Source organism: Vipera berus, assembly GCF_964194415.1.
Source record: "Vipera berus genome assembly, chromosome: 8".
NCBI classification, from domain to species: Eukaryota; Metazoa; Chordata; class Lepidosauria; order Squamata; family Viperidae; genus Vipera; species Vipera berus.
This window is the reverse complement of record NC_138211.1, coordinates 4,759,172-5,046,116: the sequence shown is the minus strand read 5'-3', so window position 1 is coordinate 5,046,116 and position 286,945 is coordinate 4,759,172. Positions and strand designations below refer to the sequence as shown.

The 286,945-nt window shown below is 44.4% G+C and overlaps 7 protein-coding genes across 10 annotated transcripts; 4 read left to right on the top strand and 3 right to left on the bottom strand.

Annotated features, from left to right (window-relative positions):
• Positions 1-57,565: 57,565 nt before the first annotated feature.
• JAM3 (junctional adhesion molecule 3) lies at positions 57,566-71,360 on the top strand. Its single transcript, XM_081333645.1, has 8 exons — positions 57,566-57,633; positions 57,807-57,920; positions 58,490-58,642; positions 60,739-60,941; positions 62,321-62,420; positions 62,926-63,055; positions 64,956-65,010; positions 66,392-71,360. The coding sequence occupies exons 2-8, from the start codon at positions 57,914-57,916 to the stop codon at positions 66,425-66,427; spliced, it is 684 nt and encodes a 227-aa protein (XP_081189771.1). The 5' UTR covers positions 57,566-57,633; positions 57,807-57,913; the 3' UTR covers positions 66,428-71,360.
• Positions 71,361-73,782: 2,422 nt separating this feature from the next.
• On the bottom strand, positions 73,783-113,777 carry NCAPD3 (non-SMC condensin II complex subunit D3; the record flags this gene model as incomplete). The annotated part of the gene is made up of 35 exons (XM_081333367.1): positions 73,783-74,838; positions 75,700-75,760; positions 75,861-75,929; positions 77,099-77,176; positions 78,016-78,143; positions 78,466-78,617; positions 79,716-79,892; positions 80,696-80,806; positions 81,069-81,268; positions 83,293-83,426; positions 84,659-84,796; positions 86,933-87,012; positions 87,360-87,598; positions 88,974-89,081; positions 89,176-89,290; positions 89,757-89,864; positions 90,492-90,607; positions 90,902-90,999; positions 91,359-91,550; positions 94,490-94,710; positions 95,546-95,680; positions 97,536-97,609; positions 98,150-98,233; positions 98,681-98,743; positions 99,640-99,892; positions 100,388-100,513; positions 101,118-101,190; positions 102,054-102,184; positions 103,920-104,007; positions 104,188-104,249; positions 105,640-105,807; positions 107,148-107,320; positions 108,145-108,307; positions 109,667-109,821; positions 113,714-113,777. The coding sequence occupies 35 exons, from the start codon at positions 113,775-113,777 to the stop codon at positions 74,730-74,732; spliced, it is 4,446 nt and encodes a 1,481-aa protein (XP_081189493.1). The 3' UTR covers positions 73,783-74,729.
• A 313-nt stretch (positions 113,778-114,090) lies between these two features.
• VPS26B (VPS26 retromer complex component B) lies at positions 114,091-133,388 on the top strand. Of its 4 annotated transcripts, none has more exons than XR_014027251.1 (7): positions 114,091-115,101; positions 118,655-118,811; positions 120,233-120,397; positions 120,924-121,099; positions 121,972-122,114; positions 122,864-123,434; positions 132,950-133,388. XR_014027251.1 is itself a non-coding variant. In XM_081333938.1 (6 exons), exons 1-6 carry the CDS (start codon positions 114,879-114,881, stop codon positions 123,008-123,010), a joined length of 1,011 nt encoding a protein of 336 aa, XP_081190064.1. In that variant the 5' UTR covers positions 114,091-114,878; the 3' UTR covers positions 123,011-125,863. The 4 variants fall into 4 exon arrangements, 1 of the variants encoding a protein (XP_081190064.1); XR_014027252.1 differs by lacking the exon at positions 132,950-133,388 and adding an exon at positions 123,887-125,863; XR_014027253.1 differs by lacking the exon at positions 132,950-133,388 and having other exon boundaries at positions 122,864-123,096; positions 123,329-123,355.
• Positions 129,698-135,297, bottom strand: THYN1 (thymocyte nuclear protein 1). Its single transcript, XM_081333939.1, has 8 exons — positions 135,230-135,297; positions 134,219-134,293; positions 133,448-133,644; positions 132,668-132,736; positions 131,858-131,950; positions 131,065-131,160; positions 130,399-130,549; positions 129,698-129,892 (listed from the first exon to the last, which is right to left on the bottom strand). The coding sequence occupies exons 2-8, from the start codon at positions 134,259-134,261 to the stop codon at positions 129,861-129,863; spliced, it is 681 nt and encodes a 226-aa protein (XP_081190065.1). The 5' UTR covers positions 134,262-134,293; positions 135,230-135,297; the 3' UTR covers positions 129,698-129,860.
• Positions 135,298-135,496: 199 nt separating this feature from the next.
• On the top strand, positions 135,497-145,675 carry ACAD8 (acyl-CoA dehydrogenase family member 8). Its single transcript, XM_081333752.1, has 11 exons — positions 135,497-135,650; positions 136,683-136,783; positions 137,839-138,008; positions 138,693-138,802; positions 139,095-139,171; positions 140,734-140,871; positions 140,957-141,092; positions 141,172-141,269; positions 141,768-141,920; positions 143,123-143,225; positions 144,863-145,675. The coding sequence occupies exons 1-11, from the start codon at positions 135,500-135,502 to the stop codon at positions 144,913-144,915; spliced, it is 1,290 nt and encodes a 429-aa protein (XP_081189878.1). The 5' UTR covers positions 135,497-135,499; the 3' UTR covers positions 144,916-145,675.
• Positions 145,676-147,881: 2,206 nt separating this feature from the next.
• Positions 147,882-186,323, top strand: GLB1L2 (galactosidase beta 1 like 2). Its single transcript, XM_081334089.1, has 19 exons — positions 147,882-148,015; positions 155,598-155,795; positions 156,699-156,767; positions 157,536-157,631; positions 162,668-162,776; positions 163,258-163,350; positions 165,878-165,959; positions 169,141-169,205; positions 170,352-170,436; positions 172,393-172,530; positions 174,022-174,102; positions 175,087-175,190; positions 176,947-177,093; positions 177,891-177,962; positions 178,702-178,780; positions 180,076-180,163; positions 183,082-183,196; positions 184,582-184,698; positions 185,521-186,323. Exons 1-19 carry the CDS (start codon positions 147,933-147,935, stop codon positions 185,605-185,607), a joined length of 1,908 nt encoding a protein of 635 aa, XP_081190215.1. The 5' UTR covers positions 147,882-147,932; the 3' UTR covers positions 185,608-186,323.
• Positions 186,324-190,999: 4,676 nt separating this feature from the next.
• On the bottom strand, positions 191,000-207,576 carry B3GAT1 (beta-1,3-glucuronyltransferase 1; the record flags this gene model as incomplete). Its single annotated transcript, XM_081333793.1, has 4 exons — positions 191,000-191,086; positions 195,529-195,825; positions 201,594-202,102; positions 207,390-207,576. The coding sequence occupies 4 exons, from the start codon at positions 207,574-207,576 to the stop codon at positions 191,000-191,002; spliced, it is 1,080 nt and encodes a 359-aa protein (XP_081189919.1).
• Positions 207,577-286,945: the final 79,369 nt, after the last annotated feature.

Here is a 286,945-nt window from a genome sequence, read left to right as displayed (position 1 = left end):
TTGCCTTTGCTCTTCCTGAGCGGAAGAAGAATAACAAAAACAGAGTCTGCGGCTCACACTGGTCTAGTAGGACTCTCATCCCAAAAAAGCAGAAATAGGTGTCATTGGGTAGCACTATCCTAGATTGATGGTGTTTCTTCACTAGTTCTGTTAGCCTCCTTGCAAAATCCAGCCACAACATAGAAAGATAAGACACAACCCTCAGAGATAGCTAGTGCCCGAGAGCAGAAGTAAAGCAAATAACTCCAGGTAGCATCTCAAGGAATCCAACAGACAAAGGCTGAGCAACAGGAGGAAAAATAGTTGACCATTCTTTTGTGTTCCACCCTTCAAAGGGTCTACGTAGTGTTAGATTCTTCTTCTTGTGTCATCTCCGTTATCGGACGTTGGCGATCATGGTGGCGTTCCTATTTTTATCAGCAGCCGCACAAAAAAGTGGAGTATGCCGTATTTTTCTGGGTGTCGCATCACATGTCCGAAATATTCTAACTTTTTGTAACATCTAATGAAGCTTCCCTTGCAAATGTTCCCATGTTTCTCAACTTCTTGAGTTTGAAACTTCAGATGAGTCCATTTCAAGAAGTTGCTTGCTTTCTATTTGGGTATTAAGAGGGATCCATTGGCTCTGCTTGGTCTTCAGAGGATTCTTTCAGAAGATCTAGGGGCAGCAAATATCAGCATTTCTTCCTCTTTCTGTGGCCACAATGGAAAAAAGATGTTGAGACTCTGGAAAGTGTGCAGAGAAGAGCAACAAAAATGATTAGGGGTCTGGAGGCTAAAACATACGATGAACAGTTACAGAAATTGGGTACGTCTAGTCTAATGAAAAGAAGGATTAGGGGTGACATGAGAGCACTGTCCCAATGTTTGAGGGGCTCCTACAAGGACAAGGAGGTCAAACTATTCTCCAAAGCACCAAAAGGAGGCAGGACAAGAAACAATGGTTGGAAATTAAACAAGGAGAGAAGCAGCCTAGAACTAAGGAGAAATTTCCTAACGGTGGGAGCAATCAACCAATGGAACAGCTTGCCTTCAGAAGTTGTGGGTGCTCCAGCACTGGAGGCTTTCAAAAAGAGACTGGACAACCATTTGTCTGAAGTGATACAGGGTCTCCTTCTCGAGGAGGGGGGGTTGGACTAGAAGACCTTCAAGGTCCCTTCCAACTCTATTATTCTATGTTCTGTATTGTATGCTTCTTCTCTTCTGGTGTCATTCTGAAGCAGTCAAGCAGATGTTCTGCAATTCACCCATGATTCAAAAGTGTGGAATATTTTGAGAGTTGGTTTTTACACATCTGAACATGAAAGTCACGCCCGATTCTGAATTGCAACAAGAGCTGGTATTGTGGAGTTACAGCAGACAGGCTGTTCCAGTGTTCCCAACCTAATGCATGTCCTATGAAAATCTCGGTTTGCAGAGATATATCTGTAAGCTTGCATAGGTAAATATATTGTGTGCTGATATGCAGCCAGCTTTGGCCATAGATGAAAGTATTCCAAGAACGGGTTAATCTGCATCCCGCTCAATATATGTAGCTTTATTAATTTTATAAGTACATGAAGGCATGCATGAGGCTCCACTCGGTCTACAAATGTGCATCTTTGCACATCCTAGTTTGTGTGTGACAAAACAAAGGGAAAGTTGGCTCAGGTCAATCTTCTGCAAGCATAGATTACTGGGAATCAGCCAGCTTGTGAAAACACTTTTGTCGACCGGGTGCCATGGAAACACCATTCCTATAAAAATACTCTATAGCACTTGCTTTAAAAAGTAACTAATTGAGGCGCGAAGGGTTGACATCACTTGGAATTTATTCCCCATGAGCTGCTGACGAGGACAGAGAGAGCTTCTGGGTAATTAGAAGTGGCACTGGATTGCTTAAGAGATGTTGACAAGCTACATTTTTTGGTAAGGAAGAAAAAAGTGGGATTGAGCTGGTTCTCATCCCTGTGTGTCTGAAAGGATGAGGGGTTGTAAAATCCCACCATTGCCTCACCTTCACTCATTCATGGTTAACCTTGCAGTCCCCTCTCCTCCCCGCCCCCACATCTTTATGTTTGAAGCCTACCTCCATGGTTAACATTTAAGATGGAAGCTTCCTTGGAGAAGACAACCATTACAATTTTTTTGAAGACCACCCCATGGTTGACATCTAAGATGGGAGCTTTCTTGGAAAGACAACCATTTCAACTGTTTTTGTTTTTTTCTACTGTATTGCTAAACTACACACACTGAAGATACAATTTATATTATGGCTGCCAAGTGGTTCAATTAAACAGCTAACCATATCTGGGCAAACTGAAAATATGTTCTTGATTGGCAGTTTTGCAAGTTTGAGTGTCTTTGGTAATGCAAAAATATTCACCTGATCATTTTCTCTTCCTCCCTACTAACTGGTGGGCTCTCAGCTATTCTAAAAATAATGTCTTTGATTTCAGCTTATCAAGTTATGTGCATCCAGCCCTTCTGGTCTTTGCGCCATGCTTTAGGAATTAGGGTGCTGTGTTTTATTCAATAAAACACAATGAGATGCGGGAACTCATGCATAGAACCCATTGGTCCAAGTAGCCCATTATCAGTAACAGCTGTCCAAGATTTTGGGCAGCCTTGCTGAAGAATGCCAGGAACTGACCCTGAACCTCATTGATTGTGAAGTAGAGACTTTACTCTTGAGCTATAACTATTCCCCATCTGTTAAAAAAAGGAAGCTGCTTTTTGCAAAATCAGCCAATTATTGACTGGACTTTCAGGGTGTCTACCTGTTCTTACAAGATAGATAGACCCAGTTACATTAACGAAGACTGCACCATTGGAATAGCTGAAGGACTGGTTAGATCATCATGGATAAAAAAAATTATCCTGTGGTTGCTAGGAGTCAACAATGACTTGATGGTACATTGTGTCCTCCTCCTCCTCCTCCTCCTCCTCCTCCTCCTCCTCCTCCTCCTCCTCCTCCTCCTCCTCCTCCTCGAGCAGGCATGTCAAACTCGCGATGTCACGTGACGTCGCGCGACGTATTGGAACTTTTTCCCATTGCCGAAAATGGAATGGGCGCAGTTTCTCCGTGACGCTCTGGCCCATGGGCCGGCAGTTTGACACCCCTTTTCTAGAGCAAGTTGTCTATGGTGATTCTCCATCATCCAGGTCATGGTTGTCCCTAAAGGTGCTCTTCCAAAAGGCAACTGCACTTTCTTGGATTTGTGGCAAAACTCTTTACAGGTGCCAGCGTGCCACACAACCCACCCTCACCCACTGCCATGCTCTGCAAGATCTGGCTGTGTTGTGCTTGAGCGAGGGAGATTGCATGAGTAATGCAGCCCGAGCTGAGCTTCCTTCCCATTCTTCCTTTTCACCTTTTACTCCCTTGGCATCAAAAATGCTGCACTGTCTCCAGTCAGTCAACTGGGAAGAGGAGGGTGACTGTTTGTCTCGTGCTCTCTCGCCCACACAGCAGATGGCAGCCTCTCACTTTTGGGAGATGTACACACACACAAACACACACACACACACACACACACACACAAGCACACACATATACATGCACATTCTGTTATTTTTACACCTTGTCTTCCTCCGATCCCAGCATGTAAAGATAACAGCTTGGGCTGAATATCAGCCAGAGATGAAGAAAAATGTTAATTCACCACCTGAGAAAGATACAAGAAGGATTCACACATCCCGATCCTCCTGCACAATCGTTGGATCCCAGGAATATCTCTTGATTTCGCAGGAGGATTGGGGGTGGGTGCTGGCTTTTGGAGGTGGGTGGGAGAAAGAATGTGGACCTCCAGCATGGGGAGGTGCTGCAGTGTGATACAGCTAGTCCTCGAATTACAACCACTTGTTTATTGACCATTGGATGTTACAACAGCACTGAAAAAAGCAGCTTATACTTGTCCTCGGACTTGTGGCCGTTGCAGCACCTCCACAATCACATGCTCAAAATTTGGACTCTTGGCAACTGGCAGGTATTCACAAGGATCAGACCATCCTGAGATCATGCTGTCACCATTTGCAACCTTCCCTGCCACTTTCCAAGTCAATTCGCACATCACCATGTGATTTGCTTAACAATCTTGGCCAAAAAGGTCATAAAGTCTGGTTTCACTAACTTAACAACCACCTTGCTTAGTAACTGAAATTCAAGTCTTAATTGTGAATATAAGCCGAGGACTATCTCTATTGAAAACCTCCAGTGATGGAGGCAAGTTGTTCCACTGATTAATTGTTCTCACTGTCAGGAAATTTCTCCTTAATTCTAGGTTAGTTTTCTCTTTGACAAGCTTCCATCCATTACTTCTTGTCCTGCCTTCAGGTGCTTTGGAGACGAGCTTGAACCTCTCTTCTTTGTGTTATCCCCTTAGATATTGGAAGTTAACTGTTCTAACTGTCAGGAAACTTCTCTTTTGTTCTAGGTTGGTTCTCTCCTTGATTAGTTTCCATCCATTGCTTCTTGTCCTACCTTCAGGTGCTTTGGAGAATTAGGTTGACCCCTTCTTCTTTGTGACAAAATCTTAAATATTGGAAGACTTCTATCATATCACCCCAGTCCTCTTTGTTAGACTAGGCATACCTAGTTCCCATTTGTCATATGGTTTAGCCTCCAGACCCCTGATCATCTTTGGTGCTCTTATCTGCACTCTTTCTACAATCTCAACATGTTGATGTCATCAAGGAATCTACTAACAGACTAGGCATTCCAATGGGAGAGGCTGTTCTTTCCTCCTTGTTTGATACTGGAGACTTGCACGGAATGCAAAAAAAGGCAATGACCCCATTGTCCTACAGCTGGTGGAGAAGTTCCACCTATCAGAAACAGCACTTGCAACATCTGTATCACGCCCTACTGTGTGTGGACCATAGCAGACCACATCTGTTTTCCAGCCAGCCTTCAACTGCGCAATGTTCTGGAAAGACTCCAGAAAAAAACCTGAATCAAGAGGGAGCAGGGGAGCAGAACTGGTTCAAGGGCAGCCTAACCGGGAAGAACTACTAGCATTTCTCAAACCCTGCAAAAGTCCCAGAAGCATAGCAGGAATTCTCTCCAATGGCGCCTAATAGGATCATTAGCATGTCTGAAAAAGAGGAATGGTGCCTGAGTCGCAATGCACAATGTCAGGATATTTTCACGCTTGGCAGACAAGGCAGCTGAGCAATTGTGGTGATTAGCTGCAAACGCCTGGCCATACCATGGGAACGTGGAACAGAGGAAGATTTCTGTCGCATTACACAATAGTTCTTCGTGCAAAGCTGCCTTAGAACTGAAGCCTAGACTGAGGGCTGAGTAGCCCAGTAGTACCGGCTTCCTGTTAGGATATATCACTAAAATCATTTGGATATACAACTGCAACTAAGCCCAAAATTGCTAAGCTGCAGATGTAAACTGCTAAGATAGTTGTTAAGCAGGTTTTCCCCCATCTTATGCCCTTTTATCGCCACAGCTGTTAAGTGAATCACTGCAGTTGTTAAATTAGCAACACGGTCATTAAGGGAATCCAGCTTCCCCATTGATTTTGCTTGTCAGAAGGTCACAGAAGGGGATCAGGTGACCCCGGGACACTGCGACCGTCATAAATACGAGTCAGTTGCCAAGCATCTGAATTTTGCTCACGTGACCGTGGGGATGCTGCAACGGTCGGCTTGTACTCCTACGGTCCTGCATTTTTTCTAAAAAAAAAAAAAATCCCTTAGAAGTGCTAATTGGCAGTGATGAGTCTACGGAGGGAAGGCTATCACACAAGCAGTGCTGATTAAGAGTTTGTAGGCTTCTTGGATCGACTCATCGGGAGCGAAGTCAAGAAGAGGTTTCAGCTGTGAGAAAACCAAGTGGGTAACCAGAAAAGTTTGTCCAAAAAAAAAAAGGTTTGTCATTTTGTGCTTCGATGCGAACAGGCAAAACACAGTGGGCCAAAAGCAGAACTTTGTGGCTGTGTCCTCCATAGGAGTGGCCAAGGGTCGGACACCACCGAATGGCTGATGATAACAACATGTCAATAATAATAATAATAATAATAATAATAATAATAATAATAATAATAATAATAATAATAATAATAATAATAATAATAATAATAAAGTTGGAAGGGACCATGGAGGTCATTTAGTCCAACCCCCTGCTCAGAAACCCTATACCATTTCAGACAAATGGCTGTCCAGTCTCTTCTTAAAAACTTCCAGTGTTGGAGAACCCACAACTTCTGGAGGCAAGCTGTTCCACTGATTAATTGTTCCCACTTAATTCCAGGTTGCTTCTCTCCTTGATTAGTTTCCATCCATTGCTCCTTGTCCTGCCTTCAGGCGCTTTGGAGAATCATTTGACTCCCTCTTCTTTGGGGCAGCCCCTGAGATATTGAACGACAGCTATCATGTCCCCCCTCGCCCTTCTCTTCATTAAAATAGACATACCCAATTCCAGGAACCAACTGTTTTAGCCTCCAGTCCCCTAATCATCACTGTTGCTCTTCTCTATACTCTTTCTATGTTACAGGTAAGGGTGAGGAACCTCTAGTTGAGCAGTTGTTGAGTTGCAATCCCTCTGAGACATGACCATTAGCCATGCTGGCTGAAGCTGATGGCGGTGGACCACAAAGGATAGCTACTCCTGCAGTCATTTGTGGCAGAAAGGGAAGCAGACGTAAGTGTGAAAAATGGTCATAGGTTTCTTTTTTCAGCATCATTGTAACTTTGAATGGTCAGTAGATGAAGTGTTGTAGGTAAAGGACTACTAGCAATGCAGGGGATGAAGCTCCAGAAATGGGTATGCTTTGCCACAAGTCCAGATAATACAGTCACATCCAAACAAGGGTTCCGGATTCACAAAGGAAGTTTATTTTGCTATTTCTTTTGCAGATGATAGTAGAATTCTGGAATGTTGTACTTTGTAGTTTCAACTAAGGGGACATCTTCCTTCTTTCTTTTAATCCAGGGGTGTCCAACCTTGGCAACTTGAAGTCCTCTGGACTTTAATTCCCAGAAGTCAGCTATTAAAAAGAGAACCACAGAGACCACCCTGAGTGCCTTCAAAAAAAAAAGTGCCAGGATTTCAGTATTTTTTATTAATCGGGACTAGGATACAAACTGTAAGAGGATGAATGACATACATAGTTGGAAGAGAAATTGGACTGAAAAATTAGCACAATGGCAATGGGAGCTGACAAATGCAATTAATTAAAAAAAATAGCATTTTGCCAAAAATATCTTCACTGTCTTTATGCTTTTCTCATTCAGTTTTAAGAAATAGCTGTCAAAAATGGCTTTTCATTGTAGTAAAATACTCGTGTACTGACAGACCCCCAAACCAAGAATCTTGGTGAGTCTTCCAAGCTGAGTTTTTTTTTAAAAAAAATTGTTTCACACCCATAGATAAAATCTTGCCAGACTGAGGACTCTAATATCTGTAACCACAGTAGACTCTGGAAACTATTGAGGAGCTGTCCTCCTCCCCTTCTTTCTCTTGCGGATAGTATCGGGGCTAAATTGCCTCTTACTCCTCTGGAATAAACCCCCACCCCCACCCTCCCATCTGGGAATCCAACTCTTCACTATATGTGTGGACCTCAACTCCCAGAATTCCTTGGCCACCATGGGTCGGGCTCAAAACTGAGAATGACGTGTAGTGATTTGTCCAAGCCGAGGTCTTTATTGTTTTCACACCTATAGACAATACCTGGCCAGACTGAGGACTCCCATGATATAATCTGTGAACTATTAAGGAGCGGCTGTCTTCACCCTCTTTCTCTCACACATAATATCTGGGGTGAGTTATTTATTTATTTATTTATTAATGGGATTTATATCCCGCCCTATCTCCCGAAGGACTCAGGGCGGCTAACAACAAAACATATAATAAGTACAGAAATTAAGATAAAAATAAAATTAAAATCATCTGTGCAATAAATTAAAATTAAAAACTAAAAATAAATTAATAAGCAGGCATATACATAGAATGAAGGCTACTGCTAAGCTTGTAAGCCGCCCTGAGTCTTCGGAGAAGGGCGGGATATAAATGGAATTAAAATAAATAAATAAATAAATAAATAAATAAAAATTGTAAATATAATTACGGTAAAATGCCTGTCAGTCCAGGTCAGCCTGGTGGAATAGGAGTGTTTTGAGGCCGCGGCGAAAGGATTGGAGATTTTGGGCCATCCGAAGCTCAAGGGGGAGCTGATTCCTCTTACTCTTCTGGAACACCCCCCCTTCCTCCTGGGGGAGCCCCCTCCTCCCTACATCGCATCACATGTACTGCATTCCTCCATTGGTTACTAAACTGTCCCATTTCATTTGAACAATATGTTGAGTCTTAAATTATGCAGATAAGCAGAATTCACTCAGAACGTGACAATGTACATTAAACCCGCACACATCAAGTAATCAAAGTAAAAACAAATTCATCTTAGCATGCTCTGTAAATATCATGCCTCATTAACCAGGGACCTCATTAAGCATGTGGCAAAAAGACAGATAACGGTCTTTCAAAGGAGACTATTGTAGTAAAATACTCAGAGGTCGGTTTTTTAAAACAGATATTAAATGGGAGGCAGCCATCAGCAAAGCTGTGGATTTGAGGTGGAAAAGATATATGGCATTCAGAGATGGAGCTAACTCCAATTTATGGCCGCCACCTCAAGATCATCTGGCTTTTTAGAGGTCACATCTAGTAGCCCTACTCTAGATTAATGTCTTACATCTGGGCTTTGCAACTGCCCTGACATCCACCCATTCAAATACTGTGGAGTTTCACCAGATCAATCATAAAATTAACCCAGCCCCTTTTTAGCCCAGCAGGCTAGCTAGACCGGTTGGGTTTGCTTAACTGTCGAGTAATCTGCAATTGACTGGAATTATATCACTGATTAAACCACAAACTAAGGACGGCAGATCATAACTATTGGGCTTATGGGATACGACAAAGCCAAACTGAATCAAACATTCTGCACTTAATATGTTGGATGAACCAAGACAAATGCATCAGTTTTGGAAAATGGTAAGCCAGTTTGTGGAATGGAGCAGGGGGGAAAAACGTTTTGGAGGAAATCAGCGTGGTTTGCATTTCCAAATTCCAGGCGTTACACTGCTTAGCTCTCCATATGCTGCCCAGGGGCAAGTTTAGTCAATGGACTGCCATATCAGTGCAATTAATAAATAAATGAAACGAAACTTCTTACAGGTAACATTTTTGAGCAGCCTAGAGTCTACTAAACTTGGATCTATGTCAGGGGTGTCCAACCTTGGCAACTTTTAGCCTTGTAGACTTTAACACCCAGAATTCCCCAGCCAGCAAAGGGAATTCTGGGAGTTGAAGTCCACAGGTCTTAAAGTTGCCAAGGTTGGACACCCTCGGTCTTCAGCAAAGAGAGGTCCTCTACTCCCTCTATAAAAATGTTATTTGGATAAGTGGAAGTCAGTCCAGGAACAGAGAGAGGAAAAAGTGATAATTAAGATTCAATAGTAGTTTATGTTCAGGGTAAGGAGTAAATCTGGTTTTCTGGGGTTTCCTTCTGATTTCAAATAGGGTTTGGTTAGTCTGTGATTCTCTACAGGGTGGGAACCCAGAAAATTCCCCACCCCAAAAAACCAAGGTCATGGTTAAAATTAATGGAAGTTGGTATATTGTGAGAATGCATTCCCTGGATTTTTTATCTACCCTGGTTAAACAAACTGCCTGAGTACAACACACTCAGCCATAAACTAATTTCCTGGACAGATACCAGCAAGTAGAAAAGCACATTTCAGAGTATTATGTTCTGTGACGTCTGTGTTCAACTTTTGTCTATTGCTTTGTAGGATCATGTTCCATGATGGCAGCCTCAGAACAGAATGACTGGCGACGTTGGTCAAATTCAAAAGGACTTTTGTTCCCGTTCATGCCTTCTTCGGGGAAGAAAGTTTCAATTCTATGAAAATGAGAAGAACCTGCTGGCTTTCTGTAAGGTTACAAAGACCTGGTTTTGTTACTGAATCTCCACGGATTACATTCAATGTTCTTGATTAGTTTTTTTTATCTTGGCTGTTGGGTATGATCTTTATTATTTTGTTTAGCTCATTTTTTTATTCATTGGTAGACAGCCATAATAATAATAATAATAATAATAAATAATAATAATAATAATAATAATAATAATAATAATAATAATAATAATAATAATAATAATAATAGAAACACCATTGGCACTGACAAATTCACCATTAGTTAATTGCAAAAGGCGGCCTTACTAGGAACTGCTTCCATCCTGCAACGATATCTGTAATACTATCAAACATCCACATCTGCCTATCCTGGGACCTTGGTAAAGCCTTGATAGGTAGACAAAAATGCCAAATCCAGTCTGAACATCTGGCTGACTGTGCGATGATTAATAATAATAATAATAATAATAATAATAATAATAATAATAATAATAATAATAATAATAATAATAATAATAAAAGAAAGAGACTGAGGGACTAATTCTGGCTGCACAAGACCAAGCCTTAAAGACAAATGAATACAAAGTCAAAATTGAGAAGACAGCAACAGACAGTAACTGTTGCCTATGCAAAGAAGCTGAAGAAACAGTGGACCACCTGGTAAGCTGCTGCAAGAAGATCGCACAGACTGACTACAAGCAGCGGCATGACAAAGTAGCAACAATGGGGCATTGGAAGATCTGCAAGAAATATCATTTGCCTGCAAGCAAGAACTGGTGGGATCACTGACCTCCCTTTTCTCTGGGGCAGCCCCTGAGATATTGGAAGACTGGTCTGCCACCCTTAGTCCTTCTTTTCATTGAACTACACATAGCAATTCCAGCAATCATTCTTTATATGTTGTATCCTCCAGTCCCCTACTGTAATTTGAGATGAGCAGCTGTACAAATTGAAGGATTGAATGAATGCCCCCACCCTCTCTTTTTTGGCTATCTGTATTGCCTATCCTGTTTTTTTTTTCCTATCCAGGCACAGTGAAGTCTCAAGGCTGTAGATTAGACAAATAAAATAAAACAAAATCCTGAAAAAAACAGACAGCGGCAAACCGTTTCTGTATTGGTGCCAACCCTCCCCCCCCCACACACACACACATAGATGGGTGTTTCCATGAAATGGCCAGGATTCAAGGTCAACAAGCAAGTCTTCTTGCTGCAAAGAAAGACTCTAAAGTAGGAATTCCTGCTTGCCTGTTAGCTCAACACGAAATAAAATAATAACACAAAGGGGGGGGGAGAAAGGAAAGAAAGGGTGGGGGGTGAGTGAGAAATGGAAGAGGCCTAGTGAAAGAGACAGATGGACAGAAATGAGAACATAAGTTAACTGTGAGGAATCAGATAAGCAGCAGCAGGCATGGAACAGACAGCCATGCATATGTTCCAGTGTAGACAGCTCTTGGGTGTAACCATCATCTCTGTCATTCTTTCTAAGCCCTTATAGACCCCATCTTGGGAGAATTCCCTAGACAGAACTGACTTTGCAACCAGCTTCTACCATCATTTCTTAAGGGTTTCAGGGGTTTGCTGGCCTCCTCCCCCTTTTCCTCTGCGCAGGTCCAAACAACATCGAGAAATTCCTGTCCCACGGCACACGAAGCCAGGATTTATTTAACCACAGGGAATAGAACAAAACAATTGGCTGGGCTTGCAAGACATGGCAGACTACAATATGAGGTAAACTGCATTGGGGTTGATTTCTCTATCTTGGTAGAACAACCAGCCTTAAAATTGACAATGAAGCTATCAAGGTGAAGGGCAACATCTACGGTTTAGAATAAACCATCATTTAGAATCAGTAAAGAAACCGTTAAAAAAATACACTACAGACTAGCACTTGATAGAACAGCCATGAAGGCCTTGGAAGGGATATTCAAATGCTGTGGTGCACCTATAGCTACAGAAAGGTGTTCTGTACCAGCCTACTACCAGCCCTGCAGTAAAGGCAGGGACAACCCCTTTACAAAAAGGCAAGAGGCTGGAACTAAGCCTGCCAAATTTATTGACACTAAACAGAGCAAAACAAAAACACGAACCATGAAACAGGAGCTATTCAAATGGTTGCCTTCAGCAAACCAGCCCTCCCACACATTCCCCTTTTAAACAGTTCAAGGCGTGGCTTCTCTCTGCCTCCTTCCGAGGTGACCCATTGCCTTCCTCTGTTTACTCCTGATTGACTGCCTCCTGCGTTGGGCGTCCTTGAACAGGGCCAGCTGTGGGTCATCTTCATCCACGCTGTCAGGCTCACACAGCTGGGTCTCCACCAGGTGGGAGGGGCCTGGCTGGGGGCTCTGCGGAGCCTCAAAGCCATCATCAGCAAGTTCTTCAACACCCCCCTCCTCCTCCTCCTCTGAGTCATCCGACCCAACTGCCGAACCCACAGGCTGACCCTGAATCACAACAAAAGGTGCAAGGGATGGTACGCTCTGTGACCTTTGATGGAAGCAAAAGCTGAGCTTTAAAGAAGTAAAAATAAGAAGAGTATTGACGTTTTTGAACTCTGGTGTTGGAGAAGACTCCTGAGAATTGCATAGACAACCAAGAAAACAAACAAATGGATCATCCAACATATCAACCCAGAGTTCTCACTTGAGGTCCAAATAGCCAGACTCAAATGATTCCTATTTCAGACATATTTCACAAATATGGAAAAGGCTGTAGTGTTGGGAAAGTTGGAAGGGAAGAGGACTGCAAAGAAGACAAATCCTTCTGTTTGCCACCATTCAGTCAGAAGTGCAGAAGCTTCTTGGATGAAAAGTGAAACATCTTCAAGATAAGCCTTGGTGGAGCAGTGGGCTAATGCCTCCTTAAGTAACACCAGCTGCCTGCAATTAGTGCAGGTTCGAGTCCCACCAGGCTCAAGGTTGACTCAGCCTTCCATCCTTCCGAGGTAGGTAAAATGAGGACCCAGATTGTTGGGGGCAATTAAGCTGACTTTGTAATAATGCTGCTTGGGGTGTGTGTGTGAAAGCCCTAATAAGCAGGCATATACATAGAATGAAGGCTACTGCTAAGCTTGTAAGCCGCCCTGAGTCTTCGGAGAAGGGCGGGATATAAATGGAATTAAAATAAATAAAATAAATAAAAATAAAGAAAGGCCAGCTGCCTTTTGAAAAGCACCTTTGGGACAAACATGACCTGGATGACTGAGAATCTCCACAAACAATGTCAGGTATAACAAGACGACTGAGGCACTGTTTCATGCATCACACATGTATGGAATGGGACAGGGCTTCAGTCAGGCCTGCAATTGTAATTTGATGACCCCAGCAGACAGCCTTAAAGTACTGGAACTATTGTAACTTTGTCCCGCTCATTTCAATAAATCTCGCTAAAGGAAACTCTGAGAATTGTGCTTAGAAGGAACCTCTTTTAATTTTAGGCACTTGCCAAGTATCCGACATAAAAAAAAATGGCTTCAGAAGACGGGAACGAAGCCCTAAATTATTGCTAATTACTTAGGCTATAAAAACAAGTGAAAAAAGTTGGCAACAGCGTTACACCACCTTCAGCATGCTATTTTGCTTAGCTGAGTGTAACAAGGAATCTACGGACCTGCCTAATTGGAATAATCAATACAGCTTTCACATTTTAATAAGGGACAACATTTGTTCCTTCTGGATTCTCTCCACGAGCAATTCTTTAAGAGAGGCATAAAGTATATACTATTCTACCAGCCAAAGTACTGTACTGATCTACAAGTTCCGCTGTTAAGATTTAAAATGGAAGCAGCACAGTCAAGTTTGCTTGACCTGACTAGGCAACTTTAACCCTTGTGGAAAGGTGCTTCTCTAACCAGAAACGGTGGACCTGTGCTTTCCACATTTCTTTTGACTCAAGCAGTAAAGAAGTGAGTAAAAACCTCTTTGATAGGAGTTTGACATTATTGTAAAAAGGGAATATTTTAATTACTGACGCTAATTTTGTGAATAATGCAATCAGGAGCTCACTAAACAGTGCTTCTGATCAACTTCCATTTCCAAAGCCTATTGCCTTACAGCAGCGTTTTTCAAACTTAGCATCTTTATGAGGTACGGACTTCAACTCCCAGAATTCCTAGAGTTCCTCAGCCAGAATTCTGGGAATTGAAGTCCACACATCTTAAAGTTGCCGATTTTGGAAAGTCGGCCCTAGAGCAACCAAGAAGGGGAAAAAATAATATTTTCCTATTTCTTTCTCTGTGTCTCTCATCCTCCTTTATCATTCTATTACAACCTGACACTTGTGAGAGGTGAAAAATGGATGGGAAGAAGTGACTGTATTAAACTTTGCTTTCACAGGTAGTTCCTTGACTTACCGCATTTAGTGGCTGTTCACAGTTACAACAGTACTGAAAAAAGTGACTTGTGACCGTTTTTCACACTTACAACCATTGCAACATCCCCCACGGTCACGTGATCAAATTTCAGACGCTTGGCCACTGACTTGCTCTTATGACGGTTGCTGCATCCCGAGGTCACGTGATCCCCTTTTGTAACCTCCTGACAAGCAAAGTCAATGGGGAAAGCCAGATTCACTTAACAACCGTGTTACTAACTTAATAACTCCCAGTGATTCACTTGACAACTGTGGCCAGAAAGGTCATCAAATGGGGTAAAGCTCACTTAACAAACGTCTTACTTAGTGTTGTGATTCAGGGTCAGCCTGTGGGTTCGGCAGTTGGGTCGGATGACTCAGATGAGGGGGAGGAGGGGGGTGTTGAAGAACTTGCTGATGATGGCTTTGAGGCTCCGCAGAGCCCCCAGCCAGGCCCCTCTCACCTGGTGGAGACCCAGCTGTGTGAGCCTGACAGCGTGGATGAAGATGACCCACAGCTGGCCCTGTTCAAGGACGCCCGACGCAGGAGGCAGTCAAGTAGGAGTAAACAGAGGAAGGCAATGGGGCTTCTCAGAAGGAGGGAGAGAGAAGCCACGCCCTGAACTCTTTATAAAGGACTTGTGTGGGAGGGCTGGTTTGTTTTTGTAATAAATTTGGCAGACGTATTCCAGCCTCTTGCCATCTGTAAAGGGGTTGCCTTTTCTGCAAGGCCGGTAGCAGGCTGGTACAGAACACTTAGCAGCAGAAGTGTTAGGCTCAGTTGTGGTCATAAGTCAAGGACTACCTGGTTCGTCTGCTATTTTACTTTGAGCAATGTTGTGCTTGTGCTACCTTGGTGGTTTAATTAGGTTCAATTTTAGACTCTGGGTGATGTTTGTTATTTTTTGAACAGAGACCCCACGCTCCATAAATCTGACTTCCAAGGATCAACAGCACTGTACATTTAATAAGTAAATAAAATTTATAATAATGGTTTCAGAGCCAGGCTTTCTCAATGGTTGAGAATATGCTTTCCGGAGGAGGTGCAGGGTGTGAAATTTTAAAAGAATGGAGGAGTCAGTTTTGCGGCTAAAAAAGAATGTTGGAGGATGCGGATGCTAAAAATACCCTCTCGCCTTTTAAAAATGAGGGTGTGTTTTGATCTGTGTCAGCAGAGGGCAAGGCAGTCTGCCTATATCTGGGAAGCCGCTGAGGGCTCCACTCCTTCTTGCTAACATTTGGAACAGAAAAACAACAACAACAGGCAGTCCTCAATTTACAGCAGTTCATTTAGTGACTGTTCAAACTGTTAGAACAGCACTGAAAAAAGGTGACTTATGACCTGTTTTTCACACTTAGAACCCTTGCAGCGTCCCTCATGGTCACGTGATCAAAAATTCAGCCGCTTGGCCACTGACTCGTATTTATGACCTTTGCAATGTCTCAGGTGTGTGTGTGTGTGGTGTGTGTGTGTGGTGTGTGGTGTGTGTGTGTGAGACGTGTTCCCCTTCCAACAAGCCAAGTCAAATGGGAGAAGCCGGATTCGCTGAACAAACTGTGCTACTAACTTAAAAACTGCAGTGATCCGCTTAGCAAGTGTGGCGAGAAAAGTTAAAAAATGGGGCAAAACTCATTAAACAAATGGTCTCACTTAACAACAGGAATCTGAAGCTCAATTGTGGTTGTAAGTCGAGGACTATCTGTATCCATGTTTAAGGAAATTTCTTCAGGATTTTTGTGCACTAGAATCAACGGCATATGTCAATTGGATATGTGTGTGTGTGTGTGTGTGTGTGTATGCATATATGTATATGTGTATGTATATATATGTGTGTGTGTGTGTGTATGTGTATGCGTATATGTGTATGTATATATATGTGTGTGTGTATGCATATTAATATGCATATATGTATAGCTATAGCTATATCTCTATTCTCTCTCTCTCTCTATATATATATAAATATATATATATGAAAGGGACGCAGTGGCTCATGTTAGGACGCTGAGCTTGTCGATCAGAAGGTCAGCAGTTTGGCGGGTCGAATCCCGAGTGCCGCGTAACAGAGTGAGCGCCTGTTACTCGTCCCAGCTTCTGCCAACCTAGCAGTTCGAAAGCACGTAAAAATGCAAGTAGAAAAATAGGGACCACAATGGTGGGAAGGTAACAGCGTTTCATGCGCCTTTGGCGTCTAGTCATGCCGGCCACATGACCACGGAGATGTCCTCGGACAAACGCTGGCTCTTCGGCTTTGAAACGGAGATGAGCACCGGCCCCTAGAGTCGGAAACGACTAGCACGCATGTGCGGGGGAACCTTTACCTTTTATTTATACACACACACACACACACACACCTATATATATATATATAGTCACCAAGGTTACTATTATCTACTCTGAAGTTAGGATTGTCTCCATCTCTTGCTGTCTGAAATCCTCTGAAAGTGTTGATGGTAAGATTTGAATTCTGGATCGTTTGCACGTAAGAAGGCATGGATTCTACCTTGAAGCTAAGAAAGAGTTCTTCTCAGAAACATTTCTGAAGGCACCTTATAAATGGCCATCCTTTCAGAGACATAGTACAGTAAGATCTTTGGGGATCATAATGATTTACTATTTTATTGTACGATAAAATTTAACAGAGTAATGAAGTTGGAAGGGAACTTGGAGGTCTTCTAGTCCTACCCTCTGTTCAAGCCGGAAACCCTGTGCCATTACAGATAAGTGGCAATCCAATCTCTTCTTGAAAGCCTCCAGTGATGGAGCAGCCACAACTTCTGGAGGCAAGCTGTTCCCCTGGTTACTTGTTCTCACTGTTAGGAAGTTTCTCCTTAGCTCTAGGTTGCTTCTCTCCTTGAATAGTTTCCATCTGTTGCTTCTTGTCCTGCCTTCTGCTGCTTTGGAAAATACGTTGACCCCACCCTCTTCTTTGTGGCAGCCCCTCAAATATTAGAAGACTGCTATCATGTCACCCCTCTCATTACTTCTTTTCATTAAACTAGACATATCCAATTCCTGCAACCATTCTTCATGTGTTTTCTTTCATTTCATCAGAAAGAGTCTGCATTGTTAAATGCAAAAAAAAAAAAAATTAAAAGCTTTACTTTTTGGTGAATGGAGGAAAAAGAAGAAAATCTTTTAACAGTTCATCCTTCCTCTGCCAGCAATGAAATATGGACCTCTGTTAAGCCTGGGGAGAAGGCCATCGCCCTTGCCAGACTCCAGAAGGGAGACTCAAAATTAATCTGCAAGTTGCCAATTTTGTAAGGCTCCTACAGGTTGAACAGCTGTAGGAAGTTTCTCTCCTCCCTTCGAACGTTCGGTGGTTTTCTAACATTTCTCCACCAGAAGATGAAAACTCACCAAAATTTGATTCCCAGGAGAATCTGTGCAAAGCATGGGGTTCCCCACCCACCCACCCCAGGAAAGGAAGAAAAAGAATGACAGCTGTGCTTCTGCGTTTCGCCTGGAATAAAAGTGGGTGAGAGAGAGGGGAGGAATCACACCACCTGCAAATGCATCACCTAACAGGTGGCCTGCTCAGATTTCGGAGGGTGAGCTGGCAAAGTTGCCGAGCCAAACCTACGCTCCATTTGAAGAGTAACTTTCTTATGCCGCAATACGGAGATCTTGTGCTCATTGCCATACTCAGCCAGAATAATAAGCAGGGGGAATGAAGGGAGCAGAGGAGACGGGAAGAGGGAATCGAGGATCAGATTCACAGGAAGCATTTCTCCTGCGTGGACTGCAGCTATTGGAAATCTGACCTTCAACGTCTTCAAAGAAAAACAAGAATCCTGGGAAATGCTTGGACCCGCATTAATTGCAATGGGTGGGTGCATGGGTCTCTCTCTCTCTCTCTCTCTCTCTCTCTCTCTCTCTCTCTCTCTCTCTCTGTGTGTGTGTGTGTGTGTGTGTGTGTATGGATGGATGGATGGATGGATGGATGGATGGATGATGGATGGATGGATGGATGGATGGATGGATGATGGATGGATGGATGGATGGATGGATGGATGGGTGGATGGATGGATAGATGGATGGATGATGGATGGATGGATGGATGGATGGATGGATGGATGGATGGATGATGGATGGATGGATGATGGATGGATGGATGGATGGATGGATGGATGGATGGATGATGGATGGATGGATGGATGGATGGATGGATGGGTGGATGGATGGATAGATGGATGGATGATGGATGGATGGATGGATGGATGGATGGATACGATACGATACGATACGATACAATAATCTTTATTGTCATTGTCCCATACAGAACAACGAAATTGAAAAATTCCACATCAACCCCACAAAACCCAACAAAAAACAACAAAATACATATCAACATACCACCCACCCCACATATACACATTTAACCCCTAGAAACACTCTAACACTCTAAAAACTAAATACAGAAGTTCTCTCAGAAACTGCATTCTGCTGCATTCAAAGCCAAAACCGCTTTTGGATAAAAACTATTTCTCAAGCGGCTGGTCCTGGTCTTTATGACCTATGCCTCCTTGTAGAAGGCAGAAGCTGAAAGAGATCATTTCCGGGGTGCGTGCAATCCTGCACAATCTCCACAGCTTTCTTATAACACCTGGAGGCATAGATTTGATCTAAAGTAGGAAGAGTACACCCAATTATTCTCTCCGCAGTCTTTACGACCCTGGGCAGCGTTGTTGTTTCCCTGACTGTACAACTCCCAAACCACACACACATACCATAGGTTAACACGCTCTCTATGGTACAGTGGTAGAATTCCAACAACAGGTCCTTTGAGAGATTATGGAGCATTACCCAAGCTCAACTGTACAAAGAAGGAGAAGGAGAGCTTAATGTCTATGGAGATTCTCAGTCATCCAGATCATGGTTGTCCCAAAGGTGCCTTTCAAAAGGCCACTGGACTTTCTTGTTTTTCTTTGAAGATGTTTCATTTCTCATCCAAGAACGTCATCAGAGCTGAAGAAGCTTCTTGGATGAGAAGTGAAACGTCTTCAAAGAAAAACCAGGAAGCCCAGTTGCCTCTTGAAAAAGCACCCTTGGGAGAAGGAGATTTTGCATTCCTAATGCTGAGCACCTTCCAAGAGGGATCTAACACTTCCCGGTAGAAAATGCCAATTGTCAAATTGACTTCCTGCCTTTTCACCAAAACCTGTAGGTAGCATATAAAGCACTTTTTCCTCCCATTTTTCCCCAGAACAACAGTCCTGTGAGGAAGGTAGGTCCAGGAAAGATCTGGACCAATGTCTGGTCCAATGCCACCCAGCAAGCTTCTATGGCGAGGCTGAACTTGAACCACCATCTCCTTGATCTTCTTCCAACACCTTCACCCCTCCACACAGTGACTTTCCCTTTCCTCCTAGCAGATTTTCTTATTCTCTCCTGCCAATCTATAGAGTCAAGCCACTGGGCTGGCTGCCATTGATCGTTTGCCAGATTTTCATTGAAAGAACATCGGTGGCGAATTGCAGGGATAGGCAGCTGCATCTCCGATTACTTTCAGCACAGACAAGTAGGAGCCACACTGAATGGGGACCTCTTGTAAGCCATGACACCATGAAAGACCCATAGAAAAAAAAAACAGGTCAGGCTGGGACACGAGGATGAAGGACCAGAAGTAGAGCAGGAGACTTGGCAGTGGTTCAACGGGTTACCCAAACAGCACTGCCAAAGGCTGATGGTTCAAAATGCTGCTTCTCTCTGATTAAAAGTAAGCGTTTGAACCCTGAGTAGCAAAGGGAAAAGTCAGGGAAAACTCAGCTATGCTGTCTGTTGGTTTGGATTGATCCCACATGGGGGATGAAAATACGATTGGCTAGATTAGGGGTCTAAAGTTGTCAGACTTGGCAACTTTAAGAATTGTGGACTACAGCTCTCAGAATTCCCCAACCAGCCATGCTGAAGTCCACAAGTTTGGACTGTTTGGAGAGCCCTGGGCTAGATGTGGGCTCTGTGGCTTGTCCACCCAAAGGCTTAACCAGTTCAGTGGCTTATTCACACAACAGGCTAAATTAGGATAGAGGAACCATCTCGCCCTGTCTCACTCGTTCTGGCAGAAAGGGCCTATTGCAGACCCCACCAGCCAAGGAATTTCAGCTGGCAAAGTCAAGAAGCAGATCTTTTTCTTTTCATTCAAGAAGCTTCTTCAGTGAAAAGTGAACCAAAGAAGCTTCTTCAGTGAACAAGAAATATTTTCAAGGAAAAAAGCAACAACAAGAAAGTCCAGTTGACTTTTGGAAAAGCACCTTTGGGACAACCATGACTTGGATGATGGAGAATCTCCATAGACGTCTTGTCTGAATCCAGCTCCTGCATTGTATGAACACATACAGTTGGATGCTCCATTTGCTAAGTCATGGATGAATAAACCATGACTTAGTCTGTTACACTAACCCAGTGGTTCAGATTTTTCAGTCTACACAAGCATGATCAATGGTCTTTGACTTCACCCATTGCACTAAGCTATAATTCAATTGTGATATGTTAACTAAATCACAGCTACCTAAATTCAAACGAATGTATCCCATAAACTGGGTAGGGAAATCACAAAAATCCACATAACATTCTAAAGTCTTAAACTACATTATGGGTTAGTAGCCTGTTGAATGAACCAGCCACAACTGTCAGAATCAGGCTGACATTTCCAGCACTTTCTAGAAAAGTGAACATCGGACAGTCTGAATGCAAAGCAAGTGCTTTTTTTTTTCGGAGTTGTGGGTCAAAACTGAAATTCACTGCACTGAGGGTTAAGATGCAACAGGCTTCCAGATGGTTCGTGGAGGTCTCCCAAGATATCTTGAAACAAACAAACAAACAAATCAACCATTAATCATCTTCTGGAGCATTGCTACAACCTTTGGATCCTCCACTCCCTCCCACTGCTACCCCCAAACCATCCCTTGGGAATGGAAGGGGTCAAGCCCCCTCTCCTTGGATCTTCCTGGGCCAGGAGAAGCAGAGCAGGGCTCGGAGTGCAAAGCTCCCCGCTTCTCCAACTCAGCAGCTGGCCTGTTAGTGCCCTCTTTGGCAAAGCATTTCTCCCAGCTGCTGAGCTAAGATGGGAGGGCTGCGCATCTCCGGAGCAATGGAAAGCTGCCAGAGAAACAGCAGACAATGGTGAGCAGTGTCAAGAATGAGCTTCCTCAGCCAAGCACTTGCTGTGGCTTTTTATCAAGCTTATAAATAGATGAGCTGGTCGTGGCTTTTATTGACTGCAAAGAAGAAACCTCAAGCTCTTTCAATGGAGCCAGTTCAGAGGCACACACAGCCACGTGGCTCCCTTCAGCCTTGTCCTTCTTGTCCCTAATAGTTCTGGGACCAAGCCCCAATTCTTCCAGGAAAGACAATGTCTTGTTCTCCCAACGAACTGGTCACCTTTTCTCTGGAACGTCAGGATTTCCAACTCATTGAGAGCTGCGGTCTCCATTCCTGATATTTTAAGGTTCTTATATTACCTAAATATTAGGCGGTGTCACGCTTGACTTCAGACTCTGCTTGGAATCTGCTCAGAAGTACTCTTTGACCTTTGAATTACAGGGTTGGTTTCTCTCTGGCTTGCTGAATACCCCAAACTGATTGAGGAAACCATGGTTTGTATATCATAAAGGCTGGGTTCACACACAACATGCAAAGTCAAACGTTATGATGTGAGATACTGTGTCAATTCAGCATCTCTCCTTCCTTCCTTCCTTCCTTCCTTCCTTCCTTCCTTCCTTCCTTCCTTCCTTCCTTCCTTCCCTTCCTTTCCTCCCCTCCCCTTCCTCTTCCTCTTCCCCTTCCTTTCCCTCATTCCCTGACTAGATGTTCACAACCCCCAAAACAGGCTCTTCTGGACTTCTGAACATCTTGTCCAAAGATAGTAGGACTTGGGGCATTGATGCCATTATCCTACCTTATTAACTTACCCTGGCTAGATAAGCAGAGAAGAATCAGAATTTAGGGAATGCCTTAAAAGGAGGTGCAGCTTGGCACATGTCCAAACACCCACATTTCTATGGAGTGAAACCAGCCAACTGGTCCTCGGTGCTGTCACAGGAACCAGTTCATGCAATGACTTTCATTTCCCTTCTTCCCATTACTGAGGGCCGCAGTGCCTCCTTCCATCTGCACTCCTCGCCATCAACGAAAGATTGAAGAAAATGGGATTGATTAAGAGATGCTTAGGAAGTGGGAAGCGGGGGGGGGACTGAAAACTCCTTGCAAGGTCTGATGCTCCTGTCCTGAATCCCTATTTGCAGGAGAAATACAGCTTACTACTAGCCAATCGATTGCAGTTAATACCGTTGGAATTCTTAGCGAATTGAATGGATAGAGAAGTAGGAAAGGCAGAAAGTGGAGTGGATTCTAAATGAATTGGATGCTGTGGCTTGGATTGCCATGAATCTCTGAAAGCTTTCTGATGTCTGGTTGGTCAGTCAGTTTTGCTTCGTGCCAGCAGAAGCTTCAAGTCAGATGGGTCCAGATTGGTCAGAATTCTTGTTCTCGTTACCAAAACCGGGGCTGCAAAAATGCATCACATAAACGTAACGTACTATTATGCCTTACAAAGCAGCATCTGAAGCTTTCATTATTCTTCATGAATTTATTAAAAACTAATGTTGGTTTTCTGGTTGGCTTGTGGTTTAGCCATCTTGGGCAAATTTGGCCAGCTCTCAGGCTTAACACTTAATCGGTGAAATGGCTTACCTTCAGAAGTTGTGGGTGCTCCAACACTGGAGAGTTTTAAGAAGAAACTGGGCAAACATTTGTCTGAAAGCGTATAGGGTTTCCTGCTAGGGCTGGAGTAGAAAACCTTCGAGATCCCTTCCAACTCTGTCATTCTGTTAAGAGATCTACATTGCAAAGATCAAGCTAATCCAGCAAAGGGTTCTGAGAAGTCATCCTCTAGTGCTGTCTAATCATAGTTTTGCTTAGTGACCCCTTTGCTTGACCAAGTCACCCGTCCCAATTTTTGTGGCAAAACAAAGATGACCTGTACAGCAAAAAGCCTGTTGAGTTTTAAAAGTTGTGAAAAACCTCAATGAACAGCAACATCCAGTTCAGGAGAGTTTGTGTTTAAGATATTCAAGCCAGTTTCGGATAGGAGGAGAGAACGGTCGTGTGCATGTTTGTGCCTTTGTGTGCGCTTAACATCACTTGACATTTTTCGTGATCCCTTTCTAGAGATTACAAGTTATGTAATAGCCTTCCCCGTCAGAAGAAAGGTAGGGAGATATGTAGGAAGGTGAAGATGAACAAGTGAAGAAGAAGGCGGTTCTCAGGGGATAAAAATAAGTAGCTTTGTTGCTTGAATAATAGTGGGTTATGGGGAAATCTGGCTGGTCCTAAAGTAGCACGGGGAGAAATGGTTTGTTTGTTTGTTTGTTTGTTTGTTTCAATTGTTTCATTTGCTAATGGCTCAATTCCAACCCATGAATATTTGCTATTCTCAGGCAAAGATTGTGACATGATTCCACCTTCAGATCCTGCCCCCTAGCAAGTCAATAGCTGCATTTATGCAATCTGGAAAAGAATAATAACAGCAACATTAATAGAACAATCGTGGCAAAAAAAGCAAAGATACTACCAATAGTAATTGGTGCCTTGGGTGCAATCCCCAAACAACCAGAGCACCACTTGAGAAAGCATCCTTGGCATTGACAAGCCAAGCATGGGTCAATTGCAAAAGGCAGCCTTGCTTGGAACAGCTGACATCCTGAGATGGTACTTTTTAACACAACATCTGCCTGTCTCAAGTCCTCGGGAAGACTCAATAGATGCACAGAAAAGCCAAATCCAGTCTAAGCATCTGGCTGACTGATCTTTATGGGGGAAAATAGAGTTGTTGTTTTTTTTAAAAAAAATCCCATCCCAAAAGATTAATCCACAGTTTTTGTTAAGGATAAGCAAAGGATAGAGAAACATGTGAAGAATTGTCCATTGCTTCCCTGCATGTCAGCTCTTTGAGGTAAATCAAGTTAACAAATAGGCAGCTTTCTCAAATCAGGCTCTCCCAGGGTGAAAAAATCTGGCTTTTTAATCCTCTGGGAAAAATCCAGGGAATTCCTTCTTGACATTCCCCTTCCCAAATTTTTGAACCTGTGCTCCTTCGAGAGATGCCTTCACCTTTTGGAGATTACATTTGCATACCGAGGAGGCAGCCAACTCACCCCAAGGTGGAGGTGGAGGAATGTGACTCAGGCAGGATTATAAGGAAGATCAGAGGCAGGGACAAAACACGAGAGCCTAATGGCTGCAGCAGCCTGAGACAGGAGGGGGTGAGCAGATGTAAAAAGAAAGAAAGAAAGAACTGCTCTTGCCTTCCTCCTTTCCTAGAGCCTAGTCATCGCACACCAGCTGGAGATGGTGGGAAGGCAGCCCCTTTCTTCCAACTCCTCCAAAAAATGGTGACTCACCCCAAAAAAGGGAAAAAAAAGTTTGCAGTGAGATCTCAGAAGCTAGATAAACTTCACAGGGAAGGAAGGAAGAAGGTGGGGGGGGGAGGAGGGAAAAGAAGGGAGGAGGGAGGGAGGGGGTGGGAGGAGGAGGAGGGGAAGAAGAAGAAGAGGAAGAATTATTATTATCGACCATCGCGCAGTCAGCCAGATGTTCAGATTGAGTTTGGCATTTTTGTCTACCTATCGAGTCCTTACCAAGGACCGGGGATAGGCAGATGTGGATGTTTGATGGTATTACAGATCTCGTCCCAGGATGGAAGCACTTCCTAGTAAGGCCGCCTTTGGCAATTGACTGATGGCGAATTTGTCAATGCCGATGATGGTCTTCAAGTGGTGCTCCAGTTGTTTTGGGATGGCAACCGAGGCACCTATTGCTTTTGGTACGACCCTTGCTTGCCTTTGCCACAGTCTTTCTATTTCTATTTGTAGGTCTTTGTATTTTGTTATCTTCTCCAGTTCTTTCTCATCTATTCTGCTTTTAGTGCCATGTCCACTATCCAGACTTTTTTTGTCTTTCTTATTGACAATTGTTAAGTCCGGGGTGTTATGTGGCAGGTGCTTGTCTGTTTGAATTCTGAAGTCCCAGAGCAGTTTAACTTTATTATTTTCTATGACTTTCTCTTATATTATGATCCCACCAGTTCTTGCTTACAGGCAAATGATATTTCTTGCAGATCTTCCAATGCCCCATTGTTACTGACTATTATTATGATTATGATTATGGTTGCTATCATTGTTGTTATTATTATTATCGTTGTTGTTCTTGTTACTATTGTTCTTGTTCTTGTTATTTATTATTATTCAGGTTGAGAAAGGGAAAAAGAACAACAGAGTATTATCTTGGGGGTGGAATTGGGAAAAAAACCCGACCTGACAGCTCTTTGCTTGTATGCCAGGACTGCTGCACTGCTCTTATCCAGGCCCAGTTTGGCTTCAAATGTTCTTCTCCCTCTCCGTAATTCCTTTCCGGTCTTACATGCTCCTTTTCCGCATTCCCATCCCTTTGAAATCCTAATTAGTAGCAAACACACATGTCAATGCAACGCAACACACACACACACACACACAAACATGCAGACACATATTTTTCTGCTTCTTCTCGGGACAAAGGAGACCTGCCATTCCCCCCCCACCACCACAGCCCCATTTTCACGCAGGCACCCCGGTTCTTCCAAGACACTCCCAAAGAGACGGAAAAAGAGGGATGCCTGCAAGGCTACAAGGCTTACTTGCAGGGAATCTGCCTGCTTCAGCCTCTCTCTCCCCCGCCCCCCCCCCGCCAGCTCTCCCCCCCTCCCCAGGTTTCAACCAATGGCAGAAGCAAGGATGACGTCATGTCTCCTCCCTCCAGAAGGAGTTTTCCGCACTGTTCTGGATCAAACCTGCCTGGCACTGGAGCAGTTTTGCTCCTGTCTTCCTTCTGGTCAGCCCACCGTTGCTTTTTTAGCACTTCTCCCAAGGCCAAAAACCTGGGCAAGACTACACTTGCCTGAGCCAAGGTTTTGAGGCACAGGGAGTCCTCGGGTTACAACCGTTGCCTGAGTCAAGGGCTTGAGGCACAGGGAGTCCTCGGGTTACGACCGTTGCCTGAGTCAAGAGCTTGAGGCACAGGGAGTCCTCGGGTTACGACTGTTGCCTGAGCAAAGGCTTGAGGCACAGGGAGTCCTTGGGTTACGACCGTTGCCTGAGCAAAGGCTTGAGGCACAGGGAGTCCTCGGGTTACGACCGTTGCCTGAGCAAAGGCTTGAGGCACAGGGAGTCCTTGGGTTATGACCGTTGCCTGAGCCAAGGGTTTGAGGTACAGGGAGTCAATCTAGAGACAGATATAGAGCCACAAATAAATGGGTTTCTTCTTGCAAACTTGACAAGTGATCTCTCTCTCCCTCTCTCTCTCCCTCCCTCTCCCTCCCTCTCTTTCTCTCTCTCTCTCCCTTCCTCCCTCCCTCTCTCCCCCTCTCTCCCTCTCCTTCTCTCTCTCTCTCTCTCTCTCTCTCCCAAAACTACCAAACTCAACAACAGAATAACAGAAAAACAGAGTTTTTCTTCTAGTCCAGCCCCCTGTTCAGGCAGGAGACTACACCATTTCAGAAGAAGTGGTTGTCTGAACTCTTCTTAATGATGCAGCCCCCACAAAGACAGAATAAAACTGCTGAGGAACACTTGAGCAATCTAAGAGCATCACACACCTGCCTTTGGGGCTCACCAGCACACTTTCTCCTCCATGTCACAACCGGATGTCCCCCAGGCCTGCATTCCTCTAACCCCTTCAAGTCTGGGCTCTCAACCCCTAAAATTCAGCCGCAGCAAAATCATTTACCAACAGATTCCCACAATGTGAAATCTTGGTCAAGCAACACTTTAACCTGTAAGACGACTTGCTTAGCCTTGGTTCTCTGCATTGCTGGGCCCAGGCTTCGCAAGCCATAAACCACGATGCATGCATTACATTAGCATGCTGGCTTAATTTAGCCCCTTGCAGCTTATCCACTAAATCACCATTAAAGCCCATAGTGGCTTTCTCGGTTTTGCCTTGTCCTTTCCTGCAGGCGGTGAGAGCAACCGAGCACGGCATCTTTTGCACGAAAACATACAGTTTCGCTGAATTTCCTAGCATTAGTAGGTTGGGATTTTCTCACGGTTCACTGCAAATAACTCTAATGAACTGTAAGTCTCTGTCTTTCGAAAACACAGCCTAGGAGCTCTAGCAAAGCCATGCTGCAGCATTAATGCACATTGCATTGCCTCTCCTGGAGCTGCATCTTGGAGGGGAAGGGAGGAGAGAACATAAATTCAGTTCCTGGCTGGCTGTCTATTTCCTATCCCCTTCCCTCAGTGAGCGAAATAGTGTTGCTCCGGTATGTAAAAAGAGGGGATTTCAATGGGTGCTGGAAGGTGGATTTTGACGGTGTTGAGATCTCAGGCCCATTAACGCTGGCAAGGCAAATCTCTAGTGCAGGGGTCTTCAAACTTGGTCCTTTTATGACTTGTGGACTTCAACTCCCAGAATTCCTCAGCCAGGCACGGGTGGAAGCTGAAGTCCACAGGTCACAAAAGGGCCAAGTTTGAAGACCCCTGACTTAGAACATCACCCGTCAATAGCCAGAGCAAGTCCCAGACCTATAGCTTCACTGACCCCAATCAACACAATTACTTCAGATGATATCCATGGATTAAACAAACTCCACCCACGCAGCAATTAGTTACTTCCAGTTGCAGTGCTTATTTAGAACACACCGATTATAAAAGCAAGCAAGCTCGACACAGGGAAAATAAAAGGAAGAGTTAGGAGGCATCATCGTGTGCCTGGCTGAGGAATTCTGGGACTTGAAGTCCACAAGTCATAAAAGGGCCGGGTTTGAAGGCCCCTGATGTAAAAGCTTTTAGATGAGGGTTCCCCTGACGTGTGGACTTCAACTCCCAGAATTCTGGGAATCGAAGACTTTATAACATGAGTTCTTTGGTCAAATGGGACTTGAACTTGGGTTTCTCTAGGCCAGGGGGTCTTCAAACTAGGCCCTTTCATGACTTGTGGACTTCAACTCCCAGAATTCCTCAGCCAGGCAGTTTGAAGACCCCTGCTCTAGTGCATAACATGAGAGCAAACCCCAGCCCATATGAGCACTGATGAGCACTGCCAAAAAAGCCAACACAGTCTTAGGCTGTGTTAACAGGTGACTAGAATCAAGGGAAAAAGAAAGTTCATGTCCAAATCATCGGAGAAGAATGCCCTTGGTAGTCTTCATAGCCATCTTCTGATCAAATTAGCTTTCTGTCTTAGGCTGCTTTTGGGGGGTGGGGTGGGAATTGAAACCTCAAAATCTATTTGGACTGGTTCCCGTGGCCGTCAGGCTGTTTTGATGTATGTAGTGATACACACACAAACAAACTGATTTACTGATGCAACTAATAAACATGATCTCCCCCTACTGGTTGAACTCCATCGCAGCTTGTTTCGCCAAGCCAGGATATTGGAAAGTCAAGTCTTTTGACTGAGCTAGAAAACAGGTGAAAAGATGGTCAGAGAGATTCAGTGGCTTTTGCAAGGTGCTTCCAGTTAATAGAGCTATAATGTCAGTTTCTACTCCAGAGCATGATGTCAACACTCTGGGTTGATTCAATGGCTTCCAGTCGGATGTGTTGCTCCAGATCACTTGGATAGTTTAATTGGAAAATGTGGTTCAGAGAGCTAATTTGCCTTTGCACTATATCTTCAGTATTTGTACAGCTCTTACATATTTTGATTTTTGCCCCAAACAGATCTCAAATAGATAATTATCACATTATGATCTCTCTCTCTCTCTCTCTCTCTCTCTCTCTCTCTCTCTCTCTCTCTCTCTCTCTCTCTCTCTCTCTCTGTGTGTGTGTGTGTGTCTGTCTGTCTGTCTGTCTATCTATCTATCTATCTATCTATCTATCTATCTATCTATCTATCTATCTATCTATCTATCTATCTATCTATCTATCTTATCTACCTATCTTTCTCTTTCTATCTCAGTCTGTCTGTCTGTCTCTCTACCTATCACCTCCCTATCCAATTTATATAGCCACTCATCTCAAATAAGTTACCCAGGAAAGGGGAGGCGAACAATCATAAAATGATTAAAAATGGTTACAGTATAGCATAAAATTAAATAAATATGGCAACAGAAAAAATATGTCATCACAGATGTCAATATAGCCAGGAAACAGAGCCATTCACATACTTGCGGTCCCTGGTCTGGGTACAAAGTTGATTCCTTAGATCAGGGGTCCCCAACCCTCAGTCCGTGGACCAGTACCGGGCCACAGCATGCCAGCAACCGCTCCGCACAAACAAGCAAAGCCCCATCTGCGAGATGCAGGCAGCACACAAACCCGCCCCCCCCGGTCCACGGAAAAACCTCTCTCCACGGAACCGGTCCCTGGTGCCCAAAAGGTGGGGGACCCCTGCCTTAGGCAACTGAACTGCACCCAGAAGGAGCCTTGGAGATATTTCCAACCCAGACTGTCTAACTCGTGCAGATCTCTGCCTGAAAAAAGGGGTTGTTCAGAAGATCTGGTTCCAAAACATTTTGGATGCAGGACAACTGATATACCAAGCATGATTAATAATACAAGCACGTATACCCAGGATATGGTTACAATAGGAACAATTCTCTGGCCCAGCTTGATTGCGGAGCAAATTCTAGCAGAAGGAGGTCACTAATCCTGGGCCACATTTCAGTGCTGGGGAAAAAAAAATCTGGTATAAGAAATAAAAGGTAAAGGTAAAGGTTCTCCCGGATATGCGTGCTAGTCGTTTCCGACTCTAGGGGCCGGGGCTCATCTCCGTTTCAAAGCCGAAGAGCCAGCGCTTGTCTGAGGACGTCTCCGTGGTCATGTGGCCGGCATGACTAGACGCCAAAGGCGCACGGAACGCTGTTATCTTCCCACCGGAGTGGTCCCTATTTTTCTACTTGCATTTTTACATGCTTTCGAACTGCTAGGTTGGCAGAAGCTGGGACGAGTAACAGGCGCTCACTTTGCTACGCGGCACTTGGGATTCGACCCGCCAAACTGCCGATCTTCTGATCGACAAGCTCAGCGTCCTAAAAAAGACCCCAAAAAGGCAATGCATGGTTAGTTGTCTATTAAAGAGAAGATGAGCATAGCTTCGAGCTTTAGCTTCAGATGTGTGGCTTAGATCTCCTGGGCCAGCCAAGTCCTCTTCAAGCTGCCTAGGTGCTATTGCCTTGCTAAGAATTGGAGAGTGAATTAATGAAAACTGGGAAGACGTTTTCCTCATAGTAACAACCGTGTTACTAACTGAACAACTGCAGCGACCCACTTAACAACCCTGGCAAGGAAAGTCGTAACATGGGGCAAAGCTCACTTAGCAATTTTCTCACTTAGCAACATAAACTTTGGGCTCAATTGTGGCCATAACTGTAACGTTAGTCAGCAGAGATGGTTGCAAGCTTTCCTGGCATCTATCCACCAAACAAGTAGAGCTGCACCGTCTTCTTCTGGTCACCATCCAGTAAAGCACCAAGTTGGGGTAAAAGCAGTTTTTTGGGAAAGTGTGTTGGTGGAATCATTGTTGAGCAGGAAATAGATTAAGGTATTAAAGAGGAGAAGAAATCAGAAGCTGGACTGCAGGTACAGTAGATAGATATTGTAAGGATATGGCATACTCACTGAGAAATTGATCATTGATGTTAGCTTGATCTTCAGGACAGTCTTTCCCAACCTTGGGTCCTCTGAAAATGTGTGGACGCCAATTTCCAGAATTCGTAGCTTATCTGGGGTAGATCAGAAAGGCTACGCCAGGAGATCCAATCCACTGGTAGAGCAAAGAGATTGTAGAACAGACCTGGGCATTTTGCAACCCATGGGCCACATCCAGCCCTGTCCAGCCCTCCATAATAGTCTCTGTTTCTCATGTGACCTTTTGGGGAAAATTAATTGCCCATCCCCGTTCTAAAACATGGCCAGAGAGGAGATCCATCATGGCCAAAGGAGGGCAAGAGAAAGTAATTTTTCAGTTGATGGAGAACCATCCCAGGCTGCTGCTCTTACGGGTTTGACAATGACACAGTGATAAACACAGAAGGAATCGGAGTTGACAAGGGAAGAAAGGGATGCCGCAATTAAGCTGAATGAAGCTGTCACTTAAAACATCACTCAGGGGCGGATGGAGGGTGATGGACACCACCCCTCGTACTGATCGAGGTGGTAATTTGCTTCTGTCTCTGAAGAGGGGAAGGAGAACGGTCTACCTGCTGACACAACAGCAGCTCTTTCTTTTGCCTCTCTCCCACCCGTCGCAGCCTTATTACGGAAAGATACAATAGCAGGAGCTCTTTGGATCTCTGCTGAAGATTGAAAAAAAGGCTGGGGCTTGAACAGGGGGCCTTGCACTGGGGAGAAGCACAGGTTCAGCCGGCGAGATGGAGGTCATGGCTGTCTCTGGGTAAAAATGTGCCAAGGGATCTTGAATGTGCAGCCTGCATAGGGAATACAGCTAGGAGGAGAACCTGCCTTTTTCTTTCTTTCTTTCTTTCTTTCTTTCTTTCTTTCTTTCTTTCTTTCTTTCTTTCTTTCTTTCTTTCTTTCTTTCTTTCTTTCTTTCTTTCTTTCTTTCTCTTTCTTTCTTTCTTTCTCTCTCTCTTTCTTTCTCTCTCTTTCTTTCTTTCTTTCTTTCTTTCTTTCTTTCTCTCTTTCTTTCTCTTTCTTTCTTTCTTTCTTTCTTTCTTTCTTTCTTTCTTTCTTTCTCTTTCTTTCTTTCTTTCTTTCTTTCTTTCTTTCTTTCTTTCTTTCTTTCCTTCCTTCCTTCCTCTCTTTCTTTCTTATCCCAAGTTTATTATTTTTATAAATAACTCAAGAAAGCCAGCATACCGAATACTCCTTCCTCCTCCCATGTTCCCCACAACAACATCCCTGTGAGGTCAACTGAGCTGAGAGAGACAGGCTGGCCCAAAGTCACCCAGCTGGATTTCTTGTCTAAGGTGGGACTAGAACTCACTGTCTCCTGGTGACTGGCCCAAAGTCACCCGTCCGTCTTTCATGCCTAAGGAGGGTCTAGAACTCACCATCTCCTGGTGATTGGCCCAAAGTTATCCAGTCAGTTTTCTTGCTAATGCTTGGAGAATCCAAATGATACATATAGGGACTTTGGAGATTTGGGGAATGTCTCTCCATGACTGATAGCTGCTAAAGATAGACAAAGGCTTCTGTACAAACATTTGCCAATTTAATCATGGTCCTTTATAAACCGGCCCAAATTTTCAGGAGGGAGCTAAATGGCAATACAAATATCCGAGGTGCATTTATGAGAAGAGATCTGTCAGTCTTTTCAGGCTGCAAGTCCCATTCAGGAAGGCAACAAAAGGAACTGGGGTCATCTTGGGACTCTGCACATTTCTGAAGCCATTTAGTTTACCTGGGCAGAGCACACAGAAAGATGATTAATCCAGGAATGCGCGTAGAAGTCTCGCTGCTGGTGGCTGAAAATATTACATTTCAGTTTCTCCAGCAGAAAGCTACGCAGAGAGTCCTCAGCGTACGACCACGTTTGGGATCAGAATTTCTGTGGCTAAGCAAGGCAGCTGTTAAGTGAGTCACACCCAATATTAGGACCTTTTTGGCATGGTCGTTAAGCAAGTCACAACAATTGTTAAGCCAACATTTGGCCGTTAATCTGGCTTCCCCTGTTGATTTTGCTTGTTGGAAGCCGGATGGGAAAGCAGCAAATGGTGATCACGTGACCCAGGAACACTGGAAACCTCACAAACACATAGTGCTGTCTAATCCACTGGATTTTCATCACATAACAACAATGGTTGTAAGTGCAAGGTGTACCTGTATGGCCATGAAGGTACGGGATGCAGCTAAGCAACTTTTGCTGATCTTGGAAAAAGGAAGCAGAGACAGACAAGAGAGATAGAAATCATATCTAAACGCACTCGGATTAGTGCTTTAAGAGATGCTTTTAATACCTGGCTGGTCATGCCTCCGTTGGCACGAAGGAAGGAAGGAGCGTCACTGCTCTGGAGCAGCACATGAATGACAAGAGAGTGAGCTGACCACATGGGGGAGCATTAAGGCTGACAAATAGGCCGCAATGGACTAAGAAGGTTGAGATGTCTCATTAAGACTGGGATCTGCTCACAGAGTCATACAATTGTGGAGCTGGAGGGAACACAAAGGTCCTCTGTGGGAATAAATTAAACTAGTTTCTGAAGAGTCTGTCCAGCATCTTCTTAAAACCTTCACAGCTTAAGAACCCACTTCTGGAAACTCCATGAGTTCTGAGGAGGGGGGTGGTACTTGGTGCTCTCTGAGTTTGGTTGTTTTCATGCAGATTGTTTCATTACCCAAACTAGGTAAGATCATCAGTGATATAATGCTATTGCCATCTAGCACTGATGATGTAACCTAGTTTGGTTAATGAAACACCTACAAGAAAACAACCAAGCTCAGAGAGCGCCAAGGACCACCCCCCCAGACCTCCTACTACCACTTCTCCTCCCCTTCTCCTTCTCCTCCACTACACAAACCTCACTCCCTTTTAGCATTGATGAGGTTACCTACTTGGGTAATGAAACATCTGCAAGAAAACAAGCAAGCTCAGAGAGCACCAAGGACCCCACAGTCCTCCTCCTCCTCCTCCTCCTCCTCCTCCTCCTCCCTCCTTCTCTTCCTCTACACAAACCCATCTCCCTTTTTGCACTGATGACGTTACCTACATCTGCAAGAAAACAGTCAAGCTCAGAGAACACCAAGAACACCTCATTTCAATCCTGAGCTACAAATATTTTCATTTATTGGTACCATGAATGATTTCACTGTTGAATAGAACTTACATTATGTAGATTTTCCTAATATTCAAACAAAATCTAGGTAGCTGCAACTTGTATCCATTTGTGCTCCCTTTATAGTCGCTTTGGCGTAACGACAGTGGTCAGTATCTTGCTTCTAGGCTTAGATGTTAAATTTCACCTTCTGTGCAATTTAGAAATAAAAGCAAGCCTGCAAATTGTTGATCCTTTGAAAGTTCAGAGACTTTGGATCAGACTGTGTCTTCGACGGTCTGATTTTAAGATGCTCTAATGTTCTGGTTTTAATGTTTCTGACATTTTACACTTTTTAATTCTCTGCTGCTACAGTGTTTTTCGGAACTGGTTATAACGGAAAGCAAAGAGGAAATTTAGCAATACAGGTATAGTCCTTGACTTACAACAGTTCAGTTCATTTAGTGACCATTCAAAGATACGACGGCGCTGGAAAAAGTGACTTAGGACCGTTTCTCACACTTCCAACCGTTGCAGCATCCCCATAGTCACATGATCAAAATTCAGACATTTGGCTATTGACTCATATTTATGACGGCCGCAGTGTCCCGGGATCGCGTGATCACCTTTTGCGATGTGACAAGCAAAGTCAATGGGGAAGCCAGATATCACTTAACAGCTGTGTTATTCACTTCACAACTGTGGCAAGAAAGGTCGTAAAATGGGGCAAAATTCACTTATCAACCGTCTCGCTTAGCAACAGAAATTTAGGGCTCCGTTGTGGTCGAGGAGCACCTGTAAACCCATCCACAAACCAAACCTAAGCTGAATCTCCAACTCATGGAAGAGGCCGGAAAAACCACGTTTCCCATCTGCTAGATGGCAAGACCTAAAATTCACATCCAGCTTGATGATAGGTAGTGTAGTCCAACATATTTGCTCCCTAGAAAGTTTCTCTTTTCAGTTGTTTAAAGGAAATCTATGATCCTTGTACTTCTTTTCTTGCTTACAGTAGCTGAGGGATGCGTTGAAAGAGCCATTTCTTCCTGGGATTTTAACGAGATGCATCCTACTAAACAATATTTGCTCGGATGATTCAGGCAGCTTAAGATCTTTGTAATGAAATGAAGATAAACAAAATTTAAAAAAATGAGTTATGTGTACCACTTAATCTTGGGCCTCTCATCACTACTTCAGATTCTAATTTCAGCCATGAAGTAGCCTTCAAGAGGCCTTGTTGAAAGACACAGGATTTTTATTTTATTTTTTTAATCTCAGCCTGACCTTAGGTCAGACTGCCTGGAAAGCCGTTTTCTTATCAAAGCACAGCATGTTAAAAAATAATAATAATAATAATGAAGAAATGGCTAGGGAATTTTGCATGCGGGGTGTGTGTGTGTGTGTGTGTGTTTGCTTCCTGGTAAGATCAAGAAATTAAACCCAACCTGTCTTTTTCCTTCACTGAACAGAACGTAACAGCTGATAGTTCATCCACCGCTTTCATTGGTGCTATCTTTCAGTTTTATCACGTTTGGGATGAAATATATTGGAAAATAATGCCAAGAATTTTAAGCCTGAGGGATGGATGGGTGGGTGGGAAGAAGCATTTTCTTATTGACCCCATTAGTCTACCAAGATCAAATAACTCATTACGCAGGCAGTCTTATCTTATTCTCCTGATGGATTACAAGATGCAGAATTCCCAATTATTATGGCCGCTGGGGTGACGGTTCCTACAGAGTCTGTGACAGATTGGGAAAGACCGGTGAAGAGACACCTCAGACAATTACTAAAGCATCTTTCATCCAGATAACTTCAGCTACTTTTAGTCCTTTATTGTAGAAATGAGAATATCGATAAGCAAAGACAGATAGAAAACGGCGTTTATCTTGTTGTCTCAATAAAATTCAGCAGTGTAGCATGCGCAAACAAAATGTAGCAAGCTTTTCCTACAGCACAGGTAGTCCTCGACTTACAACAGTTCATTTAGTGACTAAAGTTACAACGGCATTGAAAAAAGTGACTTATGACCATTTTTCACACTTATGACCTTTGCAGCAGCCCCACGATCACGGGATCAAAATTTAGATGCTTGGCAATTGGTTCATACGTGTGACCGTTCCTGTGCCCCAAGGTCATGTGATCCCCTTTTGCGACCTTTTGACAAGCAAAGTCAATGGGGAAGCCGGACTCACTTAACAATTGTGTTACAATTGTGTTACTAACTTGTTCTGAAGTTTACCAGGAACTCTTCAAAAACATCTGTCTGACAATATAATCAATAAGTGAGAGGCTTCCCTTTCGTTTCCCTTTTATTCATGTTTTTGTAGCGTAGATTTATTTGAGCAGTGACAGAACCCAGGAATGTTGTTAGTGAAAATTCTCAGCTATTACTGTTAGATCTTACTCATGTAAACATCCAAATCTAATGTGTTTATTTTGCACTGCTTTGAGTACAGCTTGTGTATCTATCAGACTCCCACATATCCTGGTTTGCAACTGTAAGCCGTCTTGTAAGGCAACTGGATCTTAGGATCTTGTCTCTTGAGTTAACTCAGCGCTCTTAACCTTTGACTTCTGTTTACAGTCCCTAACTTCCCACCATTGATAAATAATCAAGAGTATCCATTTAAGGAGCTGCTGCTTTACATTTAAGTATCACACAACTCCCCCACACAGTCTTTATGTATTTTTAGAACAATGGCAAAGAACTATTTTCAACCTGAGGACTACACTTGTTTATATAATCCCTTTTGAAAGCTACATGTCAATGAAATGCAGCTGTAGCATCAAGTCACCCCAGACCCTTTCTCCAGTGGACTCAGACCACTTTTGAAACGTATGTTATTTATTGATTAGATTGTTGTCCTGCCTTTATTACTTTTTAAATAACTCAAGGCAGCAAACAACCTTCCTTCTCCCATTTTCCTCACAACAACAACCTTGTGAGGTGGGTTAGGCTGAGAGAGTGACTGAGTCAGCTTTCATGCCTAAGGTGGGACTGTCTCCTGGTGGGAAGAGGAGGAGGAGAAGGAGGAAAAGGGCTGTGGTATCTTTAGTGCTCTCTAAGCTGGATGGTTTTCTTGCAGATGTTTCACGACCCAGCTAGGTAAACTTTCAGTTCTAAGGAGGCAGTGGGACAGAAAGCAAATCCCACGTCCTCCAGCACTGATGATGTCCCCTAGCTGGGTCGTGAAACGTCTGCAGGAAATCCACCAAGCTCAGAGAGCACCAAGGTTCTCAACAGTGCAACCCTGAGCTTCAAATAAATATGCTTTTTGTCATGGTTCCAATTAATGAGGCAGTTCAAACAACATTCAGGCATTGTTTTATCTAAAACGTCTATAATAATGAAAGGAAGCATCGACACTCATGGATTGATGCCAGAATCTGAATTCTCCTTCCCTTGACCCCCCCACATCATACAGAATTTCCCTCCCTTATCTACACCTCATGAATCACATTTACCAATTAATTCAACACACAAAGTTTCACTTCCCTTCTGAAGCGGCTCCCTTATCTTGTCAAAACATCCGGGTTGCATTCCACCCGCGCTTTAGTGATTCAAAACCCAACAGTTAAAGCAAAAAGCTGCCTCTTATATTGTCAGTGCAAAAACATGTCAATGTTTGCAGCATTGACACTTTTTTATTAGTAGGAAGCTTGAAGCCAATTATTGTAGGGAAGGGGTGGAACTAGGATGAGATCCCAAACAGAACAGGTACCCCGGCCGGGCCATTCCCTTAATTAATTAGAGGATGAGGGGAGGGAGGGAGGGAGGAAGGGGATCCAGCGCAACTTAAAGCTCAATTAATTAATCAATTAATCAATCAATTGAGCTTTAAGATTCCGCGCCGTCCTCCCGCCCTCCTTCCCCGCATCCTCTCCCGGCGGTTCCGTCCCCGCCGCGCGGCCGGGGATGCGGTTGCCGCGGCAACGGAGCCCAGCATCTCGGGTCGCCTAGCAACCGGCGCTCTCCGGCTTCCTCCCGCCTGCTCCGCGCCCTCCCTCTCTCCTCCCACCCGGCGCTGGGATCAAGCCAGGCGGGGAATGCGCAAGCTCGGCCCCGGCGGAGACGGACGCCCGAAGTCCATCGGCATCATGGCGCTTTGGCGGCCGGCGCTGCTCCTCCTCCTCCTCCTGCTCCGTGAGTCTCGCCCGGTTGTGTGTGTGTGTGTGTGTGTATGGGGGGGTGATGGTTTCCGGGGATCCCGCGATCGAGGGAAGGAGGCGAGCCGGATCCGAAGGAAAACCCGGGCGGGGTTTTTCTTTACAAGGCGGGGATTAGAAAACTGGGGAGGGGTGGGGGTGTAAATCGTTCTTTCCCGGTCGTAAGAGCCCCTTCCCCGGGTCCTTATTGTTTCCAGCATCCGCGAGTTGCAAAGTTAGGCGACGCGTGTCTTTTTTTTGGGGGGGGCTGTCTTTGGGGAGTTTCCTCCCTCCCCATCATCCTTGGGCAGAGAGAGTTCCTGAAACAATAGGCCGTCGGCGTGCTTTCCAAGGGATGGAGGGAGGGTCTGTGTTTGTGTGTGTTTGTGTCTGTGTCTGTGTGGTGGTGGTGAGGTTGTGTGCCTTACAAGGGGGAGGAAAACTTTTCTACAGTCCAGCGTCTGGGGCAAAGGGAAAAGGAACGTGGCTGCTGTGGGGGGGGGGGGGTTGAAAAAAAAAGTTTTTGCTCTTTTCAAGACCTAAACAAAAGATTGTTGAGTTGGTGGATTGTGGGATTCAACAAAACAAAGGCTCTTAATACGAGAATACTGCTGGCTGCCTGGCTCAGAAGTATCTCCTAAGTAGCTGCCAGATACGCACACCCTCCTCCCTAGTTGTTAAACTACACCGTTTGGACGATGTCCCCGTGAGCTTCTCCTGAGTTGGTACAAAATGTACATTTTTGTGCCGGAAGGGAGGGAGGAAGGCCCTTTTCTGCTTCCTGTTCAGTTGTTTTTATTGATTATGGATTTCGTGGAGTTGTAACATAATTTGGAGGCATCTTCCTCCCCACCAGTTTATTCCCCTTTTCTGTAACTTGGGCTGTGGAGGAACCCGTGAAAAGATTTCCCTCCTCGCTGTTATTCTTTTTCTACCCTTCCTCTCCTGTCTGTCTTTGCCAAGAATCCCAAAATTGTTTCTGAGTGGTATCCTTGGATGTTTATAACAGCAGCCTCAGGAAGCCCAGTTAAGGGGCAGTAACTGGCCCCAAATCGCCCATTTTTGTGTGTGTGTGGCCGCTACAAGCTGGCACAGGCTGTTATTAGGCTGGTGCAGGTAATCCTCGACTTACAACTGTTCATTTAGTGACTGTTCAAAGTTACGACGACACGGGGGGAAAACGACACGTTCATTTTTCACACTTGCGACCTCTGTAGCATCCCCGTACTCATGGGATCAAAATTCAGATGCTTGGCAACTGGTTCGCATTTATGACGTTTGGCAGCGTGATCCCCTTTTTTGCGGCCTTCTGACAAGCAAAGTCCATGGGGAAGCTAGTTTCACTTAACAACCGGGGTTGCTCACTTATCAATTGCAGTGATTCACTTAACAACTGTGGCAAGAAAGGTCACAAAATGGGCCAAAACTCACTTAGCAAATGTATCAGTTAATCACAGAAATTTTGGGGCCAATTGTGGCCGTAAATTGAGGACTACCTGTGCATTTTAAGTAGGTAAAAGTAAAAAAAAAATGAGGTCGTAATGTTATGCTGTTTTACTGCTCTAAAAAGAATAGGAAGTCAATGCTTCTCTTTCTCCCCCCACCCCACTTTGTCCTACACCTCTTTCTTTCCTCTTTCCCCTCCCCCATTCTCACACTGTTTTCATTTTCATTTGTATTTATTCTTCAACAAGTCTCATAAAAAAAGTATCAGTTATTTTTATTTTTATTTTTAAATAAGAACAGCTGGCACACGGAATGCTTTACTCAAAAACTATTTTGGGGAGTCGAATAAAGCAAAGCCAGAAAAAAAAATAAACAACGGAGTGGAAACTTTACTTTGAACTTAGCCACCCCTTCCTCCATCTGTACACCATTTAGAATGTGCTCATATTTAACACTTGGATGACACAAAGAAGTGTAATATTTGTGCGGACTGTATCCCCCCCACCCTCCCGTGGTTTGCGCTCTTTGGAGACAATCTTTGCTCCTGTCCGTTAAAAAACATTGATTTCCCAGTTCCCCCATCTTCTAAGCGTTTCTGTGCTTATCTTGAGGAGGAGAGATTTAGGAATGTGCAGCTTGGTCAGCTCAATGTAGCTGATATTGGATCCTTTTTCACTTGGCAACAGAGAGATTCATTGTTCTGAGGGCCCCATGCAAATGCTTGCAGCTTTAATTGCAAAAACATTTGCTAATTCCATTCGGGAATGAGTTAGGACTTGCTTGGCTTTTTGGCTATTAATAAAAGGCCGAAAAGGGCAGCCTGCGTGGGTTTTGCTCTATACGGAGTGTTCAGCTAACAGACACACTTCCTACTTCAGAGGATAGATGCCCCAGGGTAAATATAACAAGTAGATTAGAATAAGGCTGTGATTTGGAATTTGCCAGTTCTTATTGAGAAAATGAGCTCCTCAAGGAAATGGCACAAACTTCCCCTTTCAGGGACCACACACCTTTTTTTAACTTTCCTTGCAAAATATACAGATAATTGTGTTACTCTCTGATCACAGTTTCATACAGCTTCCTGCTAACATGATGATTTGGGGGAAATGGGAGATGACTTTTATTTATTTACTTACATGTTTATTCAGTTTTGTGGCCGTCCGATTTCAACAGGGACGCTGAACGGCTGTCTCTAAAAAAAAATGGCACCAAGAAGCGATCCTCTAATACCCACTGATGAAATATTGAAATATTGATTCCAGTTCTTGATTCTTCCTGCTAATCCTGATTTGCCAGGCTATCCTAAGATACACCCAAAGCATCGCCTGAGTCAGAGAGCAAGGGTGTGTGATTGCAAAAATCTCATGGACTAGGCTAGGGAAATGTTCTTTACCCCCTCCCCCCCCCTTCTTCTTCTTTTTTAATTCCTCCAGCACACCAATTGTTAGAACAATTTCCGGTCCAGAGGATTTAAAAACCATCCAGTTTTGAGCTTGAATTGCACACTTTTCCCAACCGACGCATCAAATCTATTTTGTCAGTACGGATTCTTGCCCACTTTTAATTTCTTCCTTTGCAAAATTTGCAGTGGTGTTTTTAAGCACTATTTTATTTTATTTTTTATTTTAATTCCATTTATATCCTGCCCTTCTCCGAAGACTCAGGGCGGCTTACAAGCTTAGCACTACACCATCAACCCCCCCCCACACACACTTGGTGTCTGGGACTTAAAGCCCTCACTGGTAAGAAATCTTATTGACCCCTCCAGCTTCAGGGCAGTTCTTGAATACACAGTTTTGCGATATGTGTGGGATTTCTTCCCAGAGACCTTAGTCTGGCCCAACACAACAGGGCCTGGTTTAGGCATCAGGTTAAAATTTTTGCTAATCTCCCAGGTCTTTGATGACAAGTCATAAAGATCTTGCTTATTAATTTCACGGCTGCCGCTTGTCTGCTGTTATTATTGGCTTAGAGTTTTATGTGATATTTTAGGCTGCTCAAACACCCAGTCTGGCGATAAGGCAAGGCATCTATAGTGGTTTTTTTTAAAACAGAGCAAATGTGTTTGGATGTGATCGGGGGAGAGATGAAGAGGAAAGAGGAAAGCTTTGGTACAAGCAATTAAAAATTAATTGAGGCTTGTTTATCCCGGTTTTTCTCTCCTACCAGGCCCCCAAAAGCGTTTTATGGTAATAAAGTCAATGGGATGTAACGTCTGACAACTCTTGTATTCCGATAAAACAGCAGAAAAACAAGACCAATGCAAGAATCGGTTTCAGGCACGACAAAACCGCTTTTGACTTGGCGAGTTCAGAGGAAATAATTCTTAAATCAACCGATTGTAAAATAAATAAATAAAAAATAAATAAATAAAGATGGGACTCACCCTGCAGTCTTGTTGCGATGAAAAAAATGAGATCAAAAGTGGATAAAAAAAATGAAAGGAACTGAGTTAATTATCAGAAGCGACTTGCTGAAAATTATCTCTGATTTTCAGTCTCCCCTCTCTTAAAAGTTTTAGCCATTTGTGATTATTGCTAGAGGTGTAGTTTGCAATCCTAATTCGAGCAGGCTTTTTGGTTCAGGTGAATAAAGCCCCTTCTGAATAAATGCATGTTATGTTTTTCTGATTGTCCAATTTTTCCTGACTTTTTTGCACCTTTTTATGACTGCATTTTTTTTATTATGACTTTTTTTCCTGTGGTTTTTTTTTTTCATTTTACGAATCACCCCGGGTCACTGGGTCACTTTATGCCAATTTAATAAAGGAATAAATAATTTATTTAGGGAAATTTATCTGGCCTTGGAAGCCAAGCGGGGTCAAATCTATTTAGTTAAGGGATATGGGAACCACTAGGAGGAATTCCTGGGATGTAGGCAAGCAAAGAACATCCCAGAAAAAGCTGAAGGGAACTGCTTTTGTTGTGTTGCCAAGATAGCTACATGAATAAATAAATCTACGGGGTCACCAGGCATCTTTTTACCTTAAAAGTTTTTTTTTGTTTTTTGTTTACCTTTCTCCTCCCTGGTCAAATCCAACGATGCACCCTTTTCAAGATGAGATTAAGTTCTTGAGAACTTCACCTGCTCCTCCAGATTCCGTGTGGGTTGCATCCTCCTCAAATAGCTGAGAGTTTTGGGATTCTCTGAAGACCCAAATAGATTTTGTGCCCACAAAAGCCTTTTTGTAACATTCTGATCAGAATATCTCTAGACAATCCCCTCTTTTTACAGTGATCCAGCTGTCTCTCAAGGAAGCAAGTGGTCCAAACCAGCTGTCCACGCTTGTGGTCCCTTTGCTTTTTCTGGCCTGGTGGATTTTGGCCTGCTGGGCTCCTAAATTGGAAAGGGGAACGTGAAGGGCAGGAATACGATGAAGTGCCAAAAGCTGCATCATTGTTGGATGGTAAAAAGGCCCATGTTTAGTCCAAATTGGTTACTTGGAAGTGTTGCTTTAAATCCTAGAGTCATAAACAGCCTAAGTTTGGCACGTTGTAAGAGTTGATTTTTCCCTTGTTCCCCCCCCCCCCGTCTTCTCCCCCGCCTTCTAGTGCTGGCCAAGAATGTGTGATACTAGCAAGCTCTCCCTAGACATGTTCTACAAGCCGTTTTGTTTATGATGTCGATGGCTTTGAGTTCATGGAGAATGGCATGGACGCTTGTGCCAAGTCTTTGCTTGTGCACAAAGAAGCAAAGTCAAAAGAGCCATCCTTGAACTCGGCTCTCTGCGATGGTGTCTTTTCTATCTATCCCTCCCCAGATTAATGGTGGGCTTTGCGGATCCAGATCACAATTGTACACCCTCCTGACAATCCCACATGGCTGCTGATGTCAACGATAGAATAAAGTTTGGGGTGGTGCAGAAGCTTGGCCTGTGAATTTCCGAAGTTCTGAAGAAATTTCTCCTAAGTTTTCCTCCAATTGTCCCAGATGATGATGTGGGGCCTGTCTAAGTCTCTCTCCTCCCTATCCCACCAGCTCCTTGCAAACTCTGCCCCGTCCTTCCTCCGCTGCCCTCCCAGTCCAATCCAGTCCAGTCTAGCCCAATTCTGTTTGGTTCTCCCCATCATGCGAGCAAATGGGTGGTTTGACTCAGCTGAGGGCTGCCAGATTTATTTCCAAATAAACCTACCATTCCTTTCCGAAATAGGGTCAAATGTCTGGAAAAAACTCTGCTCATCTATGGAGATTCTCCGTCATCCCGGTCCTGGTTGTCCCGAAGATGCTTTTTCAGAGGACTTTCTTGTTTTTCTTTGAAGACGTTTTGCATCTCATCCAAGAAGCTTCCTCAGCTTCTTCAGGAGCAGAGCTTGAAGAAGCTTCTTGGATGAGAAGCGTGAAAAGTCTTCAAAGCAAAACCAGAAAGTCCAGTTGCCTTGTGGAAAAGCGTCGTTGGGACTCTGCTCTGCTCCTGGGCTTGGTCTTGAGTCTGCAGCTTGGTATGGATTGGTTTAGGGTCACCCTTCGGTCAGTTTGGCCCTCTGCTTGACCAGATCCAAATCGAAGACTTTTCCGAGGTTGTGTTCCGAGCAACTTTCTACAAATGCATAAGGAGCTCCACTTGGGAATTGTTTCTCCATTTGGTAACTTGTGGAAAAGCTGGACTACACTGACCATCCTCCCCACCCAGCAATCGTAGCGGCTGGAAGGTCATGGAGATTTTGGTCCACTCTTTTTGGAAGGCACCAACTGAGGACGGTGTTGGCTTTTCTCTTTTGCAAAAGGATGACAAGAGAGCTGGGCTTTATCAGGGAAAAAGGGAATGTTTTTTTTTCTAGCTTTTCCTGATTTTGTCCTCTCTGGGTTTCAGCGCCAGGTTCTTATCATTAACTCTGTGGCTGCCTGGGGACCAAGTTAGTGAGTCACTGCGGTGTGTGTTTCAGAGGTTCCTGCAATATTTTCCAAGTGTGTGTATATTGTGTTAACGCGGGGCACCGTGCAGTTTCTCTGCAATCAATGCTGTGTCCTGTAAACTGATAAGGAACAACAGGAAACCCTTTACATTAGTTTCTGTTTGAAACAAAAGGAAAACAATCCAGGGCTATTCACCTTCCCCTTGAGCAATTGTCCCTAAGTTGCTAAATTCTCTGCAAGACAGTTTGGGAGAAAACAACAAGAACAATAATGGGAGCTTATGACAACTGGAGTTAGGAGAAAGTTGTGCTAAGTTTTGCTTCCTAGCAAAAGCTGTGTCTCCTCTTGGCATCCTTTGTCATCATTCCCACCCAGGCTCCCCGCCCTGCCAGCTTTCCTACAATTTAGTCCTGTGTGCGTGTGTGCTGAAGCAGAAGTGGATGTTGTACATTCAAAAGTCCCGTTTCACAGTTGATTGCACTCCTGTCCCCGCTAGGAATGCATGCAAACATTTTCTAAAGCCAGGGTTGAGCTGTAGCCCAGGATGGAGAGCGGGTTAAGCTAATAGTGCTGATTCAGAATGTCTTTCGTGGGCTTCGCTGTTCTGAAAAAAAAAAATTCTTCTGTGTTGTAGAAAGGTTGGGGTTAAAGAGATCTCTGAACTTCTTGTACTTTATACACCGAACACTCTCTGGAAAGGCATTGGAGAGCCAGTTTGGTGTAGTAGTTAAGATGTGGCCTAGGAGCCAGGAGACAGTGAGTTCTAGTTCTGCTCTAGGCATAAAAGCCAGCTGGATGAATTTGGGCCTATCACCAGGAGATGGTGAGTTCTAGTTCTGCCTTAGACATGAAAGCTGGCTGAATGGCTATGGGCCAATAACCAGGAGATTATGAATTCTAGTTTTGTTTTAGGCATGAAACCAGGAGACTGTGAATTCTAGTCCCATTTTAGGCATGAAAGCTGCTGGGGGACTTTGGGCCAATCACCAGGAGATGGTAAGTTCTAGTCCCACCTAGGCAAGAGAATTGGGTCTCTCCTGTGGTGGTCCAGCATCCTAACCACTATCCCCATTAGCCTTAGGAGGCCCTATAACCAGAAGGCACGAGTCATGGCAATGTTCTTTGCAGATATAGGATGTCCTATAAAAATAAATCTGGATGGACATCCATTAATTTTCAGGTCATAGTACTAAAGGCAAATAAAAATAATGACTTGTCTTCTTTCTGCAGCAGAAGGCCTCAAGGCCACCATGCGAGATAGATACTACCATGTTAATGTTCCTTGCAGGATTGCATATTTATTTGGATTATACCCTCAGAAGGGTGTTAAATACATTTCTGTAGTGTATGCATTTTAGAGTCTTGATTTTTTTCACATTTGCATTGCTGGACAGACCCGTCTCCTGTTTCAAGGCTTCCAAAATAGGGAAGAAGAAAAAAAATCTAAAAGATAAGAGCCTTCTTTTACTCAGGGCCCAGAAACAATGCTTCCTTTGCTGTAGATTTCATGGGTGATTAGCTTTGCTCAGCTTCCTAATTCTTCTCTCCCAGAGAATTAGGCGGTGGCGCAACTTTTAGGAATACCGTTAAGTCCCATTCCTCAAACCCCAGCCCTTCCTTTTTCTTCCTGGATTTCTAATAAACGGTGGTGGTGCAAAAATCTTCTCCAGTTTTATTTAAGTCACTAAGTTCAGTTTATTTAAACTGTGCTTGGCCTTCCTATTGTGGCAAATATTCAGTGTGCCTTGCTGAAACTCCTTGTCAGAAGAATAACTTGGGGGTCCCACTTGAGCCGGAGAGCTGTGAGGAAAGGAGAATTACATATTCCCCAAAGAAAGAAGGTTTGCCTATGAGGACAGCTGCAGAGAAAATGGGGCACAGAAAGGTTGTCCCGAGTGTGGAAGTGTGTACGTGCTGACTCTAGGATGACACTTGAGGTGTGTGTGTGTGTGTGTGTGTGTGTGTGTTTGTGTGTGTGCTGACCCCGGAGAAGGGGTTGATTAAATCCAGTGATGTGGATTGGGTCTCTTCGTGTCAACTGTGAGGAGTTATAATTATGTTTACCTTGTGTTAATTGAGTTTTGGGTGTTGTGTGTGTTTACAAGTTGAAATATTTCTAACACAAGTTATATACATTTATAAATTCTTCCCCTATCCCCAAAGTGAAAAAGGAATGAAAAATGAGGAATAGCATTGATTATCAGCACAAAGGTAAAAGAAAAATCTCTTTGCGAATTTCCCCAAGCGTGGAGCTGGGGGGGGGGGCGGAACCAAGGAAATACATTCCATAACCTGGGAAGTAGACAGGGAGTCCTCCAGTTACGACTCCAGTTGAGCCCAAAATTTATGTGGCTAAGTGAAACATTGAGTTTTGCCCCATTTTATGGCTTGATCTTGCCACAGTTGTTAAGTGAATCATTTTTAAGTTAGTAACATGATTGTTAAGTGAATCTGGATTCCCCATTGCCTTTGCTCGTCAGAAGATCACAAAAGCGGATCATGCGATTGCAGGACCTTCAGAAATACGAACCCCTTGCCAAGGATCTGACTTTTGATCATGTGACCGTGGGGGATGCTATGACAGTCGTTAAGTGTGAAAAATGGTCAAAAGTGACTTCCCCCTCCCAGTGCTGTTGAAGCTTTGGACGGTCACTAAATGAACTCTGGTCAGTCGAGAGACTTACTTCTATGAGTGGAAGAGATTTTCACAGATTCAGAACGGAGAAAGTTAAAACACCACCAACTTTTTGATCGTCCTCAAATGATATGGGACCAACAGCTCCCTAAAATCCTAACTACATTTAGATTTAGATTTAGACAGGATTTAGATCAGAGGTCCCCAACCTTTTGGGCACCAGGGACCGGTTTTGTGGAGAGAGGTTTTGCAGATCGGAGGGTGCGTGGTTTCGTGTGATGCATCCCATGGATGGGGCTTTGCTTGTTTGTGCGGCCCGGTTGCTGGCATGCAAAGGACCAATACTGGTCCACGGACTTGGGGACCCCTGATTTAGATGACCCATCAAGGCATTTGCCATGGTTAAGGATTACATTTTAGCCCGTATTATCACAGGGGCAAGGGACGCGGTGGCTCAGTGGGTTAGGACGCTGAGGTTGTCGATCAGAAGGTCGGCAGTTTGGCGGGTCGAATCCCGAGTGCCGCATAACAGAGTGAGCACCTGTTACTCGTCCCAGCTTCTGCCAACCTAGCAGTTCGAAAGCACGTAAAAATGCAAGTAGAAAAATAGGGACCACTACGGTGTGAAGGTAACAGCGTTCCGTGCGGCTTTGGCGTCCAGTCATGCCGGCCACATGACCACGGAGACGTCCTCGGACAAGCGCTGGTTCTTCGGCTTTCAAACGGAGATGAGCACCGGCCCCTAGAGTCGGAAACGACTAGCACACATGTGCGGGGGAACCTTTACCTTTACCTTATCACAGGGGCTCCCACTCTTTGCCCTACGAACTCTCCCCACAGCAGACAAAAAACCATGGGCAGCGTTTGAAGTGAAGGGGCTCTCCCTCTTGACTTTGCAAAGCAGATCCAACAGAAAGAAAAACAATTAGCTTTCCTCAATTTTTTTTGGTAACCCCCGGGGAGGATCACATTCTTTGAGGAACCCCCCACCTCTGATTAAACTAAACAGGCTTGGCTTCCAAACAGAAGACAGAAGGTGCCTGGACTGAAGAAGACAATAAAATTGGTCAGCTCAACCACAGTTAAAATTAGCATTTCATCATAAACTCTTCCCTCCAACCGGTGGTGCCTATTTTTATCTCCGTCAACCTTCTTTCTCTTTCAGAAGCAGATAATTACCTCCTTCCTCACTGATTTCCTCCAGATCCAAAGGATTTGGGAAACATTTCTCTAACGTTACTTTTGACACGCCTTTTTTTTTTGGCAGCTTAGCTTTGTGTGTGTGTGTGTGGGGGGGAAAATAGAACTTCCAAATGCAGGAGCAATCTAGCTACAAAGGGGCTGATGCTAGGGGAAATCACCAGTTGGGAATTGGGAAGTTGTTTCCACATGGGGATGCCTGTTGGTTCCAAGAGGGAAACAGAAAAAGGGGGGTGCCGCTCTTAGAGGTTGTGGGTGGTCTGAACCAGCAAACGCAGTTCTTACATTCTTAATCTCTGCGTTTCAACCAGTAGTGCAATAATGGGTGATTGTGTTGGCTTGTTGCAGCCCAAACCCTGTTTTGTTTTCTTCTTCAAAGCTTCTAGCCTCCAGGCTAAGCAGGAATTTTAAAACAAATGTTGCTGCGTCTGTAGATTTTCGGGCAGAGATTAGCCTGGGAAAAAGTTGGTAATTGGGTTCTTAACCTTAGGAAGATGAGGAGTTGATCCTGCAATTGTTTTAAGAACCGATGCCACTGGTTGGACTAAAAGATAATTACAAAGGAGGAAAAATGCTTGCTCAACCCAGGCAGATGAGTAAAAAGAACCTCAACAATTGCTCGTACGCCTTGGAAGCATCAGGTGAGAAGGAAAAAAATATTGGAAAAGCATTTTTGTTGCCCAGAAAAAATGCAATGGCTAATTAATCAAAAGCCCAAGAGGGCGTCAACCTTGAAGAAGGAGAATACAAATGGGAGAAGGGAAGATCAAAGAAACATATTATTAATATACTAATTATGGAATTATCAAATTTAATCATTGTTGACTGTTAATTATTATTGTCTTCCCCCCCACTCCCCTGAAATATATAAACCAAGACAACACTGTACACCAGGCACCGGAGATCGTTATTGTTAAAAACCAATAAAATATATTTTTTTTTAAAAAAAAGCCAAGAGGGCCTACACAGGATTGAAGTTCACCTTGACCCATCCTAAGACGGGGATCTCCAACCTTGGCAACTTCGAGACTTGTGGATTTCAACTCCCAGAGTTACCCAGCATGGCTGGCTGGAGTCGGTGTCTGCAGGTCTTCAACTCCAGCCAGGATGCCAACACGTTGCCAAGGTGGTCATCCATCCGCAGATGATTGAGTTTGGACACCCTCTGCTGTCAGACGAAAAGCAGAGTTGGTGTCCAGATGGTCATCTGCTCTCCAGCCAAACTGTTTTAAGAGTATGGGTTAGTCCTCAACCCTTCGTTCAGCGACTGTGTTGAATTTCTTGAACGGTGTGCTCGCCAAGCAGCATGGGACACAGAGTCTCCCTAACACGCCCTTCCAGAGAACTCTTGTTTATCTCCAGAAAGGGATGCTCTGCCAGAATAAAGTCCTTAGCCTCCACCCAGAAAAGTATTATTGTTATTATTATTATTTCACGCAGCTGCTGAGTAAGCAGTTTGCAAAGGCCCTGCCTGGAGAGAGATTGGGGGAAGGGGGGGGGCTTCCTTTGTTCCTTCTCCCCCAGGTTGATTCTGAGGTAAGCAGGTGGCTTTGAACCTCATGAATGCATTTGAAGCCCGCCGTGGATTTGTCCTCAGTTCTACCCGTGGAGATTCTTTCATCTTCAAGGCTTGGGGGAATGTCTCTTGTTTAAATCTCCCCCCGGAGATTTCATAGGCATTTTTTAATTTCTCCTCCTCTAGGAGGAGGGGGTTCAGGGAGGGGAGAAGTCCTTTGAAGTCCTAAAAAAAAGAGGGGGTGGGAAATTCTCACTCCATCAACTGATGCTTCTGTTGTCTCTTGCTGAACACAGGCCGTAGGACTCTTCTCCAGAGTTTGCTTGGTTTCAATTGAGCACCGATGTCGTCTCTTCTCTCCTTGTGGTTTTTCTCCTTGTGACTAGCTGGGATGGGAGGGGAGTGCATACATTACAGATAGTCCTCAGGTTACGACCGTAATGGAGCCTGCCTGTCCATTACGGTTGTAAGTCATAATGGTTATAGAATGAGTTGGGTCTCACAACCGACTCAATTTTACCAATTTTTTTTTTTGCTGTGGTCTTTAAGAGAATGTGGTGGTTGTAAGTGAAGTGAAGTGAACGCTTCGGTCATTAAATGAAGCCACTGTTCACTATGGTGAAGAAGAGGAAGAAGGAGGAGGAGGAGGAGGTAGTAAATGCCGGTTGTCAGCAAAACTGTCATAAAATGTGGTTCCCGTTACTGTGGGATGCTACCACCGGCTGCAAATGTGGTCCAGTTGCTGAGCAACTGAAGTGCAGTCATGTGACTCCAGCAAGGGTTGTCGCCCATCAGAACATTGAATACAGGTTGGAAGTCCTCTTGATCAAGTAGGTTGTAATTTGGAACGGTCGCTAAGCGAGGACAACCTGCATTATCCATTCATGCAGAAATCTCCTTGATGTCTGTCCTAAAGATGCTTTTTCAGGAGGCAACTGGACTTCCTTGTTTTCCTTTGAAGACGTTTTCGCTTCTCATCCCAGAAGCTCATTTAGTTTTCACCAGGTTTACTCTGGGTCGGTTTGAGCCACGGAGTTGCAATTCTGAGCAAGCTCTGGATTATGTTGGGAGTTGTCACGATTTACCTTAAGGGCAGGTCAGCTTGCATTAGCTCCCTGTCTGTAATAGGATTGCGCTTTCCTTGCCGATGGCCTCTGGCGAGAGGCTTCCCAGTCCAGGAGTGCTCAGAAGATGACAGCATTACAAGAAGAAGGAGGGGGCTAGGAATGGGGAGCGGGTGTGTGGATGTCCAGCTGTCCAGGCCCTCACAGGTGGAGGAGATACTCACTTGGCCTGGTTTGTCCGCTTGCTTGGGGCTGCGTTGAAAATAGGAGGTAGGATGGAGGATTAGGTATGCTTAACGCCTGGAGTTAGATAGATTTTAAAAAGGGGGACAGATAGATATATAATAATATATTATAACAATATAATGTGATAATTAAAAGAAAGAAAAATATAAGAGAGTTTTCTCAGGGTCAGCTGAGTTCAGGCATGCCATGTCTCTGGAAAAATAAAAGAAAAGTGAGGTTCAGCCTGACCTTATGGGTTTAATTTTTTTTTCTCTCTCTTCCTTTTTTCTTCCCTTTTTCCTTCCTTCCCTTCCTTTCTCTCTTTCTTTTTCCTTCCTTCCTTCCCTTTCTTTCTCTTTCTCTTTCTTTTTCCTTCCTTCCTTCCTTCCTCTCTCTTTTGTTCTTTCTTTCTTTCTTTCTTTCTTTCTTTCTTTCTTTCTTTCTTTCTTTCTTTCTTTCTTTCTTTCTGATTTTATGACCTTTTCTGCAACCGTCCTTAAGTGAATCACTGCAGTCATTGATGGAACCCTATGGTTCTTAAGCAAGTATGGTTTTCCCCATTGACTTTGCCTTTCGGGGAGGCTGGCTGGGAAGGCAGGAAATGGTCATCTCCTGACCTCGGGACGGGGCAACCCTCGTAAATAAATACCTGCTGGTTGCCAAGCACCCAAATTTGGATCACGTGATTGAGGGGAACGCCGCAGTGGTCGTAAGGGTGAGCAACGGTGCTAAGTCACTTCTTTCAATGCTGCTATAGCTTGGAACAGTCACTAAACGAATGGTTGTTAAGTCGAGGACTGCCTGCATTCTGCATTTTCTGTTCGTCTCCAGAATAGCTCAGCTGGGCCTCGTGTTCTCAACTGGGCCTCTCAGCACTTGTGAAGCATAAAATAAAGAGAATTCTTGGCCGAAGCGCCTCTTTCCACAACTAGACGTTGTATTTGAATCCCACCACTGGTCCTAAGTCACTTTTTTCAATGCCGTTGTAACTTTGACCGGTCACTAAATGAACGAGGACTACCGGTATTCTCTTGCTCGAGTGGGAGATTTCCAGGGACTTCTGAAACGGTGGGCTACCCTCCATATTCTGAAAAAAGGCAGTAGCAACCCGGTCTGTGTTACTGTCCAGAAAAGCAGGAGTTGAGCGGAAGACTTTGATCTGCTTTTTGATTCAAAACTGGGATGGTGAGATTCTTTTTTTGGGCACGATGGGTGAGCTTCCATGGCAGGTCCCAGGGTACAGACGGACCATGAGCTGGGATCCAAGTCCCTGAACGCTGATCTATCGGAGGGAATATTTTGGCACATTTGGGGAAAAAAAAACAGTTGTCAAAAAATAGAGATGGAGGGAAGAAATGGCTCCAGGAATAGAGGAATCTGCCTTCTTAGCTACATGCTTTGGGTTTGACTCTGCTTTGGGTAGGCTGTTTTTAACCCTAACCCTGCCAGCATCCTTCAGCAGACTTTCATTTTTATTTTTATTTTTTGCTTTTTTCAGGAGAGGAGGACCGACAGTCTCTCAAATAAGACATGCTTACTTACATCTTCTGAAGTTATTCCGGTGTGCAGGAACTGGGATATATATATATATATATATATATATATATATATATATATATATATATATATATATATATTTTATTTTATTTTATTTTATTTTATTTTATTTTATTTTATTATTTTTATTCCATTTATATCCCGCCCTTCTCCGAAGACTCAGGGCGGCTTACAAAGCTTAGCAGTAGCCTTCATTCTATGTATATGCCTGCTTATTAGGGATTTCACACACACCCCAAGCGGCATTATTACAAAGTCAGCTTATTTCCCCCCACAATCTGGGTCCTCATTTTACCTACCTCGGAAGGATGGAAGGCTGAGTCAACCTTGAGTCTGGTGGGATGCGAACCTGCAGTAATTGCAGGCAGCTGGTGTTACTTAAGGAGGCATTAGCCCACTGCTCCACCAAGGCTCTCTATATATTTCTTTTTAAGAATGTCTAAACAACCCCACCACATTCTGCCTTTCTCCCAGCCCCATTGCTGACTCTTTAGGGGGAGATATTTTTTTTTTGGCATGAATATGCTGTTTTTCTTATCCCCCACCCACACAGGAGAAATATCTGGGAATGGCTTAGTGTTCCTTTGTTCCTTTTGTACAGCCAAAGAATGGGTCCAGGGCGAGGATTTACAAAGAATTTCTGCCAAGGAGAGAGGGGAAGAAAAAAAAAACCAGTTATTTTGAGCTTCTTCCCATCTTTTTGCTTAGTTTCCTCTAGGCTCAGGCTTATCATAGTTGGATGCCTTTCAGACTAACATTTTTTTCCCGCAGTTCCACATACCGTTAGTCCTTGACTTACACCCATTCGTTTAGTGACTATTCGAAGTTACCAGGGCAGTGAAAAAGGTGACTTAAGACCATTTTTTTTTCACCCGTACGACCATTGCAGCATCCCCAGGGTCACGTGATCAAAATCCAGATGTTTGGCAGCTGGCATGTACTCAAAGACAGTTGCAGTGTCCCGGGGTCACATGATCTCCTTTTGTGACCTGCTGACAAGCAAAGTCAATGGGGACACCAGCCATGTTACTAATTTACTAATGGCAGTGATTCACTTAATAAATGTGGCAAGTGAGGCCATAAGATGGGGCAAAAGTTACTGAACAACTGTCTCGTTTAGTGACAGAAATGTCGGTTTCAATTGTGGCCATAAAGTGACTTGTAGTGATGGAGAATTAAGGAAACAGCCAGGAGAGATGATGCTTAACTGGCTAAAAAATGTATACTGCAGTAGTCCTTTTTCATTATTCCTTAGAATTCATTCGTTATTTTCATTATTCCTTGGGATTCATTCGTTATTTTCACTATTCCTTAGAATTCATTCGTTATTTTCATTATTCCTTGGGATTCATTCGTTATTTTCACTATTCCTTGGAATTCATTTGTTATTTTCATTATTCCTTGGGATTCATTCGTTATTTTCACTACTATTCCTTGGAATTCATTTGTTATTTTCATTATTCCTTGGGATTCATTCGTTATTTTCACTATTCCTTGGGATTCATTCGTTATTTTCATTATTCCTTGGAATTCATTCGTTATTTTCACTATTCCTTGGAATTCAGTTAGAAGTTGTTCAGTGCTGGTAATTATTGTTCTTGGACCAGAGGCACTTCCCTTCTTGCATTTGGCGTGTTTGAAGAATTTATTTAGCCCTGGAAGGTGCCAGTTAAAACTTCCAATGCATTTGACCCTTCGGAGTCAAATAATACACAAATAGCATCTTTTGGACTCTTTCCCAGCCAGAGAAGCTAGAAATAGATTCAAGTTCACCCCTATACAGGTAGCTTTAGACTTAAAACCGTTTGGTTTAGCACGGGGGCGAAGAAAAGTAACGTTTGCAAAAAAAAAAAAGATCGAAAAATCGGATCCTGCTTTACAATCATCCCAACTTATGACCAAAATTGGGGGCTCAGTTACGGCTGTAAGTGGAGGACTACAGGTAAGATAAATCTGAACAGGTAGTCCTCAACAGCCACAAAGTTTCTGTGGCTCGCTGTGAGACCGTTGTTAAATGAATTTTGCCCCATTTTACGACCTTCCTTTTCCCAGTTGTGAAGAAAACCTCCGCAGTCGTTAAGTTAGGAACACAGTTGTGAGGTGAATCTGGGGGTCCCCAGTTGATTTTGCTTGTCCAGAAGGTCGCAAAAGGGGGATCACAGGACACGGGATAATGCGACCGTCATAAATACGAGTCGGTTGCCAAGCGTCTTAAGTTTTGACCGTGGGGATGCTGCAATGGTCAGAAGAGTGAAAAACGGTTATAAGCCACTTTTTTCAGCACCGTTGTATCTTTTTTTTAAATATATGAATACTTTATTAATTTTCTAGTTTTACAGTCAAATACCTAATAAACAACGTGTTGTCTGGGTCCATTAGTAATCCAGTGGTCTATATTAACTTCTTCAGTCTAGATCCAATATTACACCTCTCTTCTTCCGATAGTACCTGTTTTCCCACACTAGGCAAATACAATTCTTATTAGTAAATATGCAGTTGGATGTCAACATCTTTGCTACATTCTTCTAATAATATCAATAATGTCAGTTTAAGATACCTTTTCTAACCAAAACATATCTTAATTGCGTTTGCACTTAACATCCATATGTTCGATCAGTGTCCTGTTTTCACTTTTTTTTAAAAAATAATAATAATTTCCCATCAGTGTTCAAAATGTTTCTGTTGTTTATAATTCCAAAGCGCCGTTGTAACTTTGAACTGTCACTAAATGAGCTGTTGTAAGTCAAGGAGCTAACTGTACGTGTATGAGGATGGATAGGCATGTAATGTTGTGATTCAGGGTCAGCCTGTGGGTTCGGCAGTTGGGTCGGACGACTCAGAGGAGGAGGAGGAGGGGGGTGTTGAAGAGCTTGCTGAGGGGGGTGGACAGCTTGATGAGAGCCCTCAGCCAGGCCCCTCTCACCCCAGCTGTGTGAGCCTGACAGCGTGGATGAAGATGACCCACAGCTGGCCCTGTTCAAGGACGCCCAATGCAGGAGGCAGTCAATCAGGAGTAAACAGAGGAAGGCAATGGGGCTCCTCGGAAGGAGGCAGAGAGAAGCCACGCCCTAAACTGTATAAAAGGGGAATGCGTGGGAGGGCTGGTTTGCTGAAGGCAACCGCTTGAAAAGCTCCTGTTTCTTGGTTTGTGTCTTGTTCTATTTGTTTTTGTAACAATAAATTTGGCAGGCGTAATTCCAGCCTCTTGCCTTCTTGTAAAAGGGGTTGTCCCTGCTTTTTCTGCAGGGCCGGTAGCAGGCTGGTACAGAACATGTAAGAAAATGGATTGTATGAGGATGGATAGGCATGTAAGTCCTCTGGATTTCTCTTCTGGGGCCAGAAGGCTCCAGCGTATCCCCAAGAAAGTGCAGAGAACTGATGTGTTCGCATACAATTAGACACACACACACACACACACACACACACACACACACACACACACAGGAAAACACACGGGAAACCCTTTGTCTGCTTTGATGGTAGAATTTCCTGTGCCTAATCTGCCATCTGCTCCGTCTCTCCTGGCTTCTGCCAAGGGGAAGCCAGGAGAATATGGAGACTTGCGACGCGAAAGAGGCAAAGAAAATAAATTTTTCAGACGATGCAAAAATGGCTGGTGTTCTTCTTTCAGCTTAAAAAGAGCTGCAATCGAAAGGAGTGTAATGAAAGCTGTTTACTGGCTTTGTTACCTGCCTGCCTCCAGACAGCCGCTGTTACACCCTGGTGATTATCCTGATTAAGAGTGGCACCTCCAGCAGCCGAGGGTGGCGGGTGGGGTGGGGGACTCTTGTGGGTTTTTCTAATTTTAGAGGCTCGTAGAAGAACTCCGCGACTGGGCCAGCCCATCCTGCAAAAAAAAAACAAAAAACACACACCATGGTTTGCTTTGCAAGCCATAGTTAGCGGGGTGTCAGCCAGGGTATGTGAGAATGACCCTGGGAGACAGGAGGAAGAGTTGCAGACGAGCAACCGATGTGCAAACGCTTGGCAGAAGGAGAGGGAAGTGGGAAGCCTTTCGGAAGAGACACCCCCCTAGTTTTTCAGAGAGTAAAAGGAGAGGAGGGGAGACAAAAAAAAATCCTTCGGTTTTGCAAGATTCTGATGATATAATTTTACAATAACGAGGGAAGCTAGGACTCCTTTTTTGGGCGTCCCATCTTCCCAGAGTCTGCATCATCCGTGGTTAATACAGCAGAGCGGGTTTGAAGGACCGTGCATGCTGTGGCATGGGGCAGAGGGCAATCCCGTCCTTCAGAAATGTTGCTCAGGGGGGCACTTGCCTTACCCTCGTGTGCCTGCTTGTGTTCCTCTGCCCATTTTGAGCCCCTTCCTTTGGGAGGGAGGAAGGTAGAGCTTGGCAAGTGTGTTCTGGGTCCCGCCACGAAACTATGAGTGACAACAAACATTGTGCCAATGTGGGTGTCCGGTTATGCAGTGTTTCTCAAGCCTCAGCCACTTTTAAGACGGGCAGACTTCAACTCCCAGAATCCCTCAGCCAGCATGCCTAGTCAGTATAGCCAGGGGTAGACGGTGAAGATTGGGATTCAGCAGCCTCTGAACAGCCTCCCCCCTTCATCGCCTTTCTTGTAACTAGGACGGCAGGGTTTCTGAAAGACTTGTCTGTGACTGGCAGCAAATCAACAGGTGAAGCTTTCCCTGTTGACTTCCACTTGTGGGGCTTCTGCATAGAATATCTCCTGTCAAAAGCGATGCAGTTCTCGCCAATTTTCGTGAGAACATTTTAGGTAAGGACAAAAATGATCACCGGGTGGTACACTTTCCATTCATTTCCTATTGAATGGAGCTTTTGTTGCTTCACCGAGTGGTATATTTTCCACTTTTACTTCCTATTAAATGGAGCCTTGTGGCCAATCTAGCACTGACCTGACCAAATTTGGTGTAAACATGTTTAACCACCGAGAAACTTTTCATGTTCCTTAACCAAAACCTCTTCTTTGCCTCCTAGGCTACAGAGTCCTGGCAGTAGAGCTGATCTCTAAAAACATCAGTCCGGTGGTGGAAGAATTTCAACGTAAGTGTGGGGCGAACGGAAGAGCACTACCAAATCCTAGTTTGTCTCTGGCTTGGCATCCTCATTCCACATTGGCTGGAAGCGGTGGAGGTTGAAATCCAGTGCATCAGGAAGACACAACCTTGTTCTGTATCTCCGCTTCGCCTTGTGACCTCTGTTGTGTGTCTTTGCAGAGGCCGAACTGTCCTGCATTATTTCTGCCACCAAAACGGCGAATCCTAGAATCGAATGGAAGAAAATTGCCGGCCGAGGTACAACGTATGTGTATTTCGACGGCAAGATGCAAGGTAGGAAGCTTCTGGGGCCTTTCTCTATCGCAAGGGTCCCCAACCCCTGTTTCGTGGACCGGCATCGGTCCACGGCATGTCAGAAACTGGGCCATGCAAACAAGCAAAGCCCCATCCGTGAGATGCAGGCAGCACACAAAAGCACACCCCCTCCTGTCCGTGGAAAAACCTCTTGTCTACGGAACCGGTCCCTGGTGCCCAAAAGGTTGGGGGCCGCTGCTCTAGGCAGGGGTAGGCAACCTTGGCTCTTTTATGACGTGTGGACTTCAACTCCCAGAATTCCACACGTCATAAAAGAGCCAAGGTTGCCTATCCCTGCTCTAGAGCACCAACCTTGCAAACTCTCAGCTTTCCTCTTTCCGCTATGTATTCAAAATAGACAGTGCTTAATATTTATATGTGTGTACAACTGCAACGATTCATTTAACCGCTGTGGTGAGAAAGGCCGCAAAATGGGTTGAAACTCACTTAGTAACGGAATTTGGACTCTGTGGTAGTCGTAAGTCAAGGACTAGCTGACTGCTAGGGTCTTCAGGCTGTAATCTCCTCTGCTTCTCCTCCACCCTTAGGAGAATGGGCAAACCGGGCCCAGCTCAGCAGTAGGACCTCGCTGACCATTTACAATGTCACCCGAGCCGACAAAGGCATCTACCGGTGTGAGGTCGTAGCTCCCGACGACGCCAATCTCGGCGCAGAGATCAACGTTAACCTGACCATTCACGGTGGGTTTCTCGATAAACTGGGATTAAGCATGTAGGCCATGCCGGTTTGCCTTGTACAGGAATCCATGGTGGAAAGCCAGTCTTTAAGTGTGTGTCTGTGTGTGTGTGTGTGTGTGTGTGTGTGTGTGTGTGTGTGTGTGTGTGTGTGTGTGAGAGAGAGAGAGAGAGAGAGAGAGAGAGAGAGAGAGAGAGAGAGAGTCTTAACTACAAACAAGGTTTGTTCCAACAGCCTTCTTTCGAGGTGAACTATAGTAATTGCTTCCTTAGCATCCCAAGACTTGGTCTTGTGCTCTTTCTCTTCCTTTTTTGTACTTGTGTGTTCATGTACACACAGGGTCCTGGTCCCTAGAAAGGGGGTACATGATTACGTACACGTGGCTCCTTTATGGAAAGTCAGGTCTTCTGTTGTTTTCACTGCTGCCTGCTCTCGAGTAGCACACCCTCTCCAACAACTGAGGGGGGTGGGGGGAGGTGGATCCCATCCTTTACTTGGACTCTTTAGATCAGGGATCCCCAACCCCTGGGCCATATAGCCCACTACCAGGCCGTGGCCTATTTGCAACCAGGCCCCGGGCTGGAGCACACTCGCAGGAGCGGCAGGCCAGACTTACATAGTTGAGCTGTGTGTACATGCTTATGCGCACTGGTCTGCTGCTCGCACGAGTTGAGTTGTGCACGTGTGTGTGCCAGCCCGCTGCTCACACAGCCCAGTTCCTCTCTTCCCCCACTGCCCAGCTGGGCCGCCAAGCCCCAAATGTTGGAGACCGCTGCTTTAGATCATGGACTTTCCAAAGCTTTGTGTGTAGGTCCTTTGCGCTGTGTAGCTTTTCCTACTGAAGCAGACTAATAACGTGACCAACTGGTGCCTCGTGAGATTAATATAATACAGCCAGGCTTGTCCTGCAAATCCTTTATCCGTCCAGCTGGATGTCTTAACGTCCAGGCTATGAATGAGTGATGATGAATACTCCGCTCCTAGTAGGAAGAGCGTTCTAATTTTCCCTGGCTGAGAGTAATTTTACCTTCTGGTTTTTCTTTCCTGAGATTGCAGACTGTTGAATAGGAAATTTTCACGAAGGTATGAGTGTGGCTCTGTGTACGGTAAATCGTAGTTGGGTTGATCTGCATGAGCAAAGAGAAGCTGCCAAGCTGCCTTCAACCCAGATACAATCCTACATGCCTGAAAGATTTTGGCAGGATGTGACTCTGCTTTCTCTGACTGTTGCTCCTTCGTGGCACCTGGAGCAACGATTCTGGGTTTATGATGAACTCTGTTTTCACCAGCTTGAGAACAAAGCTGCCATTTGGCAATGGCCTGTTTCGCAGCCCACCAGAATTTGCTACAAATCACAAACTCGGGATCTGTCCAAAGGCGAGACTTGGAGACAGTGGGATTCAATGATCCTGGCAGTGTAGAGGAGATAGGAGAATGTAGCATGTGAAATGCAAGGCTGAGCACCCATTTCTTGCTGCTTGCATCTCTTGCATTAAACCATGGTTTCACGGGATGTGTGGATAAGCCTGGCAGGCTGAATGTGGCAAGAGCATGCTTCTTAGCAACCTATGTCCCAACGCCCGCTCCTCGCAGCTGACGGATCTAGCAGATCACGTGCTTTGAGGGCCATCTTGACACGATCCCTAGGACTGTTCATTGCTCAGTGTGAGACAGGCAGCTTTGATTGCGTTCCCTAGAAACGAAAGGCAAAAATCTGCTTCAAATACAGATGTACATATTCCATAGCATGTATGATACGGTTGAATTGCTGACTTTCCCAAATGCCTTTTCCCAAAGCTGGCTCAGAATTACTGTAGTGCTTGACTTATGACTGTAACGGAGGCCGGAATTTCTGTCGTGAAGTCGTGACAGTCGTAAGTCGAAGCCTCCACGCGACTGGACCCGTTTTTACGACCTTTCTTGCAGGAGTCAATTTTGGCCCGGTCGTAACTTGGAATGGTTACTAAGTGGGTGGATGTTAAGCGAGGACTAACTGTAGTCCTCTCTGTTCCACACCAAAGAACGCAAAAACTGAGAGTGGATGATGCTGGAAATTATCCTCCGGTCTGATGCACACCCTCTTCTGCCATTTTCCCTGCAGTCAAACCAGTGGCCCCCAAGTGTCGGGTGCCCCCCTCTGTCCCCGTGGGAAAACCCGCCACCCTCTATTGCCAAGAAAAAGAAGGATTCCCAGAGCCAACCTACAGCTGGTACCGTAATGATGAAACGTTGCCACTGGATTCCAAAGCCAGCACTAAGTTCCAGAATTCTTCCTTTACGGTGAACCCCAAAACTGGCATGTTGGTAAGTCTGGGGGCGAGAACAAGGAGAAGCAGGGTGGATGTCCTAACTTGGAGAAGGATTTGGAAGAGATTACTTTAATTCAGCTGGGTTTTCCCCTATTTGGTGTTTTTTTTAATTAGTTATTATTAGTGTGGGGTCCTTGGTGCTCTCTGAGCTTGGTTGCAGATATTTCATTGCCCAATTAGGTAGCCTCATCAGCGCTAGAAAGGAGTGGGATGTGTGGAGAGGAGGAGGAGGAGGACAACAACAACTACTGTGGGGTCCTTGGTGCTCTCTGAGCTTGGTTGTTTTCTTGCAGACTTTTCATTGCCTGACTAGGTAACGTCATCAGCACTAGAAAAGAGTGGGGTGTGTGGAGAAGAGGAGGAGGAGAGGACAATGACTGTGGGGTCCTTGGTGTTCTCTGAGTTCAGTTGTTTTCTTGCAAAAGTTTCTCTACCCAACTAGGTAGAATCATCCACGCTAGAAGCGAGTAAGGCTTGCTCTCTGTTTATATACAAGTCCAATCAAGGACCCCCCCAGAACACCCCCACCAACACTGACAGGGCAAACCACTTAGTATATAAAAAGACCGCAAACCCATCTCCTCCTAGCACTGATGGAAGTGAATACCTAGTTGGGTCATGAAACGTCTGCAAGAAAAGAAGGGGACACCCAGGATCCCAGTCATTGTTGTCCTCCTCGTCCTCCTTCTCCTCCACTGCAGACCCACCCTCCCTTCTAGCATGGATGAGGTGACCTAGTCGGACAGTGAAACGTCTGCAAGAAAACAGCCAAGCCCAGAGAGCGCTAAGGACCCCTCCTTTCAACCCTGAACCACCAATGTCCTCCTCTGACGATCAGACTGTTGCCTTTGGCTGAAGCTTTTTATTTAAGTTTCTAACCAACCAACGGTGCAGGTAGGGGAGGAGGAAGACCACCTCTGCGGTTCAAAAAAACAACAACCCAACAACAACTTTGCAATTCCGATGGGGAAGAATATTATGGCCAGGACTGGCTTATATCTACGACCCTGTCCAGTGAATCAAAAGCCTACCCTTTATGAGCGTTCAATTCCAAACGGCAGAGAATCAGAAAAGGCCGGGCAAGGAGGAAGAGATGATATATATATATATATATATTTCAAATATATATATATATTTCAACTGTTCTTTCCTTTGTTTCTTTTTCCACAAGCAAAGCTGGTTTCTTTCCCATCCTTCCTTTTTTAAAAAAAAAATAATCACAGGAAGCTTGCAAACTTGCAGCACACGCACTTCCTTCCCAAGCCATGCTCCAGAATGGCATGGTTTCCTGCAGGTGGGGGCCTTTGGGTGGGAACTGAAACTCTCCAAGCGCAGGCGGGGGGGAAACTCACCTCGATTCTCCTTTGCGCACAGGCCTTTACCGAAGTCCAGAAAGGAGACTCCGGTCGCTACAGCTGCAGAGCCAAGAACGTCGTGGGCGAAGCCTGGTGCGAAGGGATAGAGATGGAAGTCTGTGAGTAGCAGGGCGAGGGTCTCGCATCAGAGGGTGGGATGATGGGCAGGGTTCTGTTCAGCTCGCAATCTTTTTTCTTTCTTTCTTTCTTCTTTCTTTCTTTCTTCCCTTCCTTTCCTTTCCTTTCCTTTCCTTTCCTTTCCTTTCCTTTCCTTCCTTTCCTTCATTTTTCCTTGCCCCTTCCTTCCTTCTTTCCTTCCTCTCTCTTTCTTTCTTTCTTTCTTTCTTTCTTTCTTTCTTTCTTTCTTTCTTTCTTTTTCTCTTTTTCTTTCTTTCTTTCTTTCTTTCTTTCTTTCTTTCTTTCTTTCTTTCTTTCTTTCTTTCTTCTTCTTTTTCTTTCTTTCTTTCTTTCTTTCTTTCCCATCCATCTCGTATCCAATGACTAAGACTTTCTTCTGGAGATAGGTGCTTTGAGTGGTAGTCAGGACCATGAAGTCAGAATACCCTAGTTCAGGGCACATAGCAATGGGGATAGGTCAGCTGAGGACCCCTTTTCTTTCTGCAGATGACCTCAATATTGTTGGGATCGTGATCGGCGTATTGGTGGTGCTGGTCGTTCTGTCCCTGACTACAGTGGGGATCTGCTGTGCCTACAGGAACGGTTTCTTTGTCCACAACAAACAAAATGGAAACAGGTAACAACTTAATTGTCAAGCGCTGGGCTTATGAACAAAAAGGAAATACATGTGCACATAGCAGGATATAATATTTCTTTTGTGCTACTCATAATAAAAAGGAAAAAGGGACAAAAAAGAGAAGAGACATGGCCAGTGGCAAATCATGTTATAAACAGAATCATTCCAAAAATGTTGACTATGTTGCTCAGAAATCTTCTTTTCCTGAGCAAGGGTTTCCCCCCCCTTTCCCCCCCATCCTTCTTTGGTAGAAAAGCACTGGAGGCTATTCAGAAGTGGCTAGAAATGCAACTTAGAGAAAGAAATTCAGTCTAGCTGGAAGGGTTTTCAAAAGAGGCAGGATTGGATGTCATTAATGTTACATTTCTGTAGAAAGTTTAGGCAGGATGATAGAAAGCCGAGGAAAATTTTTCACCAGAATACTTATGTCACTTTAGCAGCGCTGGGCCAGGTTTAAATGTTGGCCCTTGCAAAATAAATTAGGGCAATAGCACTTAGCCTTATATACCGCTTCACCGTGCTTTACAGCCCTCTCTAAGCGGATTAGAGAGTCAGAATAAATTGCCCTCAATAATCCGGGTCCTCATTTTACCGACCTCGGAAGGATGGAAGGCTGAGTCAACCTTGAGTTGGTCAGGATCGAACTCCTGGCAGTGGGCAGAATTAGCCTACAATACTGAATGAATGAATAAACAAACAAAAAAATAGATAGATAGATAGATAGATAGATAGATAGATAGATAGATAGATAGATAGATAGATAGATAGATAGATAGATAGATAGATAGTTGTAAAATGGCTGAGTTTACTGGCATTGGCCAAGCAACCTGGATCCCCAAATTTCCTCTTTTCTTGTATCTCTCTGCTGGATGAAAGAAAACGAGACTTGTCCATTACACCAGCAGCCTTAAGCAGCAAATCCAATGCAACAGATGGCTTCAGAATTAGCCCTAAAAGGAAATAACTCACCAGGAAGGGGAAAAGCATGCTAACACCAGCAAGGAGAGATAACTTTTTTTTTAAGTTATTCAGCTGACTCAGGCTTTGAAGCTGGTGGTTCTCTGAGATCTTCCATCTTCTCTCGGAAAAACTGAAATTGCAAGGATTTCCCTTTTGCATTGTCTTCCTCTGTAACTTTAGCACACAAGAGACTCCAAAATCACATGTGGGAAACCTTGATTTTAATGTTCATTCAGTGGCTCTCAGCAAATTCGTCTGGATGTCCTTTGCATATTTTATGTACATCATGCACATTTTTACGTATTTGATGTACATCTTTGATGTGGTTTTTGCCTTGATGACACATATTTTATGCACATGTAGACTCGTGTTTGGCTTCCACTCACCCCTTTTCTCCCTTAGTCCATTAAATAAAAGGATTTTTTGTAATTGATTTTAACACAATAGAACCAAAGTTGAAAGGAACTGTTTAGGGATGTCCAACCTTGGCAACTTTAAGACATGTGGACTTAGAATTAGTTGGCTGGGGAATTTTGGGAGTGGACGTCCACAGGTCTTAAATGTTGCCAAGGATACCTCTGGTTTATATCATGGAATTCAACTGATCCTGATTGGAACAGGGGAAACCATGCCTTCTTAAACTGCAAAGAGTTACTTTTTACCAAATGATCAAGCTGTTGTAGGTACAGGTCTGCAAATGGCTCATGCCTATCCACAAGAATCTATCAAGTAATGGCCAGCATGACATTGGCGCTAGATACGAGTTAACAGAATTCAGAAGGGTGTGGATTTAGACCATTTGTGGGAACGTAAGGATTTTAGGCAGATTCCTCTCTTGACTCCACCCCCAGGCTCTGCCTGTCCTTCTCCTACAAAGGAAGAGATAGACTTGTAGTCTTTAAATGATGTGGTCCAACTAAACATTGCCTTCCCTTCCCAGCTACAAGACTCCAGCAAAGCCAGATGGCGTGAACTATATTCACACAGATGAGGAGGTAAGGGGGTCTTCTTAGACCAAAGGGCATTGAAGGCATTCACAAGAATGACTATCTTCTCCTCCCCGTCCCAAGAAAATAAAGACCTATGCCAGAGCCCAATGTTAACAGATGGTTACAACTTCATTTCTTTGGGGATAAATGTTGGATAAGATTTGGGGGCATGTTGCCCTTATGTGTTTGTTTCTGCTGAAGGACCTCTCTGTAATTCTCACAAAGAATAGGCAGGAGATGCAGCTGCTTTAACAAGTGGCAGACAGTTGCTGCATTCAGGTCTCCCCTTCTCCAAAATACCTTTTGGGAATCAGATCCAAAGCACTGCTCAGCTTAACTAAGGATGCAGCTTACCTGGGAAGATTCGTGAAGGACCCACTATTCCTATCCAAGATTGCTAATTAACCCCACCTCTGTTCTGAGTCCAAAGGAAGAAGAATCTAGGAGTGCCCAAGGAAGGAACCAGGGCCGAGACCTTGGTCGGGGTTCAAACATTGGTCTATGGCTTGGTTTGCTTAACCGTAGATACCCAACCAAAAAGAGGCTATTGATGGAAGATAATATTTGTAGCTCAGGGTTGATCTCCGGGGGTCCTTGGCGCTCTCTGAGCTTGGTTGTTTTCTTGCAGACATTTCATGACCCAACTAGCTAACATCATCAGTGCTAAAAAGGGAGGAGTAATTTCTCTCTGTTTATATACAAGTTCTTTCTAGCACTGATGATGTTATCAAGCTGGGTAATGAAACATCTGCAAGAAAACAAAAGAGAACCCAAAGACTCCACAGGTGCAGCCCTCCTAAGGAGAGACTGGACAGTCCCCTTCTCTGAGATGGTATAGGTTCCCCTGCTTGAGCAGGGGGCTGGACTAGAAGACCTCCAAGGTCCCCTCCAGCTCTATTCTATTCCTCCTAATCCTCTTCCCTTTTTTCTTTCTCCTCCACAAACCCCACTCCCTTGCGACACTAATAATGTTATCTAGTTGGATAATCCAACATCTGCAAGGAAACCACCAAGCTCTGAGAGGTGCCCCACAAGAAGAGGGTATATTGAATTCTTAAAGAGTTTACAAAATGTGACGTTTGGGTTTTACGCTAAAACCAAACCTGCTTCAGAAGGGTTGGGTGCAATGGGTCAACCCAAGCAGAATTTACAAAAGAGCATTTGTGGTTCCCTCCAGAGATGCTGGAAAAATTGAAAACCCCCCAGCCTTCTTGGCCGTTGACTAAGCAAGTTGCGTCTGTCGACAGTTGTTCGGGGACACCTCTTGAACTTCTTTTCATTCCAGAAGAGTTTGGTTTAATTTGGGCCAAAGCAGAGGAGAGAGGTACACACAAACGCACTCCCCCCCCCCCGCCTTAACAAGCTGTGCTGTGTGTCTTTGCTGCAGGGTGACTTTAGACACAAGTCCTCCTTTGTGATATGAAACGGCAGAGACACTTGGATTTGGCCCGGCAGCGAGAGCGGAGTGCAGAAAACCTTTCTCTCCAACTCCTCCTTGCGCAAGACGCGACCGCTGATATGTGTGTGTGTGTGTGTGAACGTGACCCTTTTTTTACTCCTTTCTAAAACATTTACAGGCACCCGGGTGCAATGGCCCGTGGCTGGTTTTATTTTTATTTTTTAAACTCTTTTGTTGTTGCCAAAGTCAAACCCTGGTTTTTTAACTGCCAAACTGCCATCTTCCACTCGAGAAGCGACCATCGCCAACCCCGTAAGTCTCTCCCCGGTGGAGAAACTTCAACCTTTGGCAGGAGAAAAATTGCTTCTGTGAAAATCTCTGGGGATCTACTACTACACCAACGTAGCATCAAAAACAAACTTCTGCTCCAGTCTAGTCTGCTCTGATGCCCTTTCCCAGGCCAGGCTCTGCATTCCAAGCATCTCTTTGGGTTGCTAAGCAACAGCGTACAACAAGAACAACCAACCAACACAACGAAAAGCCAAACCTCCTGACTTTTTGAACTACGGTTCCCAGGACCGAAGACTGAATTTTTCTACTGTTCCTCTTCTTGCATTTGTAGAATTCTGCAGTCTAATTATTTTTCTCTCTCTTTTTTTGGGGTGGGGGCTTTTTTGTTGTTGGTTTTTTTTTGGCAAAGATGTATTTTGATTACTTTTTTTGTTTTATTTAAAATGTAAATAGGTTGGTAGGCCAAATGGTGTTAATTGTAATAATGTAGTGACTTTGCAGGGTTTCCGGTTCATGTTTTCCACTACTGATTCCAGCCATATCAGTATTAAGCGAAAGTGCAACATATGCCGTGGGGCAAAACACTTTATTCCTTTCATGGGGTAGGTCATTTAATCTCCCCCCTGCAGAAAACTAGGAGAACGATCAAAAGACTTGTCCAACTAGTAGCAAGGACATAAAGGGAAGGCCTTGAAGGTGTCTTGAATTATTTTGTAAGTGGTAGGCATCTGACGATACGATAAGATGCCCAAATTCATTTGAAGGGTGCTCAAAAAAGTTACTGAGTTCTACATTTTGGATGGGCCCTTTAGGTCCTGGGAAGGCTATAAAACCTTACAGGAGTTGTCAAAGGAAACTCCGTGATTTAGCCAGCCCAAAATGGAGGAAACTCTGACCTTTTCGACAATTCCACTCGGGAAAACAGTTACCTTGTCCATTGAAGAAAAAGGGGAAAAAGAGGATGGAGTGTAGTTAAATCTGCAGTTCCCTCTTTAATTTTTCTGTTCAGGTAAGCATGGGAGCTGCCAACTTATCTGGCTCCTAAGCAACTCCTAGCAATTCCCACAGCAGCCGCCATGACCTCTGATCTACAGCAGAAGTAGCGAACTTTGGCAACTTTAAGCATTGTGGACTTCGGTTCCCAGAATTCCCTAGCCAGTCATGCATGGCTGGCTGGGCAATTCTGGGAGTTGAAGTCCACAGGTCTTAAAAATTGCCAAGGTTGGATACCTTTGTTTTACAGCAAGGATCTTACGATTTGCTGTGTTGGAAAAAGCAACTTTTTTCTCCCCAGAACGCAGTATTTTTTAAAGGATGTCTTTTTCAGCCTCCAAGTTCATAGTCTTAATTCTGAACGGAGACAGTATTTTTTTTTTATTACCTACGAAGATGTAGGACTGGGTTTGTTGATCTTCTGTATTAACCTGCCTTAGAATAGCCAACATAATTGGATTGGCTTGCTTTCTCTCTTTTTAAGGAATTTGAGAAGACGTTGGTGCATTTCATTTCTGTCTAACAGTTTTAAATTCCAAGGGTAAAGTGGCACTAAATTTAAGGCGGGGGAGGGGATGTCACAATGCGCCCCAATCCAGCCAACCTGGTTTGATTTTTAACCGTGGCTACCTCGGCATTTGACCAAAGCAAGGTGTTTATCCACTGCCAATTTTTTCTTTCTTTCTGCCTGTCAACTTTTATTTATGATCAGATGAGGTTGCCTTCCAGATCAAAATGGCTTTCCCTTCTGCCTTAGTATGTTCACTAACCCTTTTCCAATGCTGCCTGTCTGACACCCGAAAGCAAGGAGAAAATCCTTGAATATTTAGTTGAGAACGAAAAATCGATACCGCTTGTCTTCAGGATATATCTACACCAAAGGTGTCCAGCCTTGGCCATTTTAAGGCTTGTGGACTTCAACTCCCAGAATTCCCCAGCCAGCATGGGGAATGGCTGGGGAATTCTAGGAGCTGAAGTACACAAGTTCTTCAAGTCACCAAGGTTGGACACCTTGGCCTACACGGTTACACTCGTAACCTGGATTAATAGGTAGGGCTGACCACCAAGGACAGATTAGAAATCAAAGGAGACTGAATCTAATAGTTGGACCATCCACTTTGCAAAACTTAAGTTTTGCACGCTAGAGAGCAGGTTCGAGGAATTTTGATTCTCGGTAGGCTTTGGCAGGTACAAAATTTAGTTGACCAGCAGGATTAGGGCCTCTAGGCGTGGTTTTTGGGGCCAGGCTGATGTTGAGGTCAACTCAACTTGAGCTGCAGCATGATCTTCCCATTTTGCTGTTCAACTCTCCAGTTCCACCCAATGCCAAGTATGATAAGAGTGACAGAATATGTTAGAAGAGTTATCTATTCCTGAAGCACCTAAGATCCTAGGTCAGAGGTGAGTTAGGCTGGGAGTTGTCACGCAACTTTGTTGAGAATGAAGTGGATGGGGACTGCTCGGCATATAGTTAATGTATCACCTATGGGGAAGATTCCTCAGGGTTTGAAACACCAATTCGCTACCTGCAGAGATTTTTCCGCAGCAACTTAAACAACATTGGTGATTTAAGGTAGTATAATCTGTCATTCAAACCCTCAATCTGTGCCAGATTGGCATGGCTCATTAACGTATTTGTTACTTTAAGGAACGGGGTGATCCAGATCCTAGAAAGGATTATTAGTGGTATGGGATGCGTCAATTAAAATTTCTTCCACCAAAGTCAGGTCAGTTAATCCTGGTTAAATTTGTAACGGGCACAAATGCTTCAGAGTGACTTCTTAAAAAGCGGTCGTCTTGGGCTAGCTAAAAACTCTTTCCAAAGACTTAAGAATCTTTTGGGTCTCAAAAATACACCAGTGGAATCTCTCTTAAGAAACAGGTCTCCACAAAACGCATGGTAAATACTTGATCAGTTTGTACTAATGAATTGCATAAAACTTTGCGGAGAATGTTTTACATATATGTATGTATGTATGTAGTGAGGTCCCCTGCGTGGGGGTTACAGCTGCAGGGTTGCTTTGGATGCACATGGCTGAAGTTTAGTTATTCCTGCAGCTGCCTAGTACGGTTAAATCCTCAACATATGACCACAGAGTTATGGTTGCTAAGCAAGGCGGTTAAGCAGGTCAACCCCTGATTTTATGACTTCTTTTTTGCCACAGTTGTTAAGCAAATCACTGCATTTGTTAAGTGAATCCAGTTCCTCTCTCGTCCCCCCCCAGACACACTTTGACTTTGCTTGTCAGAAGCTGGCTGGGAAAGTTGTGAATGGCGATCACATGAGCCCAGGAATTGCAACTGTTTAAGTACATGTCAGTTGCCAAGTAGCTGTTTTTTTATCACGTGACTCTGGGGAAGCTGCGACAGTTGCTCTTTGTAAGAACCGGTCATAAGCCACTTTTCCCAGTGCTGTTGTCACGTCAAATGGTCAGTAAGTGAGTGATTGTAAGATAAGGACTCCCTTGTGCTTACGTTCTTCTCCTTGTCTTCAGCACAGGCTCCTGGACAGTAGCTAAGAATGATCAGGGATTTATTCCCAATCCTTGTGGAATGAGAATTAGGACTGGCTAGGAGTTTGAAGCCAGATTGGTACACACACCTAAGGAAAAAAGCACACGCAAGTGAAGTTCATTACTATATCCTGGCATATCAGTTTTAATTGTGTGCTACAGGGGGAGGCTAAAACCGAAGGGTAGCAAGCTCTGATAGGAGAGGAATACCTCCAGGGGAACATCACATCACAAACCTGGATCTGTTTTACCTGGAGCGGGGTGGTGGCCTAAGAGGTGGAGCTCTTGCCTCACAATAAGGAGACACTGAGTTCAATTCTAGGTAGCAGCAGATATTTCTGTCTCTGAGCAGGAAGTGAAAATATCTGCTGTGAACCTCCGCATAGGTGTCAGGAAGGGCATCCAGCCAGCAAACACTCAGCTCCATTCAGTTGCCCTGACTCCACTCCAATGCAAGGGATTACAAGGTTGTTAAAAAGAAGGGGGGGGGGAAAATGCTTCCATCAGCAAATGGGATTTAGATGGACGTTGGTCTATTGTATCTTGCCCTGCCTTCTAATGATACAATGAACAATCTGTGATGGACAGAATGCAGTATGGATGGATGTGGGTGGACGAATGATGGACGGACGGATGGACGGATGAAAGTTAGCAAGTTGCAGGTTACCTACTGATCAAGTGACAGTGCAAGGGAGACATTGTTAAGGCTTTGGGATGAAATGTGTACATTGCTTTTTGAAGAGCATTATGCGCCCTTACAAGTAAGAACTATGGTTGACAACAGTCTATTTTTTTTGTGTCTTGCTGAATTGTTTTTAAAAGGGGGAGAAGCAAAGATTTAAAGACTGTCTCCAGACAGCTACAGTAAATCTTCACAAACTGAAAATTGAGACATTGGGTCAGTTGAGACATGTGTAGGTTGTGAGAGCCCTTTGCTCTTTTCCTTTAAGCAATAAATTCCAGCCAATGGACTCCAGATAACATTTCTCCCACCTCGGTATGATCTGGCCAGTGAAGGTTCAACAAAGACTAAATCTCTCAAGCCAAATCTTTGGTGGTTCTTACGACAAGCTGGTGTGAATAACAAATCTTCAATTTCTCTTAAACTGTTCTTTTGCAACCCGAAGTAGAAGGGAGACTCAAGGCAATCCCCTGAAAGGTTTTCAACCTGTAATGTTAATAAAAAATAAATAAGAATTAGATTCTGGATAAAGGCGTTTTCCTTGGCACGCATTTCTCAACCAGGTCAGTGCATCTGTTCAGTGCGGGAAAACACTCTTTGTATAAAGCAATTCCCCCCCCCAAAAAATTCCTGTTTCACGTACCGATATTCCGCAGAGAATTAGAAAAGGTGTGGGTTGGCTTCCAAAAGACGGTTTTAGAATCTTCCTACTTTAAATGTACATTGTATATCCAGAGGTAAAATAAAAATCAAGGGGGAGGGGGAAGTCACGGCTTTTGAGACTAGTATCATTGCTGTCAGCCATGAAACGCTGGCCTCATTCCAATTTAAATACATGCAAAGCGGAATAGAACTGGTGACACCAGGGAGCTTGACAAAATGGCTCTTGAAAGGATTAATCCTAAAGAGCCTATAAAATGTTTGGAACTTAAAAAGATTTCTGAGAGGGAACTCTGAAAGACCAACAAAATAGCAGAGAACGAGAGGCTCAGAGCAGTCTTCCTAAGGCTGGACTAGGGAACTCTGTTCTAGTCTTCCGTACCATCCCTTTCTCTTAAAATTCTTCTAATCGGAGATGAGTTTTTAATAGAAAGCCAGTTCGGTTTAATGATGAAGGCACCAGGCAAAAACCAGGAGATGGTGAGTTCTAGTCCTGCCTTAGGCATGAAAGCTGATTGGGAGACTGGGCCAGTTACCAGGAGACGGTGAGTTCTAGTCCTGCCTTAGGCATGAAAGCTGATTGGGTGACTTTGGGCCAATCACCAGGAGACCGTGAGTTCTAGACCTGGCTTAAACGTGAAAGCTGACTGGATGACTTTGGGCCAGTTATCAGGAGACCGTGAGTTCTAATCCAACCTTAGGCACGCAAGCTGGGTGACTTTGGACCAATCACCAGGAGATTGTGAGTTCCAGTCCCACCTTAGGCATGGAAAGTAAGCTGGGTGACTTTGGGCCAATCACCAGGAGATTGTGAGTTCTAGTCCCAGCTTACACATGGAAGCCAGCTGGGTGATGGGCCAGTCACTCTCAGCTCATGATGTCAAGCTCAGAGGACAAGCCGGCCAGTCAGTCTGTTCTGTTCCAACCTACAACCACCCCTGTTTGAATGGCAGGGACAACCCGTTTTTATAGTCAACAGGCTGGGAAAAACCAACCAAATTTATTTACAAAGAAATCAAAAGTTCAAACAAGAGTTAAACAGGAATAACAGACCAGGACTCTAGCAGATCTTCAAACAGTTGCCTTCAGCAACTAGCACCTCCCACACCTTCCCCTTTTATCAGCAGTCCCAAGGCGTGGCTTCTCATTGCCTTCTCCTCCTCTCACCGAGTTGCCTCATTGCCTTTCTCTGTTCTACTCTGCTGGATTGCCTCCTGCTCCTAGTGTCCCTGAATAGATCCAGCTGTGAATCATCTACGTCCAACACCTCGTGCTCACACGGCTGAGTCTGATGAGGAACATGATGGGAGGGGCCAGGCTGAGAGTCCTGCAGTGCATCAGAGCCTCCCTCTGACACCAAAGGCTCTTCAAACCCCTCCTCCTCCTCCTTCTCTTCAGAATCATCAGACTCGGCTGCCGGTATCACAGGCTGACGCTGAATCACAACACAATCCTGCCTCAACCATCAATCAACTCAGCTGATTAAAAAAAAATGGAGACCACTTGTGGGTCAGTGATAGGGGAAAAAAAATCTAATATTTATAGAGTGCTTGGATCTCCATCCATCCAAAAACATGTCTCAGACCACCACACAATGTCTGGAACCCTTACCTTCCAATCAAACCCCCTGTAAATGAAAACATTTCTCAAACCCTGCTCATAAATTCATTGGGCCCCTTGGACAAGCGTTTCCTGTTGGACCTTAAGGCTTTTTCCCAATGAGATTGGCCAAAGAGTGAAAGGAGACATGAGGTTTTGACTCAAAGCAAGTGGCGGCATTTGGAATTTGTAAAAGTATTTATTGCACATAGAATAAAATTAGGAATATGGTATGAACCTAATAATCTTCACATCAGGGTTAGGTATACTCATACAGTCCCTCACATGTGATGACGGCTTAATCAGGGGTCTCCAAACTTGGCAACTTTTAAGAATTGTGGACTTCAACTCCCAGAATTGCTGGTTGGGGAATTCTGGGAGTTGAAATCCACATTACCAAGTTTGAAGACTCCTGGTTTAAGCTAAGTGGTCTTTACCACACAGTCCTCCCCACCCCCGCCCCGGAATCTGTTTGATTCAACTCCTCAAAGGCTTTCTCAGTAGACAGTGATGGTCTAGGGCAGAGGTAGGCAACTTTGGCTCTTTTATGACTCGTGGACTTCAACTCCCAGAATTCCTGAGCCAGCATGCTGGCTCAGGAATTCTGGGAGTTGAAGTCCACGAGTCATAAAAGAGCCAAGGTTGCCTACCTCTGCTCTAGGGCAAGGGTCTTTTAAACTTGGCAACTTTAAGGCTTCTGGACTTCAACTCCCAGAATTCCTCAGCAAGCCCTGGCTGGCTGAGGAATTCTGGGAGTTGAAGACAACAAGCCTTAAAGTTGCCAGGTTTGAAGACCCCTGCTCTAGGGACACCCAAACATCCTTTTCCCAGCAGGAGAAAGCATGGATTCAGTTTCAGCGAGATTATGAGGCTGCAATAGCCCTCTCTCATTTTGGGCCACACAATCATTTTCATGGGAATGACAGTATGCAATTTGAACATGCAATTCTTCCAGGAGACTCATCCCCCCACCCCTAGCTTATCCCTGTTTTTGTGTGGCCTAGACCACAGACGCTGACATATGGAACTATGTCTTTCTTCCATCTGACCTTATTCACCATCCTTCGAGATGCAAAATGAGTATGTAGATGAAGCTTAGTGCTAGATGTTGGCTGATGGAAAGGCTTAGGACAGGGGTCTTCAAACTTGGCCCTTTTATGACTTGTGGACTTCAACTCCCAGAATTCCTCAGCCAGGCACGCTGAGGCAGTTGAAGTCCACAAGTCACGAAAGGGCCAAGTCTGAAGACCCCTGACTTAGAACATCACCCGTCAATAGCCAGAGCAAGTCCCAGACCTATAGCTTCACTGACCCCAATCAACACAATTACTTCAGATGATATCCATGGATCAAACAAACTCCACCCACGCAGCAATTAGTTACTTCCAGTTGCAGTGCTTAACAGATTATTCAGAGCACACCGATTATAAAAGCCAGCAAGCAAGCTCGACACAGGAAGAATAAAAAGAAGAGTTAGGAGGCATCATCGGTCAATGATCTTCCAGAAAGGTGCAGATGATGTGAAGGATGATCTAAAAACATGATTCTGCTTGTAGGCAAGACACAGCCTTTGTTGGGAAGAAAACAGTCATTTTGTTGGTTGTCGGGAAGTTTTACGACTGGATCTCCTCAGCCCTATACTTGATGGACTGCTTCTTCTTGGAGAATTCACCCTCCATTGTGGAGGCTGGGGTAATCTACAAGAGAAAGCAGAAAAGAAGTAAAAAACAAAAAAAACCAAACAAAACGTCCAGGAGATCCAGCAGAGATTGATTATACTCTAAAACTAGGGAGCATAAGATGACCACATTGTTAAAAGAAATATAAAATTGGGGTAATAAGAATTAAGAGATGGGGAAAGGGGTCTTATGTACCACCCATTTCCTTTGACCGTTTAGTACAGGGGTAGGCAACCTTGGCTCTTTTATGACGCGTGGACTTTAACTCCCAGAATTCCTCAGCCAGCACGGCTCAGCTTGGAAACCTCTCCCTTTCTCCTCAGCATGGCTGGCTCAGGAATTCTGGGAGTTGAAGTCCACCAGTCATAAATCGGCCTAGGCCTATGCCAGGGGTAGGCAACCTTGGCTCTTTTATGACGCGTGGACTTCAACTCGCAGAATTCCTCAGCCAGCACGGCTCAGCTTGGAAACCTCTCCCTTTCTCCTCAGCATGGCTGGCTCAGGAATTCTGGTTTAGTACTTCCGATTCTTGTAGAGAGCTTTAGCATGCAAGAAACCTGTGTTCGTTTGAACAGCCTGGACTTCCCGATTTTTCCTACACTTAACAAGCAGTGTTCAAAGGGTGACAATAAATTTGGGTAGATATTGCTTATATCAGGGGTCCCTAAACCCTAACCCAGAAACCGGTCCGCGCAAACAAGCAAAGCCCCATCCGTGGGATGCAGGCAGCACACAAAACCACGCTACTTCCAGTCTGTGGAAAAACCTCTCTCCACGGAACCGGTCTCTGGTGCCCCAAAGGTTAAATTACCCACCCACCCCGATCATGGGGGAAGAAGGGCAGGGCAAAAAGACACGTACAGTTCCATTTATACTCACATTTTATCTGGGGATGTCAAGCAAATTATCTGCCCCGGTGCAGCTTCCGATTCCTTTTTGACTGCAGAAGGAAGAGAAGAGGCGTTGTTAGCGAGGTTGCCTCTTCCAGACTTAGTTTTTCAAAAAATACAGTAACCAAGCAGGACTCCACTTGCCTTTACAGGAAGATGGTGTCAGGTTCAAGGTAATTTGGCTGACTCCGGCTCCAAAGGTCACGTTGTTAATGGATTCTGGAAAAACCAAAACGCACAATCTTTTGTGCAAGCTGATGGGAAATTTGGTATTTATTTACATTACATTTATTACATTTATACCTGGCCTTTTCACCAACAAATGTCACTTAACCAGCTAATAGTAAAGGGGGTGGGGGTGGGGGTACCAGTCAGTCTCTCTCAGCCCAACCCACCTCACAGGGTCGCTGTTATGGGGCAAATGGAAGAAGGAAAATACGGTAGATACGTTTGGCACTTTGAGTTATTTGCTGCACGTGGCTGTGAGCACCACCATCAGCCTCTGAATGTTCAAAAATGCAAACTCCTCTTCGGTGCCATCAGAACTTGAAGATGCAGGGACCTCAGCACTGCAGTCTCCATCCGCAGGGGTTCTGCAGGTTCAGATCCACTTTCAGTTACTACAGCTACGGTATGAACTGCTTTGGGATACCTGAAGAGAAGTCAACTTGGGTGCCAAGTAAGCATTTTAAAATGCATTCTTGAAAACGCCAAGAATTGTGCGTCTCCAAAGGGTGACTATATGCAATGCCAATTGAAAAAGCACCCAGTGGTGCCTTTTGGAAACTGATCAAAGAGAGAAGCAACCTGGAATTGAGGAGAAACTTCCTGACAGTGAGGACAATTAACCAGTGGAACCTCTTGCCTCCAGAAATCGTGGGCGCTCCATCACTGGAGATTTTCAAGAGGAGACTAGACATTCACCTATCTGAGACGGTATAGGTTCTCCTGCTTGAGCAAGGGCTGGACTAGAAGACCTCCAAGGTCCCTTCCAATTCCATTCCATTCCATATTTTCTATTCTATTCTATTCTATTCTATTCTATTCTATTCTATTCTATTCTATTCTATTCTATTCTATTCTATTCTATTCTATTCTATTCTATTCTATTCTATTCTATTCTATTCTATTCTATTCTACCCTACCCTACCCTACCCTACCCTACCCTACCCTACCCTACCCTACCCTATTCCATTCCGGTGTCCTTGCATGGGACTGGCAATATCTACCTTGCTTGTCCTTTTCTCGAACTGCTGGCATCAAGACATTGGTATGTGGATTTGGAAGGCAACACTCAAACTAAGATTCTCTCTGGAGCAGTCCAGCTGCCCTTCCTGCAAGCAAGGAGACTTTCAAACAAAAATAGGTCTTTTTTTTAAGACACTTACGTTCAGGAGTACTGATGGCACGGCCTTCGAGGGGTCTGTTAGTTACGGAAGACGGTCGGTTTAGGCTGCAAAAGGAAGCTAAGAAGGAAGGGGAAAAAAAAGAGAAGGACAATGTTAGCCACAGATAATACCTGCAGTCAGGCACAACTGGACCAAAGGTGTTAGCCATGCCCCCTAGCTTTCTACAAGCGATTTATTTGATATTTATTGTATCCCGCCTTTATTATTTTCACAAATAAGTCAATGTGGGAAACATATGCAATGCATCTTCCTCCCCCTATTTTCCCCACAAAAGCACCCCTGAGACGTAGGTTCAGCTGAGGGAAAGTGACTGGTCCAAAGTCACTCGGCTGGTTTTTGTGTCTAAGTGGGGGGGGGAATAAAACTTGCTCTCTCCCGGCGATTGGTTCAAAGTCACCAAACTGGCTTTCCTGTCTAAGGTGGGACTACAATTCACTGCCTCCTGGTGATTAGTTCAAAGTCACCCAGCTGACTTTCAGGGCTAAGTCAGGACTAGAACTCCCCATCTCCCACTTTCTAGCCTGGTGCCTTAACCCCTAGAGGGTTAGGGTTCAGTCACCATGAATTCATAGAGCAAAATGGACATCGCCAACAAACTTGGAGTGCTTGGGTATGGTTAGGAGGACACTGACTTTTCTAGGCTGCCCTATCTATGTTTCCTGGTAAAATACATGGGAAAATCCCATTGGAGGAAAATTCCACCTAGGGTTAGGGTTAGGTCACCATGAACTCATACAAGAAAATGGACATTGCCAACAAATTTGGAGTGCTTGGGTATGGTTAGGAGGGCACTGACTTTTCTAGGCTGCCCCATCTATGTTTCTTGGTTAAATACATGGGAAAATCCCTTTGGAGGAAAATTCCACTTAGACCAAACTGGATGGGGAGCAGCCTACCTTTATCGCTTTGTCTGCTGCCCAGAGACTCAAGCCCGATCCCCATGCTCCTGCTGCGCTTTGTGGTAATGGCCTCCACGGCTTTCTTAGCAGAGTTGAGGATGGCGAAAGTAGTCAGGGACAAATTCCTACAAGGAGAACAAACAGCTCAGGGCTGGTGTTTTCATCCCAGCTCTGGGAGCTTTAAACATCCCCCTGATGAGTGCTGGAAATATATAAAACCATGGTTAAAATAGCCATCCCCAACCTTTATGGCTTGGAGACCCAGTGGGGCGGGGGGAGAGGGGAACCAGCCGGTGTCTGCATGCACAGCTGTGCCAGCCAGCCACTTGTGCGGCCCAGTTCCAAACGCGCCACGGCCCGGGGCTTGGGGAGCCCTGGTTTAAAACAGATAAGGACATATTCATGCAACATGTGCTGAAAAGGGAGGGAAGAGATCCAGAAGCGTACCTGGGTCTGGACTTTGTGGCTTCTGGCCCAGGCACTGTATACACAGCAAGGGCCGAGAGAGGAGATCGCAGAGGTGGAGAATTGCTTTGGGTAAGTGGGGAGGCCTCGTCCATCTGATTCCGAGGATGAGCAGTCCTCTCCAAGGTAGAGGGCTGTTATTTAAAGGAGAAAACAGAAGGGGGCTAAAGAACCATTGCGGCAGCAAAGCACCCGAGGGCAGGGCAGGAAGCAACGGATGGAAACTCATCAAGGAAAGAAGCAACCTGGAACTAAGAAGAAATTTTCTGACAGTGAGAACAATTATTCAATGCAACGACTTGCCTCCAGAAGTTGTGAATGCTCCAATACTGGAGGTTTTTAAGAAGAGACTGGACAGCCATTTGTCTGAAATGGTATAGGTTCTGCTGCTTGAGCAGGGGGCTGGACTAGAAGACCTCCAAGGTCCCTTCTAGCTTCTATTCTATTCTATTCTATTCTATTCTATTCTATTCTATTCTATTCTATTCTATTCTATTCTATTCTATTCTATTCTACTCTAAAAGGGAAAGGGAAAGGTTCCCCCGCACACGTGTGCTACTCGTTTCCGACTCTAGGGGCCGGTGCTCATCTCTGTTTCAAAGCCGAAGAGCCAGCGCTTGTCCGAGGACGTCTCCGTGGTCATGTGGCCGGCATGACTAGACGCCAAAGGCGCATGGAATGCTGTTCCCTTCCCACCGTAGCGGTCCCTATTTTTCTAGTTGCATTTTTACGTGCTTTCAAACTGCTAGGTTGGCAGAAGCTGGGACGAGTAACAGGCGCTCACTCTGCTACACAGCACTCGGGACTCGACCCGCCAAACTGCCGATCTTCTGCTCTTCTACTCTACTCTACTCTTATCTCAACCACATCTCTGCAGAATGAAGCCATCTTTGTTTGTTTATAACATTTCCTGGCCGCTCATCTTACTTCAGGTAACTCTGGGACACTTACAAGGTAGATTCACTTAACAGCTGTGTTACTAACTTAAGAACTGCAGTGATACACCCTTAAGAAACTGTGGCAAGGAATGTTGCAAAACGGGGCAAAACCCCCTTAACCACTGTCTCTCTTAGCGACAGAAAATGTGGGCTCAACTGTGGCGGTAAGTTGAAGGCTAACGACCTATTGCCCCTCTCCACTCCATGGAGAAATCTGCTTTTAAGCAGCCCAGCTTGAATGGCTTCAGAAGCAGCTTGATGGGACTTGACCACACCCGAAGGGCAGATCAGTACCGGCCTGGCCATCAACGTGTCGCAGCCTTCGTCATCCACCCTCAGCTCCTGGCCTTGCTCCGCCTCCCTCTCCAGCTGCTCCTCATACTTCTTCATATCGTACTCCAGCTCAGCCGCCAGCTGCTTGTCCATGGCAAAGAATTCCTTGATCTCGTTGCGATAGTCTTGCATCACCCCCTGGAGCAAAAAGCAAAGCAAAATAAAAGCAAAAAGGTTGGGAGACGGTGGTGGGATTCAGCCGGTTCGCACCAGTTCGGCAGAACCGGTAGCTAATTTTTTGTTGCCCAGGCCCAGAATGGACTTCCGGAAGTGGTATCCACGCAGAGAACCGGTTGTTCACATGTTTGAATCCCACCACTGGCTGGAGACGGCTGGAAGGAATTTTGATGGCTGGGTTTTCTAGGTGGATTTGAGTTAATTTATTTATTATCCTGTCTTCAACATTTTTATGAACGATTCAAGGTGGCGAATATATCTAAGACTCCTTCTTCCTTCTATTTTCCCCACAGCAACAACCCTGTGAGGTGAGTAGGGAATTCTGGGACTTGAAATTCACACATCTTCCAAGTTGCCAAAGTTGAAAGCCCCTTTAGCAATGGCCATAGCACTTAAGACTTATATGCCTCTTTAAGCGGTTTATAGTCAGCATCTTCCCCCCAACAATCTGGGTCCTCATTTTACCGACCTCGGAAGGATGGAAGGCTGAGTCAACCTTGAGCCGGTCAGGATCGAACTGCTGGCAGTTGGCAGGATTAGCCTGCAATACTGCATTCTAACCGCTGCGCCACCAGTATTGTCTTAGCTAAATCAAGATTGACTACCTCCACGCTTGGCTTCCATGGTGGAGCATGAAAATGTCCCACTACCGCAAACCCTCCAGATGGGATAGCAATATTCCCCACGAGCTTCAGGAACATGCTGCCCCCACCACCACCCCCGACTCAAAATTTTAATGGAATATCCCAGCTAAGAAAGATTACCCGGAGGTAGTTCATGAGGTCCCTCAAGGCCGGGAGTTTATTTTGCTCCAACAAGGTCTTCAGCGAAGTGATGATGGGAATGACATTTTCGATGAAATTCTTCTTTTGAACCTAGAGTTCGGATTGAACGCAAAGAGATGACGTTTAGGCGAGGAGGGCTGCCCATGCCAAGCAATGGAGAGAGCAGAGAACAAGGAAAGCCCTCGCAGAGAAGGGATCAACTTTGGGATTGTTTGAGATCGTTTCCAGGAGTGGTGACTTGTGGCACTGCGAGCAAGATGGGAAGGGAGGCGTCTCTTCCCAGTGAAAGCAACTGTCAATCATTTTGCTCTGGAGCAAGCAAAAGGAACAACCTACTCCAGGTGAGACTCACTTGTGAAATCAGCTTTTTCTGAGCCACCTGCATGACGGCATTGGCCATGGCCAATTCATCTTCTTCCGGTTGGATGTCGTCTTCTGGTCTGGATCTCATGGCCGAGAGTTTGATCTCCTTGCAGCTCAAGATCTCAAAGGTATCTGAGAGCAGCTGGCTGGCTTCCATATTGAGAGGGAGGACCCCGTCCACAAAGCAGGCTATAACCAAGTTTGGAGAAAGGAGAACACCAAATGTCTATGAAGATTATCCATTGTACAGAACCTGGTTGCCCCAAAGGTGCTTTTTTTCAGGAGGCAACTGGACTTTCTAGTTTTCCTTTGAAGACGTTTCGCTTCTCATCCCAGAAGCTTCTTCAGGTTCTGACTGGATGGTGGGGAAATGGAGGGATTTATACTCCTTGCAGACAGCTGGTCATTTGCCTTCTTTTAGAGAGTCATTGAGGCCACTTGGAGGTTTGTCTGTGTCCTCAGGGTCACCTGAGTAGTGCAAATGGGGGTGTGGAGCCTTCTTGGAACTGCAAAAAGGACTGAAGATAGATGATGTCATGTCTCCGCCCCTCCCCACCCCAACCCCCAGTCTCTGTTGAGAGAGGGCTGTCCAGTTTTGACCTAGATGGACTCTTTGACCTCTCTTTCAAGCCAGCAGTCCTCTCTGTCCAAGACATGGACTTCGCTGCCTTCAGGAGTGGCCCTTCCATTCACCACCATCCAGTCAGAGCTGAAGAAACTTCTTGGATGAGAAGTGAAACGTCTTCAAAGAAACACAAGAAAGTCCAGTTGCCTCCTGAAAAGTCATCTTTGAGAGGACACCACATGTTACAGCAGGAAACTACTCTCCTTTTAGGATGTTATTACAGAGAACGGGCCATTCAGACAGGAGAACGAGGCAACCACCATCAGGGACTGACCTCTGGTGTTTCAAACAAATGGCCCAGTGATTTCATTTAGCAAAGCTGGCCTTAAGACTCGCACGCAGGGTGCCCAAATCAATCAGGCTGCGTGTGCAGCTACTCCTCAACTTATGACTGTAAGGTCACCTTACGTCCATGAGGTCACCCATGGGATCGACCAAATTTTACAGTCTTTTTTTTTTGGCGGTGGTTTATTAAACGAACGCAGCGGTCGTGAACCATTGTTTACTATGGGGCATTTTTGCCCAAAATTGGAAGTAAAAACAATGGGGTGGGTTGTTTTGTTTTTTGTTTATTTTGGCAAAGATGTCCTCAATTGCAATCGTGTGACTGCCGAGTGCTATAAATGGCCATACAAATTCAGGCTGGTTACCAAGCACGCTAAAGGCGTGACCGTGATAGCAGTGATCAGAAACTTTGGAATTAGGTTGCAAGGACCTTTTCACGGTGGTGGTGGGAAGCACATTGTAAGTTCAAAGGGTGGTGAATGGAATGGCCACAATTCGAGGACTACTTGTATTTTGACTCAGGGAGGAAACCTGTACAAATTTACAACTCCGTTTCAAGGAACCAAATGCTTTGGGTGGCCTCGCTCTTACATACGAAGAGCCCTGGGGGTGCAGAACTTAGAACGCAGCCTTGCAGGCTGACTCTGCCCACAGTCGAGTGTTTCGATCCCGACAGGGCTCAAATTTGACTCAGCCTTACATCCTCTTCCGAGGTTGGTAAAAATGAGGATCCAGGCTGTTGGGAGCAAATATGCCGACTCTGTAAACTGCTGAGAGAGTGTTGTAAAGCAAGGGTCCTCAACCTTGGCCACTTTAAGACTTGTGGACTTCAACTTCCCAGAATTCCTCAGCCAGCACAGCTAGCTGAGGAATTCTGGGAGTTGAAGTCCACAAGTCTTAAAGTGGCCGAGGTTGAAGAGCCCTGCTGTAAAGCGCTATCAAGTGGTGTATAACTCTAAGCCAGGGGTAGGCAACCTTGGCTCTTTTAGGACTCGTGGACTTCAACTCCCAGAATTCCTGAGCCAGCTGAGGTGGCTTAGGAATTTTGGGAGTTGAAGTCCACGAGTCCTAAAAGAGCCAAGGTTGCCTACCCCTGGTCTAAGCGCTACCAGCCACGAGATCAGCTTAGGAGCTTCTCAGCCGCTGAGGATGAATCTCCCAGCTCTTCCTTGGCGCCAAGTCCGAAAAGCCGCAGCTAGGCGCACTTCCCATCCGCAGAGCAGGTCAGCTGTTGGAAAGCCCCTCTTTTATTTTTTTACACGGCTTCTCTTTGGGTTCCAACCCTCGGAAGCTTCAGCCGTACCCAAGACGTTCTGGCTAATTTTGGAGGTGATGTTGAATCGCTGCTCGTCGGTGAAGTGCTCCAGGAGGAATTTGTAGATCTGCCCCCGGGCCTCTTTGTTGGCTCGGCCCTTCAGGGAAAAAAGGCTCTTCTCCCTGTTGCGAGAGAAGAAAATCCAGGCGGGGAGTGGAGTTGACATACCCACCCGGGGAGCTCACTCCCCGCAGCTGCTCGTGGTCGGAAAGAGGCCCCCGAGGTTGGTTAAGGTGGAGTCGTGGGGGAAATGCCCCTGGCAGCTTGACACCTGCGCCCAAGGCTCTCCCCGGCCCAGTTACTCCCAAGCAGCCACCCCTAGTAATTGTTCGTAGGACGGCAGGGGAGGAGGAGGATTAAATGTATAGGGAGGGAAGCATATTCGATGTGGGCTTAAGTTTCAGTTCAGTTCAGCTGAAGGTTTCATCCTGGCCCCAGCAGTTCTTAAGAGAGTAGCCTGAGGCTCACCGTTCCAAGGCCCAAGCCTGGCGACTGTGAATCCCTGAGCTACCTCAAAAGTCCTCTTCTCTAGAAAGAGGACAGGTCTCCTTCCCAGTCTTCTCATCTGTCTCCAGGTCTTATCTTCTCTTGGAGGCTCCACACTGATTCCCCTCTTCTCTTCCTAGCAACTAAGTGGGCTTCAAGCCAGGTTGGTCTAGGAGATGATTAAGATGCCAGGTTAGAAAGTGGGAGACGGGGAGCTCTAGTCCTCCCTTAGGCACCAAAGCTGGCTGGGTGACTTTCGGCCAATCACCAGGAGACGGTGAGTTCTAGTCCTGCCTTAGCTATGAAAGCTGGTTGGCTGACTTTGGGCCAATCACCAGGAGACGGTGAGTTCTAGTCCTGCCTTCGCTATGAAAGCTGATTGGCCAATTTCAGGGCAATCATCAGGAGACTATGAGTTCTAGTCCTGCCTTCGCTATGAAAGCTGGTTGGCTGATTTCTGGCCAATCATCAGGAGACTGTGAGTTCTAGTCCTGCCCTAGCTATGAAAGCTGGTTGGCTGACTTTGGGCCAATCACCAGGAGACGGTGAGTTCTAGTCCTGCCTTAGCTATGAAAGCTGGTTGGCTGAATTCGGGCCAATCACCAGGAGACTGTGAGTTCTAGTCCTGCCTTAGCTATAAAAGCTGGTTGGCTGAGTTTGGGCCATTCACCAGGAGACTGTGAGTTCTAATTTTGCCATAGCCACGAAAATTCACTGGGTGATTTTGGACCAGTCACTCTGCCTCTGCCCAACCCACTTGGCAGGGTTGTTGTTGTGAGGAAAGTAGGGAGAGGAAAGCTGTGTTCACCACCTCGAGTGACTCGTAAAAGAAATAAAGCCAGGATACAAATCAACCATACTGACGGACCTTTCACTCTGGGGGAACTTGTTGTACTTCTCGTGCCTCTCGTAGCCGTTGAAATGGAAGATGCATTCGATGAAGTGCTGAGAAAACATGGCCGGATTCCTCTTGAGCAAGAGGTGCACCAAGCAGAACCTGACAAAGCTGGGGAAGGAGGCCAAGAAAACAGCAGCACTGAAGGAAGCTTAAAATCGTCACGCTTGGAGAACCATCCAGCCTATTTGGGTGCCCTTCCCTCTCCCAGAACTCTTTAGCAAAGCTTTCAGGGCTCATCCTACAATTTTCCTTCTAATTATAATCCAAGATAATTAAAGGGAGAAATAACTATAGAACAGTAAACACCGTCAGTAATTACCATGTTTGAGATAATTAACTAGTCACTCGCAATAACTAAATCTTATTAAGAACAAGTCTGCTTGCCTTGAGTCTAAACTCAGAACCTCGCTATTTAGGGTTTTTTTTTAAAAAAAAGAAAGAAAGAAAGAAAGAAAGAAAGAAAGAAAGAAAGAAAGAAAGAAAGAAAGAAAGAAAGAAAGAAAGAAAGAAAGAAAGAAAATGAATATTTCCCCTTTTCCCAGCCCAATATGCAGACCTTTATTGAAAAAATATTTCCATTTGCCGTTGGGTAGTTTTTACATAAAACACAGATAATTCCTCAGAGGAGAAGTTCATTTGCTACGTAACTGAATTACCTAAACAAGACTTCCAAAGTGATGAGGGCGAATTTCCAAGAGGAAACGCGAAACCAAGTAGGAAAGTTGGAAAATGAAATCCCACTGGGCGAAATGTTAACACAGGCAGTCCTTGACTGACGACCACAATTGAGCCCCAGATTTCTGCCCCTACGCCAGACGCTTGGGAAGTGACTCTCGCCCCATTTTACGACCTTTCTTGCAACGACCTAAAGGGATTCGTCGCAATTTGTTAAGTTAGCCAGCCAGTTGTTGAGTGAACCTGGTCTGCCCCTTGACACTCACTGCTTGTCGGGTTGACAAAAGGGGATCACCTGACCCTGGGACGACACACGACAGTCATAGATACAGAGTCAGTTGCTAAGTGTCTGAATTTTGATCACACGACCGTGCGATCAAAGTGGAAAACCCGTCGTTAAGTTACTTTTCTCCAGGGGCGCTGTAAATTTGAACGGTCACTAGATGAAAAGTGTGTAAGTCAAGGACTGCTTGGATCCAATTAAAGCTAGGGCATATACCGACCCTAGATATCTCAGCCATGATTAACCTGGTGGGGAATTAGAGCATTAGGCCAAAGCTATGAGCCAGGGTCACCATACATTCAGAGCCAGGAGGAGGGAATATTTGTAGCTCAGGGCTGAGGCTTGCTCCTGAATGTAAGCGAAATGCAAATCAAATCAAGTCAATCAATAGTGAGCAAGCCTTGAAATCAGCCTGAGAAACTAAGATACGCAAGTTCTAATCTGCCCAGGATGGGATAGGAAATGCCAGCCGGACATGCCCTTAAGGAATAAACAGCTCTCTGCATTTCCACTGGGGATTCTTTTAAAAACCGTGGCAAATTGCCACGGTGGAAAATGCATTCTTTTCCTCTCTCTCCAAATAATCCTGCACAGACTCCGGAACCATTGTGTTTAGCTGTACTTTTTATGCAAGTTTACACAAAAGCCCTACCGGTAGTTGCCTAGTGTTTGTTTAAACAACAATCCCGAGCATAAATAAAGCAGCAGGTATCAACACCTCCTGCTTTTTAAGCAAACACACACACACACACACACACACACCCTGTCTAAACTAGATTTCAGCCAAGCAAAGACTAACCAACAAATATAATGCTGTACTTCCCTCTGCTGGAAAGATATGGGGCAACGTTGCCCTAAATTCAGGCATTGGGGAGAAAGCAAGAGTTAGTTGCCTCGCTTTGTTTGCCATCGTTTTTAAAAATTGTTTACTTCTTAAAAGCTGTTCCCAGTCTCGCTAATCACTCTAGAGGAGAAGCCTTAAGAATTCCTGTTGGAAAGGAGAGGAGAGGAGAGGAGAGGAGAGGAGAGGAGAGGAGAGGAGAGGAGAGGAGAGGAGAGGAGGAAGGAAGGAAGGAAGGAAGGAAGGAAGGAAGGAAGGAAGGAAGGAAGGAAGGAATTATGCTTGTTTATGACTGTAATAGATATATGACTTGATTTAATAAGAGAATCTCTGCTTTCTCTAGCACCCTAATGCATGCAAGACTTGAGAGAATTCAAGAAAGAAAGAAAAAAGGAAAAAAAATGAAGACCTATACTGTCTTGCTACTGCTATTTTGAAACCTTACCTGGCAATTTCTGGATTGGGATCCACCAAAACGCTGACAAATCTGAAGAAGAGACAGCCTTTCCACTTCACAAATTCTTCCTAATCAAACCAAAACAGCACAACAATTAGCCCTTCGGATAGCAAACATGGATGCCGTCTCCCTAAAAAATATACATTTGCTCAAACCTGCAAACGTTTCCCCAAACCCCCGCATCTCCCCCCCCCCTTTTTTTTTGCAGTTCCTTTTAGGCTTTTCAAGGATGGGATCTTTCGATGAGCTGGACAACGATCGTCCCGAGTCCGTGCCAGGAAAGGTGAATCCCACGTTTTTGTCCCTAATGAAAAGGTTTGCACCCTGCGCTACCTTTTCCTGAAAGCTTGAGCACGCCCGGCCTAGACAATGAAAAAGCCCAATTCCTTCCCGACAGGCTTTCAGCTTTTCTCACCTGCAGGAGATTCGTGAGAAGGATGAGCGTCTGCTTCCGTATGAACGGCTCCGGATCCTTCAGGCATATGGCAATGTCGGGAATATACCTGTCCACCATGGTGGTGTAGCGGACGCACAGATCGCACATCACAATCACCACGTTGTTGCGGACGGCCACGTCCTTGGACACCTCGAGCTCCCGAGCCAAGGCCGCGATGCACTTCTTTGCCAGGTCCTCGTGCTGCAGGCAAAGCTTCCCTGTCGTAAAGGAAACAGCAGAAGAAAGGTGGTTGAGGTTTTTTCTGATCTGGGAACGGCAGGGAGAGAAAAGCAGACAGGGGGAAAAACAAAACAGAAACGAAACAGAAACGGGTTACTGGAAATGGAGAACCACGGAACAGATCTGGACAATCAGGGTCCAGTTTGATTGTGAAGGCTACGGCTCTTGGGCCACTAATGTTCCCTTGGTCACTTCATATCGCTGGATTTTGAAACCTCGGGGACTATTTGCTTCGGAGTGCCTTTGGCAAGGCTTTGCTATTGTAGAAAAAAAAACCTTTGAGGGCTTTCTTGTGAGAACTCTGTTTCGTCTCCCTCCAAAAAGAGGGAGGCAGTCATTAAATCCTTCCCATACATACCTAATATTCCTTCCTCCTCCTATTTTACTTACAACAACTCTGTGTGTGTGTGACAGAGAGAGAGAGAAAGAGGGGGTGATGGCCTCATAACACCCAGCTAGATTTCATATCTAAGGCAGAACTAGAATTCCCTATCTCTTGGTGTTTGCCCCAAAGTCACCCAGCCACCTTTCATGCCTAAGGAGGGACTAGGTAAAAGGTAAAGGTAAAGGTTCCCCCGCACATGCGCGCTAGTCATTTCCGACTCTAGGGACTGGTGCTCATCTCCGTTTCAAAGCCGAAGAGCCAGCGCTTGTCCGAGGACGTCTCCGTGGTCATGTGGCCGGCATGACTAGACGCCAAAGGCGCACGGAACGCTGTTACCTTCCCACCGTAATGGTCCCTATTTTTCTACTTGCATTTTGACGTGCTTTCGAACTGCTAGGTTGGCAGAAGCTGGGACGAGTAACAGGCGCTCACTCTGCTACGCGGCACTCGGGCTTCGACCCGCCAAACTGCCGACCTTCTGATCGACAAGCTCAGCGTCCTAACCCACTGAGCCACCGCGTCCCTTCTAAGGAGGGACTAGAATTCCCAATCTCCCAGTCATTGGCTCAAAGTCACCTAGCAAGTTTTTGGGCCTAAGGTGGCATAGGAACTCACAGGAGACTATTACTTCACATTTTGGGAGGGATAAGAAATCATTAGTTCAGCTAAATTTGCGAGAAGGGAAGGGAAGGGAAGAAGAGAAGAGAAGAGAAGAGAAGAGAAGAGAAGAGAAGAGAAGAGAAGAGAAGAGAAGAGAAGAGAAAAAAGACACACCAAATCCGGAATGTCTATTCCTATTTTCTTGCTGTCTGTCTTCATTTCATCATGGCCGAAATAGAAACACAGAGCATGCAATTTTGAAATATGCAAACATGCTATGTCAAGGGATGTTAGGGAAAAGAAAGGCCACATGGCAAGACTTCTCCCCTCTTCCCCCCCACACACACACCGCCGCCTAGGTGTCCTACCCAGAGTAATGAAAGCATGGGCTCTGACAGTGGAAGGCATCACGGACCCTCGGAACTGGGACAATGGTTGAGATGCTGGGAGATCCTGATTCTCCGCAGGGCTGGACACTAGAAAACAATACACACCAATAGAAAAGGACTTTCGCGTAGGGGACAACTCCCTCCGCAGCGTGGTCAGCCGAAAGGAGGAGGCAGAGCTTACACTGTTCCACGTTGTCAGGACTGGCCAAGATGGACTGGATCAGCAAGAAGATGCGCTTGTCCACTTTGGCTGGGCACAGCTGTGCAATCTCACCCAAGGTGAAGAGGTGCCTCACCTGCCAAACGAAACAGTGCCGTGAACTGGAAAGGGAATCTTCAGTTGGTATTAAAATACTATCTGGTGGAAGTCTAGCAAATGGAGAGAAGGGTATGCCTCGGCAAGTCTTTCTTTAAGGCCTCAACAGTAGTAACTGTGAGAGGGATCTCGGAGTCCTAGCGGACAATCGCTTAAACATGAGCCAGCCGTGCGCTGCAGCTGCCAAAAAAGCTAACACCATCCTTGGTTGTATAAACCAGAGGGATAGAATCAAGATCAGGTGAAGTGTTAATACCACTTTACAAGGCCTTGGTAAGGCCACACTTGGAATACTACATCCAGTTTTGGTCACCACGATGTAAAAAAAAGATGTTGAGACTCTGGAAAGAGTGCAGAGAAGAGCCTCCGGTGGGCTGGCTGAACCCCCAAAATTTGATATTCAGAGTTTAACCACTGATGCTCACAACCCCTCTGGTTTTATGTACCAAGACATCCTCTTGCAGCTGCTCCGTGCCAAGCTCTTGGAGGACTGTTTTGGAGATATAATGCTCGCAGGTCACCAAAATGTCTCCGCACAGGTTGTTCAGCAGCTCCTGTTGAAACAGGACATGGGGGTGGGGGTGGGGGGACTTTGATTAAATAATTGCCAAGTTTAACACAGCCACCTTGCCTGGAATCACGTTCCTTTGTGGCTAGGAGGATGCTGTGCCTATGACAGATTAGGCTATCCAGCCTGAGTCTGATGTGATCTATTTCAGCATACAGGCAGTCCTTGATTTACAACCATTCATTTAGCGACCATTCAAAAAAAAATTTTTTTAAAAAAAAGGCAGGACAAGAAGCAACGGATGGAAACTAATCATGGAGAGAAGCAACCTAGAACTAAGGAGAAACTTCCTGACAGTCAGGACAATTAACCAGTGAAGCAGAAGCTGCGTCCAGAAGCTGTGAATGCTCCAACACTGGAAGTTTTTAAGAATGTCTCTCCTGGTCCTTCTCTTCATTAGACTAGCCATGCCCGCTTCCTGCAACCGTTCTTCATATGTTTTAGCCTCTAGTCCCTTAATCATCTTTGTTGCTCTTCTCTGCACTTCAGCCACAGCCGAAGAGCCTCTAGGGAAGACTTACCCTTTTCTCAAGATGAACACAAGGTGGAAAAGAATGAAACCCACATGTTTGTGTTGTTGTTTTTTTGAAGAAGAAAACCCAGCGAGTCTCACCTGCATCTCCTTCGGGGCATCTGTGATGGCCTGGCTGAGCTTTTGCAGAGTTTCGATAGCTGAGCTGATTACCTCCAAAGGACACTGGAAATCCTTCAGCCAACATTTGAGATCATCTGTAAAAGAAGGCCCCAAAATCCCAGATTAAATTGGTGCTGCAGGGCATAAACCAGTGGTCTTCAAACTTGGCAACTTTAAGACTTGTGGACTTTAACTCCCAGAATTCCTCAGCCAGCCCTGAGGGCTGGCTGAGGAATTCTGGGAGTTGAAGTGCACAAGTCTTAAAGTTGCCAAGTTTGAAGACCCCTGCCATAGACAGTGCTCCCTTCCCATCGCAAAGAAGAACCTTTAAGATAGACCGTTGCTTCCGGAAAAATACCCTCCCGAATGACCGTTCAACGGGCCCTCACTCATTAGCCTGTTCTGGGTGCTGCTGGGCAGGTGTCTGGCAACGCTTCCAATCACGCTGAGGATGTGCAACATGGTCTCCAGGTTGGCTTCGGGCTGACTGGAACATGGAGAAGAATGAAGTGATGAAGGAGCCAGCGCTCACCCATGAATGGAAGCAACTGGATTCACAGGTTGCCTTGTGCTTCCCTTGACCTTGGGCCATAAACCAATGGTTGGGGGTCAACATGCTAAGCCAGAGGTTCCCCCAGCGTGGCAACCTGAAGACTTGTGGGCTTCAACTCCCGGAATTCTTCAGCCCAGGCTGAGGAATTATGGGAGTTGAAGTCCACAAGTCATAAAAGTCATCCAGTTTGGAAGACCCTCCCCTGTGCTAGGCCAAAACCAAAGGAAGCACGGATGGTCATTTTTAACGCCAGCCATCGGCTCACTCCCACTTCCGTGCAAGATTTCACTCACCTGCTGATGCTGTCCCAGGCATCAATGATTTTGGAGAAGTCCAACTTGGGGGAGGAACCGGCCACTTTTGCCAGCAACATCCAAGCAGCCGCAGCACGCTCCGTTTCGGTATGGGAGATGACGCCGTTAATGAACGAAGAGGAGAGTTTGTTCTTCTGAGCCAAAATGTGGAAAGCTCTGCTTAAATAGCGGCTGAAAGAGAGAACAGCCAATCTTAAGGGCCCTTTTTGATTCGGGAGAGGGTTAGGGTCACTCAATTTCACCACTGCCAGAAAGCCGAACTCTATTAGCTTGCTGTTCGTTTTGTCCAGAGAAACTGCAGCCTTTATTAACTGAGATGCATAAGAAGAGGTTGTTAAAGAAGCTAGCTTACTTTAATAAATCCTAATGTAGGATTTATGTAGGATTAATGTAAGTAGGAGCCCTGGTGGCAGCGTGGTTAGAATATACTTTGTTTGAACTCTGTTTGAACCTGACGGTCTCAAGGTTGACTCAGCCTTCCATCTTTCCGATGCCGGTAAAATGAGGACCCAGATAGTTGGGGGCAATAGGCTAAATTCTATAAACCACTTAGAGCGGGATGCAAAGCACTGTGAAGCAGTCTATAAGTCTAAGTGCTAATACTAATGCATGTTATCCAAAGTGTAGGGTTCACAAACTACAGCAGCCTATCTTAACTTACAACAAAGGCAGAAGCTGTTTTTAATCCCTCTGGGCCAACGTGCAAGGAAGCACGGAAGGGCCCTTTCCATACCCACAGATTATCAGAGCCACATAATATGCAACATTTATACAATCTGTTTATCAGACTAATCGAAAGAATCCTAAAAGCAGATCTTAAAACCCGAGGCTCTGAAATTAATTTTGGGCACGTCAGAAGTTTTCTACGCATTTTTAGTGACTAAAAAAAATATCTGGATTTAGTTCCTTCGGTTTGCTCATGTGTTACCCATGACCCTTTAAACTTTAAACACGTTATTTACTGGGTGCCAAAACCTGTCTTCCTCCCATATACATTTCAACTTGTCTCAAAATATATGAGAGGGAAAAAAAATATATGAAATGATTCAGAAAGCTCCCAGGCAATGTAAAAATTCCGTGTGTCTCATCCGTGGGCCAAAATTAGGATTTGTGATGGTATCATCCCTTCTAACACAACATGTTCTATTTCAGAAGCTGTTACAACGCTATTGACTAATAAACAGATGCTGTTTTTAATCAGCATATGTTCCTGTCATTCCAGAAGCTGCACCTCACTCCTTATGTTGCTTCCTGTAAAATCCGGGGGGAGGTGGGGGGGAATAGACCATGGAATAAATGTTCGTAGTTGCAGGCAAGAAAACAAGCTGAGTGCAGTAATGATGAATATTCTAGGAAAAGAGGAAGGGGAATTTCTAATTGGCATCCAGCCCTCTTCGTTGATTCAAAAACAAGGATCTGCTCCTGAGGACAGGCAAAAGGCAAACTCGAAGACTTAGTTCTGCCCCTCACCCAACCTTCAGCTTCTGATGCTGAAACTTTCTACTCCGTTTCTATCGAGGCGTAGTGTTATTTGCCTTCACTTTTGTCATTAAAAAAAAAAAAAACTACAGGAACGAGGCACAGCAGAAGAAGATTCAACTTTCCTTCCTCTCTCTCTCTCTGAAATCAAATCAGAGAAAGTGACAAAAGACACCCACAAAATAGTAAGGTAGTTGCCAAGGTGCTTCAAAGACCCCAAAGGTGAAGCCCAATTTTAGCGACTTTTCTCTCACCCCTTTTCCCAATTGTAGAACTTACTTCGCGATGAGTTCGTGGTTAAAGTGAGGAAGCCGCGCAAGAGATACTACGAGTTGACAATCTGACTTGGCAGCACCTGGCATTTGACCTTGAAAGTCACGTTAATTGGATGAATTTGGACATTCCAGCTGTGCAGGCAGTCCTCGACTTCCGACCACAATGGAGCCCAACATTTCTGCCGTTAAGCGAGACCTTCGCCAAGTGAGCTTTGCCCCATTTTATGACCTTCCTTGCCATCGTTGTTAAGTGAATCGCTGCAGCTGATTAGCTAGCAACCGGGTTGTAGTTAAGCCAAACCGGCTTCCCAAATTTGACGATGCTTGTCAGAAGGTCGCAAAAGGGGATCACGTGACACAGCCCCCCCCCCCACAGGACAGTGAAGCCGTCATAAATATGAGTCAGTTGCCAATCATCTGAATTTTGATCACGTGGGGTGTTTGTTTGTGTGTATGCCACAAAGGTCGTAAGTGTGGAAAAACGGTCCTAAATCACTTTCTCCAGTGCCGTTGTAACTTTGAATGATCACTAAGTGAATTGTTGTAAGTCGAGAACTATTTGTAAAGATGGGAAATAAATAAATAAATAAATAAATAAATAAATAAATAAATAAATAAATAAATAAATGGATGGATGGATGGATGGGTGAATAAATAAATAAATTTCCATTTCTACCAGGAGGGATGATACAGATAGATAGATAATGATAGATAAATAGATATAGATGATAATTGTCAGAATCCATTTATATCATATTCATAAATGGAATGTTTCAAACATTATTCCATGGATTCTGCCATCTCCCGAAGAGAAGAGAATAGATGTGTATTGAACCGGTATTAGGCATTTCAAAGGAAAGGAGAAGCCTTTTGAACTGGGGAAACAAAAGGGGGGGCTAGCATCTGGCTTGTGTCACGGAAGAGAGCAATAAACATGAAGGGTCCTAAGTTCCTTTTTCCCACGAGATGGATGATACGAGAGAAAGGATGGGGGACTGACCAAATGGGGTTAAGGGGGGTTAAACCGGGAACTCTTTATAAGGGTTTACTTCGTGGGATAATATTAAGTCCTGTCTCGTTTCCTACAACCAAGCATGTCATAGTAAAGATTCTTTTTGGAATAGATTTGACTCCAAGAATTTTGTCTTCCTAAGACGTGGTTTGGGGTGGGTCCTGACAATAATAATAGATGATAGATATATGATAGATATAGATGATAGAAGATAGATAGAGAGACAGACAGATTTTCATTTCTGCCAGGAAGTCTAGTGGCCTCTTGAAAAAAGCACCCTGGTGGCATGGTGCCTGAGATCAGAGGAGGGGGCTCTCGGGGCAGCCAGACCTAAGAGACCCTACCTCAGGTCTTGATTCTCTTTTGTGAGCAACGTAAGCAGATCCCAGGCCAGCGCTTGGTTCTTGTCCTGATCAGCGAATTTGTGGCAGGGCTTAATTTGCTGCAGCAAGAGATGATCCACGTACTCCAAGACCTTCTCCTGCACGGAGGTCTCACAGTCCATCACGACGGGGATGACTCCCGTGAGCCAGGCCTTCTGCATCAGAGGATTCTTCGGCTGGGACTGGAATAAGAAGAGACGCCGTTAGAAAGCTCAGCCAGCCGATCAGAGGCCGAGATGTCAAAGAGCCAGCAGACCCAACCTCTGCAAAGGACTTCTTGACAGCCATGGTGGCTCGACAAACCAGAAGCCTATAGGAAAAACAGCAGGAAATGTAGCTTCTTAGACCAGGGTTGAGTTATACATCTCTGGAAACAAGGACCCGGATAACGGAGTTGGAAGGGCCTCGGAGGTCTTCTGGTCCAACCGCCTTCTCAAGCAGGAGACCCTATAACATTTTAGACAAATGGCTGCCCGATCTCTTCTTAAAAACCTCCAGCGTTGGAGCACCCACAACTTCTGGAGGCAAGTTGTGCTACTGGTTAATTTTTCTCACTGTCAGGAAGTTTCTCCATAGCTCAAGATTAATTCGTTCCCGGATCAGTTTCCATCCGTTGCTTGTTGTCCTGTCTTCAGGATATTAGAAGCAGAGGTCCTCAATAGCATTGATCAATGGATCGATTCATTCCTTCAAGTTATTTTTGACCACCATGGTGTAAGGTCTCCTGCCTTGAGTTAGAGGGTTGGACTAGAAGACCTCCGATGTCCCTTCCAACCCTGATTCTACATTCTATGTGGCTGCCCACCTCGCAACTATGACCTTGGGCGGTGCGCAACTTCAAAATAAAGTTTAAAAACAAAACACACAAAAAAATAAATACGCACAGCAGCTGAAGGAACTTAAGAGGCCTTCGTAGCCAGGAAAGGGCCTCCATCCAACAAGCTCCATGGATTTATATAATTTCCCAGGATTTGGGGGAAGGGAAAGCTGAGAAGGGGTGAAAAGGGACCACTTTACCAGTAAAAGCTCTGTAATAGACTGCAGCGCTAACTTCCTCACGGAGACAGCGGGATCACGACAACGATCCTGGACAGTGGACAGGTCTTCCGAGGTACATGGGACCACAGCGTGTTTCAAAATGCTGGTCAACACCTGGACATCAAACAACAGACGGAAAGAGGTGGAGACGGGAGAGATAAACGTGGTAGGTTCTTCCCATTTTTGATAAAAACCCGGAATTGAAAAAGCTGATCTTGGAATTCAGCTCAGAGCAGGAGACATTAAGAGACTGAACTAGAGGAAGCTCTTTCAAATTGGCTCTCGTATGAAATATACTACAGGAAAACCGAGCCACAGAAATTAAACCTCCATATTTTCACTGACATCTTGATCACCACCGCCATCATCTCGGGATACCAAGCGTGGCAGAACTCACACTTTCAATTCTGCTTTATATGGATCTTTCCTTTTTAAACCCCGCCCCCCCGCCCCAATGCTTTATGCAATGCATCAGTTTTAGAGACAAAATTGACAGATTCTTCCAAAAAAAAAATAAATAAAGAGAGAAGCACTGCCAAAGGTTGGCAATATAGTCAGTTGTAAAACTTGACAAAAGGGGAACAAAACTCTTGCTACCATGTTTCCCCGCAAATAAAACCCAATGGGGAAATAAGCCCTAGCGTGATTTTTCGGGATGCTCGTTAATATAAGCCCCGCCCCCCAAATAAGCCCCAGTTAAGATCGTCAGCCAGATGGATGCATTTTGTACCGTATTTCCCCCAAAATAAGACCTAACTGAAAAATAAGCCCTAATGCATCTTTTGGAGCAAAAAATTAATTTAAGACCCGATCTTATTTTCGGGGAAACACGGTAACATATATTTCCATTTCCATTATAAAGGCCACCTTTGTTTCTTGCCAATTGTCACATTTAAGAAGATGGGGAGGGCTGCCTCAAGACCATAAATAAACTACAGAAAACTACAATATTCAGGACAACCAGGATTTTGTGCCCTTTTTGCATTCGAGTGGGTGCTGATTCATTACCTCGCCCTCCAAATTCATTATACCCCTATAAATATTCTAAACATGGGAGGGTTTAAATGTTTAAAAGTGATTTATTGAAGCTTACATATTTCATTACATAGTAATAAATCTTTCGGCGGGAGAGAAAGTACATGTCCAAGTTAAGGTTCCCCCCCACACCCATCATTTTTCACTCACTGTCACTTTCAGGGACGGGAATTCTCAATATCAACAGAGAACAACTGGGCTGATTTAGACATATGGTCCACGAAGACTCTGGTTATGAATTATACACCTTCCGTTGCAAATTAAGGAGTAAAAGAAGAGGAGGCAGAGAGAAGAAGGATCACACTAATGAAAGAACATCTGCATTCTGCAGATATTCCAGATTTATTCTCTAGCAGGGGATGGAACAGCAGGCTTGAAACATTACCCATTAACTGTGCTCAACAGCAGGCAAAGTCAGAATACTGCAGGGGCAAAAAAAAAAAGTGTGGAGCCACAACCACTGAAGTGAGATGTTTGCCTCCAATTGGTGGACCGAAGGAGCACAAATAGGTATATGGCCAGTAAAATCAATTTTGACATAGATGGCTGGTTTGAAAGAGGGGTCAAAGAGGCCATCTATGTCAAAATTGAACAGCCCTGGAGGAGGGATCCAACACCATCTATCTCCAGTCTTTTCAGCAGTTCCAAGAAGGCTCCACACCCATTTGCGCCACTCAGGTGACCCTGGAGACACAGGTAAGCCTCCAGGTAGCACTAATGACTCTCCAAAAGAAGACAAATGACCAGCGGTCTGCAAGGAATATAAATCCTTTCATTCCCCACCATCCAGTCAGTCCATAACTATGACCTGGAGGACTGAAAATCTCCACGGACATGTAGTCTCTTTGGCAGGTTTTCGTGTTCTGTTATACAACGTGACTTTCCAAGGAGCCCCGATTGGCCTGGACAGGAGCAGAAGAGGTGAGAAACCTACCTGGAGGGCCGATTTCCTCACGTTGGTTTTTTCATCTATCGCTCTCTGCCTCAGGATGGCCATGATTTCTTTTCCTGTTGAGGAGGGGAAAAAGTTCAGACTTCTCAAAGCCGCCAGGTGCTCAAGTGAGCATCACAAACATTTAACATTTACAGAGGCAGGATGGGTGACTTCTACCTCTGGAGCCCAATGTTTGAAGCTGCCTACAAGTTAATAGTTCAAATCTTTGGGGGAGGAAAAAACTGCTCCTAGTAAAGCTTTTTTTTTAAACCCTTATTATTATTATTATTATTATTATTATTATTATTATTATTATTATTATTATTATTATTATTATTATTATTATTATTATTATTATTTTAAAAAATGGAATCTGGCTCTACTCTTCCAACATTCCCTCAACGTTTTGAGACCCTTGCTTCCTAAATTCCTCCTTCTCTATTTCCTCAACCTTCTGACATTTTTCTTTCTTTTAAACCCAAATTAAAACAGCACAGGCAACTGTTTTCTCCCCACTCCCTTCTCTCTCTCTCTCTCTCTCTCTCTCTCTCTCTCTCTCTCTCTCTTTAAAGACAATAAAGGAAAAGGCAACCCATTTTTAAAACCCAGCGTACCGTCAAACTCGGTGGAGTCTCGTTCCTGGGTCACTTCAATGGTTTTGAAGGTTGGGAAAGTCTTCAGCTGGTGGCTGGTACGACCTTGAAAGCAGTTATTTCAGAAAACTGAGAATCAAGGCAAGCAGATTTGTTACCCACAAGGGTTATGCAGGGGTTAACCAACTAGGGAAGATTCTCAAAAGATGTAGTCACAAATATGATGCTGCAGCCTCAGAAACAAGACCGAGGTTGCGTTATTCTGCTGCCGGAATGACAAACTATGACACATCTGCAAGGGCTAAGAATTAAAGGTGGGAAACAGTTGGAGAAGGCAACAAACACAAGAGGGACCACTGATTACACCACCTACCACATTCTTCCAAAAGATGCTATATTTACTCAAGGAGGCTTGGGTGCCTGATTAAGAGTCTTAACAGATGCTCCTGGGACGATTATAGCCTCAACCAAGATCCTACTTTTTCCCCCCAAAAGATATTTTTAAGGATGCAAAGAACCACGGCTGGTCTCCTAGCGGGCTACAATGCTTACCTTCCAGGTGGGTTAGGGATGTTTCGGCAGGAATGTTGGCATCCATGACTGAAGAACAAGCTGCTGCAGAGGGAGACCAACGAAAAGGACGAGTTACTTTGTTCCCCTATGGACTTCACACCAGAGCAGGGACAAACTTGAAAGCACTTCCTGGCAGGGAGTTGTACAGGTAGTCCTGGACTTACAACCATTCATTTAGTGACCATTCAAACTGACTCTTAGGACTCTTTTCCATACCACTGCACGTTGCATGTGATCAAAATTCAAATGCTGGGCAACTGGCAGGTATTTATTTATGAGGGTCACGTGATCCACCCTTTTGCAACCTTCTCACAATTGGCAAAGTCCGTGGGGAAGCCAGGTTCATTTAACAGTTGCAGTGATTCACTTAACGACTGAGGCAACAATACCTAGCACCCAGGGGTGGGGAACCTTGGCTCTTTTACGACTGGGGGACTTCAACTCCCAGAATTCCTGAGCCAGTGATGCTGGCTCAGGAATTCTGGGAGTTGAAGTCCCCAAGTCATGAAGGGGCCATAGTTCCCTAAGCTGGCTCAGGAATTCTGGGAGTTGAAGTCCCCAAGTCATGAAGGGGCCATAGTTCCCTAAGCTGGCTCAGGAATTCTGGGAGTTGAAGTCCCCAAGTCATGAAGGGGCCATAGTTCCCTAAGCTGGCTCAGGAATTCTGGGAGTTGAAGTCCCCAAGTCATGAAGAGGCCATAGTTCCCTAAGCTGGCTCAGGAATTCTGGGAGTTGAAGTCTCCAAGTCATGAAGGGGCCATAGTTCCCTAAGCTGGCTCAGGAATTCTGGGAGTTGAAGTCCCCAAGTCATGAAGGGGCCATAGTTCCCTAAGCTGGCTCAGGAATTCTGGGAGTTGAAGTTCAGAAGTCATCAAAGAGCCAAGGTTCCTCACCCCTGACCTAGCCCATCATTTCACCCGGTCCTTCTTCCTACTTACTGCCATGCAACAGCTCTTGAATGTCCTGCACATTTGATACAACTTTGTTCTCCAGACACTGAGCGAAGCTTGACAGGGCTTTGCTGCGAACGGTGGGCACTTTGTCCGAACACCGGCCAAAGATCATGACCTGGACCAGGAACTTGTGCTTCAGAAAGACCTGCTGCTCTTCAGTCAAAGCCACGTCCTGAACTCGTTCTGGATGTTCCAACAAAGCCAAGGCCACGTCGAGGGCAAATATTCTGTAGGAAATCTGTCACGGGAGAAAGTAGGAGGTTTAGTTATTTATTTATTTTTCCACAGGTTTTTTTTTCTTCTTTTCTTTGAACCGTTCATCTCCCACGGAGGTTGCACAGCGCAGCAGTCCCCAACTTTTGCAGCCCGGCTGGGCTGGGCTGGGCAAGGGAACTAGGCTCTTCCAGCGGTGGGTCGGCACATGCAACACAACATGCGAAAGTGGCGGGCTAGCACACAGGAAGATGTGCGCATAGCTGGACTTGCACAAGTTGAGCTGCTGTGCGTGCATATGCCCGCCATCGAGCTGCAGGTGCGCCAACCCGCCACTCACGTGGGCCAGCTCCAAATATGCCACAGCATGAGCAGGAGTGGGTTGTGGCCTGGTGGTCAGGGACCCCTGGCATGGTGGAGGGGGCCTATCAGTTGAAGGATAAATCCACCTTGGTAACATGTTGACTGTCTTGGATGTGGCTGGCAATGTTCAAAAGACAAGACAGGTTGATTTCTTAACCTTGTTATTGCGCGAGTATCCGTATAGCCAAGCAGTGAAGTTGGCATGCTCAGCACATGGGAGTTTGTACAGCAACTGTGACAATGACAATGCTGCGTAGGTCCGGTATTCGGATTTATCAGGAACCTAGAATGAAAAGGAATAAAGGGATTGATCAAATTGAGCTGAAGTTAGATGTTCTATCACAGTGACTTCAACGCAGAGCTGGCTCCTGAATGTTGATGACTGGCTCTCCGCTACAACTGATCCATGGAAGAGGATCCTGATGAGATGGCCACCTCAAATGAATCCCTGTTTTAATACTAATTAATACTATTAAATAGTGTTAATACTAATCCCTGATTAGTACAGTGGAGAAGAGAACCATGCAAATAGCAGAGTCAGAATGATGAAAGAGGTGACGGGATGGAGTTTGTGAGATCAAAAGACCTAGTAATGGAATGTCAAACACCAGAGACCCGTTTGAGTTATTTCCCCCCCCTTTTGGAGAGTTTTTTTTCACCTCGCATATATTAAAGCGCAACTCTAAAATCAAGACCCAAATTCAGGATGCGAAGTCAGCCAGAAGCAAAACTTGGAAGATGTCCAAATAAAATCGTTGAATTTCTCAGACATATACTCCAGCTTATTAGTTCTCAGTTGCCTGCTGTTGTTAGGAAAATTCACCTTTCCCGCCCCACAAATGGACAGGTCTGATCCTGTTCACAGAAGGGCAAAGATCACACCTCACCTTGACACAAATATGCTGCAGCAAGATCCTCAGTACAGGGAAGGCAATTTCTTTCAGTTCTTCAGTGAGAGAGCTAGATAGGAGATACACAAACAATTGGTTGATGGGCGCAGAGAGTGTGGCTCACTTCTCAGGCCAAACTTGGGAATTTGCAAGTTTTTTGAGGCTGTGTATATGCTTCTGAAGCAGGGATCACCTTTCCCAGACTGAGTCATGCTTGGCCTTTGAGCGGCAAACAAGACAGGACCATGTGGTACAAAACCAACAGGGTCAGGATATTCTTCCCTGCAGGAATAAAAAACATATAATTGCAAAGCAACCGTAATTTTATGTTCAACCTCCTGGTTCCGGAAACTTAAAAAGCCAAAATAAAGATAACCTATGTGCAAAAGGGGACGCGGTGGCTCAGTGGGTTAGGATGCTGAGCTTGTCAATCAGAAGGTCGGCAGTTTGGCAGGTCGAATCCCAAGTGCCGCGTAGCAGAGTGAGCGCCTGTTACTCGTCCCAGCTTCTGCCAACCTAGCAGTTCGAAAGCATGTAAAAATGCAAGTAGAAAAATAGGGACCACTCCGGTGGGAAGGTAACAGCGTTCCATGCGCCTTTGGCGTCTAGTCATGCTGGCCACATGACCACGGAGTCGTCCTCGGACAAGTGCTGGCTCTTCGGCTTTGAAACGGAGATGAGCACCGGCCCCTAGAGTTGGAAACGACTAGCATACATGTGCAGGGGAACCTTTACCTATGTGCAAAAGTGGGAAGCATGTTCAGCCCACCATGCTGATGGTCTTGGCATTCAAAATTAATTGCCTGCACGGAAAAGATATTGAGATATCTAAGGATATCTAGGGGTGGGGTGGGAGCGGGTGGGGTGGCAACAATTCACGAAAAGTGGTTCGGCACCAGTGCAGAAGAAGTAGACCAGCCAGGTGGACTTTACCTGATGAACTTGAGGGCCAGTTTCCTTGCATCGATGATCTGAGAAGGGATGGGGAGGCAGACCCCGCCCCCCTGCTTCCCAGGCAGCATCAGGATGACCCTGAGAAGTTGATAGAACACTTGGCGCAAACTCTAGGGGAGGGGAGAAAAAAATGGGAGTACGGACAGTTGGATAATCCCACTTATCTCAGTTAAATTAGCAGCTTTGCTACAACAGAGGACAAAGGTATCCTTTGTCCTTTAGTCACCTTTTGCCTTTAGACAGTTTTGGCCTGGATTATTGAGCCTATATTGACAGGCAGACAGACAGAGGACAAAAACATGTTATCTGTTTTATTTAGCCCAAGCTTTGTATAACAGGTTTCAGCTGGCATGCTCTATCTCTTTCAAAAAAAAACCAGGGAGAAAAAAAAGAGAAAAACACTTTTATTTCTAGCCCTGTTCTTGTTCAATGTCCCCATCCTTAAACCAATGCACTCCCCGTTATAAAGCTATTTTTTATAAAGGGAACATTTTTCAAAAGGAAACTTCTATTTCAGCCTTTCTGCCCTGTGTGTGTATGTGTGTGGGGGGGGAATTTGTGTGAAAACAAAAGGAAAATTTTTGGGGGAAGATTCGTTTCAGTCCAAGATCACAAAAATACTTCTGGAAAATTAGCACCGCTCTCCCCGTTAGTAAAACGCCCACAAGCCAAGCATGTGCAACAGTATTAAAGCTCCATCTAGCAGGGAAACTAAAGAACTGTCGGTAGGAGTTTGGGGCTTGGGAAAAGATTGAAGAAATTGGCAAAAAATAAAAAATCCTTTCCACATACCTGCTTCCCTGATAACCCCAGACATCAGATTTGGGGAGAAAAATAGATTGGGGGGGGAGGGGAAGAGGATGTCCAAAACAGAGCTAACTCTCTTTAGATTTAATAGGGCTATCTCCACTGGGTCACCTTTCCGACAACGATAACTTGCTTTTAAATCAGCACCCAAATTCTCTGGTTTGACCTAGCGTGGGAAGGATTAGCCGGCAAATAAGGTTGCCATCGACCAGGCTACACCTGATTGTGGTTTGAAATGTTTATCCACCATTTTCAGTGTACTTAAGGAATAACATTAAAGGAGAGGAGATGGCTGGAGGATCCGACCTCCCTTATATTACTTGAAGGACCCTGGATGGGTTAAGAGTTGGGAATGCCTAGATGTAACCTCAGTATTAGGGACGCGGTGGCTCAGTGGGTTAGGACGCTGAGCCTGTCGATCAGAAGGTCGGCAGTTTGGCGGGTCAAATCCCGATTGCCGCGTAGCAGAGTGAGCGCCTGTTACTCATCCCAGCTTCTGCCAACCTAGTAGTTCGAAAGCACATAAAAATGCAAGTAGAAAAATAGGGACCACTCCGGTGGGAAGGTAACAGCGTTCCGTGCGCCTTTGGCGTCTAGTCATGCCGGCCACATGACCACGGAGACGTCCTCGGACAAGCACTGGCTCTTCGGCTTTGAAACGGAGATGAGCACCGTCCCCTAGAGTTGGAAACGACTAGCACGCATGTGCGGGGGAACCTTTACCTTTTTAACCTCAGTATGCTCAAATGGAGGATAACAACACATTGTGTGAACAACGGGAAGAGACACAGAGCCCAGCACATCTGCTGGTATGTCGGCTACTACCGACAATGACTTATTTTGGCCAAATATAAAGCTAAGATAGTGGCTTCATTCTGGCAGCTTAAAGTCTACGCTGGACCCGGAAGAGGAAGAAGCAGTCAGATCTCCTGTAAGAGACAGATGCATTTTCTTGGCCTTTTCCGTAGAAAGGACAGTTTGATAGGCCCATGCATTTAGAATCGAAGAAAGAACAATATTAATGAACACAACCTTTACCTTGTCTCCTAGGCTGTGAAGCGGGGAACACAACAGTCGTAGGCCAAAGTAGGCAAGTTCCGAGATATACTTGGCTCTGGAAATAGTCCTGTAGCCAAAGGAAAAATTCTTGGTTGGACCTATTTCGTGATATAGAGTAAATGTTTGCAGCTTAAGTCTATTATCTTCAGGGAAAGAACATTCAGTTTTGCTCGACTCCATGCCATCAACCCCCATTTGGCTTCATAGATTCACAACATAATCTTGAGATTTCCGAGCAAAAACTCACGTCATGTCTAAAGGCTTGAAGTCTTGAGTGCAGGGCTCCAGACTTGTCAAATTAACAAAGATCTGTGAGAAAATAAGTCAAAATACATTTTATTTATAACAGAATAGAATTTTATTCATTCATTCATTCAATTTCTATTGTCAAACAGAAGAGGAAATTGTCACTGACACTCCCTTGGCAAATATTACGGGATGATAAAACTGGGGAATTCTGGGAGTTGAAGTCCATACACCTTCCAGCTGCCAAGGTTGAAAAACACAGATCTGATTACAGGTAAGGATTGACTTACAGGCATTCATTTAGTGACTGTCTGAAGCACGGGGAAAAAAGTATCTTACAATCAGTTCTTGTCCTCATGACCATGACAGCATGCCCACCGTCGTGTGAACAAACTTCGCAAGCTTGGTAACTGGTATGTATTTACGACAGTTGCAGCATGCTGGGATCATGTGACTGCCATCTGCGTCCTTCCCAGTCCCAAGCAAAGTTAATGGGGAAGGCAGATTCGTCTAACAACGGCAGCGATTTCCTTAACAGTTTTGTTCCATGTGAACTCTCAAGCTTCCTCCTTCCATTGTGTATTCAAGATGGACAGTGATTAATAATTATATGTTACTTATATGTAAGGGTGTAGGTCTATACATATGTTGTATATAGTATGTTTAAATGTGTGTTATGTACGTGTACACTTTGAGAGCAACTAAATTTCATTTTTAGTGTGCCAGTGTGCCCACAGTAAAAAAATGACAATAAACGTTCTCTCTCTCTCTCTCTTTATCTATCTATCTATCTATCTATCTATCTATCTATCTATCTATCTATCTATCTATCATAAGATAAGATAAGATAAGATAAACTTGTCATTTTTTTACTGTGGGCACAATGGCACACATCAAAAATGAAATTTAGTTGCCCGCTCTCAAAGTGAAACACATACATGACACACACCTAAGCATACTATATACAACATGCGTATAGACCCACACCCCTACATATACATAACAAGTAAATATTAAATACTGTCCATCTTGAACATATCACAGAAGGAGGAAGCTTGAGAGTTGGCAAGGTTAATGCTGAATGGAATGAAAATATGGCTGAATCTGGATGTTCTGCTTCAGATACCACGAAGCCTCTATCTATGTATCTATCTATCTATCTATCTATCTATCTATCTATCTATCTATCTATCTATCTATCTATCTATGTACCTACCTACCTATCTACCTACCGTATGTACCATATCTACCTACCTACCTACCAACGGTATCTATCTATCTACCTACCATATCTATCTATCTATCTACCTATCTACCTACCTATCTATCTATCACCACCATGGCAAAGGAGGTCACAAAATCGGGTCTCGCTTAACCTCCGACTGGCTTAGCCCTGGAAAGTCTGACCCCCAGGTTGGTCGGGCTAGCACTTTAGCCGAGAGACTGCGGTCACCTGAATGCAGGTCTGCACGCACTGTGGCCTCTCTTTCAGGGAAATCTTGGAAAAAAGCCTCAGGAGGTTTTTCAGCAGAAGGAAGAGGGCCTCGCGGATTTCTAGCAGCTCACGGGCTGAGAAGTAAACCTCTTCCTGAACGTCTTCCTCTTCGAAGATGTCTTCCATCTAGAACGGCAGGAAAAGGACCATGGATTGGTTAAGCAAAAAATCGTAGCTTCCTGGTATTGTCAGGCAGTAATTCTCATCAACAGGGTGGATAGGAATTGATACTGAACCCCACTCTCGGGGTTTATGATGGAGGGGGAGGGTCCCTAAATTGATAAAATAAAACTTCTGGGAGCAGCCTCCCCAGGTAGTCTTCGACTTACAACAGTTCACTTAGTGATTGTTCAATGTTACAACGGCGCTGAAAAAGAGCGGCTTGTGCCCATTTTTCAAACTTAGTTCCCTTGCAGCATCCCCGTGGTCACGTGATTGACATTCGGATGCCTGGCAACTGACTCACATTCGTGACGGTCGCAGTGTCCCCGAGGGTTGCGTGATCCCTCCTTTGGCGACCTCCTGACAAGCAAAGTCAACGGGGAAATCGGATTCCCTTCACAACCGGGTTAGCAATTTAACAATTGCAGTGATTTGCTTCACCCACGGGGGAAGAGAAGTCGTAAAATGGGGCAAAAACTCACTTAACGAATTAGCCCCATAAATGTTGGGCTCAGTTGTGGCCATAAATTGAGGACTGCCTGTATCATCTATTATTTCGATACAGCAAAGATAGGCAACCGAAGGCTTGTTAAGTGTAGAACCGTGGTGGCGAAGCTATGGCACGTATGCCACAGGTGGCATGCAGAGCCCTCTCTGTGGGCACGCACGCCGTCACCCCAGTCCTAGGCCTTCAGCTAAGTTTTATAAAACCTTTTTGCTTCCACTGCCGTGTGCAAAAAAAAAAGTTCAATCTATCAATTTCACAAAGTTAGGATCGATTGAACTTTTTAGTCCCACCCATTCTGCTGTTACCACCGCAGCCACACCCACCCAATTGGCCACGCCCACCCGGCACCTGACGATACATAAGTGGGTTTTGGGTTGCAGTTTGGACACTCGGTCTCTAAAACGTTCGCCATCACTGGTCTAGAACAAGGGTCCCCAATCCCCAGCTTGCGGACTGGCACCAGCCCTCGACCCATTAGGAACAGGGCTGGGCGAGCGAGCGAAGCGTCATGTGGGCATGTGCGGGATCTCGGTAGTGCGCGAAACCAGGTCTCCTAGGCATGTGAAAAAAATATCTGTTGCCCAAAATGTTGGGGACCGCTGCTGTAGAAGGCCTGGCCTTCAGCTGGTCTACTCAACACTGGAATATACCAAAAAGACCAATCAACCATGCAGCAGGAAAACAGACAAAATGCTTTTGATAAAGAAGAATTATTTTATTATTATTATTATTATTATTATTATTATTATTATTATTATTATTATTATTATTATTATTAATTAATTAATTAATTTACCGGAGCGTTTTCATTTCTTGCTGGCTTCCCTTTCTTTCTATCGCCCATCAAGCTTTTGCACTGTTTCTTTTTCCTTTTTCTGGGCAGCTCCAAGTCCTCAGGCCAACATTTCGACAGGGTTTGAAGACATTTCTCAAACATGACTGGATGCAACACCCGGTTGGCTATGCTGCCTGCCAGAAAAGACGTTTTGCATGTTAAGGGAATGCTACTTTTATACACCACCTACAGCGCAGGGGGCACAAAAAATAATTGATAACGTATTATCAGGTGTTTTGCAACCCTAAAACCCTCTTGCAGATCCCTCCCTAAGAACCTAGACACCTCTATTTGTTTTCTTATCTTACTACCTTCCCCTCCCTGCCCAAATCTCTTTCTTCCACACCTTTTATTTTCACAAACATTGTTTGTTTGGTAAGTTAGGATGAAACAAGATGATTGGTCATAGATAAATGAGAATTTGAGTACAACTTTTCCTCGGTGTGATGGCGTTACAACACTACTGTATTTTTGCTGCAGTCTCTCTCTGCCTTGCAGGACTGACATTGTTTTTCACTTCCGATCCCAACGAATGGATGATGGCTTAAGGAAGCTTTGCAAAGTTCACACATTACTAGTCAAGATTTTGCTTTTCTAAAGACTGGCCCACTTGCTCCAGACGTGTCTAAATCAGAGTTAAAGAAGCCTTAAGATGTATGTGCTTCAGTTGCTAGAATTCCCCAGCCAGCAGGGGTTGAAGCCGACACATCTTCAAGTTGCTAAGATTGAGAAACCCTGGTCTAAATCAGGTTGAGGGGTCCTAAGACCAGACCAGAAGAGAGGAAGGAGATATCCTATTACTGTACAAGCTACCTGGGCTGACTGATGGAAGTTCATTCCTAATACTCACAGACAGCAATTCTACTACCATGAATGGAACTGAGTTACAAGGCTACCACGTCGAGATATCCATGCAAAACACGGGTCAAACCACGACACAGGCAGTTCACAGACCTACCAGGGATTTCAACTAATAAAAAATACAATCCAGCTGCGTGGAGGGCAAACAGGCGTTGTTGAGTGTTGGCCTTTCTGTTCTGGGCCTCTTGGACAAAGTGATGCAACACAGCGACAAGAGTGTTAGGGGAGAGGTTGTTTTCCACCAGAAGGGGCCAGATGCTCTGAAATAAAAGAACAAGCTGAGAGCAGGCTCACGTGAGGTCATTTTGGGGTCAGGCTAGGGAGACCCACCCGGAGATGAGAGAGGCCTCTTGTGTTTTAAGAGGAAAAGCACTGCTGGTTGAACTTCCCATCAGTATGTCTGGTTTCACAAAAATCAGGTGCTGTTACGCTTCTGAACTGGTAGGTCTTCCGAGCCAACCCTGTCACCTGGGAATCTGGTTTACACTATCTCCCATTCTTTTCTGAAACTTCACAGGGGTGAGAAACAGAGGTGATGGATGAGCTGCACCCCAAGGAGGTCCACGTGTCCTAATCTACTAATGGAACAGCTCCATCAAGCTTTTTTTTTTGTTTAGATCAGTGATATTTAAGAATGTTGCCAAACCCCGGGCTTAAAGGAATCATTTATCTGTAGCCTCTTTCAGGCAAAAGCAAGTATGTTTTCTCCTAGATTGTCTTTGGATGGAGAATCTAAGACTCTATATAGGCCATATATGGACTAAGGCATCAATTTTTTTGTTTTTCATTTCATTTTTCATTTAAATTATTGCCAAGGTAAGTTTATTTCAGTGTACGATTAGGGCATATTGGGATTAGAGCCAGTTTGTCTAGTGGTTAATACACCAGGCTGGAAACCAAGAGATTGTGAATTCTAGTCTTGCGTTAGGCGTGAAAGCCATCTAAGTGACTTTGGGCCAGTCATCAGGAGACTGTGAGTTCTAGTCTTGCGTTAGGCATGAAAGCCATCTAAGTGACTTTGGGCCAGTCATCAGGAGACTGTGAGTTCTAATCCTGCCTTAGGCATGAAAGCCATCTAGGTGACTTCGGGCCAATCACTAGGAGACTGTGAGTTTTAGTCCTGACTCAGGCGTGAAAGCCTTCTAGATGACTTTGAACCAATCATCAAGAGACTAGGAGTTCTAGTCCCACCTTAGACGTGAAAGACAGCTGGGTAACTTTGGGCCAATCAGCAGGAGACTGGGCATTCTAGTCCCGCCTTGGGCATGAAAGGCAGCTGGGTGACTTTGGGTCAATCCCCTTCTCAGCCCAACCCACCTTACAGGGTTGTTGCTGTTGGGAAAGTAGGAGGATGGGGGAGAAAAAATCTTCAATCGAAAAGTACGTAAATTTTTATTTATTTTTTTATTTTAATTCCATTTATATCCTGCCTTTCTCCGAAGACTCAGGGCGGCTTACAAGCTTAGCAGTAGCCTTCATTCTATGTATATGCCTGCTTATTAGGGCTTGGTTGGTTAAATATCTTCTCACTTTTCTACTGCCTGAGTAATTGGGATTTAATAATCACAGACACTATAAAGCTGGCCAGTTAATGCTAAGAGAAAGCAACGGTTCCTTACTTCCATGGTCTCATGGTCATCTGCACTAAATGGAGAGAGCGCCTCGTAAAGCTGGACAAAAGCCTCCACGCCGTCATCGGTTACCAAGCCCTCGGTCCTGGGATCCAAAGGATCAGTCTCAGTGAAGTCCAGTTCCCATACAGTGTCAACCCAGGCTGAAAAGAGAAAATACGTAAATACTTAAAATAGATCAAGGACATAAGCTTCCATCAGTAATAAAATGAAGAGACTTTCAAGGTACAAAAGCTTGTGTTATTTCACGTATTTATGGGTTGAATTGTAAGCCTCCCAGAGTTGCTTTCTAGAGTGAGATGGACAGTCAATATAAATAAAATACAACAAAATGAAATACTCACTCTTCCCTTCCTTTTTCTGAATCCAAGGTACAACCCTACAACATATTTGGCCCGTGATGTCTAGAGAGGATTTAATTGTTTATATTTTATTTTTTCTTTTACTGTTTGCATTTTGCTTTAGTAGCTATGACATAATCTGCTTTGTGGTAATTAGAAGAGTGATATATAAATTTTTTAAAAATAATATACAGTAACTCATTTTTAAAAACAAAACAAAGCAAAAAAACAAAAACAAAACCCCTCTCCTCTAAGTGAGATTAAATTTGTGACACAACTAGCAATTCAGGGAAAAAAAATTACCACCCTTCTCTATGTCATTATCTTTTTAAACGTCTAAGGAATTGCAAGGAGAAAAAAGCCCGAAGCATAAATTAGAATGTCTTATTAAAACTAATGATGGTATATCCGCTTTTGCAATTCCAGGGTAAATATTGAAACAGGTTTCCAGTTATAAATTGCCACCAGCAAGAAAAATAGTCCTCCCCTTTTAAGATACAATTCAATCAGCCAAGCAAAATATTGCAAGGCATGAAGCAACACAAGGCAATTGTAACAGCTTTCTCCATCCTTTTAAGGTGTGGATGAGTCATGAGGATTCAAGAGTGCCAAATTGAATTTAAATTTGCCAAATATATCATTCTTTTGGTAAAAAAAATACTTGGTAATTTCAGAGAACATCATAATTCACACTTCGTTCAATAAGACTAATTCTTGGAGATATATACAGTATATTACGTTATGACCCTCTCATTTTCTCCTTGGCTCTATTTGTTTTAGATGATCAAATGTGAGTTGATAGTTTGATCAATTTCAGACTCTGGAATTAGAAAAAAACAGAAACACAGTTCTTTTCATTGCTGTTTGACAATCAGACATTTAAAAACACAAGGCCCTTAAAAGCTTGTGTAACTGGTGGGGTGTGTGCTTATCCTCAAGCATCGCCATTATGAAGTAGATTTTATAGGAAGTTATAAAGTTGACCAAGACACTGAGAAATTTAAGGAAAGATAATCAGTAAATCAATTTCATTGTAATTAACCTTGACTTTCTTTTTGGATAATTTCCAAGAATTGTGTACATATCGGAAACTACTTTTTGTTTTTAACTATTTTTTTTTAATGGAGTGTTGTGAGCTGCCTAGAATCATCTATGATATAAGCAGCCATATAAGTCCAATCAATCAATCAATCAATCAGTTAACAGCTCAAAGTCTAGTGTAACATGAATGCTCTATTTTTTTGTATTTATTGAAAAACACCTTGAATCCTAGAAACAGGCTATATATGTATAGTATATGTACACACACACACACACACGCACACACTCATGTTTGAGGAAAACACAGTTGTGTAGACCATCTGTGTACATGGAGGAATGTGTGTATGTGTGAACGTACATACACAAACATATCTATAGATGCATATACTGTACATACACATCCTGTACATATACACATATATTATAAAGAAAGAAGTATCTTTCCATTTTACTTGCATACTCTTTATTTATTTGCCACAATCTATGTGGACTCCTAGCAGCTTACAACTGTAAAAACAGGAGGAAAACCCTCACACAAAATACAACCTAACAAAGATCTTCCATTAGTATGAAATTGTCTAACTCCTTCATCTCTTGACAATGAGCACACATCTTCAAGTTGCCAAGGCTTATTTATTTTATTTATCAAATTTATTTGCCGCCCATCTTGAGGTAGAAGGCGACTTTGAGCAGCTTACAAACAAGATAAAACACACAAACATTTGACAATTCTAAATTAAAAAATGATTAAAATTACATTTAAAAAAAACTAAAAGAAAACAAGGATTCAGAGAGGAGACGTGGGGTGCCTTCTCTTATTAGTGCATCAACCACCTCTCCAGCCAACAGCTTCTCCTTCAGAGCCCCATGCCAGATGCCATAGTCAGGTTCTAAGACCTTTCGTGGAGGATCTCACACCCAGATTGCTGGGGGCAACAGGCTTACTCTATAAACTGCTTAGAGAGGGCTGTAAAGCATGTGAAGTGGTATATAAGTCTAAGTGCTATTCCTATCTCACCTCCTGCGCCACCATGTATCAAAGGGCAGGAACCTTGGCAGAAAAAGACTCTTCTCCTGGATCCCACCAGCCAAAATCCCTTGGCTGGTGGGATCTGCCGTAGGCCCCTTCTCTAGCATGAGTGGGGTGGGCAATCCCATTGGAGAAAGACTGGCTGAGAAACCCTGCTCTAGAGAAAGGCCATAACAACTCAGGTAAGATGTCACGAAGCATAAGGCCATTCCTGTGACCACAAAGATCAGCACCGTCATCACAGGGTAAAGGTGGCACTGTGAAAGCTGGACGTTATGAAAGAGAGAAATGCCTTCAAAGGAGAGATTTGCAAATAAGGATAAAGAGCACCAGACCTCCGGAAGTACTAATCAGCCAGTTCTGGATGACATCAAGACTGAAAGACTTCCTTGCCTTCAAAAAGCAGAAACTCACATATTTGGAGCAAATGATGCCAGTGGATTAGAAAACAAGAACTATGCTTAGCAAAGTGTATGTGTGTGTTAATAAAAGGAAGGTGACAGATGAATGAGATCTACTGGATTCATTCAGAAAAGGCATACTTTCAGTAAACTGCAAAGAACCCTAACCTTATTGCATCACCAAGTTGATTTGCAAGTTCAAGGGAAGAAAAAAAGAGTGATAAATGAAAAAAAAGCTATAAATTCTAATAGCCTACAAGTTACTACGTGGAACAGCTTGAAAGGGCAAGCATTTGAACCCTTGACAATAAACCCAACTCAAAGCCAATTAGATAGAAGATGACAGATAGAATAACAAGAGTTGGAAGGGCCTTTGCAGATCATCTAGTCCAACCCCTAGTCTACTCCAATTCATGTACTATATTATAACCTTTCAAGTCCTTTTTTTTGGGGGGGGGAGGTTTGTCCTGTTTATGCCGCGGCCTCAAAACACTCCTTTTCCACCTGGCTGACCTGGACTGACAGGGATTTTAATTATGTTTTTAACTCTAATTTTTAATTTATTTTAATTTTAATTTTAATTTATTGTACAGAGGCCTTTAATTTTAATTTTATCTTAACTTCTGTATTTATTGTATGTTATTGTTGTTAGCCGCCCTGAGTCCTTCGGGAGATAGGGCGGCATATAAGTCCCAATAATTAATAAATAAATAAATAAATAAATAAATAAATAAATAAATAAATAAATAAATAAATAAATAAATAAATAATGGAGTGGTGACCCTTTGAGAGATATATGGAACAAAATCCCATTTTAATGTATGTTGATCAGTGTACATTTAAAGTGACAATAAAGTTACTACTCTATTCGATTATTCTATTCTAAGTCGACCTTGAATACCGGCAACTTCACTGCCAGGCACGATTGTTCTTTTGTTGTTTTGACAGCCGCGTTAAGGAAGAGCTTGGCCGCCCCTTTCCCCCTTTTCAAATCTAAGCCCCGCTCTCAGAAGTGGTCCCCTTGTGGTTTCCCATCCGAGGGCTAAGAATCTGATTCTAAATTCTGACCCTGTGATCTCCTGGTGGTCCCCCATCCAAGGAGAAAAAAGAAAATTCCGAGCCGGGTCAGCCTCCCAGCCCCGCCCGATCATTAGAATTGGCTTCTCCCACGCCCCCCAACACCAGAAGCTCGGATTCGGACCCTCCCACACACACGCCTCACCTCGCTCGACGTCCCGAAGCCCCCATCGATCCACGGCGCCCTCCAAGCGCTGCCTCGCCGCCATCGCGCTCGGCTCCATCCCCGCCGCGGCCTTCGAACCGGCCAATCGCCGCGCTCGCTGCCCCTCAGCCAATCCCCGCCGGCCGGGGAAACGTCGGGACGTCGCGCCTGCGCACGACGGGAAGAGGGCAGAAGGGGCGTTCCCTGGCAGGCGAGGCGCGAGGGGGAAGCCCGCATGCGCCGTGCGAGGGGCGCTCCGCAAGGAGCCGCCTCTCGCTTTCCCTCTTCCTCCCCCCTCTCCCCAGCCGGGCTGGAGCAGGGCGGCGCATGCGCGGTGCCCTATTCCTCGGTCCGGGACTCGGCGCGAGCTCGGCCAGCCTTGCAGCCGGCGCAGCCCAGGCGGAGGAGGAGGCGGGCGGGCGGCTGGGCTGCTGTCATCGCTCGGAAGGAAGCCGGCCCGGGTGCTGGGAAGAGGCGCCGCGTTGCATTTGACCCCCGCTGCTTGGGCCTTCCTGCAACCGCCGCCGCCAGGAGCAACGCCCCCGTGCAATCCCCCCCCCTTCCCCGCCGTGCAAAGCATCCTCTTCCAGCAGCATCTTTGCAAGGCGACTCAAGAGCCAGGGGGCCGGGATCCTGCTTCCTCCCAGGCTGCTTCCCTTTTTTTTTTTTTGCATGCCTCCGTGCAGGCTTCTCCCGGACGCCCCGGGTTGCAGCGCTGCACCTCCTTCTCCGGCTGCAAGCGGCGCCTCCCCTCGCCAGCCCACCCGCCCGGCCTTGGCCCCCGGCGCCTGCCGCTCCGTTGCAGCTGCTGGCATCGCGGCTCGGGCTCCCCTTCTCCTCCGGGAAGGCTGCCTTACGTCCGGCTCTGCCTTGGCTGAAGGCGCCGGCGGGCCCCCCGCTCTCGCCTTGAGCCTTTCCCGGCCGTAATAAGCTCTCCGTCCCCGGCAGCCTCAGCCTGCATCCCCACCTCTCGGCTCCTGGCTTGAGCTGCGCTGCGGTCCAGCAAAGCCAGGTTGGCCTCCGGGCGGGGCGGCTGAGCCTCTTCGCAGGCTTGGGCAGGGGGACGGGGGGCGGGCTGGTGCAAGGCTTTCCCTAGCTTGGGGAGTGGAGGGAGCCTGTTGGAGCTCTTGGAGGTGGTGCCCTCGCCCTCCACCCCGGTGCGGAGATGAGCTTCTTTGGGTTCGGACAGAGCGCCGAATTGGAACTGGTCCTGAGCGATGCCGAGAGCCGGCGCCGGGCGGAACATAAGACGGAGGAGGGCAAGAAGGAGAAATACTTCCTTTTTTATGACGGCGAAACCGTGTCCGGGAGGGTCATCTTAACCCTCAAGCAGCCCAACAAACGCCTGGAACACCAGGGCATCAAGGTGGAATTCATTGGCCAGATCGGTAAGTATGGGTTAGTGCTGGCTGGTTGACAGTGACCCAAGAAGGGACAGGAATAGATAGATAGATAACCATCATCATCATCATCATCATCATCATTATTATTATTATTATTATTATTATTATTATTATTATTATTATTATTATTAAGCTGACTTTGTAATAATGTCGCTTGGGGGTGTGTGAAAGCCCTAAGAAGCAGGCATATACATAGAATGAAGGCTACTGCTAAGCTTGTAAGCCGCCCTGAGTCTTCGGAGAAGGGCAGGATATAAATGGAATTAAAATAAAAAATAAAATAAAAAATTATTTTTACTGTGGGCACAATGGCACACATTAAAAATGAAAGTTAGTTGCTTGCTTTCAAAGTGTACACACACACAACACAAGTTTAAACATTATAAGCAACATATGGATAGACCTACACCCTTACTTATCAGAGATGGCAGTAATCAGCAGAAAAAAGCGACTACAGGTAGCAACTGACCGGTTTAGTGACTGTTCATCCGTAACAACTGTGATGAAAAAAGGTAACTTCACTGCCAAGGTAAAGCAAGGTCTGTGGAGCAAAAGAAAGCTGAGTTCAGGTCGTGAACCCAGATGCAGTTTTGCTTGATGGCTTTGCTTGATGACCAAGTTGTGGGTCCTAATTGTGGCCACTAAATGAGCATTTACCTGTAAAACAACCAGGATGACATTTCTGAGGCCAGTTTTTGGTGTCTTTTGGCATACTATCAAAGGACATCACTTAAAACTTGGTAAAGGTTTTGACAGACACAGAAAGGTAGATAACTTTAGGATGGAAAATCTACTTTGTCTTTGGGATTTAAAGAGAATTTGAGGTTTGGAACATATTTTTATGATGACAGGCAGTTTTTTATTCTCACTAGAGAAAGGGTAGCTTGCTTAGGTACTTTGCCAGAAAAATCTTTTGTCTTAGAGCAGGGGTCTTGTGAATTTCAACTCCCAGAATTCCCCAGCTAGCCATGCTGGCTGGAGAATTCTGGGCATTGAAGTTCAAAAGTGACCCAGGTTGGATATTCCTACCTTAGAGTCAAGTCAGGTTTAGAGTTTGCCTTCCTTGTAGACTGGTTCAATTTAGCAATGGGGATTGAATTAACCTTATGGTGAGTTTTTATGGTCACTGGTGGCAATCTTAACTCTATTAGAGTGATGATTGCTTTCTGAGTAATTTATTTTAGGTAAAATAAATGCTTTTCTATTGGATTATATTAGACTTGCTTCAGGTCTAAATTGAACTTTTAAGAAGTGGATGAGTTTTCATATTTCAGTGCTTTTATGATTGCACTGATGGTCCTAAGTTTTGTATAAGTTTTAGCTGTGTGGTTTTATGATTCGTGGTTATCTTAATGTCATCTCACAATGGAAATTGCTTTTTGAGATAATGCTTAGGCTAAACCACCGGGTTTTTTTTCCTCACTCTATGATAATTTGAGACATTGTTGAGTTGTACCGTTAAATTGAGGAAGAATGTAAACCTTCTAAACTCATCTCTAAAGGAGAGGGATGGTTCGAAAATGTCAAATATCAAGAAAACTTTGGGCAAGTTTTTATTTTATATTCATGGAATGATAGAAACTGCTCATTGCTCATTAGAGAGAGAGAGATTTAAGGTAAAGAAAAAGCTTTTGGGCTGAATTTAAGGGTAGGATTCAATGATTTCTGTGGTATAATTTTATACAAGGATTACCTGCGCAGTGGGTTTTGATGCTTAAGGTTAGTCACTTAATAGGGGGAATTGCTTTCTGGATTAGCGTTCAGGGGAAAAATTGCTATTGAAGTACATGGAGTTCTCTCTTGATCAATCACTTAGCAACTGTTAGTTATGACCCATCCCCAAATTATGACTGTTGCATCACCCTAAATGCAGCCATGTTGCATTTTGAGCTCTTGGCAATTGGCTTGCATTTGTGATGAGTTGCAGTGTCCTGTGCCAATTTCCAAGGGGGGAAACCCTTTCAGGAGAATGGATTTAAAAGCCACCTGGGACTTGCAACTTCCTGCCGTTTTCCCCACTGACTTTGTGGGAAGCCTGCGGGAAGTTGCAAGTCATGGTCATATGAAGTCCCCACTTAACAACCTGTGATCCTTGCTTAACGATTGCAAAGGGGACTGCATTGGGTATGACAGCCAGGATTGTAATCACTAAACGATGCAGCGACATTGCAGTTTATAAATGTTATCATCTAGTGACAGAAATTCTGGTGATCCCAATTACCATCACTACGTGAGGATTACCTGTATTCATTTCGTAGCTCATCAGCGTGTGCCACACTTTTTTTTAATCTTGGATCTGCTTACCCAAGTTGCTATTAATTATCTTGAAAAGGTCAGCTGGCAATTTTGAATGTCACACATACCCTGAGTGCAAATTTGCTGAACTTTTCCCAGTAAATTTTCTTCGTTTGTTTAATGTGAGAACTTGAATGCACCAGGATCCCTGTTTGATTCTATTTCACTCTTCCCTGATAGAATATCAAAGTATCTTAACTCGGCAACAGGAAATAACTGTCAATGGCCTAGATCAGGGATCTCTAAACTTGGCAAATTTAAGACCTGTGGACTTCAACTCCCAGAATTCCCTAGCCAGCTGGTTGAGGGATTCTGGAAGTTGAAGTCCACAGATCTTAAAGTTGCCAAGTTTGGAGACCCCTGGCTTAGATGATGGATATTTTGGGGGGTAGGTGGGGGGGGAAGTCCTAGCTGAGCAATAGAGCATGTGTTTTCAAGGTCCAGGATTCAAATCCTCTCAGACCTAATTAAAAAAGAAAGGTGATAGGAAAGAATTCTGATATGATTCAGGTCGATCAAGATAGATGGGAAGAATAGTGATTCTTTTTTTTTTATTTTAACAGTAACCAGCAACTCTGAGCTGCTCAGATCAATGAACTGCACCAGGCTTGATTTAAATCGGCAAGCAACCTTTTACGTAAAGCTTGCTTCATTAAAATGCTGTGTAATTTAAGATACGACAGTTCAGTTGGCGACAAATCAAAACGCCTTTTTGTGTGTGTGTGTGTGGCTCAGTAGGCCATTTCAGAATTGCATCCATTTGCGTGACCTAATTTGTAGTTTGTTCCTTGCACTAGTAACTGATTTTTGGTGATGTTGCCCAGAACTAAACCTTGGAAAAACATCAGCACAACAGAATAGCTTAATGGAAAGTTTTCTTCAAAATATTCTGGGTTTTCTTTTTCCCACCCCAGACTTTCTCAAAAGGGGCGAGATGTCATGGTGATATCAGTGTGGCATCAGTGCAGTGATGGTGCAGTAGTTAGAATGCAGTATTGCCGGCTAACTCACTGCTCACTGTCAGGAGTTCGTTCTGACCAGCTCAAAGTTGATTCAGCCTTCCATCAGTAAAATGAGGACCAAGTTTGTTTGGGGATAATATGCTGACTCTGTAAATCACTTAGAGTGGGTTGTAAAGCGCACTATGAAGCAGTATATAATAAGTCTTAAGTGTTATTGCTATTGCTGTTTTAATTTTATTTAACATGGAAGTATCTTTTTTAACTGAGTATATCCCTCCTAGAATTATACTACGACCGAGGAAACCATCATGAATTTGTGTCTCTGGTGAAAGATTTGGCCCGCCCTGGTGAATTTACCCAGTCCCAAACTTTTGACTTCGAATTCACTCACGTGGAGAAACCGTACGAATCCTACACTGGGCAGAATGTGAAGCTCAGGTGAGTTCCATTCCCCCAAGTGGGCTTCTCTAGTCAAGTCTTCCTCCCCCCCCCCCCCCCCGCCAGAGATAAACCTGCTTGTTGTTGTTGTTGTTAGCTGCGAAGTCGTGTCCGACCCATCGCGACCCTATGGACAATGTTCCTCCAGGCCTTCCTGTCCTCTACCATCTTCTGGAGTCCATTTAAGCTCACGCCTACTGCTTCAGTGACTCCATCCAGCCACCTCATTCTCTGTCGTCCCCTTCTTCTATTGCCCTCAATCTTTCCCAGCATTAGGCTCTTCTCCAGTGAGTCCTTCCTTCTCATTAGGTGGCCAAAGTATTTGAGTTTTAGCTTCAGGATCTGGCCTTCTAAAGAGCAGTCAGGGTTGATCTCCTCTAGGACTGACCGGTTTGATCGTCTTGCAGTCCAAGGAACTCGCAGGAGTCTTCTCCAGCACCAGAGTTCAAAGGCCTCCATTCTCTGGCGCTCAGCCTTTCTTATGGTCCAACTTTCACTGCCATACATTGCAACTGGGAAGACCATAGCCTTGACTATACGCACTTTTGTTGACAGGGTGATGTCTCTGCTTTTCAGTGTGCTGTCTAGATTTGCCATGGCTTTCCTCCCGAGGAGCAAGCGTCTTTTAATTTCTTGGCTACAGTCCCCATCTGCAGTGATCTTGGAGCCCAGGAAAACAAAATCTGTCACTACCTCCATTTCTTCCCCATCTATTTGCCAAGAATTGAGAGGGCCAGATGCCATGATCTTGGTTTTCTTAATGTTAAGTTTCAACCCAAGTTTTGCACTCTCCTTCTTCACCCGCAACAAGAGGCTCTTTAGTTCTTCTTCACTTTCTGCCATTAGAGTGGTATCTGTTCTGTACCAGCCTGCTACCGGCCTTGCAGAAAGGCAACCCCTGTACAAACGGCAGAGGCTGGAAAGCGTCTGAGGCTGGAAAACGTCTGCCAAGTTTAATACACAAACAAACAACAGAACATGAAACAAGATACCGGAACTTTGATCCTCAAACGGAGCGGTTGCTTTCAGCAACCAGCCCTTCCCCAAACACTCCCTTTATTAGAGTTCAGGGCGTGGCCTCCCTGTGCCTCCTTCCGAGAAGTCCCACAGCCTTTCTCTGCTTGTTCCTGCTTGACTGCCTCCTGCGTCGGGCGTCCTTGAATAGGGCCAGCTGTGGGTCATCATCATCCGCACTGTCGGGCTCGCGCAGCTGAGTCTCCACCAAGTAAGAGGGCCCTGGCTGGGGGCTCTGCGAAGCCTCCAAGCCATCATCAGCAAGTTCGTCTTCAACACCCTCCTCCTCCCCCTCGTCTGAGTCATCCGAGTCATCCGACCCGGCTGCCGGACCCACAGGCTGACCCTGAATCACAACAGTATCATCTGCTTAGAAGCATCTTAATCCACCTTTTCCCCTTCCATAGGTACTTCCTCCGGGCCACTGTGAGCCGCAGATTGAATGACGTGGTGAAAGAGATGGACATTGTGGTGCACACACTTAGCACGTATCCGGAGCTCAACTCCTCCATTAAGATGGAGGTGGGGATTGAAGATTGCCTGCACATTGAGTTTGAGTACAATAAATCCAAGTAAGTTGGCTTGTCCTGCACTTCTTAGATGTGTGAGTCTTGTGGCTGGTGATGTAGCCAAGGAACATGTGAAGAACAGTTGCAAAAATTGGGTATGCTTAGGTTAACAAAAAGAACGACTAGGGATGACATGATAGCTAGCCTCTTCCAATATCTAAGGGGCTGCCACAAAGAAGAGAGCGTCTGCAAGCAATATAAATCCTTCCACTCCCCACCCTCCAGTCAGAGCTGAAGAAGCTTCTTGGATGAGAAGCGAAACGTCTTCAAAAGAAACACAAGAAAGTCCAGTTGCCTCCTGGAAAAAAAAGCACAACAAGATGGGGTCTCTTTCTGATCCAGTCGTTCTTGTTCAGTCCAGTGTGCCTTTTGTGGCGGGGAGAAGTTGGAAGAGGACCTCCAGCTTTCAACTCCTGCAGGGAAGGATGAAGCAGATCCACAACTACAAATTCAAATAAGATCTGTCGAAGAGAACAGGTTATTCTGATCCACCGGCCTCATTCTCTTGTTGATCTACCATCTCTTCCAGGTACCACTTAAAAGATGTGATCGTAGGGAAAATCTACTTCCTCCTTGTCCGGATCAAGATCAAACACATGGAGATCGACATCATTAAGAGAGAAACCACTGGAACAGGGCCCAACGTCTACCATGAAAATGACACCATTGCAAAATATGAGATTATGGACGGGGCTCCTGTGAGAGGTGAGGTGGAAGACCCTTTTCCATGGGGGACATTTCCAGGGCGTTGTGGCTGGTGGGTGGGCGGGGACAGAGAAAGCCACTCCCCTTTCCTTCACTTCCGTCCATCCTAATGATTTCTTTGTGGCATACTCCAAACTTATAGGAGGCGGGGATATTAGGTATCTGCGCCGCCTGGACATATATATATATATATTAAAAATATTGTATATAATATAATATCTAAACAGGTAAAATCTAAAATAACTGTAAGGATAAAAGTACAGCGATGCACAAATAAGCTAAAAATATATTTGAAAACGTTACACTTCGATGTCTCGCTATTACCACCGAAACCCCTCAACAAAGTTGCCTGCTTAAAAAATAATAACAAAAATCAAAATGAAGCCAATAAAAATAAAATAGCAACATTGAATAATAAAATGATAATGAAACCAATAAATAAAACAGTAATGAATACTAAAGTTAAATAATAAATGAATAATAAAAATAATTGGGCTTTTTTGTGTATGTGTGTATTTTTATTCGGATATTGACCAGATTATCTTGTGTGTGTGTGTAAATATATGAAGGAGAATATTTGTAACTCAGGCTTGAAAAGTCCTTGGCGCTCTCCGAGTTTGGTTGTTTTGTTGCAGACGTTTCATTACCAAACTAGGTAACATAATCAGTGCTAGGGGTGAGTGGGCTTTATAAGCAGAGTGCAAATTCCCATCGTCTCCTAGCACTGATGTTGTTACCTGGTTTAGTAATGAAACGCCTGCAAGAAAACAACAAAACCCAGAGAGCACAAGGACCCCTCAAATTGATAAAAGAAGGATAAAAACATCATAATAATAACTCGGTCGGCTAACTGCCTCTCATTTCCTTTGCAGGAGAGTCCATCCCGATTCGGCTCTTCCTGGCTGGATATGAACTGACGCCCACCATGAGGGACATCAATAAGAAGTTCTCGGTGCGCTATTACCTCAATCTGGTGCTAATTGATGAGGAGGAACGGCGTTATTTTAAACAGCAGGTGAGAAAGCCAAATTATTTGGGGAGGGGGATTTGGGCAGGAGTGAAATCCTGGACTACCTTAATAGTAAGGGACGCGGTGGCTCAGTGGGTTAGGACGCTGAGCTTGTCGATCAGAAGGTTGGCAGTTTGGCGGGTCGAATCCCGAGTGCCGCGTAAGAGAGTGAGCGCCTGTTACTCGTCCCAGCTTCTGCCAACCTAGCAGTTCGAAAGCACGTAAAAATGCAAGTAGAAAAATAGGGACCACTCCGGTGGGAAGGTAACAGCGTTCCGTGTGCCTTTGGCGTCTAGTCATGCCGGCCACATGACCACGGAGACGTCCTTGGACAAGCGCTGGCTCTTTGGCTTTGAAACGGAGATGAGCACCGGCCCCTAGAGTTGGAAACGACTAGCGCACATGTGCGGGGGAACCTTTACCTTTACCTTTAGCTTTACCTTAATACTGAGAAGTCCAGCACAATCAGGCTGGCCAGATTCTTTACCAAAATGGTGTTAGCCTTCTTATGGAGTTAATTTCCTGCTGGCGTTTAAGGGTATCCATGCATTTACTATCCAGTGTATCCCTGTTTAATGCAGAGCAAGGTCTCTGGTGTACATGGCTGCCCCTGCCCAGACTTTTCAGAACAGCCGAGATCGAGAACGATGGGAGATGTAGTCCTTGAGCATTGGTTAGACCCTAAGCTTCCTCTTCTTGATTAGCTGGTGCAGCACGTTTGAAGCTGTCCTCTCTTTTTCTCTTCTGGGGCTCAGGAGGTGGTGTTGTGGCGCAAGGGGGACATTGTGAGGAAAAGCATGTCCCACCAGGCCGCCATCGCTGCACAGCGCTTCGAAGGCACGTCGTCCCAGACGGAGAGCAGGACCCCCAGCCAGGCTTCGGAGAACAACGGACGGCAGTGAGGGCCCTCAAAGGAACAGTGGACGGGGAAGGAGCATCGAGAACGCCTCTTCCACCAGAAACTTGCAAATGCAAAATTATCTGTCAGGTTGTCTTTCTGTCTGTGTGTGTTTCGTCTTTCACCTTGAGGACTAGCAGCTTAACAGGACGGGGAAGGGGGTTGGCGCACATAAAGGGAATATGGCTGTTTTTCTCTATGTTCAGTATTTGTGGATGAGCTTAAAGGGGCAGGACAGATGGGATTTTGGGATGTTGTATGGGAAGAGGACTGAGGAAAAATATTTTTTTTTAAGAGTGCCCCGTTTTCTCTCTATTGGAAGCTGTGTGCTTCAGCGTGACTGCCGTCAGAGGAGTTCAACCACGTATTTAGCAATCATCTGTGCTCCCCAGACGTCCGATGACTTAAGACGCACGACCAGCCACAGGGTGTGTATGTGTGTGTACAAAGCATCTCCCGTTCTTATGTTGTTACCCAAATGAAGCAGGTTACTTAATTCCTGGCCTTTGCACACTGGGGTCATGTTGTGCATGACGTCATCACAGCTTGTACCAGATGCCGAGAAATTTCTTTGTATTTTATTTTTTGGAAGAGACCGAGCATACTTTGCTCCTAAAGATTTTATCTCTAAAAGTTTTATCCCTTGAAAAGAAGGCCCTAACTTTAGGAAGGATAGCCCTGTGGTTTCTGCATGAGTCTGTGTTCTGAAAGCACCTTCTAAATGAGACAAATAATTTGAGGATTGAGCATCGTGATGGACAAACCACTACATCCGAAAAGAAAGCGATGGAAACGCCTGAATCATTCTGGGAGACAGTGGGGAAACTCCTGGTTGATCCTGACACACACTTGGCAAACGTCTTATCTTAATTTTTTTCAGGTTTGTGAGCAGTATTGGGTGAAAACAAGTTCTTCCCAGCAGCTTCCCCCTAGGCTGATCTTTGCAGAGAGAGGGAGCAAAGCAGGAAATCCAAACATTTTTGCTTAAAATTGTGAAGTTGATTAAAACACACGCTCCTTGCTTCTGTCAAAGTTGTCCTTTTAAGCCAGAGATGGGGAACGATAGCCCCTTCATGACTTGTGGACTTCAACTCCCAGAATTCCTGGGCCAGCACGGCTAGCTCAGGAATTCTGGGAGTTGAAGTCCACAAGTCATAAAAGGGCCATTGTTCCCCACCCGTTTTAAGCTCTGTCAAATTTACTTCCTTTCTCCCGATTCCCAAGAATTTGGTTGCTTCTCACTCTTTGGACTCGTCTGTGCTCGAGTGCGAGGAGAAAATGGAAGGATCTCCTACCCTCAGAGGAGTTCCTCTGTTGCTTCTCTGCCTGATATACTCTGCTGAATTTGTTTCCTGCTTGGACGGTGTGTCTCTGCTGGGACCATCCAGCTGGTCTTGTCAGAAAACCTGATTTTGGAGGAAAATAGCTAAAAGAGTGGATCATGGACTCAATTGTCTTCTGTGAGCAACGGGCCACCAGCCACCTAACTTAGCAATGTGGCCAGACTGGTGATCGTTCTCCTTCTTCCTGCCTGGCTCCAAGACTTTACGTTGCTTTCTAAGTTCCTTCAGGCTGGAAAGATGGAAATTCAATGCCTGCAAGAGAGATCTTCCACTGTTCTGTGCAGAGAAAGCAAATTTTCAACTTTACCCGAAGATGTCAGCGTATGGAATGAGCTGAGTGCCTCTTAGTATATAGTGCAAGCTGAATTTTCTTGGATTTTTTTTCCTTTTCAAAAGGAATTAATCACAACAGAAGAGAATAACAGAGTTGGAAGGGAACCTCAGAGGTCTTCTAGACCGACCCCCTGCTGAAGCAGGAAATCCTATGCCATTTCAGACAAATTAAGGACAGTTGTGGCCAGTCTTGTCGGATTCTTATTCCCTGGCTCCATTTTGTGATTAGCAAGCACTTTCTGACCTGAAGGTGGATTGAAAATCATGGATTACAGTTTGCAAATATTCTCACAAGTGTGTGAGGACAATCCCATGTTCCCTCCCTGTTTCTGTCTCATTTAGCAGCATGGTCAGTACTGTCTTGGTCCATTTGTGGACTTCAGCACTTTTAGGATTGTCCTCATATATTTTTTTTATTATTTTACATTATGCGTGCTCTTAAATCGGGGTGGATTGTGTGGGGACTTTCTGAGGCTTCAATTCTTGGTGTTTGCACCAGCAGAGTTCAGCAGCAAAGGAGCAGTTTTCCCGCCAATTTGGGGGAAGGAAACAAATGGAACTGTGTTAAGGCTGCTGATAAACTGACTTCAGCCTTTTGTTTTTAAAATGTTTGTGTCTAAGATGGTTGCCTGATTCTGCCCTACTGGATGAGAATTGGACTTGTGAAATTCTTCCTCTAGAAAAGAAATTACACTTCTACTTGCTATACTATTTATAAACTACTTGTAGTATACGATCTACATATAAATTGAATAAGTAACCGAAAGGTAAGTAGCTAATTGTTTTAAGAATTCTGGACCAATCTTACTCCTGATCACTTTTCACAGAAGTGTCTACGAAAACATGGAACAATACAACAGTCTCACTTTTTGCTTTGCAATAAAGTCAGGTTTCTAGCCGTCATGGATGTCAGCATCTAAAGTTTGTCAGTCATACCCTGTTCAGATTTCAGAAGTAGCAATTTGACCATGGAAAATTTCCAGGGGCATGTAAGTGGGGTTTTTCCTCTCTTGGCCAGAAAAGTGACTCCATTGGGAAGAAAAATGAGAAATTTGGGTGCTCTGAGGTGAGCTGACATCAAGCCAATCACAATATGACTTAGAGCACTGTGTGAATCTGGCCCTGGTGCCTTGTAAATCTTATGGATTAGCATTAGGTGTGAATTGAAACATTATAGCCTAATTAAACTTTGGTTACGAAACCATGGTTTAGTGCAGTAGTGCCCATTGAAGGCCAAACGGACATATGGAATTCTTGAAACTTTGGGCATCCAGGATGCTTTCAAAAGTCACTCAACTGAGATGGGAAGAAGAGGGAATATTATACATTATTTGGGGAATGAACTTAGTAACTGTATATAACTGAATTGTATTCTATTTAAAAATGTGTATATATTTTTATTCTGGTCCCACCAGCCTTTGTGCTGGCACCCACTTACTTTTTGTAGAATGGACACACACACACACACACACACACATCCATCCTTTACAAAAGATGGTGCATCCTTGGTGTGATGTTTGACTCCATCCGAGAAGTCACTCAGTTATGGAAAACGAAGAACTTTTGTCTGCTATGTCTCTCTGTATTTGTACAAATAGTCCTTGGCTTACGACCACAACCGAAGCCCAAACTTTCTGGGGCTAAGAAAGACAGTTAAGTGAGTTTTTTGCCCCATTTTACCACCTTTCTGGCCACAGCTGTTAAATGAATCACTGTCATTGTTAAGACAGTAGCACGGTTGTTAAGGGAATCTGGCTTCCCCATTGACTTAGCTTGTCAGAAGGTCACAAAAGGGGAACGCTGCAACCGTCATAAGTATGAGTCAGTTGCCAAATGTCTGGATTTTGATCATGGGACCATGAGGGTGCTAACAATGGTTGGGTGAAAAAATGCTCACAAGTCACTTTTTTCATTGTAACTTTGAATGGTCACTGTACTGTTGTAAGTCAGGAGTACCTCTGTACATGCCTCCTTTGAGGATACTTCACGCCCTTCTAAGATTTCCTCAAGAAGAAGGATGAAGATGGAAGGTTTTTTGACTGGTACCGCCCCTTTTCTGGAGAACTTCATGGAAAACATGAAACTTTTCCTGTTCTTTCTGAGTTCCTTGTTCGGTTGGAGCACCATTTCCAAGCCAGGATGACGACAAAACTATCCCATAATTTTCTCAGAGAACTTTGCCACTTGGAGACTTTCAATGTGCTCTTTGCCGTTCAAAAGAAAATCACCTGTTGTCAAAACCAGGCGGTCACCTTAAGTCTGCTTTCAGCTCGTTTATCAGGATTACAGAGGCATTCACTTGTAAATGTAGTTTTAAAAGTTTTCCAAAACAGCTCAATGACAACCTTGAAGGCGATAGGCCGTTATAAAACTACACTGGACTTTGAAAGGACCATTTATACTTCGTACTTTAGTTCTCTGAGACAGTTTGGCTCCCAGATAAATATTATTTTGAAGCTGCCGAGGGAGTAAACCTACTCTTACAGCCATGGGAGAGAGAACTGGAAAGCTTTTGAAAGTGAAAGTCAGCTGCTAAATTGGTCATCTGGGACTGGGAAATGGAGATGTAGGCACATTCCGCACAGAACATCAAAAGTGGAAGAAACCGGGACGGGGAGAGAAATCCAGGTTCTTGAATAGCATCTTCCTTCCTCGATGAAGTAATCAAGTTACTTCAAGGTGTGCTATTTCCACGGATAAGATCCAGGAATCAGTAGTGACATACAGTATGAAAGGTCTTTTCAATTCATCCCTCCAGACAGGCCCAGGAAACTAAACTAGAGTTGGAGAATTTCTAATTATGAAAAATATCCTGTTGCCCAATCTGGTTGTGATGGACAGTGGTGGGATTCAGCCGGTTCACACCACTTCGGCAGAACCGGTAGCTAATTTTTTGTTGCCCGGGCCCAGAACAGACATCCGGAAGCGGCATCCGCGCAGAGAACCGGTTGTTCCCATATTTGAATCCCACCACTGGTGATGGGAGAACAGTTCTCCAATGTTGTGTCCTGCAGATGTACTGGACCACAACTCCCAGTAGCCTTAGTGGCAGACCAGGTAGAAATCTGAAAATCCAGCACGTTTAGCAGGCAGAAAACTGCTCTATCCCTCCACTTCCGGTGATTATCAAACTCTTGTTTCTACTAAGTGATGTTGGCAGACCTCAACTTATGACCATAACTGAGTGCAAAATTTCCATTGCTAAGCAGGGCAGTTAAGTCAGATTTGCCCCATTTAATGACCTTTTTGCCACAGTTCTCGAGTGAATAGCTGCAGTTATTCTGTAAATCATGCAGTTAAGCAAATCTAGCTTCTCCCATTGGCTTGCCAGAAGCTGACTGGGAAGATGACAAAGGATGAGCACGTGACCCTGAGGATGCTACAACAGTTGTAAATACAAACCAGTTGCCAAGTGCCCGAATTTTGATCGCATGGCCAGGGGGACGCTGCAACCATTAAGTGTGAAAACCAGAGATAAGCCACCTTTTCACTGCCATTGTAACTTTGAACAGTGACTAAACAAATGGTTGTAAGTTACGGACTACCTGTATTTATTTCACATCAATTCCAGCATGGGAAAAAAGTCCTCTAGTTTGTCTCTGGCTTGGGGCAGTACAGAAATAAAAAGTTGTAGAAGAAATGATGGGAGTCCATAATGATCAGGGGGGAAAAAAAATCTGGGGGCGGGAGCAAAAAGGGGGTCTACAGGTAAGCTGTGCAACATGTAAATTTTAAGCTTGTACATTGTTTACCTGTTTCTTAATCCATTGTCTTTTAAATGTTTGTAATTTTAAAAGGATGGGAAGTTTTTCTTTTGGCTCCAATTAAAAGGTGGGGGGCTGTTCTCGCCTTTGAAAAGTCAGGAGATGGTGTAACTTTTTCCCCCAACTCTGCTGAGGTTGTCTTTCAAACTTGCCTGTAGAGAGAAACTATGGCATCTGCCTTGCAGCAATGTATTTCTTTGTTATCCCGCCTGTATTATTTTTACAAATAACTCCAGACCGAGAACAGATCCAACATAGACCTTCCTCTTCACAACAACAACACTGTGAGATGGCTTGGGCTGAGAGGGACGGGACCAAACTCATTCTGGCAACTTTCATGCCTGAGGTGGAACTAGAACTTACTATTTCCTAGTGATTGGCTGAAAGTCACCCAGCCGGCTTTCATGCCTACTGTGGGACTAGAAGTCACAGTTCCCTGGTGATTAGCCCAAAGTCACCAAGGCTGGCTTTCAACCCTATGGAGAAACTTGAGCTCACCATCTCCTGGTGATTGGCTCAAAGTCATCCAGCCACTTTCATGCTTAAGGCAGGACTAGAACTCACCGTCTCCCATTTTCTAATCTAGTGGCTTAACCACTAGACCAAACTGGCCTCGAGTGCAGAATTTTATTGGAAGAAGGAGAGGCATTCTGCTTATTTTATTGGAAGAAGGAGAGGCTACTGCTAAGCTTGTAAGCCGCCCTGAGTCTTCGGAGAAGGGCGGGATATAAATGGAATTAAAATAAATAAATAAATAAAAATTATGCTCAGACGATTCTCTGAGATTTCCTCCATGCTTACCAGGAGAATTCATACTTGTCTTACTTTGTTAAAGGGACAGACAGCTTTTGCATTTTAAAGACTCAAAGTCCACAAGTCATCACTATGTGCAAATAGAATTGCTCACAATCCACAAATCTATTCTTGTTGCTTTGTTTTCCAGACCTGTATTCCCGTTTCTACATCACTTTATAATGACTTTATTCGGCCTTAGAATTGGTTCGCATTTCTGTATACGGGTGTTGTGCAATATTAGCACTTCCTATTTTATGTGAATTTGGGATTATTTTCGGCACATAGCCTAATGGAGCTTCATTGGAAAACTTGCAGTTAGTGGGAAGACAGATAATTACGGCCTTTTGATTTTTAGCAAATACAAATGAGCTAATTATTAAATTGGTCTTTTAAGAGCAAGCTAATTCGAGGCCTGAAGAAATGTCATTTTCCCTCCCTTGAAAATTTTAAAAAGAATCACTAAAAACATTTATTTAGAAAAGGTTGCACTACAATCAAAAAGGAATGAGTAGAAATTGAACAGTAAATGCTCGCACTCTTTGCTCTCCGTGTGGTTTTGCAAGGAAGTCGTTTTAAAATCAGTTCTCGTGATGCTTTTTTTTTTTTTTTTTTTGGTCTCTTAGTCCAGGCTCAAAATGAATTCAAATTCCTCTTGAAAAGAAAAGAGAAAAGTCAGTCGGGGTGCTCTGCTCTGTTTTCCTATGGAGCTTTTCATAACCCCTAATTTATGGCTTAGCTTTACAAACAGTCCTCAAGATCAAGATTGCCATTGCTGAGCAATCCGGTTATAAAGCCCAAAGTCACGGGATCGCATTGCTTAGCGACAGCAATCCGGGCTGATCTGATTGCCGACGTGAACCCAAGTCATGTAGGTTGTTAAGTGGGAAGTGGAGGGAGTCCCGGGTAAGAACCGGAGTCACTTGGTCAAATTGGATGGCCATAGAAATCAAATAAACATAAAAACCAGTTGTAAGTGCGAGCTGCTTGCCAACCCCTTGAACTTTGTTCATGCAACTACTAGAATCCTGCAACCGTCAGAACTTCAAGGACCGGTGCCATAATTTCCAATAGTTCCTGAGCAAATGGTCATAACTCAAGGACTAAATATATGCAAACCAGAGTTAATCAGGAAGACTCTGGTTCTCTCACGTCCTTACCATCACTGACGGGTTGAATGGACAACCTCGGTCTTGTGAACAGAGCCATCTCTTCCAGAGGGCCACCGGACTTCCGGTGGGCTTGGTGATGGGCCTTGAGTTCAGCCAGAGGGAGGAACCGCTGGGTCATTCGCACAAACTGGACATCGACCTACAAGCGAAAGGGAAGGACATCGGTGGGATTGAGGAACTGGCGCCATTGCTCACCAGAAGTGATGCGTTCCAAGAGTCGGTTCCTCAACTGAAAACTATTTTGTAAAGAAGTGTTTTTTATCAATGTCGGTGGCTTTTAAGATGTGTGGACTTCAACTCCCAGAATTCCCCAGCCAGCATGGGGAGTTGAAGTCCACAAACCTTAAAATGGCCACCGTTGAGAAAGACTGCTGCAAATAATGAACTGTAAATGTCCCTGGTTTTGGCCAGTTTGTAGCCCAGAATGGAATTCCGGAAGCAGCATCCACGCAGAGAACCAGTTGTTCCCATATTTGAATCCCACCCTGACTAAAGAGTTCTGAAAAAAACTGCTTGAAACTGGGATACAAATTAATAAAGGGATCAATATATTTTTCATGTCGCTGGGAACAGGAAACTGATTACCAGGCACCGGTGAGATTGAATTAGGGGAGAACTGTGGCAAACCACAGTCCCTGATGAAATCCACCTTACCATGGACCATCTGGGGTCTTCCTTTGTGCTGGAAGCGTCGTAATGCGGGTTACTTTTTTCAAACTGGGTGTGATCAGGGTAAGCCTCTTTAACAATCTGAGAAGGAAAGGAGGAGAGGACCTTATAAGAGTCCTAGAGCAGAAAACGGCCTTCATCCCAAACAGGCATCGCCTCAAAATCAAACATTCTGATCTTAACATTAATTTGATTGATTATACAGGTAAGTCCTCGACGGAATTTCTGTTGCTAAGCGGGGCAGTCGTTAAGTGAGTTTTGCCCCATTTTATGACCTTTCTTACCACAGTGATGAAGTGAATCACTCCACCTGTTAAATTAGTAACGTGGTGGTTAGGAGAATCTGGTTTCTCTACTGACTTTGCTTGCCAGAAGGTTGCAAACGGGGATCACTGCCACCCTCATAAATGTGAGTCAGCTGACAGGTGTCTGAACTTTGATCACATGACTATGGGGATGCTGCAATGGTCGTAAGTGGAAAAAAAACGGTCATAAGTCAGTTTTTCCCCAGTACCATTGTAACTTTGATTGGTCGCCAAATGGACGGTGGTAACTCAAGGACTACCTGTATTGTACAGTGCCCAGAGCCCCTTCTGAGGAAGATGGGCGGTGAAGAAATAGGAAATATAAATAAATGAATAAAACCTACAAGGCCCATCCCCAATTCACACATTACAGAGCAACATTCAGTTTTCCTTTTTGCACGTCAAGCCAATCTTCAGCCTGTTGGTGGTGATGCTTTTCCAGAATGGTGGCGTGTTTCAAACTCGGCGCTCACCTTGATGATACCTGCAATCCCAGGGTCCTTGCAATTACTGTGGTAGAAAAAAGCTTCTTGTCCAGCTTTCATATCCCGCAGGAAATTCCTTGCCTGCCGAAGGAGAAGAGTGAATTTCCGACTTTTGTGTGTGCAGGAAACAATCCGCAGCTTATACGCTTTTATATAAGCCCCACTGCAGCCTCCAGTATATTGCTCCAGTTTTAGAAGTGAGGATACAGCATTAGCAAAAGATGCAATTATAAAGAGTAACCATAATGAATTTGGACTTAGCAAACCAGGTTGCTTTCCCACATCCCACTAAGCCATGTTTTAAGGTAATCACAGTTTGTTCAGTAAACAACAAATGGCTGGATTGGCATATCATTGTAAATTGGTCTGGCTTTACCTTGGCCCAAACTTAACTAATTATGGCTTACTCAGAAGTAAACCGCAAGAAGTGGAAATTCATGGAGTACTAAAAGCAGATCTTGTCTGCTCTCTTAACAGACTTCAATCCATAAGCAAATTATCCAGAAACTGGTTGATTTCAAATCTATCCCATTCAAGATATTTTTCTTATAGGAAGTCCTCGACTTGAACATTTATTGCTGAGCATACCCAATTTTATGACCTTTTCTGCTTTGGTCGCTAAGCGACTCATGCTGTTGTTAAGCGAATCTGGCTTTTCCCAATGAATTTGCTTGTCAGAAGCCGGCTGGGACAGTCTCGAATGAATGGGAGATAATCAAAGCTATTAAACCTGAACTCGGTTTTCCCATTTTATAAGTTTTAACAAAAACTGTCCAATATATTCTACAACAGTTTTACCTGATAATTCCTGACTCCATCCCAACAAGTTGTTTGATTAGGCTGAGCTTTTAAATCTTCAATGCCAAACTGGTGAATGAAACAGTAAACATCACATTACTCAACATGCTATAACTGCTCTTTTCTTCCGTAAAATATTAAATATTTTAAATTGAACATTATGTATCGAAGACAAGGTGGAATAAAAAAATGAATAAACCTTAAGATATTTATAAACACCTTGGACAACAATCTTTCAATGTAATGTAAGTTAGTTGTAAATAATAATGTATTATGTTTAAGGCAGGACAAGAAGCAATGGATAAAAACTAATCGAGAGAAGCAACCTAGAACTAAGGAGAAATTTTCTGACAGCGAGAACAATTAGTCAGTGGAACAGCTTGCCTCCAGAAGTTGTGGGTGCTCCAACAGAAGAGAATGGAGAGCCATCTGTCTAGAATGAAATAGGGTCTTCTGCTTGGAAAAGGCGGTGGGACTAGAAGACCTCGAAGGACCCTTTTCTGTTTTGTTATTTATAGTTGCTAATAAGTGTTAAGAATGAAGGTTTAATGTATGTTGATTTAAGGGACTATTTTGTTTCTGTTAACGTGGGATTCAGATTAAAGCAACTAATGGGACTTAATTTCTGCTCTCTTAAGAACCGCTGATCTCCAGGAAATGATTGTCACCTTTTGCATTTCTAGAGCCTATCTAGAATTCAGATAGTTAGGTTTCCCTTTTGCTGTTTCAAGATCTCAATCTCTACCAACTCATGCAATTAATAGAAAACAGCCTGCCCACCTTCACATCGACTCCTTTTTCCAACCTGCTCTCCGGTTCAGATTTCATAAGCCAGTGAGTATAAACTGTCTTACTTTTCTCCTCAATTCCAGCATCTTTTTTTAAGCTTGTCCCAGTCTTCCTCAATCCAGAACTGATTAGTTTAGATCCCTTCTTCTTCTGGATCTCCGTTTTAGCCAATTTGGGCTGTTTGGTAGCTTAAGATGACAAAACCAGAACACGGAATGCTGATTAGATTTTATGAAGTCGGGGAAAGTGGATCATTAAATGAAGCAAGCACAAAGAAGCAAAGTCTGGAAAGCTACCACATATTTTTTGGAAGTATATCTCCCATCTTTTGTCAAGATTTCTGGTGGGGCATGTTGAAATGCGTGTTTTTCACTTGATATCGGTTAAGATGTACTTATAATTGGTTAGGCTGCTTTGTTGTGAAATGCGTGTGAATTTTGCAGCTACTCTAAATCAGCATTTCTTAATTTTAGTAACTTTTAAGATCTGTGGACTTCGACTCCCAGAATTCCCAAGCCAATTCTGGGAATTGAAGTCCACAGATATTAAAAGTTGTCACAGTTCAGAGTCTGCTGTAAATAAAGGCGGTAGCTATGAAGGACCAGCCACATCTCTTCTGCATGGGAAACAAACAGCAAACATGACTGGAAATATTAGAAAAACAGTGCTGAGCTGTTAGATCTTACTGCAAAATTGTAAAATTGGCACACACTTAAAAAACTAAACCAGAGAAAGTGGTTGAACAGCAAACATCCCACTCACCTGTCAAGGCTGCCCGGCCTCTTTTCTTGCCCTGGGCAGGCATTCTTTTGCTGCCAAGGAGTGGATGGGGCACCTCTAAAAAAGATTTCATTTGTGAATCAGCAGAACCATTCCCTGATTGGCAGCTGCCCAGTTTGGTGTAAGATGGGTGGCTATATAAATGTTTTAAATAAATAAATAAATAAACACCCAATGTGGGTCCCTGAGCACCCAGTTTAATTAATTTTGTAGTGAAAATTCAGGTTTCATTTCCTTTTCATGTTGCTACTCCTCATGGCTATGAAAACAGACCTGCATGGTTGCAGGAGGCCCACAGATTCGATATGCAGAGTCCAGAAATATACTGTGTGTTACAGTAAGTAACAATACAATGGAGAAACTTAATATTAAACAATTAGGCCAAGCCTAATCGTATAACTAGCACTTCAAATGAATTGCTGTTTCATGTTATAGTTTGGATAAAGAGTCAAACGTTCTTACATTTGTAATATTGACATCCTAAACGGCAATGAATACCGATAGGATTCTCACTTTCCCCTTTTTCTTTTCAATACTTAAAACTTTCCAATTGTTGTCCATAAGTTTTAATAAAATTACATAAAGATGACAGCACTGAAATCATGGCTTATGAAGGAAGGAAAGGAGAGAGAGAGGGAGGGAGGGAGGAAAACAGAGTTGGAAGGGACCTTCGAGGTCTTCTAGTCCAGCCCCCTGTCCAAGTAAGAGACTCTAGAGGCCATCTCAGACAAATGGTTGTCCAATCTCTTCTTTAAAAACCTCCAGAGATGGAGCACTCTCAACTTCTAGAGGCAGGTTGTTCCACTGGGGAAGGAAGGAAGGAAGGAAGGAAGGAAGGAAGGAAGGAAGGAAGGAAGGAAGGAAGGAAGGAAGGAAGGAAGGAAGGAAGGAAGGAAGGAAGGGGCAAAGCTGCATGCCTACAGTCGGGAAGGGGCTTCCCGTGTAAGCAAATGCTGCAAACAAACGACCGCCCGGAGGAAAACGCGTCCCGACCTGCTCCGCTCTCCCTTTCAGCGGCCCCGCCTTCCGATCCCGGCTGCAGAGTCGCAAACGGGCGAGGCTTCCCCGCAAAAACGGCGGCTGCGCCTTTAAGACCAGCCCCTTCCTTTCAACCAATCAGCAAGCCCGGAGACCCGCCCGATATCGGAAAGCAAAGCCGCTCGCCGCGGGTGCTTTCGGGACTGGTAGTCTTCGGGGAAGGACTTACCCGATAGAAGATGGAGTGCGGGCGGGCGGGTCGCGGACTTCGACGCCCAGAAGGCCATGCGGCCGCCCATGCCTCAGCTGGAGGCTGGCGGAGTGGTGGAGCCGCTTGCCATGGCTTGGAGGGGCTGTTTGAGGTTGGGGCTCCGGCTGCCGGGAGCTGCGCCGAGGGCAGCCTGGGGGCGCAGGGGGGTCGCCTCCTGCATCGACCGTAAGGCTCCAGGGGGGGGGGAAAGATGGGGTGAATGGGGCAGAAAGGAGCCCCTCTCGACCTTCCTTGCCTTTGAAAAAAAACTGTGCCAGCCTTGGCTTGCCTGGTGCTGCGGGCGGAAATCCAACAGGTCGTGCTTGCAACTGGCTGGCAGCCTTTTCCCGAACCCAGAGCCCCTGCCACTTACTCCCCGGTTCAGTTGGACTACAGTTCCCATCATCCGTAGACTGCCCTGGTGGCGTTGGTAGCCCCAACGTTGGAGGGCGTCAGGCTGGGGAAGGGCGGTTGGGCTGTGGGAGGAAGGCTCCGAGGCTTGGCAGCTGTTCGCCCAGGGATGGGGGGCAACCTTGGTGGGAAAGAGCCTCTTGGCTCTTTCAGGCACTTCTGCCTGCTTGAAACCCATGGGGAGCCGGGTGGTCAAGCCATTCTTGGGACGGATAAGGCTTCACCTGTGGAATTTCGGCTCAAAGCGGGAATGTTAACTCTCATGTCCTCCTTCTTCCAGGAGGGACCTCCAGTTCTGGTCCCCAAAGCAAGGTTTTATTGTATAGGGTAGAGAGCTGGATTTGGAGAAAGTTGGGGTGAAATGTTAAGGGGCACAAAAGGTTACTTTTTAAAAAAGGGAGAAGTGTGAGAAAAAAACTCAAAATAACTCCCCTTTGGGAAGGGGAAGGAAGGAAGGAAGGAAGGAAGGAAGGAAGGAAGGAAGGAAGGAAGGAAGGAAGTAAGTGACAGCGAGAAGGAGGAAAGGAGGGAGGAAGGGAAAAAAGGGAGGGAGGGATGGGAGTGAAGGAACAAAAAGGAGTTTGGGGTTGTCTACGGAGATTCCCAATCATCCAAGTCATGATTGTCCCAAAACTGCTTTTTTCCCCAAAAGGCAACTGGATTTTCTTGGTGTTTTCTTTGAAAATGTTTTGCTTCTCAGCCAAGAGGGTTCCTCAATTCTCAGAGTTGGGGTTTCTCTTCTCCCCCAACCCCTATTTTCCTTCCTGCTTTCCACTTTGGTGAGCTGATTCTCTCCCCCCCCCCCAGCTGCTATGGGTCTGACGGAAGAACAGCAGGAGTTTCAGAAAGTGGCTTTCGACTTTGCTGCCAAGGAGATGGCCCCACACATGGCTGAGTGGGACGAACAGGTGAGAGGCCTGATTTCAGACTCCTTAGAAAATCAAGCTGAGGATTGCACAGTTTGAGTCCCTGCCAAGGTTGACAGTTAACCAACCAGAAATTATTTTCTTAAGCTAGTTTGTTAAAAAAAAAGGAACACTTTGCCTTGGGTGAACATAGTCCTCAGCTAAATCACTGGGGTTAGCAGCAGGGAGAACTGAAAAATAGATCATGTATAAATCTTGGAGAATTACTGCTTGTCTTGAAAAAGCCCTTAGCCTACCTGGCCTCTTCTGGGTCTGCTGACACTACCGATGGCTTGCCTGGAACAAATGGGATTCATAACTCAAGGAAAAAGGTCCTACAGGTCGTAAGGACACAAACAACTGTGTTACTTTCTTGGCAAAAAGATGCATGCTGATTTTTGGTGCTTTGTGGGACGTTTTTGATAGGCTACCGTATTCTGTTGTTTTGGGATTTCTTAGTGGTCTCCTTTCCGAGCACAAAGCAAGCCTATCCATGCTAAAAAAAAAAAATCAAGATCAGTCGAGGTCAACCCGATTACAATAGGTGTTGCAAATGTAGTTAAACAAGGCTGACGTAAGTACTAGTGAGCTCAGTCAATAAATTTTCTTACTCAGTGGAAGGCAACTTTCTTTAGGCTAATGCAATGTTTCTCAACCTTTGCCACTTTAAGATGGGTGGACTTCAGCTCCCAGAATTCCCCCGCTGGCTGGGGAATTCTTGCAGTTGAAGTGTATCCAGCTTAAAGTGGCCCAAAAAAACTGGGCTAATGCAGCAGTAAGAATCTGAAAAAGTGGCAAGGGAGAAAATGTTTTATGCTCCAAATGTTGCCCTTATTTACATCTCTGCAACCCCAGAAATCCTTCTGTTTTTGCAGAGGCTTTCCTTCCACGGGAGGAAAGCGGCTGGGAAATTGTTCCGATTCACAATTTCAATTCAAATACTTATTCCGTGATGCTTTGGGGAAGCACACGTCAGGTTGCCAAAGCACCAGAAACGAACTGAGAAAGTTCTTTCCGTGGACACGACCCCATTTCCCTCTGGTCTTCGGCATTGACAGGAAATATTCCCAGTGGAAACACTCCGGAAGGCGGCTCAGCTGGGGTTTGGGGGCATCTACGTGAAGCCAGACGTGGGGGGCTCCGGACTCTCTCGACTTGACACCTCCATCATCTTTGAGGCTCTGTCGACCGGCTGCGTCAGCACCACGGCTTACATCAGCATCCACAAGTGAGTTTGTGCTGTGGCTTCAGTCTTCACACTGGGGCCTTCTGGGTGGGTCCAGCAGCCTGGAGGTTTGTCCAGTTGAAGGGTGGTTGGGGTGTGTGTGTGTGTGTGTCTACATTTATAATCTGTGTTTTTTAAATGTTATTTATGTATTAGTTTTTTTTAGACTGCCTTTATGACTTTATGAATTATTCAAGGCAGTGAGTTTATCTAATACTCTTTTCTTTTCCTATTTCCCTGACTACAACTACCCTGGACTGGGAGAAAGGGACTGGCCCAAAGTCACCCAGTCTCCTTTGATGCCTAAGGCAGGACTAGAACTCACAGGCTCCTGGTGATTGGCCCAATGTCGCCCAGTCGGCTTTCATGCCTAAGGCAGGACTAGAACTCACAGGCTCCTGGTGATTGGCCCAATGTCACCCTGTCGGCTTTCATGCCTAAGGCAGGACTAGAACTCACAGGCTCCTGGTGATTGGCCCAATGTCGCCCAGTCGGCTTTCATGCCTAAGGCAGAACTCACAGGCTCCTAGTGATTGGCCCAATGTCACCCAGTCGGTTTTCACGCCTAAGGCAGCACTAGAACTTACAGGCTCCTGGTGATTGGCCCAATGTCACCCAGTCGGTTTTCATGCCTAAGGCAGCACTAGAACTCACAGGCACCTGGCTTGGTTTCTTTCTCTGCCGCAGCATGTGTGCTTGGATGATCGACACCTTTGGGAACGAGGAACAGCGGCTGAAATTCTGCCCTTCCCTTTGCAGCATGGAAAAATTTGCCTCCTATTGCTTGACAGAGCCAGGTGAGGTAACGGTGTCCTTTCCTGGCTCTTGGAAAATCCGTCTGGCCAGTGATGGCAGTGCTCTGGAGGTGCACCAGGATTTTTAGGGCTCATTCCTATAGAACTGGGTTCGAATCTAAGGATTATCCCTTTGCTCTTAGACGGAGGGTGAGGGTGGAGGAACTGAGCATAAGAGAGAATCTCTTTTGGGGAGGGAGAGCTTTGAATTGATGGGCGATGAGAGAGAAAAGGGGAATCGGAGCAGGAATTGCCTGATGCAATTCCATATTCTGAATTGTCACTTCCTCACTAGGAAGCGGAAGCGATGCGGCTTCTTTGCTAACTTCGGCCAAGAAACGGGGCGACGTGTACATTCTCAACGGCTCCAAGGTACCCCTTTCCCCCTCTGACATGACAGCTGCCAAAGAACAAATCTGACAAATTCTGGAAGTCTCTTTTCCAGCTAACCCAAGGGTAGGCCACCTTGGCTCTTTTATGACTCGTGGACTTCAACTCCCAGAATTCCTGAGCCGGCATGGCTCAGCTTGGAAACCTTTCCCTTTCCCCTCAGCGTGGCTGGCTCAGGAATTCTGGGAGTTGAAGTCCACAAGTCATAAGGTGGCCTAGGCCAGGGGTAGGTAACCTTGGCTCTTTTATGACTCGTGGACTTCAACTCCCAGAATTCCTGAGCCGGCATGGCTCAGCTTGGAAACCTCTCTCTTTCCCCTCAGCGTGGCTGGCTCAGGAATTCTGGGAGTTGAAGTCCACGAGTCATAAAGGAGCCAAGGTGGCCTACCCCTGAGCTAACCCATCTATTAAAAGGTACCAGCTTTTGTGTACTGCAGCTTATGCTTCTTAATACAGGTGGTCCTCGACTTGTTTAGTGGCCACTTGAAGTTCAAAAAGAGTGACCCATGACCCTTTTTTATAATTACGACCATTGCAAAATCCCCATGGTCACCGGATCTACATTCAGACGCTTGCCAGGGGACTCAAATTGATGACCGTTGCAGCGTTCCCCGGGGTCACGTGATTTGCTTTTGCAATTTTCCGACAAGCCAAGTCAATGGGGAAGAAGCCAGGTGTGCTTAACCAACGGTGTTGCTAATGTAACAACGGCAGCGATTCACTTAACCCCTGTGGTGAGAAAGGTCGTAAAACAGGGTAAAGTTCTGTTAAGAGCTGTCTCGCTTAGCAACGTAAATTTTGGGCTCATTTGTGGTCGTAAGTTGAGGACTCCCTGTATATTCAATAAAATTAACATTAAGAGCAGAATAGTATAGAATAGAATGGGATGGGATAGGACGGGAATGGAATGGAATGATAGAATAGAATAGAATAGAATAGAATAGAATAGAATAGAATAGAATAGAATAGAATAGAATAGAATAGAATAGAATAGAATAGAATAGAATAGAATAGAAGAATAGAATAGAATAGAATAGAATAGAATAGAATAGAATAGAATAGAATAGAATAGAATAGAATAGAAAATATGGAGTGGAGTGGAGTGGAGTGGAGTAGAATAGAATAGAATAGAATAGAATAGAATAGAATAGAATAGAATAGAATAGAATAGAATAGAATAGAATAGAATAGAATAGAATGAATAGAATAGAAAATATGGAATGGAGTGGAGTGGAATGGAATAGAATAGAATAGAATAGAATAGAATAGAATAGAGCTGGAAGGGACCTTGGAGGTCCTCTAGTCTAGCCCGTGCTCAAGCAGGAGAACCTATACCATCTCAGACAGGTGAATGTCTAGTCTCTTCTTAAAAACCTCCAGTGATGGAGCTCCCACGATTTCTGGAGGCAACGTCTGTTCCACTGGTTGATTGTCTTCACTGTCATGAATGTTTGGGTTAGCTACTGGATCCTTTCTGAGGCTTCTCCACCAGAGAAACCCACACAGCAACGCACCTCTTACAACTTCTGCTTGTCTTCTCCCAGGCTTTCATCAGCGGCGGTGGCGCTGCTGACCTCTACGTGGTGATGTGCCGCACGGGAGGGGCAGGTCCCAAGGGCATCTCCTGCCTGGTGCTGGAGAAAGGAGCTCCCGGCTTGACTTTTGGCAAAAAGGAGAAGAAAGTAAGAAAGCCGGTGGGCTCTCGCATCTCCTGGCTTGGGTGGGGCCACCTGGAGCATCAGTCCAGAGGTGTCTGTTCTCCTGCAGGTGGGCTGGAATTCACAACCAACGCGGGCGGTCATCTTTGAAGACTGCGCTGTCCCGGTTGCCAACCGACTAGGAGAGGAAGGCCTGGGGTTCAAAATTGCCATGCAGGGCCTCAACGGAGGGAGAATTAATATCGGTAAGAAAGATACGATGGGGTACCAACCGGAGTCAGAGGGAATCTGTGGCTTAGAGGCTCCATTTGGTTTCTTCGCCAGCGTCCTGTTCCTTGGGGGCTGCCCACGCTTCAGTTCTCCTGGCTCGAGAGCATCTTAATGTCCGCAAGCAGTTTGGGGAGCTCTTAGCCACCAATCAGGTGCGTTGCAGTGGCATCCTAGGGCGCCTTAGACTTCTGCCTGGGGGATTCGGGGAGTTGAAATCCAGACGTCGTCAAGTGGGACACGTCTGATTTGTAGCATCCAGCATCAGCTGCCTTTTCAGCAAAGCCTCGGGAAATCCTAAGCTATCTGGAGCACTCCAGCTGGAAATGCGCCCGTCTCTCCAGCAAAGAGGATCAAAGCAATCCCCAAGTTTTGCTTCTGCAAAATGGGTGCTTTTGACTGAGTTATCTCCACCGTCACAGCCACGTTGTGATAGCAGACTTTAGCCATTTCCCAACATTTTTCCCCCCTCGTCAAGCCTAAAAGATCAGGGAGACTGGGCCTAGGATGTGGTTTGTGCTGACCATCATCGGGAATACACCGCTCCTGGCTTAGGGGAATGGATGAGCCCAGCCAGCTCAACCAACTCTCATTTAATCATGGTTTAATGGGACGGGTGAGGATTTACCTGCTTCCTGTGTCTCCTTGTCAAGTATCTCCAGTTCCAGCTGGCCCAGATGGCAACCCGGTTAGTGGCTGCCCGTCTGATGGTGCGCAACGCCGCTCGAGCTCTGCAGGAACAGCGGCATGATGCGGTAGCTTTGTGCTCCATGGCCAAGCTCTTTGCCACCGATGAGTGCTTTGCGGTAAGTAAAGTCCCTTTGTGTGTCCTTGAAAGAAAACCTACATGTTGGGCTGCTAGGTTCTCCATCAAGGATGACCACCTGAGGTTCTTTCTGCCTGAAAGAGCCCAGGGTGTCCATTGAAAAAGAAGTGCAATATGTCCCTTAAAAGTCACTGGCATTTGTTATTAATTTTATTAATATTTAATTATGATTTGCCGTGAGCAGTTAATTAATGGAATAACTTGCCCCTTGGAATTGTGGCTACTCCATCACTAGAGGTTTTCAAAAAGAGACGGGACAACCGTTTGACCAACCGTATGATTCTGTGTCAGGGGTCTGCAACCTTGACCACTTTTTAAGACTTATGGACTTCAGCTCCCAGAATTCCTCAGCCAGCACAGCTGGCTGAGGAATTCTGGGAGCTGAAGTCCACAAGTCTTAAAGTGGTCAAGGTTGCAGACCCCTGTTCCATATTATCTCCAAATTCCTTCATTCAGCCACTAGAGGGCAGCCTTGCACTTTCATTGAGAAATGCACACACTCCAGGGTCTGAATGCTGCCTAGACATTGTAAACTACAACTCCCAGCGTTCCTGAAAATTGTCCATCCGGAATAGGATTCAGGAACATCTGGACAGCCATCCGATCCCCATTTCTGGAAAAAAAACCTGGAAAAAAGATTCCCTTGTTATACATATATACAACATCTAACTGTTGGGCTGCGTGCATTGCAGTTTCAGAGGTTACTGCTGGGTTTTGACTTGTGACGATTTGTTTAGCGACCATTGGAAATTGCAACAGCACTGAAAAAGGTGGTTCGCGACCGGTCTTTGCACTTATGACAATTGCAGTCTCTTCACAGTTACAGGAAACAAAATTTTGGGGCCTCGCCACTCATGCTTGCAGCATTTGCCACCTGGATTCGCTTAAGGATTTCATGATTCCCTTAACAACCACAGTGGTTGACTTAATTGTGGCTAAAAAAAAGGTCGTAAAAATTGGATGCTCCACACCCCAGCCCCTTGCTTAGCAATGGGAATTCTAGTCCCGGGTGTGGTTATTAAGCCGAGGACCACCTGTAAATTCTCACAGCTTCATTTTCAGTTCTGACCGTCTCCGCATGCTTTCCCCTCTTAAGTTTCTAGACCCCAGTGTGCCTCTTCTTGGGAAAGCCAGGATTTTCTGGCTCCTGAGTTTTCACTGGGTTTCGCCTCTTCCTTGTAGATCTGCAATCAAGCTCTACAGATGCACGGTGGATACGGCTACTTGAAGGATTACGCTGTGCAACAGTTTGTGCGAGACATCAGGGTCCACCAGATTTTGGAAGGTAGGTTGTGGGGCATTTCCTGGGAGTTTGGCCCCGGCTGCTGACAACACGCAGTTGCTGTGAGTTGGATTGACACAAGCACAGCCACTCTTGCGCGCTGTCTGGATCTCCCTGATGTACGCCGAGCCCATTTAAATGCAACTTGAGTTGTATATTGGACTCTGTGGGTGTTCTCTGTTTCTGATCAAGTCCTTCGCACATCAATTGTTTAGTGTGACTTGAGAAAACATGCTTTAAAACTGCTGCTGCTAGTTACACACACACACAGACACACACGAGTGTATACCAGGGGTCTTCAAACTCGGCCCTTTTATGACTTGTGGACTTCAACTCCCAGAATTCTGGGAATTGAAGTCCACAAGTCATAAAAGGGCCAAGTTTGATGACCCCTGCTGTGCAGAGTAGCAAAAGCCAGGCCGACGGACCAGTCACACAGAACAAAAGAGTAAAAATAGTAAATTCCTAAGTATAGTAAATTTTGAAATGCAGTAACATTTTTTCTCATGCTTGCCAATTCTCACTTAACTATCTCACCTTATCTGAGAGTTTGTGAACATCAGAGAAAATGTTATTGCATTCAGGAATTTACTGTACTTTAAAAATTTGCTATTTTTGTTTTGTTCACCTGTACTTAGGAATTTCCTTGTGGTCAATCAAGCAAGGAACAGCTTAGAAGAAAAGGTGAACATTTAACATAATTTATATACTAAATTGGATTACCAGGTAGTCCTTTTAGCAACCGGTCAAAGTTACAATGGAGCTCCCGCACCCCGGGAAAGGGATTTATGAATATATTTGGAAGTTTCAGCATTGCTCCCTCCGCCTCCATGGACCACAATTTGGGTGCTTGGCAACTGTCACTCATTGACAGCCATTTGCAGCATCTCACAGTCCCATGCCCCTGATTTATGATATTTTTTTTAAAAAAAGTTTTATTGATTTTCTAGCTTTACGTTCAAACATTTAAAAAGCAACGTGGCAGCTGAGTTGATCGATAATTCAATTACATACAAAATATCTTTAGTACAAGTTTCAAACTACTCCATTAAGTATGTCTTCTCTTTTCCCCTTAGTATTTACTGTCTCATGTTTAAACTAATACAATTCTTATTATATCAATTAAAGAGAAATAACTTTCTTACATTCATCAATAATTTTTAGTTTATACATATCCTGGTTATTTTAACATTCAATCTTTATAGACAATCAATGGCCTAATTAGTTTTTAGAATTTGTTTTAGAATAAGATGTGTATTCTGAGTGTTACATTTTGTGATGAATTGTGATAAAGGGAATTGTGGTCATTTAAAACTTGGAAATTATAAATTATTAAATGTTAAATATTAACGGGAAACTAAAAATTTGTGACATTTTTGCTACAACAATAGGTTGGTTTCACCACCACTACAAAAAGGGATTGTAAAAGCAGGTCCGGTCACATGGTGACCCGCTTTACAACCTACGACCTTATTTTTCAGTCTCAAATACGGTCGTAAGGCAAGGACTGCCTGTCAAGAGCTGGCAGTTTCACAGGATGCTAAATTTGGATTTCCTGCCTTTGGGTATCTCTTCTGCACCCACGCCATTCTGCCATTTGCTAACCAACACATCTCCGTTTTCATCTTTGTGGTCTGTAGGAACCAATGAAATCATGAAGATGATCGTAGCCAGGTCTCTGTTACAGGCGTGAGCGTCCAGAACGGGTCATCGGCCACAGCATGATAGCAGCTGCTTTGGGGACACCCGGCTGGGAAGAGGAGAAGGCGATGCGTTTTTCTCAGCTGTCTCCCTGACCTAAACCCCAGATTTTGTGACGGGCACAGCCTGGCAGAGCTGGGAAAGCATGAACAGGGGCGGGGTGGGTCTCAATAGAGCCTTTTGTCCACAAAGTGCCAGCGCTGACCATCTGCCTCTCAGCGCCCAGTTGAAATTTCTCCACGTGGGGAGTTCTGCATCAGCCTTCATCCTGGGAAGAACCGGATCCCTTCCGGATTTAGCCTAGGCTGCGGAATCTGCTTATTTTCTTCTTAAAAACATCTCTGCAGAAAAGTGAGTTGTTTCCCAAAGGAGATTAAAAAAAAATCACTTTTTTTTCTCAATCTTTAACACGGAGAGATGATCTTGCCATGCTCTTGGTGAGTCAATGGTAGGAACCTGATTTTTCTACTTTTGGCCGAACTAGCTGGCCACGGAAAAGCCAACGATGACGTGCTTCCCTAAAAGCCCCCAGCCCAAACGAACTTGTTTATTCGCGTCAGAAGCATCACAGTGAAAATAAGGCGTACTACACCACCTGCAATTTAAAATGTAAAATTACAAGTTGTTTTTTTTTTTAAAAAAAACCGTACAGGTTAAACGAATCTTGCTCAGAATGAACTAAAAAAAAAACACCCCCCGCTGATTATTTCCTTCCGAATGTTGGAATCAATAAACGTCTCGTGATTTCTGTCTTTCGCATCTGCTCCGTTTTTCTCTCGTTTGGGGAGAAGATTTATGCCACCCCACCTTCTCGATGCTCCTGAAAGAGAGCTGGCTTCTGAATCCTATCACGGAATCCCTTTGGACTTTTTTGACCTCACCACCGGCGGACACTCCAAGAAGGAGGGGGAATGGTTGACTTTTGGTAGCGGCTTTGCAAGCACGCGAGTCTGCCAGGATAGAAGAAGGCACGTCCCCAGGATGGCTCTCTAATTAAAAAACAAAAAAACGCGCTGCAGGGATTTGCAGAGAGGAAAGTTCCATCTTTGACCCAGATGAGTCAGTGGGTTTCCAAGGTCGATATTGCTGACTTTCGGGGGGGTGGGGGTGATTCCATAGATGGGTGCACCCCAAACAGAGACACACACACACAAAATAATTCCCTGGGGGAAATAAATCAATGGAGGTAGCCCTCAGCTTATGACAACAATTGAGCCCAAAAATTCTGTTGCTGCTGAGTGAGACCTGAGTGAGTTTTGCCCCATTTCACATCCTTTCTCGCCACCGCTGTTAAACGAATCACTGCAGTTGTTAGTATCACGGTTGTGAAGTGAATCTGGCTTTCCCCCCCCTTGACTTGGCTTGTCAGAAGGTCACAAAAGGGGGAAATCACATGACCTGGGGCACTGCAACCGTCATAAATATGAGTCAGTTGCCAAACCTCCGGATTTTGATCACGTGACCCTGGGGAGGCTGCAAAGGTGGCAACTGTGAGAAAGGGTCTTAAGTCACTTTTTCCAGTGGCGTCGCAACTTTGAACATTGTAAGTTGACTGCCTGTACTGTGCAAAAATCTTTTTTTTGTGTGTATACCGTGTATGACCTAGAAAGTTAATACAACCCAGTGGCCAGAAAGGCCCAACAGAGACTTCACTTTCTCAGGGTCTTGCGGAAGAACAGGGTAGAACAACGGCTAATGACCCTCTTTTACCGGTCTATTATAGAGAGCGTCCTCTCGTACTGTATTGTGGTTTGGTATGCTGGTCTGACAGCCGTGGATAGGAAAGCATTACAGAGGGTGGTGAGCTCAGCACAAGACATTGTGGGCTGTCCCCTGACACCACTGGGTGACCTCACCAGGGCTCGCTGCCTTGGAAGAGTGAGGAAAATTCTCAGGGACGACACACCCTGGACGGTACACCTCTTTACTCTCCTACCATCGGGTAGGAGATACAGGAGTATAGCCAGCTGCACCAACAGGCTGAAAAACAGCTTTTATCCATGGGCTGTTAGGCTTTTGAACGGGAAATAATTTTATAAACTTTATGCATGATTGACTTGCGAGGCAGGTGCGTTGTGCAATTAGTTCACATGGTGTAATGAGATGGAGGGTTTGTGTCACTGTGAGTTGGGGGGTGGGGGCACGAAGGGAGGCTCAGCCAATCTCAATGTATACATGGTTGTACTTTGACAATAAAGGTTCATTCAATTCAATGACTGGGGTTTTTTTGGGTATGAATTGCTTTTTTAAGGAATATAAACACCGTCACAACTTAAAATCAATACAAAGTAAAAAAAAGAGGGAACGAAACCAAAGAAAAGGGCAAGAAGGAAGTGAACGACAAGGGAAAAAAAATGATTTATGCGCCTGATGATTGGATCGGAAGGATTATTTTATTTTTTATTTTTTTTATTTTAATTCCATTTATATCCCGCCCTTCTCCGAAGACTCAGGGCGGTTTACAAGCTTAGCAGTAGATTAGAGCAGCGTTTCCCAACCTTAGGAACTTGAAGATGCGTGGACTTCAACTCCCAGAATTCCCCAGCCAGCATAGCTGGCTGGGGAATTCTGGGAGTTGAAGTCCACGCATCTTCAAGTTCCTAAGGTTGGGAAACGCTGGATTAGAGATTGGATGATACGATTAGGGAGAGGCGATGCAGTCGGCGTTATGCTTATAACCGCCATCATGAAAACGGGGAGCCAATTCTTGGTACTTCAGCGCCGCGCGAGACGGCTCCTGAGCATGTGAGGAGCGCTCCGCCGGGCCACAGGTGAGCCGGCGGGGCGGGGCGGCGGAGCGGCGGCCGCGGCGGCCAATGGGCGCGAAGGGTCGGGTGCCGCCCCGCGCGGCGGAGCGCCCGCCTCCCCCGCCTTCGGCCAATGGCGGCGCCGCGCCGCGCCGGCCCTCCTCCAATGGGAGGCGCCTCCGCCCGTAACGGGGCGCCCGTGCGTGGGAGCCGGAGCGGCGGCCGGGCTGGACGGGCCAGAGCTGTCCGGGCGCCCTCGGCCATGTGGAGCTGCGCGGGGCGCCGCCGTCGCCGGCTGCTGGCGGGCCTCCTGGTGCTGCTGCTGGCCGCCGTCGCCGTCCGCAGGTGAGGCAGGGGGGCGGGACCGGATCGCCCCGCCCCCCCAGGCCGCGTTCTGGCCCCGCCCCCTCGGGGGACCCCCCCCTCCCCTCCGCTCCCCCGCCCGCTGCCAAGCCCATCTTCCCGAGGGCTCCCCTACCCATCATCCGCGCCCCGAAGCTCCTTCCCCGCAGCTGCCTTTCCCCTCCTCCCTCTTCTCCTATGCCCCCTCCCCCCGCCGTGGATGCAGCCCCCATCATCCCCCGCCGCTCCTCGGCCGACCTGCCAACCACGAGGCCCATCATCCACAGCCGGCGGGGCAGAGCAAGAAGATAGGCGGCGGGGGGGGGGAAAGGACGAACTATCCCCTCCCCTCCCCATTCCACCCCCACCTCGTTCCCTTAGGAGAGGCACCCCCCCAGCCAGCCCCCCCCCCCCAGTTGCAAAGGGGACCCTCCATCTCCAACAGCATCTGCCCTGCTCGGACTTTGCAGGAACATAAATTTTCACCCACAAACAGACACCCACCGAGACACACAGACAGGCGCACAGCTACGCTTTTGTTAAGGGCAGACTTCGCCCCCCCCACTCAAAAAAAAAAGTTTATTTTTTTTCTTCTTCTCCTTAAGCAGCTTTCCAGCTTCCCTTTGGAACCCCCCATCCCACCCACAGCGAGCTGAGCACGTCTGACGGTGCCCGTCGCAAACTTGGCATGGACTTTGGGACGATGCCAGCCGGGTCCACGCTTGAGATGCCAGGAGAGGATGTCAGAAAGAGAGGGCACGCTCCGATCCATCCTGGGTCATATGGCTATTTGGGGTAGACACCCCCACCCCTCTTTCCTCCCACCTGCCATTTTACCAGAAAGAGCCACAAATCTGCTGGGTAAGCCTTGCAGGCTGCCTTGGCCGGATGACGGCTTAGTGCCTTAACTGCAGGCCACGAGCTGTTTGTTTTCTGTTGACCTTCGGTTGCAAAGGAGATGCGTTTACCAACACAAATAAGGGATGGTTGCATCACAGGAGAAATTGGACAAGTTAGTCCACCGCCTGCCTCTTTAAGAGTTCTTACTCTTAATAATTATTATCAATCATAGCAATAATAGATTTTCATCCTGTCTTTATTTCTTTATTAGATCTTTATCCTTCCTGTATTACTTTATAGGTAACTCAAGGCTGCAAAAGTTCTTCGTACTCCTCCTTCCTCCTATTTTCCCCACAAAACAACCCTGTGAGGAAAGTTAGGCTGAGAGAGAGAGTGATTGGCCCAAAGTCACCTAGCCAGCTTTCATACTAAGGCAGGACTAGAACTCAGAGTCTCCTAGCGATTTGTCCAAAGTCACCCAGCTGGCATTCATATCTATGGCGGAACTAGCATTCACCACCTCCTGGTGAATGGCCCAAAGTCACCCAGCCTACTTTCATGCCTAAGACAGCACTTGAACTCATAACCTCCTGGTTTCTAACCTATAGCATCTTCACCAAACTGGCTTTCCTGCAGCAAACCTAACACTAATACACTTGCCTCCTGTTTCCCCCACAACAACAGCCATGTGAGGTAGGCTGAGCTGAGAAAGGATGACTGGCTAAAGTTGCTATGTGCATTTTCCCCGGTTCCTTCATGTCTATTGGATGGCCAGCACTGCATGCTTCATCACCTGCTTACTTGGTAGATAAATCTGGTGTTGTTTTATAAATCAGTTCATGCAATTTGCTGAGAATGAAAAAAAAAATCTCATATTGTTTGCAAACGAAAGAAAGCCACAGTCTTCTGGGAATTAATGCCATGGTAGTTTTTTGCTGGTAAAAGAAAGACACTGGTGAATCTGAACACGTTATTCTCTGGTGTTTGTACTGTAGCAACATTCATGCCAGTCTCATCTTACCACTACTACACAAATACACAAGGCGCGCCAGGTAATTTTACACCATCCTGTAGATTTCAGATGTCAGTCCTGCTACAACATATAATATGGCCAGATTCTCTGCAGCAGCACTCTTAAATTTATCAGTAGATGGCTTCTGGTTTAGGCTTGAGGACTCAACAGTATACACTAGATTTCAGTGTGCATCTGCTGGTTGGCTGTATTAGGGCACTCTGAAACTTAATACTAATAGTTTTCCGCTTGCTAACTTTTTATGCTCTTTTCTCAGTTGTTAAAGCAGGTATTCAATTTGTGCATCTTTTATACCTTATAGCTTTTTATAACTCATTTAAATTCACAACTTTTATATCCTTTATGTGGGCTTCCTTTTAAGGGCTGTATCGTATTCCCTTATGACAGTCTTATGGCTATAGTAAAAATTGATTTGCTTTGATAAAGAAAAGGAAAAGTGATCCAGCCTGTTCCTTTGCTTGCAAGTTGTTAAATAAATGACTAATTTTGAAGGCTGCCACTCTGAGGATTTTTTCCCCAAGCTTTATAAGGTCTAATACAATTTTTCGTAGAGCTGAATAGCAGATGTGTATATTTTAAATTGTGTTTTAAAATTGTTGTCGCTGCGCGAGGCATTAGCCTTGGTGGAGCAGTGGGCTAATGCCTCCTTAAGTAACACCAGCTGCCTGCAATTAGTGCAGGTTCGCGTACCACGAGGTAGGTAAAATGAGGACCCAGATTGTTGGGGGCAATTAAGCTGACTTTGTAATAATGCCGCTTGGAGGGTGTATGAAAGCCCTAATAAGCAGGCATATACATAGAATGAAGGCTACTGCTAAGCTTGTAAGCCGCCCTGAGTCTTCAGAGAAGGGCAGGATATAAATGGAATAAAAAAATAAATAAAAAAAAAATTACTTTCTTCTCCGTGGCCAAATAGTGGGAGACAGAAGCAGGGCATCCATCATGAAGTGCCAGTCAAGGGCCATCTTCCTGGTAGAGTAATTCTTAATTGAGTGTCATAATTAGTTTCACACCTAGTTAACTTTTCTTTCACGTTGAGCCTTCCATGTCGGGCTATTGGTGTTTCCTGTGGGTTTTCTAAAAAAAAAATGTACTAGAAACACAAAACATAGTCTGATGTATTGTGACCATAAACAAAAAAAAATATTAGTATGAAAATAATTTCACGTCTGCCTTCCAGCCTCAGTTCATGACAGACACATGCAAAATATTCCCATCAAATGTCCAGTAGCCGATCAGATCATTAGTGGGGGTAAATGCACCCGTTTAGGTGAATATAAAAGCTATATATTCTTCATAACTTTATTATTATAAAGAATAGATAACTTCGAAGAACGGATAGATTTTTAAACTGCGGAAAACCAACCTTCATTCTCTTGATAATTAAGGATCACAACTACACTCATCCGCTTGCTGTTAGCCTGCAGGCTAGGATTGATGGGAGGTGTAGTCCTAACAGATCAGTGGAAAGCAGTGGGCCATCTGCTGCCCCGTTATGACCCAAATTGGTACATCCTGATGGATCGGCTTTTCCTCCTAGCTCCTTTCTCTTCTAGTGATATGTGCGCTAGATGATTTAACTCCTGCATCTGTAAGAAAGCACTTTTTAAATTCTCTACTCTTCTGTGCTTGCCTTCCAACCTGTTTCTGTTTCTGCTCGCTGGTGCATCCTCTTCCTAGGATGAATGCCCTCCTAAAGTCATGGCACTGATTAGCTGCCTCCCTCTGTTAAAGCTGGATAAAAAGTAAAGCTTGAGGTCAGTGGGGCAAACGGTTTGAGGAGCCCTCTCATTGGAAGGTATATCGAGTTAATCTGTCCTAGGATTGAATTAAACATTAAGGTCATGTTAGGCCCTTGGCAGTAGTGTCTTCTGCAAAACACTAGATTGCATGTAGTCCTCAACTTACGGGCCACAAGGGAGCCCAAAAATCCTCCCGCTAACTGAGACGTTTGTTAAGTGATTTTTTTTTGCCCCATTTTTTTGCCTCAGCTCATCTGTTCGGGGGAATCATCACAGCTGCTCAGTTAGTAACATGGTTGTTAAGTGAATCTGGTCTTCCCCCATTAACGTGGCTTGACCAAAGGTTGCAAAAGGGGACCCCAGGACACTGCGCCCGTCATAAATATGAGTCAGTTGCCGAGGGACTCCATTTTGATCACATGACCCCAGGGATGCTGCAACGGTCGTAAGTCTGAAAAACGGTCATAAGTCATTTTTCCCCCAGTGCCGTTGTAACTTTGAACGGTTACTAAGTGAACTGTCGTAAGCCGAGGACTATCTGTACAGGGCTTAGGATTTGATTTGGAAGAGGCACTTTCACAAGTGCTTTTTTGGCAGATTTAGCACTAACCTTCAACTGGTTAAAGCAGAAAAATAATTTTTTTCCCCAGAACGGACGTTCAGAGAAATTTACACACATATGTTGTTCTGTTTGATTTGGCTACTGTTTAATGTACACAACCGGGCAATATTCATTAATGCGTAAAAAAGAAAAAGCCATCCCAAACTAAACCCTGATGAACGTTGTCAATTTATAGTATATTTTAAAGATGTGATGTATGTTGTTTTTTTTCTTTCATAGCTTGGTTAGAGACCTGGGTTACTTCTAAGAAAGATGTTCTCATTAGATTAAGCAGAGCAAATGATGCAAATTAAATCTGGAGGAAGATCAAAGATGACTTGGAGGGTGGGGGAGGAAAAAGCGATGTCTACAAATTGACATTTTGGGGCAGCCGGTGGGAGTGTGTGCGTGGGTGTGTTGCCTCTCATTTGGAAAAGCTGAAATTGGGAACACTGAAACGCCTAGGGGAGGCACTTGTGTCTATGTGTATGTGTCTGCCACGCTGAATCAGTTAGTCCCTAGGGAAGAATTTCCCCGGCAGTTCTTCAAATAAAGAAAGGATGGCACAGAGCAAGGCCATGTCAAGCTGGCTATGATTTAAAAGACTTTAAGTAAGCAGGCAAATAAGAAATCCTTTCCTCGCCTATCATAACAAAGTAATGGGTGAAGGAAGACATGCTGCTGATGCTGTAAATCAGTTTTGTGTTGGACTTAATAGAAACACGGGTGACCTTGGTGCTTACAGGTGAAAGAGATGAATCTGTATCTATTAAGTTCTCTGAAAGATGATAGGTCTTTGTCAGTCATCCCATATTTTGCCTCTAAGCTGTCTAGGATATCTCAAAATTTCAAAGCTGGATCATGTTACCACACTGTTTCTGCTTCGGGGCAGCACAATGGTGAATAGAATGTGAAGGATGTGTGTATATAATGTATGTTCTTATTTGTGGTTTTTACTTGTGTGTCGTGTGCTCTGTGGACAGCACTTAATTTTGTTGTGAGTTACCCAGTGACAATAAGAACATTCTATTCTATTCTATTCTATTCTATTCTATTCTATTCTATTCTATTCTATTCTATTCTATTCTATTCTATTCTATTCTATTCTATATTTTCTATTCTATTCTGTTCTTTCATTATTCTATTCTATTCTATTCTATTCTATTCTATTCTATTCTATTCTATTCTATTCTATTCTATTTTCTATTCTATTCAGCATTTTTTTAATGATTTTGCAATGCTTGGAAATCCTACAGACCTTGAAAGATAGGAAACCATGTACAAATACTGTGAATTATTAGGTTGGCCTGCTGGCTCAAAATCTGCTTTGAGCAGGTAAGCCTCAATGCCAAGAACATTGGCCTTCACAGTGGACTAAATGTTGGCTACAAAGAGGAGGTGTCTTGAATAAAAATAGTTCCCTTCTTGTTCATCCATGCAGGATTTATTCTGGATTCTTTTTCCAGGAAGTATTACCACCACCTGCGTGTTCTTTCAGAAACCTATAGCTATGATGTGATATGAAGTTTCTGTCTTAAGTGTAGAGTCAACCACTGCAACTTTTATATCTAGTTACCTTGTTGTTCTGTTGTAATTCAGAACATTTACATCCTTAAACTGGGCTGTCAGCTCTCCCATGTTAACCGGCCGCTTTTTTTTCTACAGCTTCTATTGGCAAGAGTTTTGCTTCTTCATCTTAAACTATGATTTGTCTACCGGCCCCTAGGAATCTCCCCCCCCCCTGAAATTGTTGTCATTCATCATTCATGGTTCTTTGCAGTATAGCAGAGATTCCCAACCTGGACAGCTTGCAGAGGTGTGGACTTCAATTCCCAGAATTCCTCAGCCAGCAAGGCCATTTGCTGAGAAGCTCTGGAGCTGGAAGTCTACAACATCTGGATGTTGCCTACTTTCTGTAGAACTGTTTAGCTTCAGGTCCCAGAATCTGGGAAGTTCAAGGAAGTTCAAGAAAGCCACGTGTGAGATTCCTAACCTTGTCACCTCCTTGTTTTTCTTCTCTTTCTCATGAGCAATGGCACATTGTTTCCCTAATGGAGGAATAAGGTATCAATGACAAAAACACCTTTCTAGGAACAGGGAAAAAGTTCAGCTTCTCTTTAGCAGTCCTTGTGAGTATTGTTTTCACCAGCTTGGTGACAAGATGCCCCCAGGTCCCTGCTAAAACGTGTCCCCATCACACTGATAGATAGATAAGCTAGCATTCTCAGTTCCTAGAGTCTCTGTAGGGCTGCCACAGCAACTTCAGATAATAATAAGTTGAACACAAGTACAAAAGCCCACAGAGGGAAACAGACAGCCTGGATGAAATTCTTTGGATTATGGCCATTTTTATCCAGTTATTGTAAATAGGCAGGTATCGGAAATTATATTCTTTTTTCCTCTGGTTCGTTGGTTTTGTGTTACGAAAACGGGGGTGGGGAAAAAGCCAAGTGTTTTGTTGGTTAAGGAAACAGAGCATGGCAGAATTCTGGATTCTCTGTGCCTCTTTATATTTGCTTCTTGCTTGACGACACAGCTTGGCGCTGCCAGAATGGCGTCGCAGACTACTTGGAACATTTTAAACATTTATCTCTGAAAGCAGGCTGTGCATCGGCACACCTGCAGAGACCCATCATTTTGCAACGTCCCATTTCCCGCTGTCTGCTAAGTTACCTTTTTCAGGGTTTTCAAATCTGGGTTGAAGATTTCCTCCTGAAAGCAGTGGTTCCTCCTCCCCCCTCCGCCTCCGAGATCCAGAATAAAGCAGGCAGCATTCAAACTGATGAAGTAAAGGAGAATTTCCAGAGTTCAATCATGGGTGCTGAAGGAGAAATAGAAAAGATTCTTTCTTTGGAAAGATGAACTTGGAGAAGGGCAAAGAAAGACAGAAGGAGAGAGGCTACAGCCCTGCCCCATGAAATGGGTTAAATATAGGAGAGAAGAGGCAAAACAGGCATGAAAGCTAGGTGGACGGGTGACTTTGGGCCAATCACCAGGAGACATGGAGTTCTAGTTCCACTTTATACACGAAAGCTGTCTGAGTAACTTTGGGCCGATCACCAGGAGACTGGGAGTTCTAGTGCCAGCTTAGGCACGAAAGCTGTCTGAGTAACTTTGAGCCGATCACCAGGAGACCGGGAGTTCTAGTCCTGCCTTAGGCATGAAACTGGCTTTCATGCCTAAGGCCAGGACTACAACTTACGGTCTCCTGTCAGTTGGCCCCAAAGTCACCCAGTTGGCTTTCAATCACTAAGGCGGAACTAGAACTCACGGTCTCCCACTTTCTAGCCTGTTTGCCTTAACCACTGGGTTCAACTGACGCTCTAGCCGGCTCTGCTACCGTTATCCTTTTCCTTCCTTCCTCTTCAGGTTCAGCTTGACGAACATAATTCCCATGCGGTTCTGGGGCCGAGTGCTGGGCTTGCAAGCCAAACACTCCCAGTTCCTGCTGGAAGAGAAGCCCTTTCGCATCCTTGGCGGCTCAATGCACTATTTCCGCATCCCCCGAGAATATTGGAAGGACCGCTTGGTCAAGATGAAGGCCTGTGGCCTGAACACCCTCACAACGTAAGGCTTGTCTCTTTCGTGGCCCCCTCAGCTTGGCCTCATTGCCGACTCTGTTGGAATATAGGTAGCCCTTGACATACGACTTGTTGCTTAGTGGCCACTCAAAGTTCTGACATTCGTGTGTGTGTGTGTGTGTGTGTGTGTGTGTGTGTGTGTGAGACGGTTCCGACAGATGAAACTCTTCAAAGAACTTTGAGGCATCGTTTACTTCAAAGAATCTTTATTTGAGTAGCATAGCATCAGCACGAACATAATCGAAGCCAAAAATTGAATTCCCCTCCCCTGGGCACATAGCATAGAAGCACAATTCCCTCCTCCAGTTAATGGTCCTAAATCACATTCCCCAATTTGTTTGAAGCGCACGGGCTTCCCCTCCAGCTCTCCAGCCCGGCCAATTCTTTATCATCTCTTATTTCAACAAACTTGGTTCTCACGTTAGGTTTAGTGTTATTATGTCTAGCTAGGCTCTCATGCACATTCCTCCCCCCCCCTAGCATCATCTGACGCTAAAAGCAAAAAGAAGAAAATGGCTGCATCTCCATCTGTGGTCAGTGCAAAAACCTCCGATATTAGCAGCATTGACAGGGGTTACTTTACAACCCAGGTTCGGTTGGGGGGAATCCCGCAGTCACGTAACCACACATCGGGCGCTAAGCAACCTGGTTGCATTTATAGCTGTTTGCAGCTGTCCTGCCATCCCACAAATGCCTTTTAGCACATTTGGGCCAAAACCTAGCATTCATTTCTGGTTTCCGCCAGAAACCGTACCCGTAGCAAGCCATTGGTTCTCTTAAGAAACCCGGCATTTGCTTAAGGACCGTGGGGATTTCCCGAACAAAGTCGTAAAATTGGGTTTGTCGTGTGCCTTCGTTTGGGAGATCTTTATTCACTGCCCTGTTCCAGGTATGTCCCTTGGAACCTTCATGAGGCCGTCAGAGGGAGATTCGACTTCAGCGGAGACTTGGATCTACAGTATGTATCAGGGGATCTGCCTTTTCTTTACGAAAGAAATCCAGCCCCCTAAAAATCGGTTTTCTTTCTTCTGATATCAGATTTGCCCAGGCTGAATTTCTCATCCTTGTACAGCGCTGCGAAAAGGAGGGGATGCTTTGTGTAAGCAAAATCGTGAGGAGATGGGTTTGAGCTGGAAATCAGATACACAGGAGGTTCTTGTGCTGTCGATCATAATAAAAAATGATCAAGGGAACACTGTTTTGAGATGTATAAATGCAAGTAATATTTCAATAAAATCTCTACACGGCCATCAGCATAAGATCCTGATGGAGAGAGAGAGAGAGAGAACGACATTTGAGCCTTGATAGCTATAACTTTGGCAAACTCTGCCAAACCTTTGACAGAACTTAGTTGGTGCGGAAATTTTGTGGCTCCTTTTTAATAATCCCTACATTCTGCAACTAGGTCTTTAGATAAAGTTGGTTTTTGAGCCCTGGTGGCGCAGTGGTTAGAATGCAGCAATGCTGGCTAACTCTGCCGACTGCCAGCAGTTTGATCCTGACCTGCTCAGGGTTGACTCAGCCTTCCATCCTTCCGAGGTCGGTAAAATGAGGACCCGGATTGTTGGGAAGAGATAGGCTGATTCTGTGAACTGCTTAGAGAGGGACTGTAAAGCACAATGAAGCAGTATATAAGTCTAAGTGCAATTGCGATTGCTATTTTGAGCTAAATTCGAGATTGCTCTGCCTTTGCAGTGGTTTTGCCATTTCCCATTTGCTTCTCTAGGGCTTTTCTTAGGATGGCAGAAGAAGTAGGACTATGGGTGATTCTGCGCCCCGGGCCTTATATCTGCTCCGAGTGGGACCTTGGTGGTCTACCCAGGTAAGTCTGAATGATTTTGACTTTTGGGTTAAAATGTTACTCCTTACTGTGTCCGCGGCTTTCAAAAGTCTACTTCTGAGGACAGAAATCTGATAATTAGAGCAGAAATAGAATGGAGACCTTGTTTATCAAATATTACTTTGTTTTAAATATTCTACGTACGTGTCAGTAGGCTGTTTCTTCTGAAATGAAATGTATCCGGTCTGCATTGCTATTTTTGCTGTGTGTACCTTCTGATCCTTGATTGTAATAAAGAACTGATTTGGATTTTATGTTAGCAGCAAACTTTCTGCTTGGCACGTTCCAAGGAACTGTCCTTCCAACGGATACAGTATTTCTTTTGATTCAGAGCTGTGTTCCCTCATCCTTTCGACTTCCTGACGTTTTTAGATGTTGCAGCTTCGAACTATAAGTTGCAACTCCTACACTGGAGAAGCCCGGTTTAAACAGTTTTCCTGTAGCTTAAAAGTTCTGCGTTGCAGTGTCAGCCTCGTCCTTTGGGTTTTATTTCTTCCCCATTATAAGGCTTAGCAAAATGTTGTGCTCCCTCTTTCTTTGGGGCAGCCACCTAGAGACTTAAAAAGTAGCCAGTGGTCAATTGTCTGCGGAGATTCTCAATCATCCAGGCGATGGTTGTCCCAAAAGCTTGGATTTTTTTTTCCTTTGAGAACCTTTTGCTTCGCATCCAAGAACCGAAGAAGCCTCCTGAACGAGAAGTGAAACGTTTTCAGAGGGGAAAAAAACATCAAGAAAATCCAGTTGCCTTTTGGAAAAAAGCAATTTTGGGATAGCCAATGGTCACAACTCATATGTACTGCAGAACCCAGCTGGGTTAAAAGACACTCCGTCTGTCTGGGGATTAGGGACGGCAAGGCTTTGAGACTGCGTCTGCTTGTCTGCCCCTCCCTCCCCACGAATCCGTGCAAATGATGATAAGAAATGCCTCTTTGCTTCACCCCAGCCAGAAAACAGCTCTGCGTTCCTCTGCGGCACCCACTGCCTGCTCTTTTGGGTCAGAAGTTCAGGGCAAAACTCCCCACAGAAATAGGAAAAAAACCAAAAAAAACCAGCCATCTTTTTATTTGTTTATTGTTTATTTATTTAATTGATTTTATATACCGCCCTATTCCCGAAGGACTCAGGGCGGTTTACAGGGTGAATTAAAACAATATAAGTAATGCAAGTTGAATGCAAGTTCCCCGTTTCTGGGTTGAAATGGGTCAGAGAAGGCGTTTCAAGCGAAGCCTTCTGTTAAAAGGTCTCCCCGTCACACTTTGAAGGCGTGCAGAAGCAACATTTCTACCCTGCAGTCCTGGGAATTTAAAAGCAGGGTGGGAAGAGGGCCCTGACGAATGGAGAAGGACAAGCTATCTCGGGAATTAGCAGCCCTGCCACCAAAGCCGTGCAGATGGATCAGGAAGAGGGCGAGAAGGGAACAATAGGCCAGCTTTATGCAGGGTGACCGGGGTGAGGACTTGCCCGATGCCGGCGTGTTTTTCTTGCCACCCGGAATAAAAGCACCATTTGTTCCTTTGGCATTCAATTATTCAGCCTAAAAGCTTTTTCTGCCCTCCTTCCATGCCCTCCCTCCCTCCACGCATGTTTCACATAAAAGCAGCGGATAACGTTTTCGAGAGAATGATCCAGGCGCCCATAAACTCTGGAGAGCATGAGTAGGACATGTTGGTTTATTCTGGGCACGAAAAGTACTGACTGCATCTAAGTATCTTGATTTCTGGCCTCCCGTTCAGAGCAGACGGGGCAAATGGAATATTTGTGGCTCAAGGTGGAACTGTGGGTGCTCTCCGAGCTGGGCTGTTTTCTTGCAAACGTTTCATGACCCAACTAGGCGACATTATCAGTGCTAGAAGGGAGTGGGTTTTGCTCTTTGTTAATGTAGTAGTGGCTTGGAGGGTTGGAGGGAGTGTTGTTTTCCTGTTAGTTCCTTGATTGGTCTGTCAAAACACCCCCCCCCACCACCACCAGCAGCAATTAACACCCAGATAAGCAGAGATTAACACCAGTGTTGATAACAGCCCAACAATCAAGCAGGAAACAAAAGCCCAGTCAAGGTACTAACAACCCAGACTTAACAATCAAACAGAAAACAACAACCTAATCCAACAGCCACCAAGATCACTCCCAACAACAGTGACAGGGCAAGCCCCCCCCCCTCCTTTCTAGCATTGATGATATTACCTTAGTTGGGTGATGTAAGATCTGCAGAAAACCACCAAGGAACTCCACACCAGTTCCCCGAAGAGCTCCAGGAACTCCACAAATGGGGCAAACTCTGGATTGGACTTGGCTGAGGAAGTCAGCTGTAGAAAGTAAGGAAGGTGACCCTGAGCTTTCGGTCTGGATCCGGCTGTAGGCAGCCTGGACGTGCCAGGACTGTTCCAGGTCAGCACCTGCAGCTTACAATCTCCACGTTTGTTCTGAAATGAAGACAAAGGTCGCCAGCTCCAAGTTTGGACTCTCCACAAACCTTTCTATGTATAATTTGCTAAATGACCCCAAGGGAAGCCTTCTCAGTTTATTGGCCCTCCACTTCCTTGATGTGAGTTACGTTCTAGAACAGGAGTGTCCAACCTGGGCAACTTGGAAGCCAGAGAATTCCCCAACCGGCTGTACTGCCAAGATTGGACACCCTCGCTCTATATTAGAACATCCAGGGGTATCCGTTAGCTTCTCCGCTTATTCTGAATATTTATTTATTTATTTATTTTATTAGTTGAATTTATATACCGCCCTATTCCCGAAGGACTATGATAGACGAACGGCTCAACGCTGCAAAAGCCAAGCTTGATGGAAGGAGGCTTTGTTCTTGGACTGTGACCATCTTCCTACAGATGATATGCCTGTGGAGATTCCCAGTCCTCCAGGTCATGGTTGTCCCCAAGGTGCTTTTTCAGGAGGCAACTGGACCTCCTTGTTTTTTCTTGGAAGACGTTTCGCTTCTCCTCCGTGAAGAGTCTTCAGCTCACACTTCCATTCCCCACCATCCAGTCAGAGCTGAAGGAGCTTCTTGGACGAGAAGCAAAAAGTCTTCGAAAGAAAAACAAGGAAGTTTAGTTGCCTCCAGAAAAAGCACCTTTGGGACTACAGGTGATGTGTTGCACCGTACAAAACTTCACAGAAGCTGCCCTTGGTTAGACTGGGAATTTAACCTGCGTGGGCTGATTTGGCTTGCATTTTTGGCTTACTCTCCATTCTAGTTACTGGAACGAATGGCTGACTTCCTCAGCTGTGTTACTTTTTTTATTTCCCTTCACTGGTTTTATTTCTTCCCTCTGGGGATAACCTGTTGATGCCAGACCCTAAAGAAATACCCTTGATGAATCCAACGTCATCTCTGAAAATCCTTCCTAGTTACCGGATCCCAAGGGGATGCTCGACACTCACCCGCCCTTTTTTTCCACTTGTCTTTGCCACCAGAGATTGGGTGTCTAGAGAATCTTAGCTGAAAGAGAGTTTTTGCCTCTTAACCTTCCCCATCTTCTCTCTCCGCTTTTCAGTGAGCTGGCCTGAGTTGGCTTTCTCTAATGCCATGCAGTTGCATATTTTAAATGTTTTCAGATATTTAAACCTGCAATTTAAGGCGGGTTTAGGAAGGATGAAAAAAAAAACGTGCCTTGCATTCTAAGGCAAACGTACCCAATTCGAACTTGTAATTCAAGGCCAATGCAGTCTTATGCAAAAATATCTCCCCCTTTTAAGTTCAAAAACCATGAAATGTGTTTATAGATATTAAGAAAAAGTGCACATGGTCATTTCTGTAGGAAAAACGTCACGTGAAGTTATACTGCATTAAAAAGAGTTTAGAAAATGCATAGGTAAAGTGAGTAGAAAAAGTATTATATTGCACCTATTAGAACTATCCAAGATTTTCCCCTCCCTTTTTCTTCTTTCTTTCTTTCTTTCTTTCTTTCTTTCTTTCTTTCTTTCTTTCTTTCTTTCTTTCTTTCTTTCTTTCTTTCTTTCTTTCTTTCTTTCTTTCTTTTCCTTCCTTCCTTCCTTCCTTCCTTCCTTCCTTCCTTCCTTCCTTCCTTCCTTCCTTCCTTTCTTTCTTTCTCCATTCTAACAGGTGCAATATAATCATTTTAGCCACTTTTCCTAAGATAGGTGTGTGTGTGTGTGTGTGTGTGCACGCTCACGCGCTCACATGTGTGTGAATATTTTAAAGAACTTTAAGCATTTAAAAATGATTTAAAACCAAGCTGAATATCCAGTCTGCCCCAGCCCATTTCTTTCATCCCTGCTTAATTTAATTTAATTTAATTTAATTTAATATTTGCATTTGTATACCGCCCTTTCCCTGAGGACTCAGGGCGGTTTACAGGGAATTAAAAATCAAAACATACAAAAGTTAAAACCAATTAAAAAGCATTAAATTCACCCTGTACATTAAAACCCCAGTTAAAATTTTCTCCTCAGCCTGGGCCCGAGAGCTCAAAGAGCCAGGTCTTCAGGCCCCGGCGGAATGATCGGAGGTCGGGAGCAGTCCTCAACTCTACCGGCAGCTGGTTCCAGAGGGCAGGCGCTCCCACTGAGAAGGCCCTATCCCTGGGTGTCACCCGCCGGCAATCTCTCACCGGCGGAACCCTGAGCAGACCCTCCCTGTGAGAGCGCACTGGGCGAAGGGCATTTGATGCCGGCAGCAGGTGTTCCCTCAAATAACCCGGACCCAGGCCATGTAGGGCTTTATAGGTGATAACCAGCACCTTGAATTTCACCCGGAGGGCAACCGGAAGCCAATGCAGCTCGCGGAGTAGAGGTGTTACATGGGAGTATCGGGAGACCCCCATTACAACTCGCGCGGCCGCATTCTGCACCAGTTGAAGCCTCCGAGTGGTCTTCAAGGGCAGCCCCATGTAGAGAGCGTTACAGTAGTCCAAACGGGAGGTCACAAGCACATGAGTGACTTAAGAATTGGGGGGTGGGTGGGGGAGCAAAAACTGCCAGGGATCATGAGGTTTTTTTTTTATTTCATCTTCTCCTATTTTAATCAATGATCTGATCATCCTCCCGCCTAGCTGGTTGCTTCAGGATCCTGAAATGCAGCTGAGGACAACCTATAAGGGCTTCACCGAGGCTGTAGATTCTTACTTTGACCACCTGATGCCCCAGGTGGTCCATCTTCAGGTAAATAACATCACCCCCTTTGTTTACTTATTCCTGGGCTTTCTTTTTCTTTTTCTTTTTTTAATCACACAATCTTTTATCGGACCAGAATTGAAAACCAGGTAGAGGCTACCCTATCCACACGCCCCAGATTAATTTTCTAGACCTTCCTGGGATGCTATTGAATGTTCAAAGGTATCCCGAGCATCTTACAAGTGGAAAGGTCAGCGGTAAGGAGAGGAGAGAACAGGTACTTTGTGATTTACTACATCTCTGCCTCCTGAAGCTGTCCTTGACAGAGGGGACCCTTGGTTTCCCATTTCCGTCTTCCGGTGAGGTTCAACGATCTTTCTAAGTCACTTCTAAAATGGAACTTCAGACCAAGCCGTGGAGAGGCAAGGCAAAACTGTACGGAGTCCTCCTCCATTAATCTTCCCAAATAAAGTAATTAGATCGGCCAGCTGCTTCCTATCTGCTTATGTTCTCCTGCTTCTCTTCCTAGTACAAGAATGGAGGGCCAATTATAGCCATTCAGGTGGAGAACGAATACGGCTCCTATGCCCAAGACCAGAATTACATGGCCTACATAAAGCAGGTAAAGATATCCCTCCATCTCCTTTGAACTTAAAAAGAAATGCTGCTGGTACACATTACATAAAAGCAAAACACACACACACACAAACACAAACACACACACAACAGTTGAAACGTTGATCTGATCGATCCCATGACACTGGAGTGATATTTATTAAATTCCTTCAACTTACATGCTGTCCATCTCATTATCGAGCGACTCTTGCTAACAGACAAAAGAGTAATATAGTAATATGGAAGTTACAGGGAAGGAGATGCTGGTTAAATAGTAGGATGGTTTTATTTTGTACCTCTTAATTTATTATTTTTTAAATGTGTTGGCTGCCCATCTCCAAAGTTCCCAAGAGTAATAGAGCCAGTTCTAAGAAGACATGTGAAGGTTAGACATCCATCCAACCAGTGGGGCCACTTTAATTCAGATTCTTGCATGGAACAGGGCTGGAACTCCATGGTTCCTTCCCACTCTAAAACACAGGGATCTCTCGTTAAACGAGGTTCCTGAGCTTTCTTGCCAACGCAAAGAGATCTCCGGGCCTTGAGCCATTCGGAACTGGGCCGCAGACGTGTCAGGCATGCTCGCCGCTCACGTGAATGAGGTGGCATGCTCACACATGCTTGCCTGCCACTTGTGGGGAACGATCCCCTCTTTCCACCCCCACCTCCACCTGCCGGTCCACAAAGCCAAAAAGGTTCTGAAGCAAATAGCCTGAGAATCATAAAGTGAGTCTTTGGCCCTGTAGCAAAAGACGTGGCGCTTCCTCCTTTGCCGTCGATTATTTTGCAAACCAGACCGAAGCTGCCTTGTAAAACCCGGTAATCCGGAGAGGCTGGCTAATTTGATTAAGGTTCTCCTTCTGTCATCTCATCCAACAGAGGACTTTGCAGGTCCCCACCTGTGTCCTTGGCAGGCAGGCAGGCAGGCACTGGGAGAGGATCAGTTTAAAGCTTGGCAAATCCTGCTCACGCTGCGCCTTCATCCCTTACCTGGAGGAAATGCTTGCTGGCGCAGAGGAATTAATGCTAGGGTTACCTGGCTGGACTTACAACAGCAACTGTTCAGAGTTACAACGGCACTGAAAAAAGTGGCTTACTGCCAGTCCTCTCTCTCTTGCGACAGTCGTTAAGTGGGTCACTATGTGAATGCACCGGATTTTACCGCCTTTTTGGCGCCGGTTGTTAAGTGAATACTGAGGTCGTTAAGCAAACTCATTGTTCTCGATGAGGCGGGGGGAGGGTTGCCTGAAATTGAAAATGAACACAGTTTCCCACAAAACGTTCTAAATCCTGGTCATGTGACCACGAGACACTGCAAAATGCCATCAATGTGGCCAAATGCCAAGAGGCCCAAAGTTTGTCGTCATATGATCACAGAGAGGAGAGTGGTATTGTCATAAGTTTGAATCCAGGTTGCAAGTAGCTTTTTTCGGGGGGGGGGGACTGTCATAACTGAATGGTCACTAAAGGGCCATTCGTAATTCGAGAACTCCCTCTAGCTGGGCAATAAAAGCTTGACCGTTGCAAATACCAGGGATAGACAACCTTGGTTCTTTTATGACTCGTGGACTTCAACTCCCAGAATTCCTGAGCCAGCATGGCTCAGCTTGGAAACCTCTCTCTTTTCCCTGAGCATGGCTGGCTCAGGAATTCTGGGAGTTGAAGTCCACGAGTCATAAAAGAGCCGAGGTTCCCTACCCCTGCAATATACAGATGTGTCTTTGCAGCCGCCCTGTGGTTGCCTGAAGTTTTGCAACCCGGATCTGTAAACCTGGTTTATATTTGTGACCCAATAAAAAGGATGCACGGAAGACAGTTTGTAACAATTGGCAGGAAATCCCGAGGCCTCTGCATGGATCAAGGCTAGTGTCAGAAATGCCTTGATGAACAGCAGGTGTTTTTCAGCTTCTCTTGGTCCTCCTAACATCTGGGTCGGAATGTCTGTGAGGATTCTCAAACATCCAGGTCATGGTTTTTTTAAAATTTATTTTAATTCCATTTATATCCCGCCCTTCTCCGAAGACTCAGGGCGGCTTACAAGCTTAGCAGTAGCCTTCATTCTATGTATATGCCTGCTTATTAGGGCTTTCACACACACCCCCAAGCGGCATTATTACAAAGTCAGCTTAATTGCCCCCAACAATCTGGGTCCTCATTTTACCTACCTGGGAAGGATGGAAGGCTGAGTCAACCTTGAGCCTGGTGGGACGCGAACCTGCAATAATTACAGGCAGCTGGTGTTACTTAAGGAGGCATTAGCCCACTGCTCCACCATAGGCGCTTTTCCAAAAGGCATCTAGCTGGACTTTTCCTTGGTTTAACTTCGGTTAGAACTGAAGAAGCTTTTTGGATGAGCAAAACAAAACCACGAAAGTCCGGTTGCCTTTTAGAGAAGCACTTTTGGGAGACCTGGGTCAGAATCACATTGGTCCCGGAAAGACTAACTTCCTTTAAAACAGTGGTTTGTTCCTGATCGTGGCTTCTTCTGGGATATCAGCTCTGAATTTTAGCATGCTGATCTTCCTTTCCCGCAGGCCCTGTTAAGCAGGAAAGTGGTGGAATTGTTGGTGACCTCGGATAATAAAGATGGCCTGAATGCCGGCACCGTAGAAGGAGGTAACATGGGTTATTCTGGAGCAAAGTTGCGACTGAGATTAAAAAAAAAAGTGCCACGGTACCACCTATCTGCTACAATTTTACAAAAATTGTAAAAATTGTAAAAAAAATTTTTTTGGGTGAAATTGGGGTTTTTTGTGTTTAAATACATGTGAGTAACCAGCAGTGCTATAAAGTATTTGCATGCCACAGAAAGCTTTTGAAATTATTCTTCTGTTTAAGGCTCAGAATGTGTGTACAGGTAATCCTGGACTTGCAACTATTCGTCTAAGCCAGTGTTTTTCAACCTTTTTTGGGCAAAGGCACACTTGTTTCATGAAAAAAATCACGAGGCACTCCACCATTAGAAAATGTTAAAAAATTTAACTCTGTGCCTATATTGACTATATATAAAGTAATTCTCTTGAATAGGAATCAAATAAACACAAAGAAAGTATTTTATAATTACTTTTCAATTTTTCCCACGGCACACCAGGCAACATCTCGCGGCACACTAGTGTGCCGCGGAACAGTGGTTGAAAAACACTGGTCTAAGCAAATATTCAAAGTTTCAACAGCGTTGGAAAAAAAAAGAGACCTACCGCCAATTGATTAAAATTACGATTTAGAATTTTAATAACTTTGTTTCTCCCCCCCCCCTCATTTTACTTTGCCAATAAAGCCTCTAATCCTACTGGAAGTAGGATAAATTTGTGAGGCTAATGAGAAAGAATTTGGATATATAATGCTTAAAATTGCTAGGCTTGCCTGCCTGGTTTCTGGCCATGGTTTCTGACACCCGATGGTTATGTCCAATTTTCCTTACTCTCTGCCGGCTGCAAGCGAAGGTTGAGTGCATAATGTATACGGTCGGCTTCCAGGATGTGTCTGTGCGTGCGTCTTTGCCTACTAATTTATTAAAACTTATTTTCATTCCATTAGTATGCTCCAGGCAAGTAACCCAATCAGATATGCACAAAGAGCTTTACTTCATCTAATCAAAATGATAAGATGAACTTTATGATGACAGATCACGATGCTCTGGTACAAAATTAAGAGTTTGGCCCTCTCTGCAATTAAGAGAGAGATGGCCAAACCGGAGGCCAGAATGAATAAATGAATGAATGAATAAATGAATAATGAAAAAATAAATGGGAACCAGGTATGTCTAATCTAACGAAGAGAAGGACCGGGGATGACTTGATAACTGTCTTCCAATATTTGAGGGTCTGTCACAGGGAAGGGGGGGGTCAACTTATTCTCCAGAGCATCTGAGGGCAGGGCAAGAAGTAGCGGATGGAGACTTATCAAAGAGACATCCAATCTAAAACTAAAAGGAGACGTTTCCTGACAACGAGAACAATTAGTCCATGGAGCGGCTTGTCTCCAGAAGTTGTGGGTTCTCCATCTTTGGAGGTTTTCAAGAAGAGACTGGACAGCCATTTGTCCAGAGTGGTGTGGAATCTCCTGCTTGAGCAAGGGGTTGGACTAGAAGACCTCCAAGGTCCCTTCCAGCTCTGTAATTCTGTAAATAAATCATGCCATTTTCTTGCATCGTTCTTCTGCCCAATCTAACGTGGAGATTCTCTTTGCTTGCTTCAAAGCAGAGCCGCTTGCGATGTCCGCGTAAATAATGCCCACATGAGCGTTCAGGGCTGCTTCCCGTTGCCTCTGTCCTTTTGAAACGCAAGCCCAGAGGACTGTCCTCTGAGTAGGCTGCCCGTTTGATCTATGGCATCCCACTTAAATTGATTCCTCCTCCTCTAAGTTGCAGCCATTCCCTTCCGTGTCCATGTGGGGTCGCTCTCTCCCTTCTAGTAGTAGGGACAATAGGGAGGGGGGGTGGGGGAAGGGGAAGAGCTTTGAGCCTCGTTCTGTGTTTTTGCACAAATGTGTTGACTTGCCTGCGAGTGCTTGCTGGCTCCTTGCTCATTCATCCCCTGGCTGGGAGTTGTGTGTTTCCCTGGCGGGCTTGTGTGCCTCGGTCCCAGCCCCTGCTTCAGATGTCACAACAATCTGCTCATTAGAGTCATCATGTCAAGTAATCAGGAATGCGGAATAACTAGGGCCGTGAGTGATGCAACGATGACAGCCTCAGAAGAGGTGGCCGTGAGAATGCACAAAAGTGTGAATAAAAGGCAGGCTGGGGGGGGGAGGAGAAGAAAGAAAAGGTGGGTGGTCTGTTGTTGACTGTTGAGGGCAAGATAAAATGCCATCCTGGCTGGTTTAGGTGCAGTTCTCGTTCTCTCTCTCTCTCTCTCTCTCTCTCTCTCTCTCTCTCTCTCTCTCTCTCTCTCTCTCTCTCTCTCCCTCCCTCCCTCCCTCCCTCCCTCCCTCCCTCTCTGCCTGTCCTGTTGAATTCTGCACCCTGGATTTTATATCTGTGCCGCAGGGGGTCTTCGTTTTGGAAAGAACTAAGCTGCTAGTCCTTCTGGCCTAATGTATGTTGTCTGTTGCAATTGTTGTTCTCCCGAAAAGACATTACAGGTAGTCCTCGACTTACAATATTTCATTTAGGGATCGTTCAAAGCAGGGGTCTTCAAACTTGGCAACCTTGAGAGTTGTGGACTTCAACTCCCAGAATTCCTCAGCCAGCAAAATCAGTGTGTGTGTGTGGGGGGGGAGAGCCAGATTTGCCTAGCAACTTGTGATTCCCTTAACACCTGCAGCGATTCAGGAACAGTAACAGAATAACAGAGCTAAAAGGCACCTTCTAGGTCATCTAGTCCAACCCCCTGCTCAAGCAGGAGATCCCATACCATTTCCGACCAGTGGCCGTCCAGTCTCTCCTTAAAAACTTCCAGTGTTGGAGAATTCACAGCTTCTGGAGGCAGGTTGTTCCACTGGTTAATCGTTCTGTCAGGAAGTTTCTCCTTAGTCCTAGGTTGCTTCTCTCCTTGATAAGTTTCCATCCGTTGCTTGTTGTCCTGCCTTCAGGTGCTTTGGAGAATAGCTCGACTCCCTCTTCTTTGGGGCAACCCCTGAGATGTTGGAACACTGCTATCATGTCACCCCTCGTCCTTCTCTTCGCTTAAGAACCATGGCCAAAAAGATCGTACGATTGGGCGTGATACCCTTAACAACTGCCTTACTCAGCTGGTCCCAGTTATAGTCCATAAATCGAGGATTACCTGTGGATTAACCGCGGTTGTAGCCTAGCTGAAATCTTTTCTTTTTCTGCCCATTTTCCCTTTCTCAATAGCTTTGGCCACTATCAACTTTCAGAAGATGGAGCCGGGACTCCTGTCCTCCCTCAACAAACTGCAGGTAAGGAGGAGGCTTCGCAAGGTCAGACTTTTCAACTTCTAAAGCTCTTGTTGTGTGTTTTATGGCCTGAAAACAAGGAGGGCGCCAATTGCAGAAAAAGCCAAGTTTCCCGATGCCTTGAACTCTTTATTTATCGCTGCCTTCCAAATGTAAATCCTTCCCCGCTTTCCTTGGGTATGTTTCCCACAGCCCAAAATAAAAATGGTCATCAGAGAGCTGTAATTGGTCGCTGCTCAATTGTGCCCCAAAGAATTTATATCCAGACAGAGTTGGCTTTCGGGAAATAGATTTACTTTATGTGCTGGGGGAGGAGTGTCTTCATCCTTCTTGTCAACCATCAGGAAATAACCCACTGAGAAGCTCATTGATTCCTCTGCTGGTCCAGGATCTGGATGTGAAGAAAGTCATTTCCATTTTCATTGAATCCTATCCTATCCTCGCGTTCTGTGTTCATTTGATTTTTAAAAAACACCCTCGTTCTCTGATCTTCACCCAGGAGGTCTTTCAGAGTGGCTTACATCTCAATAAAACGAGGTAGTTCTTGGCCTGTAGGCTTGAATTCTAAAAGGTACAGCATTCAAGGAAAAAGAGACGGGGGAAAAAGAGAGAGAGAGAAAAAATTCAAGGATGAGTTAATATATCAGAATGGTATTACGGTCCAGGAGACTAAATTCTAGTCCCGCCTTCGGCATGGAAGCTGGATGGGTGACTTTGAGCCAATCACCAGGAGACGGGGAGTTCTAGTCCTGCCTTAGGCATGAAAGCCGGCTGGGTGACTTTGGACCTATCACCAGGAGACTGTGAGTTCTAGTCCCGCCTTAAGCGTGAAAGCCGGCTGGGTGACTTTGGGCCAATCACCAGGAGACTGTGAGTTCTAGCTCTGCCTTAAGCATGAAAGTCGGCTGGGTGACTTTGGGTCTATCACCAGGAGACTTGAGTTCTAGTCCCGCCTTAGGCATGAAAGCCGACTAGGTGGGCCAATTACCAGGAGACCGTGAATTCTAGTCCCGCCTTAGGCATGGGAAGCCGACTGGGTCACTTTGGGCCAATCACCAGGAGACCATGGGTTGACAGCTGCCTAGGCTACCTGAGAGAGGACTTCAAAAGGAGAGCCTGTTTTCACCTGGTGGGTTTGCCCTTTTTCAGCATGACATGCCAACGATGGTGATGGAGTACTGGACGGGTTGGTTTGACAGCTGGGGAGGACCCCACAATGTGTTTGACGCGGATGGTAAGTTCTTTGCTGGTGCAATTCCTTTCCCACCTGCTTCAAAGCAGAGGCAAAGTTCGAACAGGCTGTTCTTTGCCTCTGCTTTGAACTGCGAGACGGGCGGCAAATAAATTTGAGAAATAAATAAAATGCGTTTTGGTAGCCGCGCCTCAGGTGCGGACCTCTGCTCTTACACTGAATCTGATTTGCTTTCCATGCGCCCAGGGGAAGGAAAAAACCCAAAACCCCTACATTTATTTTTTAATGTTTTGAAGCTTTTAATTCCTCCTCAGTTTTTATGACTCCTTTAAATATAGCCAGTTGCCCCTTTATGGTGCAGCCCTTTCAGCTGGTTTAATTCAAGCTGTCAAAAGGGACCTTGAGCTTCCTGCCCTGAAAAATGGATGGCAGAACAAAAACTCAACAACATCATTTTAATTTTCTGTGCGAAGATATAAACCATTCTTCTCCGCTCCCCAAGAAGAATCACCTGGGTTTTTATTTTATTTTTTTCTCCTTCCGGCTGTGGGAGTTGTAATCACTAAACGAGAATAAAAGTACAAAGTAAAGTAGAAAATATTCAGTGAGAGCTATTTTCAAGCATTTATTTTTTAACTCAGTGCTGGGGCTAACTGACTTTGGCTTATGATTAAAAGGAAGCAATGTAGGGGTTTTTTTTAAAAAAAAATATATGGGTACAGCTGACCGGACGATCTGTGCTTATGACAAAAAAAGCCAAAAGTCATAGGAAATCAGTAACTATCCTGGGAAAAGATCCATATTTTTAGTGGTGGTAGTTAGAGGCCTACAGAGAGAGACTGTTCCAGAGGGCGGGTGTAAACTTGGCAAAGCCAAGCCCCATTTTTAACATTCTTTCCAAGGCCATCTCCTGGAAGGATTGCTTGCTGATTCTGCTTCAAAAGGGTGTAAACACTTAACACCTATTCTATTCTAGTCTAGTCTAGTCTAGTCTAGTCTATGTTCTATTCTATTCTACAGTAGTCTAGTCTAGTATTAATCTATTCTATTCTATTCTATTCCATTCCATTCCATTCTATTCCATTCCATTCCATTCTATTTAAATCTGGTCTAGTCTAGTCTAGTCTAGTCTAGTATTATTCTATTCTATTCTATTCTATTCTATTCTATTCTATTCTATTCTATTCTATTCTATTCTATTCTATTCTACTCTATTCTACTCTACTCTACTCTACTCTACTCTACTCTACTCTACTCTACTCTACTCTACTCTACTCCACTCCACTCCACTCCACTCCACTCCATTCCATATTCCATTCCATTCTATTCCATTCCATTCCATTCCATTCCATTCTATTTAAATCTGTTCTAGTCTAGTCTAGTCTAGTCTAGTATTATTCTATTCTATTCTATTCTGTTCTGTTCTATTCTATTCTATTCTATTCTATTCTATTCTATTCTATTCTATTCTATTCTATTCTATTCTATTCTATTCTATTCTATTCCATTCCATTCCATTCCATTCCATTCCATATTCTATTCCATTCCATTCCATTCCATTTAAATCTGTTCTAGTCTAGTCTAGTCTAGTATTATTCTATTCTATTCTATTCTATTCTATTCTATTCTATTCTATTCTATTCTATTCTATTCTATTCTATTCTATTCTATTCTATTCTATTCTATTCTATTCTATTCTATTCTATATTGTATTTCTAGTCCGTTCCATATTCTATTCTATTCTATTCTATTCTATTCTATTCTATTCTATTCTATTCTATTCTATTCTATTCTATTCTATTCTATTCTATTCTATTCTATTCCTCAGAACTTTAGAACTGGGCCGTAAGTATCTTTAGGGGAGGTCTTCATAGCTATGAACAGTTGCTGAGTGACCATCGTAAGTCGAGGACTACTTGCATAAAGTCAGATAGCCATAGTAGCAAGATTTAACATCCGTTGCCATGCGACACTCGGAAGCTTTGCTTGTCTCCGCAGAGATGCTGGAAAGGGTTGAAGACGTTCTCCGATCAGGAGCATCCATCAATCTCTACATGTTCCACGGAGGGACCAATTTTGGATTCATGAATGGTGCTCTGCATTTCGACAACTACAAGGCAACCATCACCAGCTACGGTAAGGTTCCATTGACTGATTGGGCCTGGCTTGCAAGGGATGCTGGGAGGTTCGAGGCAGAAGAGTTCCGTTGAGTACCCAACTAGGAGAGCGCCTGGAATGGGACAATCTCACTTTGGAAGAAGGAGGAGCTTCCCTAAAGTGGCGGTCATTTAGCCAAGTGACAGGGCGTCATGCAATAATCAGTGGGGCGTCACTGGTATCTTGTTCAAATGAAAGTCGAAAATGCAACGGGCAACAGTTTCAAATCTCCACCAAGCCCTGTCGCTTGTAGGGCTGGAAGAAAGCAAATGAGATGATTCAAGGCCTGGAGACTAAAACATATGAAGAACGGTTGCAGGATTTGGGTTTGGCTAGTCTAGAGAAAAGTAGGACTAGCGGGGAGGACATGATCACAGTCTTCCAGTATTTGAGAGGTTGCCACAAAGAGGAGAGGGTGTCTACTTATTTTCCAAAGCACCAGAAGGCAGGACAAGAAACCGTGGATAGAAACTAACCAAGGAGAGAAGCAACCTGGAATTAAGGAGAAATTTCCTAACAGTGAGGACAATTAACCAGTGGAACAGCTTGCCTCCAGAAGTTGTGGGTGCTTCCTCACTGGAGGTTTTTAGGAAGAGACTGGACAGCCACCTGTATCAAATTGTATAGCAGGGGTTGGACTAGAAGACCTCCAAAGTCCCTTCCAGGTTTATTCTGATTGATTAAAGTTGCTATGATGTCCTACCTGCGTTTGTACAGTGAATTTAAGAGCGGGCTAAAAATCAGATTATGGGTATGGTTGTCTTATAATGTGGCATGAATCAAGCTATCACAATATGCCACAATATAGGGTTCTCCAAACTTGGCCATTTTAGGACTGGCTGGCTGACGAATTCTGGGAGTTGAAGTCCACAAGTCTTAAAGTGGCCACGTTTTGGCCACCCTTGCCATAACAGGCTTCGTTTTTGCAAGCAAAGGCTGTTTGGAGAAAGCAAAGGTTGTGTTTTGTTAATCAAGTTTAAGATTTAACATGTTATCTGAGCTGTGCTGGGCTCTTATATCATCATTTCTTTGGTTACTAAATGAACCCGATTTTTAAGGGTCTCATAATTCACGCTGAACTGATCAACTGGCCCAATGGGAACCCCCAAAGATTAAACCTGGATTAAAACCACCCAAGATTACCAATAAAGGGGAATATTTGTAGCTCAGGGTTGAATTGAGGAATGCTTGGGGCTCTCTGAGTTGTTTCCTTACAGACGTTTCGTCACCCAAACTAGGTAACATCATCAGGGCTAGTGATCAGCGCTGTGTAAGCTTAACCTGTTGTGAGAATGTCAGCATTGGGATTGTTCCTATCCTGGTTAAAAGGGTTTGGTGAATCCAGCCCCTGTGTGTGTGTGTGTGTGTGTGTGTTAAGTTCTTGTAGCGATTTCTGTGGCATGCACCTATAAATAAGGTGAGAGGTGAGAGCTACCTGCCCTACTTTTGTTTTTTGTTTGTTTTTTTCAGATTATGACGCTGTATTGACTGAGGCTGGGGATTACACCGCCAAGTACTTCAAACTGCGCAATCTTCTTTCCAGCATGATGGGTAACTGCATGAAAGAAGGGGCGGCTTCTCGGCCTTCTCTAAACGCTGGGGGACGGGGGGGCTTGAAAAAACGGGCTCGCCCCCAGTGGGTGGGTGGGGGCCCTGCTCTGCTTCCCGTGTGGCTTCATTCTGTTGATCAGCCAGGGCTGTTTTCTGCAGAATGGGGAGAGGGGGGAAGGGGCTGGGAGGGGGGGAAGTTTTGTTATGAGACTGGCCCTTCGGGGGACTTCCAAGGCGGTGGGGAAGGTTGAGTCCTTATAACAACATCATTGGGGGAGGGAGGGAGGGGGGAGGGAAGGAAGGAAGGAAGAGGGAGGGAGGGAGGGAGGGAGGGAAAGCTTTGTACATCCTCCCTTTTTTCTTCCTCCCTTCCTTTCTTTGACCCTGGGAAGAGGCTGTTTCAGTGCCGTCACCTTTGAGTTGGGCTCCATTCTGGATTAATAAATTCCGGAATTTTCTTGGTAGTCCAGGAGCACAGTGTTTTACCATTGCCTTCCTCCAGGGTGTGAAGTTGTTGTTTTTCTCTTTTTCATTTTAACCAATTTAGCCAGGAGCCCTGACATTTCCTTCATTTAGTGTCAACTGGGTCTGACCAGGCTTAGCTTGTATAAGTGAGAGAATGACCTCCCTCCCTCCCTCCCTCCCTTCCTCCCTCCCTTCCTCCCCCCCTCCCTCCCCCCCTCCCTCCCTCCCTTCCCCCCTCCCTCCCTCCCTCCCTTCCTTCCTCCCTCCCTCCCTCTCTTCCTTCCTACCTTCCTTCCTTCCTTCCTTCCTTCCTTCCTTCCTTCCTTCCTTCCTTCCTTCCTTCCGCAGTTCTTAAGTGAGCCCTGCTTAGCAATGTAAACCTTTGGGCTCAATTTCATATTGTAAGTCAAGAACTCACTGTAAGCTCTTCTCAAGCCAAGGAAGTTGGGAAATTGAGATTTTTTTTCCACCAATCCAGTGCTCGAATTCAACGGCATTCTCTCTTTTCCTTTTCCAAAGAGGCTCCTCTCCCTCCACCTCCGATAATTTTAAATAAAGCATCTTACGGGGCCATCCTGATGCAGCAGTATATCTCACTGTGGGAATTGTTGTCAGGGATGGAGGTAAGTCATCCTCCAGGGAAGCACTTGCTCAGATTGGCTAGATGATGGGACTGGGAACAACAAACCAGAAATCATGGCTGGGGTCCTCATTAAAGAACTCAGAATAAATCTAAGCTTTTGGATCTCACTGGGCTTTGAAACTGCGTGAGATGGGTTGATAAAGAGGCGCACTTAAAATGGAATTGCTGTATTTATATGCAAATGTAATGAGGGGCCCTTGGAAGTTAAGTAGCTTGAAAAATCATTTGCAGGGTTAAATATGCATGTTTGAACGAGTCCTCAATCCTGTCATTCAAGGTCTGTTATTTAATGCCTTTTTAAAATAAGCAGGATAATTCTGCATCCCTGTTAGATGATTTTGTGTGGCATTTGGGGGGGAAAAACCCCTTAGCCTAGTTGTCTAAATTTTGCAACATTCAATGTGCCACAAACCCTTGGCTTCTCAGCTGAAGGTTTCGTAAGAAAAAAAAATGGTTTCTTGATTTAGTTCGTACAAACAAGCATTTGATGCTTTGCTTGGTGCCTGCAGTGTTTGGGTATCCGAATCGATCACAGATCTCCAAGTGACGAGGGATTTAAGTCACTTTCTGTGTGTGAGCAGGAAGCCAGACATTAGCCAGGCCTTGGATACAATTGGATCTTTGTTGGCTTGAATGAAGTGATCCTTGTATGATCCATGAATTGTTCCACCAGAAGAGGAGGCGTTATGAACACATTCACATGAAAGCAAACTCTAAAGGAGAATATTTGTAGCACAGGGTTGAAATGAGAGGTTTTTGGTGCTCTCTGAGCTTGGCTGTTTTCTTGCAGATGTTTCTTTACCCAGCTGGGTAACGTCATCAGCGCTAGTAGAGAGTGGGGTTCGCAGGGAGGAGGAGAGGAGGAGGACGATGATGACAATGACTGTGAGTTCCTTGGTGCTCTCTCTGACCTTGGTTGTTTTCTTGCAGATGTTCCATTACCCAGTCTAGGTAACTTCATCAATGCTAGGAAAGACTTGTAGGTAAACAGAGAGCAAATCCCACCTCCTTCTAGCACTGATGATGTTACCTAGTTTGGGTAATGAAATGTCTACTAGGAAACATGGGTATGTCTAGTTTAATGAAGAGAAGGACGAGGGGTGACATGATAGCAGTGTTCCAATATCTCAGGGGCTGCCCCAAAGAAGAGGGAGCCAAGCTACTCTCCAAAGCACCTGAAAGCAGGACAAGAAGCAATGGATGGAAACTAGTCAAGGAGAGAAGCAACCTAGAACTAAGGAGGAATTTCCTGACAGTTAGAACAATTAACCAGTGGAACAACCTGCCTCCAGAGGTGGTGAATGCTCCAACACTGGAAGTTTTTAAGAAGAGACTGGACAGCCATTTGTCTGAAATGGTATAGGGTTTCCTGCCTGAGCAGGGGTTGGACTAGATGACCTCCAAGGTCCCTTCCAACTTTATTATTATTATTATTATTATTATTATTATTATTATTATTATTATTATTATTATTATTATTATTATTATTATTATTATTATTATTATTATTATTATTAAACAGCCAAGCTCAAAAAGTACCAAGGACCCTCAAAGCAAACTCTACCCCTATTTATATTTGTATTCTTTTTTCTCCTTATCGTCACCACCGTGTTAGCTTATTATGGAGCTGTGTCTGTTTCATGAACCCATGAAGGGGAGGGGGGAAAAAACCACCCCCCCCCACCTTATTTCTTAGCAGTTGCTGTTAGGATCCTGTTCTGCTTTCTGTTCGGCAGATTGTGAAGTCAGAATACCCCATTAACATGGAGAACCTACCAATAAACAATGGCAATGGACAGGCCTTTGGCTACACCCTTTATGAGACGGTCATCCTTGGCGGAGGAACGTTGTATTCGCGTGACTACATCCGAGATCGAGCAGAGGTGAGGATGGGTGTGCGAGATTTACTACCTTCTTCTGGGAGGGAAAAGCTGGCTAGATCTTAGTTAACGCATAATTTACTCTTGGGTCAAGGTGACTTTCTTGGAATGAACATATTGAAACTCTGGTGACCTCATACTTACCAGTTGCTCTTGTCATTTGGCCCTAATTACAGACATAATTTTCCGTTCAGAAGCTTGGTCTTTAGTATGGACTGCCCTTTCTAGACCATGTTCTAAAAGGCTTCCCTTTAACTCTGGGGTCTTCAAACATGGCCCTTTTATGACTTGTGGACTTCAACTCCCAGAATTCCTCAGCCAGGCACGCTGGCTGAGGAACTTTGGGAGTTGAAGTCCACAAGTCATAAAAGGGCCAGGTTTGAAGACCCCTGCTTTAACTATTGATCCACAGAGCCAGGTTTGAATGCCAATTACCCACTAAAGCTTTAAAAATACAGAGAAAGGTTTGCTATTACAATTTACAGAATACCTTTAAAAGTAGAAAATATTTTTAAGTTTTGTGGAACAACTGGGTGGCCATAACCTGCTAATTGTAACTACTGAGGCTGAATAATCTAGCAATCTTTTTAATTAATATTCCCTCATTCTATTTGCTTCTATAATCTGTTTAAATGATTCTAATAACACGGCTACATCCAGTGCTTGGATCCACAGCTGGAATTCTCCCCAGGTACTTCTGCTCTCCTCGTGTTACAATGTCTAAATCCTCCTCTAGTTTCCTGACTTATGTGAAAGTTAAAAGAATCTTATTTTTTTGTCTGTTTTTCCCCCCCCTGCAGGTGTTTGTTAATACTCGATATATTGGTCACCTTGATTACAACGTACAGGAACTCTCCATTCCTAACAGGCAGGTGAGTAGTTAGAAAAAAGCAGTTGGGATGGCAGGCAAGATTTTTATTTGTTTTAACCTTATTTTACCTTTTTAAGAAAAGGGACGCGGTGGCTCAGTGGGTTAGGACGCTGAGTTGTCGATCAGAAGGTCGGCAGTTTGGCGGGTCGAATCCCGAGTGCCGCGTAGCAGAGTGAGCGCCTGTTACTCGTCCCAGCTTCTGCCAACCTAGCAGTTCGAAAGCACGTAAAAATGCAAGTAGAAAAATAGGGACCACTCCGGTGGGAAGGTAACAGTGTTCCGTGCACCTTTGGCGTCTAGTCATGCCGGCCACATGACCACGGAGACATCCTCGGACAAGTGCTGGCTCTTCGGCTTTGAAATGGAGATGAGCACCGGCCCCTAGAGTCGGAAACGACTAGCACGCATGTGCGGGGGTTATCAGAACCAGGGGCCAGCTTTGCTGCCAGGCTCGTTCAGATTAATAAGGAATCACCTGTGCTAGAATAAAACGTCTGTAGAATCGGTTCTTGAAGGATGCAAGTATAAGCTACAACTCACTAATGCAGATGTCCCTATCCCTGTTGTAGTCCTCAACTTAACAACAATTTGTTTAGTGACCGTTCAAAGCTACAGCTTTGAGAAATGTAACTTGTGACCGTTTTTCACCGTTGCGACCTTTGCAGCATCCCCATGATTGTGTGATTTTTCTGATTTTTTTCTCCCAACGTTTGGGGTATTTCCTTCTTTATGCCCTGCAGGGATATCGACAGCTGCAAATCTTAGTAGAGAACTGTGGGCGAGTCAACTACGGGCTTAATCTGAACAACCAGCGAAAAGGTAGGCCGGTAAAGCCAGTTTTCTGTTCTCATGACTTCAAATCCTCAGCTCCACGTTTCCGAAGAATGGAATTTTGCCTGGATTGTACGCTCCGGGCTTTAAAACAAGGGCGTTGAAGTTCCCTGTACCCAGAAAGTGGCACCAATCCTTTCCAGGAGACCTCAGAAAAAAAGTTTTAATGGGGGGGGGGGAAACCCCAAACAAACAGGTTACAGAATGGATTTTAAGTTCCAAGAAGACAGATTCTAGCTGAAGGTGATGGAGAAAAAAATATATCTAATAATAGGAGCCACTTGGCAGCCAACTCATTGTCTCAGGGACTTTCCCCTTCTTGAATTGTTGAAACAGAGGCTGGGAATCTTAAACATTTGGACTCCTGCAATTTAGCAGGAGAAATTGGACACGGCGGCCCATTCCATGCGTTTCAAGACCAGCCGCATGAGACTCAACGGCAAGGTTGCTCATGGCTGGCTGAAAGAGCCAGGACTTTGTTTGTCCTTTGAAGGGTCATAAAGAACCGAACGGAAAAGTCTGCCAGGATTCGTTCACAGAAAATCCTCTAGGAAATAATGCCTTAATTTAAGCCCCTATTCTGTGTTGTACAGAGGTGGCAGTTGCCCGCTTCCAAACCCTTGTAAACTGCTTCTCTTTTATTGAGCTGTCATTTTATTTGTCTTCCTTTATTTGTGGATTGGATTGATTTAGACATTCCCCAACTCCAACCGACGCTGGGCTGATACAATAATTGTGACATAAAAAAAACCCCAATATAAAACCCAAACCAGGATGAGATCCCGGCACAGCGTGCGCGTACACACACACACACACACACACACACACACACACACAAACACACAAATCTAGCAAAGCCAGGGAGAAGAAGCAGGTCTTCCGGACTTAACCGGACGCTTAACAGGGGTGGGAGCCAGACAGATTTCGGGGAGGGGGAGTTGGGGGGGGGGGAGAAACGCAAGAGCTCCCCTTCCAGAAAGCGGGTGCCGCCGCGACTTAACGTGTGCATCTGATGCTTCTAAAACGGTACAAGCGGTCCCTGACCACAACTGAGCCCCAAATTGTTGTCGCTAAGTGAGACCTTTGCTAAGTGAGCTTTGCCCCCGTTTTGCGACTGTTTCTCAGCCTTTCTGAACCGGGATTGGGTGGACCCCCAGTGTCCCTCCGGGGAGGGTGACGGGCGGCTGTCAGTCTTGGAAGTCAGCCCTGCTTCCCCTTTGCAAGGCGATTCCTCAGCCTTGTCCCTGCTCCGCTTCGGGCGTTCACCCTTGTTTCTCTCGCAGGCTTAATTGGCGACATCGTTTTCAACACAACCTCCTTGAGGAACTTCAAGATTTACGGCCTTGAAATGAAACCCAGCTTCATGGAAAGGTTTGCCCAGCGAATCTCGCCAACAACACTCCCCACTCCCACCCACCCCCTCGCCCCCCCCCCTGCTTTTTTGCTCTGGTTATTTGTTTTCCTCTTTCCGTTGTTTACTGGAATTGCACTTGGCTGAGGTCCAAATTCTAGCTAGCAGCTCCACCTGCCAGCAATCTGGCACCTGGCAAAGAATTGGGCTGGTAGCTCCCTTCTTAGCAGTGGGCATTTTTCAGTATAATTTCCCCCTTTCACGCCGGCTGGCACCGCCAATGCTGATAATGTTTTGATAGATAAAACTAGAATAGTCAGGCTAGAAAAACGGGACACTCTGAGCTCTGGTTCCCCCCCCCTCCCCCCAGGCATGAAAAGGGTGACTTTGGGCCAGTCACCAGGAGACAGTGAGTTCTAGTTCCTCCTTAACCACGAAAACCAGCTTTGTGACTTTGACTTTGGGCCAGTCTCTCACAACCAGGTTGTTGTTGTGGGGGAAATAGGAGGAGTAAGGCATGTTAAGTAAGTTTACCACTTTGAGTTATTTGTAAAAAAAACAACCAACAACAACAGAGGAAGGGTATACATAACTCAAAGTTCCCAAATTACTCAAGCTTTCGGGATAAACGTCAGCACTTTGAAGTGGTCCTCTTGTAACTGACCACGAAGAAGCCGAGTGGGCTTGGGTTGGGTCGTGTTCTGGAACTGTTAGCTGGAGAACCAAATAAGCAGTCTTGTCTTACTGTCGGCACTCTCTGAGCTTGCTTGTTTTCTTGCCCACGTTTCATTACGCAAACTAGGTAAGATCGTCAGTGCTCAAAGGGAGTGGAGTTCGTGGAGCTGAGGAGAAGGAGATGGAGGAGTGCTGGTCAAACTAGGTAACATCATCAGTTTAGCACTGATGAGGTTACCTAGTTGGGTAATGAAGCGTCTCAAGAAAACCCACCAAGCCCAGAGAGCACCAAGGATCCCACAATCCTCCTCCTCCTCCTCCTCGCTGCAAACCCCTCTCCCTTCTAGCACTGATGAGGTTACCTAGTTGGGTAATGAAACATCTCAAGAAAACCCACCAAGCCCAGAGAGCACCAAGGATCCCACAATCCTCCTCCTCCTCCTCCTCGCTGCAAACCCCTCTCCCTTCTAGCACTGATGAGGTTACCTAGTTGGGTAATGAAGCGTCTCAAGAAAACCCACCAAGCCCAGAGAGCACTAAGGATCCCACAATCCTCCTCCTCCTCGCTGCAAACCCCATTCCCTTCTAGCACTGATGAGGTTACCTAGTTGGGTAATGAAACATCTCAAGAAAACCCACCAAGCCCAGAGAGCACCAAGGGTCCCACGATCCTCCTCCTCCTCCTCCTCGCTGCAAACCCCTCTCCCTTCTAGCACTGATGAGGTTACCTAGTTGGGTAATGAAGCGTCTCAAGAAAACCCACCAAGCCCAGAGAGCACTAAGGATCCCACAATCCTCCTCCTCCTCGCTGCAAACCCCACTCCCTTCTAGCACTGATGAGGTTACCTAGTTGGGTAATGAAACATCTCAAGAAAACCCACCAAGCCCAGAGAGCACCAAGGGTCCCACGATCCTCCTCCTCCTCCTCCTCGCTGCAAACCCCTCTCCCTTCTAGCACTGATGAGGTTACCTAGTTGGGTAATGAAGCGTCTCAAGAAAACCCACCAAGCCCAGAGAGCACTAAGGATCCCACAATCCTCCTCCTCCTCGCTGCAAACCCCACTCCCTTCTAGCACTGATGAGGTTACCTAGTTGGGTAATGAAACATCTCAAGAAAACCCACCAAGCCCAGAGAGCACCAAGGGTCCCACGATCCTCCTCCTCCTCCTCCTCGCTGCAAACCCCTCTCCCTTCTAGCACTGATGAGGTTACCTAGTTGGGTAATGAAGCATCTCAAGAAAACCCACCAAGTCCAGAGAGCACCAAGGGCCCCTCATATCAACCTTTTATATTCTCCTTTATAGGTCGTTATACTGTTTCCTGGTTACAGTACAGGACTGGCGTAATTTTGGTCTTCCGAGTTCTGGCCCTCCTAAAAGTGGGCAGGGGGGCACTTCAAGGAAGGGAGGCTGGTGGAGGAAGGAAAGAAAGAAAGCACCAGTACTAGAGTACTAGTAGTCTAGAGGCCTCTGGCTTGATAATAGCAATCACAGAGGTAGGCACTTCAGAGCTGTAATAGCTGGGAGGCACCCTTGAGGCCATCAATTCCAACTCCTGCCGCCTGCAGAAATCCGTATAAATGCCAGCTTGACAAATGGCTCTTCTGTTCTTTCCTTCCTGTCAAAATATCCTTCTACGGTTCAGAGGGGGACTATTTTAATCTAATTACAATCCTCAGGAAGGTACAGACCAATTTGGCATTCAGCCCCATTTCTCTTCTTCCCCCCCCCCCCCCCGGCCCCATCCAAACAGTTGACATTTGTTGTCAGCAGGGATGATGGTTTGAGCACCAATTCACAGAACACAACAGCTGCAGACGGAAGTTCCCAGAATTGTAAAACACCACAATGGCAAAAGTTAGAAGGAGCCACGCGGCAATTAAACACAGCCTCCTGCTTAGCGCAGGGATCCAGAACACACCTGCCGGATGGCTGTCTGAGCTCACCTTTGAAGGTGTTCATCAAGAGGAGCCCTTCACCTCTGTACATCGCTGGTTCCCTTGATGAATGTTTCTTAGAGGTTCTGCGGTGTCTGGTGCCCTCTGAGCTTGGCTTTCTTACAGACATTTCATGACCCAACTAGGTAACGTTAGCGCTGATGACGATACCTAGTTTGGGCAATGAAACATCTGCAAGAAAGCCACCAAGCTCAGAGAGCGCCATGGTCCCCTCAAGCAAGACTTAGCTACGTCAGAACCGATAGGGGTTACTGATGGATTTTTCTCCTGGAGATCCCTTTGAGGAATCTTTTCTTTCTCCCACAGTGTGCGTGGAGCATCTCCTTGGAGTGCCATCCCTGACAGCGCGGTGGGCCCCGCGTTCTTCCGAGGAACGCTCCAAATACAGTATATGCCCCAAGATACTTTCCTGAAGCTCGAGGTAAGTTCTTTAATACCAGAGCTGTAAAAAGAGATGCACAGACGTAGGATAAACCTCGCTCTCAAAATTTCTCCCAGAGGTCCTTTAGGATTGAGGCCTACCACCGTTCCGTTGAGCCATGCACCACCTCTGATAGGACTGGAGGCCACAGAGGTTAACTTGCAGGCCCACTTTATAGAGTTACGCACATTAGAATACGCCTATGATTGGATAGGTTTGATAGCCCTTCATATCTTTGGTGAGGTCAGTCAGAGAATTAGGGCAGAACTATGTGGTTGCGGGGGAACAAGGGATTCCCTGAACAAAGTTTGCTTCTAGGGCAGCCTTTCCCAACCTTGGCAACTTTTAAGATGTCTGGACTTCAACTCCCAGAATTCCTCAATGGGCGATGCAGCGGAAGTCCACACATCTTAAAAGTTGCCAAGGTTGAGAAACGGTGTTCTAGGCCAGAGGTCCCCAACCCCCGGTCCGTGGACCAGTACCGGGCCGCGACATGCCAGCAACCGGTCCGCACAAACAAGCAAAGCCCCATCTTCGGGATGCAGGCAGCACACACAACCACGCACCCTCCGGTCCGCGGAAAAACCTCTCTCCACGGAACCGGTGGTCCCTGGTGCCCAAAAGGTTGGGGGACCTCTGTTCTAGGGAGTTCCCGTTATACTCGTCTCTGGCCTGCTTCTCCCAGATGGATCAACTTTCGTAGCCTTCTAACGTTTTGTGGATTGTTTCTCAACCACTGCGAAGGTCATTAGGGTGGAGACGTTTTACTTGCCCAAATCGGCAATTTCTTTTCTCCTCCACGGAGGCAAGGGACAGAAAAACCCTTCGTTTGTAAGGATCCTGGGATTCTTTCAGGTTAGCAGGAACGTTTGCTCATCCTCATCCGACTTCACGAGTTGCAAAATTGACAGCAATATCCGTAGTCGGCTTGCAGAAGGCACAGTCAGCCCTCTTCGGTCTGGATTTATTTAAGCCTGCTTCTCCTAGACGAAATTGCCTTAATTGCGCCTCGGTCTGTGTGCCCTATCAGCATTTTGTGGGGGTAAGACACCAGAAGAGAAAGAAAACAACTGGACAAGCAATTGCATGTTTCCAGTTAGTATTCTTTCCGTGCAGTTGAGATTGACCTGCTGTTTTGTTAGATAAAATGCGTTGACAAGAGTCTAAAAGGTGAGCTTTGCTCAGAATACTTATTTGTAATGAATATGCATTTGTCTTCTTCTTTCCTTAGTTTTTGCAGCAGGAGCTAGAAAAATACATTGGCACTTCTAGCACCGCTGCAGTAGTTTCGCGTTTCATCACTGGTTACCTGTAAGGGCACTAGATCCATTGCACAATGCCGACATCTCGATCCACTGCAGTGAGATCCCCTTTTGTGTTTCCAGGGCTGGGAAAAGGGAGTTGTCTTTGTCAATGGCCAGAACCTGGGTCGCTACTGGAAAATTGGTCCTCAGGAAACCCTCTACCTCCCGGGAACCTGGCTCCAACAGGGGTACAACGAAGTGAGTCGCTTGATTTGAACCCGGTTCCCTTTCTTTTCATGTGTCTCAATACACTGAGAACCAGTTTGGTCTAATGGTGAAGATACCACGTTAGAAACCAGGAGATTTGGAGTTCTAGTCCCACTAGGCGTGAAAGCTGGCTGGAGGATTTTGAGCCAATCACCAGGAGATTGGGAGATTTAGTCCCGCCTTAGGCATGAAAACTGGCTGGGTGACCTTGAGCCAATCACCAGGCGACTGGGAGTTCTAGTCCTGCCTTCGGCATGAAAAGTGGCTGGGTGACTTTGGGCCAATCACCAGGAGACTGGGAGATCTAGTCCTGCCTTCGGCATGAAAAGTGGCTGGGTGACTTTGGGCCAATCACCAGGCGACTGGGAGTTCTAGTCCTGCCTTCGGCATGAAAAGTGGCTGGGTGACTTTGGGCCAATCACCAGGTGACTGGGAGTTCTAGTCCTGCCTTCGGCATGAAAAGTGGCTGGGTGACTTTGGGCCAATCACCAGGAGACTGGGAGTTCTAGTCCTGCCTTCGGCATGAAAAGTGGCTGGGTGACTTTGAGCCCATCACCAGGAGACTGTGAATTTTAGTTCTGCTTTAGATATGAAAGCCAATTGGGTGATTTTGAGCCAGTCTCTGGGAGACTTGACTTCTAGTCTTGCCTTAGGCATGAAAGCCGGTTGGGTGGGCCAATCGCTGTCTCTCAGCCCAACCCACCTCACAGGGTTGATGTCATGGGGAAGATGGAGCACGTGCAGAATTGCCCCAAAGGAGCTCATTCTTTCATCTGAGCCAGGTTGTTCCTTCTCTTCTTGTTTCTTCTCCAGATCATTATCTTTGAGGAGCGTCTTGGAGGCCGCATCATCCATTCCACAGATCTGCCCTTCCTGGGGAGGGTTCAGTATGTGACCTGAGCTGTTCCCGATTGTCCCACCTTCTGCTGATAGTAATGGTTAAGGTTGTGCTTCTTAACTGATTGTGGGAGGCAAAAGAGTCTCGAGGCACACCTCCCTCCCTCCCTCCCGTTGCGAAAACTGCCCCGTCTCCTTATATTTTCTAGTTAAGGGTGGAGTTTGGCCAAGGAAGGCCCACCTGGTGAGTTAATTTAGGAGGTTGGCTAAGAGTACTTGAAGACAGACGCCCAGGTAGCTAGGAAAGTTCTCCTAAAGGAACTCCACTTTACTACAAGTTCTTGGGTCCTGTAACACTAAGGATGCTAAGGACCTGTCGAAGGAATGTTCGCAAGCCATGGGAGATCCGATGGATTGAAACCGCCGATCTGCAGTGGTTTGACCTGGATCCTCCTTTAGGTTGTTGCCTGGGAAAGGAACATTTTTGCACCTCTAGTAGTCCACGTTGGTTTTTTTCCAGAACAATTGAAGCTGCCAGTCTCAGGTCCCCGGTTTGGTGGTTAGGCAGGCTGTGGAGGAATGTCGTTTTGACCGCTTTGCATCCCTTGGGTCGTTCCAAGCCAGATCTTAAAAAGGAAGGGACGTTTGGGCGTATAAAATGCCAGCCACCAATGGGGACATCATGCAGAGACAGTGGAAACTACATTTCAGGGACATGTCACGGATTTTCGGGGGGGATGAGGTTGGAATTGGGCTTCTTCCAAGCTACGTAGAATGCCTGTAACATCTGAAGCCCCTTGCAATCTTCCCCAGCTGAACCACAAGTTGTTGAGGTCACAAATCCCAAAGGGTGAGTGCTGGGCCAGGGGTGGGTGGGATCGGGATGTATCTTTGCACCAAGACGTGGCATGAACTAATCTACTGCTAAATTTTAGGAGCACCTGCCTTGAGCCAGGAAGGAGCTTCAACAGAAGCCCCCATGGGTAGGAAACACACACACACACACACACACAAACAAACACACACCGCCCAAGACCAGCCAAAAACGGTGCGGTTTCAGAAAATAAACACGTCCCAGCAAAACCAAAAACGTCTAGACAACGCTCCCCAACCAGGTTGAGATTCTGCGCTGTGTGCTTCGGTCCTTCGCAAACAGGTGCCCCACCCTCAGCAATTTGGGACTGCAGCTCCTGATACCCACAGCCACTTTAGCTTTCTGGACTGGGTTTCGTAAGGGGCACCGGTCCCAGTCTGAACAGAGGCCTCTGCTTCGGAGATAATCCTCAGATTATGACCGCTTGCTTCGAGACTCAAGTCGGCCACGTCTCTTGCTTCTGAGGGAGGGTCTGGGGGACTGGGGATTCAGCCTGAAGGGCTACTTGAGTGCGTTTCTGAATAATTAGTCAAAGGGGAGGAATTGGATCTGTTTTAAAAATGGCCTTTTTCACGTGCTTTTTTAAAAAAAAAAAAAAGAGAGGAAAGGCAACATGGATGCATTCCCCAGTACGATGCCCTCCAGGGCTTTGAGGCACAACCTATCACCCCAGAAGGCCAGTGGATGATGGATCTTGTATCCCTATCCTTGTGGGAAGCACCGGTTGGAAGAAGCCGCTGTAAGCCATAAACACCCAGTCTCTGCACCTTGCTTCTGCCACCATTAATCAGAACCTCAGTGTCCCTGATGGAGCTAAGCGTTGTGTAGCCGTGGGCAGAATTGGTGTCCAGTGTCCTCCTCCAGCCAGCCTGCCATTGGTTGTGTTTTGCAGGCGCCCGCCCAGACCCACACCCACACCCAAAACAGGTTTGGTACTCGCTTTTCCAGTGATTGTTCAGATTTATTGTCAGGAGGCAGTTGAATTGTGATCCTGGCCCTCTCCTTTACAGGTTAACCCTCCAGCACAGGTGTGTCCAACCTTGGCCACATCAAGACATGTGGCTGGTTGGCTGGGGAGTTGAGGTCCACAGGTCTTAATGTGGCCAAGGCTGGAGACTCCTGTGCTGGAAGGTTAACCTGTCAAGGGGAGGGCCAGGATCACAATTCAACTGCCTCCTGACAATCAGCCTGAACAATTGCTGGGAAAGCGAGCGCCAAAATAATGTTTGAGGTCTTTCTGGCTGTTCAAAACCATTTTTCATTCTATTTATGAAGTTAACTGTATTGAATTGAAAATAGAAGAAGGGTGCAGGTGTAAAAACAGAAGCCAAAGGGTGGGGGTGGGGGGGGAATCCACCCTTTCCACCTGTTCTGTGCTCTGCAACTCCGGGAGGAAATTGGGATAAATCATTGCAATTTTCTTTTTGGTCTATGATTTACTGCAGCCTGGCAGAGTTGTAGTCATAAAATGGAGAGAGAGGAAGGCTGAAGTAAAACACACACACACCCCAGCAGAAAGAACGGCCATTGAAAAAACACGCTGTGCTGAGAACACCGAATTTCCTTTTTTTTTAAAAAAAATGCTGCTCATTTCCCCTTCAATCAAAGGTTTGGGCTGGTGTTTTGTTTTGAAAGCCTGTGACTATAAATTCTGTATCGTTGGATGTGAATTTTACTCAAATGCTGTTTTCTCTCACCGACAATGACCGAGGTTTTGAATTTTTTTCGTAAAGTCGTCTTAAGGCCTAGTTGGTTTGTTGGTTCGGGTTTTTTTCCCCCCGTCTGGTTTGCTAGATATTTGTAATAAATGAAAAAAAAGGGAAAAAAAAGAAAATCTGTCTCTATTATTATTATTTATTGGTACCATGTTTGTTTTCCCTATCGCGAGAGGTCTGCCGTTAGTCCCAAGCGTGATTTGAGTTCACACTGGCTTACGCATCTTAATCACTCAGGTTAAAGGTTTAAAAAAAAATAATAAGCCTATTTTTTTTTGCTGTACAATTTTACATTCCTTTCCTTTCAGCCTGAAGATACAGTTGTGCTTTGCATTTTTAAATGTGTACATATTTAAAGGAAAGTCAACAAATAGCGTGTCGGTGATTCAGATGGAAACAAAAAAATAATAGTAACCAGGATCCAGTACAGGGAGCCCTCGACTTAACAACAATTCATTTAGTGACCACTCAAAGTTACAACGGCAGAGAAAAAAGTGACTTAAGATTGTTTTTCACACTTACAACCGTTGCAGCATCCCCCACGGTCACATGATCAAATTTCAGACACTTGGCAAGTGACTCATATTTATGACGGTTGCAGTGTCCCGGGATCACGCAATTTCCTTTGGCAACCTTCGGATAAGCAAAAATCAATGGGGGAAGCCAGATTCGCTTTAACAACTGCAGTGATCCACTTAACAATCGTGGCAAGAAAGGTCATCCAAAGGGGCAGAATTCGCTTCAGAAATGTCTCACTTAGCAACAGATGTTTTGGCTCTGTCGTTGTAAATCAAGAACTGCCTTTCTTAGGCCGTTTTTAAGAAAATGTCTGTTTTTGTCTTTGATCTGTTGCGCAAGAGATGGAAGTCTGCAAGAGGCAAGAGCGGCTGATTTTTCTAAAAACCTCTCCCAGCTTCACACGTGGCTTTTTAAAAAACACACAGGAGGGCACAATTTGATTTAATTCATTTTTGCATCGCTGAAGTTTTGACCAGAGCAGGACAAAATGCAAAGATGGTTATTATCGTCACTCTTACCAGCAAGCTCATGCATATCCCTCATTATGCAACCCTCAAATCTTTATATCCACATAATTTCAGCGTGTACCAGGAAGAATAAGTCTTGTTAATTGCTCAGGGTGTGTAGCAAGGCATCGTGTTCTGCTATTTCCCCCTCTTATGTGTCATCTTTTCTATACATTGCTTTTTGCTCAGGATAAGCTGGGGGAAAAAAACCCTCTTAAATTGTGCCATTAAATTTTAAGTCCGCTTTACAATATAAGCAGATAAAAGTTTTAAATGCACCTTTCTGGGTGCAGAACATTAAGCACAGAAAGAGACGCTGTGTGAGCTATTGTACTACCTGCAGGAGTTATATCTGTGTGTGTGTGTGTGTGTGTACACGCGCGTGCACGCCTCTGTATGAAGGAACAATCAAAACAATACATCCATCAATATGAAAGAATGAATTTTGACACCTCATTCAGTCTAGGCAGGGCACTGTTTCTCAATCTTGGCAACTTCCGGCTGTGGAATTCTGGGAATTGAAGTCCTCACAGCTCAAAGTTGGCCAAGGTTGAGAAATAATATGCAAGATAGGTTTTTTTTTAAAAAAAAGTGGACTTCAATTCCCAGAACTCCCCAGCCAGCATGTTTCAGACAGACTGCCCGAGGTTGTTTATAGCACGTATCCATTTTCGTTTTAATTCTCCTGTTCTAATATCTAGGGCAGATGGTTCAGGAAGCTGACTAATCCATAAACTGGCTTTTGCCCTCTTGCTGATTTTTGCATTGCTCTCGTTTCACCGATGGCCCTCTGGGAGTCCCACAACTCTATCGCCCTGCTTTTTATCTGTTGTTCTTTCATTCCATTTTATTGGATCGTTTTCCAGAAGGTCAGGCATAAGTGAGCTGTTGTTGTTTTTTAAATACTGGTTTATTAATTTATTGATCTCCTTTTTTTTCCCCTCTGCGCAAGAACCCAAGCTGGTCTCTGGTATATGGAGCAATTCGGCTGGGTGGTTTCCCTCTGGTTGATCAAGGACCCAGTTTGAGTCTGGAATCGGGGTGGGAACAGACTGCAAATAGGGAAAAAAAAAGGGCTTCAATGTCCCACTTGAGCTGCAGTTCAGGAGCAGAAAATTTACTTTTTTTCCAAAGCAAACCCTCATTCATATCTTAGTTGGTGGCCTGCCACAAAAAAGTGGAGGGGATAAACCTATTCTCCAAAGCACCAGAAGGCAGAAGAAGAAGCATCGGATGGAAACTAACCAAGGAGAGAAGCAACCTAGAACTAAGGAGAAACTTCCTGACAGAACAATTAACCAGTGGAACAACCTGCCTCCAAAAGTGGTGAATGCTCCAACACGGGAGGTTTTCAAGAAGTGATTTGTCTGAAATGGTGTAAGGCTTCCTGCCTGAGCAGGGGGTTGGACTAGAAGACCCCCAAGGTCCCTTCCAACCTTATTCTGTTATCTTAGAGTGTCTCCAGCCAATGCTACTTGTTAAACGAAGCACATGGCAGCCCCTGGAAGTGGTTCCGCCCTGCCTTGTTCAGTCCTGTCCTGCTGCTGTGTTCAGTACAAGGTAGCTTAACGTGATAGTGCTAAGCATGGCGGTCTCCCTCCCTCCCAGTTGGGATCTTTCTCATTTTAGCATTGTGCTCAACATGAGCTATGCTCAAGCCTTCAGAAGAAAGAGGGATGGGTGTTTACTGTTTTAAGCAGCTGCCACGAATGTGGCTCAGATTCAAATTCTTCCCCTTCAGTCCCACTTGAAGAGGGACCCCCACGGTACCAAATGCTGTGATTGACTAATGCACCTGTGTTGTACCTGGCTCGCATCGTTCCTGGCTTTGCAGCATGATGTCAGATTTCCACGTTGGGATCTGTGAAGCCTTTCTTTCCCTCGTTCACCAGCACGGGTTTCTCGGTCCTTGTGTGCCAGACGAGAATCTGGATCGAAGAAGAAGCATACGAGGTCAGTTCCTCGGTCTTACATGCAACATGCGTTTCATTATTCAACTAAGGGCGTGGCTAGCTACATTCTCCAAAGACAGATGGGGGAATCTCCAGTGGTTAAAACAGATCAGAGAAGAATAAGGTGGGGTTGCAGAGACAAAAATAGTGATGGATCTCAAGATGTTCCTCAAGCGTGCTTTTTGATCTAACTTCTGCCAACTCCCATCATTTCAAGGGGTGGCCGTGCTGCTGAAGAGCTAGAAAGGTGATTGGGATAGATAGGTGTGGGAGGATTAATGTATTTCCCTTGAAAAGCACTCAAGATACCCTTAAGTTTCTAGAGCTAAAGTGCGATAGACCTAATAGTTTATTGTTGTTAGCATATGGTAGTTTATGATTGTTTTTTACTTTTATACCTTGTATTTAGCTCTGGGAAGTCGGGGAGGGGGGAAGGGGAGGGGGGAGGGTTGGGTTGGGTTGGGAAGGGGGGATGGGGGTGGGGAGGGGTTGTTTTGTTAAAGATAAAATGTATTGAAAAACTTTTCAATAAAAAAATATAATAATAATAATAATAATAATAATAATAATAATAATAATAATAATAATAAATAATAATAATAATAAAAAGATACCCTTAAGTTTCCTTTCAACAGATCACCTGGGTTCGTGTTTATTAATTGTGATTATGCATTTCTGCAAACATAGCAATGTAGGCACTTCCTTGCTCATTCCTGGTTTGCTTTCATGCTGATAGAAGAGAATATTTGTAGCTCAGAGTTGAATATAAAATGAGACCAAAGCTCAGTCACTTCTAGCATTGATGATGATACCTAGTTTGGTAATGAAATGTCTGCAAGAAAACAACCAAACTCCGGGAACACCCAGGACTCCACAGTTGCTTTTCATCCAGCCCAGCTTTTTTTTTACTATTCTCTAGCAATATAAAACAAGCAATTTATTTTTTATTTTTAAAGGAGGGAATCTTAAACCAAGCTTAAGCAATCCACAATTATTTCCCTTATCTGGAGGGTTCATTGTTGCACTCATCATACTAAGCCATCAGTATGGTGATAATTTGGCGCAGGATGTGACAGAAATCCAGAATATGGCTGTTTGCAAGCCACGGCTTAACAATAGCCTTGTTAAAAAGGACACAATTAAATGATGCATTGCCTAAAGTAAGATACGAGTCTCAATATTTTTTATTCTTCGGGAAAAATTGAATCAAAGCTCTCTTCGTCTCCACTACAGACACCTGGTCGCAAGAAAGAAGATCAGCAGGCTAAGAAAAAAAACAACATACAAATAACTACTCTTGTCATCAAGAGACTAGCAAATCTTTCCAGTGGATTCATCAGCCCTGCTTCAAACATGTTTTCCAAACTGTGTGATTTGTAACTTGTGAATCAACACAGCAGTTGCGTCTCCTAAGCGTGATTCTCTCAGCTTCCCGGCGGCTTACAGTGGGGGATGTCCAACCTTGGCCACTTTTAAGACTTGTGGACTTCAACTCCCAGAATCCCCCAGCCAGCCATGCAGCCCCAGCTATGAAAAGGCCAGGAAAAAAAGGCCCACGCGGAGCAGTGCCAACGTCTCTTACACGCCTGAAGCACTGGTGGTTTGGCAGATCGCACACCAGTCTGATTAATCCCTACTGCTATTTTAATGACACTCACACCTACTGGTCTCTGGCATGGCACGCTGCCTCTCCAATTACGGGAACCGTCAGAAGCATTATCTTAGTTATTAAAACAGAAGGAAGGTAATTGTCAGCTCTCCAACGGGCTGTCACGTCTAAATCTGTTTCGGGCTGCCGAAATCAGACACCCTGGCAACCAAGATGATCTCGATTTTAAAAAAGAAAAAAGGGAGGGCTGAATCAAAATCATTAAGCTGGCCACTCAGATCTCTCTCCTTCCTCCCCCCCCGCCCCACCCCTGTGGGGTTTGATAAATGACTTCAGTGGACATTGACGGATGCACCTGTGAGGCAGTGACTTCACACAAAAGCCATATAGGTCGGCTGTATAGGTTGAAAACCAGTACAGGAGGCTGGCAGCTGGAGTGGATGTGCAGCAAGAGCAGCTGCCAACTAGCAAATTAGCGGCCAGAATTTTTTTTTCCCAAGCCTCTGAAAAACCCAGAACTTCACCACACGTAGTCTTCACCTCACAGCCACAGTTGTGCCCGACATTCCCGCGGCCTTAAATGCACATCCCGCCCCTTTTCCCCATCTTTTTATGCCACCATGGTTAAGGGCGGGATCACTGCAGTTGGTAAGCAAATCGTGAGGTCGTTAAGCCAATCAGGGTTCCCCCCTGTTGACTTTGCTTGTCGGAAGCCGGCTGCGTAGGTTGCAAAGGGTCATCCCATGGTCCTGGGACTTTGCAACCTGCCATAAATGCCTGCTGGTTGCCAAGTGGCTGAACTTTGACCACGGGACCATGAGGAACGCTGCAAAGTATGTCGGAAGTATGACAACTGGCCATAAGTTGTTTTTTTTCTCCTTCTTTCACTTCTGCTGTAACTTCGGTCCCTCAATGAAACGTCGTAAGTCGAGGACTTCCTGTGCTCCTAGATTAAAGGGCCTTTCCCCCTGGGGGGGGGCTCTTTCTTGGTCGCTGTTGCCGAGCAGGTGGATGGCGGGAGTCCCTCAGCCCAACATCTCTGGCACCTTTGTTTTTGTTTTTTTAGCTCTTCCTCGCCAGCATCCTTACCTTGCCATGGGTCTCGTTGCCATGGCAACGAAACAGCACGCTATCGACCCTGTTTCATGTTTAGAGAGACGGGTTGGCTTTTGCCTGGTTTGAAGAATCCGTTCTGCTGCCAAAGCGTTAAAAAAAACACAAAAAAACCAAACGCTGGGCTTCTCATTAGCCTCTCAAGCAGAGTCCCACTGTTTCTCAATTTTCGGGATTTGAGCTTTGCTTCCCCCCCCCCCACCACTCTCCAGTTCCAAATGGCAACCCAAGGAGTTAATCTTTAAGAGGATTATATGCGTGCACTGCTGTAGAAGGGCAGCCGGGCGTCTCGCTTTATGGAGGAGCAACACACAAGCCATGAAAAAGCTTTGGAGGTTGTCCTGCCCAGGCGCTGAAGCCTAGAGAATCTTTGGCCCTTGAAAAGAAGAATGCAACCGATTGTTGAGTATTCCTTACAGCAGTCTTTCTCCACCTTGGTGGCTTTAAGATGGGTGGAGCTTTACTGGCTGGGGGATTCTGGGGGTTGAAGTCCACCCATCTTAAAGTCACTAAGGTTGAGAAACGCTGCCTTAAGAGTCCAAAACGACAGGGTCAGGAGGCTTTGAAAGATGGAGCCTGATAGTCAGGACATAAATGCAGATGATATTTAAGTCAAGAGAACTTAAAAAATGTAGTTTCTACCAGCTCTAGTTTCCAGGGATATTTAATTTAGTGTTTCGTTGTGAAAGGAGATAAAACAAATCATTGCAAATTGCTCTTGAATAGAAAGAGCGTTATTTTAAAATCACAATAACAGACAAGACGCACAATTGGACCCACGTTGGAAAGGCACTCAGGACATTTACGCAAAATGGAGATGCTAAAACCAATCCCTTTGCTTTGTGCCTTGGAAATGCCACCCTTCACTTGGGTGGTCCAGGAGGACATGGACAAGCTGAAGAAGCAGCCAAACCAAGGTGGTGTGGCTACTCAGAATCTACTCAGAGCTACAAAGATTCTCACGAATGAAGGTAAATAGGTGTGTCTCGGTCTAAGGTTGCAGGATCCAGCCTGAGTCAGTCACCCACACCAAGGCTTTATTGTTCAAAGCTCTTGGGTTCAGGCCGGAGCTCATCAGAGAGAAATTCCCTGATGAGGTGCCTCAGCATGAGCCTGAAAGCTTGGAAGAATAAACCTTGGGTCCCAGTGACGAATCCTGCTATGAAGATTCTCTTCTATGGGCACTCAGAATCTGCTCTACACAAAAGCCCTTCAGGTCAAACTTCTTCAGACTGGCTCTGGAAGTTTGTGGTTCTCCCGCAGGTGGTCTCCAGAGAAACCCGCATCTGGGTAAGTCACCCCTCTGCTTGGAATGTCAAAGGCAACCATAAAAAGGTAAAGGTTCCCCCGCACATGCGTGCTAGTCATTTCCGACCCTAGGGGCCGGTGCTCATCTCCGTTTCAAAGCCGAAGAGCCAGCGCTTGTCCGAGGACATCTCCGTGGTCATGTGGCCGGCATGACTAGGCGCCAAAGGCGCACGGAACGCTGTTACCTTCCCACCGGAGTGGTCCCTATTTTTCTACTTGCATTTTTACGTGCTTTCGAACTGCTAGGTTGGCAGAAGCTGGGACTCACAGGCGCTCGCTCACTCTGTTACGTGGCACTCGGGATTCGACCTGCCAAACTGCCGACCTTCTGATCGACAAGCTCAGCGTCCTAACCCACTGAACCACCACGTCCCTAAGGCAACCATACCTTAGTGCAATTGGCAGCTTTGGGCTCGAGGTCATGCAAGGTAACCAGCTCACGGAGCAGGCTGCTCTCTTGATAGCCCCCCTTCACCCCTCGCAGTTTGAAGTAAGCCTGAGGTCGCTGAAGGATTAGCCTGAGGTTGACAGCAAAGCCTGCCATATCGATCGCAAACGGACGGTGGGGGTCAAAGACAGTTTTCCATCCATACACCTTCCCAGCAGCGTTGACCTTGGGGGACTCGTACCGCAAGCCTCCCACGAAGGCCACTGGCCAGACAGACACTCTGCGGGTGGTCCGCATCTGGAAAATAAAAGGAGGAGAAAGAGGAGAACCGTGCAGTGATTGAGCATCCCTTGCTTCCATCAATGGAAGAGAATGCCATTATGAGCATGGTTGGGCAACCAAGGAGCATCTCTTTCACTCTGATCTCTCCGACAGCTGAGCACAAGCTCTTCTCCAACGTGGTTTTCTCAAAAGCCCTAGATAGCATAGTAGTTGGGCTTGCTGGGCACTAGGGTGGGGAAAGCTACAGTAGCTGAAGCCACCTTAGATGCGCACACAGGTTTTGGATAAGAACAGTCCACACTCTTGAGTTAACATTCACAGAGTTGGAAGTGGCTTTAGAAGCATCTTGAATGAAAAACAGGGTACCAGCCCAACAAATGCATAAGTCCCATATATATCCTTCTACTTTCAGCCAGAAGCACTGCAGGAATGGCTTGTAGGATTATTCTAACTCCACCAGTTAGAATTCTCACCACCAGTACTCCTTGAGTTAGTCCCCGTAGTAAAATGGGGAAAGAAGAAGCTACTCGGAATTGAGTCCTACAAATCTACAAAGGAAGAAAGGATCCAGGGGTCTATAAGAGGGATAATACCCAGCTACTCTAAACCCCTTCAATAAAATATCTCATTCAGGATCGCTAGAGTCAGCCAGCTTTTCAGGAGCCCTCGTTCCACAAATGCTTTGCTAGTACTGCATCTTCCCTGCTCATCTTCTTTCTCTTCTGCTGCCTTTCATCATTATTAATTACTGCATCATTATTAATAACCAAAAGAGCTTATAGTACTTGCCCTCCTGCATAAATACATTCACTCTCTCCCGGTCTTACGGGGGCAGAAGGACAGAGATTAATAAAGTCACACTACAGCAGGCTGGCTTTCATGCTCAAGGCAGGACTAGAACTCCCGGTCTCCTGGTGATTGGCCCAAAGTCACCCAGCCAACTTTTATCTCTCAAGACAGAGGAAAACTCACTGTCTTTTGCTCATTGGCCCAGTCACCCAGCAGGTTTTCATGCCTAAGACAGGACTAGAATTCACAGTCTCCTGGTTTCTGGGCCAGCACCTCTTGATGCAGCCCATCAGTGGAAGGAAGGCGAGATGGAGACAAGCGTAAGTTCCTTCTTTTGTCTCCCTAGCAGGCAAGAACTGAAGCCAAGCCCAAACTCTTCCAGATTCAAAATTATCATTTCATCTTATAGCCTGCATCAACAACATTCCTGATATTGGATGACGATCATGATGATGATGATGACCACCAGAGCATTCTGAGCGTATGGCAAAAAAAATAAAAATAAAGTAATACTGCATACCTTTTGATTAACAATCATTTGGAAAACCAAATCCAAACTGTAAGCCCAACTCTTTTGCCCTTCATTAGCTGATATCCAAGTATCCTCTTCCTTGTTGGGAAGTTGATATTTTTGGGGAGTTAGCATGCCTACTTGAGCAAATTTGCATGGAGACAGAAATGTAGAATTAATTATTGTAAATACCCCAGAAGGATAATGGACCCCATAATGGCAAGACTATGAGCAGCTGGAGTGGTCCAGATGGGCAATTTCAAGGACACCAATGCCAGCCCTTAGGCTGGACAATGACCTTCAAATACAGGATGTCCAGAACCTCAATTATCCCTTCTTTGAACGGAAGACACACCTCTATAAAACTGAGGGCAGGATGATGCCGGGTTAAGATAGCTAGAGAGAATCCACATGTTCAGCCAATGTTGGTGGTGGGTCAGGACGTGGCGGCACATGGTTGATGAGTTGAGACTCAACTCTCATCTCTGTCAAGGCCAACTGTTGACCCCATGAACAACTAAACAAGGCATGCAGGATCCAGGAGCTTGCTGAAGACCATCAAAAAGTGGAGATGATGTCTACTTGTTCTATTATTGGACCTGAAAACAATGAGCTTCTGATCCCGGTGTTGCCACCTGTATAAACTAGCTGCATGTAGAGTAACTCTGGTATCTATGTTGACACCTGCATATAATTCCTGCTCCATCTATCATTCTTAAATCTGACTTTGGGGATCCAAGTGGTAAGAGTGAACGGCCTCTGCCAATAACACTTAAGCTCCGTCAAAGGCAGTTGATAGTGCTAGTAATAGATTGCTGGATCCCCTCGGTCCCTAGTGGTGCCTTAAAGAAGACCGGGTGGCTTGTTCCTGCTTGCAAACCTTCAGAAAATCTTCCAGACCCTTCCCAAAATTTCTCCCAAATTGCACTTGTTCATGCAGCAAAAGGGGAAATATTAAATATATAGGCAGTCCTCAAGTTACGACCACAGTCATGGCTGGAAATTTGGCTGCTAAGCACCCAAAGCACCATGTGACGAGACTCCATCATTTTTTACTGTAAATCACACAGTTGTTCGGTGAATTATATGGTTGTTCAATGAATCCGAATTTCCCCCGTTGTCTTGTTGGAGGCTGGCTGGGAAATTCCCATACCACGATCATGTGACCGCAGGACACTGCAACCATTGGTCAGTTGCCAAGAAGCCAACTTGTGATCATGTGACTGAGGGGTGTGGGGCGACAGTCGTAACTTTGAGGAGGGGCCATAATTAACTTTTTTCAGTGCTGTTGTAACTTTGTTAAATGAATGGTCATAAGTCTGGGACTCTCTGCAGAAGGTTAATTGTTTACCCTCCCTTCTACTGTCTTTAATTCAAGTCTGGAAGGCAGACAATCAGCTCCACTTCAGATCATAGAATCAGCCATGACAACCACCCTGATTTTTGCCTATGTCTTAAAGGATTATTGTTGCAAGAAAAGAATGGAAGGAGAGCAGTGGGCCTTGACCACAGGAAAAAGTATGCAAGCCTAAACTTCTAACAAAACATGTAATTTCAACCTAAACGTGTTTTATTTGCCCTGTCCTCATTTGCTGTGGAACATGGCACACCACTCATGTGATGAGAAAGGGACTCTTGGAGTTAGTTAGGACTGGTCCATGACTGCTTCTCTAAACTAGCCTTTTCTCCACAATCTGAATTTGACCAGCCCTGTGAGATACAGACATCACTGAACTGAATTGACAATGGCCATGACAGATGTGCAGATGCCCTCTATAAAAGGTGAAGTTTTCCCTGTCCAGTTGTGTCTAGGGGCCGGTGCACATCTCTGTTTCTTGGCTTAGTCAGCCAGTGTTGTCTGAAGACACTTCTGTGGTCATGTGACCAGCATGGCTATAAACCAAAGATGCACGGAACATTATGACCTTCCCACCGAAGTGGTACCTATTTATCTACTCGCATTTGCATGCTTTTGAATTGCTAGGCGGGCAAGAGCTGGAGCAAGGAACGGGAACTCAACCCATCACATGGCGCTCAGGTCCCTAACCTTGGCTGTCACCTTCCCTAGCTGACAAGCTCAGCATCTTTAACCACTGAGCCATCCCCCCTGCCCACTGATGTCCTCTATAAGTGAGGCAAAATACCATCATCGAATTGTGACTGTGTGGTCGAAAAACAAACTATCCAACATATAGTGTCAGGGGTGCCAAAACAGAGCCTATAATGGAGACTTTGCTGATTTCTTGACCGGGGCAAGAACCCCAAAATTATATCTACGAACCCCAAAATTATATCTGTAATCTAGGCCAGAGGTCCCCAACCCCCGGTCTGTGGACCAGTACTGGGCTGTGGCATGCCAGCAACTGGTCCGCACAAACTAGCAAAGCCGCATCCATGGGATGCAGGCAGCACACAAAACCACGCTCCCTCTGATCCGCGGAAAAACCTCTCTCCACGGAACCGGTCCCTGGTGCACAAAAGGTTGGGAACTTCTCATCTAGGCATATGTTTATAATATTTTAGATTTTATATTTCACATCTTGTAGTTTATATCTCTTGCGTTTTTATCAACATGGGGTGTGAATGTGCCGTACGATAAATAAATAGTCTTATTTTGAGTCATTAAACCTGGCCTTGTTTCCTTGCCAATTTCAAATTGTTCTTCCTTCTCAGCTTTTTTCTAGTTTTCAGACTGCTTGTTTTGGGCATTTTTTTTTTGAAAAAAGAAGAAGAAAAAAGTTCAGCTTGGACGCCATGCTTTGACAACAGGCAACATTTCATTTGCCTGCATTTAAATTAATTAACTTTACAGCGTGGTTGAAAATGACTTAATTTATAAAAATCCTGAGGGAAAGGAATGCGTCATGCGCTGCGGTCTATAAAAACCGCTGCACGCTGCTGGCGGTGAATCAGAGTTAGTGCTCTTTAATGGCAGTGATATGCAAATAAGCCATTATTGGAGGGGGTGGGTGGGTGCCGTTTTATGTGCCTCCCGGAAGACTTTTTTTTTTAAAGGGCCAAACAGAAACACAAACTCACATTTAGACAACTTTTAAGGCCGTGTTTGAATTCTGGAATCAACTTCCATTTATAAAGGAACTCTGCACGTTTTTCACATTTATTGGATCAAATCTCACTGGAAGGAAATCTGGGTTTTTAACTCCCATGGATGTTTATAGGTGGGAAACACAAACGTCCAACAAAATCTAATGACATTTGATCAAAAGCTTGTCGCCCCCCCGCCCTCAAAAAAAAATCTGAAAAAAGATAAAGGTAATTCTTGATTTATCACCTGGAATTACGGTCTCCAAGCAGCTACAATACAATTTGTCTGCAGGTGTCTTTGTGGTAAGCCGCTGTTAGAACTTGGAAATCGGATGGTAAAGTAGTCCTGGTGAGGTCCATCATAACTAGGGATGGTTGCTGAGAGACTGGTCATTAAGCGAGGACTACCTGTACATCCTAGAAATTGTGCCTCGGTTGTGAGAGTTGCATTTTGAAAAACAGTTTAGATCAGGGGAATTCACAATTTGAACATCTGCATGAAGGAAATGCAGATACCAATGAGGGAAAGCATGGTGATTTACCATTTTTTTAAAAAAAAATTTTTTTAAATCTGTGGACAGTTTATAGGAACAGTTTGTCAATTAGGAGAAGATAATAGGGAAAGCGTGATATGTAAAAAAAAATGACTTCCTTTCTCTCTTCCTTTTCTCTCTTTTGTTACCTATATTATCAACGTCTGTTTCCAAATCTTCTTGGTTTAAGGGATCAATTTAGGGAAGAGACTTAAGCTTACTTGCCGAGCACATTTTTTCTGTGTTCAAAAGGCAGAGGTGCTTGGTACCAAGGGAGGTTTGAGAAGGATCTATTGATGAGAAAACAGCCATTGCTGGCTGCCATGGTCATTAAGATGGGAGCAGTAGTTGGCCTTCATATCTGCTGGACTTCAGTTTCCCAAATCCCAAGACAAACGTGACAAGGGCCAACGGTATGGTTTGTGAAAAGACAGCTTCATCCCATCTCATCTCTTCCATCCTTCACCCACTCACCCCTTTTGGTACAGGAACTGTAAACAACAATTGTCTCATGGTGAGGGATCAAAAAAGAGAGAGAAGCTATCCTTGTCTCGATCAATCTGCAAGCCTCTTTGGAGCATCTGTCTAGGTTGGGAAACTGGATTCAATAACCACTACTCTCACCCACTATAAATGGACTTTTAAGAATCTCAGAACTTCAGAAGGGAATAGAGGAAGAGGCAATTTCAGTAGATTAAAGTCAAGCCTTCATTTGTACAAGTAACCCACACAAAACTAAAGACCCAGCATGGAGTGTGGTGTTTTCACTTACCTTCAATCTCTTCTGCACCATCTCTTATTGGTGGAGAAGGTCCACCAAGGCTTCCTAACAGAGATACATGATCCATTGCAAGCCAACATTAGCGACTTAGCCTAGTTGGCTGAGTGGCCCACAAGCATCTTACCTCCTCAAAAAGTTCCAGACTATAGGTGTTATCATCATCTGCAAAGTAAACAATCCCTGGTTGACTGTTGTTTCTATTAAAAGTCTCCCTCAGCCACCTGAGGGCCAGGTTCCTTTGCATGGTTCCCCGAGGAATCCGGGGGTCCCGCATGTCCCCTCTCAGCTTGTAGTTGCGTGGGGTCTCCACGTTGAGGTGGGTGTAGTTCAGCCCAGTGTCTCTCAAAAGCCGAGTGACCAAAGCAGTCCGACGTTGTGAGTCCTCCACCAAGATCCAGTGCAAGTTTGGGACGTGCAAAAAAGTATTGGACAACCGTGTCAGCTCCGCCTTTTGGACCGGCCGGCTGTAAGTAGGAGTGACCACATGGATAGTGGGTAAGGCGTCCGACCAAGGAGGTGGGCGGGTGTAGACGTATTCTGTCCTAACCACCTCCACAATGTCACGGTCAGATAAGCAATATTCCTTAGAGTCCGAGCCTTGGGAGAAGTCACGACGGGTGTCCCCACTATCCTCTATAGAAGAGAAGGAACAAGAGAAGAACAATTGAGGCAGCAAATAGGCAAGCATCGCCTCTTGGTTAGGAAGGAGGAATAGAAAGCAAGCTGAAGAGCAGAAGCCATCAGGCGTACAGGATGGAAAGTGGGCAAATCGTATTTGATTGCACACCGTCTTCCACTATGCCCTAAGTAAGTCACTGTCAATTTTGCATTTGATAACAAGACTCAAAACAACTTCTAATCCTGAATCTCCTTGGTTCCCCTTGTATCACCTATCAGTTCTTTGGGATAAGAAAATCTGCCTTCTGATTTTGTGGCAAAAGCTGTAGATGATGATGCCTCTCTAGAAATAATTGTCATCACCATCATCATCCATAATTTGCATTTGGAGCAAAAAAAAAATAACATTGTGGGAGAATAGTACATTAAGTCAAGTCAAGTGGCTGGGAAAACAGTGATGAAGCTGAATGGAATCAAATGAATAGGGGGTGAAATGGTTACCTGCAAGGATGAAGAACATTTGGTGCAGTCCATGTGTGTGGACTGCCAGTGTGAGTAATTCAACCCCAGTTCTGTAAAACTGACAAAGTAATTTCGGGAGAAAGCAGTTTGTGAAATCGCTCTACCCTTATTGTGTTTCATTGATTCATTTCATTGATTCTCCAGCTTGTTTACTTGAAATCCTGAACGTGACTGGGATTACATCACATTATATAACCGTATATTTTATACTTCAGCTCTATGTTCTCCTCCAGCTCACATCTTCAACCCACCCCTGAAAAAAAACACCGTAAGTTACCTTTTGAGTCTATTTTAAAATAATCACGCTTGGTGTGGATGGGTGCAAAATATAATTATTTTCCCAGAAACTTCATCAGATTGGAGTGCTGCATTTTGAAAGGAGAAAAACAACTTCATCAACACAATTCTTTTCAGCTAACACCCCTTTTGCCCTAGTTATCTTTTAAAAAAAATAAAGAAATAGAAGTGGGCAAGCACTTTTAGTCTTGAACTAAGGACAGCAAATTTGCAGTAACACCTAGGTGAAGGAAGAACTGGGAAAACACAAATGCATCAGGATAGCATTCAGATATGTAAAGGGGCTTAATGGACAGTGACAACTTAGAGGCGAAGACTCTCGCTTCCCACTTGGAGGGAAGGGCCTTGGTGGAGCAGTGGGCTAATGCCTCCTTAAGTAACACCAGCTGCCTGCAATTAGTGCAGGTTCGCCTCCCACCAGGCTCAAGGTTGACTCAGCCTTCCATCCTTCCGAGGTAGGTAAAATGAGGACCCAGATTGTTGGGAGCAATAAGCTGACTTTGTAATAATGCCGCTTGGGGGGTGGGCGAAAGCCCTAATAAGCAGGCATGTACATAGAATGAAGGCTACTGCTAAGCTTGTAAGCCGCCCTGAGTCTTCGGAGAAGGGCGGGATATAAATGGAATTTAAAATAAAAATAAAATAAAAATAAAGTTCAATCTTAAGCAGTGGCAGATCTTTCTCTATCTGCTGCAAACTCTGTGTAGGTGTCAGGAGTGGCATCCAGCCGGTAAATGCTCAGCTTCATTCACTCGCCCCAACTCTACCCTGAATCAAGAGATCACAAGGTCATTAAAACAAAAACAAACAGTGCTATTTAATTTCCATTTGCTTATGTTGGTCTGCTAGATGAGAAGTGCAACATCTAAGGTTAAAAGCAGCCCTGAGAGTTTATTCCGCAAATAGTTAACAATACAGGTAGTCTTCAATTTACAAAAATTCATTTAGTGACCATTCAAGGTTACAACATTCAAGGTCACACTTACAACCGTTGCAGCATCCCCATGGTCACATGATCAAAATTTAGACGGCTTGGCAACTGACTCATATTTATGATGGTTGCAGTCTCCTGTGATCATGGGATCTCCTTTTTGTGACCTTCTGTCAAGCAAGGTCAACGGGCAAGCTGGATTCACTGAACAACTGCAGTCATTCACAATAACTGACAAGAAAGGTTGTAAAATGGGGCAAAACGCACTTCACAAATGTCTCACTTAGCAAGAGAAATGTTGGGTTCAATCGTGCTCGTAAGACAAGGACTATCTGTATGATACACTGAGGATGTGACAGGATCTGTGAGAATTGGATTCACATAGCAAACGTCCCCAGATTAGACAAACATTTAGTGTCTTCATTCATCTAATGTATTAAAGCTAGTTAGGTTTAATATTTTGGTGGTTCAGCCTATTGTGTGTGTATATATAGTCTGATTAGTTTATGAGCCAGAATATTGTAGAAAACCTGTTAATTCCATCAGCAAGTCATGCACAGCCAGGCAATAATCACATTAAGTGTATTTTAGCAATCAAATGTAATTCTAATTAAAGCTAATGAATTGAATGGAAATCTCACTCAGCTCCTTCTTCTTTCTTGTGGTCTATTCTTAAAAAATATTACCTCTGGGTGGACCAAAAAACAGAAAGAAAGAAAGAAATTGGGCATCTTTTTTTCAGACTATAAAATTCAAGAAACGGAGTTGTCTTTCCTGTCAGGAAATCTTGGTGACTGCCATTTGACAAGGATCTGATGGAGGGTCAGCTGCAGTCTCTCGAGAAGAGCCCCTCCATTGTTATTATTATACTTTTCACAATTCTTTAGGGAGACGGAAATAATCCAGAGCTATCAGAAACACAGCTCAGTGGCACTCACTGAGTATTATTTGGACTCAGAAACATGACCTGTAATGCAAAAGGAATGCCCTGGGGAGCATTGCCTTTTTCCCCCCTACTGTGATCAGAAGCAAGGCATTCATCTCCTCTCTCCCGGCCAACTGATTCCCCTAATCCTCCAACGGCATAAGGAGCTCCTGATCTGCTGCAGTAGGAAACCAGCAATTTGTAAACCTGCTGCTTGGTGAATGTAAAATAAAGAGGGCTAAGGAAATAGGTTGGAGTGGAGAGGTGGTCTACTGGCATCGACATCCAGCTGATATGGATTGAAAAAATGGAATGTGCTTCTCTCTACACAAAAAGGCCTAGGACAAATAAAAAAGAAAAGTTCTAGTGCCAAGCTTAGAGAGTTTGACTTCAGGTCCATGGACAGTGAGATTACAGATTTTGACTTCAGGACCATGGAGAGCTAGATCGCAGATTTTGGCGTCAGGACCATGGAGAGCTAGATTGCAGATTTTGACGTCAGGACCATGGACAGCAAGGCTAGAGGTGTTGACATCAGGACCACAGACAGCGAGATTACAGATTTTGACGTCATGACCATGGACAGCAAGATCACAGACTTTGACTTCAGGATCATGTAGAGCGAGATTAGATTTTGACTTCAGTACCATGGACAGCAAGGTCAGAGATTTTGACTTCAGGACCATGGACAACAATGTCCTACAGGTAGTCCACAATCTACAATTGGGACCAGAATTTCCATGGCTAATCAAGGCAGTTGTTAAGTGAATCATGTCTGATTTTGCAACCTTTTTCCTAGGGTTGTTAAGCAAATCACTGCATTGAAATGAATGATGCTGCCCTTAAGCAAATCCTAGCTTTCCCGATTGACTTTGCTTGCAAATGGCGATCGCATGGCCCAGAGACACTGCAACCTTTGTCAATACACGCCGTTTGCCAAGCATTTGTATTTTGATCACATGACTATAATTTTTCAAGGAAGAAATGAAAGAATGATAAAATTGGAGCATCCTTGCAGTTGCAAAGAATTGGCTAACCTGCGACATGCTCTCAACGAAAGGTTGTTTGTAAAAGACCTGTGTATAAATAAAACTATTCATTTTCAAAGGTCAAAAGAGTTTTAAAAAGCACACAGAGACAATCTGTTTTTCCTCCCAGTGTACATAACAGAAATGATGCAAAGTTTCATGGGACTCTTTTAATCCGAACGTCAGTCACCTTACTAATTTTGATTCAATGTAATCAAGAAAGACCAAGATATAGCTCCTCAGGGTTCCAGGAAAACAATTTTGCATTTAAATATTATTGCTTCCTTGGGGTTTATCAGCTGAGCTTCACCTACTCCTGTACAATGTGTTCCATACTGTAAGGAATGGATTTAAGGTAGGTTTTTTTTGGGGGGGGCTCAGGAATTGGAAGATACAAGGACAATCCTGTTCTCCTTCATGGAAGGTTACTGAGTAGGTCCTGAGTATCTAAAACAGGGCGTAAGGCACCAGAGGGATGAAGGCATTATTTTTGTATTTTGTTGGTTCATATTTATCTAGTCATTGGAAAAAGAACACTAGGCATGATCTAAACCTGATCCATAAGATAGTAGAGGGAAGAGGCTGTGAAGGAGAAGATGTGTATGACCAACGTCATACATGACATTATAAATCTGTGCTATGCTGTGGTTTTGTAGAATAAGCTACAATTGGCTGTATTCACACGCCTTGCTAAACAAACCATATTCTGCTTAGTAAACCCAGCCTATCCATAGGCTTGTAAGCAAGAGGACCATATAGGGATACAAGATAGTAAGGTGTGTGTGTGTGTGTGTGTGTGTGTGTGTGTGTGTGTGTGAAGGCATGTTTATCTGCACCAAGCCTTAAAGAATGCCAAGCTTGACTGCAGCCTGTTTCAAAGCTTGCAAGGTTGGCCATGATAGGAAACAGAACACCGGATCCCCATTAAGCTGACTCAGAGAAAATAATAACCTTGGGATCTTTATGGAAAGGGGTGCCGTATCTTTGAAAACATATTGGGCATTATAAAATGAACAAAGAAATATGTAGCACAATAATTTTATGGGTTTTCATGTTAGATAGCTAGCTGGACATTTTAATAACATCCTATCTCTTCTTCTGGGCAAGGAATCATCTCGGAACTCATGAAGAAAATATGAAACCTTCCATGTTGAAGTAGCAAATTGAAACTTATTGTTATTAAACAACTTTAATATTGAAATGCCATTCCAGAAAGAAAAGTTCTTTCTTTGCTAACCTCCATCCTCTAGGAGATGTGGCCTGAGAAGGTGGCCTTCCATTCAGCTTAATTCTTGAAGAACCATAGCCGAACTCCTACTGAGTTTGTAGAAACTTCAAGATGGATTTTTGTTCTTGGCCAATAAGGAAGCTTCAGTATTCAGTGTGGACTTTCCTATGTGTAAACTAAATAAGAAACAAGGTTTCTGTATCTCTAGATGTTTGGGCTTCAGAATCTTGGAAGGAACATAATTTATGGGAAACTGGCTGATGAAATGAGTATAACAGTGGGAAGGCTGATGATGAGTTGTGGTGGTGGAGGCGGTGGTGGTGGATGATGGGGCCAATGATGGTCAGAGCTGGCCTGGCCTTTCTCCTCACCCTTATGCACGGCAAGCAGGGGAGCAATGGCGCTCTGATGCCAGACGGTGATAAGCAGCGTCCAGGGAAGCACAATCAGCACAATCGCCAAGATGTCTCGTCGCTTCGGCATCTCCAAGGCTGATGGGACCCACAGCTCCTCATTACCTGACAGCAGAAACCCCAGAGACAGAACAGGAGACCACATGGAGATCAAGGCAAGAAGAGATCAGAAGGCCGTTAAAAAGCCACGAGGCTCACAAGTCTTACCAGTGCTCAAAACCCACCCATTGCACAAGCAGGTTTGCAGAGGCAGCACTTGCCACCAAGGGGAGGCCAGGTTGCCCCCAGCAGGGAAGACGCTTCTCTGGGTGACGTCACTGGCCAGGACTTCAGGATCCCTTCCGGAAGGATGCCTGTAAAGCACAGTGAAAAAGGGGTAGACAGCAAAGAGTTAGAGATAGATACAGTAGATAGATAGATAGATAGATAGATAGATAGATAGATAGATAGATAGATAGATAGAAGATAGATAGATAGATAGATAGATAGATAGATAGATAGATAGATAGATAGATAGAAAGATAGATAGATAGATAGATAGATAGATAGATAGATAGATAGATAGATAGATAGATAGATAGATAGATAGATAGATAGATAGATGATGGATGGATGGACGGTAGATGGAGATAGATAGATAGATAGATAGATAGATAGATAGATAGATAGATAGATAGATAGATAGATGATAGATAGATAGATAGATAACCTTTATTGTCATTTTTTACTGTGGACACACTGACACACATTAAAAATGAAATTCTGTTGCCTGCTCTCAAAAGTGTACACATACATAACACACATATAGACATGCTATACACACACACATATGTGTGTATCTACAACCTTACATATAAGTAACATATCAATATTAATCACTGTCCATCTTGAATACAAAGCAGAAGGAGGAAGCTTGAGAGTTCACAAGGTTGACCCTGTATGGAACAAAGCTCTGGCTGAGTCTGGGTGTTCCGTTTAAGGCTGGGCGGGTCCAGCGTCCATCCCATATTTGCACCGCAGGGAAGAGGAACAGAATCACAGAGTCGGAAGGGGCCCTGGGAGGTCTTCCAGCCTGACCCCTTGCTCGAGCAGGAGACCGTATACCATTTCAGATGAACGGTGAAGCCTCCAGTGATGGAGTACCCATCTGTTCTGTTAGATTTCCAGCAGAAGAAAATCTTAGATGGGTCTCCAGATTGCCTGAGATCTCTTTTCCACCGCTTGTCCTGCCAAATGAAGTCTGAGGCTGGGAGGAGATTAAGCTGACATACAAGTTTAGCTCAGATTCTAATGGGAACCCAGACAAGATTTAAGCAGGCCGTATTTTATCAAGGGGTTATCTTGGCAAGCGGTGTAGATCACATCAGTGGCAAGGTGGAGTGGATAATTTGCAGACCAGGGACTGAAGTTGGGCTGAATCATGGGGAGACAAAGAAAGAGACTGCGACAGGCTGATTTAAGCACTGCAGTGCAGGCAACCAGGGGCAATGTTTGTGTGTGTATATGTTTGTGTGTGTCTGTCTGTGTGTGTGTGTGTTCATGTGTGTGCACATGTACATGGGCATGCAGGGGGACGGTGTCATCCTTCAGAGGCCAGGAGACCACAGAAATGTTCCTTTTCTGGTTAATTCGTGGAGGCATCCATGTAGTTTTCCTGGCAATAATATCTAAGTGGTTTGCTGTAGCTCTTCTGGGATTCTTTTCCCTTTACATGGACTTCCAGTCTTAGTGGTGAAGGCGCCAGGCTAGAAACTAGGAAACTGTAAGTTCTACTCCCAGCTTGGGCATGAAAGCCGACGAAGTTACTTTGGGCCAGTCACCAGGAAACTGGGAATTCTACTCCCACCTTAGGCATGAAAGCTGGTTGAGTGACTGCGCCAATCACCGGGAGATTGTAAGTTCTAGTCCAGGGGTAGGCAAACTTGGCGCTTTTATGACTCATGGACTTCAACCTCTGCTTGTAATGGTCACCGGTGTGATCTAAATACAGGGGTAGGCAACCTTGGCTCTTTTATGACTCGTGGACTTCAACTCCCAGGATTCCTGAGCCAGCTGTGCTCGAGTCCACGAGTCATAAAAGAGCCAAGGTTGCCTACCCCTGTTCTAGTCCCATTTGGGGCATGAAAGCTGGCTGGGTGACTTTGGGCTAATCACCAGGAGATTGTAACTTCTAGTCCCATTTTGGGCATAAATGTCAACTGAGTGACTTTAGAGCAATTACTCTCAGCCACACAGAGGAGTTGTCGTTGTGGGGAAAGGAGGAGGAGGAAGGAGTAGGGTGTACGTTTGCCACCTTGAGTCATTTATAAAACTAATAAAGGTGGGATGTTAATTAATTAATTAATTAATTAAACCCAGTATTCCCAGGTCTGTGCCGGCTTAGCTTCAGAGATCAACCCAGGTCACCCGGGGTGCTGTGATAAGGGCAGAAAAAACAATGAAAAAACTTGCCTGGCTGTGCGCCAGCGATCTATAAAATCCGCCATTGCCCGCTAGCATCCCTTGAAAACCGTCCTTTTCTTAAATCAAGGATAGTCTGATTTTTTTAAAAAAATTTTTTGTCCTTCAGAAGAATGAGATGCTTATTTTAGAGCTGGCCTGAAGGTGTCTTGCAAAGTTCTTTATTGAACTGATAAGCCAAGAAATTTGGTGAATGGCTTTGCTAAATTTCTCCAGGAGAAAGGAAGGCTTTCTCTAAGCAAGAACACGGTTCTTTTTTATTGAAGGAGGAGCCCCAACCCATCTGAATAAGGCCGAGGTCCTTTTGAGGCTATCTCACCTCGTCTCCTGCACCAAATTTCCTGGCAGGAAGTTTCACGTACGAAATTTCGTACAAATAAATATTTCCTTCTGGCAGGTTTCCATCTCCTACTAACCCATTTCATGGAAGGTGTCTAGTACTAGTATGATCTTCATCTTATTTATTTATCCAATTTCTACACTGTCCCTCCCCCTCCCCCTAAGCGATTATGGGAGGGAAACGAAAACATCTTCCTGTCTATTTTTTCATAAAGTGGTAGGTTAACATTACAGGAAAGGAGCTAAGGATTTTCAGTTAGAGGAAAAACAGTTTGGAAAAGGGGTGTGTCTGTGTGTGTGTGTGTGTGTTTGTGTGTGTGTGTGTGTGAGAGAGAGAGAGAGAGAGAGAGAAACAGAGACAAAGAAACAGAGACAGTAACAGGGAGAAAAGGTGTGAGAGAAAAACAGAGAGAGAGAAAGGAACAGAGAGAGAGAGAAAGAAAGAAAGAAAAAGAAGAGAAAAGAGAAGAACAGACAAACCCCCACCCAATAAAAATAGCAATAAAGCTCATCCTCGTTAATTACTCTGTAAGCCATTACTGCCTTAAAAAAACCCATAACTTTAATGGAGGCTATTATAAAGTATAGCAGCAAAACTGTGAAACTAATTACGGTGCCGTCATTATAGAGAAGCAAATGTCGGGGGGGGGGGAGATACCCAATCAACTCCCTCCTGCAGGAATCGTGTTTCTGTCTGGTTAAAAATTCTGCCCTCGCCCAGGAAGGAGGTTTGCAGTCCACCCTTCAGGTCTTCTGGGACTCCTCCATCGCTGCTCTTCTGTCCAATGAATGCCCCTCCCTCCTTCCAAATCCAACTTTACAGGGTATTTTCTCCTCCTCTCTTCCCCCCCCCCCGCTTCATAGCCTTCCTGAAAAATCAAGTGGTAGATGACCAAAGTGACTGTTAGTTTAGTTTCTATCCCACCCTTATTTTTTTATTTTTTATTTTTAAAAAAACAACTCAAGGTGGCAAACATACCTAATATCCCTTCCGGTTTTCCCCACAACAACAGCCCTGTGAGGTGGGCTGGGAGGAGAGAGAGACAGAGAAGGACTGGCCCAAAGTCACCCATGCCTAAAGGGGGACTAGAACTCACCGCCTCCTGCTGATTGGCCCAAAGGTACCCAACCAGTTTTTGTGGCTAAGACGGAATTGGAACTCACAGTCTTGTACGCACAATTCCCTGCAAGCAGAAAACTAGCAGGACAGGCAAAGAACTAAGCTAGAGCATTTTGACCCCAGATCCTGGATTTCTATTTTATTCCTGGGCTGGAGCACCCTTCAAAAAAAGACTACAATCCGCCGTCCTCCATTTCTACTTCGTTCTGTTCAAAGGTATGGATTTCGCTTGGAGCCTCTGCTTAAATGGCTCCCATAAGCGTGAGTTATTGAATAAACTATAACTGGCTGGATTCATAAAAATGCGCTAACCGGAAACCGTGATTTAAAACCCACGACGACTTGCTAAGCCCCCAAAAAATCACGTGGTGGGTTAGGATAGTCTGTCCATACTTTTGGCTTCCAGCCTGCCTAGAAATGCTAAGAATAGCTAAAAGAGCTGGAAACCGTACCGTTTGACTCCAGCCCTCCTCATTTCCACTGTTAATTCAGCATCCAAGGGCTGTCGGAGGCGGGAAGAACTTCAGGAGAGGAAGAAGAAGAAAAAAACACGACACCCCAAATCCTTCACTCCTTTTTTTAAGTATTCATTCTGCAATACTGACCACCATCTTAATATTTTTTTAAAAAAAATATTCTCCCAATGACCCTAAATAGGAGGGACTAGTAAGAGCTAGGTAGGTTCCTAGTGTCTGGCAAGCGGCCATTTTAAACTTCCCCACAATTCCCCAAAGTAATGGATTGTAGGACGCTGTGCTGCATTGTGGGGTATCATAAAAGCTTAGTTTTTATTCTGGGCTACAGCTCCAGGGCTTTGTCCGCTTCATCCGTTATCTGTAAAGTCTCGCTGTTTTTATTATTTTATTATTATCCTACCTTTTTATCATTATTTTTTATAATAAAAAGCCCCTTAAAGTAGTAAACATATCTATCACTCCTTCTTCCTCCTATTTTCCATATGAGGTGAGTTGGGCTGAGAGAGATTGGCCCAAAGTCACCCAGCTGGCTTTCGTGCCTAAGGGCAGAACTAGAACTCACCATCTCCTGGTGATTGGCTCAAAACCTCCCACCTGACTTTCATGCCTAAGGCGGGACTAGAACTCCCAGTCTCCTGGTGATTGGCCCAAAGTCATCCAGCTGGCTTTCATGCCTAAGGCAGGATTAGAACTCGCAGCCCCTGAAGGTTCCCCCCCCCTATGGAGAATCCTCTCTACTCTATGCCCTCCATAGAAGAGTTTCTTCACCTCATCTGAGTGCCTTTACATTCTCCTGCATGCAGATTGCTATTCCCAGCTGTTGAGATTTATTTTTAATTATGGAAACTTCACAAATGCGCTGGGAGTGGGGACCTGCACAATCTATCTTGGTGTCTTTTAAAGGTTTATTAATAACTCCAGGTAATAACAAATGTAAGTTTACTTAATGCAAAAACAAGGAGCAAGAGTCAAGCTGAGACTGCGTTGGCTTGCCTACATTTTGCTACCTGTAACTGGGAGAAGCAGCTAAGAAGGGTTCAAGCAGCTATTTGGCTGCCTGCATCTGTGGCTTGTTCTGCACGTAACCTCAAATCATTGTTAGGTTTAGCTATGCTTTATTGAATGAACTATCATTGGGTGGATTTGTGCATTGCTCTAGGCCAAAATGCCAATCCGAATGTATATCCTGTTTAGTTCAGTGGAACTGATTCGTAACAAGACATCTACTGTAGATTGATTCAGATTTTATTGGTTTTATTTATATTCTGTCTTTTTTATTTTTATAAATAATCCAAGGAGGCAAACATATACCTAACACTCCCCCCCCCCCACAACAGCCCTTTCAGGTGAGCTGGGCTGAGACAGAGTGACTGGCCCAAAGTCACCCAGCCATCTTTCATGCCTAAGACAGGACTAGAACTCAGCGTCTCCTGGTGATTGGCCCAAAGTCACCCAGCCATCTTTCATGCCTAAGGCAAGACTAGAATTCACCATCTCCTGGTTTCTAGTCTGGTGCCTTAAGCACTAAACCAAACTGGCATATTTTGTGCTAAGTCATGGATTGTTTTCAGCCATGATTTGATGAGCTAATTACAGTGTCCCAATTCATACCTAATGCTAAGCCTCAAACCATATTTTATATACCGAAATAATTAGCTTCAGACAACAAATTAACACAAGAGCAAGCGACTTGCATTTTGGCTTGGTAAAACTTAGTTGATTACCATATGTTTCTGGTAATTTTCAGGATATGCTTCTCTCGGGTTATTTGGGGCGGCGGGGGTGGGGGTGGGGGTGGGAAAGAGTTTTTGTTTTATTTTAAGAAAAACATTGCGACTGAACATATTCTTAAAAACCCTTCAGCCATTCCAGTAACTGGCAGAACTCCATTTCCTGATAAGTGCCAATCAGTATTTCTAATAGGGTGGCTACTGATTTAATGCAATCTGGATTCCGCAGGGCAGACCAGGAGAGCTGGAGAAATTGGAAAAGGAAATGAAGCCACGGTGACTTAAGCCTTAGAAGAGCCTGCAAATTCTGGTTCCGAAATTGAAATAAATAAATAAGTAAGTAAATAAAAATAACATAATGTAGGGCGATGTTCCCAGAATATTGCCGAGGGAGCTGACGGCGTGCTGAAAGTCTAAAAAGAGAACTGCCAGGAATAATAACTAGAAGTTCTTTTTAATTCTGTGATTTGACGTTTCCCTTAATAACTCAGAGGGCGGGGGGGGGAGAGAAAAGGCAGGGATATTTTGGACGTGCCTCATCCTGTCCACTCAAAGTGCTCAGCCGAGCACTCGCTTAGGAAGCGCACAAGTCTTGTGACTAACCTTTCTTTAGCCACTAGGCTTCATTTCACACAAAACCAGGGCAGCAACACCCTGGGAGGAAGGAAGCTAAATGACATCTAGTTTGGGTTTTGTTCTTGGGGACAGGATTGAGAGTGGTGAGGAGAGCATATCAACCCCACTTTGTTTTCCAATTGCTTCACGTGGCAGGAGTTTTCCGTAATTGCCTTGAGGAGTTCAGTGACTCACAAGGTTAGGACACTGAGTTGATGATTGGCAGGCTTGTGTTCAAGACCCGGTTGCTGCTGCAGGACAGGATGAGCTCCCGTCACTTGCTCCTGCCAACCCAGCAGTTAGAAAGTGGGCAACTGCAAGTAGATAAATGAGTACCCCAAGGAGCACTTGGGGACATGAAAGGAGCCCCCATCTTGGCATCCCCCAGGCAACGGTGTTGCCTTTCAGCCCAGAAACGCTTTGGTGTTCCCAACATGACAGTAGCTCATAATTGCCTGTATATATCTCTTTAGGAGCATTTAGAAAGTTTATCAGCATTTTGATCCTAATAGTAGATCACCCATCATGCCTTCTCCAGCAGCCATTTTGTCAGCAGACACCTCTTTGGGGCAACCATGGTATCATGGCGTCCACCCCAGTCTTCAGATGTGTCCACCAGACCAAAATAACTGGGATTCTTCGTGCTCTCTGAGCTTGGTTGTTTTCTGGCAAACGTTTCATCACCCAACTAGGTAACATCATCAGTGTTAGAAGGGAGTGGGGTCTCTTGCTCTCCTCACCATTCAACAGAGATAATTTAAAAAAAAACTAGAAAACAAACAAAAAGATTGAAACATCCCCTCACCAGCAATCAATACCTAATTAAGCAGAGGTTAACACCAGGATTAATACCAGACCAACATTCAAGCAGTAAACAATGACCCAACAAGGAACTATCCAGACGAAAACAACATTCCCACCAACACTGACAGGGCAAGCCATTTATATAATAAACAGAGAACAAACCTTACTCTCTTCTAGCACTGAAGATGTTAGCTACTTGGGTAATGAAATATTTGCAAGAAACAACCAAGTTCATAGAGCCTCAGTGATCCCACACTTCACCCCTGAGCTGCAAATACTTCTTCTATTAGGAGCAAAATAAGCTGGGATTAAACCCTTTTGACTGCAGTGGGACTTACATCTAGGTAAGGCATCTGTAAATTACAAATTCAGTGCTGAGCACAGTTTTAACTGAATTGTGTCTCTTAAGACTTCTGGGGAATCTTGGTCCAGTCTAAATCAACCTATGCTTTTCTTCTAAACCCTGGTCAGGGATCCCAATCAGTCCTTCATGTTGGCAGATCTCTACAACAGCTGTGTCTTTTCCAGGTTGTATATTTTCTCTCCATAAATGCAGCACATATACAGAGAAAAAAATGTGCTTGTTCTTGTGGTCTTTGAAACCAGAGCTTCCCAGCCCTATTATTTGCACTGAATTTCACTAAAGTTAATTAAAAAGCTCAGATATGATTCACGTCCCCATGAAGTCACTGGAGATTTGCCATCTCTATTTTAAATTAATTTTTACATACACTTATTTTGAGTGTAATGACTGCAGAACGCCTTCAGCTTCCTTCTAACATCCATCGGGTTCAGCTGTTCCCTTTTAAGCATTCGGCCCTTTCAGAGAATTGGAACAAAGGAATCTATTGGTTTTGTGAAACCGCTAAGAAGATCCAAATTGGTTTGTATTATCACTGTAAATGTAAATTTCCTCTGTTTGATAAGCTGTCTGCTGGTGCTGAACAACTGGCCTGTAATTGGAATTTGCAGATTTCACTGAGTAAGTTTGGAAACCACCAAAATTAATATCGGTTGTCAAGTATTTGAGAACGTGGCAGGCTCTCGTCGTTAATTGTACGCTGACATAATGAACGATGAAGGTAAATTGCTTATTCATAAAGCAAATACTTTCCAACTGGGAGCACTGCGAGCGTGGCACTCTGCGGGCGGTCGATATCTTCATTTCTACATTTGATTTGTTAAGCTGAAGGAAGGTTCAATTTTTTTAAGAGGGCCCGGGCCAGGTTTTCTCTCAGATATTTTGGAAAGAGGAGAGGGGGAAATGTGATGTCATCCATACTTAAAGCAGGCAGGGGGATCCCAGAAGAAAATGGCTCAGTGACTGATATGAGTTTCGTACTCATCCATCCAGATCAAATACAGGCAGTCCTCGACTTAACAACCGTTCATTTAGCGACCCTTCGAAATTACAACAGCACTGAAAAAAGTAATTCACAGCCATTTTTCATACTTGCGACCATTGCGGCATCCCCAGGGTCATGTGATCCAAATTCAGAACCTTGGCAACTGACTCATATTTACGACCGTTGCACTGTGATCCCTTTCTGCCACTTTCCGACAAGCAAAGTCAACGAAGAAGCCAGATTCACTTAAGAAATTACTAATTTAATAACTGGTGATTCACTGAACAACTGGGGCAAGCAAGGTCGTAACCTGGGACAAAACTCACTTAACCAATCTCTCCTTTTGCAACGGAAAATTGAGGCTCAGCTGTGGCCGTACGTCAAGGACTCTTTCACCTGCCTGTAAAATCAAAGGACTTTAAGGGAGGCAAAGAACCGCTCGCTGACGAAGCACAGAGAAAGGATCTGCTTTGTATGTGTGCTGAAGCCACGAGTCACATTCTGTGGCACCCAGAAGCAATTCAGAATGTGTCTGAACAACACAATCACAGCGGAGAGCCAGCCAGTGGCGATGCACACCAACTCCTGAAGGTGGCACAGAGTGCGCACGAGATGAACCCTCGCAGCGAGCTGCCAATGACCGTGGAGGATTTTGTAGTTGTTGTTCCTGTTTGGTTTGGGCTGCAGTAAGAATACGGTAATCATGCAGTAATTACAGCACATCTCAAATCAGCCCAGCAAATTTTATTGCTATTATTACAGCTGTCACTACTGTTCTGGCACCGAAAGGAAACGGGGCCATTACATAAGTGTCGAGACAGAGAGAGACAAGCTGCAGAAGGATTGCCAGTTTGCCCTCCACTCCTGATCTGTTGGGCTACATCTTCCATGTTAGATGCGTTTATTGGGGTTTCAAAACATTGTAAGGGCACCAGGTTTAGAACAGAGCAGCCCCTCTCATTTCTGGTTACCCAAATACCACTTACTTTGAAATGATAAACAACAGAGACATTTTCAACACTGATGGGAAATTAAAATTAAAAAAAGCCAAAACAGGATACTGATTGAACATATGGATATTAGGCGCAAATGCGATTAAGATATGTTTCGGTTAGAAAAGTAATCCCAAACTGACATTATTGATATCATGAGAAAAATGTAACAAAGATGTTGGTATTCAATTGTATAGTTACTAATAACAACAAGAATTGTATTTGCCTAGTGTGGGAGAACAGGTACTACCGGAAGAAAGAGAAGAAAGATGTGATGGTGCAATAATGGATCTAGACTGAAGAAGTTAATTTAATTTAATTTAATTTAATTTAATTTAATTTAATAATATTTCTATACCGCCCTTCTCCCTGAGGACTCAGGGCGGTTCACAGGGCAAGAATAAAATACAGAGTTACAAATATTAAAAGGAAATTAAATAATTGCCCGATTTTAAAACAATTAATATATTACAATTATAAAACCCCAAAGATAATATTAAGAATACAAAAATAAAAAAAACCCCACCAATCCCCCATCAGGCTAGGCCGGCTTGTACAAACAAAAACGTCTTGAGATCGCGACGAAAGGAGTGAAGATCGGGCGCCGTCCGGAGCTCAACTGGTAACTGATTCCATAGTTCCGGAGCGCCCACAGAGAACGCCCTCCCCCTGGGGGCCACCAGCCGGCATTCTCTGACCGGAGGCACCCTGAGGAGGCCCTCTCTGTGGGAACGCACAGGGCGCAGGGAGATTGATGCCGGCAGCAGGTGTTCCCTGAGGTACTCCGGCCCCCTGCCATGTAGGGCTATATATATAATATAGACCACTGAACTACTAACGGACCCGGACAACACATTGTCTATGAAGTACTTGATTGCAAAACTAGAAAAAACAATAAAAAGTAAATTTCCCCCAATTTGGTTTGGTTGGATCCATCTCTATTGGAAAACAACTGTCCCAGTTGAAAGAAAGGATCGTGTAGAGTCACTACGTAAACACAAGTGGGCAAAGTCTGACAATTCCTGAATGCCCCTGAGCCTTCTCTAATGTTTCCCAGGGAAAAGCTGCCAATCTGGGGAGATTCCTGTATTAGACTCCTCCTTAGTAGTTGATGACCGGTTTTCTCACACATGACTGTTGTACCATCCCCTTGATCACAGGATCAAACTTCGAATGCTTGGCAATTGGTTTGTAGTTATGATGCTTGCAGTGCCTTGGGATCATGGGATCCCCTTTTGCTGCCTTCTGACAAGCAAAGTCACTTAACAATTGTCTTACTAACTTAACGACTGCAGTGATTCTCTTAAAAACAATGGCAGGGAAGGTTGTTAATAGCAATAGTACTTAGACTTACAGGACTTTATAGCCCTCTTTAAGCGCTTTAGGGAGTCAGCGTATATTGCCCCCAACAATCGGGGTCCTCATTTTACCAACCTTGGAACGATGAAAGGCTGAATCAATCTTGAGCCGGTCAGAATTGAACTGCTGGCAGTGAGCAAAAATTAGCCTGCAATACTGCGTTTTAACCACTGCACCAATGGGACAAAAACTCATGCTTAGGAAAAAAACCATTGAGGACTACTTATATATCATAGATGCAGACAGTAGAGCCCTCAGCCTAGCAAGATTTTGTCTGTAGGGCTGAAGCAATAAAGAACTCAGCTTAGAAGAAACACTACATGTCTTTTGGGTTAGAGACTGAGAAGCACATCCTAAAATCAGCTACAGGAGCTGTGATGACACAGTGGTTAGAATGCAGCATTGCAGGCTAACTCTGCTGATTGCCAGCAGTTCGATCCTGACCCTTTTAAAATTAACTCAACTTTCCATCCTTCTGAGGTCAGTCAAATGAGGACCAAGATGGTTGGGGGCAATATGCCGACTCTAAACTGCTTAGAGAGGGCTGCAAAGCACTGTGAAGCGGTATATAAGTCTAAGTGCTATTGCTATCCTTAGTGGCGCAGTGGTTAGAACCTTAGTGGCGCAGTGGTTAGAAGGCAGTATTGCAGGCTGACTCTGCACACTGCCAGAAGTTCGATCCTGACCGGCTCAAGGTTGACTCAGCTTTCCATCCTTCTGAGATCGTTAAAATGAGGACCCAGATGATTGGGGGAAATAGGCCGACTCTAAACTGCTTAGAGAGGGCGGTAAAGCACCGTGAAGCGGTATATAAGTCTAAGTGCTATTGCTATTGCTTCACATCAGAAATAATGACCCAGAGTGACGGTGAGCAACTTGTCCTTCAGAGTTTTCAAACCCATGCAGGAGAGTCATCTGTCCCAGATGTCTGTGTCGAGTTTCCTGCCCTGGGAAGCTACTTGGATTCCTTAACCTTCAGCAGCCCTGCCCAACCCTCTTTCCATTATCTCATCTCTGGAGAGAAAGTGAAATATTGTTTTCTGCTTGGTAAAGGCACTTAACCAATAACAAGACATCATTATTTCAGACAGGTACATAAGCACCATACTTGCCACCCCCTTCATCTTTCCAGTAATTGCACAGCAAGCATTAAGTGCTTTAATTTTTTTATATTTTTTTTCCCCAAAAGTGGATTGCCTCAGAAGCATCGCAACCTGAAGGTATTTATACTTAGTTGCGAATGCACCCATTTTACGGCTGTGAAATGACAATCAGAAATGCTTCCTTCTCCTGGGTCTCCTAATCCTGACAGGCGGGTTTGTGGAAATACAAGTGACGTCATAACCCCAAAGATTAATTCTAGAAACATGCTTTGGAGGGAACAGACTGTGGTTTTCTATCAGGGCAGAAGGAGGGTTCGGCTATATGCACCATCGGGGCATTTTTGCTTAGAGCAGAATTTTGAATCCAGGGCAGAAGCATAAAAGAAACATCTGAAGGGTTTCACTGAACAACAATGGTTTTCAGTCTACGCGAAATGAGATGAGAGTTGTGGGCATCCCGACCATTGAATGGATTCATTGAAAACACACTAGAGATTTATAAGTCAAGCTGTGTCTAAGGATGTAAGACAGACATGTCAAACACAAGGCCCGGGGGCTGGATCCGGCCCGCGAAGTGGTTTCATGCGGCCCACGAAGCCATCCTGGAAACAGTGAGGGAACGGCCCCCACTGCCTTGGCCCTGGCCCAGAGACCCTCCGCCTGCCAGAGACCCTCAGATCTGTCCCACTCCTGCCCAGGCCCCCATAGGCACCCTTGATGCGAACGATGTAGAGCTGGCCACGCCCACCCAGTAGGCCATAGGCACTCTAGCCACGCCCACCCAGTAGGCCATGCCCACCCTGGCCACACCCACCCAGCCCCCTGAGGGCAACCGCAATGCTGATGCGGCCCTCAGTGAAATTGAGTTTGACACCCCTGATGTAAGAGTTATCCCCAGCACTGCAGGACTGGATTTAGGCTGTCAAGTCCTGATGTGCCTTTTCAAATATCTACAGATCCATCATATCCTGGACACAAACTGTTTCAACTTCTTCCCTCAAAACGACGCTGTGTAGGGCATTGCAGGCCAGAACAACTAGATGCAAGGAGAGTTTTTTCCCCCCGTGTCATCACCCTGCTAAACAACTAATTTCCACGACTCTGTCAAACTACCTAGTAAAGTTGTGTTACTGTTCTTCTTCTCATCTTTCCTTTTACCTATCTCCTTATCTTATGACTAAAACTTTGTTGCTTATATCTTACGATTTATATTATTTGTTTTATTTAGTATCCTAGTATGATTTATGTTGTTTGCTTATTTAGTATCCGGTGACTGTCACCAAGTGTTGTATCTTATGTTTTATGATGAATGTATTTTTTATGATGATGATGATCATGATTTATCACTTGTGGCTCGTATGTACACTGAGAGCTCATGCCCCAGAGACAAATTCCTTGTGTGTCCAATCACACTTGGCCAATAAAGAAGTCTATTCTATTCTATTCTGTCATGTCTTTCTTATTGTCCCACCGGTGCTCCAGACCTTCAATTACCCAGCCAAACATTATCTTTAAACTGTAGTACTATCCTAAGAATTGTCAGCTGAGCCCATAATCTGAAGAAAGTTAACTAATTTCACAGTCCAATGAACACATATCAGGTCTTATAAAAGCCAGACATGACAAATACTTTAAGTAGAAATGCAATCTTTCTTCCATCCTTGTCTATCTGCTCTTCAGCCTACTTGAGACATCTTGCCCATGTTTCCAGCCCATGCATCCTCTCAGGTGTGTCTTAAGCATTGTGTGTGTTTGTGTGTGTGAGTGTGTGTGCGTGTGTGTGTTTGTGTTTTGATATGGAGACCCTGACTGCAGCCTATGAGAAACCTGACCCTGGGCAAAGTTGGCAAGCAAATTGGTCTACAGAAGCTTTCAAGTCTTCCCCTTAAGAAAAGTAACTTCAAGATATTGACAGAACAAAAGAAGGTCCTGAAGACACACACCCCTCCCTTCAGTGGGGAAATTGAGCACCTCCTTAATTCAGGCTCTTAGGACAAAGCTGACTCTTGTCAAACATTTTGTACATTTGCATGAATCAAGGATCCTTTCAACCTCCACCATCAGTTAATAATTGCCGCACAGGGTATCTCGTTCTATTACGGTGTTGTCATGAGAATAAGGTGGTGAGACAAGAAAGGGATTGATGAGCGAAGTGTGAGCTGAGAACACCACAGGAAGCAGAGATGAGAAATAATGTTGGCAGGGTTATTAAAAGATAAATTGTTGAGGTTAAATGGGTTGAAGGCTTGGGAATGTTGCAACAAATCCATGCTCAGCCAAGGCTCTGTGGTTGTCAGCTCAGACCAGAGGAAGGATGTAACAACAGGGCAAGAAACAAAACCTATGACTTTTGTGAGAAATCAAGGACCTTTCCATCACAGATGAATAATATCCAGATCTTCCTTAAGCTAATGCATGTTGGCTGAGTTTATATGCACACTTAAAACTTGGTTACTGAATTAGTCCACGTCCTGAATTTGCAAAGTACATTGCATCAGAAACTAACAAGTTGGGTTGACACACACAGAGACACACAATTAAACAAGCCTAACATTGACCAAGCACGTTGAGTGATTGAAGCTTCCAGTTTTGCAACTGACCTAGTGAAGCATGGGATATGAATTTAGGTTTTGTACAAAAAGTAGTGACAGAACCTGGGGTTGGGGTTAACAGGGGGATCAGCCTAGAAGCCCTACGTAGCCACAAGCCAACTGAGTACAACTTCCTTTGAATTCCGTTGACCCTTATCTAACTCCAGGCATGTGCTAAACATTAGTTGAGTAGATTCCTATGCATAAATCTTTAGCAATAAACCAGTTTAATTGGATCTTCACATGGGAACCTGATCTTTCATGACTGACAGGTTTGTTTGCTTTAGTTGAAAATGGTTTTCCAGGCCTTCCACGACAGATTTTCTCAGCTTCACTCCTTACAATGAAAGAATCATAAAAAAACTAGACTTCAGGGATTTTGAGGCAAGTTTGAATAAAAAAATTATCATTTGCCTCCGGAAAGGGGTGGGTTCATCAGATGCTCAGTTCAAGCCATCGTGAATGCCCAAATGTTTTGAAATTTCAAGACAAAGCAGCACTTCCTGAATTAAAATGGATCCATTTTGCATTTTAATGAATGCTAATCTATTTTGCAATCCCCAAGTTCAAAGTATTAAAAAAAAGGGTAATACAATTTACAAATAAGCTAAACATTCTGAATTCACAGTTCTCCTAGTTTTGTAGTGCAGTTCTTCCATTAATTTGGGCACAGAAAAATATATCCATTAGGGAAATGTTACATAAAAAAAACATAACTTGGGGAAAATTGCATTAAAAGGAGCTTTGCATTGTAGAAATTTGCTTGTACAAATGTGTAAATGCCTGTGTGTTTTCATTTGAATTTTCAAAAGAAACTTTGGCTACAGATGCAGAAATGGAACAATGTAAAGCTATAATGGAAACAACTGAACATCAGAGGAACGGGAAAAATATGGATTTATCCATCTCTACGACAGAGAGGCATATGAAATTGATTGTGGTATTGGAAAGTGAGAAGGCTTTCCAAATAACTTTTGTTTCTGCACAAACAAAATAGAATAGAGCTGGAAGGGACCTTGGAGGTCTTCTAGTCCAACCCCTGCTCAAGCAGGAGAGCCTACACCATTTCAGACAAATGGCTGTCCAGTCTCTTCTTAAAAACTTCCAGTGTTGGAGCATTCACCACTTCTGGAGGCAGGTTGTTCCACTGGTTAATTATTGTCACTGTCATAAAGTTTCTCCTTAGTTCTAGGTTGCTTCTCTCCTTGATGAGTTTCCATCCGTTGCTTCTTGTCCTACCTTCAGGTGCTTTGGAGAATAGCTTGACCCCCTCTTCTTTGTGGCAGCCCCTCAAATACTGGAACATTGCTATCATGTCACCTGTACTCCTCCTTTTCTCTAGACCAGCCGAACCCAAATCCTGCAACCGCTTTTCATATATTATGGCTGTCTTCCCACAACTTATTTGATGGATCTGTTTTCTGAGCCTGCATAATGCACTGAAGTATGGACTAACTGATAGCTTGGACCAAGCTATTCTTAGCCAAGTTTAGCATGTAGTATCTCTACAGTAAATCTTTAACTTGGCAAGAGGTGTTATTGTAAAAAAAAAAACCTCAGTTGCTGTTTTCCTTTGGGTGGATCCCAAAATCCTGCTATTCTTTTTGCTGATCAGTTGGTGGCATTCCTTTTACTTAGGTTCCAATATTAATGGCTCATTTTACAGCTCCGTTGTGATGATAGATGTGAATTAATAACCCTGCAAATCTCAACCTTATCATCTACTTAATGTGCCTGAATAATAGTTTGCCTGAAGCCTTGGCTGGTTGCTCACAAGCTCCCCAAAATCCTGATTGGTTTTGGCTTAGCTGCAGTTCTTCACGTAGTCTTACTTTGGGAAAGGAAGAGGAAAGATGAGAGGTCGCAAAAGAACAAAATTCATACAGCTGCGTGTAGGCACTGCAGGAAAGCTGCAGCATGCCTGGGATTGTAACACCAGCTGCCTGCAATTAGTGCAGGTTCGCATCCCACCAGGCTCAAGGTTGACTCAGCCTTCCATCCTTCCGAGGTAGGTAAAATGAGGACCCAGATTGTTGGGGGCAATAAGCTGACTTTGTAATAATGCCGCTTGGGGGGGGGAGGAAAGCCCTAATAAGCAGGCATATACATAGAATGAAGGCTATTGCTAAGCACATTGGTTTGTGCTTAAATTGTAAGCCGCCCTGAGTCTTCGGAGAAGGGTGGGATATAAATGGGATTAAAATAAAAAATAAAATAAATAAAAAGGCCAGCCATGCTGATGTTTGATGTGCAGTCATGTGAGGATCTCTCTGTGGTGCTGGAACTCAGGAAAAGCTCTCCGAGTGCAAATCCAGAATCGGAATTTGTTTGGATTTGTCTTTGTGCCCTAGCCAAATTTGACGGCAGTGACAAACATGTCATGTCGGCTCTGCTCCATACTAAATGGAAAGGAAGAAGGAACTAGACCCAGGATTCCCCTTTGTGCCGAAGAGAGAAAATCCTGGTCAATTTCATCCCAGTTTTTTTCCCCCTCTGGCTACTGAGCTGCAAGGCTGTAAAACTAGCATTCCCCTTCTAGGACCTCTGGAATAAAGGATGTGACAAGGACTTCCCTGGAGCTAGGAGTCAAAAAAGAAAAAGAGGAGGAGGAGGAGGTTGAGGAGGAGAAGGAGAAGGAGAAGGAGAAGGAGAAGGAGAAGGAGAAGGAGAAGAAGAAGAAGAAGAAGAAGAAGAAGAAGAAGAAGAAGAAGAAGAAGAAGAAGAAGAAGAAGAAGAAGAAGAAGAAGAAGAAGAAGAAGAGTGAAGATGTGCTTATCAGGAAACTAGCACATTGCTATGTCTTAGCCCTCTGAAGAATGACAGTAAGGAGAAGTTTAACTTTGCACACTCAAAATACAAGTTGTGTGTTTCTTCTACTCGCCTTCGTAAGCCATAATTTTAGCTTTCATGGGTTTGTGGGGATTTTTTTTTTTTGGTCAAAACAGAGAAAAGTCGCCCTCTTCTTCATTGTTGCTGGTTTGAGCCAAAGATGGTACAAAAAGTCACAGACACCCCTAAAACTCCATTTCTCCCCCCAAGAGTAAGTTCTTTCTTCCCATAATATGGAGAGCTGCCAACCCCACTTTCTCTCCTGGTGTCACTTACAGATTCTATAGACTTCTCTACCCCTTCAGGGTGTGCTGGAGGCACCAAGGAAATCAGGAATTTCAGCCCGGGTGCTTGAGCATCAGCCTGATATTTTTAGCCCAGCCCTGGGCAAAAGCACCTGGGGCCTGAGCAGCTACCACATCTGGTATTCCAGCGAAAAGCTGGAGAGCGTTAAGCGTGTATATTTTAACAGAGAGCTTAGCCTTTGCAAATGCACCTTTCTTTGCAAAGATGCTTGACCTATAATGGAAAAAGTTCCCCAATTAAAAATCTGAAGCTGTGAATTCTATTTTAGCACTGCCAGAGGCCAAGACTATTAAACATTTACGGAGACCATCCGTTACAGCCAAGGCTTAACATCCTGCTTCCGCCTGGCACAATTTGGTAGCAGGGAAAATGAACAAAATCCCAAAACCGGCCCAGTTAAAAAAAGAAATTTAAATGCTCGGGGTCTGATCCTCACGTCAGAGGACATGATTCTGACCAGCCTCATGTCCGTCTATAACAGTGTTCTCCCAAACTTGTCAACTTTAAGCTGTATGGACTTCAACTCCCAGAATTCCCCATGCTGGCCTGGTAATTCTGGGAGTTGAAGTCCACACAGCTTAAAGTTGACAAGTTTGGGAGATACTGCTCTATAGCGTGAGTCAGACTGTTTCCAAACACGAAATCTCATTCCCTTCTTCACCTTTTAGCTCTGCAGGGTAATCCAGAGAGAAGGTTCAACAGGAATACTAACTGTATTTGTATTATAAGGTTACATTAACAGAATCCTGCAAGAATTCCTCACTTCTTTTCCTCTTATTCGCTTGATAACTAAACTCTGGGATGTTTCTCACACCTCTTTTCCTTCTCTGGGCTGAGATATGTTTCCACACTGGTTGTCCATCCAGGAGCTCTTCCTTTGGTCTCCCAAGGTCCTTCCCAGAGACCATTACAGTAGTGGCCAAAATTGTGGAAACCATTTGGGAAAAGTGTATTTTTGAGGTTTGATGGCTAATAACGCCACTTTTTTTTGGGGAGTAGTACCGTAAAATTATATATCAATGGAAAGATAATTTAATCAAGAATGTAATGCAACAAAGCTTGTTCAATTATCTGTACTGTATTCTATGAAAAGTTATAGCCAAATAACCAGAAAAAGGAATCATAGCTTCCTTAGGTTGATATCAGGTAGCTTTCCTTCATCTGATTGTAGCCAATGAGCATGAGTGTTTAGAGAGCCAATCAGGCTTCCTCTTGTCTTGGCAATGAGCCAATCAGATCACAGTAGGATTCCGTTATTGATGTCAGGTATTGAAGCTGAGAGGAGGACATTTGTCAGTGTGTTATGTGATCGCTATCTAGTTGGTTTGGGTTTTTTTGTGTGTTCTTTCATTTAGTGAGCTTGTAAAATGTAATAAAATTAAAGTAATGGTGCAAAGAGTTGACTGCTCGCCCAGAAAGCGATGTAAAATAGTATTATTAAGCGAACAAGGCTACAGTTATAAAGAAATTAGAAGAAAAATTGGTGGAAACTTAACCAAAGGTGGCATTTCTACTGTACACTTTTCCCAAAAGGTTTCCACAATTGTGGCCACTACTGTACATTACAACATCACATAAGATACATGCAGGACCTTTAAGCGCCTTAAAGGTGTGGCAAGCATGAACTGGGTTGTGTCAGGAGCAGAGAAACTGGACCATACGTGAGGTTGCAGTTAGGAAAATTAACTGCTGAAGCCTATGCACGAGAATCTAGCCAATTAAAGTTCAGTACTAAATTGGTGCCAGATAAGGGTCAACAAAATTCAAGAGTGATTAGACTTGGCTGCTGACTTGCTTAACTCTAGGCTGCTGACTTGCTTAACTCTTCCACCCTCCCAGCTTTGCCTGCTCTTCTTCTGCATCTATTGGCCTTTCAGTGCTTCTCCAAATAAGCAACAACTCATGTCCATCTGGACAAAAAAACACAAACCCAAAAAACTTGGAGTTAATATTGTGTTTGGGTACATTTTATTGCTTTGGTTGGAGAAGCAATATTTGAACTTTCCAGCTCAGAGCCGTCACCTTTTCTTTTGCAATCAAAAGAAAACGTCGCCCCTGCCGTTGTGCCAATTGCACAAACGGGTCCTGAATTACAAATGTGCGGCACTGCACGGGTTTACAAGATGTTTCATTGCCCTGCATTCAATTACAAAGGGGACTCTCATGTTTTTCTGTATGTTTTCATGGATCATTAAATGGACAACTGCAGGCAGGTACGTCAACTAAATTCCCGTTGCTTCACCTGACAAGTGGAGGAGAAGAAAGACTTCACTCTCTGAGATTATCAACCTGGACGGTGAACAACAGCCAGTCAGAATTGCTAATCCTCTCACAGATATATCAAATGAATTATTAAATTAATCATGCACGCGTAAGAGACTTTTATTAATGACGTCTGGAAATACATGCCTGTACTGCAAATGGATCGTGAGGATGGGAGAGAAATTTCCAGAATGAGGAAAGGCCTCACCAGCTTGTCAAAACTGGCTATCACTCTAAGGAATGGAATATAGACAAGGAAAAGGTCATCCTTATGCTAACTTTGCCTTAATTCCTACACCTCTGGATGGGAGGGGAGCAACCAGATTGGTGCAGGGGTTAAGGCATTGGGCTGGAAACCAGGAGATGGTGAGTTCTAGTCCTGCCTTAGGCATGAAAGATGGCTGGGTGACTTTGGGCCAATCACCAGGAGACAGTGAGTTCTAGTCCTGCCTTAGGCACGAAAGATGGCTGAGTGACTTTGGGCCAATCACCAGGAGATGGTGAGTCCTAGTCCTGCCTTAGGCATGAAAGTCAGTTGGGACAAGTGGAACTAGAAAATTATGCAGATTTTTTTTGTTGGGGGGGTGGGCTTTCATATTTACAACTCCAGGTGGAAAAATGCTCTATATTAATTTAACCATCTCCTTTCTTGCATGAAGCTAGCAAATCACAGCCCAGTTTCTACATATTACATTCTTATGACTGGAAAAAAAAGCCTAGAACTAAACCTACAGTAAATTGCCTCCCAAAATGAGAGCTGAACAATGCCACCTGGGTGCCTCATTTGACTTTCTTGACTGTGCATGCAATGCTTGGAGGAAGCAATCAGAGATGCACAAACAAAAGCCAGGCCATTTCGATTTCAGAGTTCACGCAACCCTCTTTCTCAATGAACAAATTTGGCTGATGAACGGGCCCTGAAATATTACACAATGCACTTATAGCTATTCGCTTGGCCTATACACTCTTGCTGAAGCCCCTTCAAGGATAGGGATCTGCCCTTGACCAGGAAGATATCTAAAAAGATGGAAGCCAGATACAAAATCCTAGTAGCCCAGCCTTTTCAATCTTGGACCTTCCAGAAATGTTTGGATTGCATCTGCTAGATTTCCCAGCCAGCATTCTCTGGTCCATACTTTCTTTCCTTTAGAACCTCAATTTTAATTGGCTGGAGATAGAAGGTACATTCTCCCTATATTTGGACTCTTTTCTAGGGGGGGGGAAACCACACTTGACTTTTGAGGGGTGTGCAGCAGGTCCCCCTCCTCAAAACTAAGTGGGACGAGGATGAAACTGAACTGGATTTAGTTCCCTTTTTTATTTAAGCACATGGATTAAATTAATCACTCCCCGTGTCCTTCATAATGTCCCCTTTCTCTCTTTTGAAATATAGCATTCAGCAGGGGCTTTGGGGAGAGATCTGAGGAACAAGTCCAATTTTTTTTCATCCTTGCTTTGCAGGAGTTCAGTTGTTGGAGTACGTGAGGTTTGCATGCATCTCCCAGAATATTGATGATGCAACTCCAGCTGGCATTAAAGTCCAAAGTTGTGAGATTCTATTTTCAGTTGCCTGCTGCTTCTGATTTTTTTCCAAGATCCTTTCCCTCCGTAACCTGAAATGACCCAATGCCTTCCGCCTGGCTCCAAGGCATCCAGGGAAATCCATGCCAGCTTTTTCCAGGGGCCCAGTCATTAGATATCAACAGCCCATGCAAATTGCATTATCAAACTCTATCACTCAGGAAGACTTGGGAGAGTTGCCAGTTTTCAAGGGAACATCTGCTACAGCTTGCGTTGTTTTGGAATCCTTTTCATTCAGTGACAAACTTTGGGTTTGCTTTAAAGAAAGGCAGCCCCTTGGCTAACCACGCTGGCATCACCTGTGTCTGCCTCTGACAATCAGAGAGGAGATTTGATAGACAGCTGACTCCCTCCTTCCTGTGTGCAAGACTGGGAAATTTAGACAGCTTATTGACCACTGAGGGAGAAAGGCATATAGGCTGTTGCCAGCAAAACCTATGCATTTGTGGGCTTCTTCCCAACGCAGGTATATGTAGAATATTAACCAGGTTGTACTAGAAGAAAAGCAAAACAGGGGAGAGAGATCTCCCCTATGGAGTTTGATATAAGAACTAATAGGAGATGCAAAATATCAAAATCCCCTGCAAGAATCAGGAATCTCCAGCCCTGATTTGCAGAATTGTGATGGGCGGTGTTGACTGGCTTTTGAGGATTGTTCTACTCATGTCAGGATGTTAAACATGGAATCCTCACTGGTTGTTTGAAGTGGACCAGTCCCCCCAAAAAGAGAGCCATCTCATCCTGTTCCAGGGATTGTGAAGCTAGGTTTCCTATCAGCAAGTACCTTTCCCTGTGACCATGAACACTTTAGTTGATCATAGGAGTGTCCAACCTTGGCAACTTTAAGACCTGTAGACTTCAGCTCCCAGAATTCCCCAGCCAGCCAATGTGCCCCTGGTTTACAGTGTAAAAAAGTGAATATTTAGCCGATTCTCTGAGTAGACTCTTCACCCCTTTCCTATTGGCTTAAGGAGACAGATGTGATTCTTATCCATTTAGAATTAATCGCTCTTCTGCTCTACGCCTGGTTACGGTTCATTTCCTTGAAACTCAATTGAAGGCAGAGATGAAGCAATTCCGGGCTTCTGGATGGAAAGTCACAAATCACTGAGGACAGAACAGAAAGGCAAACAGGATCCTGGAACAGAAGTCTTGACTCTTCCCTCTGCTCCACAATCCTGTTCCTCTTTTTTCTTCTTCTTTCTGCAGGAAAATGTCAGCAACCAAAACATATGGCGGCATCCCTAAGGGCTGGGCTCTCCTAAGAGTTGATTTTCTTTAACTCTGTGAGATGCTGCTGGACCTGAACAATATTAAATTGGGTAGGACTACTGATTGTTCTAAAAGATTTTAAAGGAGATGGAATAAATTAGGGAAGATCGATTGGTTAACCGGGCTAATTGCAGAGGCAGTCTCCCATAGAATAGCAGTAAGGAGGACGGTCTCTACCTTAATCTGGCTGAGAATCTTTGGATCAGCTTTGGCAAACTGTTGGAATCCTTCAAGCTGTCGTGGTCTATAAATCCTAGCATAGATGATTCTAGTGGATGTGACCTTGGGAGAAACTTTGGTGAATGTTTGTTTGTGTGTATATGTCTGTCTATGTTTGTCTGTCTATCTGTCTGTCATGATGAGACAGCTAGATAGTGTCAGCAATGCAATAAACATGAATTTGGGTAAATATCAGGAGACAGTGGAAGATGGGGTGGGGGTGGGGGCTAGTGTGCTATGGTCCATAGAGTTGCAAAGAATCGGACATGACTTAGCAATTGAACAACAACAAAAGTGAAATTTAGGTCAGTTCCTTTTCCAAAAAACCTTGCATTTTGCTTGGATGGCTTCACTATGATTACCATCCTCTAGTGAAAATACTAGGTTTTTTTTTTCTTTCTCTCTGCATGAATTGAAATGGTAAATTAATTCTATGCTAGGTTTAACTGCTTGTGGATCTTCAGATGACCAGATTCCTGTTCCTCAAAAGGAAGCTGATTTGGTTGAGCTCTTGACCAACCACTCAACTCTTCCAGAAGGCTGAGCTTGTTCTCAGCTAAACGGAGATGGTTACCTGAGATGTTAGGTTTCCAGGTACCATTAAATAATGACAAATCAACATTTTTCTTTAGAGGGTTGTGGGAAATTTTCAATGTTTCAAGATCTGGGAACCAACAGATCACCTGCTGAGTTTGGCTTTCTAGAAATTTCTTTTGGGCTGCCACCCAAAGAAAGAGCTGTTGTTGTTTTTTGTATGTTAGCTGCTGAAGATTAATATGAAAATCATCAAAGTCCGCCCATTGTTTAAAATCTATTTTCATTTTACAAAACAGGTTTTCTTCCATTTTTTTTCAAATTCCCTATGGTGTGCAAAAAGGGTTTAAATCCCATGTGCAAAGCTATTATATTTCCCTCAGAATTCTACAGAATTTTCCGAGTAAGATTCTACAACCTTGTGTGGTGATTTTTTTGTGATTTATGCAGTATCCGAAACCATCTATACGATAAGTTGTTAATTCCATCTTTTTCTTTTTAAGAAAGGATTACTTCCCTCAAAATCTCCATATAGTTCATCCTAAATGAGAACTGGCCTGTTCAGCTTGATTTTCTATCAAAGCTCATGACAATCTCGGTCCTTTTTAGGTTTTGCTGATAGAAGCAGAATTTTATGACACGTATTCCCTCCCAAACAAACCACAATGAACCTTCAGAGTTGTTACACAAAAGATGGAGGAGGAGGAGGTGTGAGTCAAGTGGCAGAAATTACATAAAGCAGGATAAATTTCAGATCAAAGATGTCCAGCTGGGGGAATGAACCATGGCAAAGAACAAACTAGGGCTATCTTGCTCTATTATACAATCTCATATATTAACCTTGACTTCTAGCAGGCTCCCTGTCCCAAAGTCCTCAGTTTCCCATCCAAGATAGCCAAAGGCCATGAGGGTTGAACATCAAGATAGCTAAAATCCAACCCATCTGAAGGAACTCAGCTTGCAGAGGAAAGCTGTTGTGTCTCAAGTTCCATCAGCAAAACCCAGTCACGCTAAGCCACGTCCAACAGACCGTTGAAGCACCAAGGCTGGTGTTTCATAGCAGCTTCCCAAATGGTTTCATCTACAAAAGGTAGTAGAAACAATCCCAGCCCAAAAGTTAGTGGCTGAGACTATGTACCGAGAGATCACAGACTGATTGATCTGCCCCAATTGCCATCCAGAAATGGTCTGGATCAGAAACCTTTGGAAAACTTCTTGGTTATGCTGGACAGGCTGGGAGCGTTTAATTAGAAGTATTCCTATTTTTAGGAGATGCTGTAATTTGGCCGTGGTCCAAAGCTTGCAGCCATTGTGAGAGTTTCACTAGCATACCCACCCTCAACTAGTCTGCCTTCCGCCTCTCCTTTTCAAGCATTTACCACCACCACCCCGACTTTGCAATTCAGAAATCCTGTCCCCCAAAAGCACTCAATGCTATCCACCAGAAGGTTTGCATAGCTGTTACCTTTGCCTGCATTGTGAAATCTTGACAATCAGAGTCACACTCCATTGGTTTGTTCCAGGGATTTTGAACTTGGCCAGTGATGCTGTAGCCCAAAATACATATGATTGAGTCCACATTTAAGAACATAGATTTATGTTTGAAAATACCCCAAACATAAAGTCAGGGATGCTGGTGCTTCTCTCTAGATGTCGGGCCTGGGAAGACCAATTGATTTTTTTTGCAAGATTTGTTGCTTAGGTTTCCAGATACTTATATGCCCTCTGTACCATTTAGGACCTCCACCTTCAGCTCATTCATCTACATCATTGCTGGTCTCCAGGAATTGACGTTTTTCATTGTCTTGACTGTGAGCAACCAAGATTTCATCTAATGAATACCTTGGACAATGAACAAGCCTCTCTGCTACTCTTCTTGTCTGTGAGCCAGTCCAATAAAAGACAGTAACACTTATTGATTTTATATCTACCCGTCTTTATAAAGCAATACGATTAAGATGTTGCTTATTGGATGGATTCAATTCTGAGAAAAAATGAAGCTTCTCCTTCTTTCAAAGAAAAGGAAATGTTAAGGATTAAATCAGAACTTCGGCTATCTCACTCAAGGTGGTCTTCCTTACTTGAGTTCCAATCAATTTCTTGTGTGTGTGTGTGTGTGTGTGTGTGTGTGTGTGTTAGGGCTCCCTCTGAAAATGCCAAAGATTGAACTGGCATCCTTTGGCATGAACAGCCCCAAACATGTGCTAAACTCCTAATCCTACCAAATTCCATTACAGCCCAGATGTCCATGTATAATTTCACTGCATTTCCCCTGACCAGATTATCCAAAGGATTCGGAAGTTCTTCCAAAAGCACATTTAGTGCCTTGGATTTGGCTGCTTTGATATCTTCCCATGACTGACAGCTTAGGAAAGTGCAAGCAAATAGGGATCCAGAGGCAAATGCCTCTCCATTCATGCCCAAGGTGGATACTGTCAGTTGGGGATTGGTTCCCCCAAGGTGATAGTCTCAGCTGTGGCATCTCCTGGGCTGAAAAATTCAATCTTTTATTCCTCCAGAAGTCAAGGAGTTGAGTTTTCCTGCCCAACACATGAATGCACGTATAGAGGAACTTGGCTATTCCATTGGTTTGAGAGACCTCAGACACATCGGCTGACTACTGGATGGCTAAAGCTTCATGAATAAATGAGAGTTGACCATTCATTCATTTGGCTCGGAATCAAATCCTCCCCATTAATTTTTCTGGTCAAGTTATCCTCTCTTTCCAAGACCCAGATTCCTGGAACAAACCAATCCCTAACAGAGATTCAACCATAAAAGTATTATTTGCGGCAGGAGAAAGATGTCCCTTCCCATACCTTCCCAACCACCCCCCCTTCAAAAAAAAAAAAAAAAAAAGAGAGAGAGAGAGAGAGAGAGAGAGAGAGAGAGAGAGAGAGAGAGAGAGAGAGAGAGAGAGAGACTTTCTGCCTCCCAGTCTCCTCTTTCTGGAGATACTGGCTTCCCCTTTAAATTGGTCCAGAAGTTGGTGAGAGAGCAGGAAAAGGTGGCAAGACCAAGAAGAGAAATGCGCGAAGGAAACGTTCCTTCACCTCCCACCCCCAAGGAACAAACTCAAGTGTGTTTGTGTGTGTGTGTGTGGGGGGAGACCCAAACCCTCTCTTCCTTTCTCCCTTGCCATGGCGAATTCCATGCCTGTCTTGAAGCGGGCTTGTGTGTGCCGCGCGGGTACGTGGCGGGCTGGGGGGGGTGGGGTGTCAGAAGGCTGCAGTGCTTTTGTCCACGGCACGTCTGTAACGGTTGTCCACCACGAGATCATTCGGGGTGGGAGGGGGGTGGCAGAGGAGGAGGACTAGCAACGTGGCTTGGTCCAAGGGAAAGAACACCCAAGTCTAAGGGAGAGGAAAAAGGATGGAGAAGTAGCACCGGGGGTGGGGGGGGTGGGATTGTTCGGTCTGGTTACAAAGGGGGCCAGCCAGGGAGAGGGTTTCAACTCAACCATGAAGACCCCCCCCGTGGACTTCATCCCCACCTTCCCTAGCAACTCCTCAATAGCTCCGAGAGCTCAACAGCAGCGCCCCAAAGCCTCTTGCCCTCTTCCCCCCCCCCAAAATCCACTGCATCTTTTCAACCTATTCTCTGCTCCTGCCCCTCTCTCTCTCTCCCCACACAGACCGATTCCCGGAGCATAAAGGATCTGTGTCTAGTTCTGCAAAAGAAATAAGAGGGGGGGGGGTAAAGAGAGGGTTGGTGTGGAGGGGGGGGGAGAGAGAGAGAGGAGGGAAAGAGAGAGATACCTTATTCGGGGAGCTTGAATCGCCTTCTCTCTTCATCGCAGCCGTGCCTATTCATCCTTTAATCCTTGAAAACAGAGGCGCGATTCAAAACATCGCCTTGCACGAGGTGCTGCCCGACCGCTCCTTCTCCCATTGCTTGCTCGCCTTACGATTTTTATTTTTATTTTATTTATTTTTTTTTCGGAAGGAGGGGAGGAAATATACATATATAAATATATATGTATATATATCCGAGCAATCTCCCCTCCGTTTCCTTTTTGTCCTCCGAGCAATGATCAAGAGGTGGGGGCGGGGGGGGGTTGGATTTATTAAAATAAAGACATCGCAGCACGACCGTTTCTGCCTCTCCTCTTTCTGCGCGCTTTGGTTGTCTTCTTGCCAAGACCCCCGGCTTGGCGCTGACTTGCCTCGGAAGGGGATAAGGGGAAAATAAAAAAATAAAAATAAGAGCGGCTTGGAAGAGAAGGGAAGGAAGGAAGGAACGAGGAAGAGAACCCGGCGGAGAGGGAGAGAGATTGAACGAGGAAGGGAGGAGGGGGGAAAGGGCAGTGGGAAGGGAGCAGGGAAAAAAAAAAGAGGCAGAGTCTAGCTTCCCATTTGTGTCTGGTGGGCTTCGCTCTCCTTTAAGCCCCGCCGCCCCCACCCCCCACCCCCTTGGAGACTAAGAGGAGGGCTCCTCCCGATGCTGAAAATGGCCTGTACCAATTTATTGCACTTAAGCAGGGGGGGCACTTCTGCTCGAGAAGGGAAGACCAACCACGCCAGCCTTCCTGAGGTCCCCTCGCCAAATTGGTTTCTGCTGGCCGATTTGTCATAGCATCTCCCGCTGACCTTAATGCCGCTGGAGCCGGCAGGAGATGCTAACACCCAAATCCCTGCGAACAAGTACAGCAGTGGCAACTAGGCACGAGAGAGGAAGGGGTGTGTGTGTGGGGGGGGGCTGGGGTGGTGGTCGGGGGGAAACCCTGGGCTTGGGAGCAGGGGGAAGCAAGAGGCCAGCTTGGAAAATTCCCTCTGGCTAGCGAAGTTCACGGATGGTAAATCCTCTAGTCTAGCTGGCGTGGTTGAAGCTTTTCAGACTCTTTAGAAGCTCTTTAGAAGCATTTGAACTTTCCATTCTTCATGTTTAGCCAGAGGTCATCATTCTCCTGGCAGGAATCCTGTTTGTTCCTGTTCTTGCACTGGGCCTGATCATTCCATAGCAAGGATGGGTTAGTACAATTATTAAGGGCTAAGGCTAAGGCTCAGTGGGTTAGGAGTCGATCAGAAGGTTGGCAGTTTGGCAGGTCGAATCCCGAGTGCCGCGTAACAGAGTGAACGCCTGTTACTCGTCCCAGCTTCTGCCAACCTAGCAGTTCAAAAGCACGTAAAAATGCAAGTAGAAAAATAGGGACCACTACAGTGGGAAGGTAACAGCACCTTTGGCGTCTAGTCATGCCGGCCACATGACCACGGAGACGTCCTCGGACAAGCGCCGACTCTTCGACTAGCACGCATGTGCAGGGGAACCTTTACCTTTACCTTAAGGCTACCATAGCTGGGCTTGTAAGGGTCCAGATGGCCACTAGATGGCAGCAAAGAGATGGGAAAACCCAACCCTCTTCTTCCACTGGGTAATCACGATTAAGGATTGCTGGAAGTTCAAAGGTAATAACCCTCTGAGGATTTTTTTTTTCAAACTTTAAACTCCGCTTTTCACATAAAAGGATGGCCTTTTTTCTTAACGCTGATTCCCCACTGTCAATGGTGACATTGACAGCTATTCCAGAACAACGTCTTCCTGTTTGTGGTGGATAGGACAATAATTTGTTGGTTTTGAGTCCACCTGTCTTGCCTTCCATACTTGAATCTGGGAACCAGAAGATGGAGCTGAAGAGTAGCTTTATAAGTGGTGAAAGTGGAACACAAGTTAGGGAAGAAGTTTATGGAGATTCTCCAAGTTGTAGGACTGTGGGAAGAAGAGGGTCCACAGAGCTGTCCCAAGCAGTGGAGGGTTTTAAGAGCAGAGAGTTGGCTTGTACTACTGGCCATCTGTTTTGGGTTTGAGCCTTGACTCTAACATGTGGGTGCATCCACAGTATTTCTGTGTTTTCCATCTACAGAAATAACTGGTCATAGAGGTGCAGTTTTTTCAGGGGTGCAGATGCCATGCAAGATTCTCTCCAAAACTAAGTCTGGGTCAACAAGAGCAAATTCCAATGAGAAAATGGAGTCAAGATAGACATGCTCTGTAGGGGGGGGGGAAACCAGAGCTCTAGGTAGCTTCTTGACTTCAGAAATGTTCCAGAAGGTCTTCTACTCTAAAAAGCGAAGAGAAGCATCCACAACACCTCTTTTTCTCTCCTGCACACATCCCTTTATCACTCCATCACCATTAGTCCCTTTGCCCAGAAAACACAACCTCTAAGATTAAAATATGGTGGTTTTTTTTTCTTTATAAACCCCTGTTGACCTCATCTGGCCCAGGTGGATGGAGAAGGTGTGATGTGATTGAGGCTATCCCACAAATGTATCTCCCTGCACCTGACAAATGGACCCACCAGAAATATAGCAAGTGGTCTTCAAACCTTTGGACCTTTAGTCTAGGATGATCCTTTCCGGGAGGTCCTGGATATAGCTCCACGGGAGCTACTTCTATGTGCAAAACAGGTGTTCTGACTTGATAGTTTTGTTTTTTCCTTCTGACATTCCAATTTTTGGCGTGAACAACCTCGTTATTCTCCCTTTGCTTGGCACTTGATGAGTATAACATGCCTGAAGCCTTCCAGTTGAGAAAATGGCACACCCGTAGGTTACACATTTTTTTTTTTGCTATAGCACAGCACAGACTAAGATAGACTATTGTTTTCTTTTTTCTTCTTTTTTTCTTTTGCTTGTGGGTTTATTTGGTGAGTCTTTCTTGGCGCTGAAATAAAATCCTACTGAGGACACTTTATAAAGGCGTGTGATTTACTGTTCGCCAGGAGACTTTAGTCCCCAAACAATCTCCTTCCTGGCCTTTAGCCAAGGTAGTGATCAGAGAAAAGCGGTGGCTGCGGACGGCGTGTCCAGCGGTTACTGAATCACACTGGCTGGCTTTCCGTGACTTAGTCAACCCCTTGTTTCCAGACGTTTACCAGAATTTGCACAGGTAGCCATAGATCATTAGCCCCAGATGGATAAAGGTAACTGTGAGCTGGTAGCCTTCCCTGCATAATAAATGCATGAAGTAGTTTAGCTGGAATCAATGTTTTTCCTGAGGCCACGCTCAAAGATTTTTGAGCTACAATCCTGTTGATGGACCAAGGCAACCGATCTTATTTTAGGTGGTGGGGGAAAGGGGGAAGATTGATTATCCAGGTTGTAATAGATAGATAACAAGGCTGTGTTTGAATTTGCTGTGTGGTTTCTCTGAAGTTGTGTTTTTCTGTGAAACAGACTGCAGATGTTGGCAGAGAGACATAATAGCCTGCCTAGATTAGTTGATCCTTTGACCTACCTCCGCTGGCCTCTTACAGACTTATGAGATATGGGTTTTTTGTGTGTGTGTGTGTGTGTGTGTACAGATCTCCACCTGTGATTCAATCAGCATATACAGAAATGAATAGATCGGGCAGTGACGAAAAGTCATGGGCTTGATGTGGAAAAGGAGGACACTCTGCCCAAGGTCTTCACCCTATCAGCAGGTGTGACAAGAGGGGGGCCAAAGTAGAAAGAGCTTACTCTCCAAGCAAGGACAACAACAATAATCCGAATGTCATCTGCACACTGGGTGCCCTCCCCAAAAATCTTGGATGGCAGTTGGAAAATCTGCACATTGACAACATTTCTATTTGTCCACTATAAAAGACCACATTGCTTGGATCCACACATAGACTACAGTGATACATTGTGTCATCCTAGGCTCTTGGGAAGAAGAACTTGATTGGAACGAAGGCCAACACCAGCTAAAGAATTGGCAGCTGTGATTTCACATTGCTGTGTGGATAGTAACAACAACAACAACAACAACAACTGATCTATCCCAGGTCCTTGAGAAGAACTCGACTGGTGGATAAAAATGCCAAAATCCATAGCGGCAAATATCTGTAGCTTGGGTGTAGGATGAGAAAGGAAGTTCACTCTCCAAACTTTATACGCTGCCCAACATCCAAGACACTTCTCAAACTCCTGAGCTTCCAGAGTTTCATAAAAACATGCCTGCTCTAGAAGGTCAGGCAGGACCAGCAACACACCTCTTCTGCCAGACAGGTAGATCGATGTCCTTAGGAAGAGGTGGTCCCTCAGATGACCTGTCTGTATGTATGTGGTGGCAGGCTGTTACAACCAGCACTTTGTATTGGACCTGGGAGCACATGGGTAACCAACGCAGCTCATGGAGCATAGGTGTTATTTGTGTACACACAAGTGCCATGCCACATTTTGCCACATTTTGCACCAATTGCAGCTTCAAGAGCAGCCCGTGTAGAGCACATTAGAACAGTCCATAGGGGAGGTGTTAAGGGCATGAAAAACTGTGAGCAGAGCCTCCCATTGATTGTAGCAAATGATTGATTGTGGCATCGATTGTAGCTATGGCTTTTGAACACTGCTTAAAGTGGCCTTGAGTGGAGCAGATCACAAATACCTAAATATATGTTTTTAACAAAATTCGATTGAGAACTATGGAGGATTAAAAAAGAACAACTCACCCAAGCTCTTCAGTTTTTTTTTTTTGCCAGTTCTACCCTGGACTGTTTATTTACTGTTGCTTCTCATCAGAGACTAAATCCTGAGAACGTGCTGACATTCCTTGACATTCAGAAGTCCAGGAAGAGTCAATTAGCTGCAGAGAGCAGACTATGGTTTAATGTTAGGGAGGGCTGGGGTAGGAGAACCTTCTAAATTCTGATCTTTAGCTCTCGCCCTCCCAAATTGAAAAGGAACAAGCCGCTTCCCAGTTCTTCCTTCAATATCTCCACATCCTCAGAAGATTTCCTGCATCTCTCTGAAAGTGATCTTAGTGCCTTCACACATAAAATATTTCCCTTAAGCTGCACCTCTGCAGCTGATGTTAATGCAGGCAACTTTCCCCATAACCCCAACAATTCCCAGTAGTTAACAGTAAGACAATTTATATGCAGTAATGAGAGATTAAATCCTCTTACACTTGGTTTACAATTTTTTTTCTTCACACCATTATTCAAGGAATAGTTTTATAACCTGAATTCTGGAACAGGCTTGTAGAGAGCTGCAATCTGCCGTGGGAAAAAGGTAAAAATGAAAGAAAACAAAGCAAAAACAAAACAAAAATCACCAAACATATGGGAGGGTCTGTAGATTTTCCAAATCACCTGTGCTCTAATTTAATATGAATAACAATTAGTTTACTCTTATCAGTTAATTGTGCCCCATGTGGATTCAGCAGCTCAGCAGTTCCTTAGCAAACACCTTTGTCTGTTCAGTCTTTAATTGCGCTAAGCTCTCTATTTTTTGCTTTGACAAGGAAGTTGCCATGAAAACAACATCCTCCCATCTTTTCCAGGTGGGAGGATGGCAGAATTGGGCTGATATTGGGTGATGCTGGGCCTGTTGCACCAGGAATGGTCAACCTGTGGCCCCTTACTATGGGACCCCACACACACACCAAAGTGCCCATCAAATAGGAGCACTTTGATTATCTGTGCGCATTTGTGGAAGAAGGAAGGAAGGAAGGAAGGAAGGAAGGAAGGAAGGAAGGAAGGAAGGAAGGAAGGAAGGAAGGAAGGAAGGAAGGAAGGAAGGAAGGAAGATGTGAAAGAGGAAGGGAAGCAAGGAAGGAAGGAAGGAAAGGAACAAGTAAGGAAGATGTGAAAGAGGAAAGGAAGCAAGGAAGCAAGGAAGGAAGGAAGGAAGGAAGGAAGATGTGAAAGAGGAAGGGAAGGAAGGAAGGAAGGAAGGAAGATGTGAAAGAGGAAGGGAAGCAAGGAAGCAAGGAAGGAAGGAAACAAGTAAGGAAGATGTGAAAGAGGAAGGGAAGGAAGGAAGGAAGGAAGGAAGGAAGATGAGAAAGAGGAAGGGAAGGGAGGGAAGGAGGAAGGAAGGGAAGAAGGAAGACCTGCCCTTTATTTGATATCACACACCATACTTTTTCTGGCCTTCAGATGTTAAAAAAATAGAAATAAGATGCAGTACCCTTCATATTTGTCCTCTTCCTACTCCCTTAATCTGCTCACAGGTCCACATTTTGTATTTTCTCTGGGAGAAACCCCCCCTGCTATAATGATATAATGCAAATCCTGGATTCAGTCCAGATTTGACTTTTAGCCAGCAAAGGTAGCTCCTGTGAGACTGAAACCTAGAACAAGGATAGGAAACTTAGGACCCTCCAGATGTTTTCAGCATCCTTCCTATTGGCTTTGCTTCCTAGGGATGCTAAAAATGCCACGGCATGCATTTGCTGATTATGAACTTTATCTCTGAGAAAGTGCCTAGCGAGCTTTATCCATGCATTTATTTTTCTGAAATGCCAAATAATCTTAGCAATCATCAATGTTATCTTAATATGCAGGCCCATCGACAGCTTGGCTATTTTGCTGCTATTTTTACTACCCTCTTCAAATCTTTCCTCTCTCCCAGGTTGTGGACTGTGCAGACAAGCACATCTGTCATACTTTGGACCTCCCTAAGCTAGAAATATTTCCACGGTTTGTTTCAGCCCTGGTGCAGACACTGCACCAACATGAGAAGTAAAGAAGAAAGCTGAACAGTCCCCTCTGTTTTGATAAGATTGCAAAGTCTTGGCTAAAGAGAGTCCCCCGGCCACACACTGGGTTTCCAAGCTAACTCAAAGGAGAGTCTGCTGAGCAACAGATAAAAAGTGTTTGGTGTTAGAAAAGTTTCAGACTTGCAGGATTCGATCCAAAAGCAGGAGAATTACAGAAGAAGGATCAGTAGCAAGTTTTCCCGGGCTAAGGGGCCCAGAAATCTCGAAGAGCAGATTGTATGATAGCAAATGTGCTCCAGATATGGTCCGTTGGCAAGTCACCTCTCTGCAGATCTGCACATTCCTGCCCATGGGGTTCTTGGTGCCGAGTTTGATGGTTTCCTTGCAGATGTTTCTTTACGCAACTAGGTAATATCATCAGTGCTAGCATCTATCTATCCTAGCACTGATGATGTTACCTAGTTGGGTAATGAAACATCTGCAAGTCAACAGCCAAGATCAGAGAGCACCAAAGACCCCACTCACTTATAGGACTAATGATATGATCTCGTTGGGTAAAGAAATGTCTGGAAGAAAATAACCAAGAGTTCTCCTCCTCCTCCTCCTCCTCCTCCTCCTCCTCCTCCTTCCTTTTTTGCTTCCAGGTTTATGCTACCAATTGTTTATTCTCCTAACAACTATGTAAATCTGCAGCTGCTTTTGTGCACATTTTCTATGCATTTATTCCCCAATTTACATACTTTTCTTTACAATTTATGTGACAGTCCCAATACAGCACATATTTTGGTTATGCAGCTACCTTCGGCATAGGCTTTCCTCTAATGACTTTCCTAATTCTTGCTGTGTTTAAACGCAATTCCGCCTTAATATGCTTTTCTTTTCTTTTTTCTTTTTTCTTTTTGAAGCAGCTTTCCAAAATATATGCTGAATTTTACATAACCTTCCTAAAGGCATGCTGGCTTTTTTATGAATGCTTCCATCTCGAAGACAAAAGACTGCAGCAAATTTATCCGTGTCTTCTTGGAACCCTTTTTGGGGAAAGTATGCACATTTTGATATAAAATAAATCTGTCACAAGCTTCTTATCACCATTTTTAAAGTCAATCTCTTGATTGTAATAAACAGTCTGTGTTTTTTTTAAAAGAAAAATCTGGAGAATATATGGAAAGAAAAGTTTGTTCCCACAATTTACATCATCTGCATTCTCATGGGTAGATTATAAAGAAGGCATCTCTGGGACAAGAGTTTGCCAATCATAAAACTCATGAAACTGACGAACCGAATCTGGATTTTAAGATGCCAGAGAACAAAGAGGACAATAGTTGGAAGCAAAGAGAGAGAGAGAGAGAAACTCCTTAAGCCCATTTTTACATTTTTTTCCAGCCTCAGAATTGTAGGAAACTGGATTTCTGTAGGTATCAGAAGATGACCATGGACATTATTAACCAGCCCAGTTTAAAAAAATATCCCAGTGAATTATAGCATATGTCTTCCACTTTGCCTTTATGACTATCTGCCTCTTCTTGACCTAACTCAAGATTTCTTCCACATTGTTTGGATGTTTTAGCTTTTTGTAAAGTTCTGGATTAACAAACCAGTCTTTGATGCCAAGGCCACCACTGTGGTTTTGGCCCACTGCAGACCACGTTCCTTTTCAATTATGTGCTATCAAGTCATTTTGGACTCCTAGTAACCAGTAACCTAGTAACCTAGTAACTCCTAGTCTCTTTGAGGACCCGTCTCTAAGTTGGTCTTTCAGGTCTTCCAATGGTACGTTCATCACTGCTGTAATTGAGGTTGCATTTGACCACATCAAAATCTGACTTCAGCTCTGCACTAGAACTTGAAGCCTTTGGTCTGCAAGCCAAAATTGAAAGGGCAAAACTAAACTCCATTTCTCCCTAATGTTTCATGATGGATTCCATTCAGGGAGTCCTGGGAACTGTATGTTGTCAAACTAATTATTTAGCTTTTGCCCTCCATTTTCGAAATTGACTGTCTCTGTGAAGAAAGCAATTTTTGGACCATTGTATATATCTCAACAGCCCCTCCCCCAAAGGGCATTCGTAAATTGTCAGATTCCCCAGCTACATTCTAAGCAGGCTTGGGTTGCTGTTTTATTTTTGCTATTTCCAACCAGTGGTTTCTCTTTGCAAACCCTGAAGTGCTGATTGATGGCAACACTACTGCTTGCCAGAATTAATCTTTGACAACCCTGTGCTTCAGCTCACAAATCCTCAGTCTTGGATTTTAACCGCCAATCTTTAGCCTTCTCGCCTTCTCGAGGACCAGTTTTGCTCTGCAGATCTTAAGGATGTTCGTATTCTAAACGCCTTTCCTATTTTGCAATAATGTCAGCTGGAAATGGGGGTGGTGGGAGGGGTAAAATCAGTAGACTTGAGTAGAGGAAAAAGAGACCTAAGGGAACAAAAAGTTGCAACAAAAAGTTAGGATAGTATATACAGGTAGTCCTTGAGTTACAACCATAATGGAGTTTGCCCATTATGGTCATTAAGTTATAATGGTTGTAAAACGGTCAGTCGTGTAACTGTCCCAATTTTATGACTTTTTTTTTGCCATGCACGTTAAGCAAACATGGTGATTGTAAATGTGAATAACTACTCCAATAGTCTTTCAATGTTCTTCAACAGGTTTGTGGGCAGAGAAACTGGATCGATGAGTTCTCTGCTTTTCTTCAGAAGGAGGAGAAAATCTCAATTAATTGTTCAACCCACATGGTAGTCTTCAAATGATTCCTTTGGGATTGAGTGGACGTGTGGCAAGCCATGGAGGCTGCAGAATGGCCAAAGGGAAGATTGGGCCTTGAAAGGCAGTCTAGACCGCTGTTTCCCAACCTCAACGCCTTGAAGATGTGTGGACTTCAATTCCCAGAATTCTGGGAATTGAAGTCCACACATCTTAAAGTTCTCAAGATTGGGAATCATTTAGTCTAGATAGCAAATCACTTCAGTCTAAGCTGAACTTAAAAACTTCCATTCTATATTTGACAAGAAACATGATATATAAATAACAGAGGTGTTGATTGCAGTTCTGTGATTTTTTTTAAAAAAAAATCCCACTGAAGTTTCTACCTAAAATTCCTTGCCAATTAATTCTGTCTCCAATTTTTGGCATAGGTAACTTGAGAAGAACTTCTGAACTTTCCTGGATTATTAAGGTACTTTCCCCCCCCCCAGAATGTGCTTCTTTCTTTCTTTTTCTTCTTGCTTAGCTGGTTTGGTCTACTCTCATCACTTTGGGACTCCTCTTCAATTACCTAAATACATTTTAAAATGAAAACAGTTCAGGTAGAGACCTATTTTGAGGTATGGAAGAGTTATTCTCAGCAAAGAGTGATTGTAATGATGGAAAATCTTAAATGATTAGGATCAAAGAAAGAGACTAGGTCTACCAAGCTCTGTTTATCATTCCTTTCTTCTCTGGCACATCCACCTATAGGGCACATATAATTGTAGACAATATTTGGATTTGAGAGAAGCATAGCTTGCTATCCAAATGCTTTGTTACATGAGATTGCTGATACATTCGTACATTACCATATGTTTGAATACCATTATGGCAGTGGGAATATTCTTACTACTTATAAAGAAAAAGAAAAGTCAAAATTGGTTCCAAGAAACAGTGAGTGATCTTTCATGGACTAAAAAGTAGGGATATATTATACACAGACGCACAGAGATTGTAATGCATCTCCCATAAGCATGAAATATAATAGCTTACTTAAAAACTGCAATCTCTCTCTCTCTCTCTCTCTCTCTCTCTCTCTCTCTCTCTCTCTCTCTCTCTCTCTCTCTCTCTCTCTCTCTCTCTCTCTCTCTCTCTCTCTCTCTCTCTCTCTCTCTCTCTCTCTCTCTCTCTCTCTCTCTCTCTCTCTCTCTCTCTCTCTCTCTCTCTCTCTCTCTCTCTCTTCATCAGGGTCCAGTCCAAGCTGGGAATAAATAAAATGGAGACAGCTTTAGAAAGAAGGTTGCAGTTTATTGAGAAGTTTCTGCCTTTTAAAGATCTTCTCCATTATTCCTTTAGGAGAAATATATTCTGCCTTCCTTTTTAATATTTCCCAAAATATTTCTTTCTCTGGATTCTTCCCACATCTCTATCATATTTATCTAATCTCTATCTTCTATCATTTCAATCTTCTCTTTCTCTCTCTTTCTCTCTCTCTCCCAATACATATAGAATAAATAAATTTCAAAGTGACATCTCTAATTCAAGGAGTAGAAACAATGCAAATTAGCATTGCAAAGGGACAGAAATGCCTGCTTAAACTTTTTTTTAATGGTTCTTCTTAACATTTAAAGTAGACTAAACTGGATGAAAAATGCCTTCAAACAGAGGACTGTCAATCAAGAAACAGGCCAGGGAAAACTGGATTGTAACATTACAGATTGCAGATGAGTGAATGTGCTTAAACCTCCTTGCACATTGATGTTTACGGAGGAATAACACTTCCCTCTATGTGACCATTTCTTGATATTTTTTTTCTTGAGGTGTCCTGAAATTGTTGTTTTCCTTGGTTTTGGACAGGGCTTTGCTATCACCCGTTAATTTTTCGCTCCTTCTCTGTTTATTACTTTGTCATATTTTGCTGCCTTTATTAATTTTTATGGAATTTTAATGCGCTTTTAATGCAGTTTTTATGGCACTAAATTAGCTGTTTTTCTAGTGGGCTGTCAGACTTGTTGGGTGGAATTTTCTCTCTTTCTGGAGTGCAGTAGAGAAATCTTTATAATATAATCAGAATGTTTTAAAAACTTTATCAGTACACCATTATTCTACCCACCACTGTTCTTTGACTCCCCTTCCATTAATCAGTTGGGATAGTCTGAAAACAATTTTATCTTCATTATTGCAGCGAGGATAAATTAGGGTTAAACTTCGATCTTAACCCAGTGCAATATCTCCAGCTTGGCACCCGGCAGGCTTTGGTTTTTTCAAAACAAGCTGAGTGGTACAATAGCACTTTTGATCAAGGTTCTGCACTGCCAAAATATTTCACACCAATACAAATGAAAATGTCTTTGAGAGAAAAATTTGCTTGTCCGAAGATCTTTGAAAACAACAGCAACCAAGTCAATTCATAAGTAATGGAATAATAACTTACTTCCTTCACTCCCTCTTCCTTTCCTCCTTTCCTCCCTCCCTCAGATTGACCATTGACAGTTTACACAAAAGATACATGTAAAATAGACCGCCAGGAAAAGACAGGCTCCCACTGAATTATCCACCCACCGACATCTAAATGTCTGCTCAGGTACATCAGTCTTCATCGGCCTCCAGAAGGCTTAATGAAGAGGATTTCAGACACACCTCTGGAAGCAAAGCATCCCATAATATAAAGGGCACAACAGAAAAGGATAAACTGCAGGAAGAAAAACTTTCAAGGTGTGGATGTCTCCAAGGAAAGTGCTGACCAAGATTACAATGATGGAGGGAGCATACCAATTTGGAAATGGCATTAAATTCTCAGGTGTGTTGTTTTTTCAACCTTGGTTTGCCTCTGCATAGCAGAAGTGCAAACAAAGAGGATATTTACCCCCCCCCCCCAAGCTTCAATCCTATTCATCTTCTGCCAAGAATTGTATTTACTACTGTAAGAAGTTGTCGTAGATCTGGCTTAACTTTTTGAAAACATTTGCCCTGCACTTTTAACACTTAGCTGGATGGCACTGAGTGGATCAGGATAAAGCAGTACTGAAGATAGCCAGTGGGACTCATACAGTCTGAGAATTAGAAAAGATTTCAGAACTCCTGCACATGTAATTTCAGGAATTTGACCCTAAGAGCAGTTCTGGTTAACAGCCAACTATCATTGCTGAAAAACTGCTGGTGAAGAGAATTCTCCAATCTCTGTGTCCATCTGTTCAATGATCAAAGAATAAAATCATCAGCCAGCACCTCCCACTGTTTTGTGAAGAAGAAGAAGAAGAAGAAGAAGAAGAAGAAGAAGAAGAAGAAGAAGAAGAAGAAGAAGAAGAAGAAGAAGAAGAAGAAGAAGAAGAGGAGGAGGAGGAGGAGGAGGAGGAGGAGGAGGAGGAGGAGGAGGAGGAGGAGTAGGAGTTGGAAGGTACCTTGGAGGTCTACTAGTTCAACCCCCTGCTCAAGCAGGAAACATTATACCATTTTAAACAAATTGTTGTCCAAGCTTTTCTTAAAAACCTCCAGTGATGGACCACCCATGGAGGCATGCTGTTCCACTGATTAATACTTCTCACAGTCAGGAAATTTCTCCTTAGTTCTAGATTGGTTCTCTCCTTGATTAGCTTCCATCCATTGCTTCTTGTCCTGCTTACTCTTTCTTGTCTGGTGTGCCCTTTTGGAAATTTTAGGACTGAGAAGACCTGTTTTCCACTGCTTACACAAAATCTTTCAAACTCTTGTCTGCAATGCATCAGATACACAGATTAACCTCAAGGTGAACACACAAGGAAATGAAAACAGAATGAAAAAAAAGTCACTAACACAAAAGAGGAGAAAGCTTTTTTTTCAGACCGCTGACATATCATAACTGATTTACACCAATACATTTGGGGCAGAAGAGTAGGCTCGTGTATTATTAGCTTTGGTAGGTCTATATGAGTTTAAAATTAAGTGGCGAAAGCAAGGAAATTTCCATTTTCTCCATTTTCAAATAGTGGGAGAATAATCTTCTAGAGCTGCAGCGCTGAAATCTATTGCTGGATGGAGAATTCCTATTTTAGAAGAAGTTTTTCCAAAGCTCCAACACATTTTATACAGCATGGCCCATTTCATGCTGATCACAAAATAAAATATATTGATAAAAATAAAACATTCTAGGGCTGACCGTAAATTTAACTTTATTTCAGGAAAAAGAATGAAAGAAGAGGAACATAAAATGACCGTGTCAATTATAATTCATAGACTCTCATTCTGCAGACCGGTGGTCATTTCAAGCTTTCTATATTTTAATCTTTTGCTCTGAAAAGCAGAAAAACTCATATCCTGGATAATGGAGGCTTTACCCCAAGGATAATAAGATCCCAAGGATGTGGTACATATGTTTGCTTGGACGATGGAGGCTTAAACGTTTTTAAGCTCAGGATGAGTCAGTAACTTCCTGGCATATAAAAGGACAATATCTCAAATACAGAAAGATATTATCTCTCTCTCTCTCTCTCTCTCTCTCTCTCTCTCTCTCTCTCTCTCTCTCTCTCTCTCTCTCTCTCTCTTCTTAATAATTATTCTGACCCTTGCCAATAATGGAAATATATTATATATTTCTTAGGCTGGAATGTAAAAAAAATACCATAGGCATTGAAAAATTGCAATATTCTAAAAGTAGGATGCTTAATATGTTTAAATCAAATGCATAGTTAAACAGTGAATGAATGAATGAATGAACGAAAATGCCATTGTCTTTGTACATCTTGGTAGTTAGTTTTTTTTAAAAAAAGGTAAAGGAGTCCCTGCAAATTTTACTCGGTTAGTCATTGCCATCTAATGGGGTGTGTCCAGTGTCCATATTCAGCCAGTTTGCACCGGTGTGGTTTGTTGCCCAGGCCCAGAATGGACTTCCAGAAGTGGCATCCACACAGAGAACCAGTTGTTCACATATTTGAATCCCACCGCTGGGTGTGTCTCATCTGTGTTTCAAGGCCAGCATTGTCCGAAGACTTTTCCACAGTCATGTGGCCAGCATGACATCATGGAGTGTGGTACCCTCCCACTAAAGTGGTACCTACAGTATTTACCTACTCCCATTTGCATGATAGATGGCAGGAATTGGGGCAAGGAAAGGAGCTCAGCCCATCACGTGATGCTCGGGTTTTGAAACTGGGCCACTGGCCTTCCAGCCGATAAGCCCAGTGTCTTAACCACTGAACTACGCTGCCCGTCCTGTAGTTAGGAGCTGATTTTTTTTAAAAAAAAGACAAAAATGAGCAGGTTGCGTTTGGAAATGGGTGTGAAATTCATTCAGTTTGCATCTTAATGAAAGCGCGCTTAATTCCGTACTTTGGAACCAACGCACAGACATGACACACTTGTCCTTTGAAAATGTGCCTGTCTTTGAATTTAGCAAACAAGGAATGTATATCCCAATGGGTACACTGGGGAAACGAACAAATATATATATATATATGTAATGTTGAGAACAAAATGTCAACTATATCATGTAGGATGAATTCTGGGCCAAATACATACATTAGAGAAACCGCTATGCAAAAATGAGAAGGGTGGGACAAATGCCCATAAAGAGAACACACACGTGGGGATGTTTTAGAAATCACTCTGAATATAACATGGGAAGGAGATCAACAAGAGCTGGGAAAGGAGAATCTAAGCAAAATCAGAATTGACATATTAGTTTATCTCTACTTTGCAAACTGACAGCCTTACTCTTTACCTCTGTTCAAGTAAGTTGATGTATTCATGGCTTGATCTGTTTTAGCAGATTGCATCATGTCGCTACCATGGAAATCTACAGCACATGCATTTAAAGCCCTGTTATCTATGAAAACTCACACCGTCAAAAATTCCTGAGAGACTGTAGGCTCAACTGTGATAGGAATTCACAACTAACTTAATTGAAGCAGTTAACGGAGTGTTGCTGATAGGTTGCAGGATACCTATATTTTCACATTTTATGGTTTAAAACAGGGGCATGCAACTTGAGCCCCCAAATCCTTGGGCAATTGTATTCAAACCTTGTCACATTCTAAAACAAAGATATTGCTTAAGGAGACAGACTTTTGAAACACTTATGGAGTAGTCCTATTCATTGCCTGGAAGAGAATAAGATTTAATTAAATTTACCTGGGCACTAAACTTAGACCAAATTTAGCTTTATCCCGACCCTGTTACAGCATAGCTCCCAAGATGACAATCTAACACCAGAAAAATCTGCAATTTTCTTACTTTAAGCTGCTCCTTTAGGCTTTTAAGTGCAAACTAGGGATTGCTGTGAAAACACGCAACTGTTGAAGCCAACAAAACCTCACTTGGGGAAGAGGTAATGCATATGGGTGAATGAGAAATGTGTCAGGGACCTAGGCCTTTGGTTTTTTAGAGATTTATTTCCTCTTAGGGTCATCCCTGAAAGCAATGGAACTTTTTATAATACTGTAGCCCTGAACACCTCTGAGCTCCGGGTGCTGAAGCCAAGGAAAGTTGGAATTACATTTTTTTAAAAAACCAAAAATAAGAGAGCACTTTTATAGTCACCTCCCTGTTCGTCAGCTCAAATTACTTAATGAGGAGCAGTTAGCATCTCAGAGACTAGGAAAGAAAGCTCACAATTAACTAGACAGGGAAATTATTTCATGAAATATGCATATGGTGTTTCTCCTGAAAAGGCATTTCTCTCCCCATTCCCCCTCTTTAAAACCCAACTGTTCAAAAGAACAAGAGCACTTCGGTATTAATCATTCATTTCTCCCCAGCCCTAAACCAACATTTGGGAAGCATCCCACCAGGAGGAACGAAATAGGACAGGATCTCGGAGGGACCCTGGCTTGTAAATGTATGTTTTGTATGTGAATTTTTCCTCTGAGATAAATTATATTTTCTTTGGTTGGGAAGGAGCTGAGTAATCAACTCAAAGGCGGCGTTCTGGGTTCGGCTTGGAACTTGGTGCCCTGAAAACCTCAATTGCTTTGTCCTCAATTTGGAGGACAAAAAAAAACTTAGGAAAAATATATGATGGGAGCATGATGCAATTTTAAAAATCGAAGGGGCCAGTAATCATTTGTGCTAGGGTTGCTAATATTTGAACTCGCTCCTGCAGCTCCTGCCTTGAATGTCCCAAGCAATGTTCACAGAATGACCTTGTCTAATGTTCAGATTCTGAACGGGATTTTTCCATTTTCCTTTCAAATGGAATCGGATCTTGTTTGTAGGCTCAAAGGATTAAAAATGTGTTTCCTTTGCCATATGGAAATATTGGTAGCCTTCAAAGGCTATTGGACAGTTCTCCTCCTTAATTAAACACTTTAAAGAATGATGTAGAAGAAGGTTAAAAAAAAGATGCCTGAAACGAATAAAAGAGCAGAACAGAGATAGCAGAATGCAGATAAGCAAATGGAAGGTCTAACTTGTGATAAGTTTTCAATGTTCATTGGTTACAAAACTGCAAAATAAATCCTTTTCATTTTTTTGAAGACACTGAGAACCCCTGTTCACGCGAGAGATGTCACTGTGTAGGACCATAAGCTGAAATAAATTAGGTCAGTACTAGAAATCTAATTTTCCATAAAATTGAGTTATAGAATCTAAATGTAGAAAAGCCCCACATTTTGGGTCTGGAACAAATCTGTCTATAGTCCAGAAATGATTTCCAATTAGAATGGAGCTCTGCAATAGATTTACTTTTAGATATGAAGTTGTTCTGAACAATAAAGCAAATACCTATAAATAGGTTAGCCATTCTTCTAAGGAAGAAATCAGAGACTTTGCAGTAAAAAGCATACAAATGATCTGTTTCTCTCTCTCTTTCCTTCCCTCCTTTCCCCTACCTTTTGAGGGGAAAATAAATAAATAAATATCTAAACTTTTTTTACTGTCTGTCCAAGATCAGTCCATCCATCCATCCATCCATCCATCCAGTCACTATATCCAAAAATCAGTTAGTCTGTCTGTCTGTCTGTCTATCTATCGCTACACAACCCAGTGTAAATTCTGGGTGGCATAAAATTAAAACTATGTTTATCATTTTTTATATCTTTGTTGTTTGCCACCCAGTGTAACTTTTTTGTGAGATGGGCAGCTATATATAAATTACTTAAACATCAAACAGGGCAACATGAAATAGAGCCAGACATCAGGAGGAACAACTTAACAAGGTAGAGACTATACATCAAATGGGTGCAGCCCTGATTTATCTCAAAGCTTGAGGGAAAATCCAAGTTTTTAAAGATGATCTAAAGGTTTGCAAGGTCTGGCTAGTCAGAAGCTCTAGGGGGATGTTATTCCAGAGAGAAGGTGCCATGTTAGAGATATATAATCCTGTTTGGAAAGAATATCATAGAAAAGAACCAATTGTATCTTGCTATATTCCAGTAAAGATCACCCATCAGTTGCTCAGCAAAACATGGACGCCCTCTGAGCAGCTGCTGCTTCATGTAGGCTGGGAGAGTTCTTTCCTTTTGCACACTCTATGTGTAATTAATTTGGTGCTTGATGGTGGGGACCATGTTCGTGCCGTAGTTTTATTGCCTATTAAGAGTTTGGCTCCCTCTCAGCACTGCATTCTTGGGATTATGTGGATCTAATCTATCACTTTGTTCCAGAAAGTTGTTAAAACAGGTGGAGGGAGGCATGCCAACAACCTCAGAGGCAAACATCAATGGTCCTTCTTATGAGGAACCAAAATTGGCAATTACAGAGCTTGTGCACACAAGTTTTCATTTTGGAAGAGAAAAAAGGAAGGAAGGAAGGAAGGAAGGAAGGAAGGAAGGAAGGAAGGAAGGAAGGTGAGAAAGAGGGAGGGAGGGAGGGAGGAAGTAAGGAAGGAAGATGAGAAAGAGGAAGGGAAAGGAGGGAAGGGAAGAAGGGAGGAAGGAAGGAAAAGAAGGAAGATGAAAAAGAGGAAGGGAAGGGAAGGGAAGGGAAGGGAAGGAGGGAGGAAGGAGGAAGGAAGGAAGGAAGGAAGATGAGAAAGAGGAAGGGAAAGGAGGGAAGAAGGGAGGAAGGAAGGAAAAGAAGGAAGATGAGAAAGAGGAAGGGAAGGCAAGAAGGAAGGAGGAAGGAAAAGGAAGGAAGGAAGGAAGGAAGGAAGGAAGGAAGGAAGGAAGGAAGGAAGGAAGGAAACCCTGCTGAATGATGAGTTTTCCTCTTCCTCTAAATATTCCATAAACTTGGTCAGTCTAAGATTGTGGTGGGTCCAAAGAACTGAGGGCTTGGGCTGTCGAGAAAGATATTAAGGACACCTACACATTTCTGCTTTCATGCAGTGTGCACAAAATGTTCCTTGCATAAGAGTGTAGAAATTAGAAGGAACTTGCCCTGGGGACAGTCGGAATTGACAACAACCTTTGTTGCTTTTTCTGAAAACTTCATATTATTAGGTCTCATAACTTTTGTCTTCCTGGTGTGGAACCTAGAGGCTGGTAGGAAGAAGCTCTTGTAACTGGCAGGGAGCAGTTTTCATGCAGGGATGCTGCGCTTCCCAGAAGCACTGTTTACAAGATCTGGTTAAAGATTTCAAGGGCGAGAGAGAAAACAGTGATTATAAGCCACTGACACTCTGCATAAAAAGTCCAGCTTCTCGCTGTGAATCGGATGGCTTCTTGCATTAGGAGAACCTGACACCTTTAATGATCACCTAGCAGGATTATTGCCTAGCGTGAGAGTGCATGCATACAATCTTTACCTCTATGATTTCAGCTTTTAAGAGTATATAGTAAGGGTATATAACGGGGTGAACAGGATTATCATTTTTCTCCTACAACAATTGCAGAGAGAAGCAGTCAGGTGGGAGGACAAGAGGATTAAAAGCTTCCGTGCAATGTCTCAGGAAAAGAAAGCAGAAGCAAAGACAGAGTGCCTCCAGACAGAGTTATCTCCACCAAGGAGTTCAATAATTGCCATATGGTCTAATCCACTCCTGGCATCTCCTGAAGCAATAGATGTTCTCAAAATCTGAATGAGAAGCATGAGTCTCCAAACCCAGTAATATCCAGACTGGCCCTGGATTTATTAAAGGCTCCTAGGGGTTGGTTTTTTTTGTTGTTGAAAGCAGTAACATGGATAAGACATAGCCACAAATAAACCAGAATGGGCAAGTGATAAAGATGTTCTCCAGGACCTGAAAAAAACCACAGAGATCCCAGTGGATATTGAATCGATCCTGCAAAAGGTTGTAGGGTTGAGAGTTTCAGCATCCCCAATTTTGTTTAATTCTAAGGATTTCAATCTTTTGCAAATAGGAAGCAGCTGTTGCATGAAATTAGGACATGCTGGGATGGGGGAGAAAACATACGATTCTCCTATGAGTCCTCATCCTATGAACATAATGACTTCCAAACCTGTTTTGGGGAAATGCCCTGTCTCTACTACACTGTTGGGTGCCATCTTTTTCTTTGGTTCCTAAACTTTTGCTTTGTTTTCTCCTAAACACTATAGAGAACTAAAGAAGCCAGTATATACATATCAGTATATATGTACCAATAGAAGAGAATATTTGTAGCTGAAGGTTGGGGAGTGAGGTCCTTGGTACTCTCTGAGCTTGGTTGTTTCCTTGCAGGGGTTTCATTACTCAAACTAGGTAACATCATCAGTGCTAGAAGAGAGTGGGGTCTTCTCTCTGTATATATACAAAGATGAGGTTACCTAGTTGGATAATGAAACCTCTGCAAGAAGACAACCAGGCTCAGAGAATACTAAGGACCCCAGTCTTCAATCTTGAGCTACGAATATTCTCTTCTGTCGGTACATATACTGATAACCCCTCTTTCTTGGATTCTTTATAACCCCTTTCTTGATTTCTCTAATTCTCTATAGTGTTTAGGAGAAAACAAAGCAAAAGTTTAGGAACCAAAGACTCCGTGGTTATCAACTTGCGTTCTGAAGGCAGAAGTTAGCAAACAAATGTTAAAAGCTGGTTTTTTTTAAAAATAAATAAATAAAATAAAATAATAAAATAAAATAAAATAAAATAAAATAAAATAGGGAGATCTATTCCAGAGACTAAAAAAACTGGCATTAAACAAATGCCTATGCAAGTTGCATGCTTTTTGTTGTCTGTCTTCAGAAGGTTGGTGGTGAAGCAGATTCAAAAAAGTAGTTTTCCCCGTGTGTGTGTGTGTGTGTGTGTGTGTGTGTGTGTGTGTGTGTGTAAGGCTGCCACACTAGGGATAGCAATGGAGCGGGGTGGGGAGGTCTCCGTTCAGGAGCTGCACAAGATGACCCCAATCTAAATTGTTGACTTTGGTTCTATCATCTCCTCTCAGCTGCTCCCCTCCCCCATCTATGAACATGGTGACACCCAAGGCAGAGAGACAAGGATGGGAAGGTGCCAAATGAATTGGACGAGATAATAAGCAATTAGTCGGCTGAAGAAGGTTAATAACTGTAATCTTGTAAAAACTCCTCTAGGGGCTTCTAGTACTATTTATGGAGTGACTAATATGGATCCCTTTCTTAAATTAGTTTGCACACTAATAATTTAGACATTTCTCTAGCCTTCCTTCCCCCCCTCCTCCCCAGTCCACCTGAATTTATTTTCTACAAATGAGAGCAGAGATGGTGTCTTGGGCAATAGGCCATCTGCCTGTTCGTTAATATTTGAATAAAAGCGACGTTCTTCAACCTGTTGTGCTGGTAGCATCATTACAACTCTAGCAATTCTCTGGGAATGCGTGTGTCGGGATTCACAACGCAGCCAGGAATGAATTAAGTCAAAAGGCTCAGAAGATATCCAAGGACTTCAGATAAATATTTATCGAAGAAAAATAGAAGTTATAAACAAAGCATTCCAGCAATTGCTATACATCTGTCGGGCTCAAAAAACCAAGGAAGACACACAGAATTCTGAGCAGTTTCCTTTATTGTTCCTCACCTACAGGCAGAAATCCTTGCCAGACTAAAGCAACTATTTGCATCGATAAAAATATACAATACGAATTGCTAAGGAGGTGCCTTCTTAACTCTCTTTCTCCCAACCAAGCTATTTCAGCTTTTCTGTCTCTTAGTCCTCTAGAATGCAGCTCATCCCTTCTGGGAATCCAGACTACATTCCACCACATTATCAAAATAATAACAGACTGACAGAGATGGAAGGGACCTTGGACGTCATCTAGTCCAACCCCCTGCTCAAGCAGGAAATCCTGTACCATTTCAGATAAATGGCTGTCCAATCTCTTTTTAAAAACTTCCATTTTTGGAGCACCCACAACCTCTGAAGGCAAGTCTTTCCACTAATTAAGTGTTCTCACTGTCAGGAAATTTCTCCTTAATTCTTAATTCTGGCTGGTCATGTTTTCTTGCATTTTGTTCCCTTACTTCCTTCCTTAGTCCCTCTTTTTGAGCGTGCCGAATTGTTTCCAACTCTTTTTGGCTTTTGCAGCAGTACGACATGCCATCATACAAGTCATCCTTGACTTAAACGGCCATAATTGAGCAACATGTTGCTAAGTGAGACATTTGTTAAGTGACTTTTGCCCCACGTTATGACTTTTCTTGCCACAGTTGTTAAGTGAATCATTGCAGTTAAGTTAGCAAACCAGTTGTTAAGTGAATCTGGTTTCCCCCAGAAGTGGGGGGAAGGTCGCAAAAGGGGATCGTGTGATCTGGGGACACGGCAAACCGTCGTAAATATGAACCAGTTGCCAAGCATCCAAATCTTGGATCACGTAACCATAAGGATGCTGCAGTGGTCATAAGTGTGAACCTTGGCCATAGCTCACTTTTTTCAGGGATGTTGTAACTTCAAACGATCACTAAATGAACTGTTGTAAGTCGAGGACTCACCTGTCTTGTTTTTCACTGACTGTATGAATTTCTCTCTTTTTGGAAACGGAGGCCCTACTCATTGGAAATCACCATGCTGGCTGGGGAAATGTGGGAGCTGAAGTCCACCCATCTTGAAGTTGCCATGGTTGAGAAACATTGAATTAGAAGACCATTTCTCCTTCCATTGGCCAATCTAAATTCCCCATCTGGCTTATCAGCTTGAGAGATGCAAGTCAGGTTTCCTTGAAACACTTCTGGTTGAGCATTACCATAGTGTGTCATCCATTACAGATGCATTTTGCTGGGGCTGACTGAAAATGACATTTATGGCTCTATCATGAGAATGGATTTTGCTGCCCATTAAAATGATCTACAGGTAAACACTCCATTCATTTTTAATCTCCAGCACTTTTGGCTCCGGAAGATGCTCCTGTCAATTGCTTGCCTATTAGTGGGACTGTCCAGCAAGAAGTCTGAGCTGATGAATAATATGGGAAAGCAGCAATTAAGGAGATTGCGGTACAAATAAGGAAAGAATTACACTCAAGCGCTTGCTGACCTTGGGTCAACTCCAAAGATTGGCCATTTTTGAGAAGGCCATCCCTGGCCTTTCAAGATAGATTTCTTCCTAGATAGATTATTGAAAAGAAAATGATATGCAGTTGCTAGTCTGATGAATGATGAATCACTGCTTCTTAGAAAGAGGCACGTAAAAACTGGTCCTTCCCTGTTGTTCAGGCATTATGTTTTGTCAATGGAGCTCATGATGACTTTGTCTATAGTGTTCAGAAAAACACTGCAACCTAAGAATATAAGGAAAGTTATTTTGACTTATTTAGTCTCGCAGATCAATAAAGCACAACATAGAGAACCAACCTCCAAACCTTGAAACAATTAATAAAGAGCAGAAGGTATCATCTGGTTTCTGCAAGACACACAGGTATTGCTAGAAATATGGCAAAGTCCATGTTAGGCCTTGCTTTAGCAAGTAAGAGAGATGGGCTTGATGGAGATAATGTGAGCTCTGTTGCCTATAATCATCATAATAATGCAGTACGTGAAGACAGCAGAATAGAAGAGAAAGAACTGGAGAAGAGAACAAAATACAACGACCTGCAAATAGAAGTAGAATGACTGTGGCAAAAGAAAGCAAAGAGAGTACCAATAGCGATAGGCACGTTGGGTGCAATTCCAAGACATCTGGATCAGTGGTGGAATTCAAAAAACTGAACAACCAGTTCTCTTATTCGATGCAGGCCTGGTCCTCCAAGGCCTAGAACAGACTTCCGGAAGTGGTACCCATCCACTTCTGGCAGGCCGTTCTAGGCCTGGGAGGCCTCCGAGGCCTAAAACGGACTTCTGGAAGTGGCATCAGGCAAAATTTAGCTACCAGTTCTACTGAACCGGTGCGAGCCAGCTGAATCCCACCACTGATCTGGATGCTCCATCGGCATTGACAAAATCACCATCAGTCAATTGCAAATGGCACTTTACTGAGAAGAGCTTACATCCTGCGACAATACCTTTAATAACATCGGCTATCCCAGGTCCTTGGGAAGGAATCCATAGGTGGATAACAATGCCAACTGCAGTCTAAACATTTCGCTGGCCGTATGATCAACCGTAATAATTTATAACCTTTACATGCTGGCCAACTCCCAGTGACTCCAAGTGATATAATAAATTGTTAAAAACATTTAAAAGTAACAATACAAAAACACAAAAAAACAACACAAAGAATAGTTAAGACAAATTCTGCCTCATATTTCTGTGTCCGTTCTGCTCTAGAACTTAAATCCCTTAGCCAATGGTGGTTGTCATGACATCAGAGTATTCCATCCAATCAGGGTAAGCAGATTTATTTTGTTATAGGTAACTATCTCGTTTGTCCTTTCTACATTTATGATTACGCCCAATTCAGAAAAAGGAAAGAAAATCCCTCAAAGATAATAATGAACACAGCAAAGCAAAATGAGGCCAGGAATGAATAAATAAATGATTGTGCGTTCATAAGTCTCTTTGTCTCTCTCTTTCTCTCTCTCTCTCTGAATGTGTGTGTGAATAGGCTAATTTTAACAAAATAGAGGAAGATGTTTTGAAGACGTTAATAAATGTGAAAGGTTTCTTTGTCTACAATCATCACCTGCATAATGAATGCTGATGAGAAACTTGAGAGAAACTAAATTGAATCCTTACTTAAGAAATTTTGTTGTGCAAATATGTGATTGAAATTTATCTGCACAGGGAGAAAATTATGAGTTTTCTTATGCTAGGTATGCTTTTCTTTTAATGGAGTGTCAGCCTATTGGTTGGGTCTCAAGCTGAGGCTCCTTGAGAGCAGGATCCGTCGAAGACCTGAAGTAAGGCTGAGAAGATTGAAGTCTGGGCTCCATTTCCCCAAAGTAGCCAAGCTCCATCCCGCCTCCCATTCCATTCCAGGCGATGAATTGAGAGTGGGCATTTCTGGACCATTAATTGCAAATGGCAGTACTTATGCAGCATGGAAACGACTTTGCCAAACTATTTTAATTAGGGGAAGATGTTGGGTCCTGATCTCTACGGGGACTGCTGTGCATGACTTGGGAGAACTTCAATCTCTCCCTTGGCAGCTTTGTTCCTGAATGTTCCTCATTGCAAGACAACAACAACAACAACAACAACAACAACAACGTCTTGGCATCATTCTCGTTCTGCTTAGGAGAAAGTAATCAAAGGGGCACCGAACGGAGCTCATTAATGACAGAATATGTACATTGGGTTCCAGAGCCGATTGGGGGGGAAAATAGCTCATCCGTTTAAGGATGTTTAGCAGAAGTGAGCTTAGGGGGTGCAGGATGATTCATCATGGCCACATCACCATGCCCACCACCCCAGCTCTTCCAGCCCAGCTGACCCACCACAGGCCTTCATCCACTGCTGGCTCTCCACCAGTGATATACCACTGGCACTACTATTCCGCTGCTTCCCAATTGCGGGCGATGTACCCAGAAACAAATCTTCATGGCCGAATTCCCCCCCCCCCCGCTGGATAATTAAGTGCACCTCTGACACACTTCTGGCAGAAGCCAGCAGCATTCAGATGGTGGGGAGGGGAATGAAAGGATGCTGTATACTTGTAACTGGAGCTGGTTCTCTTTTCTCACCCCACTCCTCGGATGCTAGTAGTCAAGGAACTGAGACGGACGCCCCATTTTGGAGATGGGGCTGCCTTCCTACCGACCTCACCCCACCTCGCTTTTAACCTGCACTTGGTTTAGCACCCCTCCTTTTTCCTCCTCCCCTTCCCTGCCCACTTCTCAAAAGCATTTTCTTTTTCCTTCTTCTCCCACCAGGGCAGTGTCAAAGGATGATGGAGATGCTCCACACCGGTCTTCCCAAAGTCTGTGGATCTCCCTTCTGATGTACGAGAGGAAATGTTACCTAGAACTAAGGAGAAACTTCCTGACAGTTAGAACAATTAACCAGTGGAACAACCTGCCTCCAGAGGTGGTGAATGCTCCAACACTGGAGGTTTTTAAGAAGAGACTGGACAGCCATTTGCCTGAAATGGTATAAGGTTTCCTGCCTGAGCAGGGGGTTGGACTAGATGACCTCCAAGGTCCCTTCCAACTTTATTATTATTATTATTACATATAAATTTTTCCCCATGTTAACTTCATACTTCCTCTGGTGCTGCATAAAAAGGATCTCACAATCTGATAAACCCAGTAAAATCTTCCTTCCTTCAGGCTCTGGACATCATTTTGTGGCTTGCTTGTCTTTGCAGAAAAGACAGAACATACATACTGACGTGTTTAGTTTTGCATGCTTGTTTGTCTTGGGAAGTGCTGCTGGGCTGGGGACAACCCTTTGGTGGGGAGGGCAAGGAGGAGAATAATTGGAGGTTATCAGGAGTGGGAAAAGGTGTGTCTTCTCTTTGCTGAGATGGAGAGCCACCAACTCATCCTCCTATTTTCAAGGCAGCTTTCAAGATTGTCCCCTCCCTCCCTCCCTCCCCCCACAATAGTTCAAGAGTTCACAGTGTCAAGAAAAACAGGTGCAAGAGATGTTTGGAGTGTGCAAAATAAAAGAAGGGACCAGACTATTTTGTCTAGCAAATCAAACTGTTTTGCATGCCTTCTACCCCCTTGGTCACCTGTTCCAAGATATTTTCTAGGTGTTCTTATCTTTTCTGCAAAGACAAGCAAGCCGTGAAATGGTGTCCAGGAAGGAAGATTTTACTGGGTTTATCAAATTGTGAGATGATTTTTATGCAGCACCAGAGGAAGTATGAAGTTAACATGAAAAAACATATATATGTAACATTTCATCATGTACAGGAACATGCTTAGCTTCCATACATTGCTGGATTACAACCTCTAGCAGAGCCCTGCAACATATCCATTGGCAAGCAGTACTGAAGTCTATAGTGGTGCAATATCCAAAAGACTACAGATTCTCCATCGCAACTTTATTTTAACACACAACATAGAAAGCAGCTAATTTTTATCAGTCAAGAACTGGGTTAGCCCAACACAAGGAATCAATCACCTACCTTCAGCTTGGGGTGCTCTGTGAAAGTAGGCCATATTGATAATTTATAATTCATTGCCATTCAAGAACAGAAAATATGGCTAGTTCCATAAACCACATTTAAATCACAAATAAACACATCTAAGACAGCCTTTTTTTTAATTTTGCACTATTGGACAAGCACATCCTTTGAAAACATTTAACTGAGGGGTGAGCTGGAGAGAAGAATTGTTATAATAAAGAAAGAAGGAAAGAATCTCAAGTTTGGGTCATTTTTTTCCCTTTGGGGTGGGGGCTAAGATAGCATGTATCCAAAAAAATCCTCCTTTTCTAACATTTAAGCACAATTCTTAGAAAGCAAAGCAAAGCAAACCAGTACTGGATTTTTTTAAAAAAAAATAAACTGGGGAAAAAAACAAATTCAATTTTTGCACAAGAAAATTAAATCAAGGGCCGCTTGGCAAGATTGTAACATGGGGGGGGGGGAGATGCAAGCAAAACACAAAAACACAGAAAAAAGGAGCTTGAATTTTAGGTGGGGAGGACCCAACAACTAGAGGGCAACCTATTGCAAGAGAGGTAATCCCCACCCTGCAAAGCTGGCTAATGGGACTTGTAGTCCAAAGTATACTGTATGTTTGCATGTGTATGTATATGTGTGTGTGTGTATGTATATACATATGTGTGATCATAATTTATTAAACTTTCAGATTTTCTTTAAACAAAGAGTATTTTCAGGGGGTGCAACCTGTTCAACTTCTAATGCAAGAAGGGATGTTCCCTATCAACACTCTCACCCCCGAGGCGGCTGATGGGAGTTGTTGTCCAAAGCATCCCTAGTATAAGCCCAAGTCTCCCTCTGATCTCTCGTTTCTCAAAGCACCTCTGCAAAGATAGTAGAGATGATTTAAAAACTGGATCTTTGCAAGGGGGCGGGGGGGGGGGCTAAATCTACCCCGGCCCCTCATGCAAAAGGGGCAATCTCTGGCTGGCTGGCGGATGGGATTTGTAATCCAAAGGGTTCCCGGGCGGGGCGAAGGGGTCACAGGTGCGGCGAATCTTGGAGAAGGCATTGCATGTGCACACCCGCGTGCCCTTGCCTCCAATTGCCCACACCTGTTCGGCCGCGGCGCACCTGGCCGTGATCAGCCGCCTGGCGCTGCTTCCCGCCGTCTCCATGGCAACCCTGGCCGGGCCGAGATGGCACAGCTGCAACGTGCGATTTTCCCGCCTCGCGCTTTCGGACCGCCGCCCTGTTCTTCTCCACACCCAACTCGGCTGTGATTGGCTGCTTTGGAAAACCGTCCTTCGGATTGGCTGAGCGGCCTCCTCCCTCCCGTCTCCGAGGGGTGGAGACTATTTAAAAAGCCGGCGGGCTCCACAGCTGCATAAGTAGCGTACGCCGCTGCCGCATCTCTTGCTCCGCGAAAGGCGCTGCTGCGGGGCGCGGGAGGTTGAAAAAAAATTCTCTCCCAAGCGCGCCTAGCAGCCGAAGACTTCTTCGGTTCTAAGGTAATTCTAGCTGGTAGTTTGAGAAGTTGTGGGATGCGGAAGGGGAGAGGGTTAATAGTCTCGGGAGTAAGGATAACACCTGTGCTAATTTTAACCACGTCGTATATTTTTACGATTAAAACGCCAGCGGTCGCTGAGGTAAAGTCTCAACGGCGTCTTAGTTAAAGGACTCCCAATACCACAGCTCACCTTTGGTGAGTTACTTCAGTCCCACGAAGTGGTTTTTTTTCTCAGGCAATAAGGCAAACCTCTAGGTCCTGAATAGTTTTAGCCAAGACTCGGAAGTTTTTAGGAGTAAAATTTTGGTGGAATCTGAGGTAAGCCATGTCCTGTTAAAAGGACCAAACCACCAGAGGTGAGCAAGAGTTAAAATTAGCTTAGGAGGAATAAAGCTGAGGCAATTTTAGCCAGGTGCAGTTAAAAAGGGCTAAACTTCCACAGGTGAATAAGTGTTAAAAGTCAAAATGGGTTCAGTTGCTGGAGTTGACCTTCCTTTCTTGTTGAATAAAGTCAACTCTTGGGACCTGAGGAAATTTTAGCCAAGGTTCAAGTTCTTAGAAGCAAAAAGAGGACTAGTTACTTCAAGTAATTAAAAGCCAAAAGTTAACTAAAATGAGTTCAGGTTCAGGAGTTGAGCTTACTTTCTTGAAATAAAGTCAGCATTGGGGGGGGGGTGTCTGATGTAATTTTAGCCAAAGCTTAAGTTCTTAGAGTAAAATACTGGTGGAACCTGAGGTAATCTCAGCTGTGTCCTGTTGGAAGGAACCAAACCACCACAGTTGAATCAAAATTAAAAATAGCTTTAAAGGTAAAAATTGCCTCAGGAGCTGACTTACTTTTAGGAATAAAGTGAATTTGGGGGACCTGACGTAATTTTAGCCAAGACTCAAGTCCTTAAAAGAAGCAAAAGAGGTAAAGGACTAGCTACTTCCAGGGACTAAAGACAAAAATTAACTAAAATAGCTTCAGGCCCAGGAGGTGACCTGACTTTGTTGGAAGAAGGTAAATTCTCAGGGCACAACACAATTTTAGGCTGCCTTCCTGATCCTGGAGAGTAAGAGAAACTTCTGGGGCTGGAGGCTATAAAAACCTGTGGTCTGAGGGTATTCTCAGGGGCATAACATTTTCATTCGTTGTACCTTCTTTCCTAGAATAAAGCACATAAATGCCTTTCATAAAATTGCTGAATTGGTTTTCTAGTCTTTAAACAACAGGTGGACATTTGGTGATGTTGATTATTTTTTTTTTTAATTTCAGAGGCACGCACTGTGTGGCATCAGTCAGAAATGAAGACATCAAAGGTAAGTCAGTTTCATTATACACACATTTAGCCAAGAAGCCTGACAGGTACTGCTGGCAATATGTGGATTATTACTACAAAAACCTTTGGGCCTTACTAACAAAGCGTGGAGATGGGGGTGATGCCTCTACATTGGAGGTTGTTCAATCCCTGAGCTTCCAGTCTCTCACACACAGACTCAATGAGCCTGGGAGTCAGCCGATCCCTGTCTCATTCAGTCCATGCACACACGCACACCCTGGGAGACTCACACTGGATGACCTCTCTGGGGCTCCACTGGGTGACCCTTTCAGTCCCTGAGCGAGCACTGAGGGCGAATCAGACTGGAGGAGTCGAGAGCACTTGGCTACAAGCCTCCTCCACTACCTGAGTACCCTCAGTACTCCGACTGGAAGGGAGCCCTTTTGGATGACCTCCCTCCCACCATCAGTGCCAGTACAGTACCAGTCAGACTTCTTGGCACCAAAACTTCACCTGACACCATATACAGCAAAGGAGAAGATTTGTGGCACTCACTGCGTGGCATCAATCAAAATTGAAGACATCAGGGGTAAGTCAGTTTCATTATACACACCCTACATTGGAGGTTGTTCAATCCCTGAGCTTCCAGTCTCACACACACAGACTCAATGAGCCTGGGAGTCAGCCAATCCCTGTCTCATTCAGTCCATGCACGCACAAACACCCTGGGAGACTCACACTGGACAACCTCTCTGGGGCTCCACTGGGTGACCCTTTCAGTCCCTGAGTGAGCAGTGAGGGCAAATCAGCCTGGAGGAGTAGAGAGCACTCAGCTACAAGCCTCCTCCAGTACATGAATACCCCCTCATTACTCCGACTGGAAGGGAATCCTTTTGGATGACCTCCCTCAAGGCACCAAAAAGAGGGATGACCTGCCTCTTAGCACCAAAAGAAAACCTGACACCATATACAGCAAAGGAGAAGATTTGTGGCACTCACTGCGTGGCATCAATCAAAATTGAAGACATCAAAGGTAAGTCAGTTTCATTATACACACATACAGCCAAGAAGCCTGACAGGTACTGCTGGCAACATTTCTTTTTTACTACAAAAACCTTTTGGGCCTTGCTAAGCTTACACTAAGGCTTTACAAAAACAAAAACAACTAATTGGAAGACCCCACAAGCATTCTCCATACCAACACAGCGTGGAGATGGGGGTGATGTCCCTACATTGGAGGTTGTTCAATCCCTGAGCTTCCAGTCTCACACACAGACTCAATGAGCCTGGGAGTCAGCTGATCCCTGTCTCATTCAGTCCATGCACACATGCACACCCTGGGAGACTCACACTGGACGACCTCTCTGGGGCTCCACTGGGTGACCCTTTCAGTCCCTGAGTGAGCACTGAGGGCGAAGCAGACTGGAGGAGTAAAGAGCACTGAGCTACAAGCCTCCTCCACTACCTGAGTACCCTCAGTACTCCGACTGGAAGGGAGTCCTTTTGGATGACCTCCCTCCCACCATCAGTGCCAGTACAGTACCAGTCAGGCTTCTTAGCACCAAAAGTAAATGTGATGCATTTTAATATGATGCCATGACGATGGTTCTTACTAGCAGAAACCTAGAGCTCAACGGCAAATTTTAATGTTAGGTGTGGCTGTTGAGTGTTATTAGATTTTATTGTTTGCTTGCCTGGCATAACCTTTGCCATGGCAATGGTTTTTAGAACCAGAAAGTAGAGCTCAGTGGCCCATTGTAATACTAGGTGTGGCTGCTGAGCGGTATTAGATTTTATCGTTTGCTTGCCTGGCGTAATTTGGCCATGGCGATGGTTCTTAGAACATGAAAGTAGACTCAACGGCCCATTTTAATGCTAGGTGTGGCTGCTGAGCATATTACATTTTATCATTTGCTTGCCTGGCGTAACTTTGTCTATGGCGATGGTTCTTAGAACCAGAAATTAGAGCTCAACGGCCCATTGTAATACTAGGTGTGGCTGCTGATCGGTATTAGATTTTATCGTTTGCTTGCCTGGCGTAACTTTGGCCATGGTGATGGTTCTTAGAACCAGAAAGTAGAGCTCAACAGCCCATTGTAATACTAGGTGTGGCTGCTGAGCGATATTAGATTTTATCATTTGCTTGCCTGGTGTAATTTGGCCATGGTGATGGTTCTTAGAACCAGAAAGTAGACTCAACGGCCCATTTTAATACTAGGTGTGGCTGCTGAGTGATATTAGATTTTATCATTTGCTTGCCTGGTGTAATTTGGCCATGGCAATGGTTCTTAGGACAAGAAAGTAAAGCTCAGTGGCCCATTTTAATACTAGGTTTGGCTGCTGAATGATATTAGATTTTATTGTTTACTTGCCTGGTGTAATTTGGCCATGGCGATGGTTTTTAGAACCAGAAAATAGAGCTCAGTGGCCCATTTTAATTAATACTAGGTGTGGCTGCTGATCAATATTAGTTTTATTGTTTGCTTGCCTGGCGTAATTTGACCATGGCGATGGTTCTTACAACCACAAATTAGAGCTCAAGGGCTCATTGTAATACAAGGTGTGGCTGCTGAATGATATTAGATTTTATCGTTTGCTTGCCTGGCCTAACTTTGGCCATGGTGATGGTTCTTAGAACCAGAAAGTAGAGCTCAGTGGCCCATTTTAATGCTAGGTGTGGCTGCTGAGCATATTACATTTTATCATTTGCTTGCCTCGCGTAACTTTGGCCATGACGATGGTTCTTAGAACCAGAAAGTAGACTCAACGGCCCATTGTAATACTAGGTGTGGCTGCTGAGCGATATTAGATTTTATCGTTTGTTTGCCTGGCCTAACTTTGGCCATGGTGATGGTTCTTAGAACCAGAAAGTAGAGCTCAGTGGCCCATTGTAATACTAGGGGTGGCTGCTGAGCGATATTAGATTTTATCGTTTGCTTGCCTGGTGTAATTTGGCCATGGCGATGGTTCTTTGAACCAGAAAGTAGAGCTCAATGGCCCATTTTAATACTAGGTGTGGCTGATGAGCACTATTAGATTTTATAGTTTGCTTTCCTGGCGTAATTTGGCCATGGCGATGGTTCTTATAATCAGAGCTCAGCAGCTCAATTTAATACTAGGTGTGGCTTCTGAGCAATATTAGATTTTATCATTTGCTTGCCTGGAGTAACTTTGGCCATGGCGATGGTTCTTAGAACCAGAAAGTAGACTCAACGGCCCATTTTAATGCTAGGTGTGGCTGCTGAGCATATTACATTTTATCATTTGCTTGCCTGGCGTAACTTTGGCTATGGCGATGGTTCTTAGAACCAGAAATTAGAGCTCAGTGGCTCATTGTAATACTAGGTGTGGCTGCTGAGCGGTATTAGATTTTATCGTTTGCTTGCCTGGCCTAACTTTGGCCATGGTGATGGTTCTTAGAACCAGAAAGTAGAGCTCAACAGCCCATTGTAATACTAGGTGTGGCTGCTGAGCGATATTAGATTTTATTTTGCTTGCCTGGTGTAATTTGGCCATGGTGATGGTTCTTAGAACCAGAAAGTAGAGCTCAGTGACCCATTTTAATACTAGGCGTGGCTGCTTAGCAATGGCAATGTTAGATTGTATTGTTGCTTGCCTGGCGTAATTTGGCCATGACGATGGTTGTTAAAACCAGAAAGTAGAACTCAGTGGCCCATTTTAATACTAGGTTTGGCTGGTGAATGATATTAGATTTTATCGTTTACTTGCCTGGCCTAACTTTGGCCATGGCGATGGTTCTTAGAACCAGAAAGTAGAGCTCAGTGGCCCATTGTAACACTAGGGGTGGCTGCTGAGCGATATTAGATTTTATCGTTTGCTTGCCTGGTGTAATTTGGCCATGGCGGTGGTTCTTAGAACCAAAAATTAGAGCTCAATGGCCCATTGTAATACTAGGTGTGGCTGCTGAGCGGTATTAGATTTTATTGTTTACTTGCCTGGTGTAATTTGGCCATGGCGATGGTTCTTAGAACCAGAAAGTACAGCTCAGTGGCCCATTTTAATGCTAGGTGTGGCTGCTGAGCATATTACAATTTATCATTTGCTTGCCTGGCGTAACCTTTTCTATGGCGATGGTTCTTAGAACCAGAAATTAGAGCTCAACGGCCCATTGTAATACTAGGGGTGGCTGCTGAGCGATATTAGTTTTATTGTTTGCTTGCCTGGCATAACTTTGTCCATGGCGATGGTTCTTAGAACCAGAAAGTAGAGCTCAACAGCTCATTTTAATACTAGGTGTGGCTGCTGAGCGATATTAGATTTTATTGTTTGCTTGCCTGGCGTAACCTTGGCCATGGCGATGGTTCTTAGAACCAGAAAGTAGAGCTCAGTGACCCATTTTAATTAATACTAGGTGTGGCTGCTGATCGATATTAGATTTATCGTTTGCTTGCCTGGCGTAACCTTTGCCATGGCGATGGTTCTTAGAACCAGAAAGTAGAGCTCAGTGGCCCATTGTAATACTAGGTGTGGCTGCTGAGTGATATTAGATTTTATCTTTTGCTTGCCTGGCCTAACTTTGGCCATGGCGATGGTTCTTAGAAGCAGAAAGTAGACTCAACAGCCCATTGTAATACTAGATGTGGCTGCTGAGCGATATTAGATTTTATCGTTTGCTTGCCTGGCATACCTTTAGCCATGGCGATGGTTCTTAGAACCAGAAAGTAGAGCTCAGTGGCCCATTTTAATACTAGGTGTGGCTGTTGAGCGATATTAGATTTTATCGTTTGCTTTCCTGGTGTAACTTCGGTTATGGCGATGGTTCTTAGAACAAGAAAGTAGAGCTCAGTGGCCCATTTTAATTAATACTAGGTGTGGCTGCTGAGCAATATTAGACTTTATTGTTTGTTTGCCTGGTGTAACTTTGGCCATGACAATGGTTCTTAGAAGCAGAAAGTAGAGCTCAGTGACCCATTTTAATACTAGGTGTGGCTGCTTAGCAATAGGAATATTAGATTTTAATACTAGGTGTAGCTGCTGAATGATATTAGATTTTATTGTTTGCTTGCCTGGCGTAACCTTTGCCATGGCGATGGTTCTTACAACCAGAAATTAGAGCTCAAGGGCCCATTGTAATACAAGGTGTGGCTGCTGAGCGGAATTAGATTTTATCGTTTGCTTGCCTGGCGTAATTTGGCCATGGCGATGGTTCTTATAATCAGAGCTCAGCAGCTCAATTTAATACTAGGTGTGGCTTCTGAGCAATATTAGATTTTATCATTTGCTTGCCTGGTGTAACTTTGGCCATGGTGATGGTTCTTAGAACCAGAAAGTAGAGCTCAGTGGCCCATTTTAATACTAGGTGTGGCTGCTGAGCATATTACATTTTATCATTTGCTTGCCTGGCCTAACTTTGGCCATGGTGATGGTTCTTAGAACCAGAAAGTAGACTCAACGGCCCATTATAATACTAGGTGTGGCTGCTGAGCGATATTAGATTTTATCGTTTGCTTGCCTGGCCTAACTTTGGCCATGGTGATGGTTCTTAGAACCAGAAAGTAGAGCTCAGTGGCCCATTGTAATACTAGGGGTGCGTGCTGAGCGATATTAGATTTTATCGTTTGCTTGCCTGGCATAACTTTAGCCATGGCGATGGTTCTTAGAACCAGAAAGTAGAGCTCAGTGGCCTATTTTAATACTAGGTGTGGCTGTTGAGCGATATTAGATTTTATCATTTGCTTTCCTGGTGTAACTTCGGTTATGGCGATGGTTCTTAGAACCAGAAAGTAGAGCTCAGTGGCCCATTTTAATTAATACTAGGTGTGGCTGCTGAGCAATATTAGACTTTATTGTTTGTTTGCCTGGTGTAACTTTGGCCATGACGATGGTTCTTAGAAGCAGAAAGTAGAGCTCAGTGACCCATTTTAATACTAGGTGTGGCTGCTTAGCAATAGCAATATTAGATTTTAATACTAGGTGTAGCTGCTGAATGATATTAGATTTTATCGTTTACTTGCCTGGCGTAATTTGGCCATGGCAATGGTTCTTAGAACCAGAAAGTACAGCTCAGTGACCCATTTTAATACTAGGTGTGGCTGCTTAGCAATAGGAATATTAGATTTTAATACTAGGTGTAGCTGCTGAATGATATTAGATTTTATTGTTTGCTTGCCTGGCGTAACCTTTGCCATGGCGATGGTTCTTACAACCAGAAATTAGAGCTCAAGGGCCCATTGTAATACAAGGTGTGGCTGCTGAGCGGTATTAGATTTTATCGTTTGCTTGCCTGGCGTAATTTGGCCATGGCGATGGTTCTTATAATCAGAGCTCAGCAGCTCAATTTAATACTAGGTGTGGCTTCTGAGCAATATTAGATTTTATCATTTGCTTGCCTGGTGTAACTTTGGCCATGGTGATGGTTCTTAGAACCAGAAAGTAGACTCAACGGCCCATTGTAATACTAGGTGTGGCTGCTGAGCGATATTAGATTTTATCGTTTGCTTGCCTGGCCTAACTTTGGCCATGGTGATGGTTCTTAGAACCAGAAAGTAGAGCTCAACAGCCCATTGTAATACTAGGGGTGGCTGCTGAGCGATATTAGATTTTATCGTTTGCTTGCCTGGTGCAATTTGGCCATGGCGATGGTTCTTAGAACCAGAAAGTAGAGCTCAATGGCCCATTTTAATACTAGGTGTGGCTGATGAGCACTATTAGATTTTATAGTTTGCTTTCCTGGCGTAATTTGGCCATGGCAATGGTTCTTATAATCAGAGCTCAGCAGCTCAATTTAATACTAGGTGTGGCTTCTGAGCAATATTAGATTTTGTCATTTGCTTGCCTGGCGTAACTTTGGCCATGGCGATGGTTCTTAGAACCAGAAAGTAGACTCAACGGCCCATTTTAATGCTAGGTGTGGCTGCTGAGCATATTACATTTTATCATTTGCTTGCCTGGCGTAACTTTGGCTATGGCGATGGTTCTTAGAACCAGAAATTAGAGCTCAGTGGCTCATTGTAATACTAGGTGTGGCTGCTGAGCAGTATTAGATTTTATCGTTTGCTTGCCTGGCCTACCTTTGGCCATGGTGATGGTTCTTAGAACCAGAAAGTAGAGCTCAACAGCCCATTGTAATACTAGGTGTGGCTGCTGAGCGATATTAGATTTTATTTTGCTTGCCTGGTGTAATTTGGCCATGGTGATGGTTCTTAGAACCAGAAAGTAGAGCTCAGTGACCCATTTTAATACTAGGCGTGGCTGCTTAGCAATGGCAATGTTAGATTGTATCGTTGCTTGCCTGGCGTAATTTGGCCATGACGATGGTTGTTAAAACCAGAAAGTAGAACTCAGTGGCCCATTTTAATACTAGGTTTGGCTGGTGAATGATATTAGATTTTATCGTTTACTTGCCTGGCCTAACTTTGGCCATGGCGATGGTTCTTAGAACCAGAAAGTAGAGCTCAGTGGCCCATTGTAACACTAGGGGTGGCTGCTGAGCGATATTAGATTTTATCGTTTGCTTGCCTGGTGTAATTTGGCCATGGCGGTGGTTCTTAGAACCAAAAATAAGAGCTCAATGGCCCATTGTAATACTAGGGGTGGCTGCTGAGCGTTATTAGATTTTATTGTTTACTTGCCTGGTGTAATTTGGCAGTGGCGATGGTTCTTAGAACCAGAAAGTAGAGCTCAGTGGCCCATTTTAATACAAGGTGTGGCTGATGAGCACTATTAGATTTTATAGTTTGCTTTCCTGGCGTAATTTGGCCATGGCGATGGTTCTTATAATCAGAGCTCAGCAGCTCAATTTAATACTAGGTGTGGCTTCTGAGCAATATTAGATTTTATCATTTGCTTGCCTGGTGTAACTTTGGCCATGGTGATGGTTCTTAGAACCAGAAAGTAGAGCTCAGTGGCCCATTTTAATGCTAGGTGTGGCTGCTGAGCATATTACATTTTATCATTTGCTTGCCTGGCATAACTTTGGCTATGGCGATGGTTCTTAGAACCAGAAAGTAGAGCTCAGTGGCTCATTGTAATACTAGGTGTGGCTGCTGAGCAGTATTAGATTTTATCGTTTGCTTGCCTGGCCTAACTTTGGCCATGGTGATGGTTCTTAGAACCAGAAAGTAGAGCTCAACAGGCCATTGTAATACTAGGTGTGGCTGCTGAGCGATATTAGATTTTATTTTGCTTGCCTGGTGTAATTTGGCCATGGTGATGGTTCTTAGAACCAGAAAGTAGAGCTCAGTGACCCATTTTAATACTAGGCGTGGCTGCTTAGCAATGGCAATATTAGATTGTATCGTTGCTTGCCTGGCGTAATTTGGCCATGACGATGGTTGTTAAAACCAGAAAGTAGAACTCAGTGGCCCATTTTAATACTAGGTTTGGCTGGTGAATGATATTAGATTTTATCGTTTGCTTGCCTGGTGTAATTTGGCCATGGCGGTGGTTCTTAGAACCAAAAATTAGAGCTCAATGGCCCATTGTAATACCAGGGGTGGCTGCTGAGCGGTATTAGATTTTATTGTTTACTTGCCTGGTGTAATTTCGCCATGGCGATAGTTTTTAGAACCAGAAAGTAGAGCTTAGTGGCCCATTTTAATACTAGGTGTGGCTGATGAGCGATATTAGATTGTATCGTTGCTTGCCTGGCATAACTTTGGCCATGGCGATGGTTCTTACAACCAGAAATTAGAGCTCAATGGCCCATTGTAATACTAGGTGTGGCTGCTGAGCGGTATTAGATTTTATTGTTTGCTTGCCTGGTGTAATTTGGCCATGGCGATGGTTCTTAGAACCAGAAAGTACAGCTCAGTGGCCCATTTTAATGCTAGGTGTGGCTGCTGAGCATATTACAATTTATCATTTGCTTGCCTCGCGTAACCTTTTCTATGGCGATGGTTCTTAGAACCAGAAAGTAGAGCTCAGTGGCCCATTGTAATACTAGGTGTGGCTGCTGAGTGATATTAGATTTTATCTTTTGCTTGCCTGGCATAACTTTGTCCATGGCGATGGTTCTTAGAACCAGAAAGTAGAGCTCAACAGCTCATTTTAATACTAGGTGTGGCTGCTGAGCGATATTAGATTTTATCGTTTGCTTGCCTGGCGTAACCTTGGCCATGGCGATGGTTCTTAGAACCAGAAAGTAGAGCTCAGTGGCCCATTGTAATACTAGGTGTGGCTGCTGAGTGATATTAGATTTTATCTTTTGCTTGCCTGGCCTAACTTTGGCCATGGCGATGGTTCTTAGAACCAGAAAGTAGACTCAACAGCCCATTGTAATACTAGATGTGGCTGCTGAGCGATATTAGATTTTATCGTTTCCTTGCCTGGCATAACTTTAGCCATGGCGATGGTTCTTAGAACCAGAAAGTAGAGCTCAGTGGCCCATTTTAATACTAGGTGTGGCTGCTGAGCGATATTAGATTTTATCGTTTGCTTTCCTGGTGTAACTTCGGTTATGGCGATGGTTCTTACAACCAGAAAGTAGAGCTCAGTGGCTCATTTTAATTAATACTAGGTGTGGCTGCTGAGCAATATTAGACTTTATTGTTTGTTTGCCTGGTGTAACTTTGGCCATGACGATGGTTCTTAGAAGCAGAAAGTAGAGCTCAGTGACCCATTTTAATACTAGGTGTGGCTGCTGAGCAATATTAGATTTTATCGTTTACTTGCCTGGCGTAATTTGGCCATGGCAATGGTTCTTAGAACCAGAAAGTACAGCTCAGTGACCCATTTTAATACTAGGTGTGGCTGCTTAGCAATAGCAATATTAGATTTTATCATTTCCTCGCCTGGCATATCCTTGGCCATGGCGATGGTTCTTAGAACCAGAAAGTCGAGCTCAGTGACCCATTTTAATTAATACTAGGTGTGGCTGCTGAGTGATATTAGATTTTATCTTTTGCTTGCCTGGCATACCTTTGGCCATGGGGATGGTTCTTAGAACCAGAAAGTAGAGCTCAGCGGCTCATTTTAATTCTTGGTTTGGCTGTTGACTTAAAAGTCCAGTGGCTACTGAGGTAATGTTGTCTTTTTTTTTTTTACGTCAGAGGCATGTACTACACTGTCCTAGAAGATAGAAGACCCGGTTGTAATCCTGCAGTTTTGATGGAGAAAATGGAAGAAGCACAGGAAAAGAGCAAGAAAATGTCCACAGGCCAAGCCCGATTAACACTTGTCCGTGATGTCACCTTCTATGCTTTGATGTAAGTTTACTTGAGTGATGTAGTCTTTAAAATTTATAGAAATTGAGGGGGGTTGGATGGTCATCCAATAATTGATGGTTCATTTATCCAAGATAACTAGGGTAATACCTTCATCTGTTTTGTAAGCACATTTTATTGTGTATTGTTAGAAGTAAAAGTCTAGTGGCAACTGAGGTAATGTTGTGTTTTTTTTTTAATCTCAAATACATCTGCCACACTTTCCTAGAAGACGGAAGACGCAATTGTAATCCTACACTGTTGACGTAGAAATGGAAGAAGCAAAGGAAAAGAAGAATGCGAATATTACATCTTGAAGAATAATACCTCCCAATGTAAATCAAGCTTGACCTGTAGATGATTGGTTTTATAGGTTTTTTTTGTCTGGTGTAATTGTGGCCATGGTGAGATTCTTAGAACCAGAACAAAGAGCTCAACTGCCCTTTTTAATGCTAGATGTGGCCATTGATCATTAAAGGTGTTGTAGTTTTGAATATTTCAGATTGAAGGGAAGAACAAGTGCATTCCTCATGCCAAATGTTCCTCAAAAGAGACAACACTTGCTAGGAACAGGTGAGGAAAGAAGTGAAAGATAAAGAAACGAGAGCAAGAAAATGTCCACAGGCCAAGCTTGATTAACTTTTGGCTGTGATGTCGCCTTCTATCCCAATGTAAATCAAACCTGACCTGTAGATAATAGATTTTATAGTTGGCTTGCCTGGCGTAACTTTGGCCATGGCGATGGTTCTTAGAACCAGAAGTAGAGCTCAACGGCCCCTTTTAATTGTAGGTGTGGCTGGTGATTTAGAATATATTTTATTATTCTCTTGCTTTGGGAATATTTTCTTTATTAGGAATCTGATAAATTTGATGACTGGACATATGTTGAGATGGCAGATCTGAAATTCAGGCCTTTAACGCTGTGGAAAGTTCCATAAGAAACCATAATCCTGTTGATCTTATCTGCTCTGTCCCTGTGTTAGCTTTTTGTTATGTAACTAATCAGAAATAATTTTGTATGTATATATCTGACTTACTCTGTCTTTGTGGTTCTTCCAACTTCGGGAGAGACCGAACTTTGTTCAGCTCAATAAATGCATTTAACTTAAAAGACAACATGTCTCTGTCTCGCTATTTCTACTAAGGATCACCTAAATCATGCTTAATATTGTGGTCATGGCGATCGTTCTTAGAACCAGAAAGAAGAGCTCAATGCCCCTTTTTAATGCTAACTGTAGCTGTTGCTTGAGATTAAATTTTATAGTTTTTTTTTCCTTAAGTGTAATTTGGGCAATCAGGATCATTATCAGAAACAGAAAACTTAAGTGACTGGTTTTAATGGTAGGTGTGGCCCATGTTATACAAAAGATTTCTTAGTTTTCTTGCCTGCTTAGCATTAGACCTGACAATAGTTCTTAAAACCAAGAAGAAAATCCCTACTTCCCATTTTAATGCTCAGCGTGGCCCTGGATTGCTAAAATACTAATTAGTTTTTTTCTTCATAGCTGTGAAAGCTGGAGAGGGACCCACAAGTAGTATGGTCTTAGGGTTAGGGTTACGTCATCATGAACTTGGAAAGCAAAATGGACATTGCCAACAAATTTGGAGTGCTTGGGTATGGTTAGGAGGACACTTACCTTTCTAGGTTTCCCTATCTGTTTCCTGGTAAAATACATGGGAAAGTCCCATTGGAGGAAAATTCCACTTAGGGTTAGCTCACCATGAACTCGGAGAGGAAAATAGACATTGCCAACAAACTTGGAGTGTTTGGGTATGGTTTAGGAGGGCACGGACTTGGCTAGGCTGCCCTATCTATGTTTCCTGGCAAAATACGTGATCTAGGCCACGTGATCATGGTCAATTTGCCCAGGGACACTTGCTCTTGACTGAGTCGCAGCACCGGACAATTAAATGCCAGCCAATCCCTGCGCCGAGTAACGGGCCTCTGCTTTTTCTCAGTGGATGGCAGTGGCCTCGAGCACCTGGGAGGCCGGAGGCAGATTGGCTGCATGTGGAAAGGCACGCCGGGGCCGGTCCAGCACTGCGCTTCTGCCGCCTCTGCCCTGTACTTTGCAGGAGCCCCGAACTCCACTTCCTGTGGTGCCAGCTGCCTGGTCCCCTCAAGGTCTCCTGCATCGCTTTGGCGGCCTTTCGAGACTCGTGCAAGATGTGATGGCAATGAAGATGAGCCCGAGCGCCACCACTCCCCAGGCCGCCTGTGGGAACCCAAAACCTCTTGTTGGCTGGCTCCCAGACATCCCTTGAGCAACACGCACTCCCTTTGCAACCACAGTGCCCCCCCATTACTCCAGGGATGGGGCATTGCGGGGGGCCCAGCGGAGCCATAAATATGAATGAACCTTTATTGTCAAAGTATAACCATGTATAATTTGTTATTGGCTGAGCCTCCCTTCGTGCCCCACCCCCAACTCACAGTGACACAAACCCTCCATTTTTATTACACCATGTGAACTAATTGCACAACACACTGGCCTCACAAGTCAATCATGCATAAAGTTTATAAAATTATTTCCCGTTCAAAAGCCTAACAGCCCATGGATAAAACCTGTTTTTCAGCCTGTTGGTGCGGCTGGCTATACTCCTATATCTCCTACCCGATAGTAGGAGAGTAAAGAGATACTGACCAGGGTGTGAGTCGTCCCTGAGAATTTTCCTCACTCTTTCAAGGCAGCGGGCCCTGGCGAGGTCATCCAGTGGTGTCAGGGGACAGCCCACCATGTCTTGTGCTGAGCTCACCACCCTCTGTAATGTTTTCCTATCCACGGCTGTCAGACCAGCATACCAAACCACAATACAGTACGAGAGGACGCGCTCTATAATAGACCGATAAAAAAGGATCATTAGCCGTTGTTCTACCTTGTTCTTCCGCAAGACCCTCAGAGTGAAGTCGCTGTTGGGCCTTTCTGGCCACCTGGGTTGTATTAACTTTCCAGGTCAGATCTTCGCAGAGGTAGACTCCCAGAAATTTAAAGGAGGAAACTCTCCACACAGTCCTCCCCGATGTAAAGTGGGGCAGGTTCTTCCTTTTTCCTCCGGAAAACAGTGTGTAAAAACACTGCACTTTTGTGCATAGAGAGCTCCTGCCTGGCTGGGTGCTTTTTAACAGGCCGAGCGAGCACGCCTGGATGGATGGCTAGGCAGGGAGGAATGTTCGCAGCCCTCGAGGCTGGAGGACGTTCGCTGGTGTTGCTCCCTGCCTTCTCGCAGTGCCAGCCCGGCCAACAACTGGGCAGGGAGCAACATTAGCGAACGTCTGCCAGTCTCAAGCACTGCCAAGTCCCCCCCCATGTGCAAATGCCCCTCTTAGCCCAGCCAGCCAGCCACACTCGCTCACCCATCGCAGCCCACCTAGGTACTCATTCCCAGCTGGCCCTCCGCTAGCATTCCACCCTCACCACTGCTCCCCACTACCACGTGATCACAGCCAATTTGCCCAGGGAGACTTACTCCTGGCCTATTCAAGGTGCGGGAAAACTAAACGCTAGTCAATCCCCGCGCTGCCTTCTCAATGTACGGCAGCATCCTCGAACGCCGAGGAGGGGGTCTAGAAAGGTCTGTAGCGGGGTAATCCGGCACCGCGCTTCTGCCGCTGCTGCTTTGCACGAGCCCTGAACTCCGCTTCCCATGATGCCGGCCGTCCTGCGCCCTCAAGCTTTCCTGCGCCCGGTTGGTGCAAAGTGCAACGCTGGTGGCAGAAATGCCAGATCTCTCTCTCTCTCTCTCTCTCTCTCTCTCTCTCTCTCTCTCTCTCCCCTTCCCACCCCCCCAGCTTGTGGGAACCCAAAACATCTTGGCGGAGGTTCCCAGACATCCCTCTTTGCCAGGGAAGATGCACCCCCTTCGCAACCAGAGACAACCCTCGCCTCCAGCTGTAACTCCGGGGATGGGGTGCTTCCCCAGCAGGGTGCCTGGCAGAGCCGCACATGTGGTAAAAAGGCTGCGCTTTTATGCACGCTTTGGAGAGCTCCTGCTCCTGGGACTAAGTTCTGAGCGATGATGATGATGACGATGTTTCCATGACGTGTCTGACTCTTGGTGATTCTGTGGACCAAGTTTCTTCATGTCTTATGATCTTGCGCTACTTCTACTATTCATTTTAAATATCCTGATAATTGGCAACAAGAAACTTGTGGTTAGAAAATCCTTCAACTGTTTTAAAACCATTGCAACCTTAGAGCTGTAATCCTGAATCCAAGTCTTTCTTCCCAATCAGTTTAAAATGCTGAGGCTGGATACAGACTCATTAAGTTGGTTCGTTGTATTAATGGACACATTTTTATCTCCTGAAGCTTTTTTTCCCCCCTAGCAGCCCAATCAGACATTGGGGGAAGGGGGTTTGTGAAGATTACTCACAAGTGAGACTAATAAAGAAAAGTGACGAAGGAAAGGAAAACAGCTCTAAGGGATTTACTAAGGAGAAACAAACAAACAAACCCATATGTTTCTTCTCATTTTAGTCCTGACTCTGTGAACAAACATTTTACATCACACTTCCCTCTCCTCTTTTGAGGAGTGCCACAACATTTCCTAAAAAGGAGTCTGTTGCAACCGGGGGAGGGGAGAGGAGAAAGACAGGCATGCAAACCCATCGGGAAGGAACTTTCACTAAATAATTAACTCAGCCAGATGTGAGAGGAAGCCGTGTTTGGGTCTTGGCAAAGTAAAATAAAGTAGGCCACCGTGAATGGCATTCCTTAAAGAGGGAGGAACAGGATTTCTCACTTTTTTTAAAAAGAATTTTTCATTTCAGAGGTGGAGAATGGGTTGATAAATGTGAGGTCCTTGGTGATCTCTGTCTGCTTGCAGACGTTTCATTCCCCAACTAGGTAACATAATCAGTGCTAGTAGGAAGTAGGGTTTGCTCTCTGTTTATATACAAGGGCAGGGTTAGGCAACCTCGGCTCTTTTATGACTCATGGACTTCAACTCTCAGAATTCCTGAGTCAGCTTCTTGGTAGCTCCTTGATTGGCCTATTTTTTTTTACTACTTGATTATTGGTCAGTTATAGATCCTGGTGTTAATCTCCGTTTATCTGGGTGTTGATTGCTGGTGAGGTGGTTTTGACAGCCCTTCAGCAAAGGTAGAATCAAAGCAAAGAGGTTCCCTAACCATGATGAGCTAGTAGGAGTGAGAGAACAGAGAGAGCCCAGCTCCCTATTTTAAATGGGACCTCGTTTGCCCCTTGCCCAATATTAAAGACATAACTTTTAAATAGTGACTGTTAGATTAGATAACCTTGATTGTCATTTTTCCCCCCCTGCGGGCACAACGGCACACATTAAAATAAAATTTAGTTGCTTGCTCTCAAAGTGTACACATACACCACACACATTTAAAACATACTGTATAAACCATGGGTAGGCAACCTCGGCTCTTTTATGACTCATGGACTTCAACTCCCAGAATTTCTGAGCCAGCCAAGCTGGCTCAGGAATTCTGGGAGTTGAAGTCCTTGAGTCATAAAAGAGCCGAGGTTGCCTACCCATGGTATAAACATAGGTTTAGACCTACACCCTTGCATGTAAAATATAAATATTAATCACTGTCCATCTTGAGTTACATAATGGAAGCTTGAGAGTTCACAAGGTTAATATTGTATGGAACAAAGCTGTGACAGAATCTGGATGTTCTGCTTTGGATACTACGGAGCCCACTCCTCCCAGAAGGTACCAGCTGCCACTTACTCCGGTGAAAAGATACACTCCTTCTTTTCATTCTCCTTCATCAAAGTTGATATGGTACTATCCTACTCCTTTATAGGCCCCTGAAAAAAATGAGGTGGTTTCTTTGCTGGTTCCTTGTCCAACTTCAGCTCTCATGTTATAAATATGTGCCTGCCTGAGGAATTCTGGGAGTTGAAGTTCCCAAGTCATAAAAGGGCCAATTTTCGAGACTCCTGTATTAAGCTTTGCTTTGACCCTGGCCTGGACTCAGACTTCCCTTAGCTGACTTTGTCTTGGTTATACCTACAGCTGAGATCTGTAACCTGTCTTCATTCTTAATATCTGGAGTATACTGCTTCTGCTCCTTCCCATTATAGTTCCTTGACTGAAGTTCACCCAGAAGAATAGGAAGCTGAGTGCTATAACCTGATCTTCATTCTTAATGTCTGGTGGATCTGAGCTTTACTGCTTCTGAACATAGAAACTTATTTATCAACCTTGGCTAATATTCAGTGACAGATCTATCCTCTGCAAAGGTGTTCAATCTCCCTTTTAAAAGCTCGCTTAGCCAGTAGTTTTGGCTACATTTTTTGGAAGCACGTCGAACAAGTTAATGGCACCTGGAAGCCTTCCAGTGCACCAAATCTAGCCCTTGGATGCTAATGAAGCCATTTGCAAACATGCGACAGAAATATTTACCCAACATGATTAAACAGACTTCTGGGATAAAAAAAACACCATTTGAAATGTCCAAGGTCTCACACTGGCAAGATGGCTCACAATGTGGTCTATTGTTGAATAAAGGATTACTATTCTAAACACGGTGTGAATTATTCCACTGTGTGGCACCTAATTAACTGTCAGAAATGCATTGTTGAGAAGATGATGGATTAGCCAATTGAAGACATTAATAAAACTCATTCCAGTTTTGCCTTGTGCAGGTTGGTATCCAGTGGAGCTGCACAAGCCATTCATTTGCTATTGGTTTGCAAAGACACATGAGTCAGATTGCCAGAGGCAGGCTACCTCTGTGCCACAGCCACCCCTAAAATATATCTCCTCTGTGTTTGACAAAGTTGCACGCTCACATTATGGCAGACACGTTAAGGCTCGACCTTGAAGTGTCTACAAAGGCACTGTTACATATTGCAATGTTACACATTACATTTGAGCGAGCCCGGATTTTTCTCCTCTGTGTAACTATCTACAGTGCATAGCACCTTGACCTGTGCTTGATATTGTGCTGAAAGGCGATGAAATTGGTGAAATACAATGGACCAAAGAGAAAGCTGAAACTTCAGCCATTAAACATCTTCCTGGATTGAAACTATCTTTGGGGGAAGAAGGCTGATATATCAGTTGGAAAAGTAGCTATGGAGATTATCTCCTCTTCCTCCTCCTTCCACTTTTTTTCCTCCTCCTCCTCCTCCTCCTTCTCTTTCATCTTGTCCTTCTAATCCTCCTCCTGAAACTGAACCATGTCTGTGTTCTAATGGCACTGGGGGTATGAAAATCCCAAAGCCTCCAGCTCTGAGCTAGCATTGCACCTCTCTGAGATACAAAATGCATTTATCACAGGGATGCAGCAGCCATCATGCACATGTCTCAGCTTTGATAAGGTCTTGTGTGCATCTTAATTAGCAGGCATTGCTTATAAATTGGTCTTCTCTCCCGGAGTGGGTTTACAGCTCTCCTTATTCATGAAAGCACAAACATTCTTTAGATCTGCTGGTGGCTTAAACACAGCCAGATTTTAGGGAAGTATAATAACTGTGACTACCTGTTGAAAATCTGGAGGAGAGTTTGATCCTGGCAGGCAATTAGAGATAAAACTTTATCGAGAGCTTGTAAGTCATCGATCTTTCAATCAGAAGCGAGGTCACACTGAAAGAAGTCACCAAGCAAAATCTGCCACAGCAAAGAGGGGAAAGAAATTAACAGTGAATGTTAATTTAGCGTTATTACTGCGTTGGATCACTTTGCCAAGATTGGAGAACTTTTGAACTACAGTAATGGGAATCTAAGCAGTCTTCCTTTTCAGACTATTGATCTCTGCACCTGGCGCACTAACGGAGGCTTGGCTGAGGTTGCAGACTGAACGTCAACAGAAGAAGCTGGAGTAAGTGGTTGGAAAGGTTTATCTAGAGTTGTCTAGGCAGCCATAATGTGTGTGTGTGTGTGTGTGTGTGTGTGTGTGTGTGTGTGTGTGTGTGTGTGCGTGCGCGCTTTTAAATTCTGTAAGGAGTTATATGCGTTTGGAAAATTCAAAGACTGGTCCAAGCCTTTGTCCTTAATGGGGGATGAACTGATCTGCAAGATTTCACATTTTGTAACTTCTTGCAAAGCTCATATCTTCTGTTATCCTTCCCATCAAGGAGAACATTGGAAGTGAAGCATTCTTGAAAGAGATTCAGATTCAGGCTGGAGTTATCATGCCTTGGAGAGCTCCAAGCAGCCTCTAAACTCAATGGGAAGTCTTCATTCATGGTGGAGACTGAGGATTCCAAGCTCCGCCCTATTCCTGAAAAACAGAGAAATATTGGATGGGTAGTACTCTGCTAGACATCTCATAACCTCTGAGATGTCAGAATCACTCCAGCCTTGTGCTTTGCCTGACAATGGTTTAAGCTACTTGCTTCTCAGAAGTACCTAGATCAGGGCTAGGCAACCTTGGCTCTTCATGAGCATGGCTGGCTCATGAATTCTGGGAGTTGAAGTCCACGAGTCATAAAAGAGCCAAGATTGCCTATCCTTGATCCTAGACCAGGAAGATATACATTTGAGGATCCCAGCTCAGAAAGGCTCTTGTCTTGGAGGACCTGATTGATACTCTGGTCCTGGATTTAGAATTCATAGCTGCCAAACCTCAGCTGGTATTATTATTATTTTTTTTTGAACTGGTTCCCCATTCTGGGTGCCCACATCCTGGTTTGCTGCTCAGAGTTGGGACCCTGACAAATTGGTGCTTTCTCAGGAAAAAGGTGGACCTTCCTACCTGGAAAGCACAAGCTGTTGGAATGCTTTTCCCCCAGGGCCAATTTACACAGGTGAGCAAGCTGCTTGATTCTCACTCCCAATCTCCGTTGGATTATTCCTCCAGCCGGTGTAACTTCATATGGAGGACAAGAAATTCTCTAGACTAATTAGCTTGACTCAAAAGGGAGAATTACTGTGCAGGAATCCAATGTCACCCCAATAATAATTGCTTTTTTGTGCAATGGGTAAGTGAGAAGCACTGGGGGAGGAAGTGAGATTTCTTTCTAGCATTGCTTTCTTTTCCTTCCCTGTTAGGACACTGAGCTTGTCAATCAGAAGGTCGGCAGTTTGGCGGGTCGAATCCCAAGTGCCGCATAGCAGAGTGAGCGCCTGTTCCTCGTCCCAGCTTCTGCCAACCTAGCAGTTCGAAAGCACGTAAAAAATGCAAGTAGAAAAATAGGGACCACTCCGGTGGGAAGGTAACAGCGTTCCGTGCGCCTTTGGCGTCTAGTCATGCCGGCCACATGACCACGGAGACGTCCTCGGACAAGCGCTGGCTCTTCGGCTTTGAAACGGAGATGAGCACCGGCCCCTAGAGTCGGAAACGACTAGCACGCATGTGCGAGGGAACCTTTACCTTTACCTTTTTATTTTTCTTTTGTTCCAAGAAAATGTATTCTTTGTGGATGTTGTTGCTGCTTTGTGTTTATTGTGAGTTACTGAATTCTATCATTATAAGATTTTGCATCCGTTATATTTTTTGCAATTCTCCTTCTCAGTATGAACATATCACAGCAGAGGCAACCACGTAGATTCAGCAGGAGGTGCTTCCACATGTCCTGGAGATAACTAGCGGTAGCAGCCATCCTTGTCTTCCCGACTTTTAAACAAATGGTAGCAAATGACTTTTAATCCTTCCAACTTTCGATTATTTGGCAACTTCCCCTTTCCACAGGGGTCTTTCTGAAAATTCAAAGGCAGCCTTTGTGACCTGATTGCAAATAGATCCTGACTGCAAATAGTTACCCTCAATAACTCAATTTTCAGACCCTTTTTCAACAGCGGTTTGTCTATTACAGCATCCCAGTGGGAACTGGCTCTCTGGAGACATTTGTTGAGTATAGGTGGAGAAGAAGACCTTTTGCTCAGTTTTTAATGGGGAATTCGCTCAACTGCCTGGATTTAGAAATCTGCAATCAAAAGGAGCATGGGTGAACCCATGCATATGTGATGGAATGTAGTCTGGATTCCCCAGAGGGAAGGGCTTTATTCCAGAGGAGCAAGATACAGAGAAGTTCCGATAGTTTGTGTGAGAGAAAGAGGGTGAAGATAGCCCCTCCTTGATAGGCCTCAGACTCTCTGGTAGATGCAGATAGTCTTTAGACTTTAATCGAGCAAGATTTTGTCTACAGAGGTGAAGCAATACAGAAGAATCACCACATTTCATTCTTGGTTTGGGGCCTGACACCCAGTGACTGAGGAATTCTGGGAGTTGAAGTCCGCCAATGGTGGCTGAGGGATTCTGGGAGTTGAAGTCCGCCAATGGTGGCTGAGGGATTCTGGGAGTTGAAGTCCACACCTGATGCAATCGAATGTAATGGGAAGATGCATTCCTAGGTGTGAGGGGGTGCGTTCCAGAAGGGCAAAAGACAACTCAGTCCAGAGAGTTTGTGTGAGAGAAAGAGGATGAAGACAGCCCCTCCCTAATAGTTTGGGATCTACTTAGGGAGGAACCATCTTCATCCTCTTTCCTTCACACAAAATATTGTAGCGTGAGAGGCTTGCATTTAGCCTGACAAGATTTCCGTCTATAGGTAAGGAACAATAAAGAAAGCTGTTTCAAAGAATCACAACAGGTCTTTCTTGATTTTTTTGGAGCCGGACAGCACATAACGGCCTCAAGCATGCTTGATGACATTCATTCAGTTGACTCAGATTGTGGCCATTGCACTGAGGTCTTGGGCTAGGGTGGGTTTGTATTAAATAAAATAATTCATTCCTTTTCATTTCAATTCAACTTTACATTTAAACTTAACTGAGGTTGCCTGAAGCTTTGATCTGAAGCTGTGGTTTTTATCAATTCACTTCTTTAAACCAAACATCCAGATTGAATCACAGAAACACGCTGATCCATCACAGCAAATCAGGGGGTTTTCCAGTTGATTGAAAGAGCTGATGGATTTTTACTGTGTGCGCATTTTGATCAGATCAAATGCAAAATCAGTTCAAAAGGACTGTTCTCAATGCATTTCAAACCTGAGCTGAATTTACTCTGAATGGAATTACAAATTTGCACTCGCCTGCTCATGATAATTCATCTAATTGCTCTCTTGTGATTAATAATTTGCCCCTTCTGTCATACTAAGTATTGCAACTGTGGTGGCAGCTTCTAGAAAGCTTCTGAAAACCAACCCCTTCAAAGAAAGAAAGAAAGAAATCTTGGGTTTCAGCTGCCAAATCCCTTTTCTGTAGAAATCTGATGCCTCCTGCTTTTTTGCAGGGTTTAAGACTGCTGTTTCTAATGCTCTTTGCTGTTTAACAGCATCTTCTGCTAAAGGAAATCAAGTCACCACAAAACTGATGAGACAGGATAGTAGAAGGAAATTATGAAAGAATAACAGAATAACGGAGTTGGAAGGGACCTTGGAGGTCTTCTAGTCCAACTCCCTGCTCAAACAGGAAACCCTATACCATTCCAGACAAATGATTGTCCAATCTCTTCTTGAAAGCCTCCAGTGATGGAGCACCCACAACGTCTGGAGGCAAGCTGTTCCACTGATTAATTGTTCTAACTGTCAGGAAATTACTCCTTCGTTCTAAGTTGATTCTCTCCTTGATGAGTTTCCATCCGTTGCTTCCTGTTCTGCCTTCAGGTGCTTTGGAGAACAGCTTGACTCCCTCTTCTTTGGGGCAGCTTCTGAGCCCTGGTCCTTGTCCATGAAAAGTGTTTTCTTGTCTTCAGATTCTTTCCTAGCCCTCTGCAGTGGCAGGTGGCATCAGGATGTGTGGCAGACTGTCCCCTAGAAATATTGGACTTGGCAATTCCGAGCTGTCCACTCCTCATTCTACGATCCATAGCTAAATGCATAGAGCAGCAAAGCTTCTTGGGTTTCAGACCAATATATTATCAATTGTTTACCTGATACCATCAAAGAGGACAGCTGCAATTTATCTTTAGCATCTTCCTTCCTGGGACGTGGCTTCTCATCAGACCTATTTATCCAGCTAGTTCAATATTATTTGTCTTGGCTTGAGTCATGCCATTCATCTCTCTGATTCATTATGTTCTACTGCGATTAGCAGCAGAAAGCCAGAGGATTTGGCACAGCAACCTTCCTCCACTTTTCTGTCTGAGATCTCTCCCATGGGGGAGAACATTTGGAAGACTTAAAGGACCAGGTTAGGGGCAGATCGTCATGGAGAAACTCCATTTATGTGGTAGCTAAGAGTTCACAACAAATTGATGGCATATCCCTCCATCAAGGTTCAAGGTGCTGGTTCTTACCTATAAAGCCCTACATGGCTTAGGCCTGGGATATTTGCAGGACCGTCTCCTGCCAGGAACGACTTCCCATCGCCCTGTGTGCTCGCTCACACAGAGAGGGTCTCTTCAGGGTGC

Bases quoted from the DNA above. Each gene is read 5' to 3' on its own strand.
- JAM3 (XM_081333645.1), top strand. The intron at 60,942-62,320 runs GTAAGTCTGGGG...CTTTGCGCACAG, and splicing joins ACCCCAAAACTGGCATGTTG to GCCTTTACCGAAGTCCAGAA. The intron at 63,056-64,955 runs GTAACAACTTAA...TTCCCTTCCCAG, and splicing joins AACAAACAAAATGGAAACAG to CTACAAGACTCCAGCAAAGC.
- VPS26B (XM_081333938.1), top strand. From the start codon at position 114,879: ATGAGCTTCTTTGGGTTCGGACAGAGCGCCGAATTGGAACTGGTCCTG. The intron at 118,812-120,232 runs GTGAGTTCCATT...CCCCTTCCATAG, and splicing joins GGGCAGAATGTGAAGCTCAG to GTACTTCCTCCGGGCCACTG. The intron at 121,100-121,971 runs GTGAGGTGGAAG...TTTCCTTTGCAG, and splicing joins GGACGGGGCTCCTGTGAGAG to GAGAGTCCATCCCGATTCGG.
- THYN1 (XM_081333939.1), bottom strand. From the start codon at position 134,261: ATGCCTGCCCAGGGCAAGAAAAGAGGCCGGGCAGCCTTGACAG. The intron at 131,951-132,667 runs GTAAAACTGTTG...CTCCTTCGGCAG, and splicing joins ATGGAGTCAGGAATTATCAG to GCAAGGAATTTCCTGCGGGA. The intron at 131,161-131,857 runs GTGAGCGCCGAG...TTTCCTTCTCAG, and splicing joins GGATTGCAGGTATCATCAAG to ATTGTTAAAGAGGCTTACCC.
- ACAD8 (XM_081333752.1), top strand. From the start codon at position 135,500: ATGCGGCCGCCCATGCCTCAGCTGGAGGCTGGCGGAGTGGTGGAGCCG. The intron at 141,270-141,767 runs GTGCGTTGCAGT...CTCCTTGTCAAG, and splicing joins AGCTCTTAGCCACCAATCAG to TATCTCCAGTTCCAGCTGGC. The intron at 141,921-143,122 runs GTAAGTAAAGTC...TCTTCCTTGTAG, and splicing joins CCACCGATGAGTGCTTTGCG to ATCTGCAATCAAGCTCTACA.
- GLB1L2 (XM_081334089.1), top strand. From the start codon at position 147,933: ATGTGGAGCTGCGCGGGGCGCCGCCGTCGCCGGCTGCTGGCGGGCCTC. The intron at 148,016-155,597 runs GTGAGGCAGGGG...CTTCCTCTTCAG, and splicing joins GCCGCCGTCGCCGTCCGCAG to GTTCAGCTTGACGAACATAA. The intron at 178,781-180,075 runs GTAGGCCGGTAA...TTTCTCTCGCAG, and splicing joins TCTGAACAACCAGCGAAAAG to GCTTAATTGGCGACATCGTT.